The following is a 288358-nucleotide window of genomic DNA, read 5'->3' on the forward strand; positions in this document are numbered from 1 at the left end:
ATAGAGTTAACTCAAAGGAGACTTTCAATGGAACCCTGTTTTGCCCTGACCACTGATCCCATAGCTAATCTCCCGTTATTTATTGATCCAACATTAGACGGTAGTTTCCAGGATGATGAGAGGCCCCTACCAATTGAAGCTGATGTGGTAGTACACCAAGTCCCAAACCCTCCAATCCCCACCCCATCACCACCTAGACAGGTTTGCAATCATAAGCAACTTTTAGCCCAGGAAAAGGAAAAGGAAAAGGAAAGGGATTGTGTCATTCCAAGAAAAAACAAGCATTTACAATGCAACAGTTTCGCCTTTGTAAAAGTTAGAGCTACTGGCATTGTAAATGACAATTTTTTTTATTTATGTGTTGGTTTTGAAAACCTATAAATAAATGGCATTGTCATTTACAATGCCAATAGCTTAATCTCTCGCAAATGCGAGACCTATTGCATTTGCATCCACACGCACACACACAGAGAGCCACACACACAGAGCCACCCACACATAGAGCCACCTACAAAAAAAGCTAGCCACGCAGACAGAGCCCCAACACACACAGAGCCCCAACACACACAGAGCCCCAACACACAAAGAGCAGAAAATAAGTTGAGGACTGTGCACCAACGCTCTGTAATGAGTACACATTTGCAGGCAGCTGCACACTGTAAAGAAAGCTTTTGAATTAAAAAATGACCAGCTAAAGAGCGCACACAAAGTCGTTGACACAAATACACGCATTAAGAGACACAATGCCATTAAAAGATCGCCTTGTGCAGTAACTGACACAGACACATGCAGTGTCCAGACTTTGGCCCTCACTTAGAGAGTGGCAGAAACACGGATGCAGTATTCCTGCACCTAGAATTATTGTTACTGTGGATACCAGTGTCATTTCCAGATGTGGGAGTACCACTGCACTTCGAAAGAGACTCTGAGTGGATCGTGCCAAATGAGAGTTATCACATGAATGCTGTAATCATTTTGTGTTTTCCACCGCTTTCCTGCCCGTGACCTTCACTTACTTTTAATGGAGGAAGTGTCCTAATGGGAAACAGTAGAGGTGCGGTATTCCCGCTTTCCTTATATTCCCAATAACCCCTGTTACTGGCTTAACAAGGAGACCGGCCTTGCAGAGAGAGGGCTGTGGTGGTGGGTATCTATCTCATGGGTGATGGTGTTTCCTAATTGAAATACATCTAATTTCAGGCAGGCACACGGACAGCGGGAGGGGGGCGGGCAGGCTCACGGACAGCGGGAGGGGGCGGGCAGGCTCACGGACAGCGGGAGGGGGGCGGGCAGGCACACGGACAGCGGGAGGGGGGCGGGCAGGCACACGGTCAGCGGGAGGGTGATCAGGAAACAGCCAGCGACTAGTCTCTGCCCTTCACAAAGTATTCAAATCTCCGGGAACTCGGGAAGGTGGAAAACAGACTCTCAGCGCATTCTGCCCTAAACACTCGAAAAAAGCACATAATATGTTCCTGTTTCTATGCTACTCAAGTGACAACATCAAAAGAAATTGAATCAAAAATGAGGAATAAAGACAAAATACACAAAGCTACGGCAGGGTGCTGCCGCAAGCGAAGAGTATAACAAATTACTACTACCCCAACCTTTGCGACCCACGAGACAAGGGCTGACAAACTCATACTGTCACAGTCATACAAAGTAAAAAATGTGAGTTACTCCAAAGTGATTCTCTAGACCCACAATAAATGATGGTGACCCCACAGCGCCACGGTACAGTGGGAGGGGGGCAGGCAGGCACACGGACAGCGGGAGGGGGGCGGGCAGGCTCACGGACAGCGGGAGGGGAGCGGGCAGGCTCACGGATAGCGGGAGGGGGGTGGGCAGGCTCACGGACAGCGGGAGGGGGGCGGGCAGGCACACGGACAGCGGGAGGGGGGCGGGCAGGCTCACGGACAGCGGGAGGGGGGCAGGCAGGCACACGGACAGCGGGAGGGGGCGGGCAGGCACACGGACAGCGGGAGGGGGGCGGGCAGGCACACGGACAGCGGGAGGGGGCGGGCAGGCACACGGACAGCGGGAGGGTGATCAGGAAACAGCCAGCGGGACAGGGACAAAACGGACAATGAACACAAACATCGGTGGTAAAAGTACACGCCCACAGTGGCCACGTCTTCATGGCGTTGTGGAGAGGGAAAGAATCGGCGGGAACGCCCACCAATCGCCTCGGGAAATGACGGACAGTTCTCTCTTCCAATGGCTAGCCTACATTTATGGAGCTAGCCAATGGAAGAGAGAGGCTGAACTAAAGCACACAGTGTAAGACATAAATGGAATGGACATTGTAGATGACAGGGCATAAGCGTTGAAACAAAAAGCAAGGCCTTCAGTGGCAAACCAGAGGCTGTTGAAGTCAGGACAGTGTTGGTAGTCTCACCAGAGTTCACCAACCCTGGAGTAAAGGCCTCCGACGTAGGCATTGTCAAAGGTCCAGAATGCATTCTCGGGTTTTAAGGAGCTGGGGGCGGGGCAGATTATGTCAGCCCATGGGGCCAGAAAAGTTTGCAGCTGATCCAGCACCACAGGGCAGAGAGCCGAAGGGGAACCAAGCAGCAGACATTTCTGAGGACTTTTAGGTCAGATGAAGGGGAATTTACCCATTCACCAACGAACCTGTCCTATGATTGAACCTCTCTCATATCAGGACAAGATGAACTGCAGAATCTGTTATTGCAGTCTCTAGAAGTGAAGGAACATCTCTCCGGGCCATGGTTGGAAGCAGACCTGAAGATGTATGCACAATCAAAACCCCAAGAGCAGTAGAAGGCCCAGAGAGGACGTTCAAGAGAGGACAGACCAACATATTTTACTGCCTGGCCTCCTTATTAGGGACACTGCCCTGAAAGCAGTGCAAAGCACGTTTTGTGAACTAATTTCAACAAGGATCAACAGCGGAGCCATGTCAAACAGCATGAAAAAAAGGAAATGGCATGAGAGCTCTGGGGTAACGTCATATATGTGTCCTCCTCAAGTCACATATGTGAAGGCACTGGGGCCGAGTTGGGGCCATGGCATCACATACAAGTGCAGGAGAACTATTTCAACTTTTCTGGATTCCGTCTGACATAAGTTTCATGAGGAGAGGAACCTGGAGGAAGAGTTAGCCATCCGAAAATTGGAGATTAATGGTGTAATAGCAGATATAGTTCAGGCAATCCTGCATTGAAGCTTTAACTGAAAATATCAATGAATATTACTTTTTTTATATGTGCTGGACCTCCACTTTCATAGCGCTCTCAATGTGATCTCTTTTGTAAACAGAGGCTGCAGGATCACACTTTATGAGCTCCATAAAACTTCCCGAACCCCATTATTTATTGCGTGTTTGCAGTGACATCAATAAGAATTATAAGCTTAAAGCACACAACAGATGAATATTCATGCCTCAATTTACAAGTAAACATAAGTTTCAGAAGACCTTAAAGGGTCTAAAAAGAGTAGATAGTGTTCAGCTGTAAGGAGAGAAATGGGAAAATGGGTGGTGTTGATAAGTAGCATACGTTCACCAGAAAAAGCTTTTATCGCATACGTTCACCAGAAAAAGCTTTTATCGCATACGTTCACCAGAAAAAGCTTGAAGTCAAATGAGGTCCGGCTCAATAATATTATTGAAATTTATAAAGGGCACTGCCAACCCTCGGAGTATCATGGCGCTGACTATGCAGCCACTGGTGGAAAAAACAGCCCAAAAATATAAATATGAACTTTTCTTCCTGCAAAAAGCAGAATGTTTTGTGTGGCGGATAAAATCAATGACATGAAATTCAGCTTTCTTTCAGTGAATCAAGTTTCTAGTTTTCAGAGACCACATACATTTATTTATCTAAAGCCATCTCTGAAGCAACATTTGCTGTGTGCCAATTTATGGACTATTTACTCTCCAATGCATATTGTGATCAGATCAAATGAATAAAGCATTATATTATTTAAATCCCACATCAAAAGACTTCAACTCAAGCATATGCTTTTTGTGACCAGCTAGAAAGCACTCCAAAAAAACACATTAAAAATCGGTTTTTTATCAGTTGTTCCAATGTGGTAGCTACTTTAGTTTTTCTCTTCAAATTATGTGTAATTACTCCCTTATGAAATGACTAACTATTTACTTCCATCTTCTTTTCAATTTACTTTAGAGGCAAACCACGATGACTATGTAGCTAGAGCAACTAGTGCACAGAGCTGTACATAAGTGTTTGTGTGTTGCGCTATGTGAGTGTCACTATAGCTCAAGTCTGTTCTTCCTTCGATCTGAATCTACCCGCACAGGAGAAATCACTGATCAAAAATACCCTTAGCTCTTTCAAACTTCTTCATTCATAATATGCATCGGGGGAGTTCTTTTTCCCCACAGGTTGCAACCTTCTCCAAATCTTTTCGTGCATCACTTTCATGCACGAGAGATGATACAAGCCAAGTTCGAGACACTGGAGGGCACCTAAGAACCCCAGTGCGGCAACCAACATTGCACACTTTGCTACACAATAAACTCACACCCAACCATGAATAATCTGAATAGATACTCAAGTGTCCATAGAAAAAGCTTAGGGGCTTTTTATGTACACCGCAATACAAAACCATCATTAGTATGCACCAGTGTCCTAGAATGGGTGCAGGTAGAAATGTATCAACCAAAGAATTGAGGCAATGTGCGAATCTAATATAAGCTAATGAAAAGTGGATGTTTCGGAGTGTGACATGGAATTAACCACATCCTCACCCGAGTATCTCCAACAAGCGGGCAGGGAGGTTTTGATGCGCGTTTACCTCTACAATCTACAACCTTCATCCAAATGTGTTTTTTGTGTGACTGCCATCGATTTTTTTATTTTACTTTTTCTTCTTTCTCGTTTGTATCTGTAACGTGTAAATATGTACAATTCTCCTCAGGTAATGTACTTGGTTCTATTGTGAAGCGCTCTGACACCTTTGGGTCCGCGCTATATAAAAATGCACTAATTAAATAAATAAATGAACAATGATAGAGAAACTTCTTTCTATCAGGGGCCGAGAATACAGGCAGAGTGACAATGTACAGTAAAATATGTAACATCGTATATGTAGTGCTCACAGCTTTTCCTTAGAAAAATGTATGTAAAAGTCTGTCTAAAGTATTGAATAGTTAGGAGGCTTGTACCAGGGGATGTGGGATCTCATTTCACTGCCAGCTCTGAACGCGCGTGACCCTGCCACGAGAAGGCAAGGCCATTCCCGCCAGCAGGTACACGGACAGCGGTATCCAGCAAAACTACGTGAAAACTTCATATAAACAGAAGAATCAGAATTGTAGAAAACTTACGTAAACGTTTACTTGACATATTTGCAATATGGGTCATTAAAAATATTAAACACAAAACGTCAAATGGCTAAATGTAAGCTGGGGTTGATGCTGACCCAAGGCGCGTTCATGGTGCTTGCAGGCCTGGAGACGTGCACGCAGAGGACGTGCTGGACTTCCTCGGGGGACGAGCCAGGGGCCAGGCTATGCGTTTTTGTCGCAGTTACAGTAGGGGCTCAAATGTGAAGCAACACACTGGTTTGACGGCCCGCATGGCTGCAGGTCTTGGAAGAGAAATTGTTAAAATTGTGCAATTTCTCCTCTGGAAAATTAAAAGAAAATTAGAGCTCACCATTTCACTTTTTCCTTGGTTACGCATGTTTTTATTTTAAGGGAAACATTTTATGCAAGACCGCATTAGTGATTTTAGATTCTCATTTCTCTTTCATTCTTAAAGAGTTCGTTTTCCGCTATTCTCTCATCTTCCTATAGAAACAGTCATTGTCCTTCAGTCATGCAGGCGACAGGGAATAATGTCACGCAGGCACACGGACAGCGGGAGGGGGGCGGGCAGGAACACGGACAGCGGGAGGGGGCGGGCAGGCTCACGGACAGCGGGAGGGGGCGGGCAGGCACACGGACAGCGGGAGGGGGGCGGGCAGGCACACGGACAGCGGGAGGGGGGCGGGCAGGCTCACGGACAGCGGGAGGGTGATCAGGAAACAGCCAGCGGGACAGGGACAAGACGGACAATGAACACAAACATCGGTGGTAAAAAAAAAAAAAAGGTACACGCCCACAGTGCCCACGTCTTCATGACGTTGTGGAGAGGGAAAGAATCGGCGGGAACGCCCACCAATCGCCTCGGGAAATGACGGACAGTTCTCTCTTCCAATGGCTAGCCTCCATTTATGGAGCTAGCCAATGGAAGAGAGAGGCTGAACTTAGGCACACAGTGTAAGACATGAGATTTCGCCCTGGGCGGAGCACTAGTGCTCTCGCCAGGTCGAAACCTAAAAAGGTAAGCAGCCACCCTACTCACAGCAACTATACAAGCCCAAAAAAATAGCTAAAACGAGAGGGGCATCTAAGGCGAAGAAAAACAATTCCATATAGCCGATTTTGGGTAACATCTCTAGTTTCTCGGGTAATCACACCCAGGCTCCCCCAAGCCAAACAGTGGAAGAACAAGTGGTACTTATCCTAGGTAAATTGGAGGAGAGGATTGTGACTCTGCTTGAGCCTGTATTAACTAAATTATTAGATATAGATGCAAGGCTCAAGCTCATAGAGCAACATACCACTACCCCCAAACACCCACCTAGACTAGAGGATGCAAATGTCCCCAAGGAGACTAGACCATCATCAGTGCGTCTCAAACCTTCCTCCACTTCAGGTATCAGAGTAAGCACTACCAAAGCAGTGTGTACATCCACAGTTAACACGGTAAATTCACAACTCCTAGTAGTAAGGGTAGGGACTTCGACAGAGCATACAAAGGGTAGTGACCCAGCAAACACGGGGATGGGATTGTCACCTAGGAGGGATTCTTTAAACTTACCACCAGAATCCACACCGTATACGGTCATACTCACCAATGTCCCTTCACCTAATACTAACTCTGTGGAACACTGGTCCTCTCTTAAAAATAAGGCCCTCCATCTACTACATCAGAGAACTGGTCTTGGTATGCATCTCTTTCAAGAGATAAAATGGTACGTAGAACCCCGTGGGTAGGTATGTCACCCAAAGCGTGTAGTGGTGATTGTGTGGTCGTGAATTTTGGGTCTCCCTACCTTGTACAGACGATCCTAGAAAGAGCAGGGGCTAGGCATCTGAACTGAGATGGTATATCTATATTGCTTCTTGGGTTTTTCTATCGAAACATTGTAGCGCCTATCCCGAAAGTAGGCAGCCAAAGGAGTGGACAGCAGACCCAGACTTGCTTTGAATATAATGTGCCCGTTCATAATAGATTTGACCCATTTACCACATTGGAGGATATAGACTGACTGAGTGGCTCATCCACAGTTCCACATAACCCCTCAATACAGTTTGACTTGGGAAAGGGGGTGGCAATGCAAGATACTACACAAGGAGTTGTTTCTTCTTTGCTATTTCAGGATATGTCTATCACTGACATTCAACTACCATCTCCCGATCCCCGATCGGTCCTAGTCACCGAGTGGAGCTTACCCATGGCAATCAGAAAAACTATCCTCCATTAGGGTGTGGTCCAAGTCTTTCCTCTGGAGATATTGAAAATTCATCCCTCAAACTGATTTCCTGGAATGTAGCGGGCTTATTGAGTAAAACAGTTTTTAGTGAATGGTCAACATTTATAGAAGCGCATGATATTATTTTCATGCAGGAGACCTGGGCCACAGGAAAAATATTTAGACCTGGCTATTAAAATTTTTCAAAATCAGCCGAACAGGGAGCGCGTGGTCGGCCAAAAGGGGACTTGACTACATGGGTCAGGCAGTGCCTCCAACTTAAGTTGGAGGAGATTTCAATCGATTCTAGGGATATCCTTATAATTAGATTGTACAACGGAAGTCTTCCAGGCATTTTACTCATTAATGTCTATTCCAGGGGAAATCAGGGTGGTAAAGCTACGGAAATGGTTGCTATTTTAGATTCTTTTTTGACCGTGAACCAGGGGGAAGATCTGGTCCTTATAGCTGGAGACTTCAGTTGCACATTTGAACCTCTAGACATTTACGATAACTACTTTAGTGCAGAAGAGGATGAGCTGTGGTCGGTTCCCATACTGGACCTCCCTGTTATCAAAAAATGGTCCAGTGCAGCATGACAAATTTATATTTTCTGCATGGAACATGGGGTGAGAGCAGCAAATGGGCGCACCAAATCGGACAAAACAGGGATGGCAACTTTCACGAGTGGGCTACGTGCGAGTCGCATAGATTTTTTTTTGCTAGGCAAAGAACTTTGGTCGTCCCCATTAGATATGGAGGTAATTGTCCGTACCAAAAGCGATCACAATCCCTTGCTTCTTTTTTGGTGCATCAATAAATCCTTACAATCTGAAGGCAAGACTTGTAGCCTTGATCACGTGGAAGCACACGTGACTAACGATTCTCGTCGCCTTAAATGGTCCAAGGTGGCGTCTAATGCCACGAGTGTGACCCACATGAATATGTTGGTATCTAATGCGGTAGCAACACTCCAGGCAGAGGCAGCTCAAGAAGTGCAGAGGGACAGAGCAGTTGATGTCCACGAGCATCTTTTTAATGATCTTAAGATGTATTTTATTACTAGAAATAAAATATCCAATCAACCAGAACGATCTAAGCAGTAGAGTGGTACAATTCATCATGTCGTACAGCCTACAGATCGTTAGCAGCTGCTATAAGGACTAAAGATAGGGCAATAATTAACAAAAGTAGGCTCTCCTATAAGGCGGCGCAGGTAGCAGCAAAAAGGGCCTGGGACGAGGAGCATTGGGTTGCCCTCCTGGAAGCAAGCGACAGGAGAGATATGACCATGTTTTGGCACCTGGTGAAGTGGGGCAAAGGCATTCCGTCCAGCGTCCCATTTAACCATGTGGAGCCGCAGCAGTGGGTCTCCTATTTTGGAGGTCAATTTACTTGTGACACTGTAACATGTGCCCCCACGGGAATTCAAATTGAAAGCCCAGTCCTCCAGTTAACTAGGAAGGAAGTTGAAAACACATTGCATCGGGTCCCAAAGGGAAGAGCACCGGGGCTTGACTGCATCCCCGCGGATCTGTTTCTTCAAAATATAGGATTATGGGCCTAATACATTCAGCTCCTGGCGAATGCCATCGCCAAAGGTGCTCGCTTACCCTGTACATGGGCAGGAGCAGTGATTTTGCCCATTTTCAAAAAAGGGGACCGGTTGTTACCGGCCAATTATAGGCCCATCAGCCTAATAGATTGTATCCAGAAGGTAATCGCAAGGGTCGTGCTGTGTAGAATTGAGGCCTGGCTCGAGGAATCTGCCATTCTGTCGAATCTACAGGCAGGGTTCCGGCAATGCACAAGCACCGTGGACCAGGTCATGAGGTTTATCTTGTTATATTGGCGTACAGTGACCATAGGGAGGGGTACCATCTATGCAGCATTCGTGGACCTTAAATCCGCGTTCGACTTGGTGCCACGCAATAAAATGTGGAGCATACTTGAAAAACTGGGCATGCCGGCTGACCTGATGGCTTTTGTGGTGAAACTATATACTAACAACTATGCCCAGGTTAGATGGGATGATAAGGGTAACACCACAGACAAATTTCCGGTCGATAGGGGGGTGAGGCAAGGGTGCGTCCTTGATCCCAACCTCTTTTCCATATATATATATATATAAACGGGGCGGTACAATATTTCAAGGATTTCCCCACAGATGCTCCAACATTGGCGGGGTCTAAGATTCCGCTACTTATGTTCGAAGACGACTCCCTCATACTTTCTAAGACCAGACAGGGCCTCCAGCGGGCCCTGTCTAGATTTGAGGAGTTTTGTCTGGAGATTGATCTTGTTGTCAATGTTGACAAGACCAAGTACATGGTACTGACAAACTCCTCTAAGGCAGTCGGTGTTGTTCGGATGAACGAAGGAATCCTTGAACAAACTGAGACAATCTCATATCTGGGTATTTTAATAGATAAGGTCACCTGGAAGCCACAGGTTATTCAACAAGCAGTTAGACACGCCCAGCTAGTGGGAGCCTTATTGAAGGAACACAGACTCTCCCACACCAAACCCATAGCACCTGTCCTTCACTTCTACAAAACTAAGATTAGTGCCTCGATAATGTATGAAGTAGAGCTGTGGGGCTATGCAAATGCTGACACCTTAGTTATGGGGCAGAATATGTTTTTACGCTCTATAATTGGTCTCCCACAGTCGAACCCTTTAGTTCCCTTGTTCTTGGATTTAGGGTGCAACACCTTTAGAGATGTGGCACTTTATAGGATGGTTGCCTATTGGAGAAGATTGTGGGTAACCCCAAAGCTTATCCATTATGCCCAAGCTCCTCTGGAAGTCAGGGACCTGGATGTCAACGAGAAATTGGGGTGGTTTAGGACCGTACATAATATATTATCAGATATGGGTCTGGTTCATTTGTGGTCATTCCCAGCTGACAGCACTTTTCCATCAAAATCTGAGTTTAAAGCTATCTATTGGGCTATGGTTAACACAAAACGTATCCTGACCACCCTTGGCTTTTCACTTTCTAGTGTCTTCTTAGATTTAAAGCTAGAGCCTAAATTGGAATTGTATTGGGATACCATTTCATTGACCCGTGACAGTAAGCTGTTCCACCAGTTTAGAGTGGGTAGCCTCCCTACTAACAGGTTTACATGTAAGTGGACTAACACACAATCCAGCCACTGTCCGTTTTGTATGGACATTCCAGAGACAGTAGGCCATATTTATTTTGCTTGTCCAGCTTATAGTAAACCAAGAATGAGGTGGCTAAAACCAACCTGTGCTAATCTGGGCATTAGATCTAGTTCGGTGGCTCTTCGAATTCTTAAAACCTCTGTGGCTGTTCCGGTTGTGGTGGCAGTAGCTAAATACCTAGGATGGGTATGGGTGCTTCGCTGTAAGAAGAAGAGGCAGAGGTAAAGGCTCATTTCTAGCGAAGCCTCGTAGACTTTGATTTACCATCCTGTTTTACTCAGCTTGATGGACTGTACCCTTGTAAAAGCAGAGATCCTAATATAGGTACTCAATCATGATAATATTTTTTTTTAATGTTTATTGCTTTTTTAAATTAATTAACTATAATATCTTATATGTTTAAAATAACGTGCTGGACACAAGATATTGTATTAACTAATGTATTTGCCACGAGCCGCCCTGTCATTGGTTTTAATATGTATTTTGTATATGTTTTAACTTTTGTGATTTTACAAATCGAAATAAAGTTATAAATGAATTTAATTTAAATGAAAAATGTGTAAATCTGGGCCTTTGATTGTCTGAAGATCTAACCAGCAGACTAGCACAGACAGAAACATTATACATCCAGGCGCACTCCTTCTACTTCCACAAAAGCCACCTTATTGAAATCACAATATAAAATGACACTTGCTATTTACCAAAAAACCTTTATTTTCATATAAAAATAGAATCATACAACAGTTTCAATTCTTCTTCCCATAAACTTTGGATTGAGAAATTTTGTGGGGTGGAGGTGGAGAAAGTCCTTCTTATATGTCTACTGCATCTTGATCACTGACTGCTTTTAGTCCAATTGCCCCGAGACAGTGTTTGACATATTTAGAGCAATAATAACTAAGTTTAAACTATAGAGGCTCATGAGAAGATATAAGATCACCAAAGGACACTGCTCAAATCATCGGATGGAGTGTACAGTTCATTAGAAACCGCTGTCCGTATGAGTCGATTTACTGTCTGCTGAAGTCTTTGTTGCCTCTAGAGGTAGTGGGCAGTCAGACACCAGTACAAGTGTGACACTGAATGGTATAAAACTGACTAGAATTATGACTGAAGCAGATAGACACGGGTATAGCAGTGACACCCAATGGTTTTGGTTGAGGTCCCGCACAGAAAAGATCGATGGGGTGTGACAGTTAGAATCAGTATGACATGAGCTAATGTCCAGGACGAGCTTAAAGTGTGTCAGTAATTAATACACAACAAAGGAAATGGATGCTAGCTACAGAATTCCAACCTAAAGATAAACATAAACCAAGCATTGGAAAAGCCAAAAGGTCTGGGATTGGCTGCCAACCTTTTGGCATTGTCAATGCACATCCTATTTTGTCATTTTGCCAATATATACAAAAAGCATTGGCTAAAAGCAGAAATATTATTTTGGATCTCCAAAAGTATATATTGCCATGGCAATTTCTAGCACTGAAGGAAACCAAGTTGTGTGCGGATGTGCTCTTGTGAAAGAGTAGAATGCAGTCACTAACTGAAGTTAGCCAATGGCTTAAGTGGTCTGTCCCACTGCTCTATGCTGTAAAGGGCAGAAGAAAATGGGAATGACAACAACAGAGCAGTGGATGAAGAGTGCTGACTAAAGACCCCACAGGTAAATATATTATATATTTAATGTTAGTAAAATCAAAAGGTCTTGGCTAACGGCTGACCTAAAAAAATTGGAAACCTGTATCGACTGAATGTGGCAGAAGATACAACATGTGTGAAACGGTTTAAATACATAGGGCCTGATTTACAAAGGTAAAGTTAAACAAAAGTCTAATTTTACGACTTTCGGTATTCACAAAGGGCATTTACTACTTGTAAATGTCCTTTAGGAAAACCGAAAGTCGAACTTTATGACTTTCAGTATTCACAAAGGGCATTTGCGAGTAGGAAATGCCCTTTGTGAATACCGAAAGTCGTAAAGTTAGACTTTTGTCTAACTTTACATTTGTGAATTATGAATCGGACCCATAATCCTGCTCACCTTTATCAATCAATATTGGTACCAAGTTCTGAATATTAGAAATAGTTTGACTAAAACATATGTGGTACTGCATTCCAGGTGCTTCATCCAACCCAAATTGGCTCCCTTATGCTAAGGCTTAAGGGGCACCTGAATGTATTTCGTTTATAAAAGTGCCCTTAGGGAGATTTATCTAATCGAAGCATAAGGTAGACACGACTAGCAGTCAGCAATCCATTGTCCAGTTAAAGGCCCAATTACCACAGAGACTGAGCTCTTAATGTTGGTGGAAGGAAAAGGAAGAGAAGAGAAAAGAAGGGAAGAAAAAAGAGAGGAGGAGAGAATAAAAGAGAGGACAAAAAGTAACTAAGAAAGACAGATAAAGTGAAAACGTATATTGAGAATGTGTCCGTGGGATGCATGATTGACAAAAACTCCCTCAAGCTTATTCCAGTATAAGAGAGCATTACAGTCTAAAATCGTATTTGGCCCACATACCCCTCCAAAGCCTCCAACCTCAACCCCACAAACATTGGCTATGGAACTCTATAACTGCTGTGAGCCAACAGATCCTTCCAGTTGCGTACGCTCTAGAGAGTTATTTCAATGTCTTTTACACTCTATGCATTGTCCACACAACTAAATAGTGCTCAGTGTACTGCTACAAAATAGACACCATTCCATGGTTTGTGTGTGCAAAATCAGAAAGGCCCCGGGACTCTAGATATAAAATTATTTCCATACGAACAGTGGCACCAACAAAAGTTTCTGGAAGCTGGGTTGCAGGGTACACAGTCCGGCTTCACCTGTAGGAAATATTTCAAGCCCCCTCCCTCCGGAGCTTTTTCCAAAATGTTCACTTGATTTATATAAATCATTTCATTCTTATAAAAAAATAACATAAGCGAATGCCACAATAATCATTGGTGTAAAAACAAATTAAAAAATATGCATATTTACCTTTTATCTGCTTTTTTTTATACAATATTGATTAAGCTAATCACATGGGAGAACTAACAAACAAACAATAAGTAGCAAACATGTACAGGGGAGGAAAAAGGGGAACGGTTTTGGGGTAGCTCAGTGCTGCCTCCTTCGAGAGGACAAGTGGTGCTCTAAATGCTCACGCAGACCAGGCTGTGCAGCTAACACGCTGTTTGTTCGAGCTCCTTTGGCAGTTTATAAAAATACAAAAAGTACAGTGCAACAAAAAATGATAAATTTCAGTGTATCTAAAGTTCAATCTCATTCTTTTTCACTTCATTCTATCCATTGGGTTCATCTGTCACTCCTTCGGCGTGATGCCCGGATGCCGGAGCCTGTATGTGAGTGGGTACCCATGGCGAAGGGGAGTGTGCGACTCATGGCATGAGTGGGAATGAAAGTATTGCCATAGATATCAACAACTATACTCAGCTGCTCCAGGCAATCTCTTACTTTGGGTACTCTGTCTTGTGTCTTATGGCATAGTTAAATGATGGCCCTTCTTGCCATATTATCTAGTGATTAATGCTAATTGATTAATGACTGTAAACTATTCACATCCCTTCAAATCCTACACGTGAGGTGGAGGTCTTAAAATAATTTTTGCGTTTACTTTCTTTTCAGCAAGAAATAAGGCCCCTAAGCAGTTTTGAAAAATGATACCTCACAGTGTTTTGGGATTAAAAAAGCAACCGCTGTTTAACCTAAAAATTAATATACATTTTACAAAACAAGTTTGCACCGATACAAAGTTACATGTGCTGGCTTTTGTTTCCAAACTGAACAAGAGTAAAAGCAAAAGCCATATAGTGCTTGTGTGCCAAAAACAAGCAAAGAATGGCCTACTGGTATGAGATGGAGCTCTTTTACGGCCGGCAAGTTACGTATAGTGTGCTGGGATCTAGCAAGCATTCACTGCGTAAAACATTACTAGGCCATACTTAGATACTAAACTTATCCTATCCTAATTGTAAACCCTGCTGAACCAGATGCAGAAGGGTAGCATACCTACTGTGTCACCGTTTTTTTTTTAGCTTTCTTAAAAGCAAGATGGCTCAGAACTTCACATCACTAGAAAAATACAAATATTATCCCGATTGTCAAAAATATTCCGGTCAGAACAGGGACTAGTAAAATAAAAAAGCTCTGCAAATATACAATTTTTTGGCAATGTTTCAATCTCATATAAAATCCGTTTAATTTTGTATACCTTGGAGGAAGGTAAACTCCCGCTCTAGCTCTAGATAACTTGTATGTTACTGTTATTGGTCACTCCCGCCATTGATATCTAGGATATTCAATGAGCATTTCATGCCCCTCTCATTTCCCTTCCTGTGTTTCTCTCTCTTCCCCGTGAGCCTTTTTTTCCTTATTCAGTACACTTAATCTCCGCTCACCCATTTTCCTTTTCCCAACCCGGGGCTATCAACTTCCTTTTCTGACAGAGGGTGGCCGGCGGCAGGTATGTAGTTTAATTTCCTCCTACCTATAACTGTTGGGAACAATGAAAATACCAAATTAGTGGGAGCACATCAAGGAGGATTTTCTGTTGAGCTTCTGGAGGGGAGATTGTTGGAGCTCACGGGGCGGGGGAAGAGATTCAACTACATCGTTGTCAGAGGGCAGTACCAATTCTTCTATTACTATGCCAAGAAGGGACTTTTAGATATCTTCTGTGGGTCAACATCGCATTTCCATGTAGCACACCATCTATGACATTTCTGTGCTCTATCTACATCTCTTATGGAGTCTCTAAAGAATTTTATCTATTCCCTGCAAAAAACATTTGAGAATTCCACACATTTTGTATAGAAAGATGAAGAGGTTTACAGAGGTTTGTATCGTTCTGTAGGACTGTGGAGAAAACTCTGGATTACTACTAGACTACTTCAGTGTGAAATGTCTATGTAGTCCCCGAGAAAATTTTCATAAGGAATAATATTCCATTTTATAAGCACAGACGCCCCATTTTAAAAAGCCAGTGCCATATACCAAGAAAGCCGTGCCCAGACAGCTTGTGTGCCGCTCCTGGATTTGGTGCTTATTCTGCCCAGCAGCGAGTCAGACTAGGTAAAGGCAAATGGTGACTTTGGAGAAAAAATAATCTCCTTTTGAAAAGTTCTGTTTCGAATTGTGAGGAATTTTTAAATTCATCATCCTCACTACCTTAGTCAAAATCCCTGGACCCCAGTGATTCTTTAAATTGCATTGAAAACCGTAACAACCTCACGCTACAATTCACCATTTAGTCCTGTCATTCTATGAGGCGTAATGATTTTTTAATATAGATTCAGGAGCAAGAGGCATGTTTTACTGACCACCGGTTATAAACCTGGGAGAAAATCCATTATTTGAGATCTGAAAATAACCATATTTCCATGCCATCCCTCTAAAATCCATTGTGTCCAAAATATGTAAAACACTTCAACCTAACAATGTCCCTCATTTAAGGTTTTAACATTAAAATCTTTAGATTTTATGAAGGCTCTTTCTGTAAAAGTCCAAAGGCCTACACGTGCCTCACCTAAAACAATATCCACTTTTATTCTCTCCTAGAAATAGAAGAAATACTTAATGGACTTCCTTTTTGTGAAACCCTGCTTTTTAACGAGCTGTAAGTTAACCTGGTGGTCATATCTTAAATAAGTATGTTTTCCGGCTCAGGGCAAAGATTGTTTGTTTAACAGTTTCAGCAGATGAAAAGTATTTCCTTATCATTCAATGTAAGGTCTAATTTTAACTTTCCTATTCTGGACAAACCCACAAAAAACAGTCCTAAAAATATTGGAAATCCAAAATGGCTCCTATATTTGTTGACAATTAAGACCAGAATTGTTAGTGTAGTCTTTCTTTTTCCTTTTCTTTTTGTAAATTTCCTTTCTGCAAAGAGCTTTCTAATTTTTCTCACCCCACCCACTTCCATCATTGTTTTTATAGAGGCTCAACATGATTCCTCACATGCTTTAACTCATCACATAAGTTATGTTTAAGGCAGATACAACAGACCTAGTTGACACTTGCTACCATCATTGTGGCTACTGGCCTCATTCTCCTGTGTCATGGAAACTGCCATCTTTCATTCAGACCAGCTCACAATACGATTTTCGACCAGCTCTTTTTTCCATTATGAAAACAAAACATTATGGACCTGGTGTTTAAACACAACAGTGCTAAACCTCACTGTCTGGTCAACAATCAGGACAGTTGCCAAGCCTAGGTGTGGGCCTATTGATGCTGAGCTGTCTCTGCCAGCCCTCTTCTTCATTCGTTGAGTAGCTCCCAACATGCAGTCTGGTCCTGTGCTTTGAGCTTGCACATAGGGCCTTTACAAAAATGTTGAGAAGAGAAAAGCTGCCTTAGGATCCAACTTCACCATTCTTATGGTCCTTGTGTGTTTTTAGTTATGTTCGCACTGCGTCAGTCTTTTGGAAGAGGTTGCTGTGCCAGTAGTCTGGGTTGTCAAAGGCACCATTGTTAGCTTCGAGCGTCCTGAGGGACTTCATGTACCCACTGGGGAAGGCCTCTTTGTGGCATGGGCTAAGGATTTTTGATGGTAAAACAGCATAGTTTGGGACAGTTGGGCCCACCCTGGAATCCATCTCCTCATAGCCCTGCTCCAGGAGAGATTCACGGAGCGCTGGAGTCACAGACCGCAGGTTGGAGTCCCGCTGAGAACTATTGCCATTCATGTATGTGTAGTCCTCCTGCTCTGCCCCTTGGCTCCCTATGGTGCCACGGGAGCCGCTCCTCATTGGACGTTTGTTCATGTACTCGTACTCCTCTTCGCCGTTGTCCTCTGGCTGACCCCTGGTTGGCTCTGCAAGGAGGCTCTGTGGTCGAGAGCTGTACCTGCTGCCGTCGGAGGTGCGTCGACTGGATCTTATATCCATATATTCATATTCCACATGCTCTGGGGGCAGGATAGGCTGTGGGGTGGGATCTTGTGTGGCCACTTTGTTCATGTACTTGTACTCGCCATCGGCTTCAACATCGTCCTCCTCCATGCCCACACTGAAAGCAGGCCGTCTCTGCTGCTCCTTCGAAGTTCCCTCTCCAGAGGCATCAGGGATGGCTTCTGTTGGTTCTGAAAGGGAAAACATGCATTTAGCAATCAGTTCATAATGTAGATTTTCCACAGGGGGCTTGGGTTCTTATGCAGAAACTAAGGGGTGCTTATGCAAAATTGGGTTAATTCATTAGATTTAGCCTGTGAAAAGCCAATCTAACGTGAGGTATGCCTTACGTGACTGAGTCTGCTCAGCTTAATACAGGTTAACTGCATTTGAATGTCTGAGATAGAAGGAAATATCTCAGCGGTGGGAGGTGAAATTAGCAGGAAGCTCAGAGAGACTAACCTAGGCTAGATGACTAGTTTGGTTTTAGATTGGAGGTCTGTAACCCTGCCCTCAGCTTTGTATTGCACATCCCCTGATCCCACCATTCCTACCTGGGTTGCCTTGTTTGGCTAGGACGTAGCCGTTGATGTCTTCTTCTGTATCAGGTGTAGTAGGTACAGTGAGGAGGCTATCCCGCTGTGAGTGATAGGCGCTGTCTTGCCGCGAGCGATGGCGACTGCTCAGACTGTCACACACAGACATGTCCTCATTCATTTCCCTCTCAGAGATGGGACCACAACCCTCAGAGGATTCAGATAGCGTCCGGCCTGTGGATTCCTTTCGGATGCGCAGTGTTTGCCGAGATCCCAGATCGCTTGGTCGTGAGGAGTTCTATGTGGTCACAGAAAATGGAGTGGGAACATAAAATGATCTATAAATGTTAAGAGCTCTCATGAGTGGAAGTAGATCCCCTAATGATTGTGAATAATAATTTATATACCACCTTAATAGTAAAAATTCCCATTATTATTAATATTAGCTTTAGAGAGTAGAGATCTGCATCTAAAAGATCCCATATTGAAATAACTGTTTTCTTCTAGGGGCATCAACTTTCTCACAATAAGATGCTCGACCCACCAGGTGACCCCAGGATTCCAACCACAGTCCACCCATATCCTGCTGTGCATTCCTTACATCCATTTTTCCAATTACCATGTTCACGCTGAGGCCTTTACACAGACCCATCACAAACTTGCTTACAGGCAGAGCACATTCTGTTTTTGCATAAATGCATCATCAACCCATATGCATGAAGGGTAGTCTCTGCACTGTCTAGAGAGGTGCGGGTCTCAGTTATTCCACCACCCTAACTCCGTATCCTCTTGGTGCTACAGAAGCGAACAATGGTCTACAAATATATGAAGAATTTACATACCTGGCGAGAAACACTGATAGGGGTCTGGTTCATAGGGATGTACCCAGCACCAAGGCTAAGCTGGGTTTGACTCTGCAAAGAGGAAAGACAGCTGTGAAACACAGACCTGACAACAAGGGAGATTCACAATTGCACAACAAATGCATACAACACAAAGACACTATCACTATCTCTCTCTCTCTATATATATATACGTATATACATATATCGAATAGTTTCTTACCTGTCGGTGTAGGTTTGCAGCTTGAAGATCTTTCTGGATTCACTATGCTGTGCATATTCCGCAATCTGGTGGTTGGGTCCGGAATCGTAGTCTTTTTCTCTTTTTTTAAAAAATGTTTTGTCGTAGCCCAGGTGGGCGTCGACGTCCCACCATTTGGTGTACCTTCGGTGACGTCGGCGTGCTTCCGGCGGAAGCTACCACCCCTGGGCGCCATCTTCGGATTCTTTTTTTTTTGTGTCTCTTTTTCTTTTTTGTCTTTGTAGTGAATCCATGGCTGTGTTTGTTATTCGTTTTTCAACTTTATTCTTTCCACGTATCTTGTAATCGTTCCAACTTGCTTTCTTTTCTATGTGTTTCCACCCCCTTCTCCAGCCTCATCTTTCTGGCGGAGGCAGGCGGGTTCGCTAGTGAATCCAGAAAGATCTTCAAGCTGCAAAACTACACCGACAGGTAAGAAACTATTCGTTTTGCAGCGTGAATCTTTCTGGATTCACTATGCTGTGCATAGATTTTGTAGCGGTTTTCGTTACTTTTGTGGCGGTTGGGTGGAAGATGAGCGTTGGTTGTTGAAAATATGTTGAAGCACTTTTTGTCCTACTTGTGCTTCTTTGTTCATCTATACATCCACGCAATAGTGCTTAGTGAAAGTGTGCACTGAAGCCCATGTTGCCGCCAGGCATATGTCCTGAATTGGTGTGTTGGCCAGAAAGGCAATTGTTGCTCCTTTCTTCCTAGTGGAGTGGGCCTGTGCCCCTCCTGTTAGCTCCTGGCCAGCTTGTTTGTGGCAGAATTGAATTGTCTGTGCGATCCATCGAGCTATGGTGTTTTTAGTCACTGGTTTGCCCATGTAACTCTTTGCGAAGGACACGGAGAACTGTTTTGTTTTCCTGTGTTCCTTCGTTCTTTCAATGTAGTGCATCACAGCCCTTCTTGCGTCTAGGGTGTGGAGCGACCTCTCAGCGCTTGTGGTGGGGTTTTGGAAGAAGCTAGGGATCTGAATATTCTGATTCATGTGGAACCTTGACACCACCTTTGGCATGAAGTGTGGGTCAGTTCTCATCACGACCCTGTCACTGTGTATCTGGATGTAGGGTTCCTGCAGTGTGAGTGCCTGCAGTTCGCTCACCCTTCGTAGCGAGGTGATTGCTACCAGAAAAGCCGTCTTCATTGTTAACATTTGCAGTGATGCTTTGTGGATGGGTTCGAAAGGTGCTTTCATGAGCTCCGTCAGTACCACATTTAAGTTCCAGGCCGGTGGCGGCATTCTCTTTGGCGGCGCTATTCTTTTAGCTCCTTCCAGGAATCTTTTTACGACTTGGGATGTGAAGAAGCTTCTCCCTGTTGCTCCTCTTGTGTATGCCACAATCGCTGCCAAGTGCACCCTCAGCGAGGATGAGCTTAGCTTAGCCTTAATTAGGTGCGTGAGGTACCTTAGCACCGTGGATTCCTTGGTCAGTTTCCTTTGGAGCTGTTTCTTGCAACACCATTGAGTGAATCTTTTCCATTTTTCCCCATAGCACTTGCGTGTGCTGGGCCTTCTTGCCTCTCGCAGCACCCGCAGGGTGCTCTCTGGTAGTTTTAGGTGTGCGAATTCTAAGTCCTCAGGAGCCAGACTGAGAGGTTGAGGCTCTCTGGCTCTGGGTGTAGAATTTCTCCGTTTTCCATGGAGAGTAGGTCTCTTCTTTTTGAGAACTTGTGGGGGGGGGCCCTGCGCCATCTCCATTATCTGATAATACCAGGTCTGTCTGGCCCATTGTGGTGCCACAAGGATGAGCGTCATGTTGCTCTTCATGCATTTGTTGAGAACCCTGGGGATCAGTGGTATCGGGGGAAAAGCGTAGGCAAATGTTTTTGACCAGCTTATCCATAGGGCATTCCCCTGGGACAGTGCCTCTGGTTGCCTGGATGCAAAGTATTGGCATTTTGCATTCCGGTGTGTTGCAAATAGGTCTATTGTTGGGGTGCCCCATTTCCTGAATAGTTTCTCTGTTTCATGACTGTTGAGTTCCCACTCGTGGGATGCTGAAGTCTGCCTGCTGAGCCAATCCGCTTCTACATTGTCCTTCCCTGGCAGGTGTATGGCTAGCAGGTCTATTTTTAATGGTATAGCCCATTTCCAGATCTCCTGTGCCAAGTTTGACAGAGGGAACGATTGAGTTCCCCCCTGTTTGTTTATGTAAAACATCGTTGTGGTGTTGTCTGTTTGTATTAGCACCTTCTGGTTGTACAGGTGTTTCTGAAAAGCCTTGAGGGCTAGCAACACAGTTTTCAGTTCCAGGTAGTTGATGTCCCTGACTGCATCTGTAGGGCTCCACAGACCCCTCACTCTGAGCCTGTTCATGTGTGCTCCCCACCCCTTCTGGGATGCGTCTGTGGTGATGGTCACTGTTGGGTCCGGTGGTGTTAGAGGTTTCCCTTCTGTTATTCTCTCCTTGGTCCACCACCGTATCTCTTCCTGCACCCTGTGCGTTACAACCACTAGATCCTCCCAACTTCCTGTAGCTTGTGACCATTGTTGTTGCAGCCACTCTTGGAGTGGTCTCATTTGTAGGTGTACATTGGGGACCAGGTGTATGCATGATGCCATCATCCCCAGGATCTTGCTCACAGTCCTCACTGTCAGAGCTCGCCCCTTCTGGTAGTGACGTTTCTCCCTCAGTAGGCTGAGCGTTCTCTTTTCGCTCGGTAAGACTCTGCATTGGACGGTGTCAATCTGGGCTCCCAGGAAGATCTTCACTTGCTCTGGTTTCATCGAGCATTTGCCCCATTGTATGGAGAAACCCAGGCTTGCTAGCGTTCTTGTCACCTGTTCTGCATGCTCTTTGCATGTCCTGTAAGAGCTTGCCTTTACCAGCCAGTCGTCGAGGTAGGGGTACACGTGTATCCCCTTTCTTCTTAGGTGTGCGGCCACTGCCGCGAGGCATTTGGTGAACACCCTTGGTGCGGACTTTAGGCCGAAAGCCAGGGTCGTGAATTGGTAGTGATCCTTGTTTACTGTGAACCTTAGCATGTGCTTGTGCTGCCTGTTCATGGGGATGTGCAGGTACGCATCTTTGAGGTCTAAGGTGGACAAGAAGTCCCTGGCTTTTATCTGTGGGATGACCTCTTGTAGGGACGTCATTTTGAATTTTTGAGTTTTGACGTATTTGTTTAGGAACCGTAGGTCCAGGATGGGTCTTAGACTTTCGTCCACTTTTGGCCCTAGGAAGTAGTTTGAGTACACTCCCTTGTTCCGTTCTTTGAAAGGAACTCGTTCGATGGCCGCTTTGAGGAGGAGTTCTTGGGCTTGCTCTTGCAGTAGTTGCAGCTCTCTTCCCGAGTGCTGTCTTTTCTTTGGTTTTCTGTTTGGCGGCCTCTTTTCCAACTCTATGCAGTATCCGAACTGCATAATATTGAGTATCCACTTGTCTGTTGTTATTTTTCTCCACTCCTGGAGAAAAAATCTCAATCTCCCTCCTACCGGCGTTACATGTTCCTTTGTGTCTTGTCCGTGTAGCCCTCTCCTCTTTGTTTTTCCGTGCTCCTCCCCCGGAGGGTTTGGGTGGTGGAGCACCTTCTCCCGTGTGAAGTCACTTACAGGGGGGTTGTTCACCGCCTCTCCTTCTCTGGCCCCGTCCATTTCCTCTTGACCGAAAGGACTGGCCCCTGCTTTGGTAGTTCCAGCTTTGCCTCTGCTGGCCCTGGTGGCCTTGGTTGTCACTCTGTTGCCCCTGGTGGAAACTCTGGTGAGAATCTCCTCGCTGACTTCCACCTCTGCCGTTCGGCCTCCGTGTAGGAGTGCCCCTTCTCATTCCTCTGCCTATAGCCATCAGTCTGCTGGATGTTTCTGCCCCATCCAAGGCTGTCTTCAGGCACGAATTGGCGATGCTCTTCCCCTCTTCCACAAGGTGTGATGCCCTCTCACGGTATTGTTCCGGGAGGTGCTTGAGCAACTGCCCCATCTCATCCCAGTGCTGGTATTGATGCCTATTCAGGAGGGCGTTGGAATTCGCCATCCGCCAGTGCGTTGCGGCGTTCCTCTCAATCTTCCTGCCCGTTAGATCCATCCTCCTGCTTTCTTGGTCAGGTGGGGGTCCAGACGTTGTTGGGACGTTTGCCCTTTTCCTGGCCGTTGCAGCGATTATAGAATCTGCTGTGACGGATCCCTTGATGTAAGCTGGGTCTTGGGAGGAGAATTTGTATTTCTTCTCTGTCCTCGGCGTTACAGATCTGCATGTAGCCGGGTCCTTGAAGGCCTCCTTCCCCTGGTCTGTGATACTCTTGAGCATGGGCAGGAACTGGCTTCTTGTCTGTATGGGGAGCAATGTCTCGAGCAGGAAGTCTGCTTTTGGCTTCTCCTCTTCCAGCTTAACTCCATAAGCTGCTGCCGCCTTTATTACCACCTCATTGTATGCCCCAATGTCATCCGGTGGCGAAGGCCTCGAGGGGTATGTTTCCACCGCCTCCTCTGGGTTTTCGGCCTCGATGTCCTGCCATTCCTGGTCTTGGACCGTCGAGGAGCCTGAGCCGTAGCTTGACTGCTGTTCCCCGTAATCCCCTTCTGTGTAGTAGAGGTCTTCCTCCTCTTCGTGCTCCGAAGGTTCCGGAGTTTTCGGCGGCTCTTCGACGTCGAACTCCTCGAGCTCCTGTACCTCAGCGACGGTCGGTGCCGGCTTCGAGGGGATCTTGTAACTGCTCATTTTTTCATCGAAGTCCTTCTTTCTCTGAAGGATGTTCTCCATTTCGGCCTCGAGCCTCCTCCTCTTTCTCTGCATTTCTGCGGCCTGTTCGTCATCGAGCGTTTCGGCTGCTCTTTTCAGCGGCGCCGTCGACGTCGAAGCTTTCTTCGGCTCTTTTTCTTTCGACGTCGAAGTCGAAGACCCTTTTTCGGGGGCTTGCTTCGATGACCTTTGCTTTTCGCTGGTCTTCGGCCTCCGGGAGTCCTTCTCGGAGGATCCGCTGGGCTCTTTTTCAGAGGATGCAGCTTCGGTCGTCGATTTGTTCGGCGCCGGTGCTCCTTTCGAGGCTCTGGGCTCAGACTTTCGGGAGTCTGCTTCTGGTTTTCGAGACCCTGTGGGTGTTTTCGGGGTCGTAGACTCTCCTACCTGGTCAGGCGTTTTCTTATCGGTCTCTGCGACCGTGAAGTCATCTGGGCCTTCGGCGATGTTGTCCTCGTCGTCGGTGGAGAGGCCAAGTTCATAAAGCGTCGGGGCTTGGCCCTTGCCCTGCATCGGGTGGTGAGCCGTCCTCTGTCTTTCTCGAACTCGGAGTGTCTTCGGCTTGAAGACGGAGCAGGAGTTGCAGTCTCTGCTCTCGTGGTCGATTGGCAGGCAGAGGTTGCAGACCGGTTGCTGGTCCTTCTGTGCGAACTTGTGGTGGCAGTTCTTGCAGAATTTAAAGGGTGTCTTGTACATCCCTGCGCTCAGGGGGCACCCTGTGTGCGCATTCCTCCAAGGACGTCGAAGATTTCGAAGTTCTCTCCTTTCTTCGTCGTCTCTTTTCTAAAGGTCCTCTTCTCTCGATGTTCTCAGGTCTTCACCGTTGAAGATTTGCTGTATTTTCTCCTTTTCTCCTCCAAAAACTTCTGGAGCTTCACGCGACGATCCAGACCCAACGGCGGAAAAAATAATTTGAAGATGGCGCCCAGGGGTGGTAGCTTCCGCCGGAAGCACGCCGACGTCACCGAAGGTACACCAAATGGTGGGACGTCGACGCCCACCTGGGCTACGACAAAAAAAAAAAAAAAAGAGAAAAAGACTACGATTCCGGACCCAACCACCAGATTGCGGAATATGCACAGCATAGTGAATCCAGAAAGATTCACGCTGCAAAAATATATACACACACACACAAATCGACAGGAGACACACATATGCACACATGAGCACACACTCATACACAGACCAGAGAGACATAAAAGGCAGGCAACGCCACAAATTATCTGAAACAGGCAGGCGTACACAGCAAGCACTAAACAGACCTTCGCACCACACATTACACCAGTCAGGTCACAATGCAGATATATAAAAAACAGATACATGCAGTCACACACTAAACAAGGATGTATAGTCAAACCATCACAGAATCACTGAAAATCTCCATTTGACTTTTAACTATCTTTGACAGTTTTGTCCATTTTTAGGTCGAGCCTGGGCAACGCATGCGCTGTTGCGAGGCATGCTGTATTGAGGTATGGCATACAAGCTCCGACCATTTCCTGCCCATCTTTTCAATTGGCTCCTGTTACTGTCTTTGCTAAACTGTTGCTTTTCATTTGTGATTAGGCTTGTTAGTCCCTCCTTGGTACTGCCTTGTCTCCATTTGTAACCTCCCATAACGACTGGACCTGTTACTTTGTCTTGTTACACGGTCTGCTTTTAAGTCGGTGAGCACTATTTTGTTTAAGGAACAATGGGGACAATGGTGGCTGCTTCTTGTATTTGCAGCGTGCCCACACAGCACTCAAGGGACAATGGCGGCTGCTTTTCGTCTGAAGTGCTATGCGCGCCTTCACTTTAAAAGTGCCTGCCCCCGCCCCACCACACACACAGCACCGGCGGGACAATGGTGTCCGCTTCTTGATTTTCAAATTTTGAAGCTGAGTGCGGCGCCCGCATCAGGGACACCGTGCTTCCTTTCACCTTTTTTTAAAATTAACTTTAATGCTGAGCGCAGTGCCCACTTCAGGGACACCGGGCTCTGTTTCATCAATTTACTTTAATGCTGAGCGCAGCACCAACTTCAGAGACACAGTGCTCTCTGTAACGCAATAGGTCTTGCATTTTCCAAACTTTGACATATTGGTATTTTAAATGACAATGCCTTTTATTATTCCAGATTTTTTAAACACATAAATGAAAAGCATTGCCATTTACAATGCCAATAGCTGAAAATCTTGCAATTGTCAGACCTATTGCCTTGCAAATGCTTGTTATCCCTGGGGGTCGGGTACCTTGCATCTTTAAAAGAGGTCCAGAGGCCTTCTATATATTTTGTAAATGAGGGTCACAGGAGTTTATGAACAGGTGGCTTCCTATCGCCGAGGAGAAGAATATTGTGTAAAGGGACTTCAAGTTCACTAAAAGAGTGAGTGACCCTTCTCGCTCTTTTTACAGATAAGCCTGGGTTTTTTAGGTGCACCTATGCACATATAGAAATATGGGGCTTCTGCCTATCACATGCTATCTTCAGTACAGTAATACCATCTGCTGGGGCAACCAGTAAACTTGGAATCTCCACCTAAAATATAAACTGTTGCCTACGTGAAGACAATCAATGTCCGTTCATTCTCTAAGCCCATCCAATCATCCCTTCTAAAGTGTGCCACAATGTCATTCCACTGATCTCTACTGCTCTCACAAACATCCTTTTGTTTTCCTCTACCAACAGAGTCGCGATGGGAAATGACATTGCCATTGAGGGAGGTAGTAGTAGTAGCCTTACTTTATTATTGTGTACATTTTAAAACTCAGTACAATAAATAACAAAATCTAGATGCATTGTCATTGAGGGAGGTGGACCCTGAATAAAGTTGCCTTCTCAAGAACAATGCTCCCGCCACTCAGAATTCAATTGGAGAGAAAACCTAAAGTTAGAACAGTTTCTTCCATGACCGCTTTCTGTTTGCTAGTGCATGAAGTACATCTGTACCATGCCCTGTCTCTTCTCATTGCTGCAAATGACTAGCGCAATGGGAAAGTCTCTGATTGTATTCCAGGACGGCCTAAAGTTTGAAACTATAGCAGGATCTATTTACTCTTGTATTGCCAGATTATGCGCCGACTTTTGTGTCTGTAACAAGAGCCAAAAAGCGGTCTTTAGAGCTAAGGTTTATGCTTCTGGACAAAATATATTTTCTCCAGACGAGTTCCAGTGGAATGTATGTGAGCCCTCCTGTACTTTCAGTCACTGTTTGCCAGCCACTCATCTTCCTCTGCGTTGCTTTGGAGCTTGCGCTTAGACACAAGTGTTCTAGTTAAATAAAGATAGACACACGCATACATAGTCTTCCCCTTACCCTGGAGGTGTTGATGTGCTGGCGGGAGGTCAGGTGGTTCATGGACATGTTGAAGAGGGAATTGCCTTCCTCTTCCTCCAGCTCAGAATCTGGTTCCACCATGTCCATGTCCATGTCGTCCAGCTCCATATCTGCTATAGATCCTGGGGTCTCCGCATTTGGGGTAGTACTGTGGGATCGGGTCTCTCTCTGGGAAGAAAGAAGACAAACATAGGTAACTATTTAGGAGACACTGGAGAGTGATGCTTCACAACCCACACCGGTGGCAGCACTATCAGGTTCCCATTTCCCAGCGAGTGGACTGCGAGAACATTGGTAGGTCCCAGAATTCCATCTAAACATCACAGGGGTAACTTTTCCATCTCAAAGGGAAACACAACAATTTCCACACATCCCTGCCTCCTCCAAAGTGGCATCTGATTAATTAATAAAAGCAGCATTATCACAACCAAGCTTCATTTCAAAAGCTCCTAAATGCAATCATACCAACTCCATAACATTAGCGCCTTAATGTACTCTTACTACATCCTAGGTATCATCTCCAAAGCTTCTAGGTGAGGCCTTCTCGACTCCTCTTTACTATTTGAAAGTGTTCTAAATGCAGCCTTGACACCTTTCAAACCTTATGTCCAAAGCTCCTAAACACAGTCTTATTACCTCCCCCAAGCCCACATTCCACTCCTGCCTTGCCTCCTTCCACCTCTACACCTGTCTCCCACGGTGGGAGGATACTAATGCAGCAAAACCAAATCATGTTTGGCCAGACTCACCTTCACCACTAGGTATCGCGGGGGATCCCGAGCCATGCGGGTAAATTCATTGGCCAACTCCTTGAACGTTGGCCTTATGTTCTCATCAATCATCCAACCTGCAATTTGGCGAGATTGTGAGATACACTGGCCAATAATGCACACAACACCATTTAGTAAAGTTGCGTTTCTGTTCACCCCTTAGAAGGTATATTGCTTTAAGAGCATTTATTTAGCACATTTCTGAAATTTATGTGATCCCATATCTCTTTCTGTGTACGTACACCCATTACGGTTCTAGGATTTTCATCCACCGAAGTCAAGATAGCCGCAGACATTGTTTGTAATTGTGTTTAGTATTGTTTAGTTGTGATTCATATTGGACAGTGGCTAATTAGGGCAGAACTACTGGCTACTATCATATTAGATTTTAGCCAGCTACATCCTGTTTTAGATCTGTGATGCATTCTATGTATGGTTGTGTGTGCTGGATGAAACAAAATTATAGGGTACTCACATTTCACCATAACCATGTAGACCTCGATGGTGCAGATCTGTGGCTGAGAAAGGCGCTCGCCCTTTTCAAGGAGGTCAGGGACCTCGGACAGGCGTACACCAGAATAAGGCTCTGCCCCAAACATCATCATCTCCCAGACCGTCACACCTGCAGGAAGAAGAGTGAGCGTGAGAGGCAGCACCTTGGAGGAAACTTCAAAGTAACTCCTTGTTTGGATGACTAGATGGCTTAGGGATATGTTGGGTGCTATACAAATAACCTTAATTCTCATCAGAGTTCTGACTAGTAAAATGTTTTTCATCCTCACAAGGTCCGCGCTGGGCGCTGTGAGAGGATGGGAAACAGAAACACAATGTAACAAAGTAAAATTGTGATTCATAAATATCATTGTGACTCAATGTTAGCATAGTTGTTCCTTGTAAATCAGAAGCAAAAGAAGGAGGTAAAGGAAAATAACAATTTTTCTTGCAAAATCTAAACCAGTCTTGAGGTGGAAAGTTTATAGACTAAACATGTCAGTTGGTCAAAAGTCTCAAAGTTGACCTCTCCATAGGACTAACTTGCACTGTGTGAGTTGCCATGGCTTTTGAATATCCGGTCACCTCGAACGGCCTTTCTCAGTGTGCCACTTTTTTAGATCTGGCCATAGCTAAGACCTCGATTGTCCTAAAATAATATGTATAATGTATGTCCTTGTAGTGGCCTTTAGCCACCAGCCTTCATCCACTGGTCAGTTATTTTTTCATTCACATTTTTCTTCTAACCACTACAGCACACAGAACAGGGTAGTGGGTCAGCCAGATTCAGCCATAGGCTAACTTTACTGTAACCGATGGCATCCTACCCTTTCACAAGTAGCACGTCAACACCCAAAGTAGTTCCCTTTAATGAAAGTAACTGCTATAGCAATATGTGCGTGATGTGACGTTAATGAAAAAAGTACAAAATGCCAGAAAAGCATATGTTGCACATAACAACAATACAACAGTGCGTTTTGAGACCAACAAAATATTTTTGCTTTTAGCCAAGGTTTGTTTCTTACTAGATTAATGAGTGCCCGGCAGCTACCCCAAATATCAAGATTTCCAAAAAAGCATGCATGACAAAACAAAACAATGAGTGGCAAAGCCAAAAGGCTAGACGTCTTTGCCACACCTATTAACTTTGCCAGTGCTTGTTTTTAGTAGTGGCACCTATCTCTTTAAGAGACAGTAGTCACAGTCTGGGCTCACTGAGAATGAGAATGCAGAGATCAAAGTCTGCTCTCGCTTGTAAACCTACATCTTTGCATTCACAGTCATCCACAAACATTTGCAGAGCATATTAGCTCTCTTCCCACTCCCAGATATTAATGACGCTTAATTGTGAGTGCCTGCGAAGAGCCCCTTTGTCCTTTAGTGATCAGCGAGGTCAAACTGTAGATGCTGTGTAAACACAATGTTGTGACCCGGCCCCAGATGACTTTCTGTCGTGCCAGCTCACTGCAGGGAATACGTAACACTGAGTTTCCCAGGTCCAGGTGTGATGTTCTTCTGGTCCAGTCGAGGGTTTTTTATTTGAATTCTGGGGCTTGTAGTCCTATTTGAAAATGGAATAAACAAGACTACAAGTCCCATAATTCAAAGAAAAAAACGGAACTAGAGCAAACATCATGCATGGAACTGGGAAACTTGGCAAGGCCGGGAATAGCATTTTTACACGTGGTTGCTCTCTCTGGCTGTGGGAGGAATGTCAAAGCTGTTGAGGGAAGACTTAAGAGCTTAGGCTCTGAACATAGGGGCAGGAATAAGACTGCTGGATGTGGTGTGCGGGGTAAAACCGGAGACATGGAGGGGGTGTAGTATCTGTGGCTGCAAGAACAGGAACAGAAGAATCGTGCTTGAGGCTGGGGTGGTCACTCACCGTAGCTCCAGACGTCGCTCTGGTGCGTGTACTTCCCAAAGTGAATACTCTCTAGGGCCATCCATTTGATGGGAGTCTGTCATAAGAAAGAAAAATATATATTTTTCCAAATTGACATACAATTAATTAAAGGTTGCTGACTCCTCTTTAATAAAACGTGGGGAAACTTTGCAGACTAAAGAGGGGCTTTTGTAGAGGCAAAATGTACCCCCCAACAACAACAAAAACCTGTCCTTATACGTGTTACTACTCTGCATGTTACCCTTGTTTTTGAGGAAGGGTACACTTGCAGCAGACTCTCTCCCTTCTCGTGTCTGCTCTGAGAGATGACTCGATTTATGTAGGAGTGGTATATATGTAGCATGCCGTCTCAATTGTTTTGCAGTTTTATATAGTGCCAACTCAATCCATGGCCATTGGAGCGCTTTACATGAGCATCAGTTGCATTACACAAGGTCAGATATATATTTTTTGGGCACAGGGAGATTAAGTGATTTATCCAAGATCACAGGACGTTGAGCCAATGCCGAGGTTCGAGCCTGGTTACCCAGTTCCAAAGTTGGCAGCTCTGGCCCTTAGGCCACATCTCCTTGTATCAACAAAACCAGTATGACGTTGGAACGGAAGGGTGAGCAGAAATATACAATACAATACAGTCAAGTTTAAAAGAAACTGCTTACATAAGTTTGCCAACTGTTAAGTCAATCAACAAAACCGGTGGAAACAGTGTGAGCTGCATGGCACACTTGGCATTAGGAGGGAATATCTGCACTTGATTTCCACCAGCAGGAACTGGTTCGAGGATCTAACTCGTATGGCTTTAATAGGCTGCATTTCTGATCCATGAAGTCTGTTCGGGGTGCACACACCGTACGCCGGTACGCACCTTCACCTCATTGTAGAAGTACTTCTTATCGTCGGGGTACAACAGGTCTGCAATGCCGAAGTCGGCGACCTGCACAATGTTGTTGTTCTTCATCAGAACGTTTCGGGCTGCCAGATTCCGGTGGATCATGCGGTGCTCCTCCAGGTAGTACATCCCCTGAACAAGAGCAAATGGCATTAAGAGAGTGTGAGCACGGGTGGGAGGTAGAAGGCAGGGTGAGCAGAGGAGCAAGGGGAAGAAGAAGCGAGGTAGAGAAAGAATGAAGAAAAGAGAGATCAAAGGAAAGAGAGAGGGGGAGATGAGAGAGAGAGAAAGTAAGGGAAAAAACAAAAGAAAGAAAGAAATAGGCAACAGAATAAATGAGGGGCAGACGGTGGTGAGAGAAGATAGAGGGGAAAGAGAAGGAAACAGTGAAAGAATGGAAAATGGTAGTAAAAAAGAGAAAGAAGATAGAGGAAATAAGAAAGAAATAAAGAAAGAAAAGAGGAAGAAGCAGAGCAAGAGATTTAGAAGAAAGAGTAAGAAAAAAGAAAGAAAGAAAGAAAGAAAGAAAGAAAAGTGAGACAGACAAGAAAGTTGATAGAGAGGAGGAAAGAGATACAGAGAGAGAGAGAGAGAGAAGGGAAAGAAAAGGAAGAAAGAAAGAAAGAAAGAGATGAGGAAATCCATAAAGGGATGAGAGACAAGAACAAGAGATGAGATGTATGTAAAAGGACGTAAACTCTGCTATAATGTTAGACCCATGTCATAAGGGATAGTTTGGCTGTCTAATGCTTGAGCCTAAAAGTGCTAGCGCACTGAACAGAAACTCCCCTGTCTCAATCCTTTCTGTGTTACCCCAGGGGTAGCTCTGCTGTGTACTTTTTTTTAGCATACTGAAGGAGAAACTAGCTTTAAGTGAATGGCAAGATTGCTCGCTTTTGTTCCAACAGGTGTTCCATTAGTGTATCCTGAAGGAACATTATGACAAACTCTGCCCCTAAAAAAGAGTCTACTTTGGCCGCCATCGAGACCTGTGACCTTCTGACCTATCATAAACGAGGACATTTCCAGTTCAGGTGAACGAAGATATAAAACACTCTGTTTTAGTGAATATTCTCATTTTCCTGCTCCTAGTCTGCCATCCTTGAAAGCCGTGATTTCTTGCATCTCTCATTTGTTTCACGGTGCATTGCTGTTCAGACTCAGGGCAGTTGGCAGTGGTAAGCAAGCTGTGCACTGTGCACATCACCAGTAGGCATGGCCACTTGGAGCAGGTTTATGAGCTCATGGCCCTATCATCAATGACTCTAGTGCCAACTTTATTCAGGAGGAGGGTGACTTCAGGTCAATCAGACGATTAAGACACTAATCGTCAACTATAAAAGCAGTTAATAAATTCACTGTCAGCGTTTCGAGTCACGGCGAAACCAAAAACAAGCATGACTACACAAACCACAGTCGGGACAGCAACACACAGCTGCTCCCAAAAATATGCCTTTCATTCTTATACAAAATGATTCACCATTAAATCTTGGCATAGCAGCGCTGAGAGGCAGCTGAAAGGCACTTTTCGCCGTGAAGCCTAGCTTCCTCCTGGCTTTGTTAGGGAGCAGTGTGTGGAAGAATACCTCTTTTTAGAAGCTATTAAAATCGAATGTTCTTTCGAATCCTTAATAGTTTATGCGCTCGCTGGGGTTAACAAAAAAGGTTCAAAAAGAGATGATAATTTTAGAGGCATGTTGAATCCCAGATGGATATATATATATATATTCGTTAATGTGAACTGTGCAACCACGTACATAAACCAATGACATTTTGTTTTAAAAGGCCTAGAACAGTGTAGAAATGCAGGTTCCAGGAAAAAAACGAACATTGGGTGCAGGGTTCTCCTGAAGATTTGGGCTAGAGTAAGAGGGCAAAACTGCATGCTTCACAGGCCTGCAGTCATTTTATAAAGCTTATATACGTTTATCATGGGCCTGGTCTTCCATCTTCCACAAGCCAAAGCCTCATGGGATCCAAACTCCCGCTTTAGTCATGAAAACCTTTAAAGGCTGCAAAAGATTGTATCCTAGTTCACTCTGGGAGCTGCAGTGTGGTCCTAAAACCCTTCCTTCTCTGCACCTCCAGGGTCTCACTCCCTGGTGCGCGCGGTCCTCCTCACCTTGGCAATCTGAACACACCAGTTGAGTAGCAACTGTGGCGAAATCAGGTTGTTGTCCTTGTTCTTTCGGACGTACTCCAACAGTGAACCCATGGGCAGGAGCTGCGTGACCAGCTGCAGCTTGGTGCCCGGGCAGATGCCTAGCATGCGCACGATGTACGAATGATCTAGGCTCCCCATGGCCAACATTTGCTGGAAGAAGAAGACACATTGCTAAATTGGATGTCAGAGCAAAACTGGCATAGAATCCAAATATATGTAACCCATGCAGATGTATTTTTCAGTTTCCGACAGAGAATGGCAACGGAAGTTAACCTAACAGGAACATGGACGTGTACATATGATTATCGAAAACACAGAATCAGACAAAGCCTGTAACATATATATTTGTAATGTATTAGTGTCAACCAAAGTGCTTCGGCATGGGACAAGTTATTTACCTGTAACCATCAGTGTGAAGCTTGTTATGTTGTACATTCATGTACTGTTCACAATTATGGCACCTAAGGGTTGGGCAGTGCTTAATTTGAACCTGTGGTTTTCGGGGCTCAACACCAACACTTAATTGTCAACACCGGCACTTTTGGCAGTCTGCCACCTGGTGGCATGTTTATCTTATTTAGAGGTGAACACAACAGCAGTTATTCATAAATTCAATATACATTAAAAGTGACTAATACCAGCTGACCAACCCAGTCACTCAGCTGTGGAGAGCTGGAATAGTCTATATTGTCACATTTGTAGGAGTGTGATGGTTGGTAGTTATGTTTGTATTGTCCTTGGCAGCACTCGCAGTGGGTGGTGGTACGAGCTGTAGTGGACTCGTGACGAGGGCCCTGGCTCTTTTTTTGCCTTCAAATTAAGCACTGGGTTGGGGTCAGATTTGCCACTTGCTTTTCTGTACAGAATTTTGTTAAGTCCTTAGGTCTGACGATAAGGGTGCTTTAGTGAACGCCTCCTCCTAATGTAGTCAGCCTAGAGAACACTGCTCTCTCTGAAAGAGTTGGATACCTTTTGCCGCCTGGGACTCGCTATAGGATCCTTCCAGAGCGCGTTCCAGGATGGCTCTCCAGCAAATCAGTTGAGATGACAACCCTTCAAAGTGCTCTGCAACAACACTAGGACTCGGATCACCTGTTGACTCTTCATGTGTGGGACATGTCTGCATAACAGGTTAAAATCCCAGGAGTCAAACTCTTTGGTGCACTGCACACACAAGAGAGAGTTAGGGTAGAGTAAATGATAATATAGTTTAAGGGTTAGGTTAGGGGTAAGATAAAAGAAAGAGTCTTCTAATATATTTTTATTGGTTGTACTCCTAAATATAGACAACCTAATGTTTTGTGGTATAAGAATATTAAGGAAATAAAGTGCATAAAGAGAAGTGAAGATTTACTATTCCTAACTATACATCTATGTACATTAAAGATATATATCGCCTTAGTACATATATGTGGAGTTCAGTATAGAAAATCTATACACTCCTGTCAATATTTCTGAACAATATTTTGTTCTCGATATTCTGTGCCATCAATATTTTGGATTTGACATTCAGGATGCACATGATTTTTTACGATTACAGATTTAATAAGTGCATACATTCATCAATTACATTGCAACATTGTTCATATATAGAATTATAGATGGGCAATTGTAAATTAGGGGAATGTTTTTTACTGAAGGGTTCTGAGTGACGTCAAATAGACAACGAGAGCGAAGTTTATGATGTCACTCAGAACTCTGAGGTGAAAAACATTCCTGTAATTCACTTTTTACCCATCTACAATTTTATGTTATATTTGGCCTCCAAAATCCCCTGGCCCTGCCTTCAACTACTACTCTCATCCCTGATGTAAATGTGAAAAATTAATACCTTACCTGCTATCTTTAACCAAAACCCACTACATTTTCCCCACATTCCTTCCCCTTTCTGCAGCTGTGCTTTCTGTCAAAGCAGACAAGCAGAGAGCCCTGTCACCTGGCCTGGAAGGCCTTTATCACATCACAAAATTTGATAACTAGTTTTGTTATTGTTAGAAATGGAGGTTGTTAGTTGGCAGAGGTAGGTACCATTGTCCAAATAGGGGCCCTTGCTTTTAGTCAGGGTAAGGGGGATACACTCCTAAAATAACCCCAGCTCACCCCCTTGGTAGATTGGCATGAGTAGACAGGCTTATCTCAGAGGCAGTGTGTAAAGCATTTCTGAACACTTACAGTAACACAGTGAGAACACAACAAATGGACACCACACCAGTTTAGAAAAATAAGTATTTCATATCTAAACAAGACCAATCAGCAAAAATCCACAATACAGTATCAAAAATAGGCTCTTCAATGGTAGAAATTGTTCAGTTCAATGCAAAATGTAAATGCAACACGTTTCCTACAAAGTACCTTAGATGCTTGTCACGAGTGTGATGTCGAACTGCGGACTTTGTTGTCCTTCGACACCGACAAGTCTCTCACAAACATCATCTCGCCTTTTGTACAGGAAGGGCTGGAGCCCTTTAAGAACAACCCTCAAGAGGAATCCCAGGGGGTGTGGCCCATGACGCAATCGGAAACCGGCCTATCAGAGGAGCAGGAGGCCGACACAAGAGGGCCGAACTTCTCTCGAGGCGCGGAAGCTGGATTCCCCGGAGCAGGAGGAGAGTTCGTGGCATGGACGGCGGAGTAAGGTAGAGACGGAATATCGTGTGGGATGAGCCGAGCGGTTACAGCAGAGGACACCAAGGCGAGGGCTGCTGCCGCAGACGAAGACGTCAAGCCGGGAGGTCAACGGGACCACGTCTCGCCGCTCACCAAGGTACGGGTGAAACTACTGGGGTTCACGAGACACGAGAGGGGGAAGGGCGTTGTTTAGAGGGAGGTCACATCGGGGCTCACTTGCCACCAGTTAGTGGTGACTTCTGCCTTCACTCCTCGTCCCTTGATATTGGAAGTACCCACTTCTCCCACGACTCATTCCGGTGTTTTTTTTTTCTGCCTTCCCACCTACGCCGGTATAACCAACTCCTGGGAAGTGGAGCACTGCGTGCCCAACCCCAAGTCCAGGAGAAGCCCTGGTGAAGACGGGACCATCCCAACCAGGAAGCCTGCCCTGGAAGTCAATAGACGTTTGCCCTGCTTTTCATTCTGTTATGCGCAAATAAAATATCCTGACCCACTATCATCTCTCCCGAAATTTCATTTTTGGCTACCTGCGCCCTGGCACCGATCCCTAGTTGCGACAATGCGTCACGCAAAACAAACAAAAGGGTCGCAGGGAATGCGATGTGTCAGTTCCTCACTTAGGGGGAGGCGGCGCACCTATACCTTACTGCAGGGGAGGCGATGCGTCTGTTCCTTTCCGGAGAGGAGAGGATGCATCAGTTTTTTACTGCATTCCAGTTACGATGCAACAAGATGGCGCCTTGATGCAAGGCGACGATCCGGTGCGATGCGACAAAATGGCAGCTTGATGTGATGCGACGATCCGGTCTATGCGTGAATGTCTACAGCCGCACAGCAGGCGCTGCGACGGTTTTCTCAGCGATGCTTTGGGACCCAGTGTGGGTGGGGCTCGCTTCCTCTCCGTGGTTCGGCGATGCATAGGGAACAGGTGTGGATGCGGCACGCGTCTTCTCCATGACTCGGCAATGCATCGGGAATCGGTGCGGATGCGACACGCTTCTTCCTCGTTGCATCGATCTTCCAACTCCTAACAAAAAACAGTCTCTAGAGGTCCTAAACAGCAGCAGGCACCTCTTTGCAGGTTGGAATTCCCAGCAAGGGAATTCAGGGGAGCTGGGGTGAAGTCTTTGTAGACCCTGAGACTTCAGACAGGAGGCAAGCTCAATTTCAAGCCTTGGAGATCTTTTTCTTCAAGCAGGTGACAAAGCAACCAGCAGAGTCCTTTTTCTCCTATTCTTGGCAGCAAGCAACCACTGCAGGACAACCCCAAACAACAAACAGCACTGGGGCATTAATCCTCCTTCAGCTTCTCCGGTTCTTCTCCTTGGCAAAGGTTCCTCTTGATTTCCCAGAAATTATCTAAAGTTCTTGGGTCTGGGTCCCCCTTTTTATACAAATAAATCCTTTGTCTCTGAAGGCAGAGAGTGTCTGTACCCAGCCAAAACCAGTTCAGTCCTAACTGGTTCAGTTTCCTGGCAGGAGGTGTAGACAGCATTGTTGAAAGCAGACCTGGCCCAGGCAGGTGAAAGGAAATCCCCTACCCCTACTCTAAATTCAACACAGGTCCCATTCAACCCAGCCCTGACTCATCAGACTGCTGGAGCCGTAGCCTTCTCCCAGCTCCTGTCACTCACAAGCCAGACATGCAATACACAAACCTAGCAGAGGCACACTAGATAGTAAGGCAAGAAAATACCTACTTTCTAAAAGTGGTATTTTCAAACACAGCATGTTGAAATCACCCACACTAAAAGATGCACTTTAACATTCTGAGTTCAGGCATACTAAACTTTATTTTCCGATCTTGTACCCTGGGTCAGTTATGTTTATAAGATGTTATAATCATACTGCCCAATCTGGCCTATGGGAACAGATAGCCTTGCAATAGTGAACAACGAAATTGGCAGTATTTCACTATCAGGACATGTCACACAAATCAGGGCATGTCCTACCTTTCACATACAATGCACCCTGCCCACAGGGGTACCTTGGGCCTACCTTAGGGGTGACTAACATGCAGAAAAGGGAAGGTGTAGGGACTGGCAATTGTGTGCACTTGCCAAGTCAACATGGCAGTAACAGACTGCACACAGGATCTGCAATGACAGGCCTGAGCCACATTTTACAAGCTGCTTCTGTGGGTGGCACAATCAGTGCTGCAAGCCCACCAGCAGCATTTGATTTACAGGCCCTGGGCACACATGGTGCACTGTAATAGGGACTGACAAGTAAATCAAATATCCAATCATGGAATCACTAATCCGTACAACAATTTACAATAGGAAACACTTGCACTTTGGCACTGAACAGCAGTGGCAAAGTGCCCAAAGCATCTAGACCAGAAAAAACAGATGAGGCAAGAGCAAAAAGTGGAAGGGAGACTCACGCCAATGGTACCAAGTCTAACTGTTATCAACTGTTGCAATGTGATAGCAAGAAGTTATGACTTTCAGAAACTGAAATAAATGATAGAGGATCTCTAAGAGAGCCATACACAACACAAGTTATTCTCACTAGTATGTGCAATGTCCTGCAGTGTAGACAATCTGTTAACAAAACTTAGTGTACGGGTAGGGGAATGGGTTACGGCTGGTGGAAGGCTTCCATAAAGAGATTTGGAAGTACAGCCAAAGTAACATTAAGGGTTTGACTTTGTAACGTTTCGGGTTAGGTAAAAAGTAACCTGAAAGGTAATGGAGATGTTTAAGGAAAACAATTAATCTGACATAGTCATTGAATTTACCAAAATGAAAGGTTCAAAATTATTACTAAAAAATGATTAGAGCTGCGTTAGGACCACAAGGTTTATAACCCCAAGATAACCTCCCAATATTAATCTCAAAATGATTATTACTTTGGAAAAAATGCATGGTACACTGCAAGTGATGTGTACTAGAAAGAAGAGCCAATGTAAATCTTATGTGATGCATTTGTAAACAGGGTATACAAGTTGTATAGAATGACACTATAAACCCACATTATGAGAGGCTGAAGAGTGGATGGGAGTGAAGATAGAGCTTCCTATTATCCAATCAAAACCTCTTCCAACACCCTGTGAAAAGTTGCTGGAGTGCAGATGGTACTCACATCAGTAACTGCATGGAAGGTCTGGTGGCCCGTCCTGTCCTGAATCACTTTAATGCTCACAGGGATCTTAACTGAATCTCCTTCTGGAATCCAAACACCCTGTGGGAAATAGAGCAAAGAGATAATAAGGAAGAAAGAGGGAGGGACAGAAGAAGAAAAGAAGCAAAGAGGGAAGGAGTGGAAGGTGGCAAGAAGGAGAGGAAGGATGGACGAAATAGAAAAGAAGAAAATAAATAAAAAAGGAAAGAAGGAATGAAAGCAGGAAAGAAAAACAAACAAAGAAATAAAACCAAGGATAGAAAGAAAGCAAGGAGACCGGTTTGAGAAGATAGAGGAAGAAAGAAGAGAAGAATTAAATAAAAAGAAAAGGAGATGCATAGAGAAGGGAGTATGGTATAGAGAGAAAGCAAAAAGAAAGAAAGAGAAAGCAAAACCTAAAAAGCAAGCTAGGAAGGATTGAAAATAAGGGCCACATTTATCAAGGGGGGGTGTCACTTTTGCACCAGGCAACAGAGTGCAAATGCGATGCAACCCTCAAGATGTAATTTACCATGCCAAGCAAGGCTCCCTTGCAGAGCCCTGAGTGGGTTGATAAATCCAGAGTAACGCAATGCAGCGCAAATAGCTGTGTTACGTTACTCTGCCCGAGGGAGGCATTCCATGGGTAAAGCGTCGGTGTTCCCATGCAAAAACCAAGGATTTTGACGCATTCCCAGATTTACCATTACTGATAGACCTGGGAATGTGCCAAAAGTTCCTCACCTTCCCAAGTGAGGTGTAACGAGGAGAAATATCTTTATTTCTCCTCGTTACTTGCTCTTTGTATGTGTGCTGCAGAATGCAGCACACATAGAAAGAGGAAAATACTTCAGGGGATTGTTTTTTGGCAGGAAGGTGCCCCTTCCTGCACAAAAACAATTCTGCTTGCAACGCAGGCACCCTTGCACCTTGGTGCGTCAGTGCAGGGAAAAGGCAGGAATGCGCCATATAATGTCAAATACGGCGCTTTCTTGGCCTTTCCCTGTCAAGCAGCACTGTGACTACTGCGATGCATAACATCTTCATAAATATGGCCATAAAGCTAGTAAGAAAGGACATAAAGCAAATAGATAAAGGGTGATTATTAGAGAACTTGGAGAAGGAAGAAGACTAGGAAACACAGAGTCCTGTGGCACACTCTGTGGCTGCACTCATTGGAGAGGCACAGACTCCATCACCTACCTTATGGACGGTGCCAAAGACTCCGGAACCCAGAACCTTCATCTTCTTCAGTTCAGTCTCCTTGAAGATCCGTGCGTGTACTTTGTTGGCCTTCTCACTTGGATCCAGGGGTTCAAGAGACTGGGGACAAAGACATGATGGTGACACTCACGGTGTGTAACAGAAGCATAGGTTTACATTCACAGTCAGAGAGGAGCAGAGAAATGTGATCACATGCACCGTTTGCTGCAGGTATGGGGGATCATGCATCATGGGCCGAAAGACAATGGTGCTCATTCATAATGATGTGCAGAGGGAGTGCGTAAACTTCACAGTGGGGGTAGAGGCAGTAGATTGCATGGGGCTGAGAGCATCAGTGGCTCTTAGCCCCAGTGATAATGAGCCCTGGCCCTTCCACTCTGCTGACGCGCATCAATCTGCTCTTCCTCAACCCTCTGTTGCCTCACACCTAACCAATAACGCTGCAACTCAACTCTTCCAAGGCCCATCTTATCTCACCTCTGCATTGGCTCGCCACTACCTAATCCAGTGCACTGTCCAGCTTTACTTCTCAATACCTGCATTACCTCAAATCCTAGCCCCCCCCTCCAGCTAAAACAAGCTTTGCTGGACCCAGTAAATTGTTGCAGCTACCTCGTATTGCTAATATACCTTTGCTTTTGCGAATAATTAACATGGCGGCTGGAACCCAACTGTGAGAACTCCTCAAACATATAACATTAAAACACTTGCAAGATTGGCAGTTCGGTTACAGACCTAACGAGGTGCTGAGGCAGCCCTTCATGGTGGCTGCTTTAAAGTCTTTGACATCATGCATGGATTAGGGATGATGCAGCATCACTTCTAATTTTGTTGACATCTCTGTGGCTTTCAACATCCACTCCACCCACTCTGTCTATAGCTGGGGAGGTGGCAGGTATGTCATGTAGGGATAGAGAGGGTTCTCTTATTTAATGACTCTGTATAGCTAATTCTTCTCAATTGACCGGTGATATTTTCTGTTTTTGCTTCAGGACTTGATCCTAGCTAATAAAGCGGTGACTGAAAATCAGCAAATATAACTTTAAAGTCAGGCTTAAAATCAACACACTTGGTGGAAATCTGAGGTGAAACATCTGCTGGTGAACTTTCTATAGGATCACATTTTGGCCACACAGGACAGGGCTGCATTCAGGAATTCTTCCCTCATGTTGGCCTTACCCAACACAGTGATACTTTAGTATTAAGGCCTTACCTCACTCTGTATCCAATATTGCCTGTTCTTACATTTCTTCAGACAGGTATTACAGCACACCTTTTCCGGGCAGACCTTATCTCATCTTTTCCAAAACTAACTCTGGCCTTACCTCACCCTTTCCCGCACCCGCCACTGGCTCGTCGTTTCCCCAGTGTGCCTTACCTCGCCCTTCTCCAGGTACCTCCTCATGGCCCTCTTCTTTTGGATTTTCAGGCCACGCCAGTACAGCAGCGCCAGAAGGACTGTTGAGCAGAGCACGAAGAGGCTGCAAACCACGGACACCGCAACAATTGTAATCAATTTACTACTAGAAAAGAGGAGGCAAAGCATGAGGTGAGTCACAGTTTAGTATCAGGTTAAGGCCAGACTAAGCAATATGGGCCCTAGCAGTGGAGCCAAAGCTGTGACACTCATTTCAGCTCTGAGCTGTGCACAAGCCCCAAATACTCCTTGGCAGCTCAAGCTCAATTTTGGTTCAGCAAGTTGATTTACGACCATGATAAAAGATCTTCTGAGACACCTTACCCATGGACAACTCAGCTGGCAGTGCACATGCTCCAAACCCCTTTTCACCACCCCCTCTGGCTCATTCAAGTCAGGATCTGCAATTTATACGGTGAGAAGGGTGTGTCTGAAAGGTGTGTGTGGTGCAGGGGGCTGCTGCTTCTCCTCAGAAACTCCAAGTGGAAAGGAAAAAGTTGTCTTCTCTCCGTTTTCCTTTCCAAGAGGCAAATTATCGTCTGAAACCAATTTACATGTTTCAGTGACATACGGCCTGCTTCTCTGTACTTCCCTTTTTACATTTACAGAGGCCACACCTCTTTGAGGAATGCCTAGTTATGTTTCATGGCCATGCCCCTTTTGAGACCACCACCTTTTCTATCCTACTTAAAGCACTTTGGCCTGCCCCGTAATTTCTCTTGAAATGTGACACTTGCTTTGCATGCAACAAAACAATAACATATTTGTAAGGCTTCCATAAAAAGGCATTGGGTGCAATAGTTTTATTGTAATTGCATTTATATAGCGTTTACTACCTCTGACCAGGCGTTGAAGCGCTTTTCATCGAGTAGCACGCTACTCCGGAACCCAAAGACGATTCATGTGAATTAGTATAGGGAGGTATGAAATTAATTTGAGCAGTGGACATATGAGTCTGTTATTTGGGTTGAAAAGGATAGTGGAGGGATAGAAGAGGGAGGGGTTTGCATTTATATAGTGCTTGGTACCCCTGATGAGGCAGCAAAGGGCTTTTGCTTTGGCATGTCGACTGCTGATCTCAAGCTCGCTGAAAGTGAGAAAAGGCAGCAGCTAAGCTGCCAGAGTGACAGCTGACAGTGATGGAGATCTGGTGGAGGTGGAGGAAGTTTGCTGTGTGTTGCTTCGACAGCTTTGTTTGAAGGGTAGTCTTCTCTTTTTGAACAGTCAGTTGGTAGTGTTTGTGTTACTTTTACTTGTTTCACACACTCTGCAAACCTCAGTTTCTTCAAGGTGCAAGCATAACATCCATCCACCTACATAGCGAAGGAGGTCCTGTTATATTGGAGACAGAATGTTCTACGGTTACATCAATCACGTCCAGTCCGCGTCAGCAAGACATACATGTGGACAAGTCATAGCTCAGGCCAACAAAGAAGCAATGTGAACTCGATGAGCTGATGGGACCCTCCGCTCTTAGTGTAGAGCTTCCCATCAGGAGTGGGTGTGAATGGCGGTGTATTTAAAGGCAGCCTCTATGTGTGCTTATTGCAAACTTTCTGTCTTATTTACCAGCAGACAAAGACATTTTACGACTCAAAAGACTTGGTAAACATCCTAAAGAAACTGTGACTTTGTCCATCCCATGCTATTATTTATAAATATCTTTGATTTATTAAATACTTGCAGTGTGATGCTTAGTTTCTGTGTAGTTCTTTTTTCTAACTACTCCACTAGTTTGTTCCATGTCTGTAGGTGCCAGTCCTAGAACAATACTAGTTTATTTTCACGTTCTTAACAAAACTTACTTTTGTATGACGCTTGAAAAAGGGAATACACATTTCAAATTAGTCACAAGTAACATAGCATGCCCCTTTTAAACTGTAATGCATAGTGAGTCAAGGGGGAGAATCCGTAGGCGCTCTCTCATCTCCACAGCGGACAATGCAAACACTCCTGACACTATTCTGTATTCCATGACTTGCAGCCTAGAACTTAAAATGCTATTAAGTGAATTATCCCAGAGCGGGGTGCAAGGTTCTATGGAATAGTGTTTCAACGCATGAGGAACTGTGATAACCACAGGGTCCCCTTTTTACTGAAGTTGCTTTCTGGGCCTGACGCCATATTACTCAAGGAACCTGGTTTTGGACTGTGGCATCTGTTTAGAACCCTGTCGTCAGGCTCTAATAATACTCTAAGAACCTGGTGTCAGATTGTGACATGACTTCTGGAACCTGACATAAAACTGTGATATCATTTCTTGAACACTACTTCAGACTGACGTATCACTCTAGGAACCTGGTTTCAGATGATGGCATTTGTTTATATCCCTGGTGTCAGTTTGGGACATCACTTTAGAACTATGGCATCAAACTGTAACATCCCTCTAGGAACTTGCAGCCAGATTCATCAAACAAAAATCAGCTCGCAAAGGGCCAGATTCTGAGAATCTGGCCCTTTGCGAGCGGTATTTTTGCATTTGGGATGCATCATCCCAAATGCAAAAATCGCTAATTAAGAATTCGCTAAATTGCGATTCTTTGCATTTAAGGAATTTCAAATTGAGATTCCTTAAATGCAATGCATGAAAGTGAAAAAATTCGCAAATTCGCTATTAGGGCACGCAAATTACCATGAAGTACAACTTCATGGTAATTTCATGGTAATTTGCAAAAACTTAGAAAAATGCACTAAAGTGCATTTTTCAAAGTTTCATGTTGCGCACACACATGCCCTAAGGGCATGTGTGTGCACAACATATGTGCACACATCATTTCAGGGGTGCAACAGGGTGTCCTTTGGACACCCCTGCACCCTTGAAATCGCAATCTCAATTTGCGAATCGCTAATTGCCATTAGCAAATTGAGATGGTCTTCCCATTCATTCCTATGGGCCTCTAGGCCCATAGGAATGAATGGAGAGATATTCCTTAATTGCGACTCGCAATTTGCGAGTCGCAATTAAGAAATTATTAGAAATCGCTATTTTTTTAGTGATTTCTTGATGCATAGCATTTTGCTATTCCTTAATAGCGATTCGATATTTTTCGCTATTAAGGATTAGCAAAATGTGTTCTTGATGAATCTGGGGGTTGGTTTCAGACTGTGACATCATTTTAGCACTATGGAATCAGACTGTGGCATCAGTAGAAACCCGATGAACACCACTTCAGACTCTCCCATCACTCTATGGAACTGGTTGCAGATTATGGCATCTGTTTAGGTCCCTGCTGTCAGGCTGTGACATCACTCTAGGAACCTAGTATTAGTTTGGGACATCAATTTTGAACTATGACATCAAACTGTAACATCACTCTAGGAACCTGGATTCAGACTGCGACATCCCTTTGGAACTATGGCCCACATGCATCAAGCATCGGCCGTTTGCGATTCTTAAAGTGCTGTTTGGGATGCATCATGTTATTTTACAAGTTGCAACTTTTTTACGATTTCCAAAATTGCGATAACATATAAGAAATCGCAATTGTGCGATTTCTTAAATGCTATGCATCATTTAAAAAAAAAAGTGTGATTTTTCAAATAGGAAGTGCAAATTACCACGAAGTTCAACCTCGTGGTAATTTGCGAAATTGTTTAAAAATGCACAAAAATGCATTTTTTAAACTGTTAAGTTACAGACACACATGTCCTTAGGACATGTGTGTATGTAACTTATACTGAAAAGTACATTTCATGGGTGCAGGGGGGGTCATTTGGACCCCCCTCTCCACCCTTGAAATGCATTGATGAATTGCGATTTCAAATAGCGAATTCGCAATTCCCATTCATTCCTATGGGCATTTTGGCCCATAGGAATGAATGGGAATTGTGAATTCGCAATTGAAAATTAGCATTTTTTTTGCAATTCGGTAAAAATAGCGATTTTTACCGAATTGCAAAAAAAAAAGCTAAAATATTCATGCATAGACTTTTGCGAATTCTAAATTGCGAATCGTTATTTTTCGCAATTTAGAATTCGCAAAAGCCGATATTGATGCATGTGGGCCACAGGCATCAGACTGTGACATCACTCCTGGAGCCCGTCATAGGAATGTGATATCACTACATGAACACCACTCTAGGAACCTGGATTCAGACTGCGACATCCCTTTGGAACTATGGCATCAGACTGTGACATCACTCCTGGAGCCTGTCTTAGGAATGTGATATCACTACATGAACACCACTCTAGGAACCTGGGGTCAGAGAGAGAGATATCACTCTAACAGCCGCATGTCCGACTGTGACATCACTCCTTGAACTTGACTTAAAACTTTTATATCAACCAGGAACCTAAGTCAGTCTGTAACTATACTCCAGGGACGTGGGATCAGACTGTAACATCATTGTAGAAACTTGGCAACAGACTGTGAATTCAGCCAAGCAACCTAGTGCCAGGCTGTGGTCTTACTAAAGGACCCTGAAGTCAGAACGTGACATCCCTGCAGGACCGCAGAGTCAGAGGGTGACGTCACTCTAGGAACTCGAAGTCAGACTGTGACGTCACTCAAGGACTCTGAAAACGGGTTTCACCACTACATGTAGGTGCATTGGGCCGAATAATATTCAGGGATGGAAAATACAATCTCCAGTGCTTGTGTTTACTAAAGTCATGTGGTGTGGGTATGTCCCTATAGGTCCTGCTCTCTCTGCCCCACAGCACGAGCAGAACGCAAGAAGGAGGTTGAAACTTTTGGTTGGGGACTCATTCCACGAACCTGTCTGACGCCCTGGGGCCCAGTTCTAAGCAGTCGTCAAGAGCCGGACCCTTGCACCTGGGGAGGAAAACATACAGGTGAGAAAAGAAGCCAGTACAGTGGTGCGGAGAGGGCAGAGATGCAGAGAGGGAGGGGTATGTCATTGGACCATATTCAATAATAACAGCAAAGGCTAGAGGTCAGAGAAGGAGAGAGAGAGGGGTACGGAAAGATTTGGCGGAGATAAAAGAATAGAAAGAAGAGGGGCACAGAATGGGGAAAAAGACACAGGAGGCTGAGACAAATATTACACCCAGAGCGAGGCGCCCCCTTCTTCCTTACCCTTGGGTGCAGTTCTCGTGGCAGGGGTGGCATTCATTGTTGGCGTCCGGGTACTTAAAGATGGGCCCCCTCTCTCCCATGATGCCGTTCAGGCACGCCGCCACGCAGCGCGGCCCGTCCCGGAAGTTGGCGCATTTCACGCACCTGTCCGCCTTCTGGGGAGAGAAGAGAGCGCCTCAGCATCTACGCAGCGGTTGATTGCAGAGTTTGGTTGAGCGCGCACACGAGGTCACTCCAAACACTTGGGCGCTGTGCAGACGGTGCATCAAGCCGCAGTCGCCACACCTGATAGAGGTCGGTTTGTCATGCGACGAGCCATGCTGTGCATTTGGACCAACGAGAGCTCTGCTTTGGCCTGCAGGGAGGCCCTTGCAGGCGGGCAACTAGAGCCAAATTTCGTGGGGGGCTGAAAAATATTTCGTGGGGGGCTAATTCTTCCAACCATAGACAGAGTGGCTGTAAGAAGGGGTGAACACACAACAAAAGCCTCATTTAAATGTAATGGTCTTTTAACCCCTTGGGCGCGGCCGCGATTCTGCACCTGTGCGGCAGAATCACGAGTGGGCGGGTTTATGACGGCCCCCAGCCGTCATCAGCACACAAGCCCCGTGATGCATGACGGCTGGGGGCCGTCATCAGCATCAAAGGGGTTAAAGACCTGTTAAGTACTCGGGTGCGGCTGCAATTAAATGCTCACCAGCCCCCCCCCGAAGCTGTCTCCGCCCGGGCTGACACACACGACGGGGGGGCTGAAGCCCCGTGAGCCCAATGGGTGTCTCGCGCCTGGGCCCTTGTATGGAGTAACATTGGATCCGTGCGCACTGGAGTCCGAAGCCGCCCTTAGCAGTACAGCTCCATGCACTGTGCAAGCTCTACACACGGCCTATCACCTTCGCCCACTGCCCATCAATGCTAGCTTACCACACTATGCACCAAGGCCAGTCTCACACTGCTACCAGTTCTAACACTGTACACTGCCTACCAGTGCCAGTATCCTATACTGCCAGCTGCCCACACCACCACGGCCGTAGTCTTCCACTACCATCCACTGCCAGCATCGGGCACTGCCGACTGCCCTTCAAGTGCCGACTACTTACACCATGCCTCAGGGCCAGCTTTTCATTCTGCCCACCAGTGCCAACTGTTCACAATCCTCACCAGTGAAAGCATGGCCCACCAGTGGCAACTTCTCACATTGACCGTCAGTGCCAGCTTCGCACTCTGCCTCCTGACATTGTGCCCAGTGCTATCTCTTCACACTGCCCACCTGTGCTAGCGCCTCACACTGTGCACCAGTGCCATTTTCTCTCACTGCCCAATGGTGCTATCTTCTCACACTGTTCGCCAGTACCATGTCCTCACACTATGTCCTATGATGCATACCCCTTCGGGGGTCTAGTCTGGCGCTTTATAAGAATATAAAATAAATAAATAAAGCTCTTCACACTACAAGGGAAAATATGGGTGGCATATTTTTAAAACTTCATACATACCGAGCCATTGCAAGTCAGGCCACCATCCATTGCCTGGCACTGCGGATGGCACGGGAGGCACCGGTTTTCGTGGGTGTACTCCCGAAACTCCCTGCCGAGAAAAACAAGAGGGTGCAAAAATAGACTGGTCAGCCCTTGCACATCATTTGTTGAGCGCGCTCATTATAGGCGGATCAGAGGGAGGCGCATGGCATGCACAAGTATTGGCATGGTGGCAGCTTCAACATCGCCCAAATATACACAAAATGAGGATGGAGCAGTGAGGTCACTTCAGACCCCAGAAACATAAAGCTGTAGCAAATGGACATCCGGTTCCCCAACCTCTGCTCTCCTGTTACCACTAGAGTAAGCATCTGGCATGGAGGCAAATTCTGGCCAGTGTCTATAAACATTCAGGACAAAGGTGCAAAATTCAGATTAAAAAAAAGTCAATTTTATGGACATATTAGAGTAGGTCAAGCAATAATAGAAAAGTAAGTAAATATACATTTAATACAAGTACAAGTCAATGTAGGTTTATGTTCATTGGTGTATATAATACATATGTATAATAGCAGTATTGAGAAAACAGTCACATGTAACTGGGTTTATTTAAAGATGAAAAATCTATCAAACATAGGTAAATAAAGCAAGATTCGGCAGCCAACGTACAGGGCAGTTTTCACACAATTCTGGCCTTTACCATGAATGATAGCCTCTGTAACAGTGTCCTTCTGATAGTACTGCTGCTACTAAAGGCATAGGGAGCAAAATGTTGAGTAAGTAGTTAGATCAAATAAAAGGTAGATAAGAGTTGTTTCTGACAAAACTAGTGTAGGGTTTCACCCAACCTCCCCTCAATGTTCTGGCTCTACTTCTGCATACGTCAGCCTAGACTTAGTCTCAGTGGTAGCTTCGAGATCTTGTATAAGCACTGGAAAAGCTCACAGGTTTGATGTCCACACTTGGATCAACAACAAAGCAATACAAAGTCTGCTGCAGTGCAAAGCAATTCAAATAAGATTACTTTGATTATAGTGTGCATGGTTAAGATAAAGAATTAAGGGCCTGATTTAGAGTTTGGTGGGCGGAGTTCAGTCCATCAGGGTGGCACACCAAATTACCTCCTCCACCCTGATGGACTACCGCCTGCAAAATTTAGGGATGACTGCCAGCCCAGTGGTCATCAGAGCGCATTGAAGGGAACTGGTGTCATGGTGGTTCCTTTTTTTGTGGCATAAAAGCGCCGCTGGGTTTGATGACCATTTACCTAATTTTATTTTACAAAATCAAACTCCCAAATCAGGAGTTTGTTTGTTTTTGAAAAAAAAAAAAAAATGAATGACTACAACACCCTAATCTATCCATAATCCAAGCATCCACCGACCAATCCATCTTTGGATCTGCCAAAATCCATCCGTTTGCCTATGCACCCACCCATCAGTCCATCCATCCATCTATTAATCCTTCCACCAACCATGATCCATTCATTTACATATATCCTTTCCTGTATCCACCCAAGCACCTGTGTCTCCGTCCATCCATCCCTCCGTCTGTCCATCCATCCACGCAAGCAAGTGCATTCATTCATTCATCTACCCATCCACTCACCAAGATCCATCTATTCATCCATTCAAATCTGTGCAACCATCCGTTCAGGCATCCTCCCACTCAGGAGTGACCAGAAGGCACGGAATACGAAGGCCCACCGATGTTAGGAATGCAGGAGAGTTGACGGTGCCCTTGTAGTTGCAGCTGTATGGACCAGGGGACACCGAGGAAGACCAGGAGCCTTTCACGAGTTGTCCCATGTCGGGTGCTGAGACCCAAGGGGTCAGTGTCTGGCAGGGGTACCAACAAGTCTTGGCAGCGTCAAGACACGTAGTTGTTGAAAAAGGTGCAGTGTCGGGACCAGCACGGTCCAAGTGACTCACCACAAGCAGGTAAGTCAGAGCAGGCCCAAGCAAGCAGGGGAACCCACTGGAATCAAAGAAGACCTTCAAGCGGACCCACAGGCCATAGGCAAAGGAGTCACATGACGACCTTGAGCAGCTCACCAAAGGATGAAGGCCCACGGTGCAAGGGATGCAGTGCAGGCAAAGATCTTGGCTGCAGGTGTTGCTTGCGGCTGGAGCTTCTTGGAGGCCGAAGATTTCAGGAGAGGAGAGTCAACAACACTTGGCAACGGCAAGTCAAAGCGGTGCACAGGGGTACTGCTCCAGCGGTTCCGACAAGGGATATTGGCTTCCAACTTGCTAGGAAGACAGTACAGGCCTCGTGGGAGTTGCAGAACCACCACCTGTATTGCTGGACCTTTCGGAGTCTGTAGGAACTCTTGAACAGCAGACCGGTCAGCTTCGTTGTGGTGCCTGCAGATGCAGGGAAGTGACTCCTTCACTCCAAGGGAGATTTTTTTGGGTGTCTTGGATGTACACAGGCCTTGTGAAGAACCTCTATGGAGCACAGGCACAAATGTTGCAGGAGACTTGCAGGTCGACGAGACCAGGAGCAGCAGCAGTCTTCTCCATTGCAGTCTCGGTTCCCCAAAGCGAAGTCCAGCGATTTCCAGAGTACCCGGATGGTCAAAGTTGAAGTGGTGTTGGATCTGGATCTTGTCCCACGACGAATCTAAGGAACCACACACAGGTAAGCTCCTAAGTACCCCAAGGAGAGGGTTGGAACAATTCAGGGGTCCCTTCCAGAAGAGGTGCTGGACAGTGGGAGGATACTCACATGCCCTTTGTCCAGTTTTGCACCTGAGCGGGAGCCAACAGTTCCCTCAACTGGTTTGGACTGGAGTATGCAAGGAGGGCATCAAATGTGCCCTTCAAGCAGTCTGAGTGGCGGTGGCAAGCGTCCTGCCCTGTCCCAATACACTAAGTCCTGTCTCAGAGGTGGTCCCACCTCCCCGTGACAGGATTCCTATTGTTTTGCCTTCCTCTGCTCGAGCTTGGCTCAGCAGCAGGAGGGCAGAATCGTGTCTCTGGTCAGCAGCAGCCATAGTTTGTTGTCTGGGTCTAGAAGACTGGTATTGGGAGCACTGAGGGCTTACCAGAGGAACTTTATAGTGCGTGGAATCATACCTCCCACACCGTTTACTGCTTTCCTCACCCAAGCATGGGGGAATGATTTAGCAGCACTGATTCCTGTACGGCGAAGAGTCTTCCTCGTACCTGGCTAACCTGAGATGAGAGGAGCTGTGGTACCAGTCTGACCACCGGTCTCTAAATTACCCAGCCTGTCCGTCATTTTAGCCTGAGGTCTGTTGTCCATTATTCATCTGACCACGGGCAGCGTTTGTCTGTAATTTCAGCACTATGAGTTTTACAGTTTTCTGGCACATTATGCAGCTGGCAGCCATGTGATGTAATTTTGACCAACTTCAGAAGAGATATCAGTGCAGTGTCAAAGGACATGGAGCACCGGATGGAACTGAGTGATATTTTTAACTGAACACAATAATACTGTAGGACAGTTGAAAATCTCTAGCTTGCTGCTTATCTTGCTTTTGGTTTTCCAAAATATTATCTTTCTCATTTCTCTTCTCTCAAATAATTTGCCACAAAGATTTTTAATAACATAGGTTTTCAATTAACTTGGGCATCTTGAGGTTTCTATTTTTTTTGGTTGAGGTGGATAGGGGTAGGGATTGATGAATGAGCAAATGACTGAATAGGTGACTGATAAGATGGATGGACAGAGAGTGTGACCATAAACAGTGACTTGTAGTATTTCACTACTTGTTGGCACATGACATTGGAGCTTAAAAACACCTGGGCAGTGTGGGCTGTGAGAACTCATTTCCTGTGAACAAGGCGTTACTGCTGAAACTCGTCAGGTTAAAATGGATATTATTTTGCAGCAGCCTGTGTGTTTATCAGTGATTAAATGCTGTTGGATTTCAGTTCTGGGCTTTAGCACCTTTTGTCTCGTCGAATTGTACCACGGAATCCTCTGTCCCCGTTTGGCACGGCCGCCCTGCAGGGTTGGTGCCCCCGATGCTGGAGACTTTGTTTGGAATTATTTGTTGGGGGGCATGGCCCACTTGTCAAACTGTGGATATCTTAGAAGCTAACTCTCTGGCCGTGTTCAAAACAACTGCTGAAAGCATGGCCATCTGCCTTAGTCACTGGGACTTCTCTGATTTCTGTTAGGAATTGGGTGGCTTTCCGTTAGCGCTTTGACACATCGTGCGCTCTATAAGTTATAATAATAAAACATAGCGCTATCCCTGGAATGGCTGTATCTGCTCACTCACCCCACAGACAGGCAACAGAGACTGATGGATAACTTTGAAATGGGCCAGTAACTGGACATATCCTTTGATAAGAGTGAATATTTTTTTAACAAAGTGCTTCACAACCGGGTTTTTTTTTAAGTGGAGGCAGGCACTATTTTAGTTTGAAGAGAATTATTCGGCTCTTCCTGGAGTTTCATCTCAACGTGAAGAAGATAGACAAGTTGTTTTAAGGATACCTACTTTCAGGGGGACCTAGTGGTGTTTTCAGTGAGATTAGTCTTCCTGGTAATTGCAAATTTGTGATGTAAAAAGTGAATTTCTTGAGTTTTATTTGATCCGAGTTCTGTCATCTCATGCCGAGGTGTGCAGGGCTGTTCTGTTTGCATCTCTTATTAGATATTGTTTTTGCTGTAAAATATGAAGTTATAGCGCTTTCCTTCTCTTCTTTGATCTGTACTTGTACGGGTATGAGTGTATTGATAATTATATTGTTCAGACATTGCCACAGTGTTCAGGTGATGGAGCAAGGACTCGTATAAAAGAGACTTGCTTGGACGCAATCCTCTCATATAACCCCGTAACGAAGTATTAACAATGTATTTTGTTACTAATATGCACCACATTTCATATATTTCTAGATAGAGGAAGCTTTCCTATGTGTTTTACTAACAAGTAACATGAGTGAGACTTAAAATGTCTGCTAACGTGAGAAACTGTATTGCACATGCATCAACTGCATCTACGCAGAATGACGTCTTTACGCTTGGAGGGAAATTTCTGCTTCTGCGCAATAGCATCTAAAATGGCTGCTCAGAAACTCACGTGCTAAGAATCTGCTTTGCTGGAACTAAAGTGAGTTGTATACTAAATGCTAATGCATGAAGAGTCTTTATAAGTAAATGAGATTAGAGTAGAAATAGGTGGTATACAGTGAAATCATTTTAAAATGAAATGAATATCCTTTCTTTTGACCTCTCTATTAGTTCGTATTTGGGCCTCTGAACAATGCTAAAGTCTGCCACCCACGTGGTTCCTCCCACATCCGCAAAGATGACAAGTCCGAAACAGTGTTGACAAGTCTTGAAACTCGTCCAAGGACGGTCTTAGTACATGTCCTGGGAACCAGCTGAACATCCTGAAGATTCAATGAACAACTGTAAAATGTATACGTTGTTGTTGATAAAGTTTGAAAAAATACAGGTGGGAAATAAAGCATAAAGAAAAATTATCAAAACTTAGCATGGTGTGATGATCATCCCCTTAGCATTTCCAATCAGAAGTAGGGGTTTCCTAAAGTTGAAACATTTAGGGGCTGGTACATGCCATTAGGAAAGTATAATTGAGGTAGTTTAGTTAGAGCAGTTCCGCAGTCACAGCAAGAACGTTGAGAGACCGAGATGCTGTCCGAGTGCTGTTCGAATACCTGAAGAAGCAGACTTAGAATTTTAAAGATAAATAATTAGAAGAAGATCAAGGAAGACTCGAGGAGGTGATAGAATTAGAAGAAGATCGCGGAAGAATCGAGGAGGTAATAGAATTAGAAGATAGTGTAGGACTAAAGTTCAAACGGTAATATGAACACTGTAAGAATACTACGAGGGGAAGTGTTTTCTGGACATCATTGTTTAGGTCTGGCTAGAGACAACATTAGGTATGCCATTTTTTATTTCAGGGTTCTCCAATGTCGGTCCTGGAGGGCCTGATCTATGCCAGATTTTTAAGATAACTACATTTTTCTAAATGTGTAAATGCACAAAATCTGTTGTGGATCCGGCCCTTCAGGATCAACATTAGAGAACCCTGGTTTATTTGATAGAAAAACATGAAGAAAACAGTGTGCCAAATGGCATGAACTGAAGTGGGAACCTTGTGATTAGGAAATCTATGATGCTCTTGGAAACAGCCTCTACTTAGGCAGTGTTTCTGTAGAACATCCAAATGCAGTCAACAGGCATATTCCCTCATACATCTTAAGTGAAAAAGTATTCAATATTTGTACAAGAGATATATTTAATTTTGCTTTATTTTCCAAAGCCACTGTTAACGTGTCCCCCACATTTGCCAAGCTAAAGTGGAGGTTATTCATTTTCCTACCTTGCCGCCAGGTCCTGGAACGTCCTATCCCTCCACCTGCAAACGTCACCCTCACTCATGAACTTCAAAAAGCGACTCAATACCTAGCTCTTCGATTGAGATCAGTGAGAGCTAAACATGTGGATACCATCCAGGGTGAATAGCCACACGATACAAGTACTCACTGATTGATTCACATCAAAATTATTACGCGCTAACATATTCAAACCAGAATTATTGGCTTTCAAAGTCCTTGTTTACTGTGATTGTAACTAGATTTATGCCATTCTGTCTAATTCGCAGGAAGCTGGCTTCGACAGGAGACAGAAAGGTTTGAACACATGCTGTTATTTGCAGACTTCGCCCAGAAGGGATTCCGCTGAGAGCTCTTACCCCTCGTATAGGTTGCAGGTAGCCACGCAGGTTCCTTCACGACTGTAGTTCCTGCAGGACACACACTGATCTTGGTCAGGGCCCCAGCAGCCCTCAGTAGAGCACAAAGGGTGACAGATATGACCTGCAGCCACTGTGGGGGTCAAAGAAACAGGGTTCAAAGGTCAGAACTGCAACTAGAGAAAATCGTAACATGCAAGAAGTATGAGATTAAGTACAGAGAAAAGACTGGGAATATGTAGGTCCAGGAGGGCTGGATCTGTGCTAGATTTTTTTAAATCACCACTACATTCCAATTCGTTTCACTGTATGTAAATGTATCTCATGTGGATATCCTGACAACCTGACCTTCTGGGACCGAAAGGAAGAGGCTTTGAATGAAGTTATGGACAAAAAGACACTATACAGAGATACAATAAAGAGGCACCCTAGAGATGCTTGTCAGACATAGAAAACAGACACTGAGGACAGATTGAGACCCACAGCAACACTAGGTGGAGGGAGACAGAGAAATTGAAGAGATGCCACTTGACAGGCCACGTAGAAAGACACCTAAACAGAAGGTGCCCTGATGACCCAGTGAAGATTAAGCTGGAGGCTTGCAAATCCATAGAGCCCACAGAATAAAATAAAATAATACATTCTAAAGGAAGGGTAGCATGACATGACCAGAGAAGGGGACAGAGAAGAGACAGACACACAGCGAGGCCTAGGGTCCAGCTGAGGCAGGCTGAGACTCCTCACCGCACTCCTTCTCAGGCCGATTGTTCTTGATGTCAGTGCCTTGTTTTCGGTCACGGAAGATGGCGCTCCATCTCACGGTGTGGTAGAAACACAACTGCCCGTTGTCTGTGATGTACACCTTGCCTGCACTGATTTCCCGCAAGGACCGGAAGCCGAGTGATGTCATGTTCTTGTTCTTCATCACCAGCAGGGAAAAACCGCGGCTGCAATGCAATGGTGGAGGTTACCCTTGGCCTACAAATGCGACATCACTCCCCCAGATCTAGGATGACCAGACGTCCCAGATTTCCCCCCGACAGTCGCTGTTTTTTACTGTCCGTCCCAGTTTCCCAACACCCTGACCACAATTATATCAAAAACATCCTTTACAATGCAACTTTTACAACGCACTACCATTACGACGCAACTTTTACAATGCAAGTCATTACAACGAATTGCGCTGGAGGGCGCTCTAGGATAGGGAATACTTTAATTACTATCCAACAACTTCCCTACTATCCACGGGGACTGGAGTTGGAATAGTAAATTAAACTATTCACTATCCAGCGCCCCCAACGCAAGTCGTTGTAACGATTTGCGTTGTAAAACCTGCGTCGTAATGGCATGCGTTGTAAAAGCATGCGTTGTAACGTCATACATCCTGATAAAATGCATGTTGTGGAATTGTAGGGAGATTCATGTGACTGCCGTGACCACTACAAATAAAATATTGCCGATGCTTACTTCTTCAAAGGACTCTTTCTCGTATGAAGCGAGGTGGGACATCAGGTGTCACTCTGACAGGTTAATTCATAATTTAATTTATAAGGTTAGCTGCTGCTCTTCCTCACTCTCCGCAAGCTTGACACGCAGCACAATCCTTATGCCTTTTTATGAAAGCATTACAAATATGTTACTGTTTTGTTGCATGCAAAGCAAGCGTCACATTTCTGGAGAGATGACAGGGCAGGCCACAGTGCTGTAAGTGGGATGGAAAAGGTGGGGTCTCAAAAGGGGCACAGCCATGAAACATAACTAGACATCCCTTAAAGGGGCGTCGCCTCTGTAGAAGGACCTGACCTAGTAGAGGGGACTAGAATTCTATTTTGCACAAATACATAAACAAACACTTCTTTCTCAAAATCGTAAGCAACAACATATTTAAATGTATGCAGAAACATTTTTCTGTGCCATTGGAATGGTAAGTCTGAAAAGGTTTTTTTAGGGAAACTACTGTTATTTTTAAACAACTGAACACAATGTATGAGCTAGTTACTACAGACTGCCTATTTTCATACTCTAGATACAAAAGCCTAATGGATATTGTTTGAGTTACTTTTATTTATCAGTGAATAGAGTAGACGTTCGGTGGTTTGAAAACATTATGCAGAGCTAAGATGCCTGACAGACATCCTAAAGATTATATTTCAATCTGAAAGTCTTGTCAGCCATGGGAAGGTGAGATAGCACTATTACAGAATGAAGGGCTGAAAAGCTCCACAAGGGGCAAGCAGCAATGACAATGAACCTTATCGTTACGGGGTGGTGGAGCCTATCTGCACTTTCCTCTACACCTGTTCCTGGCTGATGAGGTGGGACTCGATCCCCCAGCTTTGTTTGCGGCAATGGCGCGGAAGGCGTGGCCAGTCCTCCCGGCTCCATAAACACTTCTGGGTACTCCCGCAGCGCAGGACGCTTATTGTTACGGGATGGGGGAGCCAGCCTGTACTTTCCTCCACACCTGTTCCTGGCTGCTGGGGTGGAACTCGGTCGCCCAGCGATTTTAGTGGCAATGGCGTGGGAGGCGTGGCCAGTCCTCCCGAAGCCATAAACACTGGACACAGGACACAGGACGTGTGCGGGTAGGCCAGGGCCAAGCCCGGGCAAAGCCTTCTACAGAGACATCTATTACACTTAAGAGGACCACCATAAATAACTTTCTTGCCCGAGCCGTGGGAGACCTATCCAAAGAAATCGACCTAGCTGAGTGGCGCATGTCCCTTAGTACAACTAGCCAAAATGGGGGAACTGAATGCATAACATTTATCAAAGAGAAGTCTGGCCCAGGTAAATATCAAGATCCCCATAGCTCAGGATGCACTAATGGGTCCGTGAACTCTACAGCTTGCCAACTGCCTACTGTGTTAGCTCTGATTTTCCCACCCCAGGACTTAACAGGCACAGCTAAAGCTGCAATTATTGTTCAAACTACTGTTCGCCTACCAGCAGCTAAAAGTAAAAGAAAGACAATGAATGAAATTCTTGTCATTTTGAGCTCCCCAAATATACCTTTGCTACAAGGAGTAACTGATAATAACAGTAACCCCATGGACAAATCAGCATGGACCCCATTTTGGGAGAAGCTAACAACTGTCTTCAATGGCTTATTAATGTCCCCCTGCTGAAGCCAGGAGCTAGGGAAACCACAGAATTTTTAAAGAACAAGGTTGTCCACTGCCTTAGCGCTAAGCACTTATTTTTGCCTGTTAGAGCACAAGGAATCCTGTTTACAAGGACAGTAGGGTGGATTGGGCCGCTGGAAAACAAACTTTGATGGGGACTGTGCAGTTATTAATTTCAGGAATCCTAGAGTTGCTAGAGGTATTCACACAAAGGTGAGGGAACGTACCCTGGTTACCCAAGATATAGGCATATTCCCATTGGGTTTATTTTATCGACATCTACCAAGTACAGGTCAATGTCTTAATGATACATCGGACCTGCAAGCACTAAGGGTGACCCCAAGACCATATCTGCCATATTGCTCCAAGTTCACAGTGCCAAATAGATGCCAGGCACTAAGTACTTTGGATGGTAACAAATGACTCAGTCCTGATCAAAGCCATGCCAGGGACTCCAGAACCTATTGGGGAAGAGACCTTATAACTGTTCAGGCAAGTCAACTATCCCTTAACCCGTTCGGTGCGTCGGACGGCCCCCGGCCATCCAACGTCACAGTGGGCATGTGCGGAGGACGGCCAGGCGCCGTCCGAAACCGCCCACTCATTAAATCACCTGCACCGCGGCAGAATTTGCGCCGCGGACAACGGGTTAAAGATCATAAATCTAACCCTGAGACACACCCAGTTTGTAGGCTGGCGGTAGCCAAGCCCGCCATGGCGACTGGCAATGATAATTCTAGTACCTGTAATATACCCATTCATGCACCAAGTACGGCCCCTGTATGCCAGCCCTTTGAGGGAGGGTTTACGCTTGCAACATGGAACGTGAATGGGATATTGAATAAGATAGGGAATGCTGACTGGAGGGTGGCTTCAGCCCTTGACCACAGCCTTGAAACCTTTCTAGCTCCTATTAATATGGACTATGTACTAGTGTGGACAGGAGACTTTAACAGTCAGACATGTGCAGTATCCACCACCCAGGCATGTGGCCATATTTACCAGGATGGGGAGGGAATTGACCATTTTGGCCACAACAAGTATGGGCAATCACTAAACCTGATCAAATATGATCTCCAATTACTTCGAGGTTGCTGCTTCCCCAGTGGGGAAACAGTCCCAACCTTCACTCAGAGAAATGTATTTTCTACTATAGATCACGTGCCGTTATCTGTTTCCGCCATTGATATGTGTGGTAATCTTAGTGTAGTACCCTCAATTCTAAGTGACCACAACCTAGTTACACTACCGTTCTTCTTTTGGGGCCAAAGACAGGCCTCATTCGAAATGATAAATTAGTATCAAGCCTATTAGGAAAAACGGCATAAGAATCAAATGGACAGGTGTTGATCCCCGCACAATTGTGGAGAAAATAGTAAGGTCTAATTATAAGGAAATAACTTTCTGTCTTCAGGACGAAATTGACAAAAATATAATGATTGAACATGTTAGTCATATTGTAATCTCCATTAAATAATTTTTAACTAAGTACCCAAATACATCAGGGAACAATAGAAGGGGATGGTTTGATAGTGCTTCTACCAAAGCACTACAGTCACTCAAATATGCCCTGTCTAATTGCCTACTGGATATTTTCATTATCAAATCCCTTCGGAGCAAGTATAAATTAGCTATAGCAGCTAGGAAAAAGATACTTCAGGTGGAAGCTTGGGTAAACCTGGCCATTTCTGTAAAAACCAGGAATACCAAACTTTTTTGGGATACAGTAATTGCTCCCTTTTTAAAGAACGATGATATATCCCTGAGTTCTGCTCTTTTGTTCCCTGTGATAGATGGGTGACTCATTTCTCCGGAATGTTTAGTAATAGTGGTGAGATGCTGACAGGGCCTTACTGGGAGCCATTGTGTGAGGGGGTACGTCTCGCCCTGAACATCACTAATGAAGAAGTCCATTGGGCTATACAGGATAGTGCCAGAGGCCGAGCCCCAGGCCCTGATGGGGTCCCAGTCGATGTTTTTAACCCCTTCCATGCTGATGACGGCCCCCGGCCGTCATGCACTATGGTGGGCGGGTGCTGATGATGGCTGGGGCCCGTCATGAACCCGCCCACTCATTAAAAGCGCTGCACAGGAGCAGAATCGCGGCCGCGCCCAAGGGGTCAAATCTGCCCTTGAATTATGGGGACCTATTCTGACCAGGGCATTTAATTCAGCTGTAACAGATACAATTCCACCCTCTAGGGGGGAATCCATCATTGTACCCATATATAAAAAAGGTGATAAAACAGATTAAAAAAAACTATCGCCCTATGTCTCTCCTAGACACCTCCTTGAAAGTAAAGAGTAGGTTCTTGCTACTATGGCTGGGGGAATGGGCGCAAGAGCATTCTATCTTATCCCCGGTGCAATTTGGGTTCAGAAAAGGGCTCGGGACTATCAAGCAATGTATTAATTTAAAGCTACTTATTGGCAAATATGCTAGGGCTAAGGCAGGTGCACTATATCTATGCTTTGCCGATCTAAGTAGCGAATTCGATCTGGTCGAGCATAATCTACTCTGGCCGACCCTGATTTTCATGGGAGCACCTAGGCTGATTGTTGGATTTCTCTCTCGTCTGTACGAGAACTTAACCAACCAAGTCCGTTTTGGCCCTCAGGGGAAATGTTCAACTAAATTTAAAATTGGCGAGGTATACAACAGGATTGTGTGTTAGTGCCAATATTATTTTCTCTTTTTATTAATGGGGTAGATAACCGCTTACAGATGATTCAGGCTGATGCCCCTCGGTGGCTGGCCACCTAATACCTGTATTGTTATATGCGGACGTCGCAGTATTATTGGTGCAGACCGCAGTGGGCCTTCAGAGATTGATGAATGCTTTTGCTGGGTTCATGACGCAAAAGAAAATGGTAATTAACAAATCTAAAACATTTACCATGGTCTGTGGGCCAAAACATAAACCCTGCAATTCGTTCTTTATTGATAATATCCCAATTAGTCCAGTGACCTCTTTTTCTATGTGGGTATTTTATTTAAGGGTAGCGGCTCATGGTCACAACATGTTTTTAACACCAGAGCTAAAATGAGTAGTGCATCCCAAGGGATTTCTAAATTTTCTTCAAAATTAGGGAACCAACCAATTAATGAAATGGTAGCATGGCCTTACAAATAGAAGAAAACTGCTTTTTAAACCGTCTATTATATTTACCTTCCTCCTGCTTCAAACACTATTGTACACCATGAGGTGGGACTAAAGATTTTATAGGATCTTTTATTTGTTAGACCGTTGTTATTGTGTGCTTCACTATGGGGCAAGGAAGAAACTGCTTTTACAAGATCAATTATTTTAGATTGCCTAACCCTGAATGATGTATTAAGCATTCCCTGGCTACTGTACATTAATTTCTCCCTCGTAAGGCTGTATAGGACATGTATCTGGTCAGATCCCACAAAAGTATTGTCACTTACAAAGAAAAGTATTAAAGAAACTTTTCTCCAGCATTGACTGGACTGTCGATCGATGGATGAGCAGAATAAATCAATGGTCACCTTGTATAAATCCCTGAATTTGGAGGAAACATTTAACTATCATATATGACTAAGGCGCAGCATAGTCTTGTGTTAACAAGAATGAGATGCGGTATTGTGCACCATCTAGTTGGCGTCCCAACCATGAAGCTCCGCCCACCTGATATGGTTTTATGCCCCTGTGACAACCGAAGCAAAGAAAGCACATTGCACTTTCTATTGTTTTGTAAGTTTTATCAGAATTTTAGGTGTTTTTATCTTAAACATTTGTTTGTTGCACAGAACATTAGGCCACATATAGTAGCAATTAAATATCTGGCGACATCAGATGATCCCTTTATATGTTATAATGTTGTTTTATTTATTTCGAAAACGATTAATGTGAGAAAACGTGATATGCTATAGCGCAACAAATACAATGAATTTTATAATTATAACTAAGCTACATCAAATGTTTTAATTGCTTTTAGATGTGCTATTTTGCTTGTCATTTTATGGCTTTTCTTTTATAGCCGAATAAAGATTTGGAATGGAACTGGCATTGACAATGAACCTCCAGGGTGCCCGGCAGCCAGAGAGACACAGGCGGCTTTGTGATAGCTGTGTGAGAGGCTAGGCATGTTTATGCTTTTCTTCTGACTTCTGAGAAGTAATGGCATTTGTCTGCTCTGGATGCCGGACGTATGACATTACAACGCATGCTTTTACCACGCATGCTTTTACAACGCACTTTTTACAACGCATGCTGTTACAACGCATAGCGCTTAGGGGTGCTGGATAGTGAATAGTTTAATTTACTATTCCAACTCCAGTCCCTGTGGATAGTAGGGAAGGTGTTGGATAGTAAATTAAATCTATTCCCTATCCTAGAGCGCCCCCCAGCGCAATGCGTTGTAATGACATGCGTTGTAATAGTTGCGTCGTAAAGGCTCTGCGTGGTAAAAGTTGCGTTGTAAAGGAAGTTTCCCCCGGATGCCTATAGTGTTAGCTTTATAACTTGTTTGATGGAGTTCTGCCCTCCCTGCAGCTGTAAACAGGCATGAGAAACATTTCTCCTCAGTTGCCACCCAAACATTTGCCACCTTGGCAAGAGCCACCTTCACAGAAAACATTCACTGCATTTTCTTGTGGTGGCAAACATCTGCAATATCCACTGTTGGTACAGGTGGAAAGGAGTCTGTGTTAGTGTGGATGAATGACTCTGCAGTCATAACAGTCTCTTCGAATATTACAATGAATGAAGCATATACATCAGATTGTAAAATAACACACACACATAGGGCCTGATTACAGGTGGGTAATTATTTTCCACCCCCTGCATAAACCCCTGTTGGTGCAGGGCTTGGAATTATGAGTTAAGTGTTACTAACCCATAATTATCAGATGCGTTAAATACCTCAACCTTCTTTAAATTTTGACAAGTGAAACATAACGAAATCTAATGGGGAAAAGCACAACATATTTACTGTATAATGCGTATTTTGGTGCATTAAACACCAAATATCTGCATGTTATTCCCATCAAACTCGTAATAGGTGCTATTTATCGCACCCAATGATTAACCTAACCTGTGGTATCGTTATTAATCAGGTGCAATAACTAGCCCCTACACTCATAATCCGGCCCATATTAGCGGGTCGGGTGTGTGTGGTATACTGTTGGGCCAAAGGGTTGTATTGGAATGGAGACCAATGTATGGTGCGTTGAAGTCTAATAGTAGCAAACAAGATGGTGGACTGCTGAGTGAAGGGGTCACTCACTTGTAAAGGCTGCGCCCCCCAATGATGGTCAGGTTGGCGAAAACACCCAGGTCCGTCATATTCTTTGGCCATGCCTGAATGTTCAGGTATCCTGAAAAAGAAGTAAGAGCGTCTCAGGGACGAACAACAGGTAGACCCACCCCTTCAGGCTCCTTCATTGCCACCCAGAGGGGTGCAAAACCTACACACTTGTAAACACCATAATTCTCTGATCGTAATCCTTCCCACATCTATCCTCCTTCAGTCTCCAACATGATTTACTTTCACTTTCACTATCTCTTGCTTTCTCTTCATCATGGGTCTCCACAAGGCTTTGTGTCACCAGAACACTATCCTCCCGGTCCAGGGTTTTAATTTCATAAACCACTGTCTGATACTTTAATCCGCCTGGTTGACATGAAATGAATCAAGGCTAAGTCAATGGGAGAGGTGTGGTGCAGCGGCCAGAGCGGCTAACTCCAGAGCGTGGGGCTCACGGTTGGATCACCGGCAGCAGCTCAACTCAGCCTCATGTGACTCTGGGCAATAGCTCACTTAATCTCCCCAACGGCCCTCAGCGCCTTGAAACCCTAAAGAGGTGATTTGTTTGCGCTTTACAGATAGGAATTATTAAATCTCCCATTAAATATCACTTCTTTAAATGAAATAGCAGGACTGGGAAATAGTGCAGCCAGATGGTCCCTGTTGTCTTTTCTCAGTCGTGCTCACTTTAGTTTTCTCCGTCTGTCTCACCCCAACATTTTCTCTGCTTGAATCTCTCCCTCAGGCCTCGTCTCCCTCTCTTTATACCCCGCGTCTCCCCAAAGCCTCTCTGTCTTCAACGTCTTTGATGATCCACCCACCTACCTGTGATCTCCTGCACACTCCTGAAAACATTGAGTTTTTCGGGGTCCAGAGGCAAGATGTTGTAATGGTCGTCGCTGCGGGACACAGAGAACAATGGTCAGTACGGTAAGGGGGTTCAGGCCACACAGTAGGACAACAAACTTCATGAAAGTATGAGGGTGGGATGGCCATTTACCCATCAAAGCTTGTTCGGAGAAAGTCCAGGTTGCCTTTAATTTTTGTACAGTTAATGAATCGGTCAATATTGCTTGAATCCACAATAGCGTATTTGCTACCAGGGCCAGTGCCATCGCAGGCTGCATAAAAGAGAAAAAAGGGGCTAAAATACCTGCTGTTAGCGCCTATAAAGTTACGTTGATAGCTCAAAATCAAGAGTAGCAAGAGTGTAATAATTGAAATTCGCTTCTGCCCCTTTCCTGAAGTTATTTTTAAAAGTTCATCAACATGCAAATTTCACAATGTTGGCAAAAATTCAAATTAATTGCATGCAAAAATTCCTGCAATACTGAGGCGTCGCTGAAGGAAACCCAAGTAAAACATACTTTAACAGGGGAATTCTCCTGAAAAAACACATTTTTTCAAACAATTCTCTAGTAAAAAAATAGTTTTGCCATGAAAAGTCACCCACAGAATCGTTTTTTTCCAGTAAACTTTGCCTGCTACAAAGTTGTGCAAAATTCACAATTTGTGCTACTTCATAAAGTTTTGAAACTCACTGCTTAAAAATGACTCGCAGTCCTAATTAGAGAGTGGTTTCAGATGAGAGATGGCTTCAGTGACACTATTTGTTTTTAAGGTTTTTGGTTTCCTGACCTTAAAATCAACCAAAAATAACGAGAGCATTGTATATGGGCGAAGAGAGTGGTGACAGGATGCAAGAATATAGTATGGGATAATAATGATTAATTACCCTTTATAAAGAAAGACCCTACAGTGCTTAATTTGAGCCAGTGGTTTTTGGTGCTCGGCAACAACATTGAATTGCTAACACCTGCACTTATTACAGTCTGCCACATGGTGGCACTGTTTGTTTTATTCAGAAATTAGCAAAACAGTAGTTGTTTATTAATTAAATACATGTTAAAAATAACTAATACCTAAAACCCAAGCCATTCTTATACATTTGAGGGCCTGGAACAGATTGAAGTGTCACACTGGTAGGTGTGTTTGCACTATCACTGGCAGCATTACCTGGGCCAATGGATGGTGCAAGCTGTAGTAGATTCTTGACAAGGACCCAGGCACTTATTTTTTTACAAATTAAGCACTGAGTCCCTATGTTGAAAAGTAGTTATAACAAATGTTTCCAAGGCCATGATAATGACATTTCTTATACAATTTACATTCTGTTTTCATTAATAGTAAAGAAAAAACAATCTGATATAACGACAAAGGAGACACAGTGTTTAGAGAGTATGGGTTACTAGTAGGAATATGGTTGGGGTAGGGGTGACAGCAAGAGTTAATGTTAAGGTAATACCATAAAGTTGAGGTTAAGAATTTAAGTTAGTTTTGAGTTTAGGTTTGGGACTGAGGTTATCTTTACTATGGGTGGGCCTGGTTGAAACACATTTCTTCATAATGGGATCTGTTGTCGAAATGGCATTATTGTATTACATTTAATGTTAATTGAAGTTTTGAATTGTCAGAATTCTTCATAACATATATTTGTAATGCACATTTTCATCTGTGGGCATCTTGGCGCTGGATAATAGATGTTTATTGTAACTCAATGGCACTCATTTTATCGAACTCAGAAGGATGAAAGGCTGAGTGGACCCACTGGGATTTGAACCTGTGACATTGCGGTTAAACCCAGGCTCCTACAGTGGACACATTAGTCCACTGAGCCACCAGACCTGGCTTTAAAACACTACGTTTCTTCACACAGAGGTACTTCATTGCAGCATGGATCTACGAGAGATGTCGTAGAGAAGATGAGGAGAGAAGGAGCAAAGAAATGGTGGTGCTGGTGGTTCTTTATCAAGGAAAAAAGGGGTACAGACAGGAGAACGGAGGGGAAAGGAAGCTGCTCTGGAGCATCAGTCGTGATGAACTAACAGAGAACATTAGAAAAGAGAAAAAGATCCAGGCAATATGCTTCTACACATGGAAGCAAATGGGATACTCCACTCGGAGCTGTGCTAATCTCCGCATTATCTCACTTTCTTGAAATACTGGTTTAATACATATCAGTATAAAATGATTTTGCCGTTGCCTGTTGGGAACAGAAGTGCTGTGCAGAGGGATGATGCTATGAGGAGAAATGAGGAACGCAGCAGTGAGGCACCCTGGGCACAGCAGTGTTGATGAGAAGCACAAGCCGTGGGTGCAAACAAATGCGACGGATCCACTTCACATGCGGATCCATGAATCCCACATTCCTGAGCATGAAGCCCAACAGTGAGCTTCCGCAGCCGGGGAGTGTGATCGGGACCTTAGTCAAGCCCTTGATGGACCCCAGGCTAAGGTCTTGTGAACCCATCTTTACCACTATCCCAGTTATATGCCTGAGAATTGAACTGAGATATCTCAGGAGCTTCCTATGACGTCAGGTTCCTTAGGTCCAGGAGTGGAGGCTAGGCTCGAAGGATGGATCATCAAGGCCGCGGCCTCCATTCGTATCAACCCCCTGAGAGGCTCCATACTCACCTTTGGGACACAGTCCAGAGCAGAGCTGGCACATCTTGACCCCATTCTTCTCCCTCTCCATCTTGTTGTTGGGACAGGCGCGCACACATGAACTCTGGTCCACCACAAAGTTATCTGTGAAAAGAGGCACATTCAGACTTGGCAGGCCAGGCAGGCAGGGCCTAAACACGAGTGGCTCATGGCTCTGGAGGGAAAGCTGCCTCCTGATTCTCACTTTCACTGAGGGCACCCATTCCTTCCCCATGAATCTGGCCAGCAATGCTCGATGATGCACCCTCTGTAACAAACTACGTAAATGTTGATGTGAAATGAATATGAATCAGATTTGCCAACTTACTGTGTGTTACACAATACCAGAATTCTCCATATGGGCATACGTAAAAAACATTATCAGACGGTGGGCACAGGGTGAGCTGGAAACCCTGTCAAAGAGCGGATTTCCAATACAAATGTGGAGGTTCTCAATAGTTGCTACCTCCCAGGACAGGAGAGGCTGCATCAGAAGCCTTTGTGGTTTTGGCAGGGGGCGGCACGGTTGGAGGTGCAGCCACCTGCAGTACTTTCATGAAGGACCGCCCACTACATATGGCTCTGCACCCGCCAATTACTCTATGTTCGAGGTGTGCCGAATTTGTGTAACTTACTTTAACGTAATTATGGGAAATTTTGTAAACATATGAAATTACACTTATTTACACAAAATCAGCATTTGTTGATACATTTTAGCGTAAAATGTGCAAGAACGCATTTTGCTGGTAAAAAACAGGGCAAAAAACACCTGTGCTCGTGCTAAATTTCTGCTGCCAACCTCAAGTAATTATGAGAAGTTGTATCATAGCATGATCTTGGGCATTTGCTTAACTAATGTAAAGTGAAATTTCAAAAAATTCACAAAATTACGTATGAGGATAGTTTTTTCAGCTCACAGTGTTAATGTCAAATCCTTTGAATTTTACAAATAGCCCTCATGAAGCAACACTCACTGGCAATATTGCAGGTCATTGGTTTCACACTTGGGATGGAGTACATTCCCTCTAATTGATTTCCCTCTCCCTGTATGCCATTGACTGCAGACTAGGAGCCCTTCCTAAAACAGGCGTGACCAACAAAGAGCAAACCCAGACAACTCCCTTCATGTCCATGAGCACAGGTTCGGTACGGAGCTCTAATCTGCCACAAATGAAAATCTTTGAAAAAGGAGAATCGGACATTTCACAAAATGGAAGTTTCCATTTACTGTTATTTTCACCTTGCTATGCTGCCACCAGATAGCCACAATAAAACAAAGGCCTGTTGTACAATGTCTGTCAACACCTCCGACAAAGGAGCGTTGTAGAAAGGGTTACCAACTTTTTTAGTGGGACAAAGCCAAGAGAATTTGAACTCTCTACACCAGTGTGCCCCTTCAGAATATTTTGTGCCTTTATGCCTCCCAAGCCTTGAGCAAAAAGGGTTTCAAAAAAGTTTTCCAAAAGTTGACATCACCACCCAATTCACCAGCTTCCTCCTGTCCTTCGTAAGTCCTTCTGCCCTCCCACCGCTTGCCTTCTCATGTGCCTATCACACATACTTACGAGGGCATTTTTTGACACAGAAGCTTCCGTACTGGTACTTGGTGTCAGGGTTGGGCTCCAGCTGAAAGGTCAACTTGTTGTAGATGAGTGGCCGGGGGCAGATGGGCACGCAGGCCCCGCTGTCGTTGAAGTGCCGGCAGGCCTGCAAAGAGAAGACAGAGGCAGAAAATGTTGGTAAAGAGAAGCAGTAGAAAAGGGATGTCCCAGGTGGACACTCTAGAAACGACCCCAACCACACTTCCACTTCATTTATGACATACCACAACCCTAACTCCAGCTACAACACCAAGACCGTCCTGAAATGGCCCTAATCCCAACATTAAGCAGACCTCACAAGTAAAGAGTTGCCTTTAGAAGACCTTTGGGCTTCCCACTCTTCTTATGGATTATTGCAAAACAATCAACGTTTGCCCATTTACACTGATGGAATTATAATTTTGCCAATCCCTAAATAAGGTGTTAGTTACCCTTTCAACTCAAGAATGTTGGGTCCTTCTGAGTGGCTGTTATCATGGGCTGGTATTCATTTTGCCTTTAAACTTTTGAAAAAGAACACATTTGTTTAATCAGGTAATGGTGCCTTAACTTCTTCTTCGCGTTGGTTTTTGCCACCAGGAAGAAGGGAAAAATAGATGCTTTGGCCAAGGTAGGAGGTGCCCAGGGTAACTAACTGTCAGGGGCAATCCACCTCGCATCTCATGTCTACCCTTAGGGAAGGGGCATGCAGTGCTTAATTTGAGCCACTGGTTTCCAGTGCTTAGCACCGCACTTAATCATCAACACCTGCGCTTTTTCATGAGCACCAGTTAAGGACACATTAATTTACAGGGATATTAAGTGATTTGCACAGAATCACAGGATGTTGAGCAAACGCCGAGACTCGAATCTAGTTCCCCAGCTCCGAAGTCGGCAACTCTGGCCATTACATCACATCCATCTCTCCACTTTCATGGTTAGTAGTTGGTTCTGTTTTAGGCGGCACTAACAGAAGAAATGGGCTGGTGCAAGCTGCTGCTTGACAAGAGCCCATTTCTTATTTTTTAACAAATTAACCACTGGGGACCTGTGACCCACTACCTCGCACCCGACTGTAAGGCCCATACTCTGATCTCAACTGAGCTAACCAAACCAATCCTCAGATCTCGTTTAGGACTGTAATACTGGAGCGTCTCAGGACCCAGTGCCCATAAACCTACCTGGTTAAGACAATTGCCAAGGCATTAACTCAACTATTCAACAGCCCATAGCACTCCTGGTGCACAAAAAACACTGGGGCATATTACCAACAACTAGCGATAATTATCGCTATGTTGGCTTAGCGGCAATATTTCTATCGCCGAGCTGCGGCGATTTTTATCGCTTAGGAACCTTGCTATTATCAAGGTTTATCTCCTAAGCGATAAAAATCGGCCGAAATGCATGAATATCGCTGAAAAGTCAGCGATATTCATGCATTACCGAGCTAATGCTCTTAGCCATGTTATCCACCTACCATTGGATAACATGGCTAAGAACTGCTCAGGGGTAGGTTTTAGCTTTTGGAGATAATCGCGCTTAGCGCGAATATCTCCAAAAGTTGGTAATAGGAGATAGCGATGTTAGCGACTGTTTCCAGTCGCTAACATCTTGGCACGCCCACTTTGCATGTCATTAGTGATAAATTTCACTGACATGCAAAGCGGGGCCCAAGATGGTCGCCAGCTCCTACTAGCTGTCGCTAACTGGTGTTAGCGACAGCTAGGTAATAGGGAGATAATTTTATCTCCGCTTTCTTGGGTTTTAAAGCCAAAAAAGCGGAGATAAACCCCCTTGATAATATGCCCCACTATTTCCCTGGGAGCCACTGTCTGTCAGTATTGGAAAAGACAGCTGCCATCAGACTTTAGCGGACTGTTTGATCACTGCGCGTGATCATAATTTATTAAAGCCTGTTCATAGCAAACATTTATTTTACAAAAATGCCTTGCCTTCCGTGTCTCTTTGTTCTATCCTATGACCTAGGAATTTATGTTTGTGACTTTTGCCTATATTTGGTTGTCTAGACCGGTTTGACTTCACCTCCTGGTGTAAATTAGGGGTGTGCGAAATCTGCATAATTTACATTTGCGTAATTATGCTAAATTTCGGAGGAATTATGCAAAAAGCAATTTGGTGCTATATGTTAGTATGAAACGCATTCTCACCTCAATTTGTGAGGCAAAGACACATTTCACCCTAAAAAAAAGAGAGCAAAACACACAAGTGCCTTAAACAGCAGCCGGTCATGTTTTGGTCTTTAGCGTTTTGTGAAAAGCTTTTGCCTACCCTAGTAGGGTTCTTTGGGGAAGACATAATGCCACCCCTGTGGACGGACAAACTCTCCTTCACACCTCTCATCCAGGCGCGCGCTTGGTACGTACAAAGCAATTGGTCTCGCGAGGTCCAGTACAGCCCCCTGCGCACTCGTCATGGCAGCATTCGTTGGGGTTCGTACCAAAACATCGGCCATTACACTGCTCAGCACAGATGGTTTTTGTCACTGGTAAGAGAGGATGGAAGAAACAAAAATAAGGTAAATACAACCAAAGAAATAAGGAACAAAAGATACATTTAGAAATGGAAAAATAGAAAATTCTGTTGTGCTGTTGGCTTCCCTCACAATCAGTTAATATGAATCAATAAGAATAATTGATTTATTCAGTTGAAATCGCAATTTGATAATTTAAATACGTCAAACAAATAAGGAAATTCTTATAACATTAATTTAATCAATGTAAAAAGACACAGGCAACAAGTAGTCTTGAAGAAAACACAGCAAAGAGCGAACTCAGGATAGAAATATGTTATCAATTTTTGATACATTTGTATCGCATTTTCTGTGAGAATATTCTTTACAAGAAAAAGCTTATGTCATATATTAAGAGGTTTGGAAAATATTTGAAAAGCTTTCTTTTTTTCTCGTGTAAGATAGAGTATTTTTAGGTCTTCATAAAAGGATGACATTTTGTCTAAATAAGGGACAAAGAAGCAAAAGCAAACACTAAACATATCAAATCAACAAAGCCGCAATTAAAGGGCCCACACAACATGAATGTGGATAAATATAGCAGTCACAGTGTGGACTGCATGCAGGGAGATTCCATGAAGAAACAACAGCGATATCTGTAAACTTGTTATTACCTCCTCGTAAGTCTTCCTCGCCACACGATTAACGAAGTGAGCTTCAGCTCCCCACCAGAACCCTCCAAAGCAAAAGTTAGCCTCCCATCCCCTCCCAACATGGCCAACCCCTATCACCCCTGACCTCTATAAGAGGAGGGCCGGCCCAACCCTCAGCCTGTTTTTTTAGTTCTGCGCTGCAGATTCTCCAGAGCATGTTTAGGTAAATGGTTCCCGCTGTAGCTGGAACTACGGTCCCTGTCTGGTGGCCCTGCTCTAGCAGGCCCTAGGACTCTAGGAACATCCTCCTCCTTCCCCAGGTGTCAGGTCTAGGCCTGTTAGGCTCTGCTTTAGCGAGCCCAGGGTGTACAGGAGGACGAACGGGGAGGTCTGGGGCTCTTCCTAGCAGCCTTGTTTTTCCTCTCCCCTTGTCCGTGTGGACAGGTGTTTTGGTTTATGCTTGTGCCCGGACGTCCTCCCCTCCCTCCGGGGTGCTCCTACTGTTGGCGCTCTGACGCCCCCGGTCTCCCATTGCTGGAGCTGCTTGGGGCTTGTGTGTGAGTTGGGGTGGGGGTGCCCGGCAGCCCGTTATGCGTTCCCCAAGCGCACCTCCGCCTCGTGGTTGTTGGTTTTTCGGGGTCCCCAAGGGGCCTCGCTGCAATCTTTGCTGTCCTGTGGGCCTGGCATGGCCCGGTCTGCTGCGGGGGGCTTTGCTTCCTCTGTCGGCCTTGGTTGGGTGGTTTTGGCCCATCTTGCATTTACTCTGGGCTTGCTACGTTAGTCCTCTTACTTCTTTAGGACGAGTTGGTTCCCAGCAGCTTCCTCCAGGAGTGGGCACGCGAGTCACCTGGGGCCGCACGCTGTTGCATTCCGCCTGGGGCCGCACGCTGTGGCCGTGGCCTCGGACGTTCCCTAAAGTGGGGCTGGGTCCAGATTCCTTACCTGTCCCTCGGGACGAGGGCGTGCGGCTTGTAGTTTGCTGGGGTCCTTTGCTTGGCTCCGGTCCTTAGTGGGTGAGGTGGTGATTGTGTTTCTCTGTTCTTCCTTCCCATCGCTTTACGTTCTTCTCCCACAGCAATTCTGTGTTCCTGGCTATCGGTGGGCAGGAACTTCTGCTGTTTCATTTCTCTTGCGACTGCGGGGGCAAATCTGTTATGTGGGCTTATCGTCCTCTGGGTGAATGTGTTGTTTCTGTACTAATATGTTTTTTCTGGAACAGCTGGTACATCTGCGAGGTTCCTTCATACATATGTGGTCCCTGGTTCAATTGTGCAAGGCATGTTGTTCTGGGAGGTTGATGTCATCTGGGAGCGGAGTTGCAGACTTTGGGACCCGGTGTTTGGAGTTCAAGTCTCGGCCTCTGCATTCAACCTGACGACCACTGATCCTGCGGTTGCCGGTTGGTCGGTGTTTGCCTAACTGCTATCATGGGTGGTTTATGGTAACTTTTTCCAATCTCGATTTTCTCCATTGTCGCTTATGTTTCCGGTCCTGCTCCTCATCACTGTGTGTAGGTGGGGTGTTGGGGATGTGGACTTTGGGCTGGTGCAGTCATCCTGGTGGCTGGGGGTACCCGGTTCGGGTCTCGGCACAGACGCTCGGCTTCCTGTGATGCTGGACAAATCCCTATCCACGTACTATGTTTCTGGCATGACTTTCTTCCTATGTTTTGCCTGCTGGTCATTTCTGCATTTATTTTTGTGGTGCAGTGTTTTGCTTTTTGCAGTTGCATCCAGGGGCCGTGTGTGCGCTGTCACGTGCACTGGTGGACACGTTCACTTTGCCCTTTTTCCCTATGGGTTGTGTGTTCCTGTCCTGGTGGTTTCTGGGCATTTGGGGGATGTATCGCGGGCCGTAGCCTCATTTGGTTTGCAGTGTTTCTCCCTGGCTCCTTCTTCCCTTCCAGGCTTTGGGCCTGTGCTCCTTCAGTCCTGTGTGTTCCTGTTCTCGCCTGCTCTCCGTTGGGGTGCAGAGTCTGGCCTGGTTGGTCCCTGGTTGGGCGTCCACCTGGGGGTTCCGGGGGCTATTAGTGTCTGCGTGTCTGCTGGGGGCGGGCTGCTGTTGGCACCTGTCCGTCCATCTCTTGGCTGCTTCTGTGGTCTCAGAGTGGCCTTTGCTCCGGCTTCTGCTACCTTGGGCTTGCCCTCTCCTGTCCGGGACCATGTCTGTGGCACCCCTTTCTCATCCTGCTTCTTGGCTCTGCGAGCGGCTGCTTCACCTCTTGTCCATGTTGTGCTTCTCCTCAGCTCCTGGCCTTTGGGGCTCTGTTGGGGGCCACTTGTGGCCTCTCCTTACGTCCTGGGTGGCCTCTGTGGCGGTTCTGTAGATCTCGCCTGCTGCTGCGCCTCCCCGTTGTTGGTCTTGGCGGTCTTCCTGGTTCTTCTCCGGTGGGGTCTGTTCCGGTGGGGTCGTAGAGCTCTTCCTGTTCCTGGTGGTCCACCTTGGTTTCCTCTGGCCTCCTGGCTTTGGGTTGGGGTCGGGGCCCTCCTTGGGGTGTGTGTCGGGTGTACTTGTGCCTTGTTGGCGGGCGGCCTTCTCTTGGAGGCTCGTGCCTTCCGGTGGTTCTCAGGTGCTACTGGGTCGTCCTGGGTTCTGGTTCATACCTCGTCTTCACCTGTTCCCACGAGTGTACTTTCTCTTGTCCCGCTCTCGGTTCCGTTCTGCCGGTGATTATGTCTCCACTGGTTCGGTTTGGTCTGGGTTGGTGGTGTCCGCTCTCTTCCTCTTTCTTTTGCTCACAGGTCGGGTACACGGCTCCCTTTCCACCCTGTCTGCAGGTGCGGCCTGCGGTCTTCCTTTTGGGCTGGTGGGGATTTGTGTGCTCCCCTGCCGGGTGATTGCGGCCTCGGCCGGCCTGGGGAGCGTACTTGGGTTCACAGTCGGTACAGGGTAGATTAATCCCCATGCTGGTGGGTTTCTCGTCTGGCTTCTGTTGGCCATTCCTTGGCTTGTCTGGGGTTTGCCCCCCTGCCCCGCAGGGGCTTCTTGTTTCTGTTCTGGGTGGTTTGACACCTGCCTCATTCTCCGGGGGGTTACTGGGTGGGCCCCTTTGGCTTTTTGGCACAGTTGTGCTGTTCCTGTCTGGGTCACTTTGTTCCTGTTTTGGGGCTACGGCCATTCCACCCTGGATGCACCTGATCTCGTCTCATCTCAGTAGTTGAGCAGGGTCCCTCTCTGCCTTCTCGTCCGGGCTCCCGGCTTTGCGCTTTCCTTAGGTCCCTTTGTTTCCGAGGGTCTAGGCTTGTCTGGCCTGGGCGGGGCATTTGCCCTGTGGGCGGTGCTCACCTGGGTGCTTTTCCCTTGGTTTCTGATGCTGCGAGTGTTGGGCCATGGGGCTTTGGCTCGTTGGTATGTGTTGTGCTTCTGTGGGTACTGGCTTGCACAGAGCAAGGGTTTGTATCCTGACACTGCTTTCACATTATCCCTGGGGGTTTGTTTTCGTACTGTGTTTTTATTTGTCCGTGGTGCTGGGATTTCCCGGTTCTCCTTCCCCTGGCGGGGCCCTGCGCTTCCTGTGCGGAGGTTGCATCCTCTTCTTCTTTGTCCCTGGTTTTGGTGTGCTGGGGCCGGCTGGCTCGGGTTTGCTTCCTGGCGGAGTTGCTGTTGCTCGGGCTCATTTCGCCCAGCTCTTCTGTCCTTCTCACCTTTGGTGTGTTTCTGCAGGTGGCCTTCCCTCCCTGTGCGCTTGTCTTCCTGTCGGCTCGTCATTGTTTGGCCTGATCGGGTCTGGTTCTGGGCTGGCTGTCCGGCCACCTGGGTGCTCGCTTCAGCGGCTCACTTACTGCATGTGGAACGTTGATGGGCCTGTCTGCTTGGCCCCTGGGCGGGGCGGTCTCGCTCTTCCGTGCTGCGTTCCCCTCCCTTCCGGGTTCTATATGCTTTCTTGTGTGTGGTGTCCCCTGGTGGGCATTCGCTTCCTTTCTGGTGGCTTGGCTTTGGGCCTGGTCCCTTCTGCTCTTCGAGCTCCGTGGGCAGCCTTGTGGGCTTTCTGCTGTGGTCCGGTTGGGTTCCCTTGGTGGCCGGGTCGCTTCGGTGTCCTTTCCTGCAGCCTCCTGGGTCTGTTTTGGCGTATACCTGTGGATTCCCTCATTGGTGTTATGCTCCCTTCCAGGGGGTCCTTTGTGCAACTTCTTGTCTCCTTGCTGGTGGGGTTTTGGTGACCTTCATTTTTTTGTGTTCGGTTGGGGTGCTGGGTTCCTTTCTGCACCTCAATCCATTCTTGCGGCTCCTGCCAGTCGGTTTTGATTGCGTCTGGTTCCGCTACTTCGCTCCTCGGGTGGATCCGGCTCCCTCGCTGCTGGTGGTCCACCGTGGGGTGTTGCTGTGTTTCGGTCGGACTGCGTCTCTTTCCTGCTGTGGCTTTTTTTTTAGTCCCTGTGGTTGGGATGCCCTCTGTTTCTTCGGTTCTGGGGTCTGGGGTGTTGCTCCCCTCTCGCTTTTGGCTGTCCGTTGGGCGGTCTTGGTGTGTTTGGGCCAGCTTGCTGCTTTCTGGTCTGGGGCCTGTTTGTTGTTGCTTTTGGCTCCGTCCGGTCTGGTTTTGTGCCTTCTCTGTCCTCCTTCGGTCGTTGGTTTGGGCGGATTTTCTGGCGATCCTAGGAGTCTCGGGGGTCCGGGTTTTCGGCCCTTCCGGTGTCTCTCTGTCCCGGGCTGGTTCTTCCTGCTCCTGGTTGCCTCTCTCTTGGGTGGTCCTTCCACTCATCTGGGCTTTTGGGTTTGCCTGCTTCGTTGGCATCCCCTTCTGGTCCGTTGGTTTTTTGTGAGTTTTCCATGAAGCCGTTTGGTTTTGGTATCACTTCATTACTCATGTGGCGAGGAAGACTTACGAGGAGGTAATGCCCCAGTTACTTACCGTTAATCTTCATTACTCCAAGTATAGTCTTCCTCGCCACATGAGTTCCCATTCCTCCCTCCCTGGGTTGCTGTTGGCTTCATGTTTCTGCTTGGTAGTTCTCAGGCTGAGGGTTGGGCCAGCTCTCCTCTTATAGAGGTCAGGGGTGATGGGGGTCGGACATGTTGGTAGATGATGGGAGGCTAACTTTTGCTTTGTGTAGAGAGCCACCCGGCCTCTAAACAACAATGTATCGAACACACACACACGCATGCCTTCACCCTCGGGACGGGTACGCCCCGAGGTATATAATAAAAGCGCGGAAGACCGCTCGGGGTCTTTCCGGCATACCCTCCAGCAAGTGTGTGTGTGTGTGTCCATTACTAGCCCGACATTGCCACGTACGAGGCCCTGACCTCGCACACCACATTGGCGACGAGGCCGGTACCGCCCCCGCGCGTGCCCTGCCGCCCGTCTGAGCTGTTCGCTCCTTACCTGCTGCCTCCTGCTTGCTGTGGCTGCCTGGTGCTGTCCCTGGCCGCGGAGCTCGTCCGCCGGCCTGCTACCTCTGCTCACTACCGGCTCCCGCCCACGCGCCTCCTGTCGCGGAGCGTGTTCAGCCGGCGGGAGCTGTGCCTGCATCTGTTCCTGGTGCTGGGTGAGTGCGCTGCCCTGCGGCCCTGCCTAGGCCCCCCCGCGCTACGAGCGTCACCGCCTGGGGGCTCGCCCTCCGCCCCGGCGTGTAGCGCGAGCGCGCTTCGTCAGGCGTGCTGCCCCGGTGGGGGAGGGGTGAAGAGGGGAGACGCCGCACGTCAGCCCCGAGGCTCCAGCCACGCGGAGCCTCCGACGCCCGCCCTGCGCCCTCCCACGCTGTCTCCTGCTCCGCTTTGGAAGCCTGGTCCAAGCACACAAACAAACCCTGGCAAAGCCAAACCCCGGCTCTGTTTTGGAAGCCATTTCAAGGCCATCAATCAACCACTGGCTACGCCAACTGCACCTGGGGACATTATAGGGAGGTCAACTGATCGCACAGTGCATTGGACGCCTGCGCAGGCGCTTACCCCGCCCCAGACCAAGCAACACGGCCAGCGCAAGGGAGGAGTGAATCCTGAGAGGGGTTTCAAGCATGACAGACAACGCCACAGGAGGCGCGGCCACAGCGCCTGCCACCAATGCAGCACAACCAGGGCCCGCGGGCCCACCTCAACGCCGCGACGCCGACACGCACGTGATCAGTCATGCCCACACCGGGGTGGCCCCCATTCCACCTTTCAGTGAAACAGCAGACCCCGCAACTGCGGCACCGCGGTGGAAGGCGTGGCTGGGGCGTCTGAATCTCTATTTCAGAGGGACCCGAGAAACAGATGACACCGTGAAGAGATCGCTCTTGATCCTCTATGGAGGCCCGGAAATATACGACCTCTTCGAGTCCCTCCCGAACACCGGAGAGGATGATGACTACGACGCGGCGGTGGCCGCGCTGAATACCCACTTTGACCCCCAAGTGAACACCGACTATGAGAAATTTAAATTTAAGCGGGCGTGGCAAACTGATACCGAATCTGTGGACATGTACTACGCCAGGCTGCGCCGGCTGGCCAGCAGCTGCCCATTAAACGACCCGCGCGAGGAAATAAGGGACCAAATCATTGTGGGGTGTAAGTCGAAATTGCTCAGAAAGCTCATCCTCAGACAACCAGGCATCACGTTGGACGCCATCCTTGTCCTCGCTCGCTCTCATGAACTGTCAGACCCAAGAGCGGACAAAATGGAGCTGGCGCTCCGGTCCCCCATAGCCCCAACAGCCGCGCCCAAAATGGCGCCCATCAAAGAAGAAACAGTTGACGCGATACAAAGAAGACCAGCGGGTGGACGAGCACGACAGTGGCAACCCCGGGATACTCAATGTGCATACTGCGGTGGAGACCACGCAGCGACCGCTGTATGCAACGCGAAAGGAAAGATCTGCTCGAAGTGTGGCAGGCTCAATCACTTTGCCGCCGTGTGCCAAGGAGGGAGATACAGGCATAATGCCCCGAGGTCAAGAGGCGGATATGGGCCTCGGTCGATGTCCTCAAGGGTGAGACAACTATCGCTCGAACCAGAACACCCACCTCCCGACACGCATGCCCAAGACCGAAGGCCACATTATGAGGATGAGGATGACGACGAAGTGTATGTGATATCGTATGTCAGCCGGATCTCCACCCGGAAAAGACCACCCCCCATGTGCACGATATCCGTGGAGGGCTCAGAAATCAGAGCACTCATTGACACTGGAGCTTCAGTGAATGTCATGGACTCTGACTAGTATGATCAAATGTCGCCCAGACCTCAACTTGCCCCGTCGAACGCCCGAATATACACCTATGGGGGCACAGAACCCCTACCGCTGCGCGGCGTCATTAGCACCACCATCAGCAATGGAGAATACACTACAGAAGCCCGATTCCACATTACCGAAGGGAAGAAAGGAACATTGCTCAGCTGTAACACAGCCGAAGATCTGGGACTGGTTTTCTTCGCCAACCAGGTCCATCAATCACACGCCGACAACATGCTAAAAGAATTCCCAGCTTTATTTACTGGCCTTGGAAAACTCAAAGGCAAGAAAGTCAAACTGCACATAGACACCTCAATACGTCCTGTCGCGCTGCGACACCGAAGGGTGCCGTTCAACCTCCGCCCTCAGGTGGAAGAGGAGCTGAAGAGGCTTGAGGATCTAGACGTCATCGAGAAGGTGTCGGGACCGACTCCCTGGGTATCCCCGCTGGTGGTGGCCCCCAAGCCCAAGCAGCCCGGCGCCATCAGGCTGTGTGTCGACATGAGACTGCCAAACGCCGCTGTGAAAAGGGAGCGTCACATCACGCCCACCATGGATGACATTGTCGCCGACCTCAATGGGGCGAAGTGGTTCTCCAAACTTGACCTGAATGCGGGGTACCACCAGTTGGAACTTGAACAAAGCAGCCGATATATCACAACTTTCTCTACTCATGTCGGACTCCGACGGTACAAGAGGCTAAGCTTCGGAGTGTCATCAGCGGCCGAGGTATTTCAAAACGCGATTAAGGAAGTTCTGTCTGGGCTGAGTGGAGTCATCAATCTGAGCGATGACATCCTCATCTACTCGAACACGCTGGAGGAACACCACGCCCATCTAAGGGCCACCCTACAGAGACTCCAAGACCACGGGTTAACCCTCCACCGAGCGAAATGCTCATTCTATCAGGAAGCCGTGGACTTCTTTGGCTACAGGTTCACGCGCGAAGGGCTCCGGATTGACCCGAAGAAGGCTGAAGCTATCCAGAATGCAAGCACGCCCAGGAACCCATCTGAAGTAAGAAGTTTCCTTGGGATGGCCACGTACTGTGGCCGGTTCATACCCAATTTAGCAGATCTGGCCGAGCCCCTCCGAACACTCACAAAACAGGATCAGGAGTGGGAATGGACATGCGCGGCAAACCAGGCCTTCCAGGAAATCAAGGCGAGCCTTCTAGATAAGGCCACGATGGCTTACTTCCAACCGCGCAGGAAAACCGAACTAATCGTAGACGCCAGCCCAGTAGGCCTCGGTGCAGTCCTGCTACAAGAATATGGCCGGGACGAATGGAGGCCTGTGGCGTACGCGAGCAAGGCCCTCACAGACACTGAAACTCGGTACGCTCAAATCGAGCGAGAGGCACTAGCCATCAAGTGGGCCTGCCACCATTTTCACTTATACCTCTGCGGCCAGCACTTCACAATTGTAACCGACCACAAACCGCTCCTGCCACTGTTCACAGGATCCTCCAGACTCGCTCCCCCGCGAATCGAGCGATGGGCAGTCCAGCTACAAGGCTACAACTTTACCCTGGTCTTTCGGCCGGGCGCCCACAATCCGGCAGACTATCTATCCAGACACCCAGATGTGACCAGAAAAGCGATCGCGCTGGCAGATGGGCAAGTAGTGGAAGAGTTTGTCCACATGGTGTCCATGGCTGCCTGCCCAGACACTCTCACCCTGCCGGAGATAGGGGAGGCCACCGCAGACGACGAGACTCTGACCCGAGTCAAGAAAGCCCTTGAAAACGGAAGCTGGACTCGGTTTCTGGATGGAGCACAAGGACTGCGACCGGAGGTGAGCCACGCCCGACAACAGCTATGGCAGATCCGCCATGAGCTAAGCATCGGAGACGAAGGAATCGTACTACGAGGACACCTCATCGTTGTGCCCGCGAGCCTCCAGCAACACATACTCACGATAGCCCACGTGGGCCACCAGGGGATGGCCAAAACAAAAGCCCGACTGCGTAACAAAGTGTGGTTTCCGGCCATGGATCGCATGGTGGACGATATGGTGCGATCCTGTCACGCATGCACCATTACTGGTCCGGATCCAGCTCCGGCCCCAGTCATCACGGAAGAGGAGGCGACGACCCCCTGGACTCAGTTGAGCATCGACTTCGGGAGCTTCCCGGATGGTCGACACACGTTGGTGGTGATAGACTCGTTTTCAAAATTCCCGGTCGTGGAATTGCTCTCCTCCACAGCGTTCGGGCAAGTCAAAAAGGCGTTGGACCACATCTTTGCCACTATGGGGCTCCCAGATGAAGTGAAATCGGACAATGGGCCGCCTTTTCAAGGGAGAGAATTCCAAGCTTATCTGGAAGGACTACGGATTAAACACCGGAGAATCACACCTCTGTGGCCGCAAGCGAACGGCGAAGTGGAAAGATTCATGCGGACCCTCAATAGGGCCCTCCGCATCGCCGTCAACGACGGCAAAGACCCAGAGGCCGCCCTAGACCAATTTCTAAGTGCATACCGGCAGACTCCACATAGCACCACGCAATGTGCACCTGCACACGTCCTGTTCAAAAGGGCCCCAAGGGGAAACATCCCCACGTCCTCCACCTGGACACCGGAAATGAGAGACAGTGATGCAATCCAGTCTAGGAGAACCGTCACAAATCAAAAGGCAAGCGAGGGGAGACATGCCAGACGACCTGGACTACAGGAAGGAGACACCGTGGTGGTGCAAGATCGCCACCCAGGATGGAAATTCAGAACCCCATTTGAACCGGAAAGATGGACCATTGAGAAGATTCGAGGAACGATGGTAACCGCCCGTCTCGGCCAACAGACTGTCACCCGCAACGTGTCCTGCTTCAAAAGAATAGGGAGACCGGATGGTAATCCCAGAGACACTGATGAAACAACCGAGGCAGACGCAGGCCGTCAGGACGATGCCGGACCGGGGGACCAAGACTCGGTGTCCCACCCGAACCATGACAGGTCAGGCGAAGACAGACGTCCACCCGTCTGTCCACGAAGTGAAGCATCTGAGCATACCCCCTCAGCCTGCGACGGTGAAGCAACCCCGGCTGGGGTTGCTGGATCTCCTGTCCGCCACAATCACCGATATCACCTACGGCCCAATCCCGGCCCCAGTCAAAGGCTGCGAGACTTTGTCTTTCCGGCATACCCTCCAGCAAGTGTGTGTGTGTCCATTACTAGCCCGACATTGCCACGTGCGAGGCCCTGACCTCGCACACCACACTTTGGAGGGTTCTGGTATGGAGCTGAAACTCACTTCGTTACTCATGTGGCGAGGAAGACTATACTCGGAGTAATGAAGATTACAGGTAAGTAACTGGGGCATTACATCGTGAGTCTCCAGCGAAATGCGTGAGGCAAGCAGTGAGGAGTGCAAGGGCTACCATTAAAGCGTGTGAGGGGACAAGTGAGGCTCCTCTGCAGTGTGGAAGGCAGTAATGATTAAATAAGTGAGTTGGAAGAAGCGATAGAAATGGAAATGAGCCTCTGTAGCAGTGCAGGAGGCAGTGGGCCGGACGAGTAAGTAAGATCCAACTGAAGTAAACAAAGCAGCAATATTGGGAAAGCTGAGACTCTTAATAAATGAGGTGTGCACGGCAGTGATGAGACTAAGCGAAGCACTATTCACACGTGTTCTCTCAGTGACGTAGAGGAAAGCGGAACTGCTGAACGTAGGGAAACCATGATGTGAGGAACAGGCGAACCTTCGCCGAAATGTGCGGGAAGGTCTGTGCGTGAACTCTGTGGATGTCTTACAGTTTGCTTCGGATACACCACGAAGAAAGTTTCTGTCTGAAGGCTGGAGTAGAAATGCATTCTTTCCTTCACCACAAGAGGGCGCACTTGCCTAGCGGACAATCACATCACATCCACACTTTAAGAGACAGAAGTCCCCCCCCCCCCCCCTGTCTTTGGCCTGAGATGTTTGTTTACAGACTAGGAACACAAATCCCAAAAAAAAAAAATGCAAAGGTGTTTACCACCCAATTACATTATTATTGTGAGTTGAGCCCAGGCGGTGCTTGATCTGTTAATAAGAATACGAACCGCGGGACTGCTAAATGCCATGGGTTGCGAAATACTGTCTGTCTAGTTTTGATTTCGCCTCTCGCCTCCTTCTTCCGCCACCCTGCGTTTCTTGCCTCCTTGCAGGTTCGTGTTCATGTCTGCTTTCGACTTTTGTTAACGTTTTCAGTGTTTCTCCTTCGATCTCCCTTTTAGGCCTCTCTCTCTCTCCCCAGCTCTGGGTCAAATTGTCCCTGTGCACAAAAATGAAAGTCGATGCTCTTTACCAGCAGCCATCCCCTTGTTGTAAATATCCGCACAAAGTAAGCACGGATGATTGGGAACGGCAGAAATGTAATAAAACAACACCGGACACGTGAATTGACTTCACCCACATATACAATAATACCGCGATGACATAATTGCCTTTTAACTTATTGAACGAAACCAAATCTTACTAAATGCAGAAACCCTCTTTGTCCGCCCGGATTTTTCCATTAAAGGATAATAGCGCCAGGTCTTCTATATAAGAGGCGGAATCGGATTTCAACGATGCCATAGCCCCAAAACTTAAGCGATCAAAGGGTCCAAATGGCAAACCCAACAGATGACTGTGCCCTCAACCAAACAAAATTGTAAGGACAGCCTGAAGAATACGCCTTAGTTACAACTCACCCAGTTAGCAGACTCCCAGGTGGAAGGTTCAAAGACGGCCCCGGCATACTGGGCAGAGACATTATCGACTCTATATATGGAAGGCAGGGCAAAAACCGATGAATCGGATTCCAGGAGAGGCTCCATGTTGCAACGGATATACAAACAAAGTGACAAAATGGATTCAAAGAACTACAGGCTATACACCGTGTTGGACATAGAAGGTAAAGCTCACAGCAGCACTCTTTTTAATGAGTTAAATGACTGGATCAAGGAAAATGACATTCTACCAAACAGGGTTTCGAAAGGGTGGCTCAACAATTGATAACATAGTAACATTATCATACTTGGACCCAGCAGGCGAATACCAAAAACACCCTGCCAGTGTTAGCCTGCTTTGTGGACTATTCAGCGGCATTTCATGGTGCCACCAGAAATAAGCTGTGGAAATAAATGAAGAGCTGGAATATCCAAGATAAGCTCCTGAAGTCCATTATCACACCATATAGTAACACCTGGGTGAGGATAAAACTGACTGTGGACGCAGCCTCCAAAAGGCTGTACACGGATCAGGGCCTGAAACAGGGCTGCGTCCTAGCCCCGACACTTTCTAATCTTTACACTGCAGAGCTAGGCAAAGCCCTTCAAGGATCTACATTGGTTACCCCAAAAATAGGAGCTTATAGATTGCATCTACTCAGTATGCGGACGACCTGGTAATCATTGCTCATACCAGAGTAGGCTTACAAAGAGAATTCACTCAATTGGGTGTAGCGGGTAATCAGGTGCTCCTACAGTTTTGATAACACAAAATAAAGTACTAAGTTTGACTTTCTTAGTGTCCCCCTGTTGCATTCCGAATAGGTTAGAGTAACTTTGCTCCAATTAAAAATGAGGTCCACAAAAGTTCATCTTTACTTTGTTTGAAAGAATATCTTTTTTATTGCATATTGTAACATCACAATGATAATTCTCATATATGACTGTGCATCATGTCAATATCTTCATATGTTTAACACTTTGTATCAAGCATTCCAAGGCATTTCGGGTCGGGGACCCTTCATCCGGGGACTGTGTATCCTGGAGAATACCAAGCGGCTGCTACAGATATATTCACAAGTTCAAAATCTCGAAGTCTATTTGATTAATGGTGCTTCGTTCAAAATTGAAGTTCCGGCGTGAACCCGAAGAGAGCTCCTATAGCTTTCTCACCTTAGTATAAAAACAGGTAGTTTCCAATTCCCTGCGGTGCATCCAAAAAGGGGAAAAAACACCCAACTTCCCCAAACTCAATCAAAGATTGGACAAATTGTTTATACATTTTTGAAGCACACACAATCATGTAACACAAGGAGTACAGAATTGTAAAAGAACAAGCAAGTGGTATGCTGAGCTTTTTTGTTTCTTCTTTAATGTAACTGGGTCTTCCACCCCCCTTAAGCCAACGCTTTTCGTCGTTACAGGGTATAGCCTTACGACTTCCTCAGGGCTGGAAGTAATACAAACATCAAGGTTTGTAGCACAAAAATTCCAATTTCAATGAAAACTGTACTTGGTGTAAGCCCAATTGACCAAACCTTGTGCTTAGGGACTATTCAAAACAATGCTCGTTCTTGCTTGTTCTTTTACATTTCTGTACTCATTGTGTTATATGATTGCGTGTGCTTCAAAAATGTATAGGCTTACAAAGAGGTCTGGATGCCCGGAATTCATATAATGAGGCCAATAGGCTAGCAGCTAAAATAATTAAGGTCAAAGTGGTAGTCTTTAGGCAATACTTAAGAAAGATTCTTCTTAGATGGAGGCTCGGAAACCGTATGGTAGCAGAAGTAAGAACCTACAATTATTGAATCGCATTGTTATGCAACACAGGGAAAGCAAAGGCACACCAGGCCAAGATGAAAGCCAAAACACGAGCATCACTTACACGCTATGCAAATTACAGGAGAAACTATACAGCTCCACGACGATCCCAATCACGAGAGTAATCAAATCTAAGTTTTTAGTGGTTGCTGGATACGCTCAGCAAGCTTTCCCAAGGCAGATGGACTTTGCACTAGAAAAAGCACAGTGCCAGGGCTACAAAAGTTGTCTTTAAGTTACCAATGTACACAAGCAACCGTTGGACCTGGGTGTAATTCGGACTGGTTCAACAAATGTATGAATACATGAGCACCCTCGCAAAATATTACTCTAAGATACTCAAAGCGCGCACAGGATCTCTAAAAGAAAATCTTGAAGCAATTTTTGAAGGGGGACCGAACCCCTGGAACAGTTACATGCAAATGGCAGTGTCCAAACTGAACTTAGCAATAGCCAATTGGTCGCTGGAAGAAGTGAGTTACTTGGCAATAAAGAAAGCTCGAAATAAACATGTTTTTCAGCTCTCGAGAGCGGAAGACATAGCCAGACAGAAGGAAAAGGGAGAATTACCAGGCCTAACTTCCTCCTACGAATCAAACATTGTGCAGCCATATTTGAATAGTACACTGGGCAAGAAATGATGCCTGAAAGGCATTCAATGGGCCAGGATAGTTCAATTTCCAAACTCAACCCAGGATGGAAATGCATACAGCAGATAATCAAATGCTAGCTGTGCAAATGTAGAGCTGAGTCCCTGTCACACCATGTATGTTGCTGCCCTGTTTTACTACAACAATGTAAGACACTCTTTAAGCCAATGTTCCTATGGCAAGAGGTTAGGACCTGTTTAGAGGCGATATAATGGATTTTCACATGCACAGTGCCCGCGGACCTGGGCAAAATCGGAAAGTACAGGAAAGAGGTCCGAATCTAACTGAATAAGACAATGGGCCCTGACAGGTGCTAGGAATCAGTACAGAAGTGAAACACAGAACTTAGTGGGATCACCTAAAAAACATAAAAAAATATATATATTATTGGCAAACAAGGATAACGCGTTTCGACTCCAAGGAGTCTTGGTTACAGGAAATATTGAGCTCTTAGGACCTATTAAGTGAGTAGCCATCTACAAGTGAACCTTCTGGGCTATGGCCAGCGGCAGTGTGAGGTCCAGGGTTTGGATCTACCATTGAGGTTGTTTTTAGCGGGGAGGGGTGGATTCACCACGGTAAAGTCAAAGCACTTTATATATAATCATATGACTATCTGAACGTACAAGGAGGTTTTGTAAGCTAGATTTGTTTTTACTCCTGGGCGGCAGTTTACAGATAGATAGGAAACACAGAAAACACTGGCGGCCCGCATTACTTTGGAAAAATCATTACAAAATAATTGATGTACGTGTTCTTAATATCACCTGTTTTAACTTGTCTGTATACATGTGTAATTGCAATGATTTTAGGTAATTATGCAATAACATTTTTAATTCATTCATTCAAAAAGTTAGCAGAATCCTCCCCCTTGTGGATTCTACATTATATCACTGTTGCCCAATCAGACCCCTGACGCCCAGCTATAGCAGCACCAACAGCACCAGCACAACCCCCCTTCTACTCACCAGTCAACATCAACATCATCACCAACACAGAATTCCCACAGCCACCACTGCGTTTATTCCTCCACCACTGTCTGTGACTCGTCATTATCACTTAGTATTCAGCATCATGACTCCACAGGTCACAAACACTCCTGACTGAGCACCACCACATCCAAACACACTTCCAATATATAATCCCTTTCTCCCTTCTTCCCTAAAGGCGATACTTCCCATAGAAACTCTCTACGTTTTATGAAGCCAAATATATCCCCAATAACAGGACCATTGTTTCTATAAGGGCACCCTTCATGAGGCTAACGCGTTCTTTAGCCCCGTGTCTGCCACTCTGCCTTATAGCAGCACTGTTGCTATCTACTACTTCATTGTGTGCCTTCACCACCACCAGGGAGGGGAATGGGGGTGGGGGGAGGACATGGAGGGGAAATTTTTATTCTTGGGTTGTTTGTTGAATTTATGTTGGTGCCGTAGGGACTCCCCTCAAGGCCTGTTGCTCGGAAAATGGTTTCCTCTTTATTTTCAACAGAGGGTTTCATGTACTCTGGGACGTATGATGCTGGGCTCTCATTAAGTGATTTTTTTTCTAACTCACGCCCCATTGTATTCATGTTGTCCAATTTTTGACTTATGACGCTCAATAAAAATAATTTTGACAACAAAAAATAAATCCACTGAAACAATACCCCACATGCAACTATACTAGACACTGCAGCAACGCTTCTTTAAGTCCAGACCACAAAGCAACCAATAACATCGCACCAGTACAACGGCTAAAAATCTCGAAGAAGACTTTGAAGACCTACAAAGAGATTGCAATTGTATAGTAGCAGAATGGACACTCAAGAAGGTTCACCCATCCCTATCATTCAGACCAAAAACGGGACAAAATTGAGCGCCCGTGACAAAGGCATCAATCATAACAACTCACTTACAGAAAAACAGTCACACCTAATCCATTAAAGACTGCGAAAACTTTCCTCAAACACCTTCTTCCGAACAATAGATTGTCCCAAACCATAGCCTTTAGATGGACGATGCTATGACTATGAATATTCTGGGCCTGCTTTTTCTGATGTAAATGTGGCTAAAATATCTCAGTGTACTTTAGACCTGCTGACCCCACAGGTACTCCGGTATTAGACTGGACAGAACTCAAAGAACATGTGGTCGAGTGGCACTCACCCACAAAGATATTTCCTATATCCATTCTTTACCTTTCAATGTCTATTCACGGAGATCAAAGTAACAGCTCCAACTCCTGCATTCCTTCACATTGTATACCATCCCCCGTAGACAACCTGATCTTTTCAGAACAACTACCTGAAATGATCATTGACAACATGATCCGTTCCTACAGCCATATCTTCCCAATGGACTTTAGCTAGCACTGGGGACACCTGAATGACTATACTATACCTCTCGTAACCACATATATAGACAATTACAATCTCAGTCAACTCTGTACGACTTCCTCACACAAGAAAGGATTCACATGAGACCTCCTCGTAGGTAAAGAGAGAACACCTGTGAGGATCAGGGCTCATTGCATCGTTAAACCTAGGGTTTGCTTTTCTACCACGCACTATCTGTGTAACGGACGAATAAGTCATGCTCGATAGATATAGATAACTGTAATTTGATAGTTCTCATGGGACATGCCATAACCTAGAATGCTGATAACTTTAGAACTTTTGGGTTCTCAGCTGAAAATTAAATATTAGATCATCTTCAGTCACAGAGCTGAAACAGCACCCTTAAAATCAGTCAATATAGTCAACCACATTTTACAAAAAGCTGAATCCTGCCTTCTCATCCTCCTCGACCTTTTTGCGGCCTCAACACACATGGTTAATCACTTGTCTCTCCTAGAGATATTTAGAGAAGGAATACGTTATAATGACGTTATAATGACACAAGTCTCAACTAGTTTTCTTCATTCCTGGAAAATTACTGTCAATGTATCAAATCAGCGCACTCTCTTTTCAACAAAACAACTGTACATCAAGTCATGCCTTAGGGCTCGCTACTCTCGCCTGCACTACTAAACCTTTACGTTGAGCCACTAGCCTCCACTCTAAACCTCTTGAGCATTTCTTGCTATTTCTATGAGGACTACACCAAGTTATATGTGACTACCCTTCTCCACAAGATACTGAAGAAGTATCCCATGACGTGGACGAGGTCTTGTCTTGCTGACTGCACCAACTGAAACTGAACCCGCTGAAACAGATTTCTTACTAATCCCCGTCCCAACAGTACAGGGCCGGTGCTAAAACAACAACACTTAACAAAGTACCTCAATTGCAGATTGTGCTAAATCCCTAGGTTTCACACTGGACAGACACTTGCACTTGCAATCACATAACACCACGCTAGCCAAAGGTGTTTATTTCCAACTAGGACCATGAACACCTAATGAATAGTACTTCCTGGACCCCAAATTCACACAATTAGTATAATCGCAAGTACAATCAAAGTTTAATTTTGGTAACTTTCTTTTGTTGGGAGATCCAAAAAGACACCTGGAGCCACTAGGAGCCAGCGTAAATCAGCGACTCAGCTGACCACAGGCTTGATGCGATTTGACAACATTTCGCCCATTCTGATTTAATTGAAGTGGTTTTCAATAGAGACAAGGAGTATGTTCAAACCTACATGAATCATCCACAAAGCAAATCACGAAGACAACTCGAAATATCGCATGCAAAAACTCTAGTTGAGAGGTACGTCACCCTTCTTGAAACTCCTATTGTCAAGAAATCTAATACAAAGAACTTCTGAGGAAGGGCTCCCACAGGCTGAAATTGTGTACGGGTAATATCAGAGCAAATCCTTCAGAAAAAAACATTTATGAAAGAATCGGAATGACTACTTTTCAGCGTCATTTTCGTCTGTATAAAAAACAAGCCAGGGGAACAACTGACACAAGTTGTAAACGACTGACTGCATAGATGACATTCTGGACACTGCTGTCAGCAGTTGCTTGTCACACATTCCACCAGGAACACACAAACCTCTCTTCAGTAGGCCCAGACAACGTGATTGTCAAAGTGCATGTTGTGAGAGCACTCCTCCAACTAATTCATAACCTGCCATTAAGGACACCTTACTGTATCTACTAATAACTGTGCTACATTTTTGAGTGCACTCAATCCATTTTTGAAAAGTACATAACTGTAAACATTGATAACGGTTACTATGTGTGAGTGTTTGATTGGTTCAAGTGCTCCGTCCATCACCACCCCCTTTTGTACTGCTTTGGCCGCCATAAGTGTGGCAGGGTATGCTCAGACGTGAGCCCCTTGCTCACTTTGCCACTGGATTCAAGCAAGCCGGGCTGAAGACGGCTGTATTGCCAGAAACCGGTCCTCAGAAGCTTGTTTCCGGTCCAGGGAAGTCATGGCTTGGCAGTTTGGGCTGGACTGTTCCCATGAGGCACAGGGTCAGACTGATTTGAATATAGCCATGTCTGAACTGGGGTGGCAGAGTGGGCTAAAGAACGGTGATGGATCAAACCCAGATCTTTTGACTGGGTGTGAGTGTTTGATTGGTTCAGGTGCTCCGTCCATCACCACCCCCTTTTGTACTGCTTTGGCCGCCATAAGTGTGGCAGGGTATGCTCAGACGTGAGTCCCTTGCTCACTTTGCCACTGGATTCAAGCAAGCCGGGCTGAAGACGGCTGGAATGCCAGAAACCGGTCCTCGGAAGATTGTTTCCGGTCCAGGTAAGGCATGGCTTGGCAGTTCGGGCTGGACTGTTCCCATGAGGCACAGGGTCAGACTGATTTGCATATAGCCATGTCTGAACTGGGGTGGCAAAGTGGGCTAAAGAACGGTGATGGATCAAACCCAGATCTTTTGACTGGGTGTGAGTGTTTGATTGGTTCAGGTGCTCCGTCCATCCCCACTCCCTTTTGTACTACTATGTAAAGCGCTCAGACACCATAGAATATAGCATGCACGGTGCAAAACTGCGTAAACATGTTCAGAGCCTCCGCCTTCACAATACCTAATTTGTAACAAAATAAGTGGCAGGGCCCTCGTCAGGAGGCCACTGCAACTTGCACCACACATTGCCCCTGCCTGCGTTGCCAATGGTAGTATCAACATAACTACTGGCCATCACACTCATACTAGTGTGACAATTCAGACTATTCCAGGTCCCCAAAGCTTCAAGAAAGGCTTGGTTGCAGGCATTGGTCATTTTAATGTATATAGAATTATTAAACAACTGTTGTTGTGCTTGTCTGTAAATTAGACAAACAGAACCACTATGTGGAGGATGTCATTAGTGCTGGTGTTAACAATTAAGTACCGGTGCTGAGCACCGGAAACCACAGGCTCAAATGAAACACTGACTTCAGTACTTTAAAAAACACCGCCAATGACAAGCATCAAGTTTCCAGTTCTAACAAAGTGCTCTTGTGCATCTCATAGGTTGTAGCACTCCCCGCTCCGCAGCGGAACAGGAAGGAACCCCTGGTGGGTGAGAGTTCTTTAAAGCAAAAGGATTCTTAACCCCTTAGGCCGATGGGAGGGTTCTTAGATCCATCCAACCGAGCTGGGATCTATAGTTTGTGTAATGTGCATTAAGTTCTCCACACTTGCTATCCCTGTCTGGTATGTCCTCTGATTGTCAGGATTCACTGGTTCAGCTGCCAACCTGTGTGGGGTTTTTCATCCACCTTGTTGCCTTTTACAACACCCTGGAGTTATCAGTTCCAAAGACCTTGCACTTGTAGTCATGAACCATATGTGGATATTTTGTGCACAGTATCTATAACAGCAATTGTGAGTTAGACATTTATTCAGCTCACTCCTAATGCGAGGAGCTGCTGGATACTTTTACCCACATCTACATTGGGGTTAACTTTGAGAGCTGAATGCTATTCATAATCCTCAATTGCTTCTTGTTGCCGGTTCTTCATGAGCTTTGAGTTTCTTTGTTAGTTTTTGCAGAGCTTCTTCACTGGCTCTTTCTCTTCTACTCTGAATCCCTGTGTGACCTTGGCCAGCTTTCTCTGACCAATATTCATTCTTGTTCTGTCACTAGTTACACGCTTCTGACAGAAGCTTGGCACAGACACTGGTGCTACCAACGCCACAATATTACACCCAGTGGAGACCGGATAGCTGCCACATTCACATAAAATCTTTCGAATGCTATGGGGTAACTCCTCTTGGAGTAATATAGCTGGGTTGGCTGACTTACCAATACACTTAAGAAGTGACAGGGTTGCCCAATATGAGTTAGTTTTAAACAGATAGCAGCTGTGGTATTCACCATCCAGTTACAGCAGGACACGCGATAAGACCCTGGCACAGCCGCCAGTCACAGTATGACACTGATCGAGATCTTGGATGGACCAGTCTTCTTATTGGCAATGTGCTCATAGCCTGCAGCATTTACCTGGGTTTGCCTTTTGTACAGGTTTGATCTGAACTGTTCGGGAGTTATTAGATCTCTTAGTCAGAAGGAACACCTCTCCCAGGGCACTATGGGGCTGATTTACAAGTCCCATGAATCGTACGTCACTTTTTCCTATATTAAAAGTGATGTGCTGGTGGTGCAAGCCCCTATGTTTTGACCAGGTCAGCATTCACATCTGTTTGAGTAGGAGAACACGTGCCCTGCTGTGGGCTGCAGTGTGTGGGTTGAGCTGAAGCCCGCAATCTTAACTTGGGGGCAGTAAAATAGCAAGGGATGAAAGCCCTAAAGGCCATTGGACATGAGGTTCACAAGGAGGCCAACAGGCTCTGAGAGGTCAGTGCAAACGTAATTACATAAGCATCAAATGCAATGGATTAATGGAGAGGTAGGCTACTTACGTTTCTGACAGTTGTCCTCTCCAGGCCCCCAGCATCCCTTTGTACACGATGGGTGACATTTAGAACCTGGTGAACAGGAAGTTTACAAGTTAACAAGAAATAAGGTCATACTTTGCAATAAACAAAGCAGAGAGATATGGGCCTTTTATTACGTAAAAGACACAAATAATCAGTAAAATAGATCACATTGTACACCAATAAATTACTCCAGCTCAGAACCGGAGTAAGTCCAGCACCGCACATGGCCACCCACTTATACAGAAATACACTACCACAGAAAATAATGGAGGTAGGGACTTAAAATAAAACCTCACAAGATATATGGTTAAATAAAATCAAATGATTTGCAATTGTTAAAGTTGGGGTGGAGATCTCCCTATGATAAAGTTCAGAGAAAATGAAAACTCATTAATTAAACTATATAATAATGTGGCAAAACATGTTTATGTCAAATGTTGATGCAAAATAATTTTACATATTTATTTTAAATGTAGAACAAAATAAAAGAATGCTACAGCACTATTAATTTAATTTTGAAATAAATCTGTAACTAATTCAATTATATTCTATTAAAATGATATTGCTGATGTTTAAATAAAAAAATGAATTCCCAAATAAAATGTAAAAATATTTTTTACGATGTGATAATCATTATAAAAAAGTAATGTATTGCATTAAATAATAGTAATTTCATTACGTTTTAATTAAAAAATAATGTTACATTGATTTATAAATTCAAAAAAGTTTAAAATATTTAATTTATAATAAATATGTATTAGTTTTCATTTTTTCAAACATTAAAACATAATAAGTTATATTTTTTGCCTATTTTATCTTTCTTCCATAAAACTTTGATAAGTGATGAATCCCTACAAAGATGGCATCAGCCGATACTACGATTGGACAACGAGTTAATTTCAATGGCAGTCCTCACATACTGCGGTGTTTGCGTAAAGGCAGGGCTTTAAGTGGGATGAAAAAACTGGGAAGGTCTATCAAAGGGGCCTGGTCAATGTAAATAAGGGTGTGGCTTAAAAACGCGTAAGCTACAAATCTGTGCTTAGCATATTGTGCTGCCCAACTTGTATTTTGCTGTTTCTGTTGTTGCATCCAGATATACGATACATAAATGTAACATCATACCTACAACAAGTCAGGACTATTGAATTTGTCAATGGTTGTTAGTTGCATAAGATAAATAAGCAGAAACTATGGCTTGTATATAACATTGAAAGCACTTCCACTTAAAGCCCTGGTGACACCATGACAATGTTGCTGCTCCTGAGTTTCAAAAAGAGAAGGGAAATCCAAAGAGAAAATGACTCACTTTAAAGGATTCCTCTTCCTCTACAAGGCTCACCCTTCATGACGTCATGACGTAACTTTTCCACCAGTGAGAAGTGAGAAGTGTGAGCAGCGCACATCAATGTGCCTGCTGTCACCGCAGTCTGGAAAAAAGGCACCTGTGGCAGGGCACAAAACAGAGCCCGAAAGAGACCCATTTCGAGGCTCTCTTTAAAAACTGCCAGTGAGACCCGGCCCACTTAAAGCCCAGCGTAAAGGTCAACGGCAAACTTAGAAAGGAAAATAGGCAAAGTCTCAAATGCTGCAGCACAGAACCTCACAGGAAGGGCACAGGAGGAGGCATGAGAGTTGTGGGTAGACCTGCCAATTCACACGATGCCACAGTAAATACACGAGTCTGGCTCCCTTCAACCGGTCACCAGGTGAAGAGCCGCAATCACTCAGTGGCAGGGAAGAAAAGCTGTAAATCACTGCACAAAGTGTCTTTCCAGCTTGTCTTGGGAGGCTGTAAGCAGCTGATGTCTTTTAAGGGGTGTAAAAACACCCCAGGACATTGGTGACTCCCTCAGGGACCCTGATTTTATTTTTAGGTCAAGCCTGGGCAGCGCATGCGCTGATCTGTGAGGCATGCTGTATTCCGGTAGGGACTTGAAGTTCCGCCCACTCTCCGACATTATTTTTTATTGGCTTGTGTCATTGTCCTTTGTAAACTGTAGCTTTTCATTGGTCAATAGGATTAGTAGTCCCTCCTTAGTTCCGCATTGTCTCATCTTGTAGCCTCTCATTAGGACTGGCCCTCTTGCATGTGTTGTTACTAGGTAGGCTTTAAATACGGCCTCTGGGCACTATTTCCTTAAATTGTTTTCACCTGCCTGCTGTTGCCGGCAAGACACGCTCTCTCCTAACGCTTTATTATTATTTCTCATAGCACGGCACGCCAGAGTGGCGGGCACGCCTTTGGTTTATTTGCGGCACTGAATGCAGTTTTTTAAAACTATTTATTCACTTTTTTTTGTTGTTCTTTACAAGTGCACCATGACGTGCTTCAAGTTAATAGAGACCGCAACACCTTTAGATGAGCCGCGTCTAAAAAAGGGGTGCAGCCGCCATTAAAGTAAAACCGCAGCAAGGGGTGCTTTTACAAAAAAATGCATTTGTTTGTCAACTTGACAAACAAATGCTTTTTTTTGTAAAAGCGCCCCATACCGTGCTTTCACTTTAATGGCGGCTGCGCTCCTTTTTTAGACGTGGCTCGTCTAAAAAATGGGGTGCGGCCTCTATTAAAGTGAAAGCGCAGCATGGGGCGCTTGTAAACAACAGCAAATATTTGCAATGCAATAGGTCTTGCATTTGCGAGAATTTAAGCTATTTTCATTTACAATGCCAATAGCTCAAACTCTCGTAAATGTGAGACCTATTGCATTGGAAATGCTTGTTTTATTTGGGAGGGGGTGGAGGGATTGATGGAAGGCAAAGTGTTGCCTAGGTTGCTCTTGGCACAGGGCCCTGCCCCTCCAAATTCCCACCCCCTCCTCATACGGTGAAATATATTGATACGTTGGCAGATCTGGTGGTGGTATCAAAAGGAGTAAGACGAAGGAGGCAAGGACTTGTAAAAAAGCTGGAGGCCAGCAGCAGCCTCTCAACCTAACCTGATTGTGTTGGCTTGCACCCACTTCCTATGCTTTGTACGAGTGGTCCAGGAGCTGCTCAGGAGAGACTGCTTCATGGCAACCACTGGCAAGGAGGAGGCAGGGCTGGTGTCTGCATTCCTTCCATCAGTTTGACAGCTAGGGGGGTGGGGGTCTGTTCCTTTCTTTGAAACACTCCTCATCGCTATGTCACAATGCTGCGCACCTCACATTTCTCTCATTGGACACAAAATTCCCAAAGTCCAACATTTTAAGAGTGCGTGCATTCTGAATGTGATATGTGGTGTGCCTTAAGCGTGTCGTGTGCAAGTATATGTGAGCCGCTCTACACATTTCCCTCACTGTGCGCAAGATGTACATGCCTGTGATAACAGGCGTGGTGTGCATGTGTTCTGGTGAACGAGTGTCTGTAAGTATGGTGTATGTAACGACCAGCCTCGGCTCGTGCAGGGCGCTACACCGGGCGGTGACGTCAGGCAGAGGAGGGGCAGGGTGGGGGGTTGTAAAATGCGGGATAAAGACGATGCCAGGTAAGTACCGAACAAAAAAAAACAAATTTTGTTGCGTCCGCTGCATCACATTTGGCGATGCAGCGCGGGTAACGAAATTAGTTTTATTTATTTTTTTCAGTACTTACCTGACATCGTCCATATCCCGCATTTTACAACCCCCCACCCTGCCCCTCCTCTGCCTGACGTCCCCGCCCGGTGTAACGCCCTGCACGAGCCGTGGCTGGTTACGACCCCTGTCCAGGCACTGGGTGGGGGTGTCGCCCTATGGTCTGTCAAAGGCCTTAAACCCCAACAGGCATATGGGGGCGGCATCAAGTGTATCCGCTGCAGCTGTGAGACCAAGAAGCTCAGCGGAAGCCCTCTGTGAGCTTACACCTGTTTATATCCACGCGCCGGCCGAGGGTTGCGTGCTTGTGTCATCGCCGGATAGGAGGGGCTAGCTGATCTTTTGCACCGTACACTTGTGTGTGTGGTACGTGTGTGTGTGTGTGCGCAATGTCTATGTGGAATGTTTTGCGGAGAGGAGATTAGTCATGAAGCTAGAAGTTCGAATCCGGCCTCAACTCAACTTTCTTTGACTCTGAACAAATATTTTACCATAGCCGTGACTAAAAAACAGTTGTAACTTCCGGCTCCCAAGTAAAACGCGTGAGTCTTATAAAAAGCGCACTCATGCCCTTGGGCCGAGTTCGCGTAATATAAAACTGCAAGTATCAATCAGTCAGTCAGTCAAAATACTTTATTTCGGCTTTACAGCAAATATCAATGTGTGGTGCGCAGCACACACATGCAGGAGTGCTGGCACCTTTAGTGCTAAATGCCACTTTTTAGTCACTTCAGGGTCATAATATGGGAAGAATGATGTCGCAGAAAATGCAGGTAGGGGACAGACAGACTAAGGTCGGAGTTGAGACTGTACAGTCCCTCTTTGTAAAGAGGCTGCAGGAAGAGGGGAGCCCGGAAAAGGAATAAAAAGCTGTGATTTGAACAGAGTAATGACTGTGTTAGGCTTGTGGTCGCCGCGGGTACTCACAGTTCTTCCCGTTTTCTGTGATGAGGACCTCGGCCTTCTCGTCGCGGACGATGTCCTTCCAGTCCACGGAGTCCACGTGACACAGCATGGCATTCTTCTTGATGCTGACGCCGCCAGCCAGGATCTCTGTGGGACAAACAGTGAATGGGGGTCATCCATTGGCAGCCTTGTGGGAGACCCTCCCAGGGTTATCCTCACCCCATCCGAGCAGGCAAGTAGGCCAGAGAAACCCCGAGATCAGCAAAACTGTCTCCCACTGAGCGATGAGAGTACTGTCTGCTCTCATGCTTGGCTGGGCCACTGGAACTGTGCAGCAGGCACACAACAATTTATGCGGCAAGGATAACAAAGTGATGTAGCAAGAAAAGGCAAGTTATGTGGTATAATGCAGCACATTTTGTGATAGTATTACTTCATTAGGTTATCATTTTTACACGTTAACACTGTCGGGGCAAAGGTTTCACCTCATTAGCAAGTTTATTACCTATAGACACAGGGTCACGGGAGTTAAGAGCTGCTGCCGTGTTTTCTGTAGAATTATGCACTTGCTGCAGATGCCACATAATTGATCATATGCTGCATTATTTGAATATTTTACCCATAAAAAATGTATTTAAACAGATCAAAAGTTACTATAAACGTGGCAGCATGTGTTGCCATGCAATGGAAGCCCCTTTGCAAAAGTCAACTGGTCACCTTTTAATTGCCTATTGCTATATTTAGGTGTTAAAACGTTACTAATGAGGTGGAAGCTTTGCTCAGGCAGTGTTAACAAGCCTAAACAGAGAAAATAATGCAGTAATACTGTTGCATAATTTGTCAAGAACCAGGTGCCAGGCCATGAAAACCGCTACACCTCCAAAGCAGCCTTTGACCACAAAAGGTGACAGCTGCACTCCATGAGGTACAGTTAAAACGTTAAAGTAAAGGCATGACAGAATGTCCACGTAATCTGACCAAACTCGTCTTTATCAAGACAAGAAATGTTACAGCACTTTGGGACAGACACAATAAAGCATTTGGGGCACTGAAAAGTTTAATTTTTCATTTTTAAATGCATCCCGTTTTCCTTTAAGGAAAACGGGATGCAAAAAAAAAAAATGCTTTTTGTACAAAGCAGTCCCAGACATGGTGGCCTGCTGGTAGCCATTCCCAATGGGTTCGCAAATTGTGTCAGCCTCATTAAGATTCATGAGGCATGCAATTTGCGACACCACTGGGAATCGCAAACAATGTCTGAGACACTATTGTACATTGAATTTTGCGACTCGCAATTTGTCGCTATTTGCGAGTCGCAAAATTCAATGGTCGCACATCTGGCCCTTAGTTTTTCCTCCATCTTTATACATAGTAAGGTAGCATGTCAAAAATGTTCAATGTAAAGAACGATATACCAAGCTCCATTGCATATGATTTGTATTGTTGAGTCCTCCTGTGCACTAAGTTGAGCTTCTGTTGTTTGGACTGTGGATAGCTATCATAGCCAAGGGACATAACCATTCTATCTGTACTGCTGATGTATGTACTGTTGAAGGGGGTGCTGTATGTTGTTTCCAAAGCAGTACAGGAAGTAACATTCCAGAATGGCCACTCATCGATGATGGCTTTGTCAATGCATGCAACACAATTTTACAAGCATTGGCAAAGTCAATATCTGCAGTGGTGAGCAAAGGTATGGGAATTTCAGGAGGTGAAGGGAGGCAGATGGGAAGGAAGTAGAGAGACACGGAGAACAGCGAAAGAGGTACTGAACGGCAGCAGTGTTGGCAGAGGGAGGGAAAGAGAACGAGCAATGCAGAGGCAGTGCAGGAGAAATCTGAGGATAACTGGAAAATGGGAAGGTTGGTGAGTGGAAAAGAGGAAGGAGCAGGACAAACAATAAGTGCAAAAAATGAAATGCCTGTGAAACTTGAAAAACTAAAAATAGTTTCCTGATGTCAGCAGTGGAATGGTGTACTCAACCTGGGCTAGAATAGTGGTGGTGCGGCAGCAAAAAGCAAGGAGCAACAAATAAAAGCACAGAGAAGGAAGCCAAAAAAACAAAAGCAGGGATTGTAAGCTAGCAAGAAAGTCATGCATACAATAATGAGCAGGGGGTAGCCCTCAAAGCCACATCTAAGTAAGTGTTTATGTACTGGTTACAATGCTGTCTGCAACAAATAGCTCCATAATCTGTAGCGTGACCACAAACAAAGGAAAGCAAAACCGCAGCTACCAGAATGTAAACAAGCTCCCTTACTAAGAAACATAAAATCTCAGAGCTCCCCCCACTGCTTACGCAGTGCGACGCAGTCCTCGACCTAAAAAGGACAACTGGATGAACTACTCCAACCTGACACAGTACAGCTCTCACCTTGGCAGTGGTGATCCGCCCTCTTCTGTTATGAGTCATACTGAGTTAACATACAACCCTTTGGGGATGAAACAGATTGAACCATAACAGGAAATTGAAAAACAAACTGTTAGGGCGTGAGGGAAAAGTGGACAGGAAGACATATGGGGATGTTGTGTGATCAACAAGTAAAGTGAAGATGCATCCTTGTGTGGGGCACCTGCACAATTTTCAGTCCCTAAGTGAGACAGTCTGTTTACGTGTGTTAAGCTTCTCTTCAAGAAATCTCTGAGTGAGGCAGTTTACTCACAAATATATTCCAGAAATATGGCTCCCTCATTCTAAACCCAAGATCCAAGGCCCCCCACAGGAGATATCTGGGGTCCCATGGTAACCTGCTTTACCCTCCCCTCAATGTCTCTGGCATCAGAAAGGTAGGTTGGTCAACCAATCAGAGTCTGACTCGAACGGCGCGACAGCATGAGGTGTTCTTGAGGAGTCACATCTTATTGGCCAATCGGAATGCAGGGCCGCTATCGCCTCTCTCTGGCGATAAAACAGACAATAACCGATTCTTGGAACTGGGTTAGATGGGTGGGGCCCAAAAGCAAATCTCAACAGGGCCAACCTTTGCCCTGCTCGAAAACAGAGAACTAGGCGATAAAAGATTGCTAAAGTAAACAGGTGTAAAAGTCCAACCCTGACTGCATTCTTGCAGAGGAAATCTCTCAAGTGGATAAACTTGAAATGAGCAAGAACAACATGTTTTGTAGTTGACATGCCGAAGCCTCACTGAAAGAGAGCAATTCCAGTCACATCACAAATCCAACAAACCACAAAATTGTAAAGTACAGAGCACCTGACCTTTAAAAAAAATATGTTTATGGTTCTCCATTGGGCCTTTGTGGGATCCCGTCCCATGTGTATATTTACAGTGCGCTCTTTCTGAGGCATGGGGTCCTTCCCTTTCCCTAGTGTGGACAGTAGATGGGGTGGGGGTACTTTACCAAATAAACTTAAAAACAGCGTGTTAAGCTCCCCCAAAAACGTTTTGCTGTCTTTTGGTGAATGCCAGCTAGCAAGAAACACTTCCCAGGTTATCCTACCTCGATATCTTTATACGTTATGCCAAAATCCCAAGAACTGTTAGTACCAATACTTTTGTAAGATTGCACAATTTAATGTCAACCCCCAGAATATTGTGGTACAAGAATATGAACGATAGAATATAAAGGGGCGATTTATCAAAATGTACATGCATACAGGGAAGTATTGGTTTACTATTCCTAACTCCACTATGTTCTTTGAAGATGTATGCACCACGTAGGTACATACGTGTGGAGATGGGTAAATAAAATCTAGACTTACTTACCTGTCAGCATTTTTTAATATATTTGATCTACTATCAGGGACGGCAGAGGAGCGTCACACCACCGCTTTAAGAGCAGTGAAGAGGAAAAATACAATAATAACAGAATGCTGTTATTATCATTTTATTTTTCCGTTCCTAGGTGCAGGGAGGGGCAGGGCTGGCCAGAGCAGGGGCCATGGGGAGGAGTGTTAAGCACACTCTACGTGCGCATGAATGTTTGGCCGGCTGTCTTGACCCGGCCAAACAGTCATGTTCACTTTGCATGTTCTCCACCCAGGCTGCATTACAGCCTGGTTGGGGAACCAATCACAATGCTGCATTGCAGTGTTGTGAGTGGCTTATGAGAGCCCAGGTGCTTCCTGTGACAGAATTGGACGAGAGGCGACGGCTGGCGACGTGACCAGCAAGTACATTTTCTTTATTTTTTATTTTCTACCGACCACCTGCCACCGTTTCCTACCAACCGCTACTGTCCACTATACTGTTTCCCATAGATATTCTGGGGTCGGAGTGCAGACCTTTAAAAACTGCATGCTAACATGCCAGCAGTGTGACCCCATCCACTTAGTTTGTTTCATTTAAAAAACACCAGTTGTAAATAAGATAGTGATTGGGGCATTAAAATAGCCAAGTCTTTGATATTTTTCTCAAACTGAGGATTATTAGTTTCTGCATGTAAGGTATAAATGGTTGATGAGACATGGGATGTAGTTGAGCTTCAGTTTTTTACTTAAGAAACCTGAACGCAGTAGGTTAAAGACCCCAAACTTAAAGTGCAGTCTTCTGGCGAATGCCAACTAGGGTGAAACGAATGTCAAAAAATACCATACCACCCAAATACATTTTACTTAAAACAGCGGTGATGACTACATATACCCGGGTATTGCAAGCACAGACACCTCCCTCTTCTCCCACCTCCGCTGCACGACTTCACTCTCTCCTTCGTATTACCCCCAAGGCCTCTACTCTCTACAAATATCTCCATGTTCACAAGTCTATTAGGCCCAAGTCCAAGGTGGAGGAACAGTGGGAATACGACTTTGTCACTACTTGGCCAATATTCCTGTGGGACAAGTTATGGACTAAGATTCGCAAATCGTCCAGAGCGGCGACCCTAACGCAATCTCTGTTTTTCATTTACAATAGGTTGCTCCATACACCTTCTACCATTAATAAGAGGTTTCCTACCACTCCGGATGTGTGCTGGTCTTGCTCTTCCCCACATGCTACCTTATTTCATATGCTGTTCCTTTGCAAATCCGTACACGAATTTTGGCTACAGGTGTGGACTCAAATCAATGTAATTTTTCATACTCGCATTCCCTTCTCTCATGCTCACATCTTCCTGGGAAGACTCTCGCCCTGTTGGGAAGACACTGAACTCGATGTCCGTATTGTTGATTTATTGTTAGCTGTTGCGTTTCAGCAGATTACTGTTAATTGGAAGGCTTCATCTAACATCTCCCTCAAGGCATGGTGGTACAATGTTTGTCACAATCATAGGCTGGACACTGCTTTTGTCTTCCCTATCCACATGGCTGCGAAACGTGCAGAATTATGGCTTCCTATTACATTGTATCTAGATAACTGTGCTCTTCGTTCATTCCGTCCACAGCCTATCCAACAAGAAGTCTCCAAACCACCTTGAATACCCTTTGCATTTCCTCTTTTCTTCATTATTACTTGTTATTTGAATACTCTTACCTGAACGCGTGTATAACCATTGTACTACCTCAGTTTCACTTTAATGCCCATGATTAGCTCATGTCATTAACTTTGCTTTATCATTTTTCCTGATTGCTTTTGTTTTCTTTTCCCCTTTCTTTGGTTACCCTTCAATTTTTCATGTATTGTTTATTGGTACCTTGTTTCTTTCCGTACCTGTGCACGTCCTGCTAGAGCGCAAATCTGACTGTTCACTCCACTGCCTGCAGCTGCGGACCTTCCGCCATCTCCCGCCGCCCCGCCGCTTCCACAAACATCAGAGCGGGGCCGCTGAGAGGAGCGTGGCGAGGGGCGGACTACACAGTCCATCAGCCCTTGAGGTCCGCCGCGTCACCCGGACAGCGCCAGGAGGCGCTCATAAGCAACACCAGCCCCATTGAGCGGGGGATTCTTTCCGTACCTGTGCACGTCCTGCTAGAGCGCAAATCTGACTGTTCTCTCCACTGCCTGCAGCTGCGGACCTTCCGCCGTCTCCCGCCGCCCCGCCGCTTCCACAAACATCAGAGTGGGGCCGCTGGGAGGAGCGTGGCGAGGGGCGGACTACACAGTCCATCAGCCCTTGAGGTCCACCGCGTCACCCGGACAGCGCCAGGAGGCGCTCATAAGCAACACCAGCCCCATTGAGTGGGGGATTGTTTCCGTACCTGTGCACGTCCTGCTAGAGCGCAAATCTGACTGTTCTCTCCACTGCCTGCCGCTGCGGACCTTCTGCCGTCTCCCGCCGCCCCGCCGCTTCCACAAACATCAGAGCGGGGCCGCTGAGAGGAGCATGGCGAGGGGCGGACTACACAGTCCATCAGCCCTTGAGGTCCGCCGCGTCACCCGGACAGCGTCAGGAGGCGCTCATAAGCAACACCAGCCCCGCCTCGCGGGACGCAAGCGGGATGCCGGGCGGGCCCGTTTTAGCCCGTTCTAGACTGATCCAGGCTGGGCTGGGCCACCCCCCCTTGGCTATCGTGCCTGGTAAAATACTCTTCGATCATCAGGTACACCTATTCGTTCTTACCTGTCATAGCTAGTAGTTCCACCACAACCTACCGTGAACAGTTCCAGGTTTATTTACCATGACACGGGGGAGCAGAAGTAAGACGGCCTTGACCAACGCCCTGATCACCGGCCCTATTGATCAATTTATCTCAAGAACAAATGAAGGCATTGATAAGTGTATTTCTCTGCTTGAGCGAAGGGTGTCACAAGACCTTGCAATTGCCAGAAGGTCATCAATGGGCCCCCTAGCCTCAGCGCTATCCCCGCTACAATCGGCTTTAAATATTCCGTTGTTATTACAGCCAAGCGTCCTAGTGGAGATCCATTCCATCCCGAAATCAGTTGATTTATCAGTCACGAATCTCTCCTTAGACTCTGATTCTATAGGTAATCTTGAAAACACTCCAGACCTTCAGTTACTCCAAACTCAAGATCCAGGTCCTGAGATTCAGCATATGGGGGCGAAGGAGGGTGCTGTCCCTAAGCAGGGTAAAGATAAGAAAAAAGGTAATTTAAAAAAAAAACAAGTTGCTAAAACTAATAAAAAGAGGCCAAATGTCCAGCCACTGCAGGCCTTTTCAAACGACTCTAATACTCAATCTATCAATTTATTAGATCCATCTGTTAATCCAACGACCACGGGCACTGTGGGGGAGATCTGTAGCTTGTGTAGTACAAACACCCAGCTTTTGGCAAGTTTCAGGGAAATTTTAAAACATCATCTTCAACCCTTAGAACGCAGTATAATGATTATCGAAAAACAACTTGCGAAACTTGTCCTGAAACCATCTAATCAGCACAGTGTGGGTCAATCGAATTCAGGGGTGGGTAAAGACATTCCTCTCAGTATAGGTGCTCAAGGGGGCCAAAAGGATTGCGAACCTAAGTCGTCCAAGACGACAAAAGCCCAAACCAATCTAACAAAGCCTAAAGGGCCACAAACCCCCTCCCTCTCCATCCCTGGAAGTGGGCCCACGGCTAAGACCCCGAGTTCCATTCCTACCCAGCCAGTTCCATCGCAGCCCACTTCGTCTCAGCCCATTTCGTCTCAGCCCATCTCTGATAAGGGTCCAGCTCAGTTATTAAATAAGAGACCTATTCCACCTTTAATGTCTCGGCATTCTTCATCAAATGTATTGGGCGAAGGGAAAAGGGGGATTAGGCCCAGACGCCCGATCCATCTTCCCCCAGAAGTGTCTCCCTATACTGTCATCCTCACGGGGGTCCCGGAGCTCCCGGTAACCATAAAGGAACCGTCTTGGTCTCTCCAGAATAAGGTCCTACAGTGGCTTAATGTAAATAGGCCAATACAATCTCCACACACTAGCAGAATCTCTACCGTACGTAGAGTTCCGTGGATAGGGACCGAACTTAAAAGTATACAGGGAGACTGTATCATAGTAAATTGCGATGATCCAGCCACTGTTGACTACATTTGCTCATGGCCAGCTTTGGCCAAGAAAGGGGGGATTGACGCACATCGTCTCTCCTTCTTTTACCCCCCAATACATAGCAATCAGTATCCAATGGTTCCAAATTGGGACCAGTCATCAGAGTGTCCCTGGAACTATGTGGGTCCCTGGTTTACTCAGAGGAATAGTAGTAGGGAGTGGGAACCTCGGCCCTGGAATCCTTGTAGGGAACAGGCTTCTTTGGTGGGATGGCAAGGTATTCCCATTAGAAATAGATACGACTGCCTGGAAATGGTCTATTGACCGTTAGCCATTCCACACAGCAGCAATCAGTTCCAGAGGGCCCCTGGGCTTCCAGAGATGCCAGAGAGAGCTTTAGTGATTCATTCTGATAATACTAAAGTCCTGTCCGCACTACTCACCACCTGTGCCCAATCCCTCACATCCCTCACTCCTCCCCATGGCCTCACAGGACGTGATCTGGAGGAACCTGTAAATCCTCCTGACTTGTCGTCTCCACTGACCGAGGGTCTTAAATTACCTTCCCCGATTGTGACTCGGAATAGCTCTTCGCCAATGACCACAACTGAAAATGTTAGCACAGCTATCCCGTACGGCCAAAAATGTAACTCCTCCCCATCTAAGGGGACGACCTTATCTGTTTTATTCTGGAACATTGCTGGTCTTCGTTCCAAGATTAATTTAAAATCATGGGCAGACACAATCAACGAGAACCACTTAGTATGTCTTCAGGAGACTTGGTTAACTGTCCCTGTTCATTTGGTGGGCTTTAAAACTTTTTTCATTCCAGCAAAGCAGGGCTTGTTCGGAAGACCCAAGGGTGGTCTAGCAGTTTATGTAATAAACAACCTTTCCTCTACAATAACAACTAGCTTAAAAGAAGAGGTTTGCTACCAAATTCTAAAAATCCACCTGAACAACAGTTTTACTTACCTCTTGGTAAATTTATATAATAATCTTCAACCACTTGAATGTGTGAAGATACTAAATGAAATTACCACTTTTTTAACATTACAGTTGAATAAGCCATCGTCTCTCCCTGTATACGTTATTTGGGGGGGCGATTTCAATATTTCACTATGCTCCAATCACAGAAATGGGAACTGTGGATTGTTAGATGAGACTGATAGCCCCCTGGCCCATTTTGCACACACTATTAATGGGAATTGCCTGAACGAGAGCCTCTTCTCATTGGAGATGGACTACGCAAACGAGTTGGTACACCCACAAGTTGACTTCTCTCCGACATTTCATGGTAGGGGTCTGTCAAGTACAATTGATTTTATCCTTTGCTCACAGAGTATGAAGGGCCAAATAGCAAAATTTTGCACAGAATCTGATATTAGTAGTGACCACTTCCCTAATAGCATTTCAATACAACCAAAATCTGTTTCACTACATACAAATGTTATAAGCCTGTTAACACAACAATCGCTAAAAATGGATAAAGTGAACGGCTTTTCAGTAAAGTGGGCAAAAATAGATCCTGATGTAGTAACGGAGAAAGTTCTCAAAAAAGCCAGCCTCTGTGTAAATGACTGTTTAAATCCTGATTCCTCGCCCCAAACAGTCTTGGACAGCTTTGGCAGGATTCTGGGAATAATAAAGGAGGAATTATCTCGTACGCATGTACGCAAACCATCGGCCGAGGGTTGGTTTAACTCCGGGTGTCGGAAAGCTCTCTCTAACCTCAAGGCAGCTCTCCGGAACATTCCGAGGAACATCCATGAGATAACTAAACTAAGAAAGCTCTATAAGGCCGCAAGGGCAGAACGCAGTAAAGAAATAAAGGCAAACTTGTGGTCACAACTACATGACAGCTGCCGAAGAAAAGATAGTGGCCTCTTCTGGCGAGTTGTAAAATCTCCATTCCTGTCAGACCCATCGACAGTCCAACATCTTGATGTCGTAGTGACAGCAGAAGAGTGGGTTGCCCATTTCTCGAGAATCTTTGGCGGATGCCAAACAGAGCCCGTAGAGGGGGGTTTTATTGCAGCCACCTCATCGGACCCAAAGATCTTTCCAATAAACATCCGATTTGAGCATGGAGAGGTGGTCAGAGCCTTAAAAGCGTCAAAACCAGGCAAGGCCCCTGGCCCAGATGGGGTGCCGGTGGACATTTTCACTCATAACATCGAGCTCTGGTCCCCACTTCTTACCCAGGTACTGGCTGCGGTAACGACAGGTCTTATCGACTCATGGTCCACATCTATTCTTCTCCCCATTTTCAAGAAGGGCGACCGGAATGATCCGGTCTGTTACAGGCCCATTTCCCTCCTGGACTCCTTGGGAAAGGTAGCGGGGCGACTGCTGCTGGAACGTCTTCAGGAGTGGGCAGCAACTAACAACGTCATGACCGACCTTCAATATGGGTTCCAGGCGGGTCTTGGGACTGTGGAGCAGGCCCTGAATCTCGCCCTTCTGATTGGGAAGTACGTGGGTGCCAAAAGGGGTCACCTATTTCTTGTATACGTTGACCTCAGCGCAGCCTTTGACTGTGTCCTGCACCCCAAACTATGGGCTTTGCTCGGGGAAATAGGGGTCGACCCCGCTCTCATTGCATTCTTGCGCGAACTTTATTCGGATGCAACGGCAAGAGTTAGGTTCGGGATCAATGGAGAACTTTCCCCCCCTTTCTCAATTACCAAAGGGGTTAGGCAGGGCTGTGTACTGGCTCCCTTCCTGTTCAATTTATATACTAATGGTCTGGAGTCAGCTATGCTAGAAGGGAGCCAGGACCTTCCACAAATTAAACATCGCCCCATACCAACGCTGCTATACGCGGACGACTCTGTCATCTTTGCTAGGACGTTGACCCAACTGCAAGTACAGCTCAACAAGTACTGTTCCTACATGGGATCCTTAGACCTTAAGGTCAATATAAAAAAGACATTTGTAATGCACCTCGGCCCAAAAATTAAGAGCCCTAAATCTATCTTTGTTGAAAAAATCAAGCTTGAACGAACCCACGTCTATCCCTACTTGGGCATCTTGGTGGACGATTCATTGAGCTGGCGGCAGGCTGTGGCAAGCAAAAAGTTGCTCTTCCAGAGAGCAACGGCAGCCCTGGTTACCTTTTCAAGGAAACTGGGGAAACCGGCTCCTCCTGAACTTCTTACTATTTATTATGCAAAGTGTCACAGCGTGGCAACGTACGGAGCAGGGGTCTGGGGCTATGGTCCAATAAACCCACTTCAAACTGTTGAGAATGGGTTTGTTAAGTATTTGCTGGCCCTACCACAAAGTGCCCCAACCTATGCCTCGCTAGCCGAATTGGGTATGGATTACATCACGGACATCATTCGCTGCCAACCCATGCTTTTGTGGCACCGCATATGGACTAAAGAGGAGTGCCACTTAACACGTTCATTAATTTTGGATTGTATAGACCTTGATAACTGGGAAAAAATACCCTGGCTTGTATATATAAGGAACTTTTGTCGGGACATGGGCCGTTGCAAAAACAACAAGTGATGGACTGAATGTGGATCAATGTCACACACTCCCCCAGTCAAAAGATCTGGGCCCAAATCCATCGTTTTTTTGCACTCCACACCACCCTGGGTTAGACAATGGCGATATGCAAATCAGCTCTGACCCTGTTGCCCCATGGGAACAGTCCAGTCCGAACTACAAAAGCCATGTCCTTCCCAGAACGGAATCGGCATGGGCCGTAGCAGTTTTTTCCAGGATCCACCCAGTATGGGCGACATCTCGAGGAAAGAACTAAAAAAGCTGTGCTTGTGCCACTTAAGAGCTCTTCGATGTTCGATGGAATCGGTGAAACCCGCAAACACACAAATCGTTGCTGTTGAGAACTATCTGGGTATTCAACCTTATTTGACCTTCCATCTGAACAATTATGAAAAGTACCTTTTGACAAGGTTTCGTTTTAATTCTTTTTTCCGTCTTGTAACCTTTCCAAATTCCCAAGACTGGTCTCCTACAATCATTCCTTGTCCCTGCGATGGTCTTTCCCCTCAATCAACATTACATATTGTTTTCTTTTGTAAATATTATACTTTTCCTAGGAAGGTCTGGATCCTGCCTTTACTGCGATTAATGGGTTTAAGATCCTGTCGCCCAGCATTTTTGTCCCTGCAATCTCTTGAGTCAAGTTTTATAGCGAAGTATACAGCTAACTTTTTAAAATCTTGTACCAAATATCGACGTAATTATGAGTAATTTATATTTTAGCTAACGTTTACAAGTAAATGTGTTTTCTTTTTTCGTGTATAACATGATTGATTTGTTTGTAAAAGTTTTTATAAATGCTTATTTTTAATGTTATTGTACTTTTTATGGTTGCAATAATAAGTGGTAACCGAATAAAAGTCTATGAAATGAATGATACCTTGTTTTCTGACTAATAAAATTCTTTTCGAACTTAAAAAAATATACCCTACCATGCTAAGTTTAACTTTGGTGGTGTAAACCTAACATCTGTCAGTACAAATGCTTTTGTAAACTGCATGTACCATATTACACTGGGAGGATTGTTGGTAACATGCTAAAGGGTGCTCCCGCCCACTGAAAGTCCTTGACCTCTATCTGGGCTCCAAGCAATAGCGTTTGATGGTCCAGAACCCTTTAAAGCCTTTGGCTTTCAGGTGTTTCTTGAGCTAGTGGTAGGCTCCTGGCCACATTTGAATGATTTACCTTTCTTTGCTGCAGGGGTATCCCTTTGAAGAGGATGGAAGTTGGGAGGTGTGGCTGCAGCCCCCTTCTGGATAGCTTCTGAGTGCTTGATTCAAAACAACAGCAATCGGAGCACTGTTCACCTTCTTTCAGTTCCCACCTATGTTGTCGTGTCTGCAAACTCCGCCAGAACAAGGTAACAAAGTTACCCGGAACCTCTTTCCCTCCATGTGGGCCCTCATGTATCAATGCATTTCACCATAGACACAGAATGGGTAAAACCCTTTAACACATCAGGCCAGTGGGTGTTTGCTTCTTTTCTTTAGTCAGACAGAAAATAAACCACATTACTTAAAGACATTGACCTCTGAGGGCTGTGCACAGCCAACAGAACCCTACATCTCACAATTTTTTGTGTGCAAGAAAACATGAATTGTATGTGTTTTATGTTTCTTCTATGTTTGTATAGAGGACTGTACTTTTGGTAAGGATTGTACTTCTGAACCATTGTTTGTCACTTAAGGGCTGTCTCTAGCTTCCCCTTACTCAATAAGATACCGCTTGTGATTGCACCGTTAAATACACTACATTCGATGTATCAATTTATTCTATGTATTCTATTAATCAATGTATGCACAAAGATATCTGACGTGTGCATACCTTCTATGTCTAGATGCTGCACCACAATATGTGACCCACAAAGTGAATCAGTGAAATGTGTTTTTGTTTCCCAAATGTTATACACTATACTTGTTTATGCACTGTGGTCACTAATGGTTTCAGCTTTATACTTAAACATATTTGTCTTAAGCAGTCCCTTACACTTTAAAGCCCTCTCAAAGCCGCTTGGGTTATGTCGGAGCTATATGAAATAACTATCATTAACTGTAACCCCAACGGCGTTATAACATGACCAGTATTGCCTTCATTCTCTCTGTACTGATAATGTAAAAAAAAAAAATTCTAATAAAATCGTTTGAAATAAAAAAAAAGTAAAATATAAAACTCGAATAAGATGGCATGTTCTTTCTCATTTTTTTATGTCGAAGGGAGTCAACTCGGGTAATCCCGGGGTTCTTGGCAATGTGTTTTCAAAAGGGCGAACACTGCACAAGCACACCGCATCTAACTAAGGCAAAACCAAAAAAAGCATTAGCAAAAGCAGCACATTTTACTTACATTCTCAATTGACGGTGGGAGCTTACACAGTGGCACAATTAGATCATGCCTATTAAATTGTAGGCACTAGTTTATATCACGACAAAGTAATGAAATGTCACCCGCGATATGCCAGTGCCCTGTGTAGTTAGCGGATGGCTTAAGTGCTGCCTGTAGCTGGACAGTAAAAATACCACTGGAAGTGTATTTGTGTGTAGGAGTGCCCAGACAAAGGGACTGGACTAGCAGGAGTGGTGCAGCTCTATGCAGCTCTCAGTGTTGCAACAACAGGACAACAGTGTTGCAGAATTCAGTAGCATCAGAAGAGTGGTGCCTCAGAGCTGCAATACAAAGGGATGCCTCAGGTCAGGAGTGAGGTACATTAAGGAGCATTGACGTTCACTGGGCAGCACTGAGGAGCATCCATGTGCGCTACCCCTCACCTGTCAGGTGGGTGAAACCCAGTTGGCGAAGACCATGATTGCCGTTGACCTGGGCGTTGATGGCGATGAAGAGGGCAAACTTGCCATCGTACACGTGGGTCCCCCTGATCACTCGTAGGTTCTCAAGCGGCAGGTACTGGAATGTGTTCATCACGATCAGCACATACCCCGTTACCTCTCGAATGGTCTGAAATGAATGAATGAATGAGTTAATGATAGATAAACAGATTAAGGCAACAAGTTGAATTGAGTCAATTAGCCTCATTACGAGGTGTGCGGTAATTAGATGCGGAAATACTGAATCAGGGTAATCACGCAAGACCCAAAATAGACTGGTTCAATTCAGCTTTCTTCTCCGCCTCCCAAGCGTGCGCCATGCTTCTTTCCTTCCTACTTTCTGCATCTCAAAAGGATGTGCAGAAATTTAGTACGTTTTACCAGGTGTGCTTCCGTACCCCTTCAAATGTGTAATCACAACAGCAAGTAGACCCCTAGGGATACAGCTCTGCCTGACTTGTAACGTGGCAGAATGTTTTTAGAGATTGCCGAATGGACCTCCATGTTTAAAAATATGAAGATAACAGATTGCCTTAAATTCTTCTCTGCAAAAATACTCGCCTTTTTGCCTAAAGCACACTTTGGGGCTCATTTAGAGTTTAGAGGGAACTAATAATTCTACGTGTTTGAAGGAGTCCTAAATATGGAGTACAATCCGCCATCTGAATTTCTTGCATAGTAATATCCCTATGGTGGTGCAAATTCATGTTTCAGAAAGTGGTGAGTTTTCATTTTCATCCAAACATTAAGGGGCCCAATTAACAAAGGTAAACTTAGACCTGAAGTCTAAGTTTAGACCCGAAGTCTAAGTTTAAACCTGAAGTCTAAGTTTAAACCTGAAGTCTAAGTTTAAACATGAAGTTTATGTTTAGACCCGAAGTCTAAGTTTAAACCTGAAGTCTAAGTTTAAACCTGAAGTCCAAGTTTAGACATGAAGTTTAAACTTAGACTTCAGATCTGAGTTTACCTTCGTGAATCGGGCCCCTTATGAGGCCCGTATCCCTCTCACTTCTGGCACTAAACTGAACATGTAATCATTTGAGGGTGCACTGAGAGTAAGGACGAGGCACACATACGTTATCCCTTCTGTAATCTATAATAAAAAGTTTATGGTTCTGCCACACAACAGAATCCACGATTCATACAGGAACGTCATTCCTTTAGGTTATGTCACCAATGAAACTGTCTATGGTTATGTTATATTGTGTGCCATATTAGTCAATTGCACGACTACCCTACGGTCTCATAGTGCTTCTATGTTGCACATTTCTATTTGAAATGCTATAGATCTTGCTTGACAAATAAATTGATGATCTCAGATCCCTAGCTTCTCTCACGCTTTTTCTTACTTTCTATCCGATCCTTAGTCTGGTCCAGAGACAGTATAAATATAAAATACACACATATATACATTCTTAAGAAGGGCTCTGGGTAAGCCCTTTTCATCCATTGGTCTATTCAACTGCCATTCACATTTTAATTCCGCCCATCGAAGCATGTAGCATAGGGCAATGTGTCAGTCCGCTTCATCTACTCACACACTTTCACTATGAGTGCCGGCATTTTTGCTTGACCACGTGTGCATATACACCAAACTAAATTGTACATCAGTGCTAGGCTGTATTGGCCAGGGCATTTTTTCTTTCCATTCTTTAAAAAAAAAATGTTTTATTTAGTCATCCTTGCATGTTGAACAATGTATTCAGGTTACATTAATTCAAAACCTACATTACCTTTTGTTTGTGCCATTAAGAATCATGTTTTCCTGTGCGGTGTATTAAAAATAAAATAGGAAATACCTGGCTATGCGACAACATGCAGTGATTTTGCAGTCGGGATTCAATTTGAGTCCAATACCACACGGAGCTCTTTTGTGGTGGACTACGCAAGGTTGTTAGTGGTGGAGTACCATGCTGGCTTCTTCGGCGGGCATCAAAGAATGCATTTATTTATGTTTCCCACTATCCCTAGCTCTTTCAATTTGGACTACTCACACGCCTCGGTATGGTCATATGACACATACAATACGCTGCGCCACTACATCGGCCTAACCTTTTGCGGGCATCAAAAAGTACATTTATTTATGTTTCACGATATCTCCAACCCTTTCCCTTTGGAACACTCAAATATCTCAATACATGGTCATGTACCACATGCAATATAATTCATCCGCTACATCGACCTAGCCACTGCATCACAAGGTAAGCACAGTGTAAGCAGATATGGAGGTAAGAATCGCAAATATACACTCCCTGTTGCAATGCAGTGGATGGCATGTTTTTGTATGTCCATATTAAGGGCTGTGATTTAGTGTCATACGCCCTATATTACATGGCGCTGTTGAATTAATGTCTGTCCCTTCTCCTGAGAGAGTCAAGGGGATATTTTACGCGTCCATCAGGGATTGATGTCATACAGAGATGCCCTAGTCGCCGTCTCCTCCGTACATTATATTTTCTCTATGGCTGCGTTTACACATACTTATTGTAACTTTCAGACCCCCGTCCTACTGCTCCCCAGCATAAATGGTGCTTTCTCGGTGAATAAGACATAGCTGTGCCAGTCGCGCCTCCCTCGGCCTCTGTGCTGGTCTCAAGCGTAGGGCACATCTACCCACTGCGTTTGATGGGCGCCATTCAATTTAAGAATGCCCCATTATGTTGCTTTACACAACGATAGGCAGCGTCCTCTGTTTGACGTGCATCGGGGCGCGTGCATGACGCATGCATGGCCAAAGGGTCAGTGCAGAATGACAGGAACTTTTCATGGTATCAAGCGGGGGCGTAACACAGGGGAGCCCTCAATCTGCCCAAGGCCAATTAATATTTTTGAGATACGAGAGTTCCAGGGGCCCCTGGTCACATTCTGCAAGGGGGCTAACATTTTAAGTTATGCCACTGGTATTAAGGACTACAAATTCAAGGCCTTGTGTCATCCAGAAAGGTGTTTGTGTTAGTAGAGAAGCAGAGAGGTACTCAGGTAGCTAGTGCAAAGGTGTCCAACGCAGGTCCACGAGGGCAGCATCCACACAAGATTTTTAGAGTATTGACACGAAAGGAATTTACTTACAGTGACCCCATCAATAAGTATGCTCGCACATCTCCGGGGTGCAAAGTGCACACCGCAATTACCCAGCCCCAAATTCTGCACCCCAGATTCTGAGTCACGAACAGGACCTGCAGGCTGTGGGTGGGATGGGCAGTGTGGACAGAAGGCCAGCTCACATTTTCAACCCATCCTTCGATGCATGCCACATCAGCGGGCACGTGAATGCTTCTGCATTATGCATTGCCCCCCATGATCCACGCAACTATGGTAACTGAGACTACTCCCATGAATAGGCTCCCGCATTCATGCTTACGATACGCAGTGCCTTGTATGAGCCCATAGGGCTTATATGTGTCGATGCGTAGATTCCCATTTCCTATACTGGGTATGAGATCATAAATCTGTACTCCACTGCTCTTGATTTTCAGGAATGGTGGCGTTTTGTGACTCTGGCCCAATGAATACAACTGGACTGCACTAATATAATGGTCAAGTGTGCGAAAAATATTACATGGCTGTGGTTGTTCTGGACCCACTTGGACACCCCGGGGCTGCCTCTGACGGATAGGCTGAGCTTGGGCAGAATCAATCCTGTCACTTTCCCCCACCTTGTAAACTAATTCTGATCACTCCTATTCCAAGTTACCTCTACCCATTTATGTTTGCAGCCCGAAACAAAGAACCCCTTTCAGACAGACTATCTTGTGAGCGTCCTGCAATGACAAAAAAACAAAAAAATAAAAAGCGCATACATGTATACATACATAGAAGTACTGTGGGCCCTCTTCATTCATTGGCTTTTTCAGCTGTCACTCACATTTTACCTGATCACGCACGCATACATTGCACATATGTTTAAAAGGTGGCGCGCTTCAGTGCCATGGAAGGTGGGCCCATCCTCTTCTCTGCCTGTACAGTTTCCTATCCCTTCTTTATCCTTTTGATATTTTCTCAGCCCTCCTTCCACGGCCGTAGCCTTGGGGTACCCACGAGGGCTTGACCATCCTGTGTTGATGTCTGGCCTCACCATTCCAAAACACGCAGTCAGGGCGGGAAGGTCAAGTGACCTGCTATTAAATTTAATTAAATAGCGAATTTCAAACATCAAACACCTCCAATTAAAGCAGGCAAGTTAAAGTGAGAGATTTCCCCTGCATTATAAAGCAAAGTTTTCCAAAGCAAAACATGTCCATTCCTTTAAGTAAGGGTGGGACTAAAACTCAGGGCTTCGAGGCTCCCACTCAGGGGTGTAGCTATCACTAGTGCGGCGCGTACAGTAGCACTGTGGCCCAGGAGAGTGGGGTGCCCACTGCACCTCCATCGTGAACGTTTTTGCTCGCCAACCTGTGGGGGGCGCGTACATTTCCCTTGTTCGCATAAAGCAGAGCGAGGTTTCCATAATATCAGTGGCATTACAATTTCTTAAGCAATCTATTGATATTCAGGCCAACTTCTCGTTCTAATATTGCCCATCCTAAAAAAAATGAAACGGCCATTAAAATAGAGAGAAAAGGCTTCCTTTGAACCACATCCGCCATCTCAGAGCAGTCAGTACATAAATGTGCACCCACAAGAAAAGTGAAGAGCTTAATTCAACCTAATGCCACAAGATCCCTCTGATGGCACCTCAGAAAGCGTTTAACCGCTGCCGACAGCAGTTTGCCAGTCTGCTCCAGAGAGAGATGAGAGGATCTCCTCAATCACTTTTTCTGGGAAAATCTTAACTTGATCAGGCTCAGTTTCAAGCTAACTTTCCTTTCCCCACTTCCGGCTCATATGTGTATACAAACATGGGGATCCTTCACCCTGCTTACCACTGGAAAACTATCCGATGCCATTAAGAATCTGAAACCCACCAGCTACTTCTGTGATGTCAAGCCCATTCGTCAAGTACAAAGCAATGAAGGAAGCTTGAACTTGCACCGGGTTAATTCCGGCAGCAGGGTGGGGAGGTGTTCTACAGCCTGTGGCCAACGACACTATGAACAGGGCCACTGGAATTATGTGATGGTGCGGCCTCTGCGATTTTCGCATGATTATAGATTTGCCGCTTTGCCACATAATCTTCAACAAACAATATTTTTGTTTCCAGCTCAAACGGTTCCACAGTTACTCAAAATGCGACAACACGTGTTGCAGCGCAGCGGAAGGACCTTTGCAAAGGGTTGCCTATTAATATATTTGTATGTTAAATTTGTACTAATGTAATGCAAACAAGGCCCGGAAAGTGTTACTAAGTTTAAAAATGATGAAATAATGTAGTAATACTGTTACAAAATGTGCTGCATTATGCCACATAATTTGCCTTTTCGTACCACATCATTTACTCAACCCTGCCGCAGAATTTGGCCCTCTCCTGCCACATAAATCCAGTGGCCCTGATTATGAACCTTTTGTTAACAGTTGGGTTCCCCGCAGCTTACAGCGAGGTAACCAAAACACACTGCGGTGATAAGGCATGGCGACCGCCATCTTGGATCTTGCGAGATTTGGTTTCCAAAGGGATTCAGCTCACCTAACAGAAGGAGTCATGCCCAGCATCCCCCTAGTCAATGTGGTTTGATGTGGTTCACAGGCAGGGAAGGAGAAATAAAGGCAATTACTCTGAATATCACCCAAAGAGGACACCACACGGTAAATGTGGTACCTTGGGAAAGAACATGGATTATGTACAACCATTTAGCTAGTGGTGGTTAAAATTGACTAGCGCATATCTCGACAAGAAGACTGGTAATTTGAAAATTCGCAAAAGTAGGAGCAAGTGAGAGAGGAATCCGAAGTAGGACACACCTGACTGCAGAGGTACCTACGACAAAGGTGCACAGAAAGAGCTTCTAGTCTTGAATGCATGAATCCTTGCATTTTTAGTCTTGAATGAATGAAATCCAGAAGGTTTGCTCAAAGATATTGTATTGTGACGAACAACTGTAGGGTGTGATTTGAAAAAACGGTGAACAGTTACGTCGGCATTCTGAACAATCATCTATTCAGTTCGGAGAAACAACTGATCATACCACTAATGCAATTTTTTGACTTTTTCTAGAGTGGAAGAAAATTAAAACTTGAAGAAGAATTACTATTGAGTATTGGCTGATCAATGAAGACTAATGGATCGATAAAACTTAAGGAAGGTGAATGTGTGAATAACATGTGTTCCTAGGATACTTGTTTGGTGGGCCTCTAATGAATGATTAACCTTGATGTTATCCCTCAATCCAAATAGCTGGGTGAGTTCATTTCCATCAATTGGTTACTGCTGTTCAACGCAAACATCTCCTCTGGTTCAATGCAAAGTCTCCTCAGGTATGAAATGTCGCATTTAGAGAGAGCGAGCGAGTGTGTGTGAGCGCACAGTACAGTATAGAAGCATCTCGTTGCAGTGTCCCCAACTTTAGGCCCCTCCCTCCCTGCTCGTCACGGGTTGCTGCAGAGTCTCTCACAGCTGCCAGATCAAGTTGTGGGTGGCGACGTGTTACATTCTGTCCTGCCTAGTATCCTGAGACACTGGCACGCGGACAGTCACTGATAAACTGACCTTGGAAACTGACTGAGGGGCACAGACACGTGGAGACTGGCAATGGCCACTGACGTGGACAGACTGACACAGAGAAGCTGGCAGGGGGGACTTAGCATGGGGAGGTAAGACAGGTCAATGAGTATGGAAAAGTGACTGACTAGGTGACATATACATGCAGACATGGGCACAGGAGCACTGATATGGCAGCATGTGCATGGTGTCACCGTCATAGGGATGCTGAGGCTGTGACGTTGGCATTGCCTAGGAGACACTGACGTGACCTGGTGCAATGAACACAATGCACTGGAATAGGGACACTCCCACTGCCAAGGCGGCAATGTCAGAGGGACACGGGCATTAGAACACCGGCAAGACAACACAGTAAAACAAGCACAGGGCACAGCAAAACAGACCTATTCATGGGGACAATGACATTAGTTTATGGACTGATACTGGAGCGTGGGGACAAAGGGACGTGAGGACAACGACTGGGTTAAACCCAAAATTAAACACAGAATGCCAATAGGATTCAGAAGTAGGGACATTGACATGGAGCATAAGACCTGGCTGTAAAGGCAGTCACTGTCATTACCAGACAATGAGGGCGGGGTTATGGAAAAACAGCATAACAAAGGCTGTGGTTCAAACTAAAAAGCCAAAACCCTACAATAGCACTAAAATTCTGTATCCATGCTATAAAGCACGTTCCAAAACAAACCCTTTATTTCTTAAAGGATTGAAAATTGAAATGATCTTTTGTGTAAAGACCTGATGGTTGGCTCATTCTCATCGCCTAGCCCTGTGCGCCCAGCCTGGCTCTCCCTCATTATCCATGCACATGTCTGTACTGTACTAAATGTAAGCAACCTCATTAGACAAAGTGGCATTAATAAAAGTCATTTCTAATAAATGTCCCAGCCATATAGGATGGGAGGTTTGGGTTACTGTGCTCAACTCAGACTATGCACATCCTGCACAGCAGGAGGGCATTATTGGTCAATATTGCAGCATGGATGCTGCTGTGTGGGAAATAAATCAGCACCTTTTTCCAGGAGTATCTACCTACCATGGCCAACCAGAATCATGCCATGCAGCCAACTTCAGCCACTGCAAAAGGTTGGATTTTCAACCAGTGCTACTGATGGGAAAAGTGACTGCCCCGAATTCAAAGTGTTCGCAATCAACGCCTTGATCAGCAGAGGGTGACCCTAATAACACGAGTCAGTCGGAAGCTCTGTCCATTCCCTCACAGAGTTGTTCGGTAATGAGAATATTCAGTTCTTCTGAGAAAAAATTAAATCTTTTGCCTTTGCAATGTTCCTACAAACCCTCGGGGCCCTTGAGGGCCTATCGATACTGTTGACAGATTTTTGTTGTTGATCAACTGACTAGTACTCATTTTATTGAACAGAGGAGGATGAAAGACCGAGTGGACATTCAGGGATGTAAACCTGTGGCCCCTGGATCAAAACATATCCTTGCATTGAAGGCACTTGTCCACTCAGCCATCAGAAACAGAAACTGGCACCATCCTATAGCATTATGGCATCTCTGCTGATGAGTGCTGTCATAGTCCAACAGCCGTATGGACATTGGGTTGGAAAGTACTGGTACTGTTCGTGCAAAGTATGACACCCCTGCTGGGAAGTGTTGATACGGTCTATGGAAGGTGTAGGAGCCCTTCTGTGAAGTTTCGGCCCTGTACCTCGAAGAGCATAGCAGCTTAACTGAGAAGCGTTGGTGTTGTCCACCTATACGTCACCGTCCCGCATACAGAGAGTAGTAGTCATGCTGACCAGTATTATATATGCTCAATAACTGTATGGCAGGCCTTCTGAGGAGCAACTGCACTGTCACAAAAAGGACAGAGCAGCCATTTTATGATGTGCTAATCCTGCATTTTAAAGAGTAACAGACCTGCAAAATATAAAATGATATTCTTCAGTAAAGGTAAGGCAGCCCTTCTGAGGAGCGGAGGTATTGTTCATGAGGGGTATAGCAGTACTAATAAAACGCGCTGATCCTTCCATTTATAGATACGATAGAACCGTTGAATGCACGCTTACCGATATGGTGGTCCCAAGATCGGTTCCTGGTCTGAGTTTCACTCACGCAGTCAAACCGCTGCGTAATACCAGGAATTCTGTAAACTGCGCACCTCTCAAATGCGATTTCACAGATTCATTATTTTACTTTCCAGAACTGATTGAAATATAGGGCAGTTATCTACGCTATTTTGGTAAACTTTGCTTCAAGCATCCTTGGGAAGTGAACAATAAAGTTGTGAGTAAAGCCTATCATGCTTTGACACCTGAGGTAGAGGGGTGTATGTTCTTAACCTTGAGGGGCACCAATACTGTATTCTAATTTTTGCTATATACAAAGAGTGATGTGCTACCATTAAGACCACCACTACCATTTGTAAATTATTGTATGCTTTGACTAATGTTCCTGCCACAAAATGCATCACGCCCTATTAATCCTCCCAAATATTATTTGAGGCAGACCCATATGTCCTCTATTATAAAAAATGTATTTAACTTATTCCAGCTTTCATCAATGGAACTGAATTAAACTGCTTTGAAATGTAATATTTTCCACAAACTTCCTAATGTGGTAGGTGATACCTCTGTGAAAGTCTGTGCTCTTTTCAGTCCCATTTCTTACATGCAATGTTGTTTAATATGTGTAACAAACTTTCTTGGAAAACTCAGTCCAACCTCCCCCAAATTCCATTTAGCATATTTCTCAGTACCATGGATGATGCACCAAAAAAGGTATACTCCTTGTTAAGGCTTAGCTTGCATTCTTGTATGTCTAAACTCTCTCTGTGGATTACAGTAATTCAAAGCCAGGTGTAACTTTTGTTTGCACCAATAAAAATCATTTTTTTGTGAGATGAAAGTGAAAAGGCCTTTCTAGATCGGTTCTAAGTACACCTGCCTTCTAGGAAGCACCCATTCTGTTGCATTAAAAGTAAATGCCATTTTTTTTAAAATTAAATGTTCTACTGCATGTGTATGGCCATCACGTTTTGGCGGTAAAAGTTTTTTTTTGTTTATTCTCTGTCTTGCTTTTATTTTTGTGGCATATATCCTTGCAGTAAGTTATATGTAATTGCCTATTCAACCATGATGGTAAGGCTTCTACGTACGCCTTTGCCAATGCTTGTTTATGTATGTTATTTAAAGCACATGTACTCTTTTCTACACATACTAGTAGAGGATTTCTGAATCCTGATGCTGTGTGAACAAAGTATTGAACTCCCATGTCTGGCTGAATGAATTGTACGCGTAAGTAAAGCTGTAGTTTCTCCAATGCACCAAGATCTGGATTGCTGGTAAATCTAGAGCCTGTTCTTGATATTCTTTGGCAAGCAACCATGAGGAAGGAGAAGAAAGTGAAATGTGTTATTGAAGCCACTGATGCCTGCGGAGAAGGTGGGACTTGTCTGCTCTCATAGGAAGTACCTGAGCTTATTTTTAGATGGTTCGTCATTCTGATTGATCCGTTTTCGGGCTACGATTGAGTTTTAGGCATTTACTTGTTTTGTGAGTGTCTCACTTAGAAAGCACCAAATCAAACAACTAGCTGGAGTCACCTGTATGACATTGAACACTTCTGTGCCTTACTTTGGACATGATAACCAAATCATGGCCTCTCGTTGGCAAATAAATCACATTGGGGGTCTCGCATTGAAGGTATTTTGCATATTGAGTTTCAAAGTGGTCTTGGTCGCATTGCTCGCATTGGGCCATTAATCTGGCCATATTGGGCATGTTGAGCCTCATGTTTGAGATACTATGCGTACTGGGTCTCAACCTAGTGATATTGGGCATGCCAGAGGCTCACTCTGGTCATATTTGTCACATTAAGGCCTCTTACTTGAGATATACTGCACACAAAGTTCTCTCCTGAAAGATGTTGGATACACCGAGCTCTCACCTTGGTCACGTTGGTCACACTTGTGTCTGACCATGCCCATATCTAGACTACGGACTCTCACCTTGAAAGGTATTCTGTATGCTGGGATTTCATATTGGAGATTTTGTGCACAGCAAATACGCACATTTGGTCATATAGGTTACATTTGAGTCTTATGTTGGCCATATCGGGTACACCGCGGTCTCACCTTGGAAATATTGTGCAAGACAGGGTCCCACCTTTGAGATACTGTGCATGCAGAGTCTCCTCTTGGAGTTATTGTGCATGTTGGTGTCTCACCTTTGTTTTATTGGCCACATTGGTTTCTCATCTTGCCTTTTTCTGGCACTTTGGGTCTCATCTGAAGGGTATTGGGGGTGCTGGCGTTCTCAGATTGATCATATTGATAAAACTGGGTTCTCACTTTGGACCATTTTGAAGGGACACTGTGCTTGAAACTAGCAGGGGAATATTTCTATTTTTGAATTCAACAACTCTTGATTTAAAAATATGGACTCGGAATTGTAATTCATGTGATGTGCAGGTCTGTATTTGGAAACACTGTGGTCTCACTTTGGCCATTTTAGCCACGTACGGGTCTCATATTGACAATATTGTAAATGTCAGGGCCTCACCTTGGCCGTATTGGTCAAATTAGGTTCTTACTTTCATCATAATAGGCACATCGGGGGTCCTACGCAAGAGATATTGTGCACTCAGTAGTTTCACTTGGTCATTTAGAATAAACAGAGGTCTCAATTTGTAGAAATCATGTACCTTGGGTGGTCTAAACTTGGAGACATTGTACTTGCCCGAGTCTGAACCCTAAACATATTAGCCACATCAGAATCTCAGCTTGGGCATATTCCACCCACCGGGGTCTCATCTTGCAGCTGAGTCCTCACCTTGGAAATATTGTGCATGCCAAGGTATAACATTGGAGACATTGTATGTGAGGGATCTAATGTTAGGGGACTGTACTCTGCTTCTTCTAATTTATCTTTATATTTTGGCATTTTTTGATTCCATCCCACATCCATCTTTTTAGCTGCCGCCCGCATCTTCTTCTAGCCTTGCACGATTGTACTGTACCAACCCTCCTACCCTCATATGGTGGGTCCACTCACCCGCAGAAAGGACAAGTTGCGCTCCGGGTCCAGCATGCTGATCTCCAAGTTGCCCAAGACTATCTCACAATTGTTGTACATCTGCACCATGGCAAGAAACTGTTCTGTGGAGCCGCCGGAAATACTCATGTCATTGATGGTTCCGGCACAGACTGTGGAAAAAAGCATCAAGACTACATCAAAATAAATTCCAAATAACAGACATTGTATATTCTAGTTTTTAGAACTTTCTAGGTACCTTAAAAAGGTTTCTAGAGCGTTGATAACTTCTCAAAGACATGACGAGCGACGCTGCAGCTTTTAGTACCTCCTGGAAATCTGGCAACGCAACAGCTTCCAAAACTATCCATACGCAAGCATAGAATATTATAGCCAGCTGCAAGAACCTCCCACAGCTTTGACGCACTATATCATGGCTCCCAGGACGTTCAGAGTTCTGACACTGTGTTATAACTTGTACAAACTTATTAGCGCTTTTTACCTTCTAGGACCTCCCAGTGACTCAAGAAATATGTCATAGTTTTCAGGACGGGATCTTATATTTAGGTTCCAAATGCCTGATACAATATGTTATAGCTTTGGGTGTGTCGTAGATAATATATTAAAGCAGTTAGAACCTTCTAACGTTGACACAGTAAGCTATAGCTCGAGAAACAACTAAAGATAAGACATACCCTCAGATTCATCAAAGTCATGTTTTGCGAGTCCTTAATAGCGAATTTTAAGGATTCGCTATTAAAGACTCGCAAAACGGGATGCATGTAGGAATCGCATATATTTTTTGCAATTTCTACTGATTCCTTATTTGCGATTAGCAATTAGTGAATCACAAATAAGGAAGCAATTTCAAGGGTGCCAGGGTGTCCAAAGGACACCCTGTTCCACCCCTGAAATGGTAATGTTCACTGGTGTTGCGCACACACATGTCCCAAGGACATGTGTGTGTGTAACATACAACTTAGAAAAATGCACTAAAGTGCATATTTCCAAGTTTTTGCTATTTACCACGTAGTTAGACTTCGCGGTAAATTGCAGCCCCAGATTGTGAATTTGCAATCTTGGAATGGTTCATGCATTGCATTTAAGGAATCGCAAATTGAGATTCCTTAAATGCAATCGCAATTTGAGAACTCGCAATTATTTGCGAATTCTTAAATTGCGAGTGCATGAACCCTTGATGCATCTCAATTGCCATTTTTGCGAGCGCAAACAACCGAATTTTGCGATTCGCACCGTTTGCGCTCGCAAAAATGCTTGATGCATCTACCTGATAGTGTGTTATAGCTTCTCAAATCTTCTAGACAACTGACACAGCTGAGCTCTTTACGAGAGTCCTGGTATGCAGCCAGTAATTCCCCCCCGTGGTCTGAATGATACAGGGAGGAGCCGGTAACTCAGAGGGAGGAGAGAGTTACTAGCTGATTACACTTGGGGCCACTAAGCTCGCCCGAGAAATGAGACATCATCAGAAGACTCAGTAATTCCAGTCCTGCGTCCCCTGTTTATTCTTCCTGGTAATTCACAGGCAGACTCCATTTGATTCTTGAAGGAGTCTCTGGATGAATGAAACGAACCATGGAGTTACTGCCTAGATCATAATTCTGATTGACATTTTTCTGTTTCCAACCATTCTCTTTCATCTTCTCCAGACAGGAACAAGTGCCCTAGTTTTGTTGATACACATAATTCTGGTGGAGCCTTTTACTCCATTACCAGCCCCATCAAAATGAAAAGGGCACCCAGAATCTTAAAGTTTTAGGAGCCTCCCAAGTACCAGGGTCAGTAAGTATGTTAAGGCATCAGGGTATCAAACGTAGACCCAGCGAGGTGGAACCGGTGCTCGGTTTGAAAGGTATCCACTGGCTATGTAACAGTTTCACAATTATGGTCACAGCATGTACATTTCTTTTGTGTTGGTATTCTGAAGATCTGAGACACATCTAACACTCCATGGCTCTTGGTTGACTTCTGTGCCGACTTTGGAGCTGGGGAACATGGTTCGAGTCTCAGCGTCGGCTCAACTTCCTGTGATTCTGGGCAAATCACTTAATCTCCCCACTCCCCACACCTACAAACTATGAATGTGTAATGTACCTGGGGCGTATGTAAAATGCTCCAATACCTTCAAGTCCAGTTGGCGCTATATAAAACTGCACAAAAAAAAATGCTGATAGGTCTGTAGGTCTAGCCTTGACAAGCTTGTGTAGTGGTTACTTTTTTATTGCAAGCTTTTTTTTTCCCAAAAGAAACCATACTGCCTCCTAAATGTGGCTTCAGTATGCTTGCAAGGAAAAGTGTAAATTTAAAAAAAATCACTGATGAGGATATTTAACTAGCGTTGTTTTTAAATAGTAATCCTTTCCTTTGTACCATACATTGTGTTATTATTATTATTATTTGTGAAGGAGGCAATTCAGATTCAATCAATTCCCAGATTTTCAGGCAGCTACAATGTTGTTTTATCACTTAAGTAATTTACACCAACGTAAAATAAGAGACAGAATATAAATGTAACCCGAATTGGGGGCAAAATAAACAGCTGCATGTTAAAATTAATATAGAATAAACAGCACACTTTGAACCAGCTTTGTCACTAAAGAGAAAATAACTATTTTGGGTTGATGTGAACAATGTATCAGGCTATGTGCAGTCACTCAGAGGAAAGGGGGTAATAGAAAGATTGGGCGGGCCCGCTGCCCCTATGCTGTGGTAGGCGAAGCCGTGTGAATGACAATTACACCCTCGCCCATGGTAGCTCTTTGAAGTACAAGAGTTTTGCATAAGGAGCATTTACAAATTCTAAAAAAAGTACTAATTTGAAATCTCATGAGGTAGAAGGTGGTGGCCCGGTTTGGAAAACAGAGACAGGGTAAAGCTGGAATTAAAGACAACAGGTGAGAGAGAAGAGAGGCATAACAGCCAAGGAAGAAGGAAAAGGATGAGCGCGAGGAGTTGAGGTTCATCACGCCAATGTCAATTAATTGGGAGGAGGAAAAACACAAGAGGACAAACAAACAAGTGTGCCATGGGTATTTCATAAAAACACTTCCTTCTGGAAACGCCCAAACAAACAAAACAGGTCTCCGCCCTGCAAGTGGCTCACGCCGAGCCTACACCCACGGGTGGATTAACGTAAAGGTCCTACAGGCCCAGCGGCAAGTATCCTGATATTTACTTTTGGTAATATATGCCCTGCTCTAGTACATATATGTTTTTAAGCCAGGTTGGTAGATATATCCAGGGTTGGACTGGGACAGACTGTAGGCCCCAGCCAAAACAAAAGTTGGCCAGATAGGTGAATTAGCTAAACAGGTAGGGTGACCAGAATTTTAAAGCTGAAAAACGGGACATTTCACTAAAATAGAAGAAGGACTACAATGTTACTTTCATCGATTGCACAAAATGACAGCGCTTCTCAACAGCGAATGCCAGAACAGGCAGTAAGAACATACATAAAATGCAATTTTTAAACTCAGTAGCTTGCCTGTTAATTGAATTGCTTTCTTGAAACAACTGATAACTCTCCCTGCTTTGTAAAACTTAAAAAAGCACCTCCCGCCGTTTGCAGTCTACCCTCTTTAAAAACTGGGACATGAGCTAAATTTCTTGAAATCAGTCGGGATAGCTAGTGAAAAATCGGGGCAGTCCTGGCAAATCCAGGACACCTGGTCACCCTATAGACAAGTGACGCATGTTTGTAAAGTGGGGCAGTTTCAAACTTGTAAGGACACACTGCATTTGTTCTACAAATTAAAGAAGACTGCATGGATTTTAGCTTACTACAAGCAATGTTTGTCGTAATGTCAAGGAAATCACCACCAAAAACGCAATGTTGTGCAGCCTGACTAAAGTTAGAAAAAAAGAAAACAAAGGCCTTTGATAAAGCTGCCTTAATAATTCTGTCTGTGCGCACCACACACACCTACAAAATGATGTGGGCCTTTTTTTATTACTTTTCAGGGAACGATCCACGTTAGACCAGTAACTAAAAAGAAAATTAATCCGTAAAAGTGATTTTTTTAAGCGGGCACGTGAGGGAAGTCAAAGCGACACAGGGACAATGGCAGGAACAGCAAAGGTGGGGGAGTCGAATGGCGTAGTAACAAGGCGGCAGATAGGTACGAATGCCAAAGCAACATAGGAGGTGATACAGAAGAAACAGAGGGAGGCTGGAGAAGATGCAAAAGTAACAGGGGGCATGAGCACAAGCAGCACAGAGTTGTTGGAAAGCAACACAGAAGGTGCGGTTGGGGGGCAGCAACGGGGAAGTGGTGGGGAGAAGCAGTTGTGCAACAGAAAACAGCATGGAGTGCAGCGTGAGAGATGTACACGAGGGAAACAAAGGTAATGGAGTGCTTCACACAAAAAAAAAAAAGAAATGCTTGAAAAGCAAGCAGTGGAAGTGGCAATTCCAATCACTCAAAGAGATTGTAAAAAGGCTATGCTCAATGGGAGGGACAAACAAACTGGGACACGAATAAGAAGCAGGCAAATGAGAATGACAGAGGAAATCTTGTCTACCCCAGTGATGAAGGCCTTCACATCTTCAAATCTTCGAAATACCATCCAATTGATGGCCAAACTCCCAACTTTTTACCCAATGATAACAGGCTTCACCCTATCAGGAGAGAATGCGTATACACACATAACGAGTCGGTCGTGTGGAATTCCACTCTGACTAATCGAGAATGGCCTGCTGTTTTTGCACCCAGTTTTCCTGAGTGGAGGAACACTTCATCCAATTTTACAAGTCGGATAAACCAGCCAGTAAAATTGCTTTATATTTTGGTTGCAACTGCGAGCATTCAATCCTTGAAAGATTCATTCTTTGACTGGAACCCTACTGTGATACATACAACTGTTAAGGCTTCATCCAGTGGTAGTCGACCACTCTACAGTGCACTCGACCCTGCCATATTTCACCCAAGAGTGGTTGATCTCCTCTTCATGCATCAAACCAACAGAGAGGTAGTCCACTCCTGAAACTAGCTCAGAGTATGTTATGATTATCAAGGTTACTGCGCATCACTGGTGTCTGTATCCCTCAGATCCCTGTTGATTTGATAGAATCACGTTGGAAGTGGACTGAGCCTACCAATATAAAGCGTCTGTCTTCCCCATAGATATTGACACTTCTTGTCACACAGCCAACTCTTTCCATTTACACTCAATTATGAGGATAGTGTCTACAATGAACTCATTTCGTTGGGTTTCACAGAGTTGTGGATGGACTAAAGGAGCTCCCTATGATGCCGCCAATTCTTTTTTCTTCCACCAAGTGATAAGAAACCTCCCAACTATGTACGCAACTCCTCAAGGCTGTATCCCTCATAGCAGAGCTCCTTAGAATGCACTCTGTTTTTCAGTGTTCAGCCAACATTGGAGAATCCTTCGATGTTTCACCTTTAACTTTGGGGCTTCACCTAACAGCGAAAAGATCTTACATTGATGCATTTAACACGTCAAGGCTTCCCTAACTGGTTTAGGACCTCCCACTGATGCAGTCAACCTTTTGAGATGTCATCCATTGGTGCGTGAACTCCTTACAACACCCTCAACTACAACATGTTTCACCCTATGGGAAATAACGCCTAGAGTGCATCCTCCTGTTCAAAGATTCATCCACTGATGGGCGATGCACTCAATTCTTCGGGCTTCACATAGCGGTGGTGGACCGCTCTACAGTGCACACAACCCTGCCATGTTTCACCCATAAGTGGTTGACTGCCTTGTATTACAGGCAACTCTTTCTGTGGAGAACTTGTATTCAATCCACTCATCTTTTTGAGGCGTTACTCAATGGCAAAAGACTTCTCTATGATAGTCTGATTGTTCCTAGCTTCACTTAATGGTGGGGGGCTCTCTATATGACATCCAGTTCTTCAAAGATCCACTCAACAATTAGCGATCTCCAAGTATCGCACCCTACTCTTGCCTTCTTCACCTAGTGTCACCCAAAGGAGGAAGACCTGTCTTTAAAGCTCTTACAGGTATTAGGCATCATTTGATTGTGGCAGTCTACCACTTCCCAGGCTTCACCCACAGGTGGGGGCCCTCCCTACAAAGTGTACCAACTTTCTTTCCTTAACTGACGGAAACATTTTTAGTATCCTCTCTAGCGATGTGAGGGAAAGTCAGCTGTCTTGGGTTGTCTACAGCCAGAGAGAAATGTAAAAAAATCTGGAAAAACAGCTTTAAAGGTAGGCTGAAGCTTTTGAAGGGATGCTCTGGATGCAGCAGAGTCAAAGGAATTAGGGCCTCCACCTGCGAGCTGGAAAGCCCTCACTCCAGTGATCGGCATTATCAGTCAAGGGATTTACTTTGCATTCTGGGACCTGTAGTCCTGATTTTATAATGGGCTCAACAAGACCACAAGTCTAAGAATGCAAACAAAAAGACTGTACTGGAGAAGCTAGTGACGCATGGGCCTGGGAATCTTGGCACAACCTCCAAGACCATCCCTGGGGAAAGGAAAACCTCCTCCAAGGATAACTGCAACAATGGAAACCCCATACGCGCCCAAAGCCTTCCAGAAAGGACTGTGCCAAAGGCAGAAGCCTGTTCTATGTCCCACAGTTTCCAACTCAAGGAGCATCACTTGCTCCTTCAAACAGTTCAGCAGGTTCATGCACCTGCTGCAGAGATGTCTCTTTAAGCAGCCTCGGGTTCATATCAAAGCCAATGTGTCTCAGCATGTTATCCTTCTGATGTAATGAACACCATTGAGCTGGGTAGCAGGAACACCTGCCAAGTATCTAAATCATATTTATTTTGTTGTGAGCGTCATAGGAGGCTTGGTCCTGAAAGCTCGCTGCATTTTGAAAACCACCACATGCCCTCCCAGGGAGGCAGCCTGCAAACCCAAAGTGATGCTAGCAACCGCTGGAAGACAATGTTTTACCTGTTCTCGCGCCCTCCCCCGCATAAAGGCCTAATCCTCAGGATTAGGGCCTACACTCCTTGCTGGTGACCGAAGAGCCCATGGTTGGTTTATCCCGCCCAACGGGTTTCACAAAACTAGTGTGGCTGTCAGCTTACGAAACACTACACAAGATGTCAGCACACGCCCACATTGGTTGCAGAAGAGAACAGTCACTGGGGTTTTATGCAACGCACGAGGAACAAATTGCACACCTGCGAATTTACAAACTATTTTCAGGAGGGGACGTGGCCTTAGAGGGGCGGGGCTTTCTGCCTAGATCTAACTAAGAGGCACTCTGCACCTCCAACCTCTCCCCACCCCCTCCCAAAAGACAAAGGTTAATCGAGGCTGTCACCCTTGTCATGGGGTGTTTTCACACCTTTTATGGACATCGGCTGCTTGCAGCCTCCGAAAAAGAGCAGCAAATCCACTGTTTATAGTGGTTTTCAGCTCATTGTTTCTGCCACCGTGTGATCTCGGCTCCTCTCCTGGTGACCGTGTGAAAGGGCCCGAAATCGTGTGACACACGGTGGCGCAGCGTGAGTTGTGTAATTGACCTTTAGTTTAGAGGCACCGGATGACTCCATATCGATTGTCTATTTGATAGTATACTATAAACACCGCTTTTCATAGTGCTATGGTTAACATACTTCTCACTGGGCTTTCAATTTCCTGATTCGGTTGGTTAAATGAAAGCCTGGGACTGGAGGCAGGTGACTATGGGGCCCTGGAGACATATGGCAAATTTACCACATAAGATCTTGGTCTGTGACATTTAAATTACAGCAGCGAAATGTGCGCAATTCCCAAATGTTGCATTATATTTGTGAACAATTGCAAAATGTCACTTTACGCAACTTTTGTATATTGTTTTGCGCGTGGGTGACCTTGTTCACCCAGAAAATGTCTTGCCAAGAGTAATTCTCAATTTTTAGGTCTCGCCTGTCAATGCGCATGCGCATTGAGCAGAGCGAGACTATGGGGGCTTAAACAAAGCTTACCTACACTGGCGATTCACTGGCGATTTGATGAAGTGCATGTGCACTTTTAACTCAATGCGCAAGCGCAATTAGTTAAAATGCGCGTGCACAGCATCAAATCGTCAGCTTAGTGCCGCCAGCAGCTCTTCCCGCTCCGCCCCCTGCTGCATCAAAGGCTTGGCGCTGTGCCTCAGCCCAGCCATTCTCCTCCCCTAATTACCCCCTGCGGCATCAAAGGCTTTTTCACGGCCGGCCGGCCGTGCTTTCAGTTCACGGCCGGCCGGCCGTCCGTGTCTCCTTTTCTTTTTTTCATTTTCATTAATTGAATGTCTTCCAGCAAGCTCTCCTCATCCGTAGCTTTAGGTGTGATGACAGCATTTCCTTATAAGATTACTGCTCTCTTGGGAATATATGAGGGCAGGAAGCCTTCTGAATTCGGCTGATCATTATCAGAGAGTGTTTTGGTGAAAATACGGGACTTTTCTTATGCGTGCTGCTACAAAAAGAGCTCAGCTCTCCTTAGCTACGGGAAAGCTGTTTGGCTTACTTCTGCTCGCTCAGCCAGCAATTGTGCCATGTGGTGTGTTTTTAGCTTTACTAGCTCATTGGTGTGTACTGGCTTGCCACTTTGCTGGAATAAAGTACCGGCCATAACGCTGAATACAACTTTCTTTTAATTAATTCACCAGTTTGCTGCCAAGTGAATTTGAGAGTAATAGTGGCAATCATGTTTGAAACTGCCTAACGTGAGCGGAAAAAGCTTGCAAGCCGCAATCACCCCACATCCACCACATCCACCACCACATCCACCACCACCTCCACATCCACCACCACCGCATCCACCACCACATCCACCACCACATCCAACCTCACCCTCAACCCCTCACCCTCAACCCCTCACTCACCCTCACTCACCCTCACTCACCCTCAACCCCTCACCCTCACCCTCACTCACCCTCACCCTCACTCACCCTCACCCTCACTCACCCTCAACCCCTCACCCTCACCCTCACTCACCCTCACCCTCACTCACCCTCACCCTCACTCACCCTCAACCCCTCACCCTCACTCACCCTCACCCTCACCCTCACTCACCCTCAACCCCTCACCCTCACCCTCACTCACCCTCACTCACCCTCAACCCCTCACCCTCACCCTCACTCACCCTCACCCTCACCCTCACTCACCCTCACCCTCACTCACCCTCACCCTCACTCACCCTCACCCTCACTCACCCTCACCCTCACCCTCACTCACCCTCACCCTCACTCACCCTCAACCCCTCACCCTCACTCACCCTCACTCACCCTCAACCCCTCACCCTCACTCACCCTCACCCACCCTCACCCTCACTCACCCTCAACCCCTCACCCTCACTCACCCTCAACCCCTCACCCTCAACCCCTCACTCACCCTCACTCTCACTCACCCTCAACCCCTCACTCACCCTCACCCTCACTCACCCTCAACCCCTCACCCTCACTCACACTCAACCCCTCACCCTCACTCACCCTCACCCTCACTCACCCTCAACCCCTCACCCTCACTCACCCTCAACCCCTCACCCTCACTCACCCTCACCCTCACTCACCCTGAACCCCTCACCCTCAACCCCTCACTCACCCCTCAACCCCTCACCCTCACCCTCACTCACCCTCACTCACCCTCAACCCCTCACCCTCACCCTCACTCACCCTCACCCTCACCCTCACTCACCCTCACCCTCACTCACCCTCACCCTCACTCACCCTCACCCTCACTCACCCTCACCCTCACCCTCACTCACCCTCACCCTCACTCACCCTCAACCCCTCACCCTCACTCACCCTCACTCACCCTCAACCCCTCACCCTCACTCACCCTCACCCACCCTCACCCTCACTCACCCTCAACCCCTCACCCTCACTCACCCTCAACCCCTCACCCTCAACCCCTCACTCACCCTCACTCTCACTCACCCTCAACCCCTCACTCACCCTCACCCTCACTCACCCTCAACCCCTCACCCTCACTCACACTCAACCCCTCACCCTCACTCACCCTCACCCTCACTCACCCTCAACCCCTCACCCTCACTCACCCTCAACCCCTCACCCTCACTCACCCTCACCCTCACTCACCCTGAACCCCTCACCCTCACTCACCCTCAACCCCTCACCCTCACTCACCCTCACTCACCCTCACTCACCCTCACCCTCACTCACCCTCACTCACCCTCACCCTCACTCACCCTCACTCACCCTCACTCACCCTCACCCTCACTCACCCTCACCCTCACCCTCACTCACCCTCACCCTCACTCACCCTCACCCTCACTCACCCTCACTCACCCTCACCCTCACTCACCCTCACTCACCCTCACCCTCACTCACCCTCACCCTCACTCACCCTCAACCCCTCACTCACCCTCACCCACCCTCACTCACCCTCAACCCCTCACCCTCACTCACCCTCAACCCCTCACCCTCACCCTCACTCACCCTCAACCCCTCACTCACCCTCACTCTCACTCACCCTCACTCACCCTCAACCCCTCACCCTCACCCTCACTCTCACTCACCCTCACTCACCCTCAACCCCTCACCCTCACTCACCCTCACCCTCACTCACCCTCACTCACCCTCAACCCTCACCCTCACCCTCACCCTCACCCTCACTCACCCTCAACCCCTCACCCTCACCCTCACTCACCCTCAACCCCTCACCCTCACTCACCCTCAACCCCTCACCCTCACCCTCACTCACCCTCACCCTCACTCACCCTCAACCCTTCACCCTCAACCCCTCACCCTCACTCACCCTCACCCTCACTCACCCTCAACCCCTCACTCACCCTCAACCCCTCACCCTCACTCACCCTCAACCCCTCACCCTCACCCTCACTCACCCTCACAACACATATTGTGTTACAATAGGTGTCACATTTGCGAAAGATAAAACTATTGGCATTGTAAATAACAAAGCTATTAATTTCGCTATTTTCAAAACAAGCACATAAATAAAAAATGTGTCCTTTACAATACCAATAGCTCAAACTTTCCTAATGCGAGACCTATTGCATTGCTGTGCTTCTCTCCCCTGCTGCACTCTCCTGCTCTCTAGAGATGTGGCCTAACGACCAGAGCTGCCATCTAAGTCACGTAAATACAAAACATGTTGCATTCCAAATGCTATAGGTGTCACATTCGCGAAAGTTATAACTATTGGCATTGTAAATGACAAAGCCATCAATTTAGCAATTTTAAAAACCAACAAATAAATAAAATATGTCATTTACAAGACCAATAACTCCAACTTTTCTAATGTGAGACATTGCATGATACCTGCAAACGTAATTTTGCTTTAAAAGTGTAATGTCACAACATTTCCAGGTAATTTCGTCAAATTTCATGTTTTTTTTTTAAATGTTACGTTTTTGCACTCTGCAGTTCCTAGGATGAAACTAGGATTCGATTTAGGCGCAGAAGTCGCGGCGTCCTTTGTAATCCAGTGTGCACAAAGGCACTATTTAGCCAGGCTAGCATTTTCAGAGGGCCCTCGCCCTTTGTGGAAACCCACCCAACATGTAAACAAAACGCTGTCTTTAAATGCTGGGAAAACCGACGGGAAGTTTTTTTAAATGATGGGAAAATGTATTGAGGGCACACCCATGTGCAGTCTGGCACTCCACAGATTAGACAATCAGAGCCAGCAACTCAAAGGTGATCCATTCAACACAGATTATTTGGGACACTACATATAGCAACTCACTAGGGGACTCGATTTTTGGTAGTATCTCGAGATTTATCATAACGTGAAATTAATAATCAGGTTATGAGGGTACTGCTGTCTCACGAGATCCCTAAAATTCAGGAGATGAATCAATACCCCCCCCCCCACCCCCTTTACTAATTTAATTTAAGGAAGGGTGTGATTTCACCCCCTCCGCCCTGCGTCACGCTCTCACCTGTCCACCAATACCCGCCCTGACAACTGCAGCGAATCCACGGTGCAGACTGCAAAGGGGGTTAGCAGGAGACAGCTGGGACCAAAGGGGGAGACTGGAGGGGGAGGGGAGCGGAGACAGTAGGGCTGGGGAGGGCACAAAGGCTGGTGGGTTAGATCTATGACCAGAATAGCTCAGGGGTCGGAGGATAGATGGGCCCGGAGCTTTGGGCTGCCGGAACTACAGAGCAATCTCTCTCGCGCTCACTTACTCCCTCCCTCAGCGGGCCAGCAATTGGTATGGCCCACCTCATATCACCCATTTTTGCCATCCTTCTAGAGGCCCAGGCATAGCTTGCAACTTACTGTTCCTGGCCCTACTAGCCTCTTAGAGGCTGAGACCTGAAGTAGGAAGGCAGTGGTTGAAGTAGGTCAAAACGCAGACTGCAGAGTGTTGGGCGAGAATGAATAATGGACTGTTCATTAAGTAAAGTTCTTAGCAATATCAGCACTGTCCAATCGAAACAAGCAAAAAGATAACTGTACATCAAATATTTATTTCAGTTTAAAAGAAGTGCAAAATAATTATATGTTTCTGTCTTAAAATGAGGCTCTCTCCTGCCCTCTTATATAGTAAATGAAGTTATCAAGGTAGGTGGTTGTTACTTGATAAGTATTATGCAGAATATAAACCATTTTCATAAACTCTATGAATCAGCTGGCTAATTGCAACGTTTCAAGCAGCTTGTGACCCTTCATGACAAGGTTGATACAAAGTTTCCTAAGCGGGATCCTTAAAAAGAAGTCTCTTTCCTGCTGGAGACCCCTGACAGCTGCATGCAAAATGCTTTTCAGAGAATGCAGGACTCAGGAGGTTGAACTAATCGGGTGATTCCAGGACTGCTAGGGTGTATGAAGAGCCCACACTACAGAGCCAGGGACGGGTAGTCCTTAGCTTGGCATTAGATGTCAAGAGTTCAGTCTCAGAGCATGGAGGGAAGGGGTCGCAGAGCCACGTGATCAATGAAAACAGGTTCTTGACCTGCCATAAGCAATAACACTACTAAAGCGCTTCGACGCCTCGTCAGGGATAGTAAGCGCTATATAAATGCAATTACAATACAATACAATACTGCACCTCCCCCTGCATAAACCATAGTCTCACCTGACTCAGACAAGGCAGGAACTGGAAATGACATCTAACTGCGAACTACTTCGTGATTGGACAACAAGATACCTTATTTTTGAGCTGTTCAGTGGTCTCAGTAGCAGCTATTGCCAAATGGGATACGCTTACCAACACAACAACGTGTGGGCATGCTTCTGGTGGCACGTTAATAACCACATTGCTATACGCTTTGTATGGACAGTCTAGAGGAGCCATGCTAGTAATCCTTGTCTTACCCTTGCCACCGGTACAAGCCCGGTCAGGCTGAAAACCGGCCCCAGGCGTATCTTGTGCCAGGCTGCTAGTAGACCCTTCCGTAACCTTTAACATTACAGCCCTCTTAATGTGGCCCACCGGGGGAGGCAAGGCTGTGTCTGAAAGTGTGTTGCCATGTGATGCCATGGTTGGATTTGAGTTATGCCTATGAATAACTTGTGCTACGTAAATGTATTCCATGAGGGATATACAGGGCCATTGGAAAAATGCAATTTTGCGGTTGTGACATTTTCCTCATAATTATGGATTTGCCACATTTGGCACATAATCCATCATTTCCTGCATAATCTATCGATTTTAACAAAAACTGTTGTTTCCAGCTCAAACAGATGAAAAGTTAGGAAAAATGCGGCAACGTTTGTTGCTACGCAGTTGAAGTCCCTTTTCAAACAATGATTGTATTTGGGTGTCAAACTGGTACTAATGAGGTTAAAGTTTGCCCAGATAGTGTTACAAAATAATCAGGTAATCCTATCACAAAGTGTGCTGCATTATGCTGCATAATTTGTTTATCCTTGCTGCATAATTTAGTCAAACTTGTCATAGAATTTGGTCCGCTCATGTCGCATAATTCCAGTGGCTCTGGGGATATGGTAAATCTTTAATTTGAAGTAGGACCTCACAAGCCTGTGAAAATCGGTGTTTTGGCTAAGTCTAAACCTCGCCTTCAGTTGAACCTGGACGCTAACCCTAGGGTTTAACCCTGGCCCGACACTGCATTTACTACTGATCATAAGTTAAACCTCCCCTATGGCTGATCCTACCTGCAGTCCTTGAACCCAGGCTGCCCCTAGTCTCAGACCTATGTTTCACCTTAGCCAGGATCCCATGCCTGACACTAACCCTGAAGCCAGCTCTTGCTCTGTGACTACACTATTAGACTAACGCTAACTCGTAACCCTTAACCCTAACCTAACACTAACTTTAAAGTATTTCAAATTTACATTTCCAGTATTTGTGTTACGTGTATTTTTTTGTCTGTAAGGCTCCCCGTTTTCCGTTTTTACTGATTTTTTAAAGATACAAATAGACAGAATACCATTTACTTTCCTGCCTGTATTTATTTTAAAATGCAATAAAACCGGAAAATGGGTTGCTTTTGAGTGATTCTAAATGCTGTCAATCATAAATGTCAGGCCAATAGCTGTGTGGATTGGCAGGCAAGGGGGGTTAAAAAAATAAAGGAATTTCAGTAAAGAGCTTAAACAGCAGTTTAAGTGTAAAATGTGCATGTTTTCTTAAAAGTGCATATTTTATAATCTGAGTGTGTTTATATCTTTGAAACCTGTTAGGCTTTCAGGTCCAAGTGTAAATTAACTAGTTAAATACATGTAGAAATATACATATTTCAGCTTAATTTTTTCACAAAATGTATGATAAATATAGATAAATACAGATAAAATGAGCAAAAAATAAATATGGATACATACAGACGGAAATGTCAAAAAATTAAATACCATAAAACCAGGAGCCCTAATTACAAGCATGGCCCATTTGCAGTTCAGTGAGACCAGTTCTGTCCAAAATCACACAGTACGCAGTGCCCGAGCCAAGATCTGAAGCAACAAGTTGCCCGGTTACATAGAGTGTGATATTTACAACAGAGGAGACAATAATTCTTGCTTTGACTACCAGAAGCACGCCCAGGAGGTAGGGCTGCTTATGTTTGCATTTCGCAGCCTTCATTTGCCTAGAAAATCTGTTTAGGTCGCTCTTCAGAGTGCGTATTGCTGCCCTATATTTTCAAAACTGAATCCATTCCTGGTACAGACAGACAAAGGGCCTCTCGTGAATCTGAATAGGTCCTGTCATATTACAGCTCAAACATACCCATGGAGAAACAAGTGAAATTTGCCAACAAAGACATTTTCCACACAGAATGAATTTGCAAAATGTACTGAATTTTGTGTTATCAGTATTCTTGGAGATTTCGCCTTACCGTACCCCAGGAGCAGTTACAGGATCCACGATGAACCAGTGAAATTTCTAGGCGTGGGCGAAATTTTAATTACGCCGGAGTAATCGGAGTAATATTAGTAATTATGCATTACACTTGTGATGCAAAACTACCAAAATTATGCAATTATGCCAGCTTGAGTAATTAAGAGCAATTAGAGGTCAAAAATTCTACTGCAGGAGCACAGGAACAACGATCTAAGAGAGAGCAAGCGGCTGCTGCCTACGGCTGATCGTGTCCTGTCGCATTTAGTACTGTTTTTTAATCCTCCAGCCCATTTTGGACTCAAGAGTGCATTTTGCACGAAGAAATAGCGCTAGATACTAGATTATGCTTCTGACATAATTCCGAGTAATTTTGCTGTAATTACACTCAAGAGAAATACGCCAGCTATCCCGAACCCCTAGAAATGTCCCTGTTTTTTTGCAGTTATGCAAAAATGTGAGAAAAGGCAGCTCGTGGTGCATTTGGGGGGGGGGGGGGGGGGAACAAAATCCCAGGCTTACTAAAACATGCATCTGCATCCATCTTCTGTATTACATCACTGACACAAACCTGCATGTTTATGTTTATGTTTATGTATTTATTTTTATATAGCGCATAAATCACCGTTCGGTCTCAGAGCACTTGCGAAAGGCTGGACTAGAGATAAGACTAGAGATGTGGTGTGTGACACCACAGCGAAAGGATTTTTTTCATACTTTGCAGTTCATGTAAATCCTTCTCATGCAAAGCACTGTGGGAAGGGTGAGGTAAAGTAGTGGGAGTTCCCATGCTATACAGAGTGGAGCTGTGAAGGGTGGACCACAGAAAAGCACTAAAAGAGTAAAAGAGTACTCATGTGTAGATGGACCATGATGTAGCTACTACACCTACCTCACAGACCCTACCACTGCAAGGACCTGCAGATCTACTGTCACAAGTGTTTGCATCACCAAACTGGAAAGTTAGGAGTAAAAACTCAGGGTCTCTTGTCTTTTCTCCAAATAGTACCAAACTCTTCTAGGACAATATTATGGTTCTACTCAGTCTTCTGCATTGTCCATGTCTGGAAAAGTCCCTGTCTTGGTAATAGTTGACTATGCTACTAGGTATAGGGAAGAAGTGAGCCTGTGGCCCTTTACTGATTTTTGTGTGGCTATTAACCTGGCAGAGGTCTTCATGCAAATGGCTTTTCTGCTGACAGCAGAAGGTAGGGAACTGTTCTTCAACTGTAGCAGAAGCCATTCCCACAGGACGTTAATTTTCCCAGCAGTAGTCAGCGGCGGCTCCTCCGCAATGGCAGAGGAGCTTTGCCCTACCAAAAACGACAGGAAAGGAGTAAAAAAAGACACTTGTTTTATTTCTCCTTTCCTGCTGAGTCTGGGTGGCGGGGTCTGGGGGGTGACAGCACTAAGGGGAATGGTAGTGCACCCCCTTCACTCCACATGATGGTTTGTCCGGCTGTCTTAGGCCGGCCAAACCATCATAGGTAGTCTCTCCAACCCCAGCTGCTTTGCTGGGGTTGGAGAGTGCAGGCATAGACTCCCAGTCTGTCCTGGAATGCTGATCTAGGGCACTCAGGTCAATCCCGAAGCTGCTATCATGTGAAAGCAGCTTCAGGATTGGCCGCAGGGCATTCTGGGAGCCTGTGATTGAAGCATAAGAGCGGTAAGCGGTCAGCTGACGGTAAGGATTGTTTGCCCCCTACTTCGTGCCCCTATGCCTCCCTCACCTCCCACTCACCCCCCCACCTGCCTGCCCGCCCAGCCACTCATCCCAAACACTGGCCGCCACTGGCAGTAGCTATCATTCCCAAATCAACTGCCTAAACGAGCATTCCAAAATGTCATGCGGTGTATCTTCATGCAGGAGGAGGGTGAGCAGTAGGAGAGATACCCTCCCCACCTTATTATTCCTTGGTGTGTGAAATTCATGTAATTAGACAAAATTACACATATTTATATGAAAACAAATCCGTCATTTCGTGCTATATTTTAGCAGGAAATGCATCCTCGCATCAATTTCTGGTGCTGGGATGCATTGAAACAAAAGGACCGTGAACAACGGCTGCTGGCGTTCTGTTGTTCCTGTGCGTTTGCAGTACATGTTTACTGTAAATTGCGCATTCACGGTAAATTTTTACCACATATGGTGCGCAACTACGCAAAGTAATAATGGCATCATTTCAAGAATTTTGAGTAACAAGAGTAATGAGTAATTACCGAAATCATACGAACTACGCCCTGTAATTTAATTTCACCCAGTCCTTAATTTGAGTTACCACAAGCAAGAATATGGTTCATTTCAGTGAAGGTCTTTCCACTGTTGAGTACAAGTAAATTTTGGGGGCTGTGCTAATAAACTTTTACAGGAGGCAAAGGGGATCTTCCATGGCACATGTGAGGAAGCCTTCCAATGCCTTCAAAAAGCTCATGCTACAAATCCTGTCATAGTCCCCTAGATCCCCACCTCCTCCCATCAGCCCCCCAGGAGCCCCTTGGGTATGCTGTGATGTCAAAGAGGGTAAAGAAACTCCCAAGAGTGAGACAAAAGCAATAGGTGAGATACTTAAGCTGAGACACTGCTTTCCCATGGATTCAGTCTCTGAGAACAAGTGAGCATCTACATGATGGTAATTACAGGGTATGAGATACAGACCACAGAGTCTGGGGGCCCTGAAGCAGTGCTTAATTTGAGCTGGAGGTTTCCGATGCTCGGCACTTAATTATCAACACCTGCACTTGTGACAGTCTGCAACAAGGTGGCGCTGTCTGCCTAATTTAAAGATGACCACAACAGCAGTTTATTATTAATTCAATGTACATTAAAAATTACTATTGCCGGCTGCCCAAGCCATACTTATAGCTTTGGTGGCCTGAAATAGTCTGAATTGTCACACTGGTAGTGGTGGTTAGTAGTTACTGTCAATGGTATCATGGCAGGGGCAGTGTGTGGCACAAGCTGCAGTGGCCCGATGACAAGAGCCCTGGCACTTATATTTGTTTTCAAATTAAGCACCGCCCTGAAGTCTGTTACGTAGTGCCAAAGTTCTGCTCCATCCCGTGGCACCAGAAAACACTCTACTGCAACTGATAGAAACTGAAATATAGAGATTTTCAGATCACTCCTAGCTGCAATCAAACTAACTGTGTACCATTACATTGTATCTATTATGGAATTTCTGGCCTATAAACTGCTTTCAATGCTTGGGGCTGTCAGCCTTGCGTAGACTGGCGACCTGAGACTCTCCGAAGCTTCACACAAAGCCTGCCCCTAGGTGACATTGCCCAGTCATTCATAGATGCTGACGGCCATCTTTTTTTATATGTTACTCTTTGGTATGGTAAAAGTGTTCAGTCATAACTTGAAAACGTGCAGTAGAGCCCTTTATTTCCTGAGGAGTAAATCATGTTACCATTCTGTTAATATAAAAGGGATTAAAGAGAACTTGTAACAATTATGTTGAAAAACTGTTCCTCTGGGTGGACATTGAGCAGTATTAATTGTGACAGATGTGTTACACCTTACCTGGTGCCAGCCTTCAAACTGCCTCCGAGTAAGGCTGTACTGCTTAACCACACCTACCACTGGAGACTGAAGGAATCTATGGAGTTCTCTCTGACCACTGAAGACTTAGCGATTTTTTTAGTATATGGTGGACTGACCCACCATACCTATGGCACAATATTCAGCATTTACTACCATCTGGGTTCTTTTTAGGTCGAGGACCGTCGCACTGCGTAGCAGTGGGCGGAGCCCGAGATTTAATGTTTCTTAGAGGGGGCTTGGAACCCGCCCCTCTTCTCCATTGGCTGGCCTAGTAAATGCTGGCCAGCCATTGGAGGAGTGGGGCGTCACTCCCCTTAAGCCCCGTCTTTTTCGGATTCGGGGGCGTGTTTTTTAGGTTCTTTCTATCTGTGACATCATCCGTCACTCAAACCTAAAAACACGCCCCCGATTCCGAAAATATCGGAGCTTTGCGGCAGCCATTTCTGCCCGACAGTGCATGCATGTGGAACCCTCTTCCTTCAGCCTCCGTAAGACCCCGTGCTATGCTACCTTTACAGGGATGCTTCAACCCTTCTTTTTAAAGAGGCTTGGGCTGAATCTCTGATTCCCACACACTCTGCTGCATCTCGCGTTTTCTGAGCTGGCGGCAAACATTTAGGCTCATGATTGCACCAGGAACCGGAGTGGTTTGCAGTGCCCAGAAAACTTTCCTGACTGTGCAGCAGCTATGTAGCTGAGCCGCGACCTCATGCCCCCCCCCCCCACGGCGGCCGGCTTTGTTCAATGCTGCGAGCGGGGTCCGAGTCAGGTTGCTTGAGGCCGACCCTCGATGCAGGAAGTGCCCAGCGTAGCCCAGGTACATGATTTTAGAGCTCTTGAGGTAAGCGAGGGCCCGGGGGTTTCCGTTCTCTTTACCTCACTCTGCCGGCTCCCAGAGGCGCCCATGCACCGGCGTTGTTTTAATCAGTTCTCGTGTGAGGCTCTGCCCGGGGTCCTGCTGGGCTGCCCTGACTACAATCGTGACTCCCTCGGTCTGTCATGCTAGCCTGCAGAGGCTCCAAGCAATTCCGAAATCTCCCAGATTCTTTTTTTTTTTTTTTAAACCTTTATTGCGCAGTATCATAAAACAAATACGGGCCTACAACCATCCGGCCGGCCTAGACATATTTATGGGCATTGTAGCAAGTGATATCTCGACTCAGTAGCACAGAGTACAAAAGAACAAACAACCTAATTTACATCGAAGAAACAGGTGCTACCGAGAAAACAGGAGAATTTAAGGTTCATTTTTAAGATTTATATAATTCAATTTATAAGAAAGCATACGAACCGAGAAGGATCAGAGCACATATAGTTCACCGAAGACACGGATGGGCAACGTGTATCAGAAGCATTCCGATCAAGCAGTGAGAAATAATCAAAATGGCGGCATAAGAACAGAACAAAAGGATAAACAGGCACAAAAAACACGTAGCACGCCAAGCGCTACCCATCTAATCCCAACCGATCCCACTGACCCAGAAAAAAGCAAGAAAGAAAAGGATAAGAACATAAAGAGAAATAAGGCCCATAGAAACAAAAACGGACAAAATAAAACCCTCCCCCCACCCCCCACCCTACACACATGCAGAGGCTATGGCCTACCCCCCCCCTAACAGTGTGTCTGTCGCCCCAAAAAGAGCACCCGAAATATAGAAGAAAAAGTAAAGAAAGAAGAAAAAGAGGAATAATATCGAAGCGGAGGAGGGCCAAACGTATATACTTAGAATACTCAACATATGCAATCACGGCCGCCATCCCCGGACCCCCAGACCGACATAGAATCAACATGTAGCTACCCCGTGTGTACAGTATAGTCCCAGCGATACGAGCGTCAGCAATCAAAAGGAGAAAACTTCTTCAACCTTGCCCCTTACGGTCCGATGTGTCGACAAGGTCCAGCTGGACAGTGGCCATCATGAATAGAGCGAGCAGACGGGATGACCACAGCAGAATAGGAGACCGTCCACCAAAGTCCGTACAACTCGAAACCAAGTGTGCCACGTTATCACAAAAGGAGACAACACATAGCAACAATCCACCGAGAGAGGCCGGACAAAGCAGTGATAGCAGTCCCAGGAGAAGGTAGTGAGACACGCCAACGGACCACAGAGAAGCTGCCGGACACAACGTCCGGAGACGATCCCCCAACCAACGCAGAAGTCCACGAACATCAGGGCTCTCCCCAGCAACAATAGTCAATTCCGCGACAGAATCAGGATCTTGTAGCTTCAGTGCCTCCGTGTACATCTGGATAGGCAATCCACGGCAGTCAGATACAGGATGTGGCACAGTGCTCCGCACTCGAGAGCAAACGTGGCCAGTCGAGGGCATAGTGGACAAAAGGGCGTCCAATCGGTCCCCCAGCTCTCGTGCATTATCTCGTAAGACAGCTCGCAATTCACCCAGCGCCCCAAAAATATCGCCAATCCGCAATGGTTCCCCAGAAAAAGGGGATTCAGCAGCTCCCTGCACGCCAGGCACACAGACATGGAGGAGACCTCGAGACCGGCCGCCGACCTCCCCTGCGGACAGCCGATCATCTCGCCGCCACTCCGCACAGTAGAGCCGGGCCGGGGGCACAGGGGCAGCACACTCCATTCAGACACCCCCACAAGTCCAGTTAGTGACGGGGCACGCTCGTATACTCGGGCGCAGCCCGGGGTCGTCAATTGCAAGTGTCGGGAGATAGATACAAAATGGCACCCACCAAAGCGCTGGGCATCGAGAAGGCTAGAAAATTCTCTTACGAGCTGGGGAAAGGATACTGTGTATCACTCACAGCCGCCCTGACCTCGGAGCGCGAAGCGTTGCGGAGCAGATGGGATCTCTGCGGCGAGAAGCACAGGGCAACAGCCCCTACCCACCGGGCGGCTCCGACTCAGTTGCAATGGCCGCTGGTGATGCAATCAGGGTCGGCCGTCTCCGAGGAAGAGAGACCCGGTCGCCGCCATTGAACGCCAAGGAGGGAGCAAGGGTGCTTCTTCGCTTCCCCCGCTGGGAACACACCGGGAAGCACAGCGTTGAGAGCAGAGTCACCTCCCGGATCCGAAAATTCGGGTAAGGAGCAGGATAGCTTGCAGGATGAGCGGCGACACGGGAGGAAAGCGAGAGGGTCGGCGGAGCCGAGGGTTCAGGCGGCCATCATGGTTACGGGCTAGGCTCCTCCTCCATCTCCCAGATTCTTACATTCAATTAGTCCCTTCCAAAGAGGCAAGGTTTGGAAATTCTGTATAACTGAGTGACAGTCTGAAATAAAATGCCTGCCCCTCTGTCCCCTCCCTGTCCTACTCTCGACCCCGAACTAGACTTTCTCTCTTGCAGAAAGTAACACAACACCGTTGCAAGCAACAGGTAGAAAAGTGCTGCCAGCCTCCTGCCAAAGTGCCTCCGGGGCCCTTTCCTCCGTTCCAGCCCCTGTTCCCCACATACAAATACTGCGTCATGGCGCCAGCAGCGACTGCTACATATGGGGCGCTAGGGCGTCGACCCAAAATGTACAGCTTTTACATAGAAACAAATGCTCTCATAGGTCGTTTATTTGCATGTAAAAGCGGACTTATCCCATTGCCAGCAGCAGGTGAGGGCTCCAATGAATGGATTGCGCATGTGTCAGGCGGGGGCTGATACGGCCCAGCCTTACACTGGCACAATACATATGTGGAATGCTTGCACTGGCTAAGGCAGGACAGCGTGCCCGATAAATAATGGAGATTCAGGGCTTGCCAATTCATGTGCCCTCTTATCCTATCAGAAATCGGAACAGAGAAATAAGGTGTACCTCACACTCTGTTCCGGCTTCTGATTCGGTGAAAGCTCGTCTGTTGTCCAGAACCGTGGGACTGACCTGCCCGTCAGATTAAGGAGCAGGTACGTTTTGTTTCTCAGCCTCCAAATGTTGTTCATTTGTCTCTGCCAGGACTGGAGTGCATGTGTGTGAATGTGTGTGAATGTGTGTGTGAATGTGTGTGAATGTGTGTGTGAATGTGTGTGAAAGTGAGTGTGAATGTGTGTGAAAGTGAGTGTGAGTGTGAGTGTGAGTGTGAGTGTGAGTGTGAGTGTGAGTGTGAGTGTGAGTGTGTGTGTGTGTGTGTGTGTGTGTGTGTGTGTGTGTGTGTGTGTGTGTGTGTGTGTGTGTGTGTGTGTGTGTGTGTGTGTGTTCATGCATATATGCTTGTATGAGTGAGTGAGTGCTAAAAGGTGTGCGTGCGCAATTTGAAAGAGCTTGTTCGGAGGGTTGGCAAGGTTGGGAGCCGGAGTCAGAGTTGATGGAACTGTTAATACACTGTGTGATTTTTATGCAGTTAGCTAAGTGAGGAAAGCAAACCTGCTGCTGCAGAAGAATTACTATTTATACCGGATTTCTGACTGCTACTTAGGAGTATTGGTTCGCTTGGAGAGAGGCCTGCCTTCATTCCTGTACCTGTACCACAGTCAGTAAACGTATATCAAATGAAAATAGAGACTTTGGCCAATACACCACTAAATAATTATGTTTACGAGGAAAGGGGAAAAACTTAGACCCAGGTTTATTTGTCAGGAGGTGTTTTGAGAACTGCATGCCAACCATGTCTCATTGTTTTGTAGAGTTTTGACATGTGGAAAAAGTGGAGGAAAGGGAATATTGAAATTTGCAATCTGTGGAGAGGCCCAGTTAAGGAAGGGGTGGGGTTCCTTCGTTTCTGCATACACCATGGTGTGTGTGTATTCAGAAACGGATGGACGTGTGTGTGTAAGAGTGTGCATGCCTGCGTGCCATTTACTTACAGGAAATACACGGAGATCAGAAGTGCCCAGAAGCCCGGCCTCGAGCTGCCAAACCTCCCCTTTGCTTTCATTCACAGCGTGAGTCAGAGGGAGCAGCCATGTCTGCGCCTTGTTTACCAGCGTGCAGCTGTATGTGTGTGTGCATGGGTGTCTGTGTGAATGCATGCTTACCATGGGGTGTGTGTATTCAGAAACGGATGGATGTGTGTGTGTATGGGTGTCTGTTCCCTGCTTGTCATCCCGGTTTTTCTGTGCCTGTGTGCGCGTGGCTCTGTCTGTGTGTGTGCGTGGCTCTGTCTGTGTGTGTGGCTCTGTCTGTGTGTGCGCGTGGCTCTGTCTGCGTGTGTGCGTGGCTCTGTCTATGTGTGTGCGTGGCTCTGTGTGTGTGTGTGTGGCTCTGTCTGTGTGTGTGCCTCTGTCTGTGTGTGTGCCTCTGTCTGTGTATGTGCGTGGCTCTGTCTGTGTGTGTGCGTGGCTCTGTCTGTGTGTGTGCGTGGCTCTGTCTGTGTGTGTGTGCGTGGCTCTGTCTCTGTGTGTGTGTGTGTGGCTCTGTGTCCGCAAAAACTCTCTACTACTCTCTAATGCTCATCTATTGCATTGTAAATGACAATACCATTTATTTATGTTTTTTTAAAAAATGGAAAAAAATGTCATGAGCAATGCTAATAGCTCTACCTTTAATAATGCCGAGACCACTGCATTGTAAATGCTTGTTTTAAACTGAAGCTGTTCCTTAGGACATGCTGGGAAAGCAGGGTTATTCCTTTGCAACATTCTTGATTTGCCAGGAGTTTTCTCTCAGCAGAGTGGACATTTCTGTGTTTTCCCCGTGCAGAGCTGACAGGATGTCCATGGCAGACTCTTGTGTGACAGAGCTGGCTCCACCATTGCCTCTGGAATGCACCACAGTCGCCAATTTTTGCCCGCTTTCGCTTTGCCGCCCACCTCTAAATGAGCCCATTTCATATCTGGATTCTTGGGCCTGTAGAGAGAACAGGCCGAATCACCTTGGATTCGCCCAAATAAAAACTACAGATCTCAAGTAAAGGTTTATCCGGTGATCTTTTTTGTATTTTCCCTCTCTTGCCGTCCGCTTCTCATTCCCTCAGACTGCTTTCCCTCTCTCACTCTCTGTCGGATTCTCTCTATCACTGGGTAAGATCTACAAAGTTTTCTTCTGTTCTAAAGCCAGGAGCAAGTCCCATATAAGTCTTGCGTTCATCACATCTCCTCACAGAAGCGGCTTTGGCCTCCGTTTCTCGGTCCGGAAAAGAGTGAGATGTTTATCGCACCTGATCTATGAATATCCACAGGGATCCGAATTTAACAGGTGCGACAAATAACACCCACTTATGATTTCTGCCATCCAAATGGCCATAACGTGCAGATCTTCATTTCTACGGCAGCAAAATCCGCGTGACCTAGAGGGCGTTTCCCGCCTCGTACATTTCGACAGTTTTGATCTGCTGAAAGTTTCCTGGGTAAAAACGCGGAGGTGTGGAGTTTATCACACAACTCGTTATTGTAATATACGCAGTAACGGGAGTTAATTCCAATATGACAATTAATCGGGCCCTCTGTGGAGTGGCTCATTGCCTCGCTCTGTCCCCTCACTCCCTCTTCCTGCCCGTCGTTTCGTTCTCTATTCCTGCTCCTGTCCTTTCTCTGCACTCGCACTTCCTCGGCGTCCCTGGCAGGCGTCCCGGCCTCCCCCTGACAGCCACTCGCCCCCCGGCTGGCCCGCGGGTCCCGCAGCTCGTGTCTGAGCCTGTGGCCCTCAGAGACGAGCCACTGGCGCGTGAGAGAGACGGACCTCAGAGATAAGCACTGAACAGGCGCAGTGTCTGAGGCTAGAAGTGGGGAGAGGAGAGGGACGCCCGGGGGCCGGAGAGAGAGGGGACAGTCACCGGCAGGCAGCAGAACCGAACCACAGACAGCTACTGGAGTCACAGAGCAGCCCCCCCACCCAACAATGCAGCAGTTATAAATGTGTGTGTGATTCATGCTGCCGAGTCCCTTCCTTCCCTCGGAATGCCATCTCTTGGGGCATCAATCGTCAGCTGCTTTCGTATCTGAATCACCTCCCCTCCCCCCAGCCCCCTGCAGAGGGGTGAGCCAAACTTGAGTGTGATACCAACCCTGGGCCTCGCGCCCCCCCCCCCCCGCCCGGGACAACGGATTCATCTATTTATGGGACAGGCCCAGCCATAGCCCGTCGGTGAGACCCAATCACTCGACGCCCACTTTAACCATCGGATAGAAGAAAAGCCATGCAGCGCCACCCCCACCCAACCCCAGCACCCACAGCCCCTAGCTTCTGTCCAAAACATGACAAACGGCTCTCGTCTTTAAATAGCAAACACAAGGAGATGATGGACGGAGAGAGAGCTGGAACTTTTCAGACACTACAGAGATCTGGGCCTAAAACCATAGTTTTTTTGCTTCCGATGTCATTCTAGGTTAGACCCAGCCATGCGTAAATCAGGCATGACCCTGTGCCCCCGAAACCAGTCCCAGGATGCTTGTTTCCACTCCAGGGAAGACCTGGCCTGGCAGTTCGGGCTGGACTGCTCCAATGAGGCACAGGGTCAAGACTGATTTGCACATGGCTGGGTCTAAACAGGAATGGCATGGTGAGCAAAAAAAACGATGGATTTAGGCCCAGATCTTTGTACTGGGGAGAATGTTTGACATTGTTCAACATTCTGTTTATCGATTGAGACACTACTTCGAATACAAGGAGGTCGATCTCCCTTCACAACATTGTCCCCGTTATATCTATTCTAACTTAGCCAATAATAGTCATGCTGCTGCCTCTTCAGGCAATGTTTGGACTTTGTGCGGCTTATTGGCTTTTTTCATCAGTATTCCCCAAATTCCCCTGAATTTCCTGTTAATCTGTTCTCGCAAGTTGTGGCTACCACTGCTACTCCCTTGTATGCAAGTCCCGTGCTCATGAACTACAAACTAGGAGACCCAGGAAAACATAATTCGAGATATTCTAACTGATCTTAGCTCAGGTACCAGCCAATCCAGGCCCTTTTGTCCCCTATGATCATCATCTGTGTCTGACCCTGTTTCACCATCAGCTTATTTTTGCTGGTATACTTCTTGGGGGCAAGTTGACCATGTTGTGCCCGTAGCTACGAAGCCATTTAATACCTGATGGCCTGCATAAAATAGGTCCGGGACTTGTTTCTTAGCTGAGCGTTTTAAAAGAGCACCTTTGACTGTCCGCTCTGCTGCTCCACTCGCCATTGCCAAATGTAAGTAGTGGATGTTACTGGTTCTGTTGGACCTCACAGTCCAAGTCGCTTTGCATCTACTCTGACGATTGCAAGCACATAGGGTAGGGTTGGACAGATGGGCGAATCAGAATCAAGAGATCCCTTCCACATGGACGGTCACAGACGTGGATAGGGGGAAGCTGTTGTCAGTCATGGGTCCTTGACACTGCCTAGGCCTAGCTCCTTGACAGAAAGTCTGTCCATGTTCTAACTGATCTAGATATCTTACCTACATCCAGTGCTTTAAATGGGCCAGCGCTGTCCGGTACAGAGTACCAGCACTTTTTTATTTTGAGAGGGAGAGTACCAGCACTTCTCAAGGCAGACATAATATTTTTAATAGGAGAGTACCTGCACTTGTCAGAAACAAGTAGGTACTCTGATACGGAGTACCTGCACTAGTCAGAAACAAGCAGGTCCTCTGATACGGAGTACCGGCACTTCTCAGAAACAAGCAGGTCCTCTGATACGGAGTACCTGCACCTGTCAGAAACAAGCAGGTCCTCTGATACGGAGTACCGGCACTTCTCAGAAACAAGCAGGTCCTCTGATATGGAGTACCTGCACCTGTCAGAAACAAGCAGGTCCTATGATACGGAGTACTGGCACTTCTCAGAAACAAGCAGACACTCTGATACGGAGTACCAGCACTTCTCAGAAACAAGCAGACACTCTGATATGGAGTACCAGCACTTCTCAGAAACCAGCAGGTCCTCTGATACGGAGTATCTGCACTTCTCAGAAACAAGCAGGTCCTATGATACGGAGTACTGGCACTTCTCAGAAACAAGCAGACACTCTGATACAGAGTACCAGCACTTCTCAGAAACAAGCAGGTCCTCTGATACGGAGTACCTGCACCGGTCAGAAACAAGCAGGTCCTCTGATACGGAGTTCCGGCACTTCTCAGAAACAAGCAGGTCCTCTGATACGGAGTACCTGCACCTGTCAGAAACAAACAGGGCCTCAGATACGGAGTATCTGCACTTCTCAGAAACAAGCAGGTCCTATGATACGGAGTACCGGCACGTCTCAGAAACAAGCAGACACTCTGATACGGAGTACCAGCACTTCTCAGAAACAAGCAGGTCCTCTGATACAGAGTACCTGCACTTGTCAGAAACAAGCAGGTACTCTGATACGGAGTACCTGCACTTTTCCAAAACAAGCAGATACTCTTATAAGGAGTACCGGCACTTCTATTTTCCCATTTCAGGCACTGCCTACGCCACACTTAAAGCATCTTATGCGCTGCATGTCAAGCTACCATAGACAGAAATATCATCTGATATATCTATTGCATTCTAAATATCGTTAACAGAAATATCTTCTCATCAGGTGCAGATTTTCCGTTATTAACCCCATGGAGTATTACTTTTGTTACAAATATTTAGGACACAACTATTGCGTCAGCCGATATACTGGTGAATATATTCAGCTGCCACAGTCCCTTTTGTGTCACTTGAGAGATAAAATAAATACCAGAGAGCATTCTGGTGGTAATCCAGCCTCAACCATCTGCTCTGTCAGACTGAGCTCTTTGGGCAAGACACCTTCGTTTCAGTAAGAAACCCCAGCACCCACTTGGGTGCTGTCCTTCTCGCCCTTGCTCTTTGACCCCTTTTCTTCTTAGAGACTTGAGTTTACCCATGGTCGAATGAAGTGCTGGGACTAGCAGGGAGCATGAGCAATCCAAAATGGCACCCGCGGAAGGATGTGCCACAGTCCTTTAGCCGATATTGATTCTTGAGCCACCTGATCCACTCTGTGCACTGTCCACGCGGCAGTGAAGGTTCCTGGCATCATATCTCACACACTGCACTGGATAAAGCTCCTCGAGGAGATTCTGTTCTCAGCGTACACTGTATGAGGTGTACATTTCGCAGGCTGGGCCTCCCAGGATGTAGTGCTGTATCAATTCCTGATCCCAAAACGTCCCTTTGAGGGAGCAGGCAAGGAACCTCTATTCAAATGCAAAACAACTCTTGAATCTAATAATATTGTAATGTTGGCACCACAATGATCTACCGCCTGTCCGTAATTTGGACTTTTATTTGACAACTATCATATCACTTTATGTTCTGCAGTCTTTGAAATTGGGGTGAATAGTGGCGGTGGGGGCACTCTTTGCCTGGAGTTATGTCTCCCACAATGTGCCCACGATCCTTCTATGGGGAGGCCATTTTCTCCATGTAGGCAGCATGCAGCCGACATGGAGAAAAGGGAGAGTGTGTATGACTGGTTTGGTCAGCCCCAGAGGGCCGACTAAACAGTCAGGGCCTGCAACATAGAGCATCCTCCTTCTCCCCTGCCCTCGAGCAGACCTGCCCACCCACCACCCCCCAACCAAACCCTTCTGCTTTGTCACGGTGCAGGAAGTAGAAACATTAAATGGTATTTATAATACTATTTTATGTTGCTGATTCTCGCACTGCGAGAAAGCAGTGGGGCGACGCTCCTCTACCCACATGGAGGAGCCGCCCCTGCTCCTTGAGGCAGAGTAATGCAACGCAGTGATTTGCACTGCGTTCCTCTGGGTTAATCAAGCCATGCAGAGCCACGCAAGGTGGCCGTGTGTGGTAGGATAAACCTGACTTGAACTTGCGCCCCCTTGCAAGGCCGACGCAAAACCTTCATAAATATGTCCAAACTGGCGACTAGAAGTCTCTACTAGTGAGCCACGAGTCTCAAGTAATGTTAGAACTGAAACATTCTTTGCACCGGTGTTTACTGTGTATAACAAGTTCTATGTGTTATTTGTGCATTTCTTTATTGTTTCTTGTGTTTTATGGGGTGTTTTTTTATTTGCTTATTTGGTTTTCATTACTGCGAAAGGGGATTCTGTGGTATCCAGGCATCATGTAAACTGGGACAAGATTGGTTGAGTGGGAGATCCTGTGACGGAATCTTATGAGGTAGCAGATGGAGTGTTCTAAGCTCATGGTAAGGCGGGATGGGTTCCCACGTTCATCTACTATTCTTCTGATCTTCGCTAATGAACTTCTACAAAACCTACAGAGTGCCAGAAGTCATCATTTGTACGTATATCTTCATCTGATATTTCTATAGCTCCAACCTAGCCAGAAGGCAGTACAGCTCTGTACAATGTCAAAGACAACCAGATGCATGAAAGAATGAAGAGATATTTGTAGAGCGCAACGTCTGTTTCAGAAGCAGCGTTCCCGCACTTGCGTAAGCCAGGTAGGACCGAAATGTCTAGCTCGCCAAACAGCACTGTTTTCAAGGGAAACATCCTTTACAACGCGGTGTTTACACCGCGTGTCCTTTACGACGCTGCCATTACAACGCAAGTCATTACTACGACTTGCGCTGGATGGCGCTCTTGCTCAAGGAATAGTTTAATTTTCTATTCCAACACCTTCCCTACTGTTACGTGGGCTGGAGTTGGAATAGAAAATTAAATTATTCCACAATCCAGCGTCCTCCAACGCAAGTCGTTGTAACGACTTGCGTTGTGAAAACTGCGTTATCAAGTACCGCGATCAAAATGATCGCATTGTACTGACATACATACGTTTTCAACTTTGCTGTGAACAGGGTTTCGATGGAGAATCATAGATTCAGGGAGTGTCAGGAGAGGTCGCTGGTTGGCCGAATGTTGTGTTCTTCTAAGAGCGGAGTCTTGGAGTAGGAGCGGCTTTGGGGTGGTCCTGATGGATACGGGGATGGTGACCAGATCCTGGGAGCTAGATGGAGACAGATGTCATAGATGACAGGAACTTATTTGGCTGTTGGTTTAGAAGCATGTCTTTCCACCCAAGCCAGCATGTCTGTTTTTCTCACTCTGCAAGGATGAAATACCACCCATCACCCAGATGCCCACTCAGTTACCTGGCTCTACTTTCCTGTTTGGAGCTGGGGTCCTGGGATGTAATCCCGACTTCCCCGCTTGGTACATAGATTGTGTGGTCTTGTGCAGGTCATTTGATCTCCCTGTGCATCGGTTTCCTAGTGTGCATAGGAAGCGCTTAGAAACAGGTCATTAAGTATTCAGCGCTTCGTGAAAGAACTGGACAGTGCCATTCCTGGGCAGCAGGCGGGAGCTGAGACCAGTCCAGCCCCAGACGTCCAGTCGATGAATCGTCTTTTTGTTGATAATTTCAGAGCCCTAATGTGACTTTTCCACTCTTGCTGTAAAGGCCACCGCGGGGGCTGCCCCCCCCCCCACCCCAGGGACAATGCGTTCTTTCTGGAGGGGTTGAAAATGAGGGTGGGAGGGTCGGACACAGCGCCCATTGTCCGGGCAGGATGGCGCCCCCACCAAACCCAGAGCTTGGCTCTCCAGAGCCCTAGGGCTTGTAACCCCCCAGGGGGGGGGGGACATTAAAGGGTGGGAGGGGTTGCAGAGACTGGTAGGGACCAGCAGGGTGCTGTGCCTGCGACCAGGCAGCCTCCCCCAGTGGAACAATGCCTAATTTAGGAGCGTACGAGTGTAACCTCCCCCCCCAACCCCCCTCGCCCCCTCCCCCCAGCACTTACACTCGACCCCTGTTGCTGATGCAACTGATGAGAGGAGGCCTTTCCTTCCACAACTAAGTTTTGAAACGTCCCTCCAGGGACTCCCCACCCTCCAGTAGGGCTCTCAAATGTCCCTCCCAAGGAACCCCCACCTAATTCAAATGTACCTGTCAGGGAAACACATCCCCCCTCTCTCGGCCCCCCCGCCCTTCTCTGACCACCCTCCCTAACTGGACCTATCCCTCGGAGCCCACCACACCTCGAAGGTCCGAGGGAGGACTTCAATCCCGGAATGTCCCTCTGAAGGCACCCCTTCGCAATGCCCTTCCCGGGGAGATTCGACCTCCCCCACCACATCCCGAAATGTCCCTCCCAGGGAGCCTTAGTAACAAGCATTGGAAATGCAATAGGTCTCGCAGCATTAGAGTTAGTGCATTTAGAATTGTTTATGGGTTTTTTGTTGTAAATCTTTTGCATTTTTATTTTTTTTTGCCAATGCTAAAGAATTACAAATCAAAAAAGCAATAAACAATTGTAAAAGCTGTAACTAAAAATCCTACGAGACCTATTGCACTGTGTGAGGGTGAGGTGTTGAGGGTGAGTGAGGGTGGGGATGAGTGAGGAGTTGAGTGTGAGTGAGGTGTTGAGGGTGAGTGAGGTGTTGAGGGTGAGTGAGAGTGAGAGTGAGTGAGGGTGAGGGTGAGGGAGGGTTATTGCGAGTTAGGATGAGGGGTTGAGGGTGGGTGAGTGGCGTTGCATGGGTGAGTGGCGTTGCGTGGCTGAGTGGCGTTGCGTGGCTGAGTGGCGTTGCGTGGCTGAGTGGCGTTGCGTGGGTGAGTGGCGTTGCGTGGGTGAGTGGCGTTGCGTGGGTGAGTGGCATTGCGTGGGTGAGTGGCGTTGCGTGGGTGAGTGGCGTTGCATGGCTGAGTGGCGTTGCGTGGGTGAGTGGCGTTGCGTGGCTGAGTGGCGTTGCGTGGCTGAGTGGCGTTGCGTGGCTGAGTGGCGTTGCGTGGCAGAGTGGCAGTGAGTGGCTGAGTGGCGTTGCATGTGTGCGTGGCGTTGCGTGTGTGAGTGGCGTGCATGAGTGGCGTTGCGTGGGTGAGTGGCGTTGCGTGGGTGAGTGGCGTTGCGTGGCTGAGTGGCGTTGCGTGGGTGAGTGGCGTTGCGTGGCTGAGTGGCGTTGCGTGGCTGAGTGGCGTTGCGTGCGTGAGTGGCGTTGCGTGCCTGAGTGGCGTTGCGTGGTTGTTTTAGCGTTACTGAGCGTGTGTGAAAGAGTGTGATAGTTTTGTTGTGTGAGGGTGATGTTAAGAGTGTGTGTATATGTTAATAATAATTAAGTAATGTGTTGTTTGTAACTAAAGGTGTCCCCTTTGTATTACTTCAGTCTTATGTGTATATTAGTATGTAATTTTAAATGTGTATGTATTGTACTAACTATGTGTATGTTTTGTAACATGTTTGTGTAGTCTCGTTTTTATTTTTTTTTTAAAATGGCCGACGTATAGCGTCACGTCGACGTCTGCTATGTTTAGCGGTCTAGTTTATTTTTGAGTTGTGTGTGTTTTTTGTTTACGTATTTTTCTAGCCAATCGGAGCGCGACGTTTTTGACGTAGCGTTCCGATTTGCATACGTCAACCGTTGAATTCCCCATTGATCGAGAATGTTGGTGCGCGGAAGGCGTGTTCTTGTCCCGGTGGTGTTGCTGCGTCGTTTGACAGGTAAGAATGTATTCCTAAGTTTATTTTAATGTAATGTAATGTAGTATATATACTATGTAAAATTTAAATACTTGCTAAATTTATTTAATTCACTCGTAATATTTGTAAATGTTTGTAATGTAACATAAAGTAGTGTTTTTTATTGCCGATGTGTAATGCATATGTTTTGTTAAACTGTAATGTAATGTATTAATGTCCTTTTTTTGGTAATTTGACATACAAAAGGGGTTTGTTTCATTTCGAAGTGGTAAATGTGTTGTAATATATTGATGTAAGTTGTTTTTTTATTATTTTTTTGTGTGATGCTGAAGTAGTCGGATAATTTGTTATTGACGTACTTGAAGTATGAAATGAAACTTTGTGTCTTTGCTGACTGTAGTATTTTTAGCAATGTATGAACGACATGTACAGTGAACTAATGTATTTTTCGTTAGATTTTTGTGACTGACTCTTTCTATGTTCGTAATATGTTTTATTGTATTTGAACTAATTCCGTCTGGATAAATGCTATTGTGTTAAGCGTTTCTTTTTTTGTGTAAATCTCGACTATTGTATTCAATGCGTCCCATTTTCCGGATGAATCGTTCTTGTTTATTTCCCTCTGAAAAATTTGATTGTTTCTGAATTTTTGTTTATTTCGTCATATTTGCTTTATATTAGACGGAATTCCGTGAGAAGAAGTGCTATTGTTGTATGCGTCCGGTTTTTTGTGTAACTGTTGACTACTGTCTTTAAACCGTCCCATTCTCCGGATGAATAGTGCTTGTTTATTGCCCGGCGAAAAAGTTGCCTGTTTCACTTGTGTCTTTGTATCTCCTCGTCCTCGCTTCCTGCCACATATTTGTATTTGTTTCCTTTGTGTAATATTGTTGTAATATCGTACGAATTAAATTTACTTTTTGGCCCGAAGACTGATTAACATCCTTGCATCCTTTTAGGTCAATGATGTTAAGTTTTTTTTGTGTCTAACGTATCTGATGCTATACTCCGTCGACCCCCTTGTTTTCCGTCCTGAAATTTCTTTATGTGTAAGAAAATGGCCTAACATTCCTCAAATTGCAGAGTGGGTAAATGCTGCAGAGTGGGTGAATGCTGCAGAGTGGGTGAATGCTGCAGAGTGGGTGAATGCTGCAGAGTGGGTGTATGCTGCAGAGTGGGTGAATGCTGCAGAGTGGGTGAATGCTGCAGAGTGGGTGAATGCTGCAGAGTGGGTGAATGCTGCAGAGTGGGTGAATGCTGCAGAGTGGGTGAATGCTGCAGAGTGGGTGAATGCTGCAGAGTGGGTGAATGCTGCAGAGTGGGTGAATGCTGCAGAGTGGGTGAATGCTGCAGAGTGGGTGAATGCTGCAGAGTGGGTGAATGCTGCAGATTGGGTGAATGCTGCAGATTGGGTGAATGCTGCAGATTGGGTGAATGCTGCAGATTGGGTGAATGCTGCAGATTGGGTGAATGCTGCAGATTGGGTGAATGCTGTCTATTGGGTGAATGCTGTAGATTGGGTGAATGCTGTAGATTGGGTGAATGATGGAGATTGGGTGAATGATGGAGATTGGGTGAATGATGGAGATTGGGTGAATGATGGTGAGTGGGTGAATGATGCAGAGTTTCTGAAAGATGGATAGTGTGTGAATGATGGATAGAGTGTGAATGATGGAGAGGCAGAGTGCTGTTGCGTTTTTGAGTGTTAGTGTGTGTAACTGAGGGTGAGTCGTTGAGGGTGAGTGAGGGTGATGTTGAGTGAAGGTGAGGGTGAGGTGTTGAATGGTATTGAGGGTGAGGGTGAGGTGTTAAGGGTGAGTGAGTGTGACTTGTTGAGGATGAGTGAGGGTGAGTGAGGTGTTAAGAGTGAGGTGTTAAGGATGAGATGTTGAGGGTGAGTGATGGTGATGTTGAGTGTAGATGAGGGTGATGTGTTGAGTGTGAGTGAGGGTGAGTGATGGTGAGGGTGAGTGAGGGTGTGGAATTGTGGGTGAGGTGATAAGGGTGAAGTTAGTGAGGGTGAGGTGTTGAGGGTGAGGGTCTGAGGGTATGCTGTGCTGTACCTGCTCCGTGTGTGAGGGAAGCTTGCACTGTTGCCGCCTGTGCTGTACCTGATGTATGTGTGATGAAAGCTTGCACTGCTGCTGTCGGTGCTGTACCTGTTCCATGTGTAAGGGAAGCTTGCACTGCTGTTGGCTGTGCTGTACCTGCTCCGTGTTTGAGTGAAGCTTGCATTGCCGTTGCCTGTGCAGTACCTGCTCCGTGTGTGATGGAAGCTTGCACTGCAGCTGCCTGTGCTGTACCTGATGTATGTGTGAGGGAAGCTTGCACTGCTGCTGTCGGTGCTGTACCTGTTCCATGTGTAAGGGAAGCTTGCACTGCTGTTGGCTGTGCTGTACCTGCTCCGTGTTTGAGTGAAGCTTGCATTGCCGTTGCCTGTGCTATACCTGCTCCGTGTGTGATGGAAGCTTGCACTGCTGCTGTCGGTGCTGTACCTGTTGCATGTGTAAGAGAAGCTTGCACTGCTGCCGCCTGTGCTGTACCTGATCTATGTGTGAGGGAAGCTTGCACTGCTGCTGCCTGTGCTGTACCTGCTCTGTGTGTGAGGGAAGCTTGCACTGCTGCCGGCTGTGCTGTACCTGATGTATGTGTGAGGGAAGATTGCACTGCAGCTCTCGGTGCTGTACCTGTTCCATGTGTAAGGGAATGCTGTTGCCTGTGCTGTACCTGCTCCGTGTTTGAGTGAAGCTTGCATTGCCGTTGCCTGTGCTGGAGCAGCTCCGTGTGTGATGGAAGATTGTGAGATCTGGCATAACGGAAGGATTGGTAGTGCGTGCACAGTTTTTTTTTTTGTTTGTTTATTGTTGTAGTGAAAAGTTTTATGTATGCACTGTGTATGTTCTCTTTGTGTGTTTTCTTTTTTATATTTTCTTTATTTCAGGGAATGAGCTGCTACGATGGACAGGTAATGACAAATTAATTAGCATAATATTGAAGCGTGTCTTTGTGACTTTTATACTTTTGTTTATTGATTTGCTTATTGTAAAGCTAATGTAATTATTTTATTAGGTCTCTCTGCTCGCATGTACTTTCTGCCTGGCTTCTTGCATTTGATTTTTATTTTATCAATGGCTGCTATTTCGGTGTATTTGTTGCCATGGATTGTGTTCCGTTTTGCCGTACGTGTTTTTTGGTCGCACTTGGCTTGTGTATACGTTTCTAAAATTATTTAGTGTATGTAATTAAAAGTTTTTTTTTTTCTGTTCTAGTAAAGGGTATTACGCAATGTATTCCCTTTACGTTTGTTACGTAAGGGATGTTAGCGTTCTATTTTTTAATTGATGGTGATGTAATTATGAGCGTTACGTAATTTTTAGCCAATCGCAGCTCTACGTTGTGTGACGTAGCGTTGCATTTGACATGCGTCAACGGGGCTTTTTCCAAATTGATGTGAATGTTCGTGCGGTAAAGGTGTGTTATTCCTCCGTGTTTGTTGCTGCGTCGTTGCGTGTGTGAGTGGCGTGTGTGAGTGGCGTTGCGTGGCTGAGTGGCGTTGCGTGGGTGAGTGGCATTGCGTGGGTGAGTGGCGTTGCGTGGGTGAGTGGCGTTGCGTGGGTGAGTGGCGTTGCGTGGGTGAGTGGCGTTGCGTGGCTGAGTGGCGTTGCGTGGCTGAGTGGCGTTGCGTGGGTGAGTGGCGTTGCGTGGGTGAGTGGCGTTGCGTGGGTGAGTGGCGTTGCGTGGGTGAGTGGCGTTGCGTGGGTGAGTGGCGTTGCGTGGGTGAGTGGCGTTGCGTGGGTGAGTGGCGTTGCGTGGCTGAGTGGCGTTGCGTGGTTGAGTGGCGTTGCGTGGTTGAGTGGCGTTGCGTGGCTGAGTGGCGTTGCATGGGTGAGTGGCGTTGCGTGTGAGTGGCGTTGCGTGTGTGAGTGGCGTTGCGTGGGTGAGTGGCGTTGCGTGGCTGAGTGGCGTTGCGTGGCTGAGTGGCGTTGCGTGGCTGAGTGGCGTTGCGTGGCTGAGTGGCGTTGCGTGGGTGAGTGGCGTTGCGTGGGTGAGTGGCGTTGCGTGGGTGAGTGGCGTTGCGTGGCTGAGTGGCGTTGCGTGGGTGAGTGGCGTTGCGTGGGTGAGTGGCGTTGCGTGGGTGAGTGGCGTTGCGTGGGTGAGTGGCGTTGCGTGGGTGAGTGGCGTTGCGTGGCTGAGTGGCGTTGCGTGGCTGAGTGGCGTTGCGTGCCAGAGTGGCGTTGCGTGCCAGAGTGGCGTTGCGTGCCAGAGTGGCGTTGCGTGGGTGAGTGGCGTTGCGTGGGTGAGTGGCGTTGCGTGGGTGAGTGGCGTTGCGTGGCTGAGTGGCGTTGCGTGGCTGAGTGGCGTTGCGTGGCTGAGTGGCGTTGCGTGGCTGAGTGGCGTTGCGTGGGTGAGTGGCGTTGCGTGGGTGAGTGGCGTTGCGTGGGTGAGTGGCGTTGCGTGGGTGAGTGGCATTGCGTGGGTGAGTGGCGTTGCGTGGGTGAGTGGCGTTGCGTGGGTGAGTGGCGTTGCGTGGGTGAGTGGCGTTGCGTGGGTGAGTGGCGTTGCGTGGGTGAGTGGCGTTGCGTGGGTGAGTGGCGTTGCGTGGCTGAGTGGCGTTGCGTGGGTGAGTGGCGTTGCGTGGCTGAGTGGCGTTGCGTGGCTGAGTGGCGTTGCGTGGCTGAGTGGCGTTGCGTGGCTGAGTGGCGTTGCGTGGCAGAGTGGCAGTGAGTGGCTGAGTGGCGTTGCATGTGTGCGTGGCGTTGCGTGTGTGAGTGGCGTGCATGAGTGGCGTTGCGTGGGTGAGTGGCGTTGCGTGGGTGAGTGGCGTTGCGTGGCTGAGTGGCGTTGCGTGGGTGAGTGGCGTTGCGTGGCTGAGTGGCGTTGCGTGGCTGAGTGGCGTTGCGTGCGTGAGTGGCGTTGCGTGCCTGAGTGGCGTTGCGTGGCTGAGTGAAACAGGCAGAAACGTAAATGGAGAGGGGGGTGAGAGTTAAAAGAGAGAGTGAAACAGGCAGAAACGTGAAGAGTTAAAAAAAAAAGCAAATGAATCTAAGCTGCGAGATGTGGCATAACAGAAGGATTGGTACTGCGTGCACCGCTGCTTGGGGTATCTGCGAGATTTGTGTAAGTAAATGGAGAGGGGGGTGAGAGTTGGAAGAGAGAGTGAAACAGGCAGAAACATGGGGAGTTAAAAGAAAGAGGGAATGAATCTAAGCTGCGAGATGTGGCATAACAGAAGGATTGGTACTGCGTGCACCGCTGCTTGGGGTATCTGCGAGATATGTGTAAGTAAATGGAGAGGGGGGTGAGAGTTAAAAGAGAGAGTGAAACAGGAAGAAACGTGGAGAGTTAAAAGAAAGAGCGAATGAATCTAAGCTGCGAGATGTGGCATAACAGAAGGATTGGTACTGCGTGCACCGCTGCTTGGGGTATCTGCGAGATTTGTGTAAGTAAATGGAGAGGGGGGTGAGAGTTAAAAGAGAGAGTGAAACAGGCAGAAACGTGGAGAGTTAAAAGAAAGAGCGAAAGAATCTAAGCTGCGAGATGTGGCATAACAGAAGGATTGGTACTGCGTGCACCGCTGCTTGGGGTATCTGCGAGATTTGTGTAAGTAAATGGAGAGGGGGGTGAGAGTTGGAAGAGAGAGTGAAACAGGCAGAAACGTGAATCTAAGCTGCGAGACGGAGAGGGAGGGAGAGAGGAGGAAAAAGAGAGGGGGAGTGAGACAGAGGGAGGAACACAGTTAGAGTGAGACAGAGGAAGACAGGAGAGAGGGAGGGGGAGCTATAGATGTAGGGAGAGCGCGAGAGAAAGAGAGCGATAAAATTATGTGTATGCCGGGAGGGCTCAGTGCACGAAGCCTTCGGCTGCAGGGTCCTGTGATTAACTTCATGGTCAGTTTTATGTTGTTGCTGTCCCTCCAAGCGCAATGCCGCTGCCAGCAATACCAGCATCAAAGAAAACAAGACGGAGGGAAGAGAGGGGAGAGGGGAGAGGGGAGGGGGGAGGAGAAATGCGACACGGCGGGAAGGGGCAGGCAGGATGACTCAGGGGAGGGGGCGGAGCGGGGCAGAGCGGCATGTGGGTGTGAACAAGCCGGGCCTTTGAAGTGAAGCTAAGTTTCACTTCAAAGGTGTCGGAGGAATGCGGGCGGCTGTGCACGCGCTTTTAAGCTCAATGCACATGCGCATTGAGCTTAAAAGTCACGGGCACTGCAAGGAATCGCCACGATTCCTTGAAAGTTAGATAAAGTCTGGATGAGCCCCTATAGTCTCGCTTGCTCGATGCGCATGCGCATCGACAGGCGAGACCTAAAAATAGAACGCTGCGCACCAGCCCCTCCCCCTCCCTGGACCTTATTCTAGTGATAAGTTGACCGGAGCGAGGACAGCTGGAGTAATGGAGGGGACCCGCCCCGCAGCAGAGGCCGAGAGGCAGGCAGGCGGGGGCAGGAGGGTGGCACCGGTCTGCAGGCAGGGGCAGGAGAGTGGCACCGGTCTGCAGGCGGGGGCAGGAGGGTGGCACCGGCCTGCAGGCGGGGGCAGGAGGGTGGCACCGGCCTGCAGGCGGGGGCAGGAGGGTGGCACCGGCCTGCAGGCGGGGGCAGGAGGGTGGCACCGGCCTGCAGGCGGGGGCAGGAGAGTGGCACCGGACTGCAGGCGGGGGCAGGAGGGTGGCACCGGCCTGCAGGCGGGGGCAGGAGGGTGGCACCGGCCTGCAGGCGGGGGCAGCAAGGTGGCACTGGACTGCAGGCAGTGGCAGGAAGGTGGCACTGGTCTGCAGGCGGGGGCAGGAGAGTGGCACCGGTCTGCAGGCAGGGGCAGGAGAGTGGCACCGGCCTGCAGGTGGGGGCAGCAAGGTGGCACTGGACTGCAGGTGGGGGCAGGAGAGTGGCACCGGCCTGCAGGCGGGGGCAGGAGGGTGGCACCGGCCTGCAGGCGGGGGCAGCAAGGTGGCACTGGACTGCAGGCGGTGGCAGGAAGGTGGCACTGGTCTGCAGGCGGGGGCAGGAGAGTGGCACCGGTCTGCAGGCAGGGGCAGGAGAGTGGCACTGGCCTGCAGGCGGGGGCAGGAGGGTGGCACCGGCCTGCAGGGTGGTGGCACCGGACTGCAGGCGGGGGCAGGAGAGTGGCACTGGCCTGCAGGCGGGGGCAGGAGGGTGGCACTGGCCTGCAGGTGGGGGCATGAGGGTGGCACCGGCCTGCAGGCGGGGGCAGGAAGGTGGCACCGGTCTGCAGGCAGGGGCAGGAGAGTGGCACCGGTCTGCAGGTGGGGGCAGGAGGGTGGCACCGGCCTGCAGGCGGGGGCAGGAGGGTGGCACCGGCCTGCAGGCGGGGGCAGGAGGGTGGCACTGGTCTGCAGGCGGGGGCAGGAGAGTGGCACCGGACTGCAGGCGGGGGCAGGAGGGTGGCACCGGACTGCAGGCGGGGGCAGGAGGGTGGCTCCGGCCTGCAGGCGGGGGCAGGAGGGTGGCACCGGCCTGCAGGCGGGGGCAGGAGGGTGGCACCGGCCTGCAGGCGGGGGCAGGAGGGTGGCACCGGCCTGCAGGCGGGGGCAGCAAGGTGGCACCGGCCTGCAGGCGGAGGGCAGGAGGGTGGCACCGGTCTGCAGGCGGGGGCAGGAGGGTGGCACCGGCCTGCAGGCGGGGCAGGAGGGTGGCACCGGCCTGCAGGCGGGGGCAGGAGGGTGGCACCGGCCTGCAGGCGGGGGCAGCAAGGTGGCACTGGACTGCAGGCGGGGGCAGCAAGGTGGCACTGGACTGCAGGCGGTGGCAGGAAGGTGGCACTGGTCTGCAGGCGGGGGCAGGAGAGTGGCACCGGTCTGCAGGCAGGGGCAGGAGAGTGGCACTGGCCTGCAGGCGGGGGCAGGTGGGTGGCACCGGCCTGCAGGTGGGGGCAGGAGGGTGGCACCGGCCTGCAGGCGGGGGCAGGGGGGTGGCACCGGCCTGCAGGCGGGGGCAGGGGGGTGGCACCGGACTGCAGGCGGGGGCAGGAGAGTGGCACCGGACTGCAGGCGGGGGCAGGAGAGTGGCAACGGACTGCAGGCGGGGGCAGGAGAGTGGCACCGGTCTGCAGGTGGGGGCGGGAGGGTGGCACTGGTCTGCAGGCGGAGGGCAGGAGGGTGGCACTGGTCTGCAGGCGGAGGGCAGGAGAGTGGCACCGGTCTGCAGGTGGGGGCAGGAGGGTGGCACCGGTCTGCAGGCGGAGGGCAGGAGGGTGGCACCGGTCTGCAGGCGGAGGGCAGGAGGGTGGCACCGGTCTGCAGGCGGGGCAAGAGAGTGGCACCGGTCTGCAGGTGGGGCGGGAGGGTGGCACTGGTCTGCAGGCGGAGGGCAGGAGGGTGGCACCAGTCTGCAGGCGGAGGGCAGGAAGGTGGAACCGGCCTGCAGGCGGGGCAAGAGAGTGGCACCCGTCTGCAGGTGGGGGCGGGAGGGTGGCACCGGTCTGCAGGCGGAGGGCAGGAAGGTGGAACCGGCCTGCAGGCGGGGCAAGAGAGTGGCACCGGTCTGCAGGCGGAGGGCAGGAGGGTGGCACCGGTCTGCAGGCGGAGGGCAGGAGGGTGGCACCGGTCTGCAGGCGGGGCAAGAGAGTGGCACCGGTCTGCAGGCAGAGGGCAGGAGGGTGGCCCGGTCTGCAGGCAGAGGGCAGGAGGGTGGCCCGGTCTGCAGGCAGAGGGCAGGAGGGTGGCCCGGTCTGCAGGCAGAGGGCAGGAGGGTGGCCCGGTCTGCAGGCAGAGGGCAGGAGGGTGGCCCGGCCTGCAGTCAGAGGCAGGAGGGTGGAAGCGGCCTCCAGGCAGGAGAGTGGCACCAGCTTGTGTGTGCAAGAAGCAGTATGTGAAGGACATTATACAGCACCTATCATAGATGTGCACTATGACAATGGCAAACGTACAACGCGGTGGATGTGGAAATTGCGATACACAAATTTGTATTGGATGTGTACAATGAAGTATTGAACATGTGAAGCATGCTGACGCTTCACAAGCAGGGTTGCATTGGGGTCAAAAATTGGCCCACTTTTGCGGATTGCCTTTCCACCAAACACTGCTTCAGCGAAGTTGTATGAAAAGAAAGGGTGGGGGGATGTTTTATTAACTTCAGTTAGATAAAAAAAATTGCACAGAGTAGTTCACACTGCTGAGCCACACATGAATGCAAGTGAGACCACTTCTGCTCAGGCCCCCTGCCCTGCTCAATCAGCATAGATTAATGGGCCAGCCTTGCGAGAGAAAGGGAGTGATACTTCCGCCCATCTACTTCTAGAAAGGCCACTCAGGCACCCACTGGACCACTGGTGGCATCCTAACAGCACAGACACCCCCCAGGCTGCCAAAAAAAGAAGCCCAAAGCTAGAACTCTGCTACCGGCCCTTCGACCATTTCCCGGGTGCCCGCGTTACCAATCCGACCCTGTTGACAAGTCATTGTCTGTGCTATAAGAAAAAAACTATGACTAAAATAAATGAAAGAATAAATAACACACACACATCAAGCATTACCTCACCCACACAGCAAGCATGACCTCACCTCCAGCCTTGAAACCTTGGCGGGGGATTTGGGGGACAACCACCCAGACATGACTCAAGTTTGGGCTCAAAAGAAAGGTAAATAGGTTCTTTATGTGAGCAGATAAGAGCACCCCCCCCCCCCCTACGCACAGAGCTGGCAGAGACGGAAGGCTGACGGGGACACTGTGGAATGCCCAGACACCCCCACGGCCACGGGCAGGCCCTCTGTGCTGCACTACCGGGGATGCCGTGCACTCTGGACTCGGGGCAACCGGTTATACAGCAGATGGGATACAGTCGTGTTTCTGCTATCGAGGCCGTGCTGCAGTCACATGGGTGAGCTGTAATACAGCAGAGAGCCGGGGTCAGACATGGACAAAAAACAAGACTGGGGCCTTCCAAAATAAAAGTGAGCCCGTTTGGCGAACCCTATAGATAAAAAGTGACCCACATGTGCACATCGGGACAGTTTTGAGCTTGTAAAGGCATGCTCTGGATTTTTTGCAAGGTATGGGCAGCTGAATGAATGTCTCAGATCTGTGATACTGTAGTGAGGTCAGTTGCATCATTGTGCTGTTTCCAGCAGCGATGCAGCCACATCTTAGTGCTATATTAGGCGCTACAGAAAATGCGAACACAATACGATACTAAGGGCCAGATGTACGACGCATTTTATGAGACGGCCCGTTTACGACTGGTAAAATGCATTTTCCTGTGTACCAACCCTATTTTGCGAGTCGGTAACCTATTAGACTTGCAAAATAGGGTTTGTGAGTCGCTATTTAAGGAGGAGCGTGTAAAGGGCGTCCCTTCCTAATAGCGAATCTCACTGGTATGTAGGAATATTTTGCAACCGTGAATGCCATTCACAAGTGGGAAGGGGTCCCAATGGGACCCCTTCCTCTTTGGGAATGTGGGCGCCAACATTTTTTCAGAGCAGGTAGTGCACTGTAAAAAATTAAAAGAAATCTTTTCATTTTTATGTTTGAAATGCATCTCATTTTTTTCTCTAAGGGAAACAAGCTGCATTAAAAAAAAATGCATTATTTAAAAAGCAAACACCAGGGGATGATGGATGGAGCGCTGAAACTTTCCAGACACCCCCCCAGTCACAGATCTGGGTTGAATCCATCATCGTTCTTTAGCTCACTTCGCCACCTCAGATTAGACCCTGCCATATTCAAATCAGTCTTGACCCTGTTCCTCATGGGAACAGTTCAGCCCGAACTGCCAAGCCAGGTCTTCCCTGAACAGGAAACAAGCATCCTGGGACTGGTTTCGGGGTAACACCCCTCATCAGCCAGGCTAGCTTGAATCCAGTGGCAAAGTGAGCAAGGGACCCACGTCTGGGAATACCCTGCCAACTTAGGGCGAACAAAGCAAATACACGGAGATCTGGCTTGGCAGTTCGGGATGGACTGTTTCCATAAGGAACAGGGTCAAGACTGATTTGCGTATGGCTGGGTCTGAACTGGGGTGGTGAACTGAGCTAAAGAATGAGGATGGATTCAACCCAGATCTGTGACTGTGGGTGAGTGTCTGAAAAGTCTCAGCGCTCCGTCCATCATCTCCTTATGTTTAATTTGTTCGCCCTAAATTGGCAGGGTATTCCCAGGCGTGGGCTATGAATTGGCCAGCGCTGACCATGGGGGAAAGTGATCTGTTTTCTTAATATGGATTATTCTCTACCTTCACAAACAAGTTTAATTATCTTACACCCAAGCTGATATTCTCTTTGTTGGCCCACATGAAGACAGGGCGAAAAAGGCCATGTGGGGCAGGGAGCCAGGAGGCAAACATTTATGTTTCAGAAATTGGTGACATGCTGCAAAGTTTTGTTATTGCTAGTTGGTTGTGTTCACTACTTGGAAATACCGGGAAGTGCAAGCTTCCTCTTTGATGGTTTCAAGCTGTCCTGCAAAAAAAAAGTACTACAATCTGAGCGCAAGCAGTGCGGAAGAACACTAATCAAGGAATCAATCAGTACTTGGTCCATTCTCCAGGACAGAAAAGAAACACATGCAAAGTGATGCCCACACGTGCTACAAGTGTCCACCAATGAAAAGAAGGAAAATAAGATTGCCAATGTAGCCAACCAATGGTAAGTCATGGGTGGGGTAAAAGACCCTTTCTAGAGTGTTTCTTTTTCTTTTTAGAAACACAGACATGCCAACCCTCCCAATTCAGTCGGGAGACTACCGATTTCAAGGCTAGTCTCCCGCCTCCCAATTCCTGCAAGCTAAAACCCGATTCCTCGGGGTTTCAGCTGACAGGGCTTGGTATTGTGTTACGTGCTAATTCTTACAGCAATAGTCAGAGTGGCGATGCAGGGGCTCTAGAAGGAGTGAAAAACCAACAAAGCCTCCTTAACAAGCGGATGGTCTTTTAAAGACCTGTGAAGTACTTGGGTGCGGCTGTGTGTGCCCTGAAGCTGTATCGCCTTGGGCAGCCACACAGGGGGGGTTGGGGGGGCGGTGGTGGTGTATGCACTGCCAGCAACCTGCCAGGCCAGTGCACAACACTTGCATCACCCACTCTCAGCCTGCCATTGCGATCCATGCTTCTCAAAGGTAAGAAAAAAAACGTGCATTTGCGTTTCAAATGTCCGATCCTGCAGAAGCACACTTCCAAAGCGCACACATGACAGTAACCCAATTCAAGGCCCCAATCTCCCGATTTTATTTAAAAAAATCTCCCACTTTGCTCTTCTGAAATGTTGGCATGTATGGAAACAGTAGATCGTTGCAAGTGCAGCATCTTCACTGTCTCCGACGAGACCTAAAAATCAGACTGCAGGGGTCAACTTGGCTTTCAGGCCAATAAGGCTGGAGAAATAGCTAGCTCTTCAAAGACACAATCACCATGCCAACCCATACCATCCAGCAGTGTGTCATTGTACAGCCTAAGAAAACACTCTATAGCGAGCCCCTTCCCATCACCCAGCATACAGTAGATACCAGAGCACGCGCTAGCATCACACGGAGAGCCACAGTATCCCACGCTGTGGCAAAGGACGGTGCCTGTACCACAGCCTCACCCAATACTTCTCAACATACACCCTCCTACGGCAACGATCATATCTACTCCTGTTTAATCTATCACACAGAAACTGGAGGAAATAGATGGGATGGTTTTCTTGACAGCACAAGATTAGTTATCCCATTAGTCAACATTAAACACTAACCAGTAATAACCAATAACAAGGATTGACCACGACCTTGGGTACCGGAGCGTCTTGTAACCCGCCCTAGAGAGCTTCGGCGCCTCGTCGGGGGTTGTAAGCAGGATATGAATTGAATTACAACACAATAGTACAGCAGCGAGTGGCGTCATCACACTGTGCCCTCTAAGCTAGCAGAACATAAGATATAGCGCCTCGCACTGTAGCGTGGAAGTGCACGCTGCGGCACAGCCCGCAGGAAGGGCCCTGTTGTACTCTCCCTCCCCGGCCGCGCGCTAGTCTTGGGGGCTGGGGGAGGAGGCTATGGCGGGCCGCACCAGGCACCTTGAGTCAGAGCTGGTGAGAAATAGTTTCCAGGGGTCACGCCCAGCCCAGGAACCCAGAGGCACCTGTTCGGAAAACAGCCCTAAGCTGCTAAGCAGACATACAAACCTCCACCCAGAGTCCCCCTCGACCCGTCTAAGCTCTACACACTCACACACTCCCTACTGCCAGGGGCGCAGCTATTAATAGTGCAGCAGGTGCAGTGGCACCAGGGCCTAGAGTGCCAACACCCTCCCCCCCCCAATGATAGTTACTTTTCACTACCAAACAGGCTGCTGTGGGGGTCTCGTGTCCATCCACTGACTGAACCGGGGGCTCCGGGCACAGCTCAGGGCAGCCTCGAAGGGCACGGACTGGCACCCTGCCACCCCCGCCCGAGTCTCGCCCTGCTGCAGGGCGGAGGCCGAGTCATATTTGTACTAAAAGTGCTTGAAGCAGCGACTCGCCTCCAAAAAACAGCCCGATGTATTTACCCTCGCTCCGGTGAGTCCGCGTTCGCGACTCGTCTTCGAAATACATAGGGGTTTGTCTGCGGTCTATTAGGGCGCACTTTTCAGGCTAACTGCCCCACCCCGGGGGACAAGAAACACCGAAAATGTCCGGGAACAACTGGGAGGAGGAAGGGTACGGGGGCGCTCTGGAGACTGGGGTGACTTAGTTACACGGAGAACGCCTCGCAGCGCTTTGCTGCCCACAAGCCCGAGGCCTCAACATGCCTCTCGTCAGGCCTAAGATACTCACTCAACCCTGTGCTTTGCTTTACATGCCGCCTCTTGTGGGTTCGCATTCTCTGTCACTCAAAGTGCCGGAATGCACAGAAAATAGGAGTGGGTGAGCAAATAACAGCAGCCGCAGGGCAGGGTGATATCTCTGCACCAACCAACCACGGGGCAGGCTGGTCTCGTTGAAGCCTGGGAGGTTCACCAACCACAGCGCCTTTACCTGGTAAGCAACCAACAACATGTGAGCAGGAACCGAGTGAGAGCTCTGGTCAGGGTGCGCCGGGCGCAGCTGACGCGACACTTGGAGCGTGGCTGAAGGCAGACAGCTCCAGGCAGCCGAGTGCAACCAGGTTTCTCACGACACACTCTACTTTTTCGTAGTGCCCAGAAGCAGTTAGTAAGTAGTGTTGCATGGCACCTAAGAAATTATTTAGAAATTAAAATAAATACCATTCTAAACTCCCGAGGTTGTACGCAGCCACTTTCCAAAACCTAGTGGTACAAAAGGGGGTGGTGATGGACGGAGCATCTGAACCAATCAAACACTCACACCCAGTCAACAGATCTGGGTTTAATCCATCACCGTTCTTTAGCACACTCCGCCACCCCAGTTCAGACATGGCAGTATGCAAATCAGTCTGACCCTGTGCCTCATGGATTAAACCCAGATCTGCTGACTGGGTGTGAGTGTTTGATTGGTTCAGATGCTCCGTCCATCACCACCCCCTTTTGTACCGCTTTGTTCGCCATAAATTGGCAGGGTATGCTCAGACATGAGTCCCTTGCTCACTTTGCCACTGGATTCAAGCAGGCCGGGCTGAAGACGGCTGTAATGCCAGAAACCGGTCCTGGGAAGCTTGATTCCGGTCCAGGAAAGACATGGCTTGGCAGTTCGGCTGGACTGTTCCCATGAGGCACAGGGTCAGACTGATTTGCATATGGCCATGTCTGAACTGGGGTGGCAGAGTGGGCTAAAGAAGGGTGATGGATCAAACCCAGATCTTTTGACTGGGTGTGAGTGTTTGATTGGTTCAGATGCTCCGTCCATCCCACCCCCTTTTGTACCGCTTTCCAAAACCTAAGCACAAGAGGCGTTTTCATGCAAGTATAGCCACTGTTTAGAAACGTTTAAATGTACTGTGACATTCTACGGCGCAGCTCAGCACAGCCTGTGTGTGCACTCACTGCCTGCACACTGCAAGCTAGCTCTAAGGTAGCTTGTAAGTCAAGCATGTCACTCCCTAACAAGTATTTAACTAGGTGGTAACAGGGGGCAGCAGATGCAGTGGCACTAGGGCCCAGAGGCCTGAGGGGCTCACTGAATCCCGATTATAGCTGTATTTGATGTCACATTTCGAACATGACCAGTGGGCCCATTTCCTTCCTTGCACTAGAGCCCATGACACTCTGGATAGCCAGTGACAGGAGGCACGGGCTGAGTTGGGCTTGTACTCACTTCCGGTGGTCTGGGTGCTGCTTTAGGTTCTCGCTCTAGTTTTGCAGATTCCTCGGCGCACGCACGTGTCACATCACGGACAGGCCTCTCTACCAGTGCTTAATTTGTGCTGCTGCTTTCCAGTGCTCAGCACCAGCACTTTATTGCCAGCACCCAGGCTTATGACTGTCTGCCACATGGTAGTGGTGTCTGCCAATTTAGGTACGAGCACAACAACTTCTGTTTATTATTTCAATGTCAATTTCCAATTATTAGTATTTGCCTCGAAAGCCATTCTTATAGCTTTGGGGCCCTGTAACAGTATGAATTGTCAAACTTTTGAGTGTGATGATTAGAAGAGTGTTGGTGCTGTCATTGGCAGTGCTGCCAGAGGCAACGGATGGTGCAAGCTCTAGTGTCCTCCTGTCGGGGGCCAGGCACTAAGTTTCCTTACAAATTAAGCACTGCTGTCTACCTCACCCGTACTGTACTTCTCACGAGCACAGTGTTTCTTATGCTCGGGCATTCTGGCGAGACCCAGGCACCACCAGTTCTTGTCCAACGCTCGACAGGCCACAGGTCCAGTAAAGCATCTTTCTCTGTCTCAATATCCAGATTCTTGAGGGGCAGAGCAACGGGTGTGATGGGTCACCAGGAGGCACATAGCAAAAGTAGGATATCCAGTGCTGCGTGTCCCGCCGAGAAGGTGCTGTGCTGGAGAGAACTTCCATCAGCTGCAGTCACCCTATAAATTTGAGCCCAGAACGTAAAGAAATCATGAACATAATACCAGGACCTGCAGAGCTAGGCGTAGATGCAAACAGACTACAAATCATAAACTGCTGGTTTGTCGCCCTCGCCTCTTCATCCCTGACACCATTAAGCGCAGCACCCTAAGAAAAGAGTGTCTCACTGGTCAATCATAGGACACGAAAATCATTCACAAAGAGGCTGAAATCAAAGGCAACACACTTCCACTTTTTCAGTTGCACTCTGCCCCTCACCCTTACCCTAGAGGGATTAACACATAGATGTGCTATCAAAACACTCCTGCTACTTTCCTGTGGAAAGTTATAGCCCACACTGGGTACCTTGCGGTCCCAGTGTGTGGAGGGACCCAATGATGAAGCGTGTCACCCTCAGGTGAGTGAAGGTTCTTGTCCAAACACTTGTAGAGCCCCCTACCGGTTACTCCCAATTCTTTCATTCGTTCCTCCTACATTTCGCTACTCTATACTCTGTGTGAGCATAATATTCTTGGAAGTAGTATAGGACCTGTGGTCTAATTTAGTAGTGTATACTTCCCCAACCCATTGTGTGAGATACAATACACTTCCAACCACACAGTCCAGCCTGCTGCCGGTGTGGGCAGTGCTACTCAAACAAATGATGGACGGAATGCTGAAAAAATTATACATTCACTTCCAGTCAAGAAATCTGGGTTGAACCAATCATCGGTATTTTGCTCACCATGCCACCCCAGTTTAGACCCAGCCATATGCAAATCAGTCTTGGCCCTGCTCCTCATGGGAACAGTCCAGCCCGAACTGCCAGGCCAGGTCCTTCCTGGACCGGAAACAAGCATCCTGGGACCGGTTTCAGGGTATCACCCCTCATCAGCCAGGCTAGTTTGAATCTAGTGGCACAGTGAGCCTGGGACCCACGTCTAGACATACAGTGTGGGCAGAGCTAGCCTTTGCACAAGATGACGCCAAATTTGGCACCACCTCCCACCAGTCTTTTAATTGTTGGGGTGTTGGAAAAATAGGAGGGGGTAGCGGCAAGGTGAGGAGGGCCAGGAGAAGAAAAACACAAAATGTAGATAAGTGTTCCAGCAGCCTGCAGAAACAGTGGTTAACACACTTTTCTTTAGAGCCACGTCACAGAGAGACTGCTGCAGATGCTCCAGCACCCTTCCAAAGGTTGGCACACTGGGCACGGACATAGCTAGAAACTGCTAAAGGCTGGCCCTCTGTGTGGTTAAGCGCTTCAATGCCCTACGTAGGAGTAGTACGCTCTATATAAATGCTTGTGTACCCATTCAGAGGGGATGTGGCCATGAAGGTCTGGCTGGGCAGTCTTTTCAGGAGGAAGCATGACTGAGATGTATTATCTGGGACCCTCTCTGTAGCAGCACAGACACGATAAAGACAATGGAACAGATTTCAGCCCAGAGTAACTGCTAGTAGCTGGGATTAAGTTAAGCATTCAAGCTCTCACTATATCCACCTGTGAGGGCCTCAACAAGCTGATATTGTCAGGCTTTGTGCCTTTAGGTAAGCCCCTTGTGTGACATCATTTCATGGGAGTCCAAAGCTGGTCCATCCGTCTGGATCTATGCCCGATTTCCATGATCTGTAACATGCAATGCATCTAAATGGAAATCTTTTACTTATTTGGGTGTTAGCTGGAAAATCTGTCCTGGGTGGGCTGAGCCCTACTGGCCAACGCTTGACCCCATTGTGGCCGCATAACACTCTTAGTAGAGACGTCGGCCTGTCAAGACAGCCACATGCTCAAGGTTATCTTTAACGCGTGCTTCAGGCAATGTGCTCGGTTTTACTTTCATTTGTAACGTGAGTTTCCTGAGATCCCACACACTTTCTAAAAAACTTTTATTGTGCTTTTTAAAGCGAAAGCAACATTTCTTAAATGTATGTGTATGTAATACGATCTAACGGAGCAACACCCACGTAGTGATTTAAATTAGCACTCTGAGTCAGGGAGCTGAAGCTTGAATGATACTGACATCTGTGGCCTTGTGGACCAAGTTGAATCCTGGCATGGCCTTACATCCTTCCAGGGTTAATAAACGGAGTGTCCATATGTTGCATACGATGTGACTTTACGGCTAAAGCTGCCTACTTTAGAACTAGAGAAGCAGGTTCGAGTCCTGGCTTCAGTTCAACATCCTGTGATTGAGCGCAAATCATTTGATCTCCCTGTGCCTAAATAAAGTGCGACTCGGACCTTGTGTAATGTGATCTGGTGGTCATGTAAAGAACTCTCATGACCTTGGGTCAAGTTCGTGCTATATAAAACTACAACAACAGCTAAATTGTGTAGTAACGACACCTGTTATTTACTGTGTTTTGAATTGGCAAAAACATAGTACGAGGCACTTTATAAAAACAGCTGTCATTATGGCGTGCAGTTTTGTGACATTTCCACTGTTGCTTTACTTCTGAGAGCCCAAACCTTCTCTTCTTCCTACACACTCATGTGGGTTATAAATGCAACTTAATTTAGAGAAGGTGCTATTGAACTTAACTGTAGCTTCCAATGTTCCATGTGTCCTTTCTGCACCCTTCCAACCGTGGCCTCGATCTCAGGTTCGCCATCTTGGACCATAGTCAGGCGCGTACTGGTTTATAGTGACAAGGGCGAGCTGGGCAGTGCTAGATCTCCCTGGTACCCCAGTAATTCATTGGCTGTCAGTGTTTCACGCAAAACAGATCTACAACATGTTCTTAGCTGGCACTTAATTGAAGTGGCCAAACAACAGGCCAATGGGCAGGAAAAAAGAAGGTATTAAGTACGACACAATGTGATGCCCAATATCAACAAAGGTCAAACCAGCGGTATCGAAGAAATAACTAAGAATTGTTACAAAAGGCCCAAATTAAAAAAAAAATGAAAAAAATATAACAGGGGAGATACGACCCCGATAAAGTACAGTAGATAAAGGCAGAAGATCGGGATCCAAGGTTCTAAATGGGATCACTTTTATCCATGCATTTCACACCCTGCAACCTGGCACTACAGGCATCATTCATGCCAGTATACGTACAGGTGGCCTTGATGTGCTGCATCAAGGGAGGGCATCGCTCAGAAAAGGGAGCTTCAGGACGGTGCTCCGAGCAGCGATGAAACGCAAAATAATGCCCCCCCATTATGCAGAATGTGAAGAAGGGCTCTTTAGTTTCCATATCTCACAGATATTAATTGGTCTTGGGCTAAATGAGGCCCACCCTGAAAGTTTTTCGGCCCCCTGAAGAGTTAGGGGCCCGTGCACTGGAGTGTCCTGTGTTACGTCCCTGATACCAAGCACCACCTTATTAGTGGCAGCCTCTCCATGGGCCAGGGACATTCAGAGGGTAGGTAGACTGGCACCTGGTCCCACCAGCATGGGAGAGATCTGACAGCTCGTCTTCAGGTACAGAGAGATATACAGGCAGCTGCAGAACAGGGCTCCTCTACTGCGATTTTAAATCACTAGGTGGATGTCGAAATATTGACCTATAAAAATACAGCAATCAGGACTTCATCTATCACTACACCATCAAGGTAGGATATATTTACTATTCTTAACTCCACATCCACTTACCTAAACGTACCTTGCAACATTAAGGTACAGTCGATACAGTGGATGCAATATTTTAGTATGTTGCTGTTTTGACCCTGATAAATTGATAGGACTGCAGTCAACGATGGTTCTCTAAACAGGAAGGCCTGGATTCAACCTTCCCTTTTGATTAAGCTGAACATTCTCCAGCCAATAGGTTCCCCGGCCTGGCAGCTGCGCAGCACGTTTCCAGCCCAACTCCCAACCCCTTCAAAATGGCGCCGGCGGCCCCTCCGCTGAGGAAGCGTTTGGGCGGGCCACAGCACAGGCCGCTGATAAGGGACGGTGCACGTATGCAAAGGGGGGGGGGACACCGGGCTCGTGGCGAGTACACCAGACTCACTCTCCTCACTGTCTGTAGCCCTGGCCCCTCCCCCGCGCAGCTATTGTTTTCATTGTTTATTACTAGTGATGATGAAGGCGACGTAAGACCCCCGGCCCGCCGCCCCCTGAACCAGTCAGCCGGAGTCACTTCCCAGCCTAGAACAGCAGGGACCGCAGCCGGGCACGCGCCATGAATGGGCTGATGGGAAGTGGTGGAGAATACACCTATTATTCAGACACAAAGAAGGGGTGTGGAGGGAGGGGAGGAAGGGGTGACTGAGGAGGAGAAAGACCGTAGAGGGAGAGTAGCAATGAAGGATGGTGGATGCCGGAGAGGGAGGGGAGAGGAGAGGAGAGCACCGGGAGACACTGAACGGAGCACGGAGATATCACTAGAGGTGGAGCTGCGAGGAGGACACCACTGGGGGCCAAACAACCACAGACAGACCACTAGAGGTGGGGGAAGAGTGAGACACTGCAAGAGGGAAGACAGGTCCAGGGACGAGGAAGAGGGGCAGCCACACACACGGGGGAGAAGTTAAATGTTGGGGAACACTCGGAGAGAAAAGACAATCTAATGAGAACGTAAAAGTTCAAGAGTCATATGGAGAGGGAAAGAACATTGATAGCGAAAGGGAAAGTGTGAGCACAAACGAGAAAGAAAAAAGAAGTTAAAAGAGAAGAAGATATCGGAAAATATGTAAGGAAATAGAAACATGTTAAAACATGGAGAGATAATACAGACATAAAGATTTCCAACCTTACATATGTGCATAAGTCCACGGCTCTAGTGCTGTGTGTGTTGTTGCGGCACTCTTAGTGTGCTTCCTGGCTCTGTGACCGTCTCAGGCTGCGGCTCTTTTGATTTCCTTATACGCATTGGCTCTCTTATTCAGCCCTCTGTTATTGACGCTCCTTCTCAGTACACACTCTTGGTCGCCTCATACTCAGGGCCACCCGAATTATGCTGCAGGGGAGGGCCAAATTATAGAAACAAGCAGCCAGGGATGATAAAAGCCGCTTACATTTGCGTAGAAGTGAATGAATTCCATGTATTACTGTAGCCCACCTCTAAGGTATGCTGCTTCTAGACCATACAATTAGGTTATGCACAACATATGGAAAAGAGAGGCAACAGAAAAAGGCAATTAAGTGGCCAAAGAAATGTTCTTGAGTCTTCAGATGCTAAAAGGAATTCTTCTTTATTGACTTCAACCCAGTGCATATGCAGCCAACGCGTTTCTCACTAAACAGGGCTTTATCAGGGCAATATGAACACCACCACACGGTTCGTGGGGTGCGAGGTGTCACTTCAGAATGTTTGTTCCACTCGAGATATTGTAGTCTTAAGGCTGAATAAGTCGGTTCAGATAGGAGCCAAAGAATGATGAGACCAATAGCGGTCATTCTGTTTTAAAATTGTGTAGAAATCAGATACTCCCTCCCGTATAGGAGACGTAAATAGTAACAGGGATAAGCCGTGTACGGCATTCAAGTCCAAAGCGATGCAGCAAACGGACTGAAGGGTGATCAGTCGGGTTCCTGTTCCTTTCTAAACGCAGACAACACTGCCTGGGCATTAGTTGCACCTTATTAGTACAGGTTAAACACCCAAATATAGCAATAAGCTATAGAATGGGGACCAGTCAAACTTTGCAAAGGGTGTTCCACTGCATGACAATATGTGTTGCTGCTTTTCAGTAACTTTTTATCCTTTTGAGCGAGAAATCAGTTTTTTGTTAAAATCTGCAGATGATGGATTATGTGGCAGAGGCAGCAAATCTACAATTATGTGAATATTGCAGCAGACGCACAATCGCATAATTCCAGTGGCCCTGCTCATGCAGCATGTGGGACCTTGCTATCTGGCTCACTGCGCTTGCATTGAGACTCTTGCTCAGAGGCACGCAGGCCTGTGCCTCGTTTCCTCAGCAGCAGCAGCCGTCCATGTCACTCTTGGTCAGCATCCGATTCTCCCATCTTATGCTCCACAGGCTGGCATAGGCGGCCTCACTCAGCTCAAAGACCTTGGGTCTGTTGCTCATCATGCAAAATTCATTCTCTTGCTCAGCATTCAGACTGAGGCTATTTTGCGGCGTTTGCTCACTATGACTCTCTTGATGTTTACTGGCAAAGTAGACTTTCTTGTCCAGCACATAGGTAGTGGCTTTCTTCATCAACATGGCCTCCTTCTGCTGCATTCAGGCTAGGGTTTTCTTGTTCAGCCTGCTGCCTGAGACCTGCTATTTCAGACTACGACTCTCTTGCGCAGCATGGCCTGTAACTCTCTTACTCTTAAAGACCCTACCTCTCCGGTCAGCGTGTGAGCCTTGAGATTTTGTCATCAGACAGGCTGTGGTTCTTTTACTAAGCGCACAGGCTGCAGCTCTATTGTTCATTTCACAGTCTTGGCTCTCTTGCTGAGAGCACAGGTGGAGACCATTATTCTCAGTGTATTTGCGAAGGATCTCCTGCTGATTATTGTGACATTTGAGAATGGTTCTCCCCGTCAGAATGTGACCCTAGGCTCTCTTTTGCTTTATTCCAGTCACCACTCGCTTTCTCAGTCCATCTGCGGAGACTTTCTTTCTAAGTTCACAAACCACAACTCTCTTGTGCGACACAACTTGAGACGCTCATACTCAGTACAGGTATACTTTTCAGCGTAGAAGCATTGGCTTTCTTGCTCATCAAACTCCTGTGGTATTCTTGCTTCCATGCAAGCAATTGCTCACTTCAAGGTCCTGGCTCTTTTGATCAGTGCTCAGAAAGTAGCTCTCTTGCTCCAAACGGAGGTCATGGTTCTCTTGCTCAGTGCAAGGCCTTGGTTTTCTTGCTCAGCATGCATGTCAAGGCTGTCTTGATCAGCGTTTAGGTCACAGCTCTCCTACTCAGTACACCACCTTGACTTTCTAGCTCCCTGCCTACCTTACTGGCACTGCTCCCTTGCTCAGTACATGGCCTAGGCTTTCTAGTCAGCGCATAGGCCAGCACTCTCATGGTCAGCACAAGGGCATGGCTCTCTTGCTCAGCACAAAGCCATGGCTTTCTTACTCAGCCTTTAGACCGTGGGCCTACTGCTAAGTAGGTTATGGCAGACTTACTCTGTGCGCATGACATGCCTTGCTCGCTCTGTACATAGAAGGACATTTTAGAACTTTGCACAACATATACTGCTATCTTCCCCTACATGCAAGCAGTGACTCTCTTGTACAGCAAATGAGACATGCTGCTGTTCGCAGCACTCAAGATGCAGATTTCTTTATACATATATGGGTTATTGTTTTTTTTGTGCAGCATGCAGGTCATGGCTGTCTTGCTCAGCATGCAGGTGTTTGTCCTCTTGTTCAGTACAAGGTCCTAACTCTCTTTCTAAGTATCTATCTGCTAGCTCTATTGCTCAGCATGCAGGTCATGGCTGTCTTGCTCAGCATGCAGGTGTTTGTCCTCTTGTTCAGTACAAGGTCTAACTCTCTTTCTAAGTATCTATCTGCTGGCTCTATTGCTCAGCATGCAGGTCATGGCTGTCTTGCTCAGCATGCAGGTGTTTGTCCTCTTGTTCAGTACAAGGTTTAACTCTCTTTTTAAGTATCTATCTGATGGCTCTATTGCTCAGCATGCAGGTCATGGTTCTCTTGCTCAGCTTGCAGCTCACAGTTCTCTTGCCCGATTCACAGCATTGGCTCCTTTGCTCAGTGCACATGCTACTGCTCCCCTGCTTAATACAGGGCATAGACTTTTCTGTCAGTGCTCAGGCTACAGCTTTCTTGATCACTACAAGATCTTGGCTCTTCTGCTCAGCATAACGTCCTGGCTTTCTTTTTAGAGCCACAGATCTTGGGTCTGCTGCTTAGTACAGGGGCTAAGACAATCCTGCTAAGTGCGCTCACTTGCTCTACGTATGGCGGGGATCTCAAGGACTAAGCACACAGGCTATACCCACCTTCCTCAATAAATGTAAAGTATCTCTCTTGTATAGCACACGACAGGGTTTTGATGCTCTGCACTTGAGATATGGCTTCCTTTCTTACTATAAGGGGTATTGTTATCTTGCTCAGCATACAGGTCATGGCTTTCTTGCTTACCATACAGGTCATGGCTTTCTTGCTTAGCACGCAGGCTATGATTCTCTTGCTTATGGCATATGCCATGGCTCTCTTGCTCAGTACACAGGCCAAAGCTCTCTTGCTTAGTGTGCAGGTCATGGCTCTAGCTCCGTACACCACCATAACTCTATACCTCAACAATCCAAACACAACAACAACCTCCCCAACGTCATCAATATTTTCAACAATTGTTTCACCTCCTTCATCAACTCCCTGGCCCCCCCAAACACAGCAAGACAAGATACAGTCCCAAGGCCAGTTGATACACAGAGGTACTCAGACTGATGACATGCCACTACAAACAACTGGAGCACAAATGGAGAATGAACCCGGGCAATGCAGACAGGAGCACGTTCAAATCCACCCTCAGACGTTACCACCAAATGTGCAGCTGTGGTAGAGCATTGGTGCCAGCACCAACAAAAGCAAAGCAAACTTCAGCATTGTGAAAGATTTCACCTCACCATCTGCCTCCTTCAACTCAAACAGCCCCTCGCAGGACCACTGTGACAATCTTTCTCAATTTTTCAGCAATAAAATCATCACCATTTACAGCAACTTTAACCCACAACCAGACCCAACAAACCTCCCCAAATCCTTCCCAATCTTATCTAAAGAACCAATGCTAAGCACATAACCCCAATAGATACCGCCACCGTGAAGTCCATCCTTTCAAGGGTCCCATCGGACCCTTGCCCCCACCATGCCTACTCCCGAGGACTGCAAGCTATCAGCACTATGATTACACCAATTCTGAATGCCTCTTCCGTCACCTTCCCAGCTGTTTGGAAACATTCAGCTGTCCTCCCATTGCTGAAGAAACCCCCTGCAAACCCTTCAAAGTTTGCAATCTGCAGACCAATTTCCTTGCTACCATTCCCACCAAGGTCTTACAGAAAATCATCAACAGGCACCTCGCAGAATACCTCAACAACCACCAACTCCTCAAAACCCCTCAGTCTGGATCTAGGCCCAACCACAGCATTGAAACTGCCCTCAACGCCACCTAAGATGACATCCAAATGACTGGGCTGATGGACACGGCGACCCTCACCCTCCTGGACCTCTTGCTGCATTTGACACAGTCTTCCACCCTGTCCCCATCCTCAGTTCTTGGCATTTGAGCCTTCTCCTTACATCGCTCCTAAAGCATGGAGCAGTCTACAGCTACACATAAGAGCCTATTCCTCACTTCTTGAATTCCACAATAAGTTGAAGACCTGGCTTTTCGAGTAGTCCCACTAGGCCCTAGGTGTGGCTAGACACACACCTGCTCAGCACGATGATACCTTCCCAGGTGATAGTGCGCTCTATGAATCTGCATAACATAACTGCTCCTTTGCTCAGTACATGGCCTTGGCTTACCTGTCAGGGCACAAGCCATAACTCTCCAGTTCAGCACAAGACATTGCCTTTCTTGCTCATCCTGCAGACTGTGGGTCTGTTGCTAAGCACACAGGCTGAGGCTATCATTGTCTTGCACACTCTGCACGTAGAACAAAACAAGCATGGTCCATTGTCCTTCCTTACATGCAGAAAGTGCCTCTCTAGCCCAGCACATATGACAGGGCTTTTGTGCTCAGTACTCAAGATGCGACTCTTTATTACGATATGTGTTGTTCTTTTGCTCATCAGACGGGCATTGCCCCTGGATCCCCCTACTAGTTTAGGCCCAATTACCCCAAGTCGGTGCCAAAACTTTCATCACCATTCAGTTTGTGCCAGGTGCAGGAAGGGGAAGGTTGGTATGCCCAGCATTCCCACTGCCAGGGTCATTAGTGATGCCATTAACCAGGAAATGTTTTGTCTTTAATTAATACTGCAGCTTCCTACTTCCGTCTTAGGGGCAAGAAATGTAGCATGAGCCAGGACCCTGGGCAGTGTTTATTATTGTGGTTTCTGTATGGTGCAGCGTTCGTCTTTTGACACTGTTGGCAGACTTTGTGTCCAGCATGTCATCTCCGGGTTGTGTATTCACACTGGTGTGGTACTGTATTATTGTTGCCAGAATATTGTCTGACAAACATATCATATGCTAAATATTATTTACAAAAGAGAATTCCATTGGGTGTACATTTTCAATGATTAACTATAATTTGACAATATTTAGGACACATTATTTGTATCAGGTGACATTTTTGAATTTCATAATAATAATAATAATAAATATTGTGCCAAACATATCACCCCATTTAAGTTAATAATAGAAAATCTATATTCAAGGGGATGATTTTTGTCAGACGATATTCTGACATATAACCACGGGAGGCAGAGACTGCTCTGCCTTGAGGGAGTACAGGAGAGACTGTACTGCCTGAAGGGGTAGAGGAGAGACTGTACTGCCTGAAGGGAGTACAGGAGAGACTGTACTGCCTGAAGGGGTAGAGGAGAGACTGTACTGCCTGAAGGGAGTACAGGAGAGGCTGTACTGCCTGAAGGGGTAGAGGAGAGACTGTACTGCCTGAAGGGAGTACAGGAGAGGCTGTACTGCCTGAAGGGGTAGAGGAGAGACTGTACTGCCTGAAGGGAGTACAGGAGAGGCTGTACTGCCTGAAGGGGGTACAGGAGAGCTACTGCCTGAAGGGAGTACAGGAGAGGCTGTACTGCCTGAAGGGGGTACAGGAGAGACTGTACTGCCTGAAGGGAGTACAGGAGAGGCTGTACTGCCTGAAGGGGGTACAGGAGAGACTGTACTGCCTGAAGGGAGTACAGGAGAGACTGTACTGCCTGAAGGGGGTACAGGAGAGACTGTACTGCCTGAAGGGGGTACAGGAGAGGCTGTACTGCCTGAAGGGGGTACAGGAGAGGCTGTACTGCCTGAAGGGGGTACAGGAGAGACTGTACTGTCTGAAGGGAGTACAGGAGAGACTGTACTGCCTGAAGGGGGTACAGGAGAGGCTGTACTGCCTGAAGGGGGTACAGGAGAGCTACTGCCTGAAGGGAGTACAGGAGAGCTACTGCCTGAAGGGAGTACAGGAGAGGCTGTACTGCCTGAAGGGGGTACAGGAGAGGCTGTACTGCCTGAAGGGGGTACAGGAGAGACTGTACTGCCTGAAGGGAGTACAGGAGAGGCTGTACTGCCTGAAGGGAGTACAGGAGAGGCTGTACTGCCTGAAGGGGGTACAGGAGAGGCTGTACTGCCTGAAGGGGGTACAGGAGAGACTGTACTGCCTGAAGGGAGTACAGGAGAGGCTGTACTGCCTGAAGGGGGTACAGGAGAGACTGTACTGCCTGAAGGGGGTACAGGAGAGGCTGTACTGCCTGAAGGGGGTACAGGAGAGACTGTACTGCCTGAAGGGGGTACAGGAGAGCTACTGCCTGAAGGGGTAGAGGAGAGACTGTACTGCCTGAAGGGAGTACAGGAGAGGCTGTACTGCCTGAAGGGAGTACAGGAGAGGCTGTACTGCCTGAAGGGGGTACAGGAGAGCTACTGCCTGAAGGGGGTACAGGAGATAATGTACTGCCTACAGGGGGTATAAAAGAGGATGTACTGCCTGAAGGGAGTACAGGAGAGACTGTGCTGCCCGAAGGTAGCACAGGAGAGACTGGACCGCCTGCAGGGATACAGGAGAGACTATACTGGCTGAAGGGATACAGGAGAGGGTGTACTGGCTGCAGGGGGTACAGGAGAAACTGTACTGCCTAAAGGGGGTACTGGAGTGGGTGTACTGCCTGCAGAGAGGGTGGCACAGTCTGCGCTGTCTGCAGGGAGTACGGCAAGGTCCGCCAGCGGAAAGCAGTGTGGAAGGCATTACCTCAACGGCTGGAGTGCGTGTGACAAGAAGACTACACCTCCAGCAGGGAGCGTGCAAAAACTGCACCATCTGCAGGGACTGCTGTGGACTCTTCACCGTCTGGAGGCGTCGTGCAGCGACAGGACCACCTGGAGAGAGCGCCACAAAGACTGCAGCACTGACAGGCAGTGTGGCTAGTACTAGGCCACCAGCAGAGCGTGCCACCGGAAGTGTGATCCCGGAAGGAGTGCGTCGCCTGTAAGGAGTCTATAGAAGGTACCAACCAACTACAGGGGCTGTAGCATGACCTCCACCCCCTGCAGGTAGTGCTGTCCGGCATGCTGTCTGTTACAGGTCACTCCCGAAGGGGCTTCTAATATCGGGCAGGGTGCATGGGTGTGGGGGCTGCAACATTTTACGCCTGTGTGCCTGTATGCAGGGCACAAGCCGGGGTACCACGCGGGTGGACGGCGTCCCCCCACTTATTTTACCGGGTGTACACCGTCCCCCCTGCCCAAAAGCTGGACTTTCAGTGATGGCATTACTTGCCCGCACGGCCGCTCCGTCGATCTCCCAAGTACAGGGCTGGCTGGCAATCTGGTGTAGTGCGCAAATGCGCTACCTATCAAAATTCTGCTTTGCCCTTTGAACCTGCCCCCATCGCCTTGTAACCTTGCCAGGCGCCTACCTGGTTAAGTTCCAGAAACCACCCACTGTACGAGTAAAGGAGCCATGGAGGGGAATCTAGCGCTGCGCCCAGAGTGGGTCGATCCACAGAGCTTTTTACAGAAGTGCCGAAGACTGCTAGAAATTCAGGTTTAAGCACCCAAGTTGTAATTAAGAAACACCTACTCAAAGAGAAAAGCAGTGTGAACGGATGTATATCAGTACAACGCGATCTTTTAGATCGCGGTACTTAACGCAGTTATTACAACGCAAGTCGTTACAACGACTTGCGTTGGAGGGGGCGGATTGAGGAAAATTATAATTTTATATTCCAACACCAGTCCACGTAACAGTAGGGAAGGTGTTGGAATATAAAATTACTATATTCCTTAACCAACAGCGCCATCCAGCGCAAGTCTTAGTAACGACTTGCGTTGTAATGGCAGCGTGGTAAAGGTTGTGCGGTGTAAACACCGCATTGTAAACTACGTTTACCGTGTGAACTGGGCCGAGGCAGGTCCTATCTATCTGCAAAGAGCGCCATCACTTCTTTTCTAAACTGAGTAAACCTTCCCAATACAAAAACCTGCTCCAGGTGAAAAATCTTTTTGTTCCAATGATTGACTTGTAAAAATACAGTTTGGGACTGGTGGTTGTTTGCGTGTTAGCATCACATTCATCAAGGGTGTCCTATAATGTCCTACAGGACACGTTCCATTACCCAGCTCAGTGAGATGAACGTTCACTGTTGACAAATACTTAGTTGTGAATGTTATGTGCAAACCCTTCAATGCCGGAGGTCGGTAAATGGAGGAACATAAAATAGGCGGTAATGCTTAGAAGCGGGGTCTAATGCCCACTTTTGTAAGTGGTGTGACCGCTGGTCCTTAAGAAATGCAGTACAATGCCAACTTCAGTAGGGGTGAGACAAACACAGTATTGCTCCTAAAACACACAGAAAATGACGCTACATTCCACAGAGGGTTAACGTGGGCCCCCCAAGTGAAGCAGGACTCCCTGTATTAAGAGGGGACTACCTTTCATGACGTCACTTCCTGTGACACCGCCCAACTTCTTTTTTAGGTCTTGCCAGGCATTTTCAGCTCGCATACGCTGCTCTCGCCATGCGAGGGTCTTTTGTAATCAATACAGTTTCGGAAGGGACTTTAAGCCCCACCCTTGTTTTCAATTGGCATGCGTCATCGTTTATGTTAAACGCTGGTGGGTTATTGAAAACCGGGCTTTTGGGTTACCGCCTTGTCCACTTTTAGGACGGCCCCTCTGGACAGGCCGACGCCATATTTGTTCCCGTGATGAAGGAGGGTTGTTTACTTAATTGCACAAGCGCGGTCCGCTTCAGCCACACTTGTTTATTTATTCATTTAATTAGTTGCACAAGAGCGGTCCGCCGCGCTTGTTTGTGCCTGCAAGAGTTCTGCAGCATGCTGCTGTAATAAAGAGATATACTCTTTAAATACATCGCTGCGTCTGGACATTGTAAAAAGCTTCTGCAACTAGTCGCAATGCGTTGTATGAAAAAAACGTGCCGACTAGAAAGAAAAAAAGAAAACTTATACAGTTTGCACATTGTGTATAAAACAAAACTGTACGCGTTAATGAAAGTAATGTCTTCATTTTAGGAAGCTGACGCAGCTAGTCACGCTACTGCAACGCGTTATTTGAAACAATGTGCCATGTATAAACAAAATGTTAACGTGCACAATAATATATGTATTATACAAAAGTACAAAATAATTTACTCAAAACAATTTCCAATGTAAATGGTATACATGTAAAGTAATTCTCCATATCGAGAAACAAGACAGATGGTATCGGAAAAGCAGCAAAAGCGCACACTGAAATATTACGCCTCATAAGTGTTAGATAAACTTGCATCAGACTAGCTTGTATAAATCGCAGAGTGCGCTCCTTGCTCGTGTGTATCTACGACGTGGATAAGTGGCACCATTTTATTTGCAATGTAAATCGCATACATGTAAAGTAATTCTCCATATTGAGAAACAAGACAAATGGTATCAGAAAAGCAGCAAAAGCGCACACTGAAATATTATGCCTCATAAGTGTTAGATAAACTTGAATCACACTAGCTTGTATAAATCGCAGAGTGCGCTCCTTGCTCATGTGTATCTACGACATGGATAAGTGGCACCATTTTGAAAGTGCTTTTTATATACCAGCTGCTAAATGTCATGTGTGGTAAAACACCAGCGACCATTTTTAAATGTCGTATTCACGTTAAGTGTGTGTATAAAGTAACAGGATTAACAAGAGTATACAAATCTTGTCACGGAGACAAAGCAGAATCTAGAAAACCCTTAGTATGTCCTGTTAACCTTTACCATGCTCATGACGAGCTGAGCTCGTCATGAGGCACAGTGCTGCGGTGCTCATGACGAGCTCAGCTCGACATGAGCCGTGGAACATTCAGGTGCGGGGAGAATTCCCCTGCTGTGCTGAGCGTTCCACGGGAGCCGGTGCACCTGTGACGAGCTCAGCTCGTCATGAGCACAGGAGCGCCGTGCCTCATGACGAGCTGAGCTCGTCATGAGCATGCGGGAGCTGTGCGCGCCCCCCTCCCCCCCAGCACAGCGGGGAAATTACCCCCCCCCCCGCAGCGAAGGGGTTAAGGCATAAAAAGGAATGACCTGTAATTGTCAAAAGCCAGTTTAAGAGTGCTAATTATTTAACTGCCACACTAAACATCATGAGACTAATGATAAACCACGGTGGCCATCTTAAATTGTCGCAATTAAACAACAATGTTCTTAATGTGTGAGGGGTTAACATAAGTATACACATATTATCAAGGAAGATAAGCCAAAATCCTATAATGATGTCAAATACAGAACAAGCATTGGCATAGCCAATAGGTCTCGCCTTTGGGACCTTATGAGTATTTAGTTATGCAGCACAATATCATTGGTGCAACAACATCAAGTGTTGCATGGCTAAACACTTATAAGGTTCCAAAGGCGAGACCTATTGGCAGGGTTGGATTGGGATTAAAAATCGGCCCGGGCAGGCTAAAAAAAAGTGGCCCACATTTGCATATTGCCTTGCAAAACACTGCTTCAGCTAAATTTTATTTAAAAAAGGGGGGTTAAAAACATTTTACACTGTGAAACACCTGAAAACAAGTGAGGCCACTTGCTCAGGCCCCCTGCCCCGCTCAATATACATATATTAATGGGCCGGCCCCAGCAAGAGAAAGGGAGTGACACCTCTGCCATTGATAAGGGGGAGGTAATGGACGCCCATCTGCCTCCAGAAAGACAACTCAGGCACCCACTGGGCCACTGGCAGCATTGAACAATGCAGAAACCACCCAAATCTGCCCCCCAGGCTGCTAAAAAAAAAGCAGCCAACAGCTGGAACTGTACACCGGCCCCTCGGGCACTGCCCGATTGCCCTCGTTACCAATTCGACACTGCCTATTGGCTATGCCAATGCTTGTTTAGGACTTGTGCCCTGCCTGTATGGCGTCCCGGGCCTAGGCGCTCTTCTGGAGCCCCAGAGCTGCAGCCCCGGGCGTGCCGTGGAGAGCAGAGCCTGCTTCTTCCTGGAACCCGGACAATCTCTATCACTGATTAACCCGAGACAAACTGTCAGAGAGAGGCGCTGGCAGCGAGATCATGGGAGCGGGAAGCGTAACCCTGGTTCAGGGGACAGAAGGCAGGTGTGGGGGGCGCTGCGAGTGCATTCCAGCCATGACCTAATGCAGCGCTACTGGGGCCAGGTGCGGGGTGTCCTCGGCGCGCTGTGAGGAAGCGGGAGATGGTGCACCTCAACATGGAGGCGTCTGCAGCTCTGTCATGGGAAAGCCGGGAGTGCTGCGGGTGAGGACAGGTGCATTGGCAGAGCTGTACGTCCATCACTCTTAGTACTGGAGCAGCAGTTGGTGCTCTGGGCAAGGTTAAGCATTGGCACAGATCAGGGCCAGGACTGGAACCGCACGAGGTGCTGCAGGTCAGGTTTGAGGTGCATTAGCAGAGCTGTACGTCCATCACTCTTAGTACTGGAGCAGCAGTTGGTGCTCTGGGCAAGGTTAAGCATTGGCACAGATCAGGGCCAGGACTGGAACCGCACGAGGTGCTGCAGGTCAGGTTTGAGGTGCATTAGCAGAGCTGTACGTCCATCACTCTTAGTACTGGAGCAGCAGTTGGTGCTTTGGGCAAGGTTGGGTGCATTGGCACAGATCAGGGTCAGGACTGGAACCGCACGAGGTGCTGCAGGTCAGGTTTGAGGTGCATTGGCAGAGCTGTACGTCCATCACTCTCAGTACTGGAGCAGCAGTTGGTGCTCTGGGCAAGGTTAAGCATTGGCACAGATCAGGGTCAGGACTGGAACCGCACGGGGTGCTGCAGGTCAGGTTTGAGGTGCATTGGCAGAATTGTGTGGGTCCAGTCCTGACGAGCTGGGGTGCTACATCCATGAGTGCTAATAGCCAGGACAGGCCCTGGCATGCCCTGGCTCAGTGTGTGTGTGCCCACACCTTTCCCACACAGGGTGTCCTCCACAGACGCTTCCCGGCAGGTGCGGCCCAGCCCAGCGCAGCTCTGTCTCTGTCTCTTTCCCTGGGTGCACGGTGCGGGTGCAGGGCCGCGTTCGGAGTCACAAACCTGGGCCAGGGACACTTCCACTGATACCCCGGACACACTTGTGGCCTGCAGACCTCAGCACTCTGGAAACAGCTGTAGGCTGGGACCTAAAAACAGCCCAGGAAAAAAAATTGGACATGTTGTGCAGAGAGATTATAGCAAGTGAGCGTGACATTCTCCAAGTGGAATAAGGGGGGGTGCAAATTATAGGCATGTCTACGTGAAAAGTGTGTGCATTCCCTCGGCTGTTTGGCAGGTTGGGAAGCTGATGACCCCCTCGATCATCCGAAGCGGATCCCTGGTCATCAGCCAATCAAGTCTTATTCTGCCAGGATAAATCTGAACTCCAGAAATACCCGAACTCCTCAGACGTCGGTACTCGGGAAATACTTGAACCCCCTGACGTACTCAAACCACAGAAACTATAAAACAGCCAGGTGAGGGTGTGATTTGGAACACAGGCCATTTATACCTTGGAATTTAAATCATCATCTAGGATCACACATAGGTATATTAATGCCAACATGCTATGAGATGTGTTGGTTAATGGAAGCTAAATAACATACTACAACACCCAGATTTTACAGAAGAAAACGATTATGGGCTCATAACGAGTGCTGAAGTAACTTTCAAATTCCGTACAGCACTTACGCCGGATTTAACCGCTCCCATGCTCGTGACGGAACCGTTCCGTCAAGAGCCTCGGGTGGGCTGTGCTGGTGACGGAACGGTTCCATCACGGCCCGCTCGCCGCACCTGCACGGCGTGAATTCCGCGCCTGCGCTGACGTTCTAATGGGCGGGCGGGTCCGTGACAGAACCGTTCCGTCACAAGCACAGCTCACCCGAGGGCCGTGACGGAGCAGTTCCGTCACGAGCACGGGACCGCCGCGCGGCCCCGCCTCCCCCTTAGCGCTGCGGCGGAATAGCCGCCGCAGCGAAGGGGTTAAAATCAAAGCCCAGATTTATCAACAAGTGGCGCAACACAGTAAGACAACTTGCAGGGCTGCGTCAAATGGAGACAGCAGGAATCTGCCATATTTACTAACTCATGGCGTATTCCTGCTTTCTCTCTGCACTGGCGCACCTGTGGCCACCAAGTGCCAACACAGGTACCCACGCTCCACTCAAAGACCACCTTCCCAACGCAGAGTAACACAAGGTTGTGACTTGTGCTAGATTGCGTCACTCCAGATTTACGAAGCTGCCCTGGCTCTGCGCAGCTTACTGAACCTGACTTAAGTGCTTGCGTTGCCTTGGTGTAGCCTTGCATGATCCAAGGGCAACACAAGCCCTTGATAAATCTGGGCCCAACTGTTTTGTGCAAAATGCGCTTGCATCTGAGGTTTTTGCAAACACATTTATTTCACGCTATGCACAGCACTCACCCACATACAGGGTGTGTGTCGTTAGTCCTGGGAGCCCTGTGGGTCCCAGCCTTCCCCTGCTCTCGAGGCTCTTTGGGCCAGGTTAGAGGAGTGACCTGTGGCACGCGCCACAGGTTGTGAGACTTGGGCGTGAACCAGGAATTGCAGGGTGCGAGCCGCATGTCACATCCGCTCCTGTTGTCACAATGGCTGGGAGGTATTCAGAGCAAGACAATCTTGTATCCCACAACTCTAGGCAACCACAGTGGCAACATACTGGATTTGGATCCAGCGCTGTCACTTCAATACGCAGCTGCGCAAATTCATTCTCGCAGGCAGGTGCATCGTCGGCTATCCTCTTTGTGCTGAGGGCAAGACCGGGATTGCGGCACGCAACTGCAAAAGATTTTCATTTACATATATATTCTCCATCAATTACTTTTTAGGAAAACACTGAGGTGACAGACAGCAATCTTAATTCTGTAAGGAAATTCACACTAGTTTGGGGCATAGGCTCAAAGATCATCAGTGCAGGGCATGGGCTGTGGCCCCATGTCTCACAGCATTATGTGACCCCTTTTCATGGCCTTGAGTTATAGGGGGCGGGCCCTGGCAGTTGCCCAGTGGTACAGCCATAGGAAACCACACCTCAGGGATGCAGGTGGTTTCGCCTATGTGGTCAGAGTAGAACTAAGGAAATTCTGAGCCAGAGTGTTGTGATATTTTCTAAGGGCATGTGTGTGTGCCACATGGCACTTAGGAAAATGCAAAAATGTGTATTTTTCTAACAATTTGCAAATTACCACCAATTTGAAGTTGCTGGTAATTTGCGATTCCTTAAAGCCAGGTCACAAGTTTTAGCTGCTTCCTGCATTGCATTTAGGGAATCGCAAATTGCGATTCCCTAAATGCATTCACAAAATAGGTAATCGCAAAAATTGTGATTCCCTATTTTGTGAATGCCTTTTGGGATGATACATTCCAAAAGGCTTTTTACAGTTCGCAAACGGATCAATTTTGCAAATCGTCCCGTTTGCGAACTGTAAAACGCTTGATACATCTGGCCCAAAATTCCCTATATCCAGTGGGAGCAGTTCAAACCAGGTTCCAAAAAACATCTGGAGAAATACTGGTTCCATATGGTAATTGTATTTCCTTGGGGTATCTTTACGGCCGATTTTACCAGGCTTGTCCAAGACCTTTAGTGTGGTATTTGGCTGTCATGCCATTGTTCATAGAACAGCTCAATAAAACATAAAGCTGCAGAGAAGGGTTCCAGTACATTTGCGAGCATGAATGGGTGATGCAATTATATTAGTAGCCAGGGGTGTAGCATGGTCAGTATGATTGGGGGGCGGGGGTTCAGATTTTCCTACAATCACACTGGTATATAATATTAAAATGCATTACACGACAAGCAGTATGCATGAGAGGGGCAGTAGAAAGGTAGAGGTACGAAGTGAGAGAAAACACAATATTTTGTAAAATTACTAACATTTTTGAAGACTTTTAAAACAGAGAGGGAAAGAGTGGGTGCGTTTTTGTCTGTGTGTATGGAACAATTCTTGGTGAAATCCGATAGACACCACACCCAACTGAAAGCACCTGGAACCAACTATCTACCAGAATATGATATATTGCGGGGGTGTAAACCCCCCGCCCCCTCCCCCCCAAAGCTGCACCCCTGTTAGTAGTGTGAATGGCACTCCATGCGCCATGATTAGCTTGATTGGGATCTCTCTGGTTGAAAATGATCTTACTGTGTAAAACAAAACCTTTGCATGGGTGAATGAAAACTGGAAAGTTTTAGAAACTGCGCAAAGTCTAAAAATCGGAAACTTAAAGAAAAACAAGTTTCCACACATCTAACCCCCTGTGCACCACTTGATAGGTGCTCTGGATCTCTCAGTGGGCTGTTATGTCCAATTGATGAACACACGCAGAACTCAGAACCAACTTCTGCAGTTTTGTGCAACAGAGGCTTTAGAATGCCCGTGTATCGGTGGTACATGTGTATGGATATTAAGGCCTTAATTACAAGTGCCTCAGATGGACAGGTGCTATTTAGCGCAAGCACTGAATACCAATACCATGGGGTTTTGGAGTTTCACGGGTACCATAAATAGCACATATTACGAGTTTTCCATATTGCTTTGTTTAATAACATGCAGATTTTGGGGGATTTCTGCATCAAAATCGGCATGTCCCAGTTTTTATCAGTGTTTTTTATCTAGCAAACCTAACAATATTTAGCTGGGGCAAACACCGATGGGTCAAAAGATCTGACTCACTCCTAAATGTGAAACACTTACACACGTGTTTGCACTGGTGTCACATTTAGTATGACACTGGTAATCGATTCAAGGCCTAACAGAAGCTTGTGTGCTGATGTGCTTGGACGAATGCAAAGTCTGCCATTCTTGCCAGATAGGAGAATGAAGTGGAGCACCATTGGGCTAGCATCATGTAATTGTATGGGGCACAGCAACACTTGGGTCTTATGATGAAGCTTATGGCCCTCAATACAAGGTGGGTGGAATAGATTTGGGTATTTACCACACATGGTAAGAACCTCACCTGAAGACTGGTGGGCCCATGGGCAGGATGCAGTGTATTTAAAATGTAGGACATGTACTGTTGTGTTTTACATGTCCTGGTAGTGAAAAACTGCTAAATTCATCTTTCACTAGAGCAAGGTCTATCTCTCCCATAGGTTAGCATTGGAGCTGCCTTGTAACATCTTACACATGTATCTTTCAATTGGGAGCTGATAGAAAATTGGAGTTTGGTGTCTCTGGACTCACAATTTAAAAATACATCTTTTAGTAAAGGTGGTTTTTAAATTGCAGGTCTGAAAATGTCACTTTTAGAAAGACGGCATTTTCCTACTTTAACCATTTCGTGCCTCTGCCGGTCTTTGGATACACATCTGGGTCAGAATGATAGTTGGGCTATTTGTGACTTCACTCTAGACAGTAACACAAATGGAACTGCATATCCTAATGGACCATCACCAGGTTGATGGGCCTTCCTGAACTGGTGGGAAGAGTTGACACTGACACCTGAATAGGGCTGTGCCTGTGCCCACACAAAGAAGCCTCCACCCCTGTAGTGTGTCTGGAGCCAGGGTGGGGAAGGGCAGGGTCTTGTGCACTACAAAGACCTTTCTATGAAAGTCTGCCTACTTCAAAGGCTTAAATGGGTATAAGTACTGGACCTGTGACACCCTATACTCAAAACACTTCTAGATTAAGGACATTCTGCCAGGAAGAAGAGCTGTGTTACTAGCAGGAGGGACTTCCACTTTGCTGTTTTCTTTGCTGTTCTGACCTGATGCTGTTTTCCTGGGAGTGAAAGGACTGGACATTGATTTCTACATCCTGCTTTCTAAGGTTCTACAAGGGCCTGAGTTGAGTTTGCCTCCTGCTGGAAGTCTCAGAAGAACCATCAAAGACCTAATCTTCCAGCACCTGGGCTCCTCAGGTGAGAGCCCTTCTTTGCTATTAGATGCCAAATCCAATTCCTGGGCCCTTGGAAGGCAGTACTGGTGCAACAAGAAGAAAAGTCAAAGCACCACCTCCAAGCGTCGTTCGAAACCGGCGCATCATCGCAAAACTTGATATATTGCTGCTGCCTTCACCGAAGCATAGTCCCAGCTTGATGCAATGACCGCGGCTTACAATGCCGGCCCCAACTTTTCACCTCAGTGCCTCCGAAGATCTGCCGCTGTGCGAGTCTCAAGCACCGCATCACCGAAGTCCATTACGCACTGTTTCAACTCCGATGCAGGGCCTGCTTCGACACTGTGGAATCGACGCAGCACGACTTGACTTTTAATGCATCATCGACGCATCATCCCTGGGCGCCGATTTCATCATCGACACCGCCCCGCAGTAAGGAACCGAAGTATCATGCCCGCAAATGATGCATCACCTCCCTTGGGGTACGCATCGTCCCCGGACATGGACGGCTCAATAACTCTGTGCTGCCTTAAGGAACAGACGCATCCCATTCTACAAGCAATGCATCACCTCCTCTGTGCAACACACTGTCCCTGAGTATCACTGTGGCAACGGTCTGCATAGCAGTAAGGAACCGGAGCATCAAGTGCTTTTTCGACACCTCACCTCCCCTGTGCCAAGTATCATCTTTGATTTTTAACGCATCTAACGTACTTTGTCCTGGTCAAGTGCAACCATTGATTTCTAAGAGCTATAACTTTATTTAATCTTTGAAAATTCATATCTTGACTTATCATGTTGGATGTTTGTCATTTTGGTCTTGTTTTAATCAGATAAATATTGGCAATTTTTCTAAATTGGTGTGGAGTCCTTTTTGTGGGGTTTTCCCTGTGTTACTGTGTGTGTGTGTGTGTGTGTACAAATACTCTACACATTGCCTCTAAGATAAGCCTGACTGCTCTTGCCAAGCTACCAAGGGGGTGAGCATAGGTTATTCTGAGGGTGTAACTTGCTTACCCTGACTAGGCTGAGGGTCCCTACTTGTAGAGGGTGCAAACCGCTGCCAACTAGAGACCCCATTTCTAACAACCGGTATTAACCACATGTTGTAAATAACTTGTGTTCCAAAGTTTGAACTTTAAAATTAAGCATAACATGGAAAGTCATTATTTAACACACAGAATTCTACATTTTTTCGTTTTATTGTCTTTTTCCCCCCCGAATGCATTTCTTCACCTTTCAGCTACAAGGATCGAAATGTAGCTTTTAACTTGCAATGAGGGTTTGTGTATTTTTGCACTTTTCTAGTGCACTTTATCAGTCCAAAGTGGTGTCAATGTGGTGCACTGTGACAGTAAAACACATTAATTAAATGATAGGCATTATCACCAAGAAACAAACAGTAATATTGGAATTTAAAAGGGGACAGATTTACACCAAAAGGGGATGAGATTAGAGAGGAGTCAGAGAGGTTGAGGTAGGTTCAGCAAGGGACGTCACTCACCCACACAAGAGTAAGCCAATTGCTATACGGTGGGGGGCGACATTTAACTTACACTTTTGTTGTAAATTTCCATTTGGTGTTTGTGAATATGAAAATGTAGTAAACGTACTCCAAAGTGTAAATTACTCAAAGAGTGTTAGTTACCTTTTTAAATCAGACACTATATGTTGCAATTTAATTGGCTCTTTCATGTAGCGTTTTTCTGATCTGTCCATTGGCACACACCAATAACCGGATAAAGACAGATCTAAATGGAATTGATCACATTTCTGCTTTGGTGCCTATTTAAAGCTGATCGCAAATTCCCCCAGGCACATTTTGCACTTGCTGTTACTGCTTACCATCAGCTTTTCGCTGGTGGTATTTGCGAATCCAAAACACGAGATGTGGGAAATAGGGCATACAAAATAGACATAAATACTGTTTGGGTACATTAATACCAGTTGCTAACTCTGATTGGCTAGTTGGGCACAAATATATGTTTGCACTTAATAATAATAATAATCACTTAGTCTTAATGGCCCTGTAACTGTTGCAAAATTCTCTGGCAACCAGTGAACACAGTGCTAAGTTTCAGTATCCGCTCACAAACGCAATGCAGTCATACTGGATTCCATAGTAGCGTGCTACTCACTGTAAAGAGCTTCAATGCCTTGTTAGGGGGAGTAAGCGCTATATAAATAAAACTACAATACAATTACAATAGGAGTGTTTTAGTCTCCTCCCACAGCTAAGAGGCACTAAAACACAACCCCCCCCCCCCAAAAATAAGAGACTACAACAGGACTGTTCCACATCACTGCTTGGGAGATAAGATACTGTGTGCAGTGGTGGCTGGTGACATTTGAAAGTGGTGAGCCATAAAATTATTGCCGTGCTGCACTATGGCGAGCAAGCACAGCGAATTTTGAAAAAAGAGTGTATAAATGGTGCATTTTCAAGCAGAGGAAGCAGGAAGGTTAATAAAGCAATCCGATTGAATTATTTATCATTTAAGAAATTGCCAATTTTTATGAGCTAAAGAGGGCAATTTGTGGTATGCTGATGTTATCATTCATTTGCCCATTTTAACCTTTGAACACACTAATACACTGGTAATGGTTTTAACGATACAATACATACATTCATTGACTGTGCAGTGCTGTACTGTACATCATTATGATGACACTATTTCCTTAAATTAATTTTCTGTTTTCATGCAAGAAACGCCATTTAAAAAAAAAAGTGCAACAGTGACTTCACAACAACATTCTGAAAGAGAGCCAAGGGGAGTTGTGTGAGGGAGTGAAACCAAGAGGCGCTGTGTGAGGGAGAGTTTGTGCTATATAAAACTGCAAAAAAAAAGGAAAGAAAGAAAGGGCCATAAACACTGCGTCCTCTCTCGCTCAGATATGAGCACCTGGGCACAACTGTTACAGGCTTTGGTGCATGCTTCAGGCTGGGGCACCAACACACGTGTGAGGATTCAAAAACAAAGGACCTTGAACAATACCCCTGAAACAGCATGTACATAGCGCTTAAAGCCACAGGCAATCCGATATCTTCATGTTCAACCAATCCATTTTACTGCATAGCTATATTTGCATTTTATTCTATTGCATATTTATTGTACCCCTTATTTTTTATACTTTGTTATCCATGATTCATTTTTATACTTCGAATTGTTCATTTCAAATTGTATTGTTTTTCTTTCTTTTTATTACTCCATCATCGTATATTTCCCCTTCCTTCCTACCCCCTTATTATTTTCCCCATAGTATTTGTTCCTATTTTGTACTATTACCATGCACTCCTTTTAATAAACTTAATTTTTGAACTGAAAAAAAAAAAAAAAAAAAGTGTTTAGAGCGACAGGGATTAATATATTCCAAATTCATTGCTGAAAGCCCTGAACGAGGGGAAGAAGAGCGAATAAATGAATGCACGACTATATACATATGTAGACATACATATATATACAGGGCATACATAGCACCAACGCAGTACAAAACAATTAAAGCTACACAAAAATTAAGTACAACATAATATTTATCAAAAACGCCAAGTAGTGATTTCTACTTTGAAATGTTGACCCACTGAGTAAGAAAACTGGAGCACCAACTCTGTCCTTACATTTTGGTAGGTGAAAACATTTTGTCACTATTTTAACGCCTTCTAAAACATACTCTAAACTATCTAAATACGACTCTCGTGCACTCTGCGGACTGCACAATTTCCCAATTGTCATGCAGTTCTTCTAGTGAGGTCGCACTTTCATGTTACACGTGCACTGAGTGCCGAATATCAGAGCACCTGTAAGGCCAGCGCACTGGAATTCAGGGCTGGATCAATGGCTGCATTTGCCCACGCAGTGGCTCGATAAGATGTTGTGTAAGTAAAATCTTGTTGAATCACACATGCACTTTTCTCATATTTTCTCACTTGCCAACTGTGTCACTGTTTTTGCCTTCACATTAGGGCGGCGCACGTTAGCATTAGCAGTAATGAGGTAGCTGTAATTAAAATGACACCTTGAGGACGATGAATAGATGGAAGGTTTCTCTAGTGTCTGTGTAAGCATTAAAGCCAGTCGCGGCTGGCATGGCGGGCGGTTGGGGGAGGAGGTTCCGCGGGTTCGTGGGTGGAAGCGGCCCGGGATGGTAATTACATTTTTTTATGTTTGAAAAAGCTTTATTTGAACAATATTTAGGGCAACAACTGACAAAAGGAAGGAAAATGCAAAATATATAGAGCAGTAAAACATAACAATCCAAGTGTCATTAGAGCATAAACAAAGCATTTTATAAATTTTAAAAGTTAGAAAAAAGAAGGGGAAAGGGAAGGAAAGGAAAAGGGAGAAAAGTAGAATAAAAAGGAAGGAAAAAGTAAAAGAGATAAAGAAAGAGGCAGGGATAAAAAGGGAAGTCAGGAAAAACTGTGTAACATCTCAGGAAACCTTGAGAGAGTTAAAAAATGCAATAAACATCATCAGAATAAGACCAACAGTACACAGGTGCAAAACGAAGAATATGAATGTAAATATACGCATATAACTATAAGAGTATAAGCATAACAGCATAAGCATAACAGTAGAAGCATGGCAGAGGACAAAGCCATCTAAGGGGGTTTAAAATTTTCAGATTCAGTAGATAAAGGGGTCTTTTTTATGGCCAAACGGTCTAAATAAGCAGTAAGAGGAAGCCAAAAAAGCTCAACATTACGAGGGGGTTTGCAGGAGGAGGCGAAGGAGACATCAAGTCTATGAAAGTGACATACAGAGTTCCACCAATGTTGTACGGAGACATTTTCAAGGGATTTCCAATTGGAAGAAATATGTTGAAAGGTGAGTGCAAGCATAAGGTCAAAGAGACCACGGGAATGTGGCGGCAAAGTAAGTGCATCTGAAAGACTGCCTAGAAAAAGGATAGAGGGCGAATATGAGGTAGAAAGGGAAAAGATTTGAGAGATGCAAAGCCAAACTTGTTTCCAAAGAGCAGAGACCCTAGGGCAGAAAAAGAACATGTGTAAAAGATCCGCAGAAGGTGAGTGGCAAGTCCAACAGGCAGAGTCAGAGGATGAAGAAAAGCGAGAAAGAGAAAGAGGAGAAAGATAAAGTCTGTGATACAGAAAAAAGAGAGATTGAGTAAGAGAAGCTGAGCGAGAGACTTTCAAAGATTTGAGCCAAAGTTTGTCCCAAAGGGAAACGGGCCATACACAATCTAGATCAGTTTCCCAAGAGAGTTCAAGTTTGGACTTAGGACGGTCCGGATTAGGGGAAGAAAATAACTTATATATAAGAGATGCTTTGGGGAAAGTGGAGAGTTACGGCAGAAGAACAGAAGGGGGAACAAGTGATAGGGTAGGAGATAGAGAGTAGTAACGCTCCAGAATCACTCCCATAAGGAGAGAGTATTTATGCAAAAAGGAGCGAGGACAAGAAAATTGAAGCTGAAAGAGAGGAAATGGACAAGGGGTGGTAACGTCAAAGAATTGATGAATCCAAATAATACCCTTCTGCATCCAAGAGTTCCAGCAGATAGGCCTATTGTTGATAAGAAGGAGCGAATTATACCAGACGGGTTGTTGTAAAAAGGACTCACGGGAAATAGATGATAGGGAGGATAAAGGGCGCAAAAGAGAGAAAGTGTGTTTAAACAAAGGGAGCGAGTCATAAGGGGACTTGGATGAAAAACGGAGTAACTCATCAAATGAAAAAGGTGATATAAAGTCATGTTCAATTGAAAGCCAAAGAGGAGAGAAGGGAGAGATTGTACAGGAAAGCCAACGGGAAGCCTGACGAAGGGCAAAGGATTTATGGTACACACGGAAATCAGGGAAGTTAACACCACCATTGGATTTGGATTTACGAAGTGAAAAGAGAGAGATCCTGGATCTCTTTCCCCTCCAAAGAAATTTCGAAATAGAGGAGTCAAGACGTTTAAAATAGAAAGCGGGAATATGAATGGGAAGCATAGAGAGCATGTAGATAAGAATGGGAGCGACCATCATCTTGACAGAGTCCAACCTACCCCACCAAGAAAGAAAGAGCAGATTCCAAGAGGAAAACAGTTGTTCAATACGCGCAAGGGCAGCAGACATATTCAGTTTAACAGAAGAAGCGATAGAATTAGAAAAACAAATCCCAAGATATTTGATCTTGGTGCTATTCCAGGCAAAACCAGTAGAAGAGAAAAGATGAGGAAGGCAGTACTTCGTCAAAGGAAGAATTTCTGTCTTGTCAGAATTAATCTTGTAACCAGAAACAAGGGAAAACTTATCAAATTCAGCTAATAAAGGGAGAATAGAGGATTCCGGATTCGAAATGAACAAAAGGATATCGTCAGCGTAAGCAGAGAGTTTCAACTGGTTCGTTCCAAAGGGAAAGCCAGAGATGGAAGTATTCTGGCGGATGGAGGATAAAAAGGGTTCAAGAGCCAAAACAAAAAGAAGCGGGGAAAGAGGGCAGCCCTGCCGAACACCTCTTTATAGGTTAAAGGAGGAAGAAAGATGACCATTAACCAGAACAGAAGCTTTGGGGGAAGAGTATAATAAAGATACGAGCGATATGAACTTAGAACCAAAGCCATGCCAAGTGAGAGAAGCAAATAAGAAAGACCATTCCACCCGATCAAAGGCTTTTTCAGCGTCGACTGAGATGGCAGCTAAAGGGAAAGACAAAGATGGGGCCTTATTCAAAACGTTGAGGAAAAGGCAAGAATTATCTGAAGTGAGCCTGCCCTTGATAAACCCACATTGTTCTTTGCCAATTAGATGCGGCATAAAAGAGTCAAGTCGTAAAGCAAGTAGCTTGGCAAAGAGTTTATAATCGACGTTAACCAACGAGATAGGACGGTAGTTTTTGCAAAATTTTGGGTCTCTACCTTCTTTAGCAATTAAACAGATGGTGGCGTCTTGAAAGGTACCCGCAGCTGAACCTAAAGAGGCAAAGGATTGAAAAAGTGATAATAGTCTGGGGAGAAGGAGATCAGAGAAATGTAGATAGAATTCCACAGGGAACCCATCTGGACCAGGAGTTTACCTTTAGTTAGGGAAGAAAGTGCAGTGGAAAGCTCGTGAAGCGTAAGATCCATGTCCAGGGAGGCAAAATTAACGTCTGGGGTAGAGGGTTTAGGGAGTCCCTCAAAGTAAGAGTGTAGCATGGCAGGAGAAGGGGGAGATTCTAGGGTATAGAGGTTCTCGTAAAAGAGTTGAAACTGCTGAAGAATTTTATCAGTTTCATGAAGAAGAGAGTTGTCTGAGGAAAAGATAGACTCAATACAAGTACGCTCCTTACGGGACTTGAGATATTTAGCCAAAAGTTTACCAGACTTGTTACGACCGCCGTAATATCGAGCACTAAATTTTTTTAAACTTACCTTCCCCAGAATCATGCGCAGCTCTCTCAGATCCTGCTGCTCCTGGCCGGGTCTCTGTTTCAGCTAGGCATCCTCCCTCCCCTCCCCTAAGCCAATAACTACGCTGCAATGGCTGCGTTGTGATTGGTGCGAACGACGCCCAGCCGGGTGCCTGTAGGGAGGCCATTTTCTCTATGTAGACTGCATGCAGCCTACATAGAGAAAAAGGGAGAGTGCGCATGACTGGTTTGGTCGGCCCCAGAAGGCCGACCAACAGTCAAGGCCCACGACAGTGGGCAAGCCACTCACCCCCTGTCCTCGAGCAGGATTGCCACTCACCTGCCCCCAACCAGGCACTTCTGCTTTCTCGCAGTGCGAGAAGCAGAAACATAAAGTGGTAGTTTTACCATTTTATGTTTCTGCTTCTCGCCCTGCGAGAAAGCAGTGGGCCGATGCCCCCACGCCCCAATGCAGGAGCTGCCACTGACTGTGTTCAAGGTGCACTTTGCCTTCTATTACCTCATTCTTGTCAGGTGAAGGCAATGTGCGCTCGTTGTTGTATGTGAGGTCTGTAGTAGGATGTTCTAAATTTGAATCTTTTCGTCATTTATCAGTGTTTACTGGTGTCATTTGTCATCTCTTGGAGGTTAGTTACTTTACATATGTTCTGCCCTGTGTGTATTTGGTCAGTTTGGAATTATGAGGCGTACGTCAGGTTGCATGAGACGGGTGTATTCTGATGTGTGTTCTATATATCTGTGAGTTTGGTTTGTCTTCTGCAGTGTAGGATGTGTGGGATTCTATGCTTGTGGTGCACATGAGCATGTGAGTGCCATATGGATGTGCATACATCGGTGTATTCATTCAACATAAAATGGATGTGTGGTGGGGTGCACATCGGCAAGTGCTGAATGTCCCAGAAAAGTGTCTTCTGCAAGTGTGGGACAGTGGCTTGTGTGTTTGACATTGTGCATGTGTGTGTTTGTGTGAATGTGCGTTGGGCCTGCTCAAGTGATGCAGTATCTTAAGGATGTGCACACAACTAGTCTATTTTGGAATCTGTGTGCATGCACAAGTGTCGGGATGTTGTACAGAGGTTTGTGGAATCTTCATGGCACCGTTTTCAGGTACAAACTCTAATTGGCGTGGCAATATTTGTGGAAACTGCATGGACCAAAAGATCATGTCTCAGACTGAGGAGTGTTCAAGTGCAGTGTCTAAATGGCAAGCAGATGTTGGTGGAGCATAACATCATGCCGCAGACAGAGCAGTGCTCAGTTGCAGTGCCCATATATTCTGTAGATGTTGCTGGAGACTGCCTGGCCTAGAAAATCATGTCTCGGACTAAGGAGTGTTGAGGTGCAGTGTCCAAATGGCATGCAAATGTTGGTGAAGACTGCCTGACCTGGCAAATCATGTCTCAGATGGAGGTGTCTTCAAGTTCAGTGTCCCAAAGTCATGCGGATGTAGGGGGAGAGTGTGTGGAACAGAAGATCATGTCTCCGACGGAGGAGTGCTCAGGTGCAGTGTCCAGATGTCCTGCAGGTGTTGGTGGCGACTGCCTGACCTGGCAAATCATGTCTCAGATGAAGTTGTCTTCAGGTGCAGTACCCAAAGTCATGCAGATGTTGATGGAAACTGAGTGGAACATAAAATCATCTCTCGGATGGAGGAGTGCTCAGGTGCAGTACCAAAGTCATGCAGATGTTGATGGAAACTGAGTGGAGCATAAAATCATCTCTCGGATGGAGGAGTGCTCAGGTGCAGTACCCAAATGTTGGGCAGATGTTTGTTGAATAGGTCTGTGCAAAACAGGAGAATGTGTGTTGGACTGTGTGAATGTGGGGGAGGGGTTGCATGTGAAAGTGTCAATGAACTCCTAACGATCCAGACAGATCATCTCACAAACCCGCTGTACGAAAAACAGAAAAAAGCAAGAGCCTCTAGTAGGTACACCATTCCCTCCATTTGACCGTTTTTTCTTGATTTCGTCTTCGAACTGCCATCCCAGGCACCGCTCCTAGCCCTCTTCCTTCCTTCAACTATACCAAACACAACACATTAACCTGAAGAGGATGCACACTGGAAGCTTTCACACAGTGTGGGAGTGCCCAGTGGAATGACGCGCCTGGGGGGAGGTCACGGAATTACCTCTGCCCTTGTCGAGTGTATAGTGCTGGGCACGCCCGAATCATGCCTGCTGGGCCACACACCTAGTCGCAGGTCCGAGAGAGGCACGGACCTGCCTCATGATTTAATTTGTATGAGTATCTACCGTATCCTGACGATTGTCCGCTACCATGCTCCTACCATAATTGGAGGAGCCGACCCATTGTCTTTGTTAGAAATCCTATGGCTGACACTAGGTTTTATCTTGTCCTGAGGAAGACCCTACTTGATGACTCTAAAATCACACTGATATCAGGGTTGAAATGTCGAGGTAGTGTTCTCTCATGTCCTTAATCTCTGTAACCGTACATTTATATACTTTGCTGGTTATTGTTGAAATTCAAAAGAGGACAGAGATCTTGTATATTTATGTTTGTGTTGTTTATGAATTTGATATGACTGTGGTTTATTTCACCATCTGTCACATCAGTCACTGTTTATTGTATTTTTATATGTTTATGTTTGTCTGTCAGCCTTATTGAAATATAGAATAAAGTAATAGATAAAATAAAAAAGAGAGTCATTTCTGACTTTACAGATAAAGAGGATTGTTCATTGATCATGAATTATTCTTGGTGTGCATCTCAGACTAATTTAGTTATCATCTGTATTTTTTCCAAAAGTATTTCGGTTATAAAAAAATTGTTTGGGTCTACCCAACTGAGCCACTTGTAGTTAATAGCACTCTCAGCATGAGAGCAGCTTCAGGATTGATGGGAGCAGCCTAACCCAGCGCTCATTTTGAGGCTGGGGGCCTGTACCAGCAAACGATTGCTGGTGTACAGTGCGCATGTCAGGCCTGCCATAGGTAGCCAGCCGACCCAACATGCACACTGAAAGGGTCAGCGGTAAACCGGCAAAAGCCCCGCGCCCGGCTCATGCTCCCGCTTTACACAGCACAAGCTGATGGTAAAATAAAATGGCATTATTATATCATTTTATTTATTAGTCTTTGCCTGATGCGATTGCAGCAGGTAGGGCGGTGCTCCTCTGCCATTTAGAAGGAGCCTCCCCTGATTATGACTCAGTATCCCCACTGTTTATATTCTTGACAAATGGATACAAAAAACTGAAGATGAGGTAAGGCCTTTTCTCGCTGTGAAGTCAAACAATGTGCTGCAAGCTCTAATATTAAAATCACAAAAAAAATGTTACAGTCAACTCCATAAGTCTATGGACCTGTAATGCTGAGGTCCCCCCGCTGACCAATCCTACAGGTGAGGCCTCCCTCCGCAGCGGGTGGGGGTTTGTACTTTTATGCTGGAGAGGTGCCTATGTTAAGGTTTTATGTATGTATTTGTTGTCTTGCAAAGGACAAACTCCATCCAACTGGGTTTCAGAGCGCTGTACACAAGAAAAGTGTACGAACACCAGGCAGCATGCCACCACGCATTGACTGGGACCATAACCCGCCAGATTGTTTACAGAACAACATTAGTCATGAATTACAGCGGTAGAGTGGCTTACAATACATGGAATGTGAACGTGGGTAATGAGAGATGTGTACACAAGTAGCTAGATACACATGGTTGCCAACTACACAGGTCACAAGTTTAATACAATTGAGATCAAATACTATAGATGACTTAGAGTAATAGGTACTGATGCAAGCGCTAACCTTAGGGGTGCTGGAAATACGAGTCAGGGGAGGAACACATTGTGCAGTGGGTTTAACTAAACTATGCATCAAGAAAATGCAAATTATGTGGCATAATGCAGCACACTTTGTGGCAACATTTCAAAATCTCTTTTTCTGGCAGCATCACATCACTATCTTATCATGTTTACAATGTTAAAGTGGCTGGGCAGTGGTTGCACCTCATTAATGTCGGTTTACCACCAAAATGCAACCATCAGCAGAATAAAGGCGTATGGCAGCTACACGTGCAACACGTATGGCAGCGTTTTTAGTAACTTTTATTCCGCCTGAGGTCGAATACTTTTTTTGTTAAAATCTGCATATTCTGCCGAAGGCGGTGAATTGTGTGGCAAGTGTTCCAAATCCATAATTATGGGGGAAACATCACTGCCCACAGATTCGCATAATTCCAGTGGCCTGGGTTAAGCTGGACGGGTAGTAGGACTAACAGAATATCCAGTAGTGTAAGTTAGAGGACAACAGGCAGACACCGAAAAAGTGTGGCGGGTGGGCGTGATGGAGATACTGGGCAACAGCGGTACAAAAGGGGGTGGTGATGGACGGAGCATCTGAACCAATCAAACACTCACACCCAGTCAAAGGATCTGGGTTTAATCCATCACCGTTCTTTAGCCCACTCTGCCACCCCAGTTCAGACATGGCCATATGCAAATCAGCCTGACCCTGTGCCTAATGGGAACAGTCCAGCCCGAACTGCCAAGGCAGTAGAGCTGGACATGTAGCAGAGGGGACAGATTACAGGAAAAGATACGCCGTGGACTACAGAGGTAGAAAGGAGTACAATGCATGGGAAGTGCACATAAGGGAAGAGACACAGATGGAAGGTGATAAATGCATGGATTCAACAACATGGCGTACAGGGTCAGTTTCATCGCGAACAAATCAATAACACAGATCAACTGGTAGCCCAGAGCGCATTCGTCTTTAGGCAGTAGCATGCAGGAGCAAGAGAAACATGTTACTGTGTGACCCTGGGCTGATCTGTGCTCTTAGGGTGAGAGCAGGTGAATCCATGGCTAGAGAATATATTAGTGAGCAGGCTGCCCACTCAGGGATTTCTTATGTCATGTCATGTTACACTATGCTATGTTATGCTAAGTTAGTTGCGTGTTAAACCCTTAATAAAGCCCAGAGGCATCTGAAAAGGACCATAAGAGAAAGAGGGATAGAAGGAGTGGTAATAAGCCCAGTAAATAAAATAAGGAGGCACAAAACACTGGATCCAGACAGGCAGGCAGAGTAATGCAGAATGGCTAGTCAATTTGAGCAGCTTGGCCAGCTGGACAGAAAGAAGACCGCAGACGAGGCGGGGCACAGCCTGTTATTTATAACAGTTTTGTCCTATCACAAATTCTGTTTTACCTGCAACAATGCCACTGCAACACAATGGAATACAATGGAATACAGTGTACATATTTTGACATGAAAAAAATCGACATTTTGAAGTGTCACAGATTAAATATGGGCTGTGCTTTTTGTGCTACATAGAACCCAGGCCCACCAAGAAGTGAAAATATTTCACTGTGACTTCCCCTCAAGGTCCACAGTGCCCACCCCACCATGTCAACAAAACTTGAAAAGACCAAAAACTCTGAAACTACAAGTTTGAAATGGCAAACATTTGAAAACAATTTAAAAAACAAAACAAAGTCTGGAAAAATGTGAAAACTTTTTTTTTTTTTTACATTGGGTCGCCAAAGGTATGGTGAAAGTGGAAAGGCAATGGAAAGCATTAGTGTGAGAGTAACGGTACGCACAAAATCAAGCATTGGCAAAACAAATTTGACTGGCCTGCATTTTGAGTCCTCACTGAAGCATGAAAAGCGCCTCCTGCACTGACAAAAAAGAAAACACAAGGCAATTGTTTCCTGTATACAATGCATCTTTGTGTTGAAGAATTTAAAGTGGATAGTTCAGTTTACTTTTAAGAAGTAAAATAGTTCCTTGTGCACGGCAATACAAGCACTCCACAGAATAGCAGAAGGTGAAAGAGGAGTGTTAGGGTAGCAACCTGCACGGTTATTGTTACAGTCAGAGGGCGGCATTTACCGTTAGTTTAAGGGTTAAGGTTATGGGATGGGAGCGATGGCTGGGGAATGGGATGTGGGTCAGAGAATTTATCTGATGGGCGAACAGTGTGAAAGACTGAAAGTAATAATAAAAAAGAAGGGTAAAATTAGCAACTTTTGGATGTTTGACCTAATGTAAAATTTTGAGTCAAAAGTTTTAACCTTTTGATTTTGAACGTATAGATTTTTTTTTCTCCGTATTTCTTTATTGTGTATAAAAAATATATATTTACATGGAGCATGGAATATACATGAGTGGAGGAAGAAGGAAGAAGGAAGAGAAAAAGGAAAAGGAAAGAAAAAGGGGGCGCCCGGGGGGGGGGGGGGGGGGGGGGCCTTGTTTGGCCGCTCGTCTTCCGTGTCTTTGAGGTAGTTCGATAGTTCGATAGGTCGAGTTCGAATAGTTCGGAAGTCAGATTTCCAAGTCCTGCTTGTCGTTGTATCCTGCTGCCCCCCTTCTCGATGTTAGGTTGGTTTTCTGTCTCCCACCCCATAGAGGGGACAGAGAAGGATAGAAGTCAGAAATGAAAGAGGTGAAGCGCCTTGCAAACTGGTTCCCTTTTGTTAGCGCGTGGATCCGCAGAGTGTGCCCCTCGTCGTTGTCTAGGTTCTGCGCCTATGGTGGTTTATGCGATGATAGGTAGAGGTCTAGGGGTCCCCACATGTTTGACTGCCTGTGAGTTTTCTGCGAGTGTTTCGCTGTGATGTTATCTGCCCCCCTTAGGAACGTGACCCAGTTGAGCCATGCCTGGGGCGCAGCTTTCGACGTGTCCTTCCAATTACTTAGGACTATTTTGACTGCGGCCGTCAACAATAGGTCAATGAGGTCACGATCTCTGCCGTTGTGATGGAAGGGGATGCAAAGCCTAGGGCTAGACTTGGGAAGTCTATTTGTTTGGCTACTCCTGTGATCTCATTGATGAGTGTTCCAATTCTTCCCCAGAAATCCCTAATCTTAGGGCAACTGAGCAGAAGGTGTTCTAAGTCTCCCCTCCCTTTATCGCAATTCCAGCATGCATCACTCTCTCGGATTCCCATGGAGGCCAGGCGGGCCGGTGTCCAGTATGCCTTGTGCACTAGCCAAAATTTGGTCTGGTTTAGCGTTGCTGTTATCTTTTTCCTAGAAGTAGATCTCCATAGTTCTGTTTTCTCGTCCTCACTTAGTTCCTTCCCTGCTAAAACTCCCCAGAAATTTGTGACCTTATCGTTGAGTTTGGTGTTTTGGGGGCGGAGGGCTTTGTATAGGTGTGCTACTTGGTGTCCTAGTGTGTTGAGACTGGCTGCGAGTTGTATGAGCGATGGTGTCCGGCTGTTGAGGTTTGCCTTCCTTATTGCTACTTTGATTTTCAGGAAGTTGTAGAGTTCTATGCTTTGTAGGTTGTGTGCTTCCTTTAGGGTGTCAAAGGTTATGTCCGCGCCCTGTTTCTGAAGGTCTTGGGCAATGGAGATACCATGGCCGTACCATTCGTGCATGTCTAGAACCTTATCCCTGTATCTTAAAGTGGGGTTGTGCCAGATGGATTCAAATTGACCTCCCCTGATACTTGTTATCAGTAGTTTGTCTACCTTCAGGAGAGCTGTTTTCGTGTTCCTCAGGACGGGGTTGTCCTTGACTGCTGGGTGTCGGGTGGCGGTGAGGAGGGTGATGGGGTTCATGCCTTTTAGTAGCCCTCTCTCGAGTGTTAGCCAAGCTGGGGTGTATTCCTGTCTTGGGTCCAGCCAGTGTAGCCCCTGTCTGGCTATACACGCTACCTGGAATCGTTTGAAGTTTGTTATGTTCAGACCGCCCTGATCTTTTGAGAGTCTCAGCTTGTGTAGGCTTATTCTGGGCTTCTTCCCTCTCCACAAGAAGTTGTTCAGTATCTTGTCTACTCTCTTGTGGAAGTCTTCTGTGTTAGTCAGTGGGAGCATGGTTAGCATATAGTTGACCATCGGTGTGAGCATCATTTTTATGGCTTCTACCCTTCCCCACCATGTTGTGAATTTGGGGGACCACCCATCTACTTTATCCTTAATCTTCTGGATTGTTACTTGTTCATTGTGTTCTAGTGTCGTTCTTAGGTCTCTCTCAAAGAGGATGCCTAAATACTTTACGGGCTTCTGCTGCCATGAAAGGCCTGACTCCCCTAGTACCGTTCTTGTTGTGTGGATGTTTAAGGGTTTACACTCTGATTTATCCTTGTTACGTTTGTACCCTGAGACCTGGGCGTATTTTTCAATGGTGTCCGTCAGTGCTTTAATGGATCTTTCTGGGTCTTCTGTGATTATTAGTGCGTCGTCCGCGTATGCCGCTAGCCTGAAGGTTTCCCCCCCCTATTGGTATCCCCGCTATGTCTTCGTTCGTTCTGATCATCGTCAGGAGCGGTTCTATGGCTAATAGGAAAAGGGCTGGTGAGAGTGGGCAGCCTTGTCTCGTTCCCCTGCCCAGGTTGAGTATGTTCGATGCGCCTCCGTTGACTACCACCCGCGCTTTTGGGCTGTTGTATAGAGCCATCACCATCCTCCTGTAGTTAGGCCCTAGCCCGAATCTCCCCATGCATCAATCTAAAAATGGCCATGAGACCCTGTCGAAGGTTTTCTCAGCGTCCAGGGCTATCATGACTGCTGCGTTGCTACTTCTGGAGGAGTGGTTAATTATATGGCATAGTAGTCTCGTGTTGTCGTGGGACAAACGGTTTTTGAGGTAACCTACCTGGGAGTTGTGTATAAGCTTGGGTAGGTATGCGTTGAGTCTATTAGCAAGTATTTTCGCGTATATCTTACAGTCTACATTTATGAGGGAGATCGGCCTAAAATTCTTCGCCTCTGTTGTATCCTTCCCTTCCTTTGGTATGACAATTATGTTTGCCTCAGCCATTGAGGGTGTCATGCGTCCCGTGTGGACACATTCCTCGAATACCTGTTTCATAGTGAGTTTGAGAGTGTGAAGGTACTGCTTGTAGAAGCCAGCTGTGAACCCATCCGGCCCCGGTGCCTTATTGTCCTTGAGGCTTGCCGTGGCTTTCCCTATCTCATCTTCCGTTATGGTCAGCTCTAGGATGTCACGTTCTCGGTCTGATAGTGTGGGTGTGGTGATGTTTCTTAGCAGCTCTTCGCCCCCATCCTCCTTTAGCGTATCATCCTTGGTGTACAGGTCCTCATAGAAGTCTCTGAAGACCTCTAGGATATCCTTGTTGGCAGTCTGGGACTTGCTGTGTTTGTCTTTGATGGCCCCTATTGTGTGCTGTTTTTATTTCCCCCTTAGATAGGATGCTAGGTTTTTGCCCGCTTTGTTTGCAGTGCAGAGGTTAATCGATTTGTATTTATTAATCCAGGTCCCTGCTCTCTCACTCAGTATTCTATTAAGTTTGTACTTTCGTTTGGTCAGATTCGTGAGTGTGTTATTATCTTCCAATCTGGCTATGTGGCTGTTCTCCAGCGTTTTAATCTCTTTCTCTAGATCTGCAATTCTCTTGTTCCTTTCTTTGTTCATCCTGCCCTTAACTGTCATGACTGTTCCCCGGATAGTGGCTTTTAGGGCGTCCCATAGCACTTCCCTGCTTGTCTCTGGTGTATCATTCATTAGCAGGTATTCTTTAATCGCCCCCTCTATCTCTGCTTTCGCAGAGGTGTGTTGGAGTAGGCTGTCATCGAACCGCCATCTGCGGGTTGGCTTTTCGTTGTGCTTGCCTGATAGGGTTAGGCTTATGTGCGCGTGATCTGATACTGATCTAGGTCCTATCTCCGTGTGGTCTATGAGGTGGGTGTGTGTTCCTAACATTAGTATGTAATCTATTCGGCTGTATGAGTTGTGAGGTTTGGAGTAGAATGTGTATTCCCTGGCATCTGGGTTGCTTAGGTGCCATGGGTCTCTCAGTCTCAGTTTGGGGCATAGGTTTTTCAGGATGTTGGGGTTGTTTGTTGATTGGCGTTGTCTGCTAGGGTGCTTGTCAATGGCTGGGTCAAGAACTTGATTCATATCTCCTGCAACGATCAGCAGGTTGTCCAGCGGCAGGGTGTGTAGTTGGCCTCCTACCCCCTCCCAGAATGGTTTGTCCTCGCTGTTAGGACCATTTTTGTTTGCCACGTGATATGTCTCTCCCGCTCTTCTAAGAGTGGTCACAAGTGTTCTTCCTTGGGTGTCAGCTTGAGAGTCTACCACTGCTAGGTTGGAGCTTTTGCTGATTATTGTTACTACCCCGTTTTTCTTATTCTGAGCTGGTGAACCCACCACCTCACCTATCCAGTTGGCACTTAATCGTCTAATGTCCGCTTCTTCTAGTCTTGTTTCTTGGAGCACATATATGTCACTTTTAAGTTTCTTAAGGTGCTCGAGCACCTTCCGCCTTTTCACCGGGCTGTTGAGACCCTTGACGTTTAGGGACACTATCTTGATGTCAGACGCGATGCTGCTCTGGCTACTGTGTGTCATTTATGCTGCTTTGTATTTCGCGGCACAAGTGGCCCTTTTCTGTGTGCTTATGGTCTCAGGGTTGTGTGTTGATCCATGTCTCTACACCTGCGCTTGCTCCTTCTAGATATGAGTGTATAGAGAGAAATAGTAGTGGAAGAGAAGATGATAGTAAGTAAGCCCATGTATGTACTCCCCGGCCCCCCTCGCTCCCCCTGCCCCCCTCCCTCCTCCCCCCCTTCCCACCCCCCTCCCTCCCTTACTTGCTGAGTGGGTGTGCGACGACAAAGTTCCTCTGCCCGCATCATCCCTGAGGTAGAGTTTGTTTCCTTCCTTTGGTGTAGCCTTGAGGCTGGAGAGAAAAAGGGCTCGATCTCCGCCTGGCTGTTGGTGAGCCTTGTTTGTCTCTGCGTGAGTCTCTGCTTGGGTCTGCTGCCTGGCTGTTCTGTCACGTTCTTGCTCTAGCTTCCTTTTATATGGGTGTATTGAGGTAGATACGATGTCTTGTGTTTCGTTTGCTGGAGTTCGTAGTGCGTCTTACTCAGATTGTTCGCCCACGTCTGGTGAGGCGCTTCTTTTCGCTGCTCCGGGGCTTTTGTTTTCCTCCATCTCTTCCACCGGTGGTCCTTGCAGGTAGCGCCTTAGATCTCCTGGGCATTCATTCAAAAAACATTGTCTTCCATTTGTCTGTTACTTTGAACCTGGTAGGACTAACGAAGCTCAAGGTGGCGCCTCTTTTACGCAGGGTTTCTCTTACGGCCAAAAATCCCTTTCTTAACTCTACCGTTGGCTTCGAGTAGTCCTGGGTCAGCACTATCTTGTTTCCAGCCCACGTCAGATTCTGGTTTTTCCTGGCAAAGGCAAAGATGGCTTCCGTCTGGCTTAGTCTTAGTGGGTTGCATATTATTGCTCTCAGCCCCCTGCCTGTAGTTGGTTTTCCTGATGGTACTCTGTAGGCCTTTTGTACCTCGAAGCCTCTCTCGAAAGTGATGCCTGTAAGTTGGGGGATCATCTCCTCTAGCATGGCGGCACACGAACCCGCCTTGTCCTCTGCCCCTTCCGGTACACCCAGGATCCTTACATTGCCTCTTCTTGCCCTGTCGTCCTTCTCCGCTAGCTGCTTTTGTATGGCTTTTGTGGCTGTTCGCAGTTCTGTTATGGCCTTGGTGTTCTTACTTGTTTCGTCTTCCACTGAGCTTATTCGGCTTTCTGCAGCTTCCATTCTTGTGTTTATTTTGTGAAGGTCCGCTCTTATAGCCGCCATCTCCAGTTGCATGTTCTCCACCTTGAGTTTCGTCTCTCTCCCCACTTCATTACCTTCGTTTACTCTTCTTAAAATGGTCTCCAGAGTGACTGTTTCGCCCCTTGTTTTCGATGGGGATCCTTGGTTGTCTATTTTGGGCTTTTTCTGTTCGCCCACCATCTTCCCATTGTTGCCTGGCATTGTTCCGATGCCCCTTCTTGATAGAATGTTGACCAGCCGACCCCCTGCTCGGACCACCTTTGGTAGGTTTATTGCCTTTGGCGCTGGTGATTGGATGCCTTGCGATCTATATCTGCTTGGCTCTCTGATGTGCCTTGTTCTGGTCTTTGCTTTAGGCCCTGCCAGCGTGTGCTTTGTCTCGTTCGCGGCTTTACAGGCCGCTGCTCCTTTATTCCGCAGACATTCGTGAGGAGATGTTGGAGGTTGAGGTTGTGGTAGGCCTTGGCGCTAGCTCTTTTCTTGAGTACTCGCCCTTGTGATGCAGCGTCTGTGTCTCCTGCCGGCCTCTAGCTTGCTGCCTTACTTGCGGTCGTGGGCTTTTATGGCCATGCGTACCGCTTGAGCAGAGAGCGGTGCGTTGTTGGTGCGTTGTTGCTGTGGTGCAAGTTCTCGTCACCAGGCCGGCTGCTGCTCGGGGCTGCGTGCGTGCCTTCCCGCTGCTGCCCGGAATACCTTAGGTGCTCGCTCCGTATCTCTCTGACTTTTGTTGCCGGCTCTCTCGCTCTCTCGCGTCTCACCGCTCTGATCCTGCCCCCTCCGACCCGCTGGTCGGTGCTGCCTTCAGCTGCGTTGCGCTCTCTCACCGTTGGATTCCGCTCGGGAGGGGGACCTGCTAGCAAGCCTCCGGTGTTGGTCCCCTGCAGCCCTGTTGCTTGCATGGGAGCTTCCGGTATCTTGCTCGCAGTCTGGGCGGAGGGTGGTGTGTTGTTGTTCCTTTACCTCCCCAGGAGGGTGCAGATATACTCGGCGGTGCTCGGGGCTGTGTGTGCGGTTTGCTTGCAATTGCCAGTGCTCGCTTGGTTTGTCTCATTGCTAGTCAGATTGTTGGTCTCCTGGCACACCCCCTTCGGACTTCTGGCTTCCGCCTCCTGTTTCCGACTGTACCAGCTCTGACTCTGCACCTCTTTTCTGCACTCTGGCCTCTTGCTCCGTATAGATTTTAACACTAAAAAATGTGAATTTTCAACCAACACTCGAGTGAGTGTGTATGCGCGCACATCCACATGCAAAATCGTACACACGTTTCAACAATGATGTTCACAGAAAGACTTCGGTCTGCATCAGGTTTAGAGCATGACTGACTCTGGGAGGGATTACGGCAAAAAGAAAATATGTTATTTTTAGAATACCAAATGTTCCATATTTCTACAGAAAAAAAAAATTTGAGACTTGGGTATGTAACACAAGCTTGTTGTAGAATATGCAATTATGAAAAGAAAAGAATTAGGGGGGAAATGACCCTTTTAAGCACTGACTAAAGCATGGCTGGAAATGACGATGAATAAAACAACTCCTCGGGATTACTGGATTTATGACAATAGATAATGAAGTGCAATTAATGCATTTGGTTAAATGAAAATAATTTTCTGCTAAAGTTTTAGTGTTTTTTTGTTTTGTAGTTTTGGAGCCAGTATTTTAAATGAACCACACTCATGGCTTCTTTACGGATTCACCACTGTTGTACAACGGAAGGGTGGGTAAAGCATCGCTCCGAAAGTAAGGAACGTCCTGTCGCTACACATAAGCTCCTCCTCCTCACTTCTTGAATTCTGCAAGAAGCTGAAAATGTTTTTTTTCCAGTAGTTCCACTAGGCCCTAGGTGTGCCTCACACCTGCTCAGCACCACAATACCCTCCCGGGTACTAGGTCACTCTACAAATCTGCATAACAAAACATAACAACATAGTCCGAGGCCTTTTTCACACTGAGTAGAGTGTAGGGTGCCTTTCACCAGGTCTGGCTGGCTGATCACCACCCGTGCCAGCCTAAGGTGCCCCTGACCATGGACCTTCACATTGGGTAGAGTTTGGGTTGCCCTGCACCAGGCTTGGCTGGAAGAAGACCCCATTGGGCAAAGTGTTGCATACCTTTGCATCGCGCACGACTGGCATTAGACCATACAGTGCCCTGTGGTAAATCCCCACACCATGACTGGCTGGTAGAAGAGCACAGTGGGCAAATACTTGCATGCCACTGCCGTATAATTGATCTGACTGACTGAAGGCCACATTGGGCAGTCTGGGCACACCTGCACCAGCCCTGGCTGCCAGTAGGTCTGGAGCTCCTCTGCACTGTGTCCTAGCATACCCAAGTAGAGTGTGCAAAGGAGATACATGAGATACGTCTCCTATGTTGCTACCTAACCCCCCCCCATCGCATTCATATAAAAAAAAACTTTAAAAAACGTTTTGGGAGGTCCTTGCAGCTGAAATTGGCTGCCAGGCCACTCCTTTTAAAGTACGCATGCTCGTCTACATTTAACTGTTTCTTATTTACTACGCATCCACCATCTTGTAACAGTAAGTAAAAAAAATGGAGGCTCTGTCATGCCGTTTGCACTCACACGTGATGATACATGCACACTTATATGTCACCATGCTGGGTTAATGTAGAGACATGAAATATGAGTGCATGCGTGATGCAGCATGGATGCATACATGCGCACATCGTGACCATTTTTTTTTTATTGCTGACGCCCAGTGGCAGCTGGGAGGCAACGGGTGGCGGACGACAGGGAGCTTGAAAAATATTTTTTTTAAACACTTACTTTTTCCCCCGTCTCTCCTCGTTATCTGTGCTTCTCTTCTCTTCCTGACTCCAGTCCGGAAGATGCAGAAAGCATACAGGCTCCCCTAAGCCAATCACAATGTTGCAATGCAGTTTTGCGATTGGTCTGAGCACCGTGGATCCGCACTCAGACGGGGACAGGGTGCATGTGTATGTTCCCAACCAGGCTGTGCATTACCACCTGGTAGGGAACATGCAAAGCGCGTATGACTGTTTGGACGGCCCAAGACGGCCGGGCAAGCAGTCATGTGCACTTACTGTGCACAAGCCACTCCTCCTCCCTGAGCCACTAGCCCGCCCTAACCCAGGCCCGCAGCAACGAAAAATAAAATGATAATAGCGTTGTTATTATTTTTTTTTTTTCCCTTTTTAACTGCTCTAAGAGCAATGGGCGACGCTCCGCCGCCTTCCGGCGCCTCACAGCGTCAGCACAAAGGAGTTTTCACGTCTTTTTGATGACTCTGAACAGCATTGGAAAAATTATTGGCAACGCCAATAGGTCTGCTGAAGGTGAAAGCTTTTGGCTTTGCAAATTCCTGTTGTGCTGTTTCCTGGAGTGATGTCCCAGTCTGACGTCCACTCCTAGCTCAGTGTCATAGTCTGATGCTGGTTCCATTGTGCGATCTGACGTCAGGTTTGTGAAGTCATGTAGTAGTTTTAAGTTAGACCCTGGCACACTACAACAATCATGAGACTGATATCTGCAACAATATTACATTGTGACGTTAGATTACAAAAACAAGGTCAGTGTGACGTCAGGTTACTCAGGCTATGTCACCGTCTGGCATCATATTCTGGAGTGAAATCATGGTCTGTGTGGGTTTCTAGAGTAGTGTACGATTCCGATGTCAGAATGCGACAGTACTGTCAAGGTCTGACATCAGGTTACTCTAATGTCAAAGTCTGACGTCAGGTTCTTTGAATGACGTAACTGTCTGGCGTCAGATTCCTGGAGTGCGCTCAACCATCCATCAGGTTCCAGTTGTGCCGACGCTGTGTGACGTCAAATGTCAACAATACTGCCCCTGGTGCCCCACTTAGGCTTCAAGTCTCTGCAGTTATGAAAGAAAGAAATGTAAGCTGGGCTCTTCCTCACTCCATACTGCAGTCTCTACACACAGTACAGCCAGTAGCGGGGTACAAACTCCCGTCTGTCGGCATCCAGGGACCTGAAACTCGACAAACTTCAAGCGATGATCATACGTAGACACCATTGTACTCACTAGCTTGGCAAGCACTCATCTTCTGGTGTTAGCTGCTAGGTGCAGTAGTTTAGCAGGTTGCTACACCTGCAGCAGAGGTGTGGTGAGTAACATGAAAGTCTCAAGTTGTAATCCCTACTAAAGTGAATCCCTCTGTGGAGGTTTAGTTGGCATCAAGTGTGTTGGGTGGCAGGTACTACTGTTACAAACTTGGGAAGGCTCCAAGAGGCTCCGCAGCAGTCATTGTGTACTATACAACGACAACTATGGTTATTTGAAATGATTCATCTCGTGAACTCTGGACGGTGAGCTACGTGCGTAGGCACCAGGTCGGGTAGGGCAAAGTTTCAACCACAGGCTAAGCCCGTCGCACACACAAAGGCCCGTCACACAATAGCCATCTTGGCGCAAGCTGTTCACTACAACCAGTTTTTCTGCATTTGGAAACAGCTCGTCCCCCTTGCCCAAGCCCCTGGCACCTGATTGCTACCCTCAAGCCGGCAGCAAGGTCACGCACTCAATATATGATGGCATGTTGTGTCCCAACGACATGGGAAGCCCAGACAGGAAGTGATGCAGTAGGGTGAATGCACGTTGTGTCGCCAGCACCTATATGGAGTATACCAGGTGTGGAACGAGTCACACAGAACAGATACACAACTCGCATATCAGCCCTTCACGCAGGTGGGACGCACGCTTACACCATTCATTTTTAGGACATCCACTTTCCTCACTTCTGATCCCTACTTCTCATTCTTACTTCTCGTCCTCACTTCTCATTTCTATTTCCTATCAACCATCCCTACATCTCCTCCATCATCCCTACTTCAGATACATCATTCATAATCCCTTCTTTTCATCTGTTATCCCTGCTTCTCATCCGTCATCAATAATTCTCAGCCCTTTTTTCCATCATTCCTACTTCTGAGGCCTACTACTCATCCAGCATCCCACTGCTCATCAACCATTCCTAAATCTCATACCTACTTCTGATCCATCATCCCTTGTTGTCATCTCTACTTCTCATCCATAATCCAAACTTCTAATCTATAATCCCTACTCCTCATCAATCATAACTACTTCTCAAACCTTCTCATCTCTACTTCTAATCCCTCATCCCCACTTTTAATCCATCACCCCTGTTTCTCATCCTTGTAATTAATCCATTAGCCTTACTTCTCATCCCTATTTCTCATTCATCAATAATCATCCCTGCTTCTCATCCCTACTTCTTATCCCTCGCCTGTCAGGCCTCATTCCACAGTTATACCAATACACGTCCTGTGTTCTGAAAGCTCCCTTTTTACTGATTGGTTGTCAACAGCCAATCAGAGTTAAGACAATGGGCTGCATTCCGTTAATCTACCCACTGAAAAACTGTTTTCTCAACTTCTCGCACTGCTTGAGGACAGAGGAGAGGAAATGGAACCATGTGTGTGCCTCCAGGGAGTCCATTGCTTTAGATTTAACTTTACTTAAGTGATTTTCTGTTTACACAGGCCTCTGGTGAAAGTGCTGATGGTTTTGGGGAAAGCAATAAGCCTACATTATGTAGGATATAAATCAGCCATTGGAGAGAGGCTATATGAGCTTTTTATCTAACAGAGGAAAGGGTTTGGTCGAATGTTGCCTTTACCTGTGAGAATTGTGTGTTTTGTTTCCTTGCAGTTTGCAGATTTCAAGCCTGTCTGTCTTTCCTGTCCTGACCATAACTACAGCTTTCCAAGAAACTTCACTTGCAAGGAAGAACACGATTTGGACCGAGAGAAATTAAATGCTGACGGATGAGGGACAAGTAGTAAGAATGAGAAGCAGTGATGAGGACTGGTGGATTAGAAGTAGGGATGAGAAGCAGTGATGAGGACTGTTGGATTAGAAGTAGGGATGAGAAGCAGTGATGAGGACTGGTGGATTAGAAGTAAGGATCAGGACTGTTGGATTCGAAGTAGGGATGAGAAGCAGTGATGAGGACTGGTGGATTAGAAGTAGGGATGAGAAGCAGTGATGAGGACTGGTGGATTAGAAGTAGGGATGAGAAGCAGTGGTGAGGACTGGTGGATTAGAAGTAGGGATGAGAAGCAGTGATGAGAACTGTTGGATTAGAAGTAGGGATGAGGACTGGTGAATTAGAAGTAGGGATGAGAAGCAGTGGTGAGGACTGGTGGATTGGAAGTAGGGATGAGGACTGGTGGATTAGAAGAAGGGGTGAGAAGCAGTGGGTGAGGACTGGTGGATTAGAAGTAGGGATGAGAAGCAGTGATGAGGACTGATGGATTAGAAGTAGGGATGAGAAGCAGTGAAGAGGACCGGTGGATTAGAAGAGGGGATGAGAAGCAGTGGTGAGGACTGGTGGATTACAAGTAGGGATGAGAAGCAGTGATGAGGACTGGTGGATTAGAAGTTGGGATGAGAACCAGTGGTGAGGACTGGTGGATTACAAGTAGGGATGAGAAGCAGTGGTGAGGACTGGTGGATTACAAGTAGGGATGAGAAGCAGTGATGAGGACTGGTGTATTAGAAGTAGGGATGAGAAGCAGTGGTGAGGACTGGTGGATTAGAAGAGGGGATGAGAAGCAGTGGTGAGGACTGGTGGATTACAAGTAGGGATGAGAAGCAGTGATGAGGACTGGTGGATTAGAAGTAGGGATGAGAAGCAGTGATTAGGACAGGTGGATTAGAAGTAGGGATGAGAAGCAGTGGTGAGGACTGGTGGATTAGAATTAGGGATGAGAAGCAGTGGTGAGGACTGGTGGATTAGAAGTAGGGATGAGAAGCAGTGGTGAGGACTGGTGAATTAGAAGCAGTGGGGAGGACTGGTGGATTAGAAGTATGGATGAGAAGCAGTGGTGAGGACTGGTGGATTGGAAGTAGGGATGAGGACTGGTGGATTGGAAATAGGGATGAGGACTGGTGGATTAGAAGTAGGGATGAGAAGCAGTGATGAGGACTGGTGGATTAGAAGTAGGGATGAGAAGCAGTGATGAGGACTGGTGGATTAGACGTAGGGATGAGAAGCAGTGGTGAGGACTGGTGGATTAGACGTAGGGATGAGAAGCAGTGGTGAGGACTGGTGGATTAGAAGTAGGGATGAGAACCAGTGGAGAGGACTGGTGGATTGGAAGTAGGGATGAGGACTGGTGGATTGGAAATAGGGATGAGGACTGATGGATTAGAAGTAGGGATGAGAAACAGTGATGAGGATTGGTGGATTCGAAGTAGGGATGAGAAGCAGTGGTGAGGACTGGTGGATTAGAATTAGGGATGAGAAGCAGTGGTGAGGACTGGTGGATTAGAAGTAGGGATGAGAAGCAGTGATGAGAACTGGTGGATTAGAAGTAGGGATGAGAAGCAAAGGAGAGGACTGGTGGATTTGAAGTAGGGATGAGGACTGGTGGATTAGAAGTAGGGATGAGAAGCAGTGATGAGAACTGGTGGATTAGAAGTAGGGATGAGAAGCAGTGGAGAGGACTGGTGGATTTGAAGTAGGGATGAGGACTGGTGGATTAGAAGTAGGGATGCGAAGCAGTGATGAGGACTGGTGGATTAGAAGTAGGGATGAGAAGCAGTGGAGAGGACTGGTGGATTTGAAGTAGGGATGAGGACTAGTGGATTAGAAGTAGGGATGCGAAGCAGTGATGAGGACTGGTGGATTAGAAGTAGGGATGCGAAGCAGTAGTGAAGACTTGTGGATTAAAAGTAGGGATGAGAACCAGTGGTGAAGGTTGATAGATGAGAAATAGGGATTAAAAGTAAAGATGATGCATGAGAAAAAGGCATGAGAAGTAGGGATGAAAGATGAGTAGCAAGGATGAGAAGTAGGGACGATGGATGAGAAGTAGAGATGAGAAGCACCAGTGGTGAAGGTTGATAGATGAGAAATAGGGATTAAAAGTAAAGATGATGCATGAGAAAAAGGTATGAGAAGTAGGGATGAAAGATGAGTAGCAAAGATGAGAAGTCAGGGTGATGAGGAGAAGTAGCAATTAGAAGCAGGGGTTGATAGATAAGGAATATGGATTAAAAGTAAAGATGATGCATGAGAAATAGGCATGAGAACTAAGGATGATAGGAGGATGTGACGTAGCGGAGATGAGGAGAAGTAGTGCAGGCCACAGTTCGAACACTTGTTTAAACATACCTAAGGCGTCAAACAGCAGAGCTATCCAAAAGTTACGTATTTCCCAAAAAGCACAGCTACCCCTCCAGTTACACAAGTTCCAAGGCTCTGGTTAGCAGTGTTCCTGCACTGCCTCAGATCCTCTACATTGTTCAAAGAAGATGTAGGTCACAGGCAGAGCCATGGCTTCTCCCCAGGGCACCCCATTTGTCCTGCAGCACTTTCTAGCAGGCACACCCCATCTCCGCACCGGACCCTTGGGGTGTTGAAGTAGCACAGCTAGGGATCGGACCCTTTGACCTCAGTTGAACTTGATAAGGTACAACTTAATAAAACCTAGACCTCCTGTGGATACTGGAGCGTGATCGCAGTTTTCAGATTGAGAGCTGCAGACTACATTCCATCTGGTATTAAATAAGGGTGTGCAAAATGTGTCCAATTTTTCTTATGCATAAGTACACAATATTTCTGAAAAATTACATGAAATTATGCATATTTATGCAAAATGCAAAACTAGAATTTGCTACTATAATTTAGCATGAACTGCGTCACCCGTCACACATTTCATGCGTAACATTTGAGCAAAAAAACACAAGCACCGCAAACAGCAGCTATTCACGTTCTGCTTGTGCGTATTCCCATGCGCTTGCGCATAATGTTTGCCACAAACAGCGTATAGTTATCTGACGCAGGCATAATAGAGTAATTTATGGAATTTTGCATAGCAAGCATAACACCAATTTATGCAAAATTATGCCAGCATAACAGAAAAGTTGCCTAGTATCAAATCGGGCAGAGAAATGAACAGGCCGAATGGGCCCTGGCCACTGATGTGCAGGGCTCAACTAATCACATTGCAAGCAACCAAACATGGCAATAGAAATAGAGGGTTCCATTATTTCAAGCCTCCCCACGTCATCAGACAGGTTCGCCTCTGCTGCCTGTGGGGTACTTTATATGGTATAATCCTGTGCACCAGCTGCAAAGATCACACAGCATAACTTCTTTTTGCAGACTCAAGTGAGCAATGAAGCTCAAGCAAACTCACTTTCATGCGACGAGGGTTGAGCTGTCCCTCTCACCTAAAGTCTCTGTCCACCCAGCCCTCCTTTAAAGTATGTGTATTTCACCAACGCTTCGATATATAAACTGTAAACTGTGTGGTGGCTATTTTATAGATAAGGTGGAGGGCGCCCCCTTCAAATTTAGCACTCACGAGTTATACAATTTCTTTAGGTATATTTACGATATTTGAGAGTAATATCTAATTGCGTGTATGCAAACTAAACTTCCATTCGGTGTCTTTTTAAAAATATGAACTAATGTTATCATTAAATTGTGAAGTAAAGTTATCGGGTTGCCGGCGACTTCCATCCTTTCCCGCCATGGGCACGGAGTTTAGAACCAGGCGCGATGCCGGGGGAGGGACATCTCTCTGGTATGTGTGGAGGGGGGCGGCGAGCTGGCTATCCAACATTCCGCAGCGCGTGAATCACCCTGGCATTGAATATACTTAGAAATGCTACCGATGCCCGCGCGAGGCGGCATACTTGTATTCATGAGAGAGCGAGAAGGGACTTCAGCCGAGAGGTTTTAAAAGCCCAACCATTAAAAAAAGAAAATGATGACGTTAAAAGATATACATGCTCTTGTGCGGCGCATATGATTCTTCGGATCGATGTACACAGTTTATACACGATTTGAAACAGAATTCTACTGTTTTGCATTAAAAAACTTGATTCGCATTTTATAAACCACCGGTTACACTGATGTTTGCAGCAAGTGCATTAATCCAGTGACGAGAAAGGAAGAGTTCTCGAGACCCTACATGGTACTAGACCCGCTGCCCGCGGGAGACTCGCGATTTTTTTTTTAATGGCTTTATTGCGGCTTTCCGCCTGTCCCCCCTTCTCAAATTGCCTCCCCTTCAATAGAAGTCATTAGGGGAAATCCACCCCCCCCCCCCCCATTAGTTTTTAACAATCTCCCACTTTCCTCTTCCAAAATGTTGACCCGGCATGAATCACTGACAATCACTAGCAACAAGCACTCTAGAATGTTCCTTTGCTTGATGACGCCTGTTTAGGTTTGGAGACCCACAATCCTAGCAAGGATGCCAAGCGCCCTTTTGCAAGCGAGGGAATTAACAACGCCCCCGCCTGCTGCTTCGATATCTCCCGCTCCTCTGATTACAGCATTTAAATTAAACTCCATTATTAAATTCTGTTATCCAGCCAACTTCACTGTCGCCAGGAAAATAAGAATCTTGAGTCGCAGGGCCCTTAGGAAATATTCATGCGACACAAGTCTGTTCTTGAGGGACCCTAGCAGATATACTTTTGGGCTTTAACCGACATTACAATGCATTGTGGGAAATGTAATCTCAAGGAAGCAAGGCCCAGAGTGGACTGCTGTGGCCGTCTTCCAGCGTGTCCCAGATATATTCTGCCAGAGTCCTGCTGGGCGCCTAAAAGCACTGTCTGACTGTTGGAAGAAAACCTTCCAATGAAGTCATGGGCCAGTGTGTCTCTGGGTACACAGAGACGTGTGTTCTTAAAGAGTAACAGAGAGTTCTCTGTTCCCTGATAACAAGACGCCCTGATTACCACGAATTTGAAATTCTCTTTGCAAAAAGATAAAAGTTAGGTGGGTAGTGGAGGCATGAGCTCTGTGGCGTGCCTGTGGGGACAGGGAGCCGGAGGCGTGTAGGCTCTGAGGTACTGCGTGTTCCTGGTTTGTAAACTGCAGTTTATTCGCTGGCACCGCAATGTTTCCAGCTTCTCGTATGTGGAGCTCGGCCGTAGAAACCATAGTACCACACTCGAAGGTATGGCATGTGTTCCCCCTGGTAACGGCTGCCACAACAACCTTTCGAAGGCCGAGGGCTTCATTTGGAGTTTGGAGGGAACAGAAGATCCTCCAATACTTGGAGGAAACTAAAAGGGCCTGATTTAGAGTTTGGTAGAGAGGATACTCTGTCACAACAGCAATGGAGCACCCTGTCCGCTTACTCTCAGGCTGCGTGCTCAAGTTTTAGTCGGGTGGACTGGCAGGTAATGCAGACGAAGTACAAATGTACTCTATTGGCTTACTCTGGGGACCAGATGGAGTATGGGTCATTGGAGGCAAGCCATCCGATCGTCTGCCGTATTTAGAGTGGGTCGTTGGACGACTTTGTTTGCTGTTGGTGAGGGAGAGTATAAATAGGGCTAGCATTCTAAGTGTTCTGATTAGCTAAGCAAATCTCAGCCATCCATATAGGGCGATAATTGTGCTCATTTATCTCCATGTGCCACAATACGACAATGCCACGCAGCACGACAATGGAACTAATGTGTGCTTAAAAATGCCAGCATTCTAAGTGTTCTGATTGGCTGAGCCAATCTCATCTGTCCATATAGGGCAATAATTGTGGTCATTTTTCTCCATGTGCCACAACACGACAATGTCAAGTACCGCAACAATGGAAATAATGTGTGCTTAAATATCTAAAGCCACATACCTCAAATATACATATCTAAACGCCACCCCAATTAGGAGCCAGACATATGCAAATCAGTCTTGACCCTGCTTCCCATGGGAACAGTCCAGCCCGAACTGTCAGGCCAGGTTCTTTCTGGACCAGAAACAAGCATTCTGGGACCGGTTTCAGGGTATTACCCCTCATCAGCCAGTCTAGTTTGAATCCAGTGGCACAGTGAGCATGTGATCCACGTCTGGGCATAACCTTTCCACTTAGGGTGACAAAAGCAAAGAGAACAGGCGATGGACGGAATGCTGAACAAATCAAACATTCACCCCGAGTCACAGATCTAATCCATCGGTTTATTGCTCCCCATGCCACCCCAGTTTGGACCCAGCCATATGCAAATCAGTCTTGACCCTGCTCCACATGGAAGCAGTCCAGCACGAACTGCCAGACCAGGTCCTCAAGTTAGCCTGGCTGAAGAGGGTGCTACCCCGCAACCGGTTATTTGCTGAACATTTGATAAGAAATGAGAATTGATGTACAGCTGCTTTTATTGTTTTAAATATTTTTCTGTATTGTATTTTTAACATGCTCTTTTATGGCAGTTGAGCCGAAATAAAGAAATGACTGACTGACTGATATTTGTTATGAATATTTTTATCAACAGCATTGGTCAGAGAGATAGGATCTGTAGGAAATATGTAAGCACACATTAGTATAACGATCAGAAACATAGGCCAGAGCAACAGGGTGTGTAGAGGGATAGAAGCACATGTTAACATTAACACCACTAATACAGGCCGGAGTGATCAAGTATGTGGAGCTATAGACGCATGATAAACACCCTGGCCCTCATTTATGAAAAGTGTTGCATCGCTGGTTTGAAACAGCGATGCAACACTTTTCATTGCGCCCTTCTCGCGATACCTTGGATGCGCCTTATTTACAGTACTACAAAAGGGGGTGGTGATGGACGGAGCATCTGAACCAATCAAACACTCACACCCAGTCAACAGATCTGGGTTTAATCCATCACTGTTCTTTAGCCCACTCTGCCACCGCAGTTCAGATGCAAATCAGTCTGACCCTGTGCCTCATGGGAACAGTCCAGCCCAAACTGCCAAGCCATGCCTTCCCTGGACCGGAAACAAGCTTCCGAGGACCGGTTTCTGGCATTTCAGCCGTCTTCAGCCCGGCTTGCTTGAATCCAGTGGCAAAGTGAGCAAGGGACTCACGTCTGAGCATACACTGCCAACTTATGGCGGCCAAAGCGGTACAAAAGGGGGTGGTGATGGATGGAGCATCCTTTTGTACCACTTTATTTACAGTACGGCGCGCCATGTTGCAAGAACTGACCAGATATGTCATAAATCCTGACATATCTGGTGGCGTAGTAATGATTTACTGCTGGAGTGTGTTGCAAAACAGATGCAACTCCAGCAATGTGTCATCATTACACACGGGTGAGTCCCATGCATGCATCGGAACGTCCACCCTGCATACATTATACCTGACACAGGTATAATGTAGCTCAAGGGTTTACAAAGGGACGCATCTGCCTAAATGCATCACTTTGTAATTATTGGCCAGTATGGTCCATTTTTTACGCCGCTGCAGCATCACCAAAAGTGATGCAACTACGGTGTAAGCCCTTCATAAATAAGGGCCTCTGTATACATTGTTGAAATTAGCCCAACCAATCAGAATGCACAGACTGCTGGTACCTTCTATTGTTGTTTGCCTGCGTTCGAGGTGAGTGAGGGTGAGATGCAGGGAGACAGAGCAGCCAGGACAGATGGCCTGTCTGTCTGTCTGTCTGTGGTAAGGGAGTTTAGGGGGGGCGGGCACAAACAGCCTTGTTGCCCACGTGTTGGTGGGCATCAACAGACGCTATTTGTCTTTCCTCTCTTTACTGACCCTTACTTTCTTCTCTGGTCCAAAACTGCAGCCGGGAGATTGACCTTTGTTAATGCCCTGAGCAGAGGACAATAACACTTAAGTAATGTTATCATCACTTACACAGGGTAGAGGAACAGGGTATGCGGAACACCATTAAAGCAAGTTGCTAATGTTATCACCAAAAATGGCTATGATATCAGAATTCATAAAAATATATATCCCCTCATAATTATGGTCATCACTAACACATGCCAAGGTGATAGGGAATGTAAAAAAAATGTAAGTAAGAGTTAGAATTACATCCCCAAAACAGGCGAGAGCCATAGGATGTGTCGAGGAATTTAAGAACAAGTTAATCTTGTCATCACAAAGACAGGCCACAACATGGTGTGTGAAGGTATAACAGCACAACCAGTGCCCCGTGTTGAAAGCTGAGGCCTTTTTAGCCTATCAAAAGGCTTAGATTGCAGGTGCCAACAGATGTTTTTAGCCGAGATTCTAAATCCAGTGATAGTGTGAACCAGGGACAGGGACTGCAGGCTTCTTTCCTGTGATGCTGAGGGAGGCTGGTGCCAAGAGCCTTGCTGCCAACATGTTAAGCGCTGACTGTTAAGGCCCCTCCTTCAATGCTCGCTTTTGCTGGTCCCATGGCCCATAAGTACACAGCAGGCAATTAAGTAGAGTTAATACCTCAAGCTAAGGACAATGACACCCACTAATAAAGGGCAGAGTGATAGGGTATATGACGGTCCACAACAACAAAAGACCAGAATGTGGAGATATATCTGCACAAGGTAATAATACTGTAATCACCAGCACAGGCCAGGGCAGTAGGCTATGTAGAGGAATCTAAGCACGCGTTAACGCTATCAGCATCAACAGACGTCCACGTGATAGGACATGCAACTGTATAAAAGTTCATGTTATTAATAACATTGCCATTAACACGGGCCAGATAAGGGCCGTGGATATATTTATATATATATATATATATATATATATATATATATATATATATATATATATATATAACCACAGATAATATTAGTCTCTTCGATAAAGACCAGAGACAGAGGGTATGCGCGTGCAGAAGAGCACTAGATATTCTCATAATACGCTCACAGAGCCCTCAAGTCTCCATGAGTGGATAGCTCATCCAAGGCCAGTCCTTTATTGCATTCTGGGACTTGTAGTTCAATGAAGACGATACACTGGTCTACAAGTTTTAGGATAAAAAAAAGTGAAAAACCCAGACTGGATCAGATACTCAAGCATGAACTTCAGACACTTGAGAGCTCTGCAAGTAAAAACGATCGTTAAGGTGTATTCGGGATCAAGTTCGCGCTATATAAAACTTTATAAATAAATAAGCACAAGTTCAAATGATCACGGACATACCCAGGTTGATAGGGTATGCGGAGACAGGAGCAGCATTAATTATCGGAGGTTACCCACAATGCCCTTTCGCTCCTCATGTACTCAGCCCCTCGCTCAGGTCGGGTAAGAAATCTAACTTGCTTGTTCCTCCACCAGGTCTGTCAATTGGGGAGGGAGGGCATTCTGGGTCCAGGGCTCCACTCTGTTAGAATCCTCTTGGACATTCATTCCATCCAACTGAGGAACTTTCGAAAAGCGTTAAAAGCATGGCTTTTCCGCGACTAAATTCCTCGACTATTTTATCCATCCTTTTCCTCCAGGCAATAGTAAGAGCACCAAACGATTCTATTGAAATAACAATGGAGATTAAAATAATGCTCCAAAATCAATAAATAAATTTTTTAAAAATGAAGTAGTAGGTGATAAGCCTAGCAGAATGCTTGCATGGCTGCTCGAAAGAGAAAAGGCCAGGGACCCTATAGTAATGCTGAGGAGGCAGGACGGAGCAATAGCCACTACACAGAGACTGATAAACGAAGCCCTAAAGGGACATCTTCAAGAAGTATATGTGGGGGGCAGAGCCGACGGAAGGGGAACTTGAGGAATACGTGGAGGGGGCGGAGCTTCCCAGACTGGAACGACAGGTTAACGAGGAAATCGAAGCAGACCTTACTTTGGAAGAGGTAAAAGAAGCAACCAAGGGACTGAACAGGGGAAAGATGCCGGGAAGCAATGGATTTCCCGTAGAGTTCTACCAGGCATATATGGAACAGTGGCAGGGCCGTTGCTAGAGGTATACAGAGAAGCAGGACAGAAGGGAATAATGCCTCCGACACTCAGGGATGGAGTGCTTTGTATGGTGCCCAAACCCGGGGGGGACGCAACGCACCCAGCAGCATACCGACCTTTAACAATGCTGAATGTCTTGTGCAAGATACCGGCAAGGAGATTGACGGGCGTAGTGAGGGACTTAATACACGAGGACCAGTGCGGATTCATCCCAGGGCGAAGCACGGCATTGAACTTGCATAGGCTGGTGCATGTAATGCATGGGGTGAAAGACAGTAAGGAGAACCTAGTACTTTTGTTTGTGGCTATCACAAAGGCCTTTGACACAGTTGAATGGACATATCTCCAGAGGGTACTGCAGCGTATGGGCTTCAGCCTGAAATTTTGTCACTGGGTAAAGGTACTATACACTTTCCCAGGAGTACGGGTACATAGTGGAGGCATTCTGTCAGAGGGCTGGGAGGTGAGGAGGGGTACGAGGCAGGGTTGTCCACTCTCCCCATTGTTGTTTGCAATGGCAATGGAGCCCCTGGCGGCAGTGTTACAGAAGGAGGCTGGGACGATGGGCATAAGAGTGGTAGAGAGGACTCACTTGATTTCGCTATATGCAGACGACATGATGTTATATCTAAGGGAGTCAGAGGCCAAAATACCACAGCTCCTGCAACAGATGGACAAGTTTGGCAAAGTCACAGGTTTGCGGGTAAACAAACAGAAAACACTGTTATTCCCCCTGGGAGGACAGGAGGGAAAGGAGATAACACAGCTACCAAAGGTGGGTTTGTGAAGGGAGGTGTCGTCCTTGAGATACTTGGGGGTTACAGTAGGCCGCGATCTTGAGGACCAGGAGCCTGGTGGTGGGCCTGATGATATCGGAACTAACCCAATCCATCCTGCTATGGAACACGCTACCGTTCTCCACTATGGGAAGGGTGGCGGTGAGCAAGATGGTGTTCCTCCCAAGGTGTCTGTATACGGTCCAGAATGGGATGTACAAGCTCCCCTATAGTGTGTTGTGAAAATTGGTAGCCTCTTGATCCAGCTGGTATGGGCAGGAAGAAGGAGCAGGGTAGCATTGCCGCAATTGAAACGTGACACACAAGAAGGGGGCTGAGCCTCCCTGATTTGGGGTTGTATTATTAAGCATCTAAATTGCAGTATGTGGCACAATGGGCGTCAGATGAGGACAACGCTGAGAAGTGAATGCTAAAGGGAACACATGGTATGCTCATATTGATAAAGCTGCTCATGCTAGGAAATAGGGTACCTGAGGGAACTCCACATCTTATAAGTCAAACAGCAGAGATCTGGGAACGAGTGATTAAGAGAGTGTTTATGAAACCGCCATTTGCCAGGGACTTAGATATCTGGACGCCCCTGCTGTTTCATTGTACAGACCAGGATATGTCAATGGTAAGCTGGAGAGAGGGGGGATGCATGAGATTGAGGGACCTATACCCGGGAGAGACATGTCTGACTTTTGAAGAAGCGCAGGAGGCATTTGGGGTGACGAGGGGACAGTTCCTCCAATATGTTAAATTAACCCAGAGGGAGTGCAGCACTTTACAGCTCCTGCCGACCACGGGGGCATGAAGAGCATCGGAGGAGGATTTAGGAGGTCCCTTTGGGGATACTGAATGGAGTTCGACAAGCAAATTGGTTCAGACAGTATCAGGCAATGCACGCTTCAGGCTGACGCACTTTAATTATCTGCACCGAACATATATGACACCGATTAAACTTAGCAGAATATATGCGGGAAGGGGGGCAGCCTACCCCACAAGTGGGATGGATGGGGCCTCGTTCTTCCATTTAGCATGGGAATGCCAGACAGTTCTACAATACTGGCAGGAAGTGGCGGAACAAATGAGGGACGTTACCGGATTAATACGGGTGGCACTTCCAAGGGAATGCTTGTTGGGCGTGGTTAAGAAACCCAGGAAGGACAAAATAGGCTAGAACTTTCTAGAGTTGGCATTGGCAAAAAGGAGGGTGGCCATAGGATGGATGAGAAAGGGCACCCTCCATAGAATTGTGGCGTAAGGACGTATTAGAATGGGCACGAGCAGAGGAAATATACATGAAGAAGATCCCTTGGGCTTATAAATTGGAGGAGGACGTAATCGAGTGGGTAGCGTTCATGAGCAGTATGACTAGAGATAACGGAGAGAACGACAAAGACACGGATGGAAGGGAGGAAACAAGGCGAGGGGACATTCAGGAGGCACAGCAAATTAAGGACTAGTGCGCAAGGGGCATGGCAGTGGCAACTTTTATGCAGAAAATGTTTATAATGTACTGTACTGTAAGTGGGGGATCGCATGAAGAAGGAAGTGCTCCAGAGAACACCAGAGTAAAGCCAGTGGTAGGAGGAAGACCGCATTGTAATTTAGGGGGGAGGAAGAGAAGATTGGATGGGGGGATTGTTAATACACTTCTGCCTGAAGTAGCGTAGTGCTGGGACAAGGCTTTACCAAAACAAAACAGGAATGAGTGCCTTGAGAAGACTGGAGCTGAACTTTAAAAGTTCGGGCATCTTTTGGGTATGTGTGCTTCCGGTCGCAGAGCTCATGCAGATGCCTTGAATAAAGTTCACATTATTTGGTGAGGGCATGGTGACCATGCCCGGTGACAGATCTTTAGAAGAGACACCGGGGTAAACAGTCTTACCTGCCCCAGGGCCATAGCTAATAATGGTGCTGCAAGTGCAGCGGCTCCCGTGCCCAGGGGCCTCACTTTGAGTTTTACTGTATTTTACTACATGACCCATTGTCAGGGGCCCGTTTTTAGGTCTCTGCTCTAGATGGCACCCATGTCTTGAAGAGAGACCTGCTGTATCTACTGTAGTGGGCTTCAGCCCGCCCATAGGCTTGCCATTTGCTGCCTCCCACATCACTCAGTTATTCCTTCTCCCAGTTGGTCCATGGCATGCATCTTTCATGTCTCTTTTCGACTTTAGCCCTCTCCGAGCTCAGCGAACAAGTACTGCTAAACATACGCAGCGGCCATTTGATTGCATTGTTTCAGGACTATTTTTTTATTTCAGCATGATGCCCCCGCTCAGCCCCTGCATGCAGCCTAGTTTCTTTCGCGTTTCTCCCCATCCTTCGTTTTGTGACTTGTTTCATGAGCAAAGTCATACAGCCCGTTACCCGCCATCATCACTTCCAAACCACACCTTTCCTCTCCTCCCCTGAACTCTGCCCTCCCCCTGTGCCCTAACCTGGAACTCTTTGCCCGACTTTCACCTGCTCTTTTGCTTTAGTTTCTCTCTCATTTACAGTTTCTCGCCATGTTTTAAAAATCTTTCTCTTTTTTGTTCCAATATCCTGTTGCTCATTAACAGCCCACCTACTGACAGCAGCATGAATCAAAGCACACCTTCAATGCTAAATTCGTTTCAGAATGCTTGAAATCTTCTTCTGCAATGGACCCCACCTTGAGCAGCTCTTGCAAGCCCAGTGGGAGAGATCCCTCCGTGTACGCCACTCGGCACCCTCTGCATCAATCCCTTACTCTGCCACAGAGCACTCACTTGCCATGGGATTGATAACTCCAGGACTCCGGTCCTTCTCGGAAACTACTCGAACAGTTGAGGACACAGGCTGCACTGGTTAGAGGTGTCAGTTGTAGGTTGTAACAGCGCCACCCACAAAGCGGGAGGAGAAACTGCAAGGCAGGGGGAAATGAGAGGTCACTAAAGAACTCTCAAAGTTCCCTAAACAAGCATTTCCATGCAGGACTTCAGACACTACTTGACATCAAGCCAGGCATAATTAATCCACTTTAGCTGAAGAACCAACCCAGGATACACATTATTTTATTTTGTTAGCATTGTGTAGTGTAAACAGTGCAGACGCAGTTGCATCCAGGTTCTCCTTCAATAACATGGCTTATTGACAAATATGACCAAAGGCCCCCGCCGTCGAGGAACGAGCTGAACCTTCCAGATCCAGTCCCTAGATCCCTCTGTTTCCTACTCGTCAGTCAAGGTAAATTCCACACAGGGACTAAGCGCTAACCGTGCAGGGTGCAGGTACAAGACAGAAACCTGCGTAGGAGACGCACCTAGGAAACTATTGCACAAGTCAGCCCCGCACGGAGTGAGCACTGCCTACTACTTGCACCCCTGCCAGCCCCGTTGCTTTAAATGTCCACTCACTTTGAGAAGTCAAGTTCTCCCTGGTCCCACAGCTATCAGCCCCGTGGTATACGTGACATATATGCGCCCTGCCAGAGGTCGCTTTCCCTTCTCCTCCCCACCAGCTGTGAGTTTCCTGTCTCTTCTATAGGTGTCTACCATGTCCCATCTGTGGCAAGGATTGCCCTTCTGTTCTCAGGGGTGACTCTGTCGTACCTCATTCCTGCCCCTTGCAAGCAGTGGCATTTTCGCACCTCCCTCTCGACTCAAGAAAGGTTTTGCTTCCCTCTACCCTGGAAGATGTGACCTTCCTGCCTCTACAGTGGGTAGCTTTAATATCCTAGGTGTATCAGAGGTCTTACCCATGCCACATGCTGGGTTTTGCTTTACTTTCTACTTCCTGGCAGGTGTAGGCATATTGACCTTTGATTTTGGGGAATTTTTCACTGAATGACAGGGATAAGTACACTGCCTTCGCTTATACTCTCTACCAGGTATGCCCCTCTGATCCAAACCATGTTTTCAATCTCCTGCCATGGGCTGCTGCCCTGCACTTCGCCACAGTCCTTCCACCTACCGGTATTAGCTCTTCAGCACCCCCTTACTATTTGTGACCCACCAGAATGGTAGTCCAGCTGGCACTGCCAAGGATGGAGCTCCATCCTGCACTTTATACTACATTCAGGGGTGCCTCCCATGGACACCTGTCTTCTGTGCCCCCTTCTTTACCTGATGTGGTAGACCTCTTGCCCCCAAGTAGGGATGACTCCTCTTCACAGCCACCTGGAGTAGTGCCTCCCAGTCACATGCCGCTGGGTGGCTCTTGTTTACCTCTCATGCCCCCAACACAACCATCGTTGGCGCCCTGCACTGCCTCGCTCATCAGATTTGCATTTTCTGTGCTACCCGCACCTCCAATTGTCTGTGGCAGCTGTGTGTTGAGCCCAGGGGTGCACTGCCAGCCCCCTTTGCTGTTGTGTGTCTTTATAAAGTTATAATGGCTGGACATGGTTCTCAGGAGCAAGAGTTGACACATACATGGCCAGGCAAGTGACAGCATCACCGACAGCCACATGCTGTGCTCTCACAGCTTGAAGCCTTAATTTGTTGTTCTTCTTTAGATCTTTAATGATGTTAATGCTAAATTCGAAATCAGATACCAAATGACAACAAACCACCAATTGTATTGTGAAAACACACACTTGCTTTTAATGGGCAATACTTAAACATATACACTTAATTGGTATTCGGGATGTATGTTATAGACCGTCAATTTTCTGGCTTTTTATTAATGTGGGTAATTAGGGAAATAGCATTTACAACGCTGTCTCCACAACGCGGTTCCTTTACAACACGGCTGTTACAATGACCGCGTTTTTACCACACGTAGCATTACATCGCAAGTCGTTTGAACGACTTGCTGTAGGGGGCGCGCTGGTGTTGGATTTACAATTAAACATCTTCCCTGCTGTTGCACAAACTGGAGTAGGAATAGTAAATAATACCATTCCTAAATCCAGCGCGCTCTGTAAAGCAAGTCTTTGAAACGGCTTGCGATGTTATGGTTCGCGTTGAAACAACGCAGTCGTTATAACGACCACGTGGACAGCGCATTTGTTGTAAAGAGTCATATTTGTGTAATTAATCTGTCAACATTACGTATACGGCTGAAATGCACTTATGTTTTTACAGTGCTGACACGGTCTGCATGTATATGGTGGATGGTTTTTATGACCACATGTAAGAAATTATTACAAATATACGTTCTTTGTATTATTTCCAGCCTTAACGAAGCCGTAGGTGTCTTGAACCTAGGCGAAACGCGTTGGCACAAGGAGTGGATTTTGTGGAATAAAAAGAATTCTGTTGTAAACACCGTTACTTTGGATTGGAATTTTGGACTTATAAGTGGCAATTGCATTTAATTTTCTGTGTGCTCCGAGATCTTGTGTTTTATGCCCCGGGATATGTACATCTGAGGCTGCGACAAAAACTAACGCCTTTCAAAAGGAGGCGTTAGAGTGGCATAACAAGGAAAAATACTTTTATTTCTCCACGTATTTTGCTCTTTCTATGTGTGCTGCATTCTGCAGCACACATAGAAGGAGCAAAATGCCATTACTGATTGTTTTTGTGCAGGAAGGGAACACAATCATCTCTACAATGCAAGCACCCCTGCCCCATGGTACAAGGATGCCTGGGCTGGCACTAAGCAGCTTCTATAGCGCAAGGAAAAAAACAGGGATGCACTGTATTCTAGTAAATACTGCGCATCCCTGTGTTTTTGAAAGGACACAGCGTTGCTCTGCTAAATAACTTGCAGCGCCATGCTGCCCCATTTAATTGTAAACAGGCCCCAGGGTTGTGTGCAGTGGTATTTTACATGCTTAGCGAATACAGTGTGTCAATATATTGAGCATGGCAATTGCACACATAACACACAGGCAGTGCTTTAAATGGGAAAAAAATAAGTGCAGGTACTCATTAAATTGAGCTAGGGCGTGGCTAGTGGGCGGGGTTAGAGGCGGGGTTAGACATGATACAAAAACACTTCTATTGAGTATTCCTGTTGTCCTTGCATTGCCCTAGATAGTGGTCTCAAACTTTCCATTGTGCAGATTAACAACTAAAACCCTGAATGAGCCAAGCCATCAAGAGTACTTTTAGCACTTTCAGGCTAATAATCAATGTGCTCTAGGGCGAGAGAGACTATGGCACTTACACCTGTTGCAGGACAGAACAAATCATGTGAGAAATGTTTCAATGCAAACAAAATGTGTTAACTTGATATACAAAATGAAGGTGAACTACCAAATGTTCATGTTTTCTTGTTTTGTAATATTTGCAGCTTCTTAATATCATAATGTTTCTAATGTTCCTACTTGCTTGCATCTGGTGCAATCCTCATATATACAAGAGTGCACACACACAAACAAGCATTCCACACATTTCTTTTCAAATACCTCCTGATTCGGTTCCTCTCAAACACACCCTCTGTTTTCACATCTCTAAGCTCCAGAACCCTCCCGCACTCACCTCTCACCAGTCTGTAGCTAATTCTGTCCCACTCTCATTACCCCGATGGTATCCTAGGCTATCACTCTCTCTCATCACTCTTTCTATGTCTAATCTGCCCTCTTCGCGCCTCTCTAACTCCTTTTTTCATAACCTTCTGGATGTCTTCCATATCTCTGTCTGCTTACTTCTTCTGCCTCTCTACCTTTGCCTACTTGAAACTCTGCTCCTTCCCCCTCACTCTTTACCTTCATTCACCCCCATTTCCCCTCCTCTCCCCTCGGCAGAAGGCCCCGCGGCTGCAGACCCTGCAGTGGCAGGCAGTGAGCACTGAAGGCTCCCGAGTACATGCAGAGTCCAGCAGGGCAGCGGAAGAACAATCCTGGCCTTCAAAGGGAAGGTCAGTTGACCTCCCCCACCTCACCTGGGCCCCAGGAGGTGGAGAAGCGTGGCTCAGTGGTTAGAGGTGGCAGACCCGGAAGCTGAGATCGGCCGTGGACCAGGGTTCGATTCCCTGCCTCTGCGGGTCTCGAGCTCAAAAAATTCCACAGACTCGACAATTCTCGCTCCGGTGCCTACTCAACTCACGGGGTCACACTCTGCGACTCTGGGCAATAGCTTGCTTAATCTCCACTACGGCCCCTCGCGGCGGGATGCCTGGCTTTCACCTTGTGGATACCCTGCCGGGGTTATCTCACAGGGGAATACCAGGACGGGTTCCCTAAGCAAGCGCTTAGATACCGGGTCGGTGATTTGCGCTATATATGTACATTTACATTTAAGCCATCTTCACCACCTCATCCCTGCCCATCATGGACTTAATGTCCCAGCAGGCGGTGCGAATGACAGTCAGACTCCGGCGGGAGGCCAAGGTGTGAAAATGGCCCTTTGTGCCTGCGTGTCTCCACGAAGCCAGCATCGATGCCTGGCAGGGGGGGGGTGAGGACAAGGAGAGGCTCCATCAGGGTAGGGAGGGAGTAGAGACCCCTCTTGCCCCTGCGCAGGCCTCCAATAGGCTGTTCAGGCCCCATTGGGCTGCTTGCCACAGCCGAATAATACATACGGCAACGTCCAATATGCTGCCAAACAAACAGCAAGCAGCTGCCCCTCGGGCACCAGTCCAGTGCCCACCTTATTAATCCGACCCTGAGTACCGGAACTCTCCTTGACAGTGGAGAAGTGCCGGTACTCGGATCGGTACATTTAAGAAGTGCCGGTACTCAGTACCGGTGAGTACCGGCCCATTTAAAGCACTGCACACAGGCACTCCCTCAAACACATTTGAACGCAGGCACACACGAGTGTGTACTCACCGGTACTGAGTACCGGCACTCTGAAAATGAGACTGTTTTTTAGCCCTCATTTTCAACGCTAAAAGCTCGGTCACTGCCAAGACCTATAGGCTTTGTCAGTGCTTGTTTCCTTCTTGCACTAGGGCCCATGGCACACCTTCCAGCCACTGAATGTCCCTTAACTCGGGAGAGGCTTTTCCTAAACTCGGCTCTGGCACGGAGTGTCGCAATGCCCCTGCCCGCTAGTAGGCACACACGAGTGGTCCGCGAGTGGTTTTAATAAAATAGTAACATCTCTAATCCCGCGATGCCGTGCCAGGCGGAGCAGGAAGTGCCAGCTCTGTGCCCCGAGCACAAACTGCAGCTCTCAGGACACACCTTCCAGAAACTGCACAACACACGCACACAATGAGCTGACATCAGCGGCCGTTAAACCCTGTACCAAATGCGAAAACAGTCACTTAAGTGCGGAAACGCCTCCAAACTGGTTCCGCGGCTCCGTCAGCGGCTTCTCGAGGCGCTGGCCTGACGGGCCTTTCATCTCCCGCCCCCAGTGACTGACAGCTGTCAAAGGCACACGTGAACAACGCCCCATCCTGGACGGAGGTTTGCACCCACGCCTGCCTTTAACTAGATGAGCAGCAGCATTCAGGGTCCCCTCACAAAGCGCCTCGAGGCAGGTCCCAGGGATGAGATGCCACACAGGCAACGCACAGCAAAGGCACCTGCGGAGCGAAAAACACGGAGAACGCGTAGAGTGTGCAGCAGCCGTGGAAACCGGCAGGTCCTCCTCGCGTCCATGTTTACGAAATGATGATTTGCACTTTTACTGTTTAAGTTACAGATAGATAACGTCACAGATAGGGAGGCAGACCATAAACCGACAGGGGACGTCAGACCGATGGATGGACGAATAGACACAGAGATAGACAGGTAGACAGGCACACGGGACTGACAGGCTACCTCGCAGTCACACTTCTCTCATCTTCAATTTGCAGCTTCATTTCTTTTGCAAATCGCAGTTTGCCCTGTCCCGGTGATTCCACCTCCTTCTGAAAATTAACCAATTAGAGCCAATCTCAGGCGGCCAACTGCACCTGGGGCAGTGCTCTGAAACTCAACTACAAACGCAGGTGCTCACCTGAGCACCTGTGCACGTGCATAGGAAACGTGCATAGGAAACGTAAGCATTTCATTTACGGAATTCCCCGTATCTGTTTTCCGCTACATAATGCCCCCGCTCCCCACTCTCCCCCCTCCACACACACACACAAAGCTCCCTCCCATAAATACACAATTCTGCAATAAACGTGAGCAAGCGAGGGGAGGGACGTCCCTTACCGGCCTGAGAGGTTGCCTGGTCCAGCCAGGGCAGCAGTAGCAAGCCGCACCAGAGAGCCACGGGGCCCACCCGCAGCTTCATCCTTCCAGGCCGGGCTAGAACCAGTGCATGCCCGGGAAAAACCAGCCTGGAGTCCTGTGCAAAATATATATATTCCGACGCGTCAAATGCGTTTAAATAGAAGACCACGCGATGAAATCCTGGAAAAGGGTCCAAAGTAAGCGTGCAAAAAAAGAAACACCCAGCCGAATAAAGTCCTTTGCCTCCACCTTTCTGCTCTCGGAAAGTTGAGAAAATTGTGTTTTTATGAAAAGTGAAATATTGAAAAGCAAGAGAAAAATAAGAAAACACCGACTGTGGTGAAAACAATGCAATGTAGGACAGCGGGAGGAAGAGAAAAAGATCAAATGTCACAGAGCGCTGTCCCTGCTCCCCGGGCACCCGCGGTAGACTGAAGTCCGATCTCTTCCACACACGCTTCATTCACGGGAACTGTCCGCGCTGCCTCCGATTGGCCGGGTTCTGGCGCGTCGTAGCCAATCAGACGCGCACACCAGCCGGCACTAAACTTTGCCCTGATTGAGAAACGTTTAAGCTTTTCAATTCTTTGTAAAGTGATGTTTTTTTCACTCTTTCAAGTTTTACAACATTTTTTTGGTGGCGCCAGAAGAATGTTCACCCACGGGAAGTGGAACTTTTGTTTTTGAAGGGTGGTGCCCAGACACAAGTTTTTTTTGTACCTATTAAATGTAGGTAAAAGAAGGCAGATTTTTTTCTGCGTCTAATATGCCCTGGCTTGATGGAGAAATTATTGCACTTCTCAAATTTATGTAAAGTGATTTCTTTAATCTTTCTAGTTTTACAGCATTTTTTGGGTGGCGTTGGAAGAATGTTCCCCTACTGTAAGTGGAGGTTTCTTTTCTCCAGGGTGGTGCTCGGCCACTAGGTTTCTCTTCCACTTACAAGGTACAACTTATAACTTTTTTAAATGGTAACTTTTATGCTAGATATCTTGTTGTGAACCTTGGCTAGCGATTCGACTTTGCGTATGCCTTAATGAATGCTAATGTTTAGTAGAAATAGTATACGTTGCATTTATTTGTATGCATTTCTTTTGTGTGGATCTTTTCGGCGTTTCGAACCATGAATAAACTTGACTTGACTACAACTAATAAAGGTCGTTTTTTCAATTTTAAGAATTTTATTTAAACAAGTTGCATTTGAAATTTAGGTTCAAATAAAAGTTTTATTCCACTGGGTACAAAACGACTTTATTTTAAATAAGTAAGTACATCTTTATTTGCATAGTTAATTAAAACCGTGACCCTCTGGACCTGCGCCAAAGCGGTCGCTCCCCCACGCTCCCTGACTCCAGATTACGATCGTGCTGCTACACCTTTCGCCCTCAGCTGAAGCGCACTGCTAATATCGTTGCTGGAACTGGTATTGTAATTTAACTGTACTTGCTGTGTGTGGCATCGCTGTGCCTGTTATCGTAGCTTTATTTGATCAGCGCTTTCACCCGCATTTAGCGCCTTGCAACACAGAGCCACACTTTCCGCTTTGCCTAACAGCGCGACATTCCTGAGCCTCTGATTCAGCGTGCAGATACATTTGCAGATCTCTCGGTGTTACTAGACATTTGCTGCCTGTGCCCCGGTTTCGCTTTCCCTCTGACCTCCTTTTTGTTGTTGGGATTTCCCCTGGCCCGCCTTCTCCTCCCCGCTACCGCCTCCGAGCTGCCCCTCCCATGCTCCGCCCCCTCCTACCTCCATTTATGACAGATGGTCCCACGTGCAGCGTCCACGCGCAGCGGATGCGCGCCGAAGGTGCGCCAAAGGTAAGCCCGTCTACGCCCGTCCGCTCCTGGACCGCGCCCAGCGCTAGACCCCCTGGCCCCCGCAAATCCCAGCCCACCCGCATTACATACGACGCCGCAACCCTCACTGCCCTCAACCCCGGCCGTCTACCAAACTGCTACCAAGCTGCACCGGGACACATCCATGGACCCTTCACTTGCCTCTCCTGCAAGTTCGACTGCACCAAGACCCACACCAAATCCACAAACACCAAACAGACATCCGACACTACCCACCTGAAGTGCATCCTGCTCAACACCCGCTCGGTCCACAGACACGCCATCGACCTTTGGAATCTACTGGACACCATTTCTCCGGACGTCGCCTTTCTAACAGAAACATGGATGAACGCCTCTTCAGCTCCAGACATCACCATAGCCATCCCGGACGGCTACAAGATCATCCAAAAAGACCGCACCAACCAAATAGGAGGAGGCATCGCTATCGTCCATAAGAACACCATCCGCCTCTCAACCAGCTCAGACGACAACCTTACTATCGCCGAACATCTTCACTTCCAAATCCACACCGACCCCAAGACCACACTCAGAGGCACCCTCCTCTACAGGCCACCAGGACCCCGTACACAATTCAGTGAAGACATCACTGACTTCATCACCCCACACGCCCTCCCTTCCGAGGAATACATTCTACTGGGAGACCTCAATTTCCACCTGGAAAAGAGCAACGACAGCAACACCACCACCCTTCTGGACAATCTCGCCAACCTCGGACTCAAACAACTTGTAAACACCCCCACCCACTACGCAGGACACACACTCGACCCTATCTTCACCTCCAGCAAGCACATCTCCTTCAATCACACCACAGCACTTTATTGGACGGACCACAGCTGCGTTCACTTTGACTACAAAAAGACCACAATCCACAACCACCCTCAACCGACTCTGCGAAGACACTGGAACAAAATCACCATCGACCAGATCTCCACATCGCTTCTTCAAAACCCCCCTGCCTATTCTTCGAACCCTAACCAAGCAGCCATCAACCTCACACAATGGCTAACCCACAGCGCCGACAACCTAGCACCCCTGAAAAAACGTCACATCAAGCTAGGCAGCATAAACGCCCCCTGGTTCAACGATGACCTTAAGAAATCAAAGAAACTCTGTCGTTCCCTTGAGAAAGCCTGGAAAAAAGATCCAAACACCAGCACCAAAGACGCCTTCAAAAACGCCACCCGTAAACACCACCAACTTATTCGGTCAGCCAAGAAATCCGCATTCAAAGACCTACTAGACAACAACGCCCACAACAGCAAGGAACTATTCAACATCGTCAAAGAGTTTACCAACCCCACTGCCAACTTCAACGACATCACTCCCTCTCAAACCCTTTGCGACTCCCTAGCCTCATTCGTCCACGACAAATCGCCGACATCCATAACAGCTTCGACAACCAACCCAGAGACCATCCCACACAACCTACCTCCGAACCTAAACCCCCCCTGAACATCCTTTATGACTGGAACCCAATCTCCACTGAGGACACCATCCGCCTGATGAACTCCATCCACTCAGGATCCCCCACAGACCCATGTCCCCACCACATCTTCAACAAAGCAGACTCCATCATCGCACCCCACCTCCGAGACGTCATCAACTGCTCCCTCAACTCCGCCACCTTCCCGGAAAGTTGGAAACACGCCGAACTCAGCGCCCTTCTGAAAAAACCCACAGCAGACCCCACCGAACTCAAAAACTACCGCCCCATCTCGCTCCTACCATTCCCGGCCAAAGTCATTGAGAAAGCCGTCAACAACCAGCTCGCCGCCTTCCTCGAAACCAATAAATCCCTCGACCCCTCACAGTCCGGCTTCCGAGCCAAACACAGCACCGAAACCGCCCTCATCGCAGCTATAGACGACATTCGAACACTACTGGACAACGGAGACACAGTCGCCCTCATCCTCCTTGACCTCTCCGCAGCCTTCGACACAGTCTGTCATAGCACCCTTATACAACGCCTCAACAACATCGGAATTCAAGGAAAAGCTCTGGACTGGATCACCTCGTTCCTTGCCGGAAGAACTCAGAGAGTCCGCATCCCACCGTTTAAGTCAGAGGCCACCGAAGTCATCTGCGGTGTGCCACAAGGATCATCACTCAGTCCTACCCTCTTCAACGTATACATGAGCCCCCTCGCGGCCATTGCACGCCAACACAACCTCAACATCATCTCCTACGCTGATGACACTCAAATGATCCTCTCACTCACCAAAGACCCAAACACCGCCAAAACTAACCTACATGAAGGGATGCAAGAAGTAGCCGAATGGATGAAGCAAAGCCGTCTAAAACTGAACTCGGACAAGACTGAAGTCCTCATCTTAGGTACTTCCCCTTCCGCCTGGGACGACTCTTGGTGGCCAGCGGCCCTAGGAAAAGCACCCATCCCAACGGACCACGCACGGAACCTGGGCGTCATCCTGGACTCCTCACTCTCGATGACCAGACAAGTCAACACCGTTTCATCATCATGCTTCAACATTCTTCGCATGCTCAAAAAAACATTTCGCTGGATCCCCACCGAAACTAGAAAAACGGTCACCCACGCACTGGTTACAAGCCGCCTGGACTACGGAAACACCCTGTACGCCGGTACCATCGCAAAACTTCAGAAAAAACTCCAACGCATCCAAAACGCTTCAGCCAGACTCATACTAGACATCCCGCGCAAAGACCAAATTTCCGGTCACCTGAAAGACCTCCACTGGCTCCCCGTCAACAAGAGGATAACGTTCCGCCTCCTCACCCACGCACACAAGGCCCTCTACGAACTTGGACCCGAATGCCTCAAAACGCGACTATCCTTCTACACCCCCTCTCGCCAGCTACGTTCTTCCAACCAAGCCCTCGCTGCTGTCCCACGCATCAACAAAACCACCATGGGAGGAAGATCCTTCTCCTTCCTAGCGGCTAAGACCTGGAACTCCATTCCCATTCACCTCCGCCTTACCCAAAACCACCTAGCCTTCAGAAAACAGCTTAAAACCTGGATATTCGACAAGTAATTCTCCACCCTTCTACAAGCGCCTTGAGACCCTCTGGGTATGTAGTGCGCTATATAAATCAATTGAATTGAATTGAATTGAACCGTTGCAAATATATATATATATATATATATATATATATATATATATATTTATATATATATATATATATATATTTAATAAAACGGTCACACACATGCATAAAACTTGTTCCTTCAGAATACTTTAAAAATCTTAAAACCGTGTTTAATGAATTTGCTGGTTTTGGCCTTTAGCAGCATCATTTTTTTTTCCGGTTTCTTTTGTCTTCAGAAATAAAAATTAAAAATGTCAAACCAGGGCCGTCTTAATGTTAGCTTGTAATTTCTGACGGAGTTCCTGATGTTTCTATTTCTGGCATTTTGCTTTCGGACAGTCTCAAAAATGTTACTGCTCTGCAGTTCAGTTGCGGATCGCTTGGTGCAAAGCATGCAATCAGGGCTTGCCTCCTTGTTCGAATTCCTCGTTGATTAAATAGTTGTTTCAACAAGTCCTTTCTTTCTTTGAGAAGTTCTTTACAAGAGCATAGTAGATGCAGCAGATCTTCCTGAGCTGTTCCGCATAATCAGCACACAAGACCTGTTTTTTCCGTAGCCATGGTGGAAGGTGTTGGATACAAGGAAGCAGGACAAATCTGTTTTTCATAAATGCAATTTAAATTTTTTTGTTGTATCCAAGATTAAAGTAGGCTTGCATTCCTATCTTAGAGTATGTATTCAGAGACATCCTTCCATGAGCTCTCTGTGAAAGTGCGGCCTTGTCCTCCAACCATGACAGTAATTTCACCGTCTTTCACACTGCTTTTTGTCGATGTTTCCCAAAGATGATTTAGCCCTAATTTAGATAGGCGGGAAACGTTGTCTTTTGGGAGAAAGGACAGGACTCACCAGCACACCCGCCTGCACCCTCCTCTTTCCCCCGCCGCCGCAGCTCCATCTACGCGGCCGCAGAGCGGGGAAGGATCCCTGGAAAACTACATCTTCCAGCGCCCCCTGGACACCGGGGACTCTGATTGACACCTCCCACTTCCCGCCTGCTCGCCCATAACTGTCAGCAGCCCCTCCGGCTGAGCGGGAAACGTTGTCTTTTGGGAGAAAGGATTGGACTCACCAGCACACCCGCCGGCACCCTCCTCCTTCCCCCGCCGCCGCAGCTCCATCTACGCGGCCGCAGAGCGGGGAAGGATCCCTGGAAAACTACATCTCCCAGCGCCCCCTGGACACCGGGGACTCTGATTGCCACCTCCCACTTCCCGCCTGCTCGCCCATAACTGTCAGCAGCCCCTCCCGCCTCGCGGGACAAGCCCGGGCAAAGGGCGGGCCGTCTGTGGCCATCCGGGGACGGAGGAGACCGGACCGGGCCACCCCCCTTTCATCGTGGTCCAGATTTTCTGGGGACTCTGTGGAAAAGACAGGTGCGAGACTTTGTTCTGTGGGGGTTGGGGGTCTGAGTTTGGAGAAGTTAAGTTAATTTATCTCTCCCTTTTTCACTCAATTTGGAAGGGCTAAAACTAACACCAAAATAGCCTCAGCCACAGGGGGGGGGAGCGGGGACAATAGATGTGTATTTTACGAGAGCAGAATTAATTGGAAGTAGGGAGAATAATGTAGCTGAAATGACGCCGACTATAGAACCCCTAAACTGCTCTGCCACACCTTTTGTACCGGCAGAGAAAGGAGGGAAGCAAGTAGTCACAACAGCGCTCGTACATTCAGACACAAATACGAATGGTTCACTATTAGAAGGAAATTCTCCCTCTATCTTGGCCCCTCCCTCACCATCTGATAGTCAGCTTTTCTCACCGCCAGTCACACGAAATAGGAGGCAAAGGGTAGTACCGCCCACTAAGGCCGTGAAGTCAGTCCCTAACGGTGGTACTAGACACACGTTAGGGAAAAGAAAGGCCAGTAACGCCCCAAAAAGCAGTAGGCAAAACGCGAAACTACCTAGGAATTCAAAATCCACACCGGAGTTGTCAGATCAGGTAGTGGACGCCATACAAAACAGACCGGACAATTGTAAGGTAATAGATTTGGATAAGCACACGCAAGAGGGAGGGGGCCCTAATATATTGCAGCTTATTACACTTCTGGATGAGAGACTTGCACACTACATTACACCTGTTATGGTAAGGCTACAACAAATAGAAGCAAGGTTAAATTCAATGGAAAAGCAAATGCTGGATGGAAAGGGGCAGGAAAAAGTACAAGGTGACCATTCGATCCATATGTTGGACACTATTACTTCGAGTATAAACGAGCTAGCAGACACAATGATCACGCCCAAGATTCTAAGTAATGTAAATAATACAGCCATGGTCAAGCACCCGATAATTATAGCACCTAGGCAGGACACACATGTTGGCCCTGGGGTTCATGCCAGGAAACTAAGTACACAGATAAAGCATGTCAGAAGGGAGCCCTCTCTTAATCTTCCACCAGAGGCTTGTGCCTATACAGTGATACTGGCAAATGTACCTAAGACCACTGAGGCCCAAGTAGAAGATTGGAGTACCCTTAAAAATAAGGCACTGCATTTTCTCTCTGCCAAAACGGTGTTGGGGGAACACTTGTACAAACATATTAAAATGGTACGCAGAGTGCCATGGGTGGGCCCATCGAGTAAATCTATTGATGGGGACTGTGTTGTGGTGAATTTTGGCTGCCGCAGGTTGGTTGCTGACATTCTGAAGCAGGCAGGCTCGGGCAGAATTCACCACGACTTCGTGAATGTTCTCCCATTGGGGTTTTTTTATCCCCCGCAAAATATAGGGATAGGGGGGGCAAGACAAGCCAGTCCCAAGATACCTTCGCTACTTAGTGGAATTAGGCTGAGTAACAGATATCAGGCCCTCAGCTCACTAGATTGCAATGATTGACTGGCCACCAGTTTTTTTAGAGGGTATGATGATGATAGAGGGGTTGTTAAAGTAAATGATCAACTGAATGGGTATGGGAAGGAAACATTGCAGGCAGAATACTCTGTACCCACTTCAACTAGGAATGACGACAATCCTCTTATGGGAGTGGCTCCTGGTGTCGTCACAAGTGGTCAGATAGCGGAGGATAGGTCAGCAGTATTTGAGGGGGGTAGTATGCAGGAAGTGACCAGCACGGGTGTGTTGAGCAAGAAGGGGGGTTCGGTAAAAATCATCTCATGGAACGTAGCGGGGTTGGCAGCTAAATTTAATAATCACGAATGGCGTACATATATTTGCCAATTCCAGGTCATTAATCTACAGGAGACGTGGGTCCAGGATAATAGCTCATTCCATATACAAGGATATAAGTGCTTTTTCGAGCCTGCACAATCATCTAGATTGGGGAGAGCCAAGGGCGGATTAATGACCTACGTTGACCTGAGTTTGGAGGGAAGCTGGTCAAAAATGGACTGGTCTGCACGTGATCTACAGGCAGTACAGTTCAGGGGTAGAGGATTAATTCTGATAATTTTTAATGTTTACAATAGCGTGTTGGGCAGAGATAATCAATCAGTACTCTTGGAACTTGGTAAAAGGTTGTGTGAGGTAAAAATAGGAAAAAAGGGGTCATACCTAGCATCATTATAGCAGGCAATTTTAATTGTTATCTTTGTCCAGCCTTGACCGACACTGATGAAACATGGTCAGCTTGTCCGGTTAAAAACGGTCCTCACTTCGAACACTCCGAAGCAGGTCTGACCCTTAGCAGTATCATGGCCAAGCATGATTTAGAACACACCATTAGTATGATGATTAGGGGAGAAAATGGTACCTTACCACCTACATTTAAGGGAAGAGGATGCCAGTCTTACATCGACTATATTCTGGTGTCACGGGCACTAAAAAACAGAATCATCACTGTGGGAATAATATGGACTATATTCAGTGACCATAACCCCTTAGAATTAGAATTGCAGTATGAGGAAGCATTTAGGGGGCACAGAAAATGTAATGGGACCATTGAGAAAGTAACTGACCAGGGACGTAGGCTTAGGTGGGCGAATCTGGATGGGGAAAGTTTTTATAACACCTTGATGGATGTAGGAAAAGCCTGCATAGAGGATTGCCTAGATATGGAAATAGAGGGACACCTTCTGTTGAACACATTTGGGCAACTCACTAGTTTAGTGGATGGGCTACTCAGAACCAAGGCACCTGTAAGGGATAATTCATCACCCAGATGGTTTGACAGTAACTGCTCTCGAGCGCTAAGGGAACTTAAATCTAACCTCAAAAGTCGACCGAGAGATAACCTGAAAATATTACAAAGCAGACAGGCCTATAAGAAGGAAGTACGGAGAAGGAAAGAGGCCTTGAAGGGGAAGGCATGGGCTGATCTTAGAGAGGCCGCTGAGAGCAGGGATATGTCAGAGTTCTGGCGGGTAATTATAACCCATGTTTTAATGAAGATAGTGTTAAGGACATAGGGTCCAATATCCTACCGGAGCAATAGACCACACATTTTAAGGGTCTGTATAACCACGAGGCTGACACCGATGGGACTGTTACAGGAAGGACACAACAGTGTGCGCCAGTAGAATTTTCCAAGGAGATTAAAGCAGGCATCGAGAGCTTGTCAAAAAACAAAGCACCAGGCCCAGATGGGCTCCCGCCAGATCTATTTTTGAGCTGTACGGACCTTTGGGCCCCAATAATGACAAGGGTCATCAATGCTGCTGTTAAGTTTGGTCTACCGCGGTCGTGGTCAACAGCCATTATAGTCCCTATCTTCAAAAAGGAAAACAGGGATAACCCACAATGTTATCGGCCCATTTCCCTGATAGATGTGTCAGCTAAATTATTAGGGAGGGGAATTCTTAACCATCTGGTTGAGTGGACGGAGACAAACAACATCATCTCCGATACCCAGTATGGGTTCAGGTCAGGAAGGTCCACTAGTGACCAATGCCTAAATCTATATGTGTTAACAGCTAAATATACTAAAGCTAGCAACGAGGCCATGTATTTGGGGTTCATGGACCTGGCAGCTGCCTTTGACCATGTGAACCGGGAGAAATTATGGGCTATGATGCTGAGTATGGGTGTGGAAGTGGGCCTGATTAACATCTTAAGAGACCTGCACACAGACACCTCGGCAAAAGTACGGTATAACATGGAGGGGGGCTTGACTGAATCCTTCCCTTGCAAGAGTGGGGTAAGGCAGGGATGCATTCTTGCTCCCTTCCTATTCTCACTCTATATCAATGGGTTAGAACAGTATTTGTTAAACTTGAAAACAGACTGCCCTAGAGTCGGTGCACGTTTCGTCCCTGTCTTGTTATACGCGGACGACACGGTTTTACTCGCCCGTACCCCAAAGAGTCTCCAGACTCTAATAGAAGGGATTTGCTAAGTTTATGGGAGATCTGGACTTGACAACAAATTTGGGCAAATCCTATGTTATGTTGGCTGGGTATAAACCATGTGCAAAATCTACATTTAAGATTGGCAGTCACAAAATCAAAAGGGTGAAGTCATTTTTATACTTGGGCTTACTGTTCGATGAATCCTTAAAGTTTAACAGCTTGGTGGAAGACCGTTGTTCAAAAATGTTATGCACTAATGGAGCTATAGCAGGATATGGCAGGAGGCTGGTTAGACGGTGCCCGGAACAAGTAATGAACTTGTATAGTTCAATGTGCTGCTCAAAACTCACGTACGGGGCTGAGGTGTGGGGTTTTGTTAACGTAAGTAAATTACAGACTGAAGAAAACAAATACCTAAGGTCTATCCTGAAAATTCCCCAGAGTATTCCTGCAGTAATAGCTCACAAAGAATTGGGAAGGCAATATTTGGAAGACCTGATTAAAAGCAGACCCATATTGGCTTGGATTAAAATATGGAGTAACCCTGATGCCGCCCTGAGTAGAGAAATTTTAACCGATTGTCTTAAGAAAGATAAAGGTATGAAAATTCCATGGCTCAGCTATGTCAAAGAAAATTTAGATTCCCTTGGGTACAGCTCGCTTTTTAGCGAGCCGGATAAAATTGTCCCTATTGACAAGTTGCATGTTAAGAGGGCCTTTTTAGATTTTAGATTAAAGCTTAGAGCAGAGGCGGAAGCCGCTAAAGTTACTGTGAGTGCTCACAATCTAACTGTAACAACAGAGGGTATGGAGCCTTACTTGCGTCTTATGCATAACGTTCAGGAGAGATTTTTTATATGTCGTTTTAGGCTCAATCTTTTACCATATCTATTAGCATCCCCTCTGGGTTTTAACACATCGATTTAGCAGAAGGGAGCCTGCGGCTGCGACAATAGGTCTCCGCGAGACTCCCTTAATTTTGTACTTTTATGTTCTATTTATTCTATGCCGAGGCGAAAATTTTTAGTTGGAATTATCAAACGTGCTAAATTAAAACACGCAAAAACTGCCCTACTGTTTCTGCAACAGGCTAACGACCCCCTGGTTTTGCATTGTGTTGTTAATTTTATTAAAATTGCTGTGAGATTAAGGATGTCTCGAGGTGACGAGTAAAAATTGCTGTGATTATTGTTTTTCTAATGAATTATATTTCGAGCTGGGTTCTACAATGATTTAATTGTTTTTTAAAATGTGTATATACTTGTGCTTTTATGGTGGTTTTTAACCAGCGAATAAAGAACTTTTGACTTTGATAGGCTGCTATGAAGATATTTCGCAGCTGGTAATGTGGTGTGCGTTTGTAGCTCTCTCCACATCTGATCGTTTCCCGTTCCCCAAGGAGTTTTTCTCACTTTATCCCATGCGATGACGAAGGCCCCTTGTCTGGCAATTGTTTCCTTCGAGACGCCAAACTCAAGTCTGATTTGAGCAGGTGAGGTGTATTTCGGGAGCCCAAAGATAACCCTGTATGCAGTAGTTACAGAGGTGTCGAGTATTTCCGCATCCTTGCCTTTCTGTGCCTCGCTGCCATAGGTGATTGATGGTAAAAGTTTTGAACGAACCACCTCTGCGAGTGGCAGGATAGAAGGGCGAGATGATGTGGAGTTTAGGATTTTTAGGGACTTTGCTATTATTAAGCCTTTTTGCCTTATGCTATTCCTCTTTGCCAGGAATTGTCCCCCAGAGTCCAGCTTCACACCAAGGTATTTGTATTCTGTTGTTCCTTCTATTCTGGTCTCCCCCCAAAGCCAGGTTGCGGTTCGTCGCCTTTTTTTAACCGATTATCATCGTTCTCATTTTCTCCAATATTGATCGTGAGATCATTTGCTTGTGAGAAATCCCGGTTGTATTTAGGAGATGTTGCAGGCCTACTTTAGTTTTGCTAATCAGGCCTAGGTCGTCAGCGTAAAGAAGACAGGGAAGGGCCGTGTCTCCTAAGTTCGGGGCGCGTGAGTTGCAAGTGGTTAGCAGCTTAACTAGATCGGCTGTATACAGATTGAAGAGAGTGGGTGCCAAAACACAGCCCTGTTTCAGACCATTTTCCGTGGGGATGCGTTTTGACAGGAAAGCCCCGTTTCCCAAATTAACCTGTAGCCAAATGTCCGTGTGCAGGTTTATGATCAAGTTGAGTAGGGGCTGAGGAAGTCCCCAATGATGTAATTTGGACCACAGTCTTATGCGATTGACATGATCAAATGCAGCTTTGTAGTAAATAAAGCAGAGGTATAATGATGATCTTGTCGCTGCTGCCTTGTCCATGAGCATTGCCATGCTTAATATGTTAGTTGTTGTCCCAACTGATTTTGTGAAACCTGTCTGTCTGTTGGAGAGGAATTGCTGATTTTTCTTTCACCCAGGCCTGCAGGTCCTCCAATATCAAGCCTGCGAAACATTTTGCTTCGATGTCCAGAAGAGCCACTAAACTGTAGTTTTGAGGTTTCATCTTGTTGCCTGATTTATGGATTGGGGGAATAATTGAGCCTTTCCATGAGCTGGGCATGATATTCAGTGATCTGATTTCTCTGAAGATTGGGTCCAGTGCTTCTGCCCAGAATGTTACCTCCTGCTTATAAAGTGCTGGCGGGATTCCATTTGGGCCGGGAGCACCTTCTTTCCTCCCCTTTCTTATCTGTCTTTTGATGGCATCAATTTGAGCCATTTGATGCTCTTTATTTGGTCAATCTTGTTCTCTTTTCCCAAAATCGGCAGGATCAGTTTCAACACAGGCCTTGAGATTCGATTGAAGATCGAGTTCGTTTTTGCAGGCTTTGCGCTTCTTGCTATATTCGGTGCCTTGTTGAAAGTGGGACCTGAGGTATTGTGCCCAGGCTTCCTCTTTGATGTTTGTGGAAACAGCATCATGATTGTGGTAAATGAATTGGTTTATGGTACCCCAGAATCTGGTGCTGTTCCTATGTTTAACATTGGCATGTAATTTGACCCACAAATCCTCCTCTATCGCTCTATTCGCATCCCTTTTAAATTTTTTGAGGGCTGCCCTTTGTTTCCGTAGTTGGTGTAAGTTGCTGGGCTTGTGTCGCAGGTATCTCATTCATTTTTGGATCCTTTTTTTTGCAAGCTTAATATCTTGCTTTGCTGTACGCGATATTGGTATGATGCCGCTGAAACTCTGGAGGTTAGTTGGTTTGATATTGGTCGCATATTCCTCCATTGCTGATAAGAAGTTTCTCCATTTCTCCACTTCACCTTCTCCAGTCCTTGTGGCATGATGTTGTTTTGCAATTTCAAGCATCTAGTTTCCTGCGGCTATCTTAAATTTGATTCTTCTTAGGTTTATGGTGGTAAATATTCCTTGAGGTTCCTGGCAGCATTCAAATGTTGGAGTAACTGTTCTCAATTCTATTTCTTGCAGCCGATGATCACTGTCTCCTTTGTTGCCCAGCTGGAATGATGCAATTTGGTGATAAAGACTTAGGGAGGAAAAACTATAGTCCAATATTGAGCTTGTTTTTGTTGAACTATATGTCTTCATGGGAGGGTTGTCTTTCGGTGATCTTCCATTTAGTGCCCTTAAATTGAGATGTTCCAGGACCTCTAAGATCATTTGCCCAGTTTTAGTTTGTTTGCCCGCATGATGTTTTCCTTGCTGCGGGATGTTCCAGACTTCATTTTGGGTGAGCACTTCTTCGTCCACGGAGGATCCCATCAAATTGTGGTTTAAGTCCCCAGTTAAGATAAGATCAGTTGTGGGTCCCTCACTTATGCATGTTTCCACAAAGTTGCACATTTCCTTAGCTTGTTTGATTTTATTTTTCGGTTGGATATACGCATTTAACAACATAATATCAGAGTCCCTTTTGTTTAGTGTAGGCGTTGAGAAGAAAATAGTAACTGCTAAGGTTGATTGTGTTGTGGAATCAAAAATGCGTGCAGAGTGGGCAACTGCATTTGCAACATATGTAACCAAACCTCCTTTGAGATGCCCATATTTTGCTCCCCTGATAGCATTTGTGAAGAAGCGCAGAAATCCTTGAAGATGAGGCGGGTTGGTCATCCATGTTTCTTGTAGTGCCACTATGTCAAAGGCCCTGACATAGGTGACAAAATCCAAGTCGGCTAAATTGTTGGCAAGCCCATTTACATTCCAGGAGCAGAGACACACTGTCCCTAATGTGTTAGCTGTGTTTTGTGGGCTAGCTCTTTGTCAGTCTCTTATGTTGTTTATGGTTCTCGCGAACCATTGTGTGTCTTCTTCCCGAGGTTGGTTCATTTTGTTGCTGTTACAGTGACCTATGGCTCCTCACAGCACTGATATGGTTGGTCTGCCAGCGGCCGTGTCTTGCACCCTCTGGGGTTCAGGAATTAGCAGATCGGGATATCCTGGCTTGAAGTACGGTGATAGTTATCCCACAGGATTTTAGGATGTCGCTTTCTTTGAGTATTTTGTGTACTGTTATCGGAGTGACCCATGTAGCTCTTGTTTTTTTCACCTGCCTTTGGGTCCCCGCAATTTATGAACTCAATGAACTCCAGATCACTCGTCGTTATTTCTGCCAGTGAGGGTATGTGAGATAGTAGCCGCAGTATGTTGCCTCGGTTCAATATATCGTGCCTTCCTTTAGAGCTGTGTTCGGGTTTGAAACATATTAGGTTTGTTCTGCTCACCCCTACCCGGTTGTGGATATCGTTGTGATTTTCTGGGGATGGCCGGGTAGGCTCGTTTTGTGAGCCTCTCAGTTCTGTTTGAATTGCTGCTGTGTGGCCTAGTCTTCCTTGTCGTTTTGGGCCGGGACTTGGTTGGTTTTGTGCTTGAGTTGTCATAGTTTTCCTATTAGTTATTTGTGAGGTCAAAATGCCTAGGGGCGAGGGCTGATTATTTTGTGTTAGCTCTACATCCCTTTTAGCTAAGTGCTTGCTGGGAGGAATGTCATGATTCCCCTGTTTTATGTTCCACCTAGCGGTGACATTTCCCATTGTGGTTGAGACCCCAGGGATGTTGCGGCGTCTGGGATCCTGAAAGTTCTCAGAGGTTCTTATTGTAGTCCCTTTTTCTCCGACTGTCCTTGATTGAGCGTGGTTTACGGCGGGATTTCCCACCAGACTCAATTGGAGAGGGTCAACTCCTGCAGTCTCGTGTGCGTCCTCGTGTGCGTGCTCTGGAGCACTGATTTCTTGCTTTCTGCTCGATTAGGCATATTTGTGATGCTATAATGATTTCTGGTGAAAAGATATCCTGTTGCATGGTCCCACTTGGCACTAGCGGTGTCCTTTCTTGCTCCGATGCTGTCCCAAAGAGTCATTGAAACCCCAACCTGGAGAGATTTTGTCCCCCCTTCCTATTTGGGCTGTAGGTCCTTTAATCCTTTCTACCTTCTCTTTATCATCAGGGCAGGGGAGGAGTGGTGTTTGAAGTCCCGCGGGTGCAGCGGGGTGTGACAGCAGGGTGTCACCTGCGTTTTTTAAAAAGCTAAATTTGGTGTCGATTTTAGGCTGGAAGAGGCGTTTTTTGGGGGTTTTAGAATCTGGCGTCGCGTTCCAGAGCCCCCTTGTGTCTGCTGTTATTTCAATTATGGTGCCTTCTGGCCTCGTTGCCTGCATTGCCAGTCTGGTCTTGACCTGAGGCTCTCCCTCTATGGATTCTAGAGATTTCTGCTTCCTTTTCCGTTTGGCTGTATTACTCAAGTTGCTGCTGACGTTTCCAGCTTTGGTTGCAGATTAGCACCCTGCGGACCCTCCCTGATCTCATTCCCCCAGATGTATGGGCTCTAGTGAGGAGTCTGTCTTGTGTTTCAAGTCTAATCTTGTTCCTTGTTCCTTAGTCCTTAGTCCAGCCTCAATCTGTCTCAGGCTGGTGAAAGCTGGTGGAGAGCTGGTGGAGGTTGGTAGAGGTTAGTGGAGGTCTGTTGGAGGTCTGCTGGAGGTCTGCAGGGGTGGAAGGCAACTTCACCAGAAACTGCAACTGTGTCCTGCAGTGGTCAGTTTATTAGTTTGCTAGTTATGCTGCCGGCAACACTACCGACCTGCGTGCCGTGTCTTTGTGTGTCTGTTCTTTGGACTCTAGGGGTTCCAATCAGCAGAGGCTTCCCCCATAGTTTCCCCTCAGCCCGGTTATTAGTTTTCAGTAGTGCAAGTTCGCTGTTAAGTCAGCTTCACTCTCTGGAAACCCCCTGGAACTGCTGCGGGCCTCTGCTATAATCCCGCTGTAAAACTGCCTGTCATTCGGGTCACGGGCTATGAGACTGTGAGGCTGCAGAGGCTGCCGTCGGGTGCTCCAACCGGCCAAGTGCCCCGGGTGGCTATTAGTCCAAATGCCAGGTCGAGCCTCAGGGCCCTCGTAAAGCCTTGCCTCTCCTCTCCCCGTTTCCTCTCCGAATGGTGGTGGCGGCGGCGGTCAAGCGCAAAACCAAGACTGGACCAACCCGGGTTGGTGTCACAGGGCCTCTCTCACAGCGGCCCCCCTCACTGGTGCACCACCAGCGCTCCGCTCCTCTGATGCTCTTAAGCTGCGTGTGTCACCTGGCCTCCACAGTCCTCTGTTGCAGCAAAACTAGGGTGACCAGGCGTCCCCGTTTTGCCAGGACAGTCCCAGTTTTTACCCACCTGTCCCAGCAAATTTCAAGAAATGTAGCTCATGTCCCTGTTTTTAAAGAGGGTCGACTGAAAACGTGGGAGGTGTTTTGTTATGTTTTACAAAGCAGGGATAGTTAGCAGTTGTTTCAAGAAAGCAATTTATTTACCAGGCAAGCTTCTGGCTTTAACAAGCATTGGAAATGCAATAGGTCTCGCAGCATTAGAGTTAGTGCTTTTAGAATTGTTTATGGTTTTTTTTTGTAAATCTTTAGCATTTTTGTTTCCTGTAGCCAATGCTAAAGAATTACAAATAAAAAAAGCCATAAACAATTCTAAAAGCTCTAACTCAAATGCTCCGAGACCTATTGCACTGTGTGAGGGTGAGGGGTTGAGGGTGAGAGAGGGTGAGTGAGAGTGAGGGTGAGTGAGAGTGAGGGTGAGGGAGGGTGGGTGAGGGTGAGGGTGAGTGAGAGTGAGGGTGAGTGAGGGTGAGTGAGAGTGAGGGTGAGTGAGTGAGAGTGAGGGTGAGTGAGGGTGAGTGTGAGTTAGGGTGAGGGGTTGAGGGTGGGTGAGGGGTTGAGGGTGGGTGAGGGTGAGGGGTTGAGGGTGAGTGAGGGTGAGGGGTTGAGGGTGAGTGAGAGTGAGGGTGAGTGAGGGTGGGTGAGGGTGAGTGAGGGTGAGGGTACACTTAAAACGCTGCTATGGGCACTCGGGGTTAATACCTAGGAGTACTTTCACAATTATGCAAAAACAACTTGTTAGTAAATTAAATGGTCTGGATTCTGCCAAAGTATGCCTGCATGCTGCGTCCCTGAGATATCCAGATTTTTAGGATCTATCTCTCTTTGTCAAAGTTTTTACAGCATTACAGGCAGATTAACCAAGAAACCAGAGATTACAATTGGTTAAGCTTTATCAAAAGAGACAAATTCAGTGAATCCTTCTGTGGCGGTACCGCCTGTATAGGACATCGGCGATGTTGACATTGGTGGCATCAAAGATATTACTGCCAAGACATCCACTTCTTCATCTTTATTCTGCACAAGGTGCTATTTAAAGCTTGATTCACAAAGATGTTTCTGCAAGTAAGAGGGTTACCCACTCCTGCCTTAGTCCTGAATATACACTAAAAGACACAGTATGCCCATAGGTCGCAGAGTCTTCAGTAAGCTCTGACAGCATGGTCTTGATGTAACTCCTTACATGGTGAATGTTAAAATGTGTATTTTACTATGTGTGGGCAGTTTTACGTGGACTTGTAGAGCTGCACAATGTATATGCACTTTTAATATTAAATGACAATAGAAGGATGAAAAAAGCTACAACCAAATACTGACAAAACGGTGCAATCTAAATTAACGGGATTAGTTCTCCATGTAGAGAGAGTGAGCGGTGAGTAAAATAGTGTTAGCTTCTACTCGAGCATTCTACTGGATCGTCGAAACAGAGAATGATAGGTTAGTTTGAGAAGGTTGTGTTATGTTATGTTATACTGCGTGGCGTGGTACGTCACTCCTTGTTATTCAATGGAGGTCTCCTAGAGCATTGTCACATTTTTCTTGTGCTCTCAGGGCTAATGATACAATGGCTGAGATGCTCACCGTATGGTTGGGTCCTTAATCTCTTCCTTGTTCATTATAATTTTGAGAAGTTTTAAGTAAGCAATCTTTACATATTCATGTATATTAAGTTCGGATATTTCTTCTGAAAGTATTTCATATTTTTGAAAAAACGTCTACTCGATGAAAATCTATGTGGCTGAGCTGCACGGTTTTGATTATACAGAAGAACACAAAGGCAGTTTATGAAGCGTGCCCTCTAATTGGTGTGCTTCTGCTTGCTGGCGGCAGGGAGCCTAGGAGGTGGGAACTGGGTTACAAGAAAAACCCTGCCGACTGCCCATTATCCTGTCTACACAATTCACGGCAATTTTCTTTTCAGCCGCACATTGAAACTGTTTGCAAACAGCTTCTATCTTTAGAACGGGCTGCTCAACATTTGCCAAATTTACTAGTCTGAGGTTTAAGCAAAAGACTGACCGAAAAAAAACACCCACTGATATTTCAGAACAACAAAATGACTATTGAGCATACTACAATCTATATCAGTCTGTTGTCCGCTCACTATATTTGGCTATGGCAAAATACCCGTTGATGACAGGCACATGAACGGGTAACAACACAAAACAACGACATTCTTCGTGAAAACAGGGCAAAGTTACACTCTGTGATTAAAGGAAATGTAACCGTGTCAATACGGGTAAGTGGCAGAACAAATGGTCGCTAAACACAGGCATACCAGGGATGAGAAGAAGTCGTTCAGAGTGGACCCGCCACCAAACACTGCACGAGGAGCAGCAAAACACAGCCAATGCGTCAGATGCAACTTTAAAAGGGTTTGCAGAAGTTTACGTTCTTTTCTGCACACGGTCAGCCCTTTCGCAAGAACACACACACTGCGCAAGACTCGAAAAAAGAAAAAGAAACTTACATGCGTGTGGTAGCCACAGCCATTCTGTTCTCGCGTCAGTGGTGACCGAGTTTAATGTTTAGACAGTGGGAATTTATGTATTTATAACATAAAGTCTTGAAATTACACCCAGGGCACAAGTGCTAAAACAAGACGGAGGGAAGAGAGGGGAGGGGGAGGAGAAATGCGACACGGCGGGAAGGGGAGGGGGCGGAGCGGGTAAACAAAGACGGACGTGCACGCGCTTTTAAGGTCAATGCGCATGCGCATAAGCTCAATGCGCATGCGCATTGACCTTAAAAGTCACGGGCACTGCAAGGAATCGCCACGATTCCTTGCAGTGTGGATAAAGAGTGGATAAGTCGCAATACTCTCGCTTGCTCGATGCGCATGCGCATCGACAGGCGAGACCTAAAAATTGCATCTTATGCATGTTCTTACTGCCTGTTCTGTAATTCTCTGCTGAGGAGCGCTCTCGTCGCTTGAAGTAACATTGTAGTATTTCTTCTATTTTGGTGAAATGTTCCGGTTTTTGGCTTTAAAATTCTGGTCACCCTAAGCAAAACGGCTGTTTTAGGGATGAGGGCCCCTCTGCTACGTGTGTCCTCTATTGCAGCAAAATGGCCGTTTTGGGGGTGAGGGCTCCTCTGCTGCGTGTATCACCGGACTGGACCTGCACAATCCTCTGTTGCAGCAAAACAGGTGGTTAAGGGGAGAGGGTGGGGGTGGAAGCGTAAGGGAGCGCCACCTCGCTTTACTCTGCTCTGTTCTGCTACGCTGGCTCTGTCACCAGCCCACCAACACACCAACTCTGAGTACGCTCACTCCTCCGGTCTCCCCCCCACCTCGGAGACCGGCACTCAGCTCTGCTCCGTTGTCTCAGGCCGCCGCAGCTCAGGATTCGTGGCGCAGGTATGTGTAGTATCCTTCGCTGCCCCCAATAATGACTCTGCAACCACGGTGTATATCAACTGTGTTTATTCTAATATAAACTCCCTAATAGAGCGCCGAGCCTCTGCTGCCCGTACCGGCTCTTCGCGCCAATGTGCGCCTCCTGCGAGCGCAGCCTAACATGGCCGCCGGCACGTCACGTAGCTCACGTGACGTGCAACACTAGACCGCGCTACTACATATCTCCCTTTTTTCCCAACAGTATATACATTGTGATTAAAGTCCACTACTCATCTCATAGTCTCTGAACCTGGCTGGCTGGACCACCATTCTACCCCTGCGGGTCAGTCTTACCGGGGCGCTGGGGTCATCTCCATTGCTTCTTCCTCTCCCTACTGGTGCGGACGCACTTCCATCGCCTCTGCTCATACCTCCTCCAGCCCTCTGCTCTCGGTCACTCGTCTCAGTCTTTGGTCTTTGTGGTTCTTCTCCATTCCCTTCTACTACTGTCTCTGGTTGGTCCTGCATAGTTGGTTCTTGGTTCTCCTCATCAGAGTCCATCACTCCTTGGTCCCAGCACAAAATCTTGTTGCATCTCGCCATGCGGTCCTGCGACCATACGTTTCCATCACTCAGCCGCGCCGCCCTGCCCAGGACTTCCTTTACTTGCATCGGCTTGCTATATTTACTCTCTCCTTTCTTCTGCATCGTGGCCAACTTTACACGTACCCATTCTCCTTTTTCCAATCCAGTGTCCTTCACTCTTCTCCTGTTGTCGTAGTGCTTGGTGTAAACCGCCTGGGCCTTCTCCATATTTGCTCGCACCACTGCTGGGGACCACTCACTTTTGACCGTCTTTTCTTTCCACACTCTGTTGTCGTGGGTGAATGGCTCGCGTCCCCTCAATATTGTGAATGGACTATATCCTGTGCTTGTGGGGGTGATCCTATAAGCCCAGATCATGTGCCATATCTCCACTTCCCAGTCTTTGTTGTCCGATATGGCAGCTTGGATCGACCCCATCACTACTCGATTAAAACGTTCCACTAGGCCATTCCCCGCCGGGTGGTAAATGGAGGTGTGTCTGGATATGATGCCATTCCGCTGCATGAAGCTGTTCCAATTCTCCGATCTGAATTGTGGCCCATTGTCGCTGAGGATCACTTTAGGAATGCCTTCCCTCACGAATGTGTCTGCCATGAATTTTATTATAGTTTCTGTATCCATTGTTTCTTCTATCTTGAGTTCAGGCCACTTCGAATACCTGTCCACCATGACAAATACGTACTTCTGTGTGCCCCATGTGTCCAGCACCGGACCCAGAATGTCCACCGACAACTCCTCCCATGGGTTATGTGGTTGTTCAAACTGTCCCAAGGCTGGTCGTAGAGGCTTGAGTGCCTTGTCTGCTCCTTGGCATCTGGTGCAGTTCCTCACATGTCTTTCTGCCCTAATGTCCATTCCTGGCCACCAGTAATCCTGTCTCGTTCTCAATCTCAATTTGCTTATTCCAAGGTGCCCATCGTGGAGCATGTCCAACAGCTTGTTGATGAGGTTAGCCGGAGGAATCACTTTCTCCCCTCTGTGCAAAAACACACCTCGGTCTTCGATCGATAGTTCTTCCCTGACTTCAAAGTATGGTTTCAGTTCTCCGCTGATAAACCTCTTTTCCGGCCATCCTTGGATAACATGTGTTTTCACTGCCACTAGGATTTGATCCTCCTCATATGCCTGTCTCCACTCCTGGAGACTGATGGTACTCTCCAAGTCTTCTGTCATCGCTACCCACTCTTCTGTTCCTGCCTTATCCTCCCCGCACAGTTCCATAGCTGCTGCCTTACTCAGGTAGTCTGCTACCCTGTTCTTGCTCCCAGGGATGTGCTCTACGTCATATCTGAACTCCAGTAACTTCAGTGACATCTTGGAGATCCGGGGTGTTGCATCAGCATGTCCACACGACGTTAGCACCTTTAGCAAAGGCTTGTGGTCCGTTCTCAATTTGAATCGTGTGCCCCACAGGAACTGCCTGAATCTTGTGGTGGCCCATACCACCGCCAGCATCTCCTTCTCGATCACACTGTACTTCTTTTCCCTGTCACTTAGGGTGTGGGAGGCGAAGCTTATTGTTTCCAGTTGTCCCTGTCCTCGGTCCTGCATGAGGACTGCGCCCAGCCCTTTGTCGCTGGCATCTGTGGTCAACACCGTCTTTCCTTGGGGGTCGTACCCTTGGAGTGGGACGGCTCCTGCAATTTCTTTCTTGACCACCTCGAACTCACTTTGGGCTTCCTCCAACCATTTGAATTCCGTGTTTTCTCGAGTGAGTTGCCTCATGTGGTGTGTCTTGGATGCGAAGTGCTGCATGAACTTGCTGTAATATTCAGCCATGCCGAGAAACGACCTGATTTCATCCTTGTTGGTCGGCGATGGTGCTTCACATATGGCTCTCACGTTGTCTGCCTTTGGGGTCACTCCACTTACTCCAATCTCGTGCCCCAGGTACGTCACTGACTCCATTCCTATCCGGCATTTGGACCACTCAGATGTGAGGCCTTTCGATTCCAGAATCCGCAACACCTTTCCTAGTTTCGAGTCATGGTCGGGTTTGTCTTGGCCCATCACTAGGATGTCATCCTGGAAATATTGCACTCCTGTTGTTTTCTGAAACAGCTGGTGCATTAGCTTCTGGCACACAGCTGCCGCCGAGGCCAGCCTGAATGGCATTCGGCGGAACTGGTAGCATTCGAATGGGGTGATAAATGATGTGAGGTGGCGGCTCTCCGGGTGTAGAGCTATTTGGTGGTAGGCCGAGGTCAGGTCGATGGTGGAATATCATTTAATCCCCCTGGTGTTGGCCAACATCTCCTCTATTCGGGGTAAGGGAAACTTCTCGACCACAATGTTCTTGTTCAGTTCGCGTAAGTCAATGCATAACCTGACCTTTCCACTGGGTTTCTTGACCACCACCAAGGGCGCCAGCCACTCAGCGCACGTTATCGGCTCGATGATCCCCTTCCTCTCCAAGTCCTGGAGTTCGTCCCGCACTGCGTCTCGTACTGCCAAGGGGATGTTCCTGGCCTTGTGGGCCACAGGGACCGCATTCTCCTTTAGGACTATCTTGTGTGCAAATTTTTCTAACTTCCCTACTGTCCCCCCAAATACTTTGGGAAATTCGCTTTTCCACCTCTCCAAGTCTGGCCAGTTCTCTGGTTCCGTCAGTAGTATTTGCTCCTTGCCTCCTGGATCTAGCTTGATGCCAAGGTCACCCTGGTCTAGCCATCCCAGGACCGAGGGGCCTTTCTCCGACACGTAGAGTTTGCAGTTGGCCGACCGGCCGCGGAACTCGAAGAGCAGCGGCCTGAACCCTGCCATTGGAATTCGGTCTCCGTTGTATGAGACCGGTCGGATGTCTAGTTTCTCCAGCGCCGAACCCAAGTGCGGTGCAAATTTCTCCTCCCATACCGTTCGCTGGACAATGGTGTATGGGGAGCCTGTGTCCGCCACTACGCTGATCAGGACGCCTCCGATCTTCATCTCCAGGATGGGCTTCATTGTTCTCTTGCCATCGACACTGAGCACTTGCCCTTCGATGCCCAGTAACTGGTCGTATATGCACAGAAACGTGACTTCCTCCAGTTCTGTCGTTTCTTCTTGGTCATCGTTGTCTTGGCCTACGTATCTCACTTCACTCTTTGAGGCCTTCTTCCTACACACCTTCTCGTAATGACCTGTTATACCGCAGTATAAGCATTTGGCGCGAAACGCCGGGCATTTTCTGTCGTGGGCCTCATGCGTCCAGCTTCCACACCTGTAACACGACTTCTTGTTGTTTCCCGCCGGTTTACCTTGAGGGCCGCCGTAGCTGCGCCATTTGGATTGTCCCTTTTCTGCATGCTTCCTGTTCAGGTCATCCTTGCGGGGGCCTTCTTCGTCCACTCTGTTCACCATTGAGCTGGACGCTGTCTCTTTCTTCGTCGCTTCTGCGCACCTCCTTGCCAACTCTGCCCTTTTGACAATGACCATGACTTCTTTCAGGGTGGTGTCTCCGCTGGCCCATAGTTTATCTTGCACAGACGTGCACGTGGTGTGCATTACTACCTGGTCCTTTATGAATTCTTCCTCCCAGTTGTCGTATTTGCAGGTAGCCGCTAGTCTTTTCAGCGCCGCCACATATTCCTCTACCGTTTCTCCTGGGTGCTGTTTCCTTTGCTGGAAGTTGAATCTATCCACTGACACACATACCGCCGGCCTGAAATGTTCATTGAGGTCCTCAATGGCCTGAGCGTACACGTCACCGTCGGTGATCGTCCTCTGTTTTGGTACCAAGCTCTTGTACACTCTCAACCCCTCAGGTCCCAAGTTTAGTAACAAGATGCGTTTCTTCCGCTGGGGTTTGAACTCTTCCTCGTTCTCATCTTCTAACACCCCTATGAAGTTATCGATGTACTCTCGCCAGTCTTCCCACTTCATCAGTGGTTCGCCGGGCCTGGGAAGAAATTGCACAGGCGCTGTCGCATACCCCGCCTGTGAGCTCATCTTCTCGCTCTAGACCTTGGTCACTGTGCTTCCAAGACCCCTGGGGCTCCCCGGCGTGCTGTCTTGCGCTTCCTCGCTTCTGTGGGTCTGGGGACTATCAGCGTCAGCCCCCTCGCTATTTTGTGCGCTATCCAGATCTGTGCCCTCCAGTTGTGGTCAGTGGCTGATTCTGGCGCAATTCTCGTGCCTGCCCGCTCTGACCCCACCTGGGGTGACTGCCTTGGGCCCTGCCGCGCTCTATAGGGTACCTGTGTGGCAGTGTGTTGCCTGTAGGTCTTCTTCTGGCCACCGGTGTGCAGTTGTCCTTGTTGTTGTTTTTTTTTTTTCGTATCTTTTTCTGTGGGGGGCTGGGGGGTCGCTCATCCCACCCTCGTCGCCACTGTAGTATCCTTCGCTGCCCCCAATAATGACTCTGCAACCACGGTGTATATCAACTGTGTTTATTCTAATATAAACTCCCTAATAGAGCGCCGAGCCTCTGCTGCCCGTACCGGCTCTTCGTCGCCAATGTGCGCCTCCTGCGCGCGCAGCCTAACATGGCCGCCGGCACGTCACGTAGCTCACGTGACGTGCAACACTAGACCGCGATACTACAGTATGCGCAAGCACAAGTTCGTAGCTGCGGTTCGTAGCTCGGTAGTGCTCGTTGTGGCTCTTCCTTACGGGCTCACACCACGCCACACCACATTGTAGCTCCGTGCCGCTCACGCCGCCTCGCAACCTCGCTCCCAGACTCCCAGGCTTGTGGGCACAAACGAAAACACGGCGCTGGAACACACCACAATAAGGAAGCGAACCATTTATGCATTATTTATTTTGAAATTAATATGCTGATTTGTATTCATTTTTTGGAAGCACCACAGATGATTAGTTGAGGTAAAGTAGATATTGTAGCTGTCCTATACTCCTGGTAATTTGTTAAATCTTAAGAGCTGTACAGACATCTCACCATGGTGCTGGCTTGCAATCAGATACTTTCCCTGACATAAAGCACAACAGACTGTCCTTTACTCTTTTGATAAACAGTTCAGATATGTCTGATTGCTTTTCGGAGACACCCCTTATGCACTAGGAATCCACCAGATAAGCAATGCCCTGAACTGTTATGCTCCATATAAAAAGGCAAATGTTCCAAAGAGAAAGAAAGTAGAGAGTAACATATGGAGAACTTTAGTAATATGTCCAATCAGTACGAGCCAACAGAGCAGCGTGCTACCTGCCTGTCCACAAAGTTCTTGAGGGCTGCATCATGAATATCAAGCGCTATATATGAAAGCAACAATAGTACTACACACCCACACACACAAGTCACAAGAAGCTGTTCTTCAATTGTTGCTCCCTTACTTTCATCTGGCTTTTAAGTGGAAAAACGTGGTTTACTTTAAGTCAGTTTCCATCTACAGAGAAAACACAGGCTGCATAAAATATTACCTATGGTTTAAAGTCAATTAACACACTTTTGATGCGTTACTCTTTTAAAAATACTCCATCAAGAAAGAGACGTAGGGCCTTATTATGACTTTGGTGGTGTGGGAGTGGGGCTGCCACTCTGCCGCCCGCTCCCAAACAGCCAAAGCCAAAACATACCGCCCGCCAGATTACAACTTTTTAAGTCGCTGGTGGGCAGTTCTTTGGCTTTCCCACAGCGGTGCCTTTAAAATAGGCATAACAATGGGAACGTCAAAGCATGTTCCTACACATTGTTGTGCATTTCGTTCCATGCAGGAACATGGGGCTGCATGCAGATAGGGGGCACACCACACGTGCCCCCATGCATGCACCTCATGGCGCAGAGGCAGAAGGAGGCCCTACAGCCCCTCTGCTTCCTCACCTCCACAACTTTTCATGGCAGTCACAGCACCATGAAAAGTACGGTGGTGAGGAAACTCCAAATATGCGTGGTGGCCCTATAGCGGCACCACCACCATAATAAGGACCTCAGACCATCAGGGAACTTGGTTCCCTGGCGCCAGCAGCGGTCCTTGGCAGTCCTAATGCTGCTGGTGGACAGTCAGTCTGGCAGTCTGCAGACCTCCACCATGGGTTCACCGGTCCATTGGACCGACAAACTCGTAGAAAGGCCGTTACTTTCTTCCTCCATTGGAAATAATTTCAGACTCACTTCTAAACCCTTTGTGAGGCACTTTGAATTGCGTTTTCCACCAACAATAATACATTTATAGACCCAAAGCCCATGAAACTGGTAGAGTGAAAGGACTCCATATGCAATCAGTGAAGTAGTGCAAGTCCTTATGTAATTAAAGTTAGAGAATTTGTCCAACTGACAGTTAAAAACTAACATCAGGATGTGAAACAGAGTAGAGCTAGAATTACAATAGAAGACAACCAGAACCAAGCAGATAGAGTTCTAGAAATATTAAAATAAACCCAGAAAGAAACAATAGATAATCCAGAATAGATCAAATGCTAATCTCATCAGGGCTTGAGCACTCAGAGGTCCACTGCTGGAAGCTAAAGCATATTAGCCTCCAGAGGTTTTAGTCAGGGAAAAGGTAACTTTCTAAAAGTTATGTTTCCTCAATAGTAATAAAAAATGACTTCACAATTAAATTGGGCTTTTGATAAATATGAAAAAGAGTTGTTAATTTATTTTTCTAGCTAGTCCCTACCCTAAGACAGCAGACTTTTTTCAAATGTTTTTTATTAGCAGCTTTTGTGTTGTATTACAGTGTTCGTCAGTGGTGCTCCTGATTTAGAATTCCAGTGCTACCACATCAATCAGTAGGGAAACAACAGGATCATGCATCACCTTCTATTAGCCACAGGTTGTAATAAATATATCAATGCCCTTGCTAGGGTTACATCATTGTGTAAGGGATAACAGATAAAAAAAAGCAATAGATAATAAACTATAAACAATAAAACATTACAAGATCTCAGTAGTTCTTAAGCAGCTAATCATGATATGTAGGCATTTACGCCATTGCTACACCATAGCAGATGTGTTTCTGGTGGTAAGTAGTGTAGCCTGTTGGTATGGGTGCGTAATGGCAATGCATCGTCCATACGTTATAGACAGCGGAGAGAAATGTGGGTGTCTTATAAGCATTAGTAGTCTGTGTCCAAACGTGGTAATAGTCAGGAGGATACATTGCAGGGCAGTCATACAAGCCGGGATATGGAAAAATCATTTGTGTGCGAAGCATTGCATGTCTACCTGTGTCGGTTAAGCAGTCAGTGTAACGCCTGTCAGGCTAGATTTGGTACGAAAAGGGAGTGGTCGTCGTTCAGGGAGTTTGCTCGTCTGCTTTAGCTCTACCACTAGTAAGAAGGTTTTCCCGGCTCTAGCCTCCTGCTCGGGAGTCACCGCTCCTACCGAGCAGTCAGAGCATGTATGCAGGAGATGTCCATACCATGGCTATGTTGCCTTTAAATAATACAAAACCCAAATCTATAAATCGGTATGCATGTTTTTTTGCCCTTCGTGCGGGGGCGCAGTCCCAATAGGCACGATTCGAGCAATAACCCATTCAGCTCCCGAAAGAAGCCCCTAGGCAGCAAGAGTGGAAGGGCCAGAAAGTACCACAGTATTCAAGGGAGAACCAGCATTTTGCATATAGCCACCTGACCCTGATGAGATAATGGGAGTGAACACCAAAAAGGCAGGGAGCGCCGTATGGAACCCACAGTCCTATCCAGATTCCCCTCCTTAAGATCTTTCTCAGTGTGATATATTTGTATACCTAAATATTTAAAGGTGTCAAAGCATCATTTTAGATGGGTCCCCAGTTATGCCTCTCTTTCCTCAACCGGTCTGTGTACCAGAGGGAATACACATGACTTATCCCAATTTCCGCGTAGCCCAAAAATCACACCAAAAATATCCAATAGTTCCATGAGTCCTGGAAGTGATGTAGTCACCTCCAGCAGAAAGATTATGGCATCATCAGCTTAGAGCGATATAATGTGGTACATATCTCGTACTTGGATGCCCCACTCCTCCGCTCGCTGACGTACTTGGCATGCGAGAGGTCCTATGGCCAATGCAAACAAGAGGGGTGACAACGGACACTCCTGCACTCCTGTCTCGTCCCCCCGCAGATGTCTTCACTCACGCTGTGGGCTTGGGATACAGCTTGCGGAACCACCCGAGAAATCCCGGTCCAAACTCCATCTCGGTGAGGACCAGCAGAAGATACTCCCACCCAGGGTATAAAATGCAGTTTCCACATCCAAAGAGACAGTCACCTGTCAAAGTGCTTCAGGTGGCGTGCCATGCATCAGGCGTAACAGCCTGCAGATGTTAAATAAGGGGATGCTTGGTATAAACACAGATTTGTCTATATGGATCAACTGGTGGGTATGGGAAATGAGGCGATTCGCTAGCACTCTGTCCAGGATCTTACGGTCCAAGTTAAGTAAAGAAAGGGAGCGATAGGAGTTAACGTCCATTGGGTCCCTTCCAGGTTTGGGTAAAACCACAATCAATGCCTCTATCATGGACTCAGGGAGGCATTCCCGTTCTCTGGCCTCCACAATCACGTTCATAAGGCATTGCGAGATCTAAGTAATAAAGGTGGCATAGTATTCGATCGTGAGACCGTCAGTAACCGGGGTCTTCCGACATGTAATCTGGGCCACAGCCAATGGATTTCCTCTAATTCCAACTGATCCTCCAGTTCAGCCCTCTGTAGTGCGTTCAAGCGTGTCAGTTGAAGGGGACCAAAGAAATCACTGGCACGGGAGGGAGAGGGTGAGGCAGGAGGTGCATATCATTCACGGGAATAATCACAGAAAGCCCCGTTTATATCCACCTGCGTGGTGCGCATCCTACCCGAGCCTGTACATTTCGCGCCTATGGTGGGGAGGTTGCTGATCTTCCTGTACCAGCCAGGCAGGCAAGTGCCCCGCGCTGTTCTGAGGCTAAGCAGCATCTATAGTCATGCTTACCAAGTGTGACCTTAGCCTTGTTATGCTGCTTCCGAAATAAGGGAAGCTGTTCAATTGTGGCTGCCCGATCAGCCACCTTGTTCTCTAGGGAGCGGAGCTCATGTTCTATATCTGAGAGGTTGGTCACCATCCTCTTACGTATCCCCCAGGAGACTGCCAAACAGTGAACCAGCCCCACCACCTTGTGAGCGTCACACTCTGCAGCTCGGGACATGGTTCTACCCACATTAAGGGTGGAATATTGATAAATACAGTGGGCAAGATCAGCATGGAAGGGGGTCAGATAAAGCCTCTGATTGAAGCCGCCATGTGGGAATGATTGGGCTTTGTCGTCCCCACTGCAAGGTTAGACACAGGGGACAGTGGTACGACAGGGTACCTGCAAGGCAAGATACTCCACCCCCAATAATTGTGCTCCTAGCTGGGTCATACATAGAGCTAAGTAAATTTAAGTGTGGACGTCATGGACCTGTGAGTAGAAGGAGTACCCCAGATTTAGGGGGTGCAGACGTCGCCATGCATCCAGAAGGTGCATGCATGACACCCACTGGCCAAAATGTTGCATGGACCAGCGTGTGGCAGCTGCTCTGGGGGAGCGCTGGAGCGATCAAGCAGCACATTCGGGACACAAATAAAATCCCTGGCCCAGAGTCCAGGAGAGGATGGGTCTCTGAGAAGCGCTGGTGTTAGGGCACTTAAAAAATTCACCCTGTTGTGTGTTGAGGGCATAGATTGCGATTAGCGTGAGGGGTTCACCATCTAGATGACCTTCTCGGATCTCATATCTGCCACCCATATCCACTCTCTAAGTGTCTACTGTGTAGGGTACCCAGGTGCTACCCAAATTAAGACTCCTCAGGCAAAGGAGGATTCTGAGGTGTCATATACCTGTCCCCCTCCAGTTCGCACAGATTCTTTGTAATTCAACAGCATTAAGTTGCGTTTCTTGAAGCATGGCTATATGGTTTGCGTTCCATATAGGAGAGGCGTAAACGCGATATAGTTTAGATGAGGAGGCCATATCATGCACATTCCAGTTGATTATATGGTATTGAGGGTCACGTGTATCTGGTGCTTCTCTCGACATGTCCTGTATTTCATGTAGTTTGGAGGCCTCCCTAAGTTTGCAGACTTAATATTTAATATTGCTATCCAGTGCTTCCATATGGGTCAGCCAGCCTTCCTACAGTGAAAATAGCTTTTGGGTGCTAGCCACTGTCGGGACATGTTATCATTCAATTTCCACATGTCTCACTTTTAAGTACCATGCACCCAGCACTATGGGCTTTAAGGTCTACATAGCAGTGACTTATTATATATGTCAAAAGGGTTCATTTTGGAAGGTCGAATGGCAGTTTTTATACTGCTACAATTGGAGTATGATGGTAGATCTGAAGCCATGTTCACACTGCCACTGCATTGGATGGAACAATTGGTGCTGCAGCCTAATAATGACAATTTACTTCCAGATCTTGGGTACAGTTTCTACCATATTTTGTGGCTGTATTGGCACGTTTAATATGCTAATCAAAAATACACCAATTCAACAATGTTAAAATGGGGAGCACAAGCACTTTACTACTGGTTAGCAGGGGTAAAGGGCACAGAGGTGTACAGCAAGAAGAAATAAGGTTCGGCATAAAGGTGAAACATCTAGGGTGACATGCAGAAAAAGCAAATTTCCAACACAGGTTTCCCCCAGCTAAGAAATAAGGTGGACTAATCAATCCCTTAATGAGCTCCCTTGCTCGAGCGATAGAGCAAGGACAATACATCACCTCTGCGGTGGCACTTGTCTGTCCAAGCCGCTCTAAACCTATCGGTACTCCTCTATCAACATCTGTCTCAGCCACTAACCTTGTCCATGGGGACGCCTCTTCACCTGTAGACCCTACCAGTGAGGCGGCTAACAATAGCTTACTCACTGAAGCATCCCAGTAGGCAATCAGTACCAACATGACCATTCAAGATGATGTGATCCATTCTCGCCTAGGTCAGACTCCTGTCCCCAGCCCAAGGTAAGATCTGCTTGAAAGGCTAACAGCCAACAGAGACCACTGACAGCTATCAGTGTCAGGAGTCAGGCCCCTGGACATCTCACTGCTCCATCAGGATTCAAGCAAGCCGGGCCGAAGAGGCTGAAATGCCAGAAACCGGTCCCCGGTAGCTTGTCTCCTTTCTGGTGAAGAATTGGCTTGGTAGTTTGGTCTGCCCTGTTCCCATGATGCACTGGGCCAGGGACAGACTAATTTGCATATAGCCAGGTTCTGAGCTGGGATGGGGCAGTGAGATAAATAACGGTGATGGATCAAGCCCTGATCTTTGGACTGGGTAAGAGTGGTCTGCTTAATTCAGACACTCTGTTCATCACCACCCCCTTTTCTGTATCGTTTTTGGCCACTATAGGTGTGGCAGGGTATACTCAGACATGAGTCCCTTTCTCACTGCTCCATCAGGATTCAAGCAAGCCGGGCCGAAGAGGCTGAAATGCCAGAAACCGGTCCCCGGTAGCTTGTCTCCTTTCTGGTGAAGAATTGGCTTGGTAGTTTGGTCTGCCCTGTTCCCATGATGCACTGGGCCAGGGACAGACTAATTTGCATATAGCCAGGTTCTGAGCTGGGATGGGGCAGTGAGATAAATAACGGTGATGGATCAAGCCCTGATCTTTGGACTGGGTAAGAGTGGTCTGCTTAATTCAGACACTCTGTTCATCACCACCCCCTTTTCTGTATCGTTTTTGGCCACTATAGGTGTGGCAGGGTATACTCAGACATGAGTCCCTTTCTCACTGCTCCATCAGGATTCAAGCAAGCCGGGCCGAAGAGGCTGAAATGCCAGAAACCGGTCCCCGGTAGCTTGTCTCCTTTCTGGTGAAGAATTGGCTTGGTAGTTTGGTCTGCCCTGTTCCCATGATGCACTGGGCCAGGGACAGACTAATTTGCATATAGCCAGGTTCTGAGCTGGGATGGGGCAGTGAGATAAATAACGGTGATGGATCAAGCCCTGATCTTTGGACTGGGTAAGAGTGGTCTGCTTAATTCAGACACTCTGTTCATCACCACCCCCTTTTCTGTATCGTTTTTGGCCACTATAGGTGTGGCAGGGTATACTCAGACATGAGTCCCTTTCTCACTGCTCCATCAGGATTCAAGCAAGCCGGGCCGAAGAGGCTGAAATGCCAGAAACCGGTCCCCGGTAGCTTGTCTCCTTTCTGGTGAAGAATTGGCTTGGTAGTTTGGTCTGCCCTGTTCCCATGATGCACTGGGCCAGGGACAGACTAATTTGCATATAGCCAGGTTCTGAGCTGGGATGGGGCAGTGAGATAAATAACGGTGATGGATCAAGCCCTGATCTTTGGACTGGGTAAGAGTGGTCTGCTTAATTCAGACACTCTGTTCATCACCACCCCCTTTTCTGTATCGTTTTTGGCCACTATAGGTGTGGCAGGGTATACTCAGACATGAGTCCCTTTCTCACTGCTCCATCAGGATTCAAGCAAGCCGGGCCGAAGAGGCTGAAATGCCAGAAACCGGTCCCCGGTAGCTTGTCTCCTTTCTGGTGAAGAATTGGCTTGGTAGTTTGGTCTGCCCTGTTCCCATGATGCACTGGGCCAGGGACAGACTAATTTGCATATAGCCAGGTTCTGAGCTGGGATGGGGCAGTGAGATAAATAACGGTGATGGATCAAGCCCTGATCTTTGGACTGGGTAAGAGTGGTCTGCTTAATTCAGACACTCTGTTCATCACCACCCCCTTTTCTGTATCGTTTTTGGCCACTATAGGTGTGGCAGGGTATACTCAGACATGAGTCCCTTTCTCACTGCTCCATCAGGATTCAAGCAAGCCGGGCCGAAGAGGCTGAAATGCCAGAAACCGGTCCCCGGTAGCTTGTCTCCTTTCTGGTGAAGAATTGGCTTGGTAGTTTGGTCTGCCCTGTTCCCATGATGCACTGGGCCAGGGACAGACTAATTTGCATATAGCCAGGTTCTGAGCTGGGATGGGGCAGTGAGATAAATAACGGTGATGGATCAAGCCCTGATCTTTGGACTGGGTAAGAGTGGTCTGCTTAATTCAGACACTCTGTTCATCACCACCCCCTTTTCTGTATCGTTTTTGGCCACTATAGGTGTGGCAGGGTATACTCAGACATGAGTCCCTTTCTCACTGCTCCATCAGGATTCAAGCAAGCCGGGCCGAAGAGGCTGAAATGCCAGAAACCGGTCCCCGGTAGCTTGTCTCCTTTCTGGTGAAGAATTGGCTTGGTAGTTTGGTCTGCCCTGTTCCCATGATGCACTGGGCCAGGGACAGACTAATTTGCATATAGCCAGGTTCTGAGCTGGGATGGGGCAGTGAGATAAATAACGGTGATGGATCAAGCCCTGATCTTTGGACTGGGTAAGAGTGGTCTGCTTAATTCAGACACTCTGTTCATCACCACCCCCTTTTCTGTATCGTTTTTGGCCACTATAGGTGTGGCAGGATATACTCAGACATGAGTCCCTTTCTCACTGCTCCATCAGGATTCAAGCAAGCCGGGCCGAAGAGGCTGAAATGCCAGAAACCGGTCCCCGGTAGCTTGTCTCCTTTCTGGTGAAGAATTGGCTTGGTAGTTTGGTCTGCCCTGTTCCCATGATGCACTGGGCCAGGGACAGACTAATTTGCATATAGCCAGGTTCTGAGCTGGGATGGGGCAGTGAGATAAATAACGGTGATGGATCAAGCCCTGATCTTTGGACTGGGTAAGAGTGGTCTGCTTAATTCAGACACTCTGTTCATCACCACCCCCTTTTCTGTATCGTTTTTGGCCACTATAGGTGTGGCAGGGTATACTCAGACATGAGTCCCTTTCTCACTGCTCCATCAGGATTCAAGCAAGCCGGGCCGAAGAGGCTGAAATGCCAGAAACCGGTCCCCGGTAGCTTGTCTCCTTTCTGGTGAAGAATTGGCTTGGTAGTTTGGTCTGCCCTGTTCCCATGATGCACTGGGCCAGGGACAGACTAATTTGCATATAGCCAGGTTCTGAGCTGGGATGGGGCAGTGAGATAAATAACGGTGATGGATCAAGCCCTGATCTTTGGACTGGGTAAGAGTGGTCTGCTTAATTCAGACACTCTGTTCATCACCACCCCCTTTTCTGTATCGTTTTTGGCCACTATAGGTGTGGCAGGGTATACTCAGACATGAGTCCCTTTCTCACTGCTCCATCAGGATTCAAGCAAGCCGGGCCGAAGAGGCTGAAATGCCAGAAACCGGTCCCCGGTAGCTTGTCTCCTTTCTGGTGAAGAATTGGCTTGGTAGTTTGGTCTGCCCTGTTCCCATGATGCACTGGGCCAGGGACAGACTAATTTGCATATAGCCAGGTTCTGAGCTGGGATGGGGCAGTGAGATAAATAACGGTGATGGATCAAGCCCTGATCTTTGGACTGGGTAAGAGTGGTCTGCTTAATTCAGACACTCTGTTCATCACCACCCCCTTTTCTGTATCGTTTTTGGCCACTATAGGTGTGGCAGGGTATACTCAGACATGAGTCCCTTTCTCACTGCTCCATCAGGATTCAAGCAAGCCGGGCCGAAGAGGCTGAAATGCCAGAAACCGGTCCCCGGTAGCTTGTCTCCTTTCTGGTGAAGAATTGGCTTGGTAGTTTGGTCTGCCCTGTTCCCATGATGCACTGGGCCAGGGACAGACTAATTTGCATATAGCCAGGTTCTGAGCTGGGATGGGGCAGTGAGATAAATAACGGTGATGGATCAAGCCCTGATCTTTGGACTGGGTAAGAGTGGTCTGCTTAATTCAGACACTCTGTTCATCACCACCCCCTTTTCTGTATCGTTTTTGGCCACTATAGGTGTGGCAGGGTATACTCAGACATGAGTCCCTTTCTCACTGCTCCATCAGGATTCAAGCAAGCCGGGCCGAAGAGGCTGAAATGCCAGAAACCGGTCCCCGGTAGCTTGTCTCCTTTCTGGTGAAGAATTGGCTTGGTAGTTTGGTCTGCCCTGTTCCCATGATGCACTGGGCCAGGGACAGACTAATTTGCATATAGCCAGGTTCTGAGCTGGGATGGGGCAGTGAGATAAATAACGGTGATGGATCAAGCCCTGATCTTTGGACTGGGTAAGAGTGGTCTGCTTAATTCAGACACTCTGTTCATCACCACCCCCTTTTCTGTATCGTTTTTGGCCACTATAGGTGTGGCAGGGTATACTCAGACATGAGTCCCTTTCTCACTGCTCCATCAGGATTCAAGCAAGCCGGGCCGAAGAGGCTGAAATGCCAGAAACCGGTCCCCGGTAGCTTGTCTCCTTTCTGGTGAAGAATTGGCTTGGTAGTTTGGTCTGCCCTGTTCCCATGATGCACTGGGCCAGGGACAGACTAATTTGCATATAGCCAGGTTCTGAGCTGGGATGGGGCAGTGAGATAAATAACGGTGATGGATCAAGCCCTGATCTTTGGACTGGGTAAGAGTGGTCTGCTTAATTCAGACACTCTGTTCATCACCACCCCCTTTTCTGTATCGTTTTTGGCCACTATAGGTGTGGCAGGGTATACTCAGACATGAGTCCCTTTCTCACTGCTCCATCAGGATTCAAGCAAGCCGGGCCGAAGAGGCTGAAATGCCAGAAACCGGTCCCCGGTAGCTTGTCTCCTTTCTGGTGAAGAATTGGCTTGGTAGTTTGGTCTGCCCTGTTCCCATGATGCACTGGGCCAGGGACAGACTAATTTGCATATAGCCAGGTTCTGAGCTGGGATGGGGCAGTGAGATAAATAACGGTGATGGATCAAGCCCTGATCTTTGGACTGGGTAAGAGTGGTCTGCTTAATTCAGACACTCTGTTCATCACCACCCCCTTTTCTGTATCGTTTTTGGCCACTATAGGTGTGGCAGGGTATACTCAGACATGAGTCCCTTTCTCACTGCTCCATCAGGATTCAAGCAAGCCGGGCCGAAGAGGCTGAAATGCCAGAAACCGGTCCCCGGTAGCTTGTCTCCTTTCTGGTGAAGAATTGGCTTGGTAGTTTGGTCTGCCCTGTTCCCATGATGCACTGGGCCAGGGACAGACTAATTTGCATATAGCCAGGTTCTGAGCTGGGATGGGGCAGTGAGATAAATAACGGTGATGGATCAAGCCCTGATCTTTGGACTGGGTAAGAGTGGTCTGCTTAATTCAGACACTCTGTTCATCACCACCCCCTTTTCTGTATCGTTTTTGGCCACTATAGGTGTGGCAGGGTATACTCAGACATGAGTCCCTTTCTCACTGCTCCATCAGGATTCAAGCAAGCCGGGCCGAAGAGGCTGAAATGCCAGAAACCGGTCCCCGGTAGCTTGTCTCCTTTCTGGTGAAGAATTGGCTTGGTAGTTTGGTCTGCCCTGTTCCCATGATGCACTGGGCCAGGGACAGACTAATTTGCATATAGCCAGGTTCTGAGCTGGGATGGGGCAGTGAGATAAATAACGGTGATGGATCAAGCCCTGATCTTTGGACTGGGTAAGAGTGGTCTGCTTAATTCAGACACTCTGTTCATCACCACCCCCTTTTCTGTATCGTTTTTGGCCACTATAGGTGTGGCAGGATATACTCAGACATGAGTCCCTTTCTCACTGCTCCATCAGGATTCAAGCAAGCCGGGCCGAAGAGGCTGAAATGCCAGAAACCGGTCCCCGGTAGCTTGTCTCCTTTCTGGTGAAGAATTGGCTTGGTAGTTTGGTCTGCCCTGTTCCCATGATGCACTGGGCCAGGGACAGACTAATTTGCATATAGCCAGGTTCTGAGCTGGGATGGGGCAGTGAGATAAATAACGGTGATGGATCAAGCCCTGATCTTTGGACTGGGTAAGAGTGGTCTGCTTAATTCAGACACTCTGTTCATCACCACCCCCTTTTCTGTATCGTTTTTGGCCACTATAGGTGTGGCAGGGTATACTCAGACATGAGTCCCTTTCTCACTGCTCCATCAGGATTCAAGCAAGCCGGGCCGAAGAGGCTGAAATGCCAGAAACCGGTCCCCGGTAGCTTGTCTCCTTTCTGGTGAAGAATTGGCTTGGTAGTTTGGTCTGCCCTGTTCCCATGATGCACTGGGCCAGGGACAGACTAATTTGCATATAGCCAGGTTCTGAGCTGGGATGGGGCAGTGAGATAAATAACGGTGATGGATCAAGCCCTGATCTTTGGACTGGGTAAGAGTGGTCTGCTTAATTCAGACACTCTGTTCATCACCACCCCCTTTTCTGTATCGTTTTTGGCCACTATAGGTGTGGCAGGGTATACTCAGACATGAGTCCCTTTCTCACTGCTCCATCAGGATTCAAGCAAGCCGGGCCGAAGAGGCTGAAATGCCAGAAACCGGTCCCCGGTAGCTTGTCTCCTTTCTGGTGAAGAATTGGCTTGGTAGTTTGGTCTGCCCTGTTCCCATGATGCACTGGGCCAGGGACAGACTAATTTGCATATAGCCAGGTTCTGAGCTGGGATGGGGCAGTGAGATAAATAACGGTGATGGATCAAGCCCTGATCTTTGGACTGGGTAAGAGTGGTCTGCTTAATTCAGACACTCTGTTCATCACCACCCCCTTTTCTGTATCGTTTTTGGCCACTATAGGTGTGGCAGGGTATACTCAGACATGAGTCCCTTTCTCACTGCTCCATCAGGATTCAAGCAAGCCGGGCCGAAGAGGCTGAAATGCCAGAAACCGGTCCCCGGTAGCTTGTCTCCTTTCTGGTGAAGAATTGGCTTGGTAGTTTGGTCTGCCCTGTTCCCATGATGCACTGGGCCAGGGACAGACTAATTTGCATATAGCCAGGTTCTGAGCTGGGATGGGGCAGTGAGATAAATAACGGTGATGGATCAAGCCCTGATCTTTGGACTGGGTAAGAGTGGTCTGCTTAATTCAGACACTCTGTTCATCACCACCCCCTTTTCTGTATCGTTTTTGGCCACTATAGGTGTGGCAGGGTATACTCAGACATGAGTCCCTTTCTCACTGCTCCATCAGGATTCAAGCAAGCCGGGCCGAAGAGGCTGAAATGCCAGAAACCGGTCCCCGGTAGCTTGTCTCCTTTCTGGTGAAGAATTGGCTTGGTAGTTTGGTCTGCCCTGTTCCCATGATGCACTGGGCCAGGGACAGACTAATTTGCATATAGCCAGGTTCTGAGCTGGGATGGGGCAGTGAGATAAATAACGGTGATGGATCAAGCCCTGATCTTTGGACTGGGTAAGAGTGGTCTGCTTAATTCAGACACTCTGTTCATCACCACCCCCTTTTCTGTATCGTTTTTGGCCACTATAGGTGTGGCAGGGTATACTCAGACATGAGTCCCTTTCTCACTGCTCCATCAGGATTCAAGCAAGCCGGGCCGAAGAGGCTGAAATGCCAGAAACCGGTCCCCGGTAGCTTGTCTCCTTTCTGGTGAAGAATTGGCTTGGTAGTTTGGTCTGCCCTGTTCCCATGATGCACTGGGCCAGGGACAGACTAATTTGCATATAGCCAGGTTCTGAGCTGGGATGGGGCAGTGAGATAAATAACGGTGATGGATCAAGCCCTGATCTTTGGACTGGGTAAGAGTGGTCTGCTTAATTCAGACACTCTGTTCATCACCACCCCCTTTTCTGTATCGTTTTTGGCCACTATAGGTGTGGCAGGGTATACTCAGACATGAGTCCCTTTCTCACTGCTCCATCAGGATTCAAGCAAGCCGGGCCGAAGAGGCTGAAATGCCAGAAACCGGTCCCCGGTAGCTTGTCTCCTTTCTGGTGAAGAATTGGCTTGGTAGTTTGGTCTGCCCTGTTCCCATGATGCACTGGGCCAGGGACAGACTAATTTGCATATAGCCAGGTTCTGAGCTGGGATGGGGCAGTGAGATAAATAACGGTGATGGATCAAGCCCTGATCTTTGGACTGGGTAAGAGTGGTCTGCTTAATTCAGACACTCTGTTCATCACCACCCCCTTTTCTGTATCGTTTTTGGCCACTATAGGTGTGGCAGGGTATACTCAGACATGAGTCCCTTTCTCACTGCTCCATCAGGATTCAAGCAAGCCGGGCCGAAGAGGCTGAAATGCCAGAAACCGGTCCCCGGTAGCTTGTCTCCTTTCTGGTGAAGAATTGGCTTGGTAGTTTGGTCTGCCCTGTTCCCATGATGCACTGGGCCAGGGACAGACTAATTTGCATATAGCCAGGTTCTGAGCTGGGATGGGGCAGTGAGATAAATAACGGTGATGGATCAAGCCCTGATCTTTGGACTGGGTAAGAGTGGTCTGCTTAATTCAGACACTCTGTTCATCACCACCCCCTTTTCTGTATCGTTTTTGGCCACTATAGGTGTGGCAGGGTATACTCAGACATGAGTCCCTTTCTCACTGCTCCATCAGGATTCAAGCAAGCCGGGCCGAAGAGGCTGAAATGCCAGAAACCGGTCCCCGGTAGCTTGTCTCCTTTCTGGTGAAGAATTGGCTTGGTAGTTTGGTCTGCCCTGTTCCCATGATGCACTGGGCCAGGGACAGACTAATTTGCATATAGCCAGGTTCTGAGCTGGGATGGGGCAGTGAGATAAATAACAGTGATGGATCAAGCCCTGATCTTTGGACTGGGTAAGAGTGGTCTGCTTAATTCAGACACTCTGTTCATCACCACCCCCTTTTCTGTATCGTTTTTGGCCACTATAGGTGTGGCAGGGTATACTCAGACATGAGTCCCTTTCTCACTGCTCCATCAGGATTCAAGCAAGCCGGGCCGAAGAGGCTGAAATGCCAGAAACCGGTCCCCGGTAGCTTGTCTCCTTTCTGGTGAAGAATTGGCTTGGTAGTTTGGTCTGCCCTGTTCCCATGATGCACTGGGCCAGGGACAGACTAATTTGCATATAGCCAGGTTCTGAGCTGGGATGGGGCAGTGAGATAAATAACGGTGATGGATCAAGCCCTGATCTTTGGACTGGGTAAGAGTGGTCTGCTTAATTCAGACACTCTGTTCATCACCACCCCCTTTTCTGTATCGTTTTTGGCCACTATAGGTGTGGCAGGGTATACTCAGACATGAGTCCCTTTCTCACTGCTCCATCAGGATTCAAGCAAGCCGGGCCGAAGAGGCTGAAATGCCAGAAACCGGTCCCCGGTAGCTTGTCTCCTTTCTGGTGAAGAATTGGCTTGGTAGTTTGGTCTGCCCTGTTCCCATGATGCACTGGGCCAGGGACAGACTAATTTGCATATAGCCAGGTTCTGAGCTGGGATGGGGCAGTGAGATAAATAACGGTGATGGATCAAGCCCTGATCTTTGGACTGGGTAAGAGTGGTCTGCTTAATTCAGACACTCTGTTCATCACCACCCCCTTTTCTGTATCGTTTTTGGCCACTATAGGTGTGGCAGGGTATACTCAGACATGAGTCCCTTTCTCACTGCTCCATCAGGATTCAAGCAAGCCGGGCCGAAGAGGCTGAAATGCCAGAAACCGGTCCCCGGTAGCTTGTCTCCTTTCTGGTGAAGAATTGGCTTGGTAGTTTGGTCTGCCCTGTTCCCATGATGCACTGGGCCAGGGACAGACTAATTTGCATATAGCCAGGTTCTGAGCTGGGATGGGGCAGTGAGATAAATAACGGTGATGGATCAAGCCCTGATCTTTGGACTGGGTAAGAGTGGTCTGCTTAATTCAGACACTCTGTTCATCACCACCCCCTTTTCTGTACCCTGGACATCCACTGTCACATGAAGGCTCCAATCTAGGGCCATGATTAGGCCTCACTGCTAGTAGAGGGACTGGGAAGGAGTTCCCCCACTTGTTGCTGAGATCCCTTTGACCTCTCAAGTTTTTAAAAGTGGGGGCTATAACTTCAGTAATCAGACATCCTACTTCCACATTCCTCTACCATCACAGGGGTGATGACCTGCAAATGGCTCATCGACAAAAGGTCTGTACCCTGAGACTGCACTAGTGCCCGGCAGTCCAGGAGTTCCTAAGCACACACAGTCATCCCCCTCAGGAGTGACTTACTCTGGTGATGTCATGTAGGTGTGTGCCTGGCACAGGACTCCGGTCTCATGCCCTTGAGGCAGGGCATGCAGCACCTCCAGGTCAGAAGTGGCTTCACCAGGGTCAGACTTAGGGTACTCTCCTCTCAGGGCAGGTACCCCCTGACCCTCTGATCTTCCCATTGTGGAGGACAGCAGCCTACTACACCTTATTCTTCATCTGGGCTTCCATACCCACAGTTTAAGGATGGTAACCCCAGAAATCTGTGCTTTTTGAGTGCCCTGGGCAGCTGTCCTTCCTTGCTCTTTTTCTCACTTGTGGGAGCTCATTGCCAAGGATGCAGTCAATGGGCATCTAAGAACTGACAATGACACTCCTCTGGGCATGTACCCCCTCCCATTCTAAGAATGCTATGGCCATAGGGTGGAAAAAGTCCTGACTCTGGGCCTGGGTCACCCTATAGACCTGTCCTGCAAGATACCGTTCTGGTGAAAAAGACTTTGCTACCACCATGATGGGGCTGGCATTGGTAACCCGCAGACCAGTAACTGGGAGCCCATTCACTGTGACCTCTTGGACGTGACGACTACTACCTTCCGGTATTACAAGCTTATCTTCTGGGTTCACCTCCCAACTAAGTTATACTAGTGCATGCTCTACCTTCTGCTCCTGGGCATAACCATCTCCCAGGGCTGCATTGCCCACCCCTGTGGAGGTGGCACACATGGGTGGCTTCTTGGAGCAAACAGAGTCCACTTTCTTTTGCCCTGACTGAAGACAGAACACTGGGGAGGGTAAAGGTGCACCCTGGGCTTTCGCCCTTCTAAACATCTCTCCTCTGAAGGGATATTGGAATTCTTTCTCTTCAAGCTTTTTGTGGGCCCTTTAGTAACTGCTCACCTTTGTCCTGGCTTTTACACTCACTCTGCTGAGGGGAACCTGAACCACCCATCCTGTGGTTGGTCACTCTCAGGTACCTTCATAGACAATCTGGTGCTGATCCAGAGGTCAGCTTCCTTCCTAAGCTCTTAGAGAACAATGAGCTTGGTGTCTATCAGATGCTGGCACAACTCTGTAAATCAATTACATTAAATGTGCTCCTTCATAATCAAATTGTACAGCCCTCATAACTATTTACTTTGCTGCCCTTCACCCAACCATCTAGTGCCTTATAAGAAGAATCCACACAATCCGCCCACGACTGGTGTGACTGCTTCTGGCTATCCCAGAACTTAAGGCAATATTTCTCAGGGGCATGACCAAACTTTGTGATAAGGGCTTCCTTCCTTGGGTCATTTGTCATCTGGTCGGCTCCACAGTCTGGGTCCCAATACCTTTCTAGGACTTTGTGCATACCCAGGGCAACCTGACATGCTGCAAGCCACTTATCCATATCACCCCCCACCACATAGCTAGGCACGAGGTCTTTGGGGATGTGGACTCTTTTCCCTCTCCTCCGTACTTTTCTGTCGCTGCCACAATCTTCACTGGGCTCAGAGGGCTTTGTGGTTCTCAAGTCCAGCTCTTGCAGGATCCTCTCATGGGCCAGAATGACCTTTTACTCCTCTAGGGCGATGGTCAACTTCTTTCCATCTGGGCCATAGTGGCTAGTTGCAGCTTCAAGTCCCTCTCCGCCTGTCTGTCCTCCAGCTATAATGAGGACAACGGTGTGAGGACACACTGTCCCCTGCTCTGGACAAGGCAGGGAATGCTCTCCAAGGGGAAACACACTCTTCTGGCACTGGAGCCTCTGCACTGTCATTCTTATCTCCCACCTCCATCTCCTTTTCAGTTTCATGCTCATGTGAGGTGGATTGAAGCAGGCGTATTTCCTCCCAAGCTTTGAGGGCAATGTGGTAGTACTCTTTCTTGGATCTCCACTCCGTTTAAGCCCCCTCTTCTTGCACATCTTCCTTAGCTCTACCATGCTTAGGATCACCATGTTTCTAAGGTCTACCTCCTTACTTGCAAAAACCACAGATGCAAAAATAGAGGATAGGAATGAATTTAGGAAAAATCAAAAAAGACCAATTAAAAATCAAAAGCCAATTTGAAAACCTCAAAGTCTATTTAAGATGTGACTCTAAAAAGGGATTCTTAATTCCAATTTAGATAGAGAGTGGTACTGCGAAACACAAAACCTGGGTACCATAGTTGAACACCAATGTAAGAAATTGGATTATTATTTGGGGGCTGGGGTGACTACACACTTCAAGAAATAATCACAACCTTTGGGAGGGTGAACCCTCTAAGTCACTAGATTAACCTGAGTTCAACCCAACTGGTAGATATGGCACAGGGCAGACAGGCTTAACTTAGGACACTGTGTAATGTATTTATGCAGTACCAAAACAGTAATAAAGTCGAAATGCAAAACATAAAAAGTTCCAAAACTAATGTAAAAAATAGGATAAAATTCAATAAATTAAATGACATCAACATGACAAAACGTTAATAAGGGAAACCAGTATTATGAATTTTAATGTTGAGTGTAAATAGCGCCAATGTTAGTTCATTATTGCAGCAGACCGGGACTTAGGTGCAATTTAAGGCTGACCAAGATGGAGCGTGGGTCGGATAAACAAAACCTGGTCACAGATTTTACTTTCTGATTTAGGGCCAGATTTAGATTTTGTCAGACAGATTATCCTGTCATAAATGTAATGGATATCTTGTCCTTCTAATTACAAGTGCATTAGAATATAATGCACTTGTAATTAGGCGGACGAGATATCTGTCACATTTGTGACTGAATAACCTGTCCCCTAAACTCTAAATCAGGTCATTAGAGTACAGTCCCAGAGCCCCCAATACCTCAGGAGAGGCTCTTCAAGACTTGTATGGTGTCAGGCAAATTTCGACGACAGGGTCCAGTCAAAGTCTATCTGGGTATTCCTAGAAAAATACCTCTTGTAGCTTTTTTTCTCCCTGTAACTACAGAGGAGGTCAGCCAACTGACCCATGGAGTTCACTTCTTTGTATTGGGTACAAGAGGGAGGAGGTCCAGTCTTTAAGGGCTCCTCTTATGTCATGGACAGCAGGCTGAAGAAGGTGCCTGGCAGTGCATTATTTATGCCTGGCACTAACTAGTGGGTGGGAATGACTCATGGGCATGCCCTAATCAATGGAGTAAAAAGTTTCAGGGACCAATCCTACCCACTTTGGGCATGTACAAGTTGGCGAAAGTCTTCAGCCGCACTCAACTTGGGTTCTGGGGGCTGGGAGTTTGTGGGCAGTGTACTATGGTAATCCTATCTACTTCGTCTACCTCTAAAATCCAGTTTGGCGCAGGTACTGTACCTACAACAAACCCAGATAAAAAAGTCTGGCAGGACAAAAGCAGGGTCCTTCAGCAACCAGACAGTAAATGCACACAAACTGTCTTGCCTTCCTGTTCTCTCCCTTTCAAATATATCCTATGTGTTTCATGTGAAACCAGAGACAGGAGTTTGATAGGATAAAAGCAGAGTTCTTCGCCAACCAGACAGGGTAGCCACAAGAATTGTCTTGGCATCCTGTTCTCTCCCTTTCAAGAGGGTCCCCATGGTTACATATATGCTAACTAGGAGTATGTCAATTGAACAATGCCTAAAGATAATAGGCACATTAATATTAGTTAGCAGGGGTAACATGCACAGAGATCTAAAGTCATACAAATTATAGGGTCCAACAAAAGAAGACCAACATGCCCCCACCCAACGTATACTGTGGAGTTCGGATGAGTTTTCTTTGCCCATTTAAGTCAGCCAATTGTTTGCTCCTGGGAGGCATGTCACACCTTTTTCACACTTATTCAAGTCTAATAATCACTGCCTGGGAGAAGCTGGGGAGTCAATGCAAATTAACCTCCAAGAATGTCAGGCAGGGAAAAGGTAACTTTCTACAAGCTACTTTTTCTTACTATTAAAAATCTAACTTCACCATTAGATTGGATTTTTAATATTTGTAATGTCTTTTAAAAATAGTGGTTTCATTATCTTTCTAGCTGGTCCCTTTCCCAGGATACAGTATTAACATATAAACCTGCTTCCCAGTGTTTCTCTTTGTAAAAATAGCTTTTGGGGGCTACTCACTGTAAGGACATGTTAACTTCAAATTTCTATATGTCCTACATTTCAATACCATGCACCTTGCTTTGTGGGCTATAGACCTACATAATGGTGACTTATTAATATTTAAAAGGAAGGTTTTGACCAGTTAAGCGGGTGTCATTTGACAGGTCAAATTGCGTATTTTATACTGCTACAGTCAGGCTACAATGGTTGGCCTGCATCCATGTTGGCACTACCACTGTAGTGGATGGCACAATAAGTGCTGCAGTACACTAGTGCCATTTAACTTCCCGGTTCTGGGTACACTTTATACCATGAACTGGGAACTTATGAGTAAGCTAACTATACCAATTAGGAGTATGTTATTTCAACAATGTTTAAAGGGCAATCACAGGCACTTTGCAACTAGCAAGCAGCGGTAAAGTGCACAGAGCCAGCAAAAATATACAGTCCAGCAAAAGGCGTAAAATCGAGGGTGACCTTGCAGAAAAAGCATATTTCCTACACCAAATGTATCCAAAAAGAGAGGGGCATATTTACAACAAAATTTCAGAGTGCGGAGCTGTGCCACATTTGGCAGTGTTAAGCTCCAACACTTCCAAAATGCAGGGATGCGCCGTATTTACAACAATATGGCACACCCCTGTAGTTTCCCTAGCGCTGGTGCTATAATGAGCTGCCTATCGCCAACATAGGCACCCTCAGACCACAGTGCAAGCGTGCCTGCGTTTCAGGGAATTACTGTTTATGTGCATGAAGGTGTCCCTTCCTACACATGAACAATACATAATGGCGATTTGTTACTTCTAGATGTGCTACAGAATAGCAGCACACATAGAAGTATCAAATTGTCATTATTTAATGAGTGTTAAGGGACACCTTCCTGCACATGAACCATCACTTAGGGGGTTTTGCTCGTTTTGTGTGTGCAGAATGCAGCACGCATAGAAAAAGCAAAAACAAGGAGAAATTCTAACGCCTGCTCTTGCACGGGGTTAGTTTTTGGCGCTGCTTCAGATTTACACCTCCTTGTAAATCTGGGGCAGTGTAAAAAAGCAATGGGTGCTGCGGTGGAACACCCACAACAACACCCATTGCACGCCCCTTTTCACACTAAGTGATGCATGTAAAGGTGCCATATTTAGAAGGTGGCGATAAGCCACATAAAGTGGCTTAAAGCCACTTTGTAAATATGGAGAAGGGCATAGCGCCACCAAAACATCTCTAAAAGTAACGTTCCGGTGGCACAAACTCCCTGTAAATATACCCAAGAGTCTGCACAACTCTCACTCCTCACATTGTACCTTAGTAAGAAGATAGCACAGCGATTTTGAAAATGAAATCAATGACAATTAGAAATAGGTGGCATCATCACCCGAGGTAGCACACAGATACAGCAATAGCATTATAGATACTTTGAGAGAGGGCATCTCTTCACCGAGACTCTAGCAACGGACAATCAGGACGAGTATTGCCAGAAATGTTTCTTTTTTCTTTAAAATGTGTAGCCCAATTGGACCAAACACTAACCTAAAAGTACCCAAGTGCTTTATCACCATAGTAGTCTAACACCCACTTAAAAAACATTTTTCAGTATTCCTTTATTTTGCATCTTCATAACTAAACACTTGTGATTTACAATTTGCAAAACACAAAAACATCACTGCTGGAAATCAGGGATATGGTAACATGAAAGTTTGAGCCAACACTTTCTAGCCTAAATGGGTCCAAGAGCTAATCCAAAACCAACTCAAATACTTTTCACACAATTTTGCAATTATAGCTTTCAAAAGCATAGATTTTCCGGTGATGTTTTAATGTGTATTTTGGGGACATTGTTGATTCCACAACCCACGAGATACTGTTGTGCACTACCAGTCAAAATGAACAATTAGGAGATGACGTGAGCATTTTAGTGGACAAAGTTTCACTTCTACACCTTCTCCTACACCTAGATTGCTCCCTTCATCATAGGGCTAGGCCTAGAAGTGCCTACAGGGGCATAGCTATCAACAGTGTAGTGGCACTAGGTACAGGGTGTCTTGAAATCCTGCTGCGTCTCAATTGTGGCAGTATTTTAGTCTCTAGCCAGGAGTTGGGGCACTTTCATTACTTATATTAGAACCCATGACATCCTTACTTCCCCACTGAGAGCCTGAGCATTCAAAAGCAAATGAGCACTGTGTGGGTATGTGTAATGGCAGACAATAGCAGCACTGACATCAGTCATCATGTCAATCCAAGCCATTGCTTGTCCCGGATTAACACTGCAGCTATAGGAGGGATTTCTGTGGTCTGGAGAAAGCATAGAGTTCCCTCGCCTAGCGAACTTTGGCTAGCGTTCAGTGGCGGCTGGTGTCGGGGTAGAAAAATGGGGCGGGGGAGGAGGGGAACGATGGACAACTGAAGACGACAAAAATAAAACTAAAAAAATAAAAATAAGAATGACCTGCTGCATCACCGCTCTTCCGATCTTCAGGCTCAACTGCAGGCAGCACAGGCTCCCAAACTCCCCTGCAGCCAATCCTGACTTTGCTCTCATGTCATGAAAGCAGTGTCAGGATTGGCCTGAGCACCCTCGATTTGCACTTCTAGCGAAATGGGAGCCTGTGCCTGCTGTCTCCAACCCGGCAAAGCAGCTCAGGTTGGAGATAGCTTTAGTGCACATAACGATTTGGCCGGCCTGAGACGACCGGCTAAATCGTCATGCGCACTGACAACAGTGCCCACCACTCCCCCTGTGACTGTCCACCCTGCAATGGCTCCGCCCACAAGCCTTGGCTCCGAGAGCAAACATAATAGGATAATAAATACGTTTTATTATCGTTTTATATTTTACCTATTTGTGGCAACTGACAGGGGGGCGACGGTCCTCCGCCATAGTGGCCTGGTGATTTTGAACACTGCTTTAAAATCTACCTTCTGCGTGCCTAAGTCGGAGCATGCAATGAATCTCAAAAGCTCTGTGAAAGCACTAGTCATGAATAGGACAAGGGTGAGGAAATAGTCTATGGGTTCCCAACCTTTCTCCAAAAAGCCCACAATTCAGGTGATCACAAAATGCATTTCTTTCTTTCTTTCTCACTTTCTCTCTCGTCCTCTCTCTTTCACTCACACACAAACATGAACTAGTCCAATCTTCCAACTTGTTATTAGAGTCATATTTAGGTCTTGGTTGCAGAGTGCTTTAGCTGGATGTTGACAAAAACCACTGTTTTCAGTACAAACATTTTTTCACATGGAAAGAACTTTAAGTCTCCAATTGCTCATTAATGATTGTTTTTGTTGTTTATCTATCTTTTCTGCTCCTGAATCATCAGCTTTCCTCCTTTCCTCTTTTCTTGTGTTTGTTCCACCCAGGAGAATTTAATTTTCACAGTGTTTGATTAGCTGACGTATCCTTCCATTACTGACCTTGCATTGGTGTGCATGTGAAAAACATTTTTCTTCCACTTATCCTTCTTCGGACTGTCTTTTCACTCCAGCTACCTTTTTTTTAAACCCCCTCTCCTTCCCTAACCACACTGTTCCTGCTAATTTCTTGCCACCCTCCACGCCATCAATGGGCGGCCATTTTGAAATGTTTTTGACCATTTAAGACGGCCACCCCACGTGTGCATCAATGTACAATGGAGTTCATTCATTGGCTATGTTTTTATCTGCAGTGGCCATCTTTTAATCCATTTTATTTTCACATTCCCTGGTGGAAGACGGCTGCCACTTTCACAGCAGCTATTGAGGATAAAACCCAAAAGCATTGGCAAAACCAATCGGTTTCACTTATGCGATCTACTGACTTTGCCAATGCTTTTTAGTAGTATGTCCATTAAGAATCTGAGGGTTACGTACTAAGGGTAGTGCCTTGTTATTCTGCGCTGCACCTGAAGGCTTTTATAAAGCGAAGTAAATATTCGCACAAATCCTTAGTAAACAACCCCTTAATTGTTGTATTGTAGCTACATTTATCAATCAATCAATCAATCAATCAATCAATCATAGCATTTGTATAGCGCACTACTCACCCGGAAGGGTCTCAAGGCGCTTGGGGGAAGGGGTCAGCTACTGCTCGAACAGCCAGGTCTTGAGTTGTCTCCTGAAGGCGAGATGGTCCTGGGTCAGCCGAAGGTGGATGGGGAGAGAGTTCCATGTCTTGGCCGCCAGGTAGGAGAAGGATCTTCCTCCGGCGGTGGCTCTTCGGATGCGTGGTACGGCGGCGAGGCTAGTGGATCGTAGCTGGCGGGTGGGCGTGTAGAAGGTCAGGTGGTCGTTGAGGTACTTGGGGCCCAGGTCGTGGAGAGACTTGTGTGCGTGGGTGAGGAGCCTGAACGTGATCCTCTTGTTGACGGGGAGCCAGTGCAGGTCCCTCAGGTGGCCGGAGATGTGGCTGCGTCGGGGGATGTCCAGGATGAGTCGGGCGGAGGCGTTCTGGATGCGTTGGAGTCTTTTCTGTAGCTTGGCTGTGGTGCCGGCGTAGAGGGTGTTTCCGTAGTCCAGTCGGCTGGTGACGAGTGCCTGGGTGACCGTCTTCCTGGTTTCGGTCGGGATCCATCGGAAGATCTTGCGGAGCATGCGTAGGGTGTGAAAGCATGATGAGGAGACGGCGTTGACTTGTCTGGTCCTCGAGAGGGAGGAGTCCAGGATGAAGCCCAGGTTGCGTGCGTGGTCTGTTGGCTTGGGAGTGGTGCCCA

The 288358-nt window shown here is 47.0% G+C and overlaps 1 protein-coding gene across 2 annotated transcripts; it reads right to left on the reverse strand.

The window, feature by feature from the left end:
- Positions 1-16532: 16532 nt before the first annotated feature.
- ERBB3 (erb-b2 receptor tyrosine kinase 3) lies at positions 16533-238559 on the reverse strand. 2 transcript variants are annotated; one of them, XM_078686285.1, is made up of 28 exons: positions 238066-238559; positions 122975-123126; positions 111302-111488; positions 97214-97339; positions 92712-92777; positions 70860-70978; positions 68461-68602; positions 66887-67000; positions 64410-64530; positions 64235-64308; positions 63389-63479; positions 55758-55960; positions 55014-55146; positions 48329-48419; positions 46836-46990; positions 46515-46571; positions 41758-41899; positions 40359-40478; positions 39138-39236; positions 33378-33569; positions 31232-31387; positions 30346-30421; positions 28444-28590; positions 27948-28045; positions 27178-27366; positions 18959-19030; positions 18135-18414; positions 16533-17771 (listed from the first exon to the last, which is right to left on the reverse strand). In XM_078686285.1, exons 1-28 carry the CDS (start codon positions 238547-238549, stop codon positions 17089-17091), a joined length of 4569 nt encoding a protein of 1522 aa, XP_078542411.1. In that variant the 5' UTR covers positions 238550-238559; the 3' UTR covers positions 16533-17088. The 2 variants fall into 2 exon arrangements, with proteins under 2 accessions (XP_078542411.1, XP_078542409.1); XM_078686283.1 differs by having other exon boundaries at positions 41758-41902.
- Positions 238560-288358: the final 49799 nt, after the last annotated feature.

The sequence above is a fragment of the Lissotriton helveticus genome, chromosome 1_1 (assembly GCF_964261635.1).
Source record: "Lissotriton helveticus chromosome 1_1, aLisHel1.1, whole genome shotgun sequence".
In the NCBI taxonomy this organism is placed as follows: Eukaryota; Metazoa; Chordata; class Amphibia; order Caudata; family Salamandridae; genus Lissotriton; species Lissotriton helveticus.

Excerpts from the sequence above, each read along its gene's own strand:
- ERBB3 (XM_078686283.1), bottom strand. The coding sequence starts at position 238,549 with ATGAAGCGTGTGTGGAAGAGATCGGACTTCAGTCTACCGCGGGTGCCC. Across the intron at positions 28,591-30,345 it reads GAGCGACGTCTGGAGCTACG|GTGTGACGGTCTGGGAGATG; the intron begins GTGAGTGACCAC and ends TTCTTCCTGCAG. Across the intron at positions 27,367-27,947 it reads CGCGATACCTAGTGGTGAAG|AGAGAGACCCGATCCCACAG; the intron begins GTGAGTCTGGCC and ends CTTTCTTCCCAG.